The 230541-nt window shown below is 41.4% G+C and overlaps 3 protein-coding genes, 1 long non-coding RNA gene and 5 other non-coding genes across 25 annotated transcripts; 6 read left to right on the forward strand and 3 right to left on the reverse strand.

Annotated features, from left to right (window-relative positions):
* The first annotated feature begins 3513 nt into the window (after positions 1-3513).
* On the forward strand, positions 3514-13279 carry LOC105477328 (uncharacterized). Its single transcript, XR_984614.3, has 3 exons — positions 3514-3592; positions 5839-5939; positions 13161-13279. It is a non-coding gene; the product is annotated as an uncharacterized lncRNA (long non-coding RNA).
* A 1709-nt stretch (positions 13280-14988) lies between these two features.
* On the forward strand, positions 14989-17067 carry LOC105477330 (UTP3 small subunit processome component). The gene has a single exon (XM_011733802.2). The coding sequence runs from the start codon at positions 15207-15209 to the stop codon at positions 16641-16643; it is 1437 nt and encodes a 478-aa protein (XP_011732104.2). The 5' UTR covers positions 14989-15206; the 3' UTR covers positions 16644-17067.
* Positions 17068-29873: 12806 nt separating this feature from the next.
* On the forward strand, positions 29874-29977 carry LOC112425848 (U6 spliceosomal RNA). The gene has a single exon (XR_003017004.1). It is a non-coding gene; the product is annotated as a U6 spliceosomal RNA (small nuclear RNA).
* Positions 29978-31459: 1482 nt separating this feature from the next.
* LOC112425845 (U6 spliceosomal RNA) lies at positions 31460-31565 on the reverse strand. Its single transcript, XR_003017001.2, has one exon. It is a non-coding gene; the product is annotated as a U6 spliceosomal RNA (small nuclear RNA).
* A 1679-nt stretch (positions 31566-33244) lies between these two features.
* LOC105477391 (RUN and FYVE domain containing 3) lies at positions 33245-136639 on the forward strand. Of its 16 annotated transcripts, XM_071093477.1 has the most exons (19): positions 50059-51162; positions 71461-71514; positions 89856-90029; positions 90885-91002; positions 91808-91909; positions 96094-96217; positions 100602-100663; positions 102303-102368; positions 105443-105512; positions 110072-110164; positions 111812-111895; positions 116082-116249; positions 116772-116869; positions 121066-121185; positions 122079-122178; positions 127835-127899; positions 131017-131044; positions 132415-132483; positions 134578-136639. In XM_071093477.1, exons 1-19 carry the CDS (start codon positions 50985-50987, stop codon positions 134719-134721), a joined length of 1917 nt encoding a protein of 638 aa, XP_070949578.1. In that variant the 5' UTR covers positions 50059-50984; the 3' UTR covers positions 134722-136639. The 16 variants fall into 16 exon arrangements, 13 of the variants coding, with proteins under 13 accessions (XP_070949576.1, XP_070949577.1, XP_070949579.1 ...); XM_071093475.1 differs by lacking the exons at positions 50059-51162; positions 71461-71514 and adding an exon at positions 33245-33714; XM_071093479.1 differs by lacking the exon at positions 71461-71514 and having other exon boundaries at positions 50064-51162.
* A 3585-nt stretch (positions 136640-140224) lies between these two features.
* On the forward strand, positions 140225-140325 carry LOC112425856 (small nucleolar RNA U13). The gene has a single exon (XR_003017011.1). It is a non-coding gene; the product is annotated as a small nucleolar RNA U13 (small nucleolar RNA).
* Positions 140326-148112: 7787 nt separating this feature from the next.
* On the reverse strand, positions 148113-168509 carry LOC105477390 (G-rich RNA sequence binding factor 1). Of its 2 annotated transcripts, none has more exons than XM_071093488.1 (10): positions 168109-168509; positions 165161-165317; positions 161726-161881; positions 160897-161040; positions 160139-160274; positions 157088-157272; positions 155005-155126; positions 153838-153973; positions 152846-152920; positions 148113-149440 (listed from the first exon to the last, which is right to left on the reverse strand). In XM_071093488.1, exons 1-9 carry the CDS (start codon positions 168460-168462, stop codon positions 152871-152873), a joined length of 1440 nt encoding a protein of 479 aa, XP_070949589.1. In that variant the 5' UTR covers positions 168463-168509; the 3' UTR covers positions 148113-149440; positions 152846-152870. The 2 variants fall into 2 exon arrangements, with proteins under 2 accessions (XP_070949589.1, XP_070949590.1); XM_071093489.1 differs by lacking the exon at positions 168109-168509 and adding an exon at positions 167824-167974.
* A 7884-nt stretch (positions 168510-176393) lies between these two features.
* On the reverse strand, positions 176394-176498 carry LOC112425849 (U6 spliceosomal RNA). Its single transcript, XR_003017005.2, has one exon. It is a non-coding gene; the product is annotated as a U6 spliceosomal RNA (small nuclear RNA).
* A 3854-nt stretch (positions 176499-180352) lies between these two features.
* Positions 180353-180463, forward strand: LOC112425843 (U6 spliceosomal RNA). Its single transcript, XR_003016999.2, has one exon. It is a non-coding gene; the product is annotated as a U6 spliceosomal RNA (small nuclear RNA).
* Positions 180464-230541: the final 50078 nt, after the last annotated feature.

Here is a 230541-nt window from a genome sequence, read left to right on the forward strand (position 1 = left end):
ATACAAGCTTTTAGACTGAACTAGACTTTTAAAAAATGAGCATTACTATTTATAGCAGTTTTACAATCACAGCAAATAAACTAGATTTTTTAATAACGAAAAATATTTTTAAATTATGGAATCTTCTTAAAACATTGTCAAAAAGGCAAAGAAAAACTCAATTACAGTAACTGAGAGGCAATAATTGGACAAAAATATGGTTTCATGTTATAACTCATTAAACTGTTCACTGTTCCAAACTCTTCTCTAGTTTTACCTGCCACAATTCGTTGTCCACTTACCATGAAAAATGATCTTTTCAAAAGGTAAATCAGATCATATCTGATTTAAAACCCTCCAGTGGCTTCTCATTACACTTAGAATAAATTCAGAGTCATTAGCCTTCCTGATTTTCTGCAACTCCCCCTTCCACTCAACACTCTTCAGCTACTGTGCTCAAGCCCTTCATATTGTCTTAGTCCCTCTGCCTGCAACAGTTTCCATAGCCTTGCATGGTTGGCCCCTTACCACCAAGTCTCAACTCCAATGTCATTGCCTCAGAGAGAACTTTTCTGGCTGATAATCATCCTGACCAATCACCAATCACTATCATATTGCCCTGTTTTATTTTCTTCATAGTTTTTATTAGTTTGAAATTCTTTAGTTTACTTAGTTGTAACTGTCTCCTCCTCGTTAGAATAAAAGCTCCTTAAGAGCGGCACTGTCTTGTTGCTTACTTCTGTTTCTAAGAACAAGCGCAGGATTGCCTCAAGTATATTGATTGAATGAAGGATGAATGGAGAACGTTTTTACAAGGAGTTGAAAACCGCCTCTGAGTTTCTGTCTTCTAACAATATTAGTTTCTCTTGTGGATAGGCTCCATATTGTCAATGTCCTATTCAAAGAGTAGTATCTAGATACATATTCAATAGTCAAGTGTTATCTGGCCAGTACAAACAACAGCCAAACTTAACATTTTTCAATAAATGCCACTTAAGATGATAATATCTCTTTTTTGGCAGCTATGTTACACTATTGGCTTCAATTAAAGTACACAATCTCATTTTAAAAAAATAAGTGTTTCTATAAAGTAATGACTTTTCCATATTTGATATTTAAACAAGTTAGGATTTGGGCATGAGATTTAGCATTGGTCTCTAGGTTTTATCTTGCTAAACTCAGACCAACATTACAATGTCTTAGATTCTTTTTTAATCCAGATTCAGAAACCTAGCACATTAGTTATTTCTCTCAGCTTTACAGTATCTGCAAACTTGACACATGCCATCAGATCCTTATTGAAGTCATTAAGAAAAATGTTTAATGGGATAGTGCTTAAGATAGACTTTTGCAGCATACATCTAAAGTCCTATCTCTATCAGTACCGGTCCATTAATAAGCACATTTTGGGTACAGCAGTTCATCTCAAGTTAACTCATACATCTGTACTATCACACAGACTCAAAGTCTGGGTTTCATCCATAAGGTAACATGAATACTTATCATAAAAGGCCAATCTCTCCTTTGTTCTCTATTTTAATATCACCTCATTTCTCCCCTTGAAAGCCTTCCCTAATATAAAAGGAGTCTTGATAGTAGCCTGGCATTTTGCCACTTAAACTCTTAAAAGAGACGATGATATTTTTTAATAGCCTTCCTGGCCTTAAATCTGAGATGCAGCTGAAATCTCTTGATTTTCCTTTTAATGGATTAATTTCTACATTTAGTGTAATAATTCCCATTTCCCATTTGTCCTTGAACTTTATATGAAAAACAAATTTTACTAATAAACAATATTGCTTAATCAGCTCTAAAAATTACGAGGGAAAATATGAAGTCTACACAAAACCTGGAATTAAATGTCAATCTGTAAATTCCAAGTAACCCCAAAATCTTTTAGATTTAGAAATAACTTATCAGTGTTCCCAAATGTGCTAGAAAAAAGAAACCTTTTGTGTGTGCGTGATACCCTAAATATATCTGACAGAATCTTTAGTGTTATTATAAGTGTTAAGTGAATTGAAAGAGCATCATCAGTCCTGGATTTCCCTAAAAAGTATCATCTTTCATTTCCTTAGCACTCTCATGGATATATTCCAGAATCTATTTATTTCAGAGGGCATAAAAAGAAATAATTTTAAAAGAATACTGTAAAATGTATACTTGAGATAAGCATTTTATATCTGAGATATTTACAAAGTCTATTACAGAGGAACTCCATGACTACTTTTGCAACCAGGTATATATAACAATCCCAGAAACCCAGAATTAAATGCCACATTTGCAAGGAATACAGGGAGGAAATGGAGATATTTATTTCCCTAAAACATAGCTTCTAAAATATGTTAAAGGGCCATCAAAAGCACAGCCTTTAAATCTTCTCCGTATATACCACCTCTCTAACTTCTATACGCTTGAGACACTGAACAATAAAAAGTAACTTTTGAATCAACCCAGAGAAATAAACTGAGGGAAGATTCTATTAGCACTGGAGGAAAGATCTGCTGCCAAGAGAAGCTAACAGCAAAACCCATGTCCAAGAGAAGTGAAGCAAGACAAAGCATTCAGAGTGGAAAATTCATCTCGTGTGTGTGTATATATACTTACCATGAATATATAACTGCTATTAATTTAATACCACAAAACTAAAAGTCCCCAAATATCCCAGAATTTCACAAGTCATGCATAAAGTTACTAACGAAAGACAACGAGAAAGAGGGTTTTTGTTTGTTTGTTTTTTTGTTTTTTTATGAGATGGAGTCTCTTTCTGTCCCCAAGGCTGGAGTGCAGTGGCACAACCTCGGCTCACTGCGACCTCAGCCCCCAGGTTCAGGCAATTCTTGTGCCTCAGCCCCGCAAGTAGCTGGGACTACAGACATGTGCCAACACGCCTGGCTAATTTTTGTATTTTCAGTAAAGACGGGGCTTTACCATGTTGGCCAGACTGATCTTGAACTCCTGACCTCAAGTGATCCGCCGGCCTCAGCCTCCCAAAGTGCTGGGATTACAGGTGAGAGCCACTGCGCCCAGCCTGGTTGTTTTACTATGACAAAACTGAGGTATAGCCCTTGATCTGACAATCGGTCCTCCTACCAAGATCCTTGCCGGGTTGCTCTGAACTTCCTAAAACTCCTGTAGGGCACTCTCCGTCCAAATTCACAAGAGCAGACATGACTTATCCAGAATCATTATCAATAAAAGTTTTAAAATATGTTGAATAATATTAAGGAGTACAGAAGCAATTGCAACTATATTTGCAGTGTTTGGAAGGGACATTCTGCCTGACCTAGAGTCAGGCAAACACTACTCCAAGAAAGGAAACAGCAAGTAAAAAGCGCAAAATAAGAAAGAGCTTGGCCCACACAGGATGAGGAGCAGGAAGGAAGGCCCTTGTAGCTGCAGCAGAGTGAGGGGAAGAATCGTAGTAGATAAACAACACCATGCACTTTATAGGATTAACTTTTTTCCCCCATTTCTTTTTTCTTTTTAAGATAGAGTCTCGCTCTGTCACCCAAGATGGAGTGCAGTGACATGATCTCGGCTCACCACAACCTCCGCCTCCTGGGTTCAAGCGACTCTCCTGCCTCAGCCTCCTCAGTAGCTGGAACTACAGGTATAAACCACTACGCCTGGCTAATTTTCGTCTTTTTCAGTAGAGACGGGGTTTCGCCATGTTGGTCAGGCTCGTCTCAAACTCCTGACCTCAAGTGATCCACCCGCCTTGGCCTCCCAAAGTGCTGGGATTACAGGTGTGAGCCACCATTCCCAGCCTTTTCCCCCATTTCAATTGTACAAGCTTAGAATCTATTTTGAACTTCAGAATCAATCTTAGTCATTCTAAAGCTAAAGGTAGAGAGCCTAAGCCTCTTAACTTCCAGTCCATTTTACCTCTCACAATACCAAGAGCCATTAATACTATTTTTTCACATCTATATGGAGAAATTTCTTCTAATTGGCATTTTTTGGGGGTGGGGGAATTGAAACATTAGACTTAATCATTTCACAAGGTATGCATACATCAAAACATCACATTGTAACCCGTAAATATATACAATAAAAAACTTAGAAATCCATAACTTAAATAAGTAAATCCATAACTTAAGTTAAATAATAAAAAATGATTTAGTCTAACAAAAATGCTTTAGCTGGCTGAACAAGGCGGCTCATGCCTGTAATTCCAGAACCTCGGGAGGCTGAGGCTGATGGATCACCTGAGGTCAGAAGTTTGAGACCAGCCTGACCAACGTAGTAAAACCCCAGTTCTACTAAAAATACAAAAATTAGCCAGATGTGGTGAAGTACATCTGTACTCCCAGCTACTTGGGAAGCTGAGGCAGGAGAATCGCTTGAACCCAGAAGGAGGAGGCTACAGTGACCCAGGATCACACCGCTGCACTCCAGTCTGGGCAACAAAGCAAGACTCTGTCTCAAAATAAAACAAAATCTTTAGCTTATTTTTGCAGAGGTATACACTGAATGATTTTTTTTTCTGATATTGTATAAGCATTAAATGATTAAAAGTCAAACGGAGCATTTTTACTCAACTTTGATACCCTTTGATACCCTCCTTCCTAATCTTTGTGACTTCCTACCTCATTAAATGTCTGATAATGCTAACTGGCATTTTTTAACCCTAAACATTTTTGTTCTTATATGCAGAGTTTCTTCAAATATTGATCTCTATCCAAGCGCAGTATATGTAAAATTTATATTTAGGTATCAGGAGGCAAAAGCTGGTCAGCTGGGTGCAGTGGCTCACACCTATAATTCCAACACTTTGGGAGGCCAAGGAAAGCGGATCATTTGGGGTCAGGAGTTCAAAACCAGCCTGGCCAACATGGTGAAACCCCATCTCTACTAAAAATACAAAAAGTAGCTGGGAATGATGGCACATGCCTGTAATCTCAGATACTCAGGAGCTGAGGCAGGAGAATTGCTTGAACCTGGGACACAGAGGTTGCAGTGAGCCAAGATCATGCCACTGCACTCCAGCCTGGGCGACAGAGTGAGATTCCATCTCAAAAAAAAAAAAAAAAAAAAAAAGGCAAAAGCTGAATTTTAAAAAAATCTCAAAATATGAAGAAACTTCATTCCAAAATCTTACTAAAAATTAAAAAATACAAACAAAAAAATTGACTTCTTTTTTTCAAACAGCTTTCCATATAGACTTTTAGGGTAGTCCTCTGTGGTTAAATGTTTATGAGGAGAATTGCACCTGTGTTGTGGTCGGCTTTTAAATAAACTTGCACCTGCAGTGGCTTTTCATAGAATTGCTGTTTGAGATATTACATGTCAGTGGTTTGACCATCACACAGAGCTATTTCCCTTCACCATATCACCTGCAGGGCAGGTCCTAGTTTAAAAAGGGCCTACTTCCAAAAATTCATTTGAAAAAAGTCTGGTTAGATTTCATGGTAATCTGTCTAGGGACACAATAATAAGTAAGGTTTCCAGGATACCTCTCAAACAAAAAGAATATGCTCCCTTCGATTCATCCATTCCAGTGGTCTAGTCCTTCTCTGCTTTAAGAAAACTTCTAACTGCTCTAGTCAAATATGTCTGCTTTCCTTCTCCTGTATATGATCTGCTAATTCCTGTTTCAGAATCTTTTTTATTATATCATTTTCCTTCCCATAAATTTATTTCTCTTTCCTTCCTGCTCATCCTCATCAAAAATCCTGAAATCTTTCAAACGAATTCAAGTAGGTCTAAATGTCATTCCATTCTGTTCACTCCTTTACTTTATTTCTTCTTTGCTAATAAATTCATCTTGTATCTTGTATACCATTTTACTCGGTTGGCATATTACTTTATGGCACTTTTCTTATGTGTATAATTTTGTATATTAATGTTTTCCAGATGCAGAGAGGTGTTCATAAAGAGCAATATCAGATGGCACCCAAAAAAAGGATATGAAAGAACACCAAAAGGGAACTCTAAAGATTTAGTTGGGAAAGTAGGTAAGAAAATACAATTTTCTTGTTCTAACTCTTCTATTCAGAGTGTTCACATCATACATAAGTGTCATACTAAGTTCATTTTCCCTAATAAGGAGAAAGCATAAATCTGTGGTGAGGAATATCCAGTCAGTTATTTTTAAAATATCAGATGCAACTGTAAAGATGTATCTTAAGAAACACTTCTACTTAGTCTTCCTACTGAACAAAAGAGCAAGGCCTCTGGAGTCAGTTATAGCCTGGGTGCAAATGGGACTCTGACAAGTTATCAAATCTTGTTTTCTCTGTTTCATCTATAAAATGGGCATCACTGTAGTACGTACTTCACAAGATTGATGAGAATTAAATTGATAAGTGTAAAGCATGGAACATGTTAGAACATAGCTACAACACATAAACAATTACTTTAGCATAATGCTTAGCTCTTAATCTGCCTACTTTTCATATCCATATTCCCAGGACCCTGATTTAGACACAAGAACTCATCACTTTGATGACTATCACTATCTTGCATTAACTTCCTTCTGTCAATTTTCCAGTCCTTCCCTGTTTAAAACCCTCTAATGATTCCCTTTTGCTCATAGCATAAATAATATATCTCTACCCAAAATAGATATAGATCAAGACCACATTTGCAAATAGCTTATTAAATTCTTAGGTCATTTTTAATAATTTCTAATAACTTATTGAAATTTAACAGAGCTCACTTTTTTTGGTTGTTTTTTTTTTGTTTGTTTGTTTGAGATGGAGTCTCACTCTGCTGCCCAGGCTAGAGTGCAGTGGTGCAGTCTTGGCTCACTGCAACCTCCAAGACCTCCTGGGTTCAAATGATTCTCCTGCCTCAGCCTCCCGAGTAGGTGAGAGTACAGGTGTGGGCCACCACACCCAGCTAATTTTTATATTTTTAGTAGAGATGGGGTTTCACCATGTGGGCCAGGCTGGTCTCGAATTCTTGATCTCAAACAATGCGCCTCCCTCAGCCTCCCAAAGTGCTGGGATTACAGGCATGAGTCACTGTGCCCAGTCAATCCAAGCCTTTTTAATTTGACACCTGGAAATAGGTAGTCTTGTAACTCTAGTAGCAGGTAGATAGTATAACACCTTTGGTCTACTAGTTCACGTGTGCTAGTTACTTAAGTCAGAACAATCCAAAATTGTATTTTATTTGCTTTTAGTTAAATATCAAATATGGTCCCATGTTTCAACTGAATTTGAAAGACATCAAAATTTCTTTCTCTAAAGAGATCCATACATCAAACTGTCTAGAAGACATCTAGGCACTTAAATGGCTTCAGAGACATCTCAAATCAAATACATACAAAACTTAACTTCCCATTTCTTGGCCCCTGCTTAAATCTTTTTTTTTTTTTTTTTTTTTTTTTTTTTAGAAGAGTCTCGCTCTATTGCCCAGGCTGGAGAACAGTGGCACGATCTTGGCTCACTGCAACCTCTGCCTCTTGGGTTCAAGCAATTCTCCTGTTTCAGCCTCCCAAGTAGCTGGGACACAGGCATGCATCACCACACCAGGCTAATTTTTGTAACTCCTGTCCTCCAACAATCCACCCGCCTTGGCCTCCAAAGTGCTGGGATTACAGGCATGAGCCACCACGCCCGGCCAAGACAAGTACATAACTAGTCTTAACACAATGGAGAAAATATTTAGAAATCCCTAAGAAAGGAAGAGTTAAGGACTATTAGATGTTAATAGAAGGAAGTATATCAGAGAAGACAGCCTAGAGAAGACACAATCTTAGCTGGGCCTTGAAGGCCATATAAGTATTGAAATATGAGACAACCCAAAGAGAGGCCAAGAGAATAAAAATCTTGAAAAGAGAGAAAAAAAAAAATGAGTATCTAGTTTGGCTAGAACATATAATTCATGAAAGTGGGAAAGCAGCTGGAAAAATAAGTTGGGGCCAGATAAAGGCAGGCCCTGAATATTGGCTTAGAGATAAGAACTTGATTCTATAGAGAATGAGGGGTGACTAAGGAAAAAATTTTAACATGGGCTGTGTTTCAAAAGACCTTCACCACCAAAGCTATAATTATCACTGGGTCAATATTTAATATCAAAATAATTGTATCAAAAAATAATAATTGTATCCTCAAGTTTTCTCATGCAAAGAAAAAATTAAAAGTGATTAAATAATCTTTAGAAAGTAATTGCCAAGTTTTTAGTTGAATTAGAGTTTGGAAAGGAAAGCAGTGTCATAATTTCACTAAATTCTTCATTTTGTAATGAAGGCTACCAAACCAAGTCCTTTTAAATTAAAGCTTAAAAGCTAAAATATTTACCACATATTTCAGTAGAAGCTCTGTATTTTACTTCCAAGTCACTTTTAGGACTTTTGTGACTTAAAATAGATACAGACCTTATTTGCAAAAAGAATCTATGACATACTTGTTTCAGAGTAAGTGGTTTCTGACAGATGAAACTAGATGAAATGAAAGCAGATGGCAACTGAACTTCATCCATTTTCTTTCTTATAACTAAATATAATCTTTCTTTCTCTTTTGAGTCCAAAAATAGTTCAGCATGTTTCTGAGGTTATATTAAATTATCTAAATATATTGATAGGTATTAACACCAAGAATACATTTGCCTACTGTAAGTCTTATATCAAATTATTATTTTTAATATTACTACCTTTATGCACATTTTTAAGAAAAGCTACTTCTTTTGACAACTTCAGTCATCCCAGCCTAGTCAGTGATGCTGGGAAAAAACATAATACCCTGCTTATTGCAGCACTATTCACAATAGCAAAGACTTGATACCAACCCAAATGTCCATCAGTGACAGACTGGATTAAGAAAATGTGGCACATATACACCATGGAATACTATGCAGCCATAAAAAAGGATGAGTTCATGTCCTTTGCAGGTACATGAATAAAGCTGGAAACCATCATTCTCAGCAAACTATCACAAGGACAGAAAACCAAACACTGGATGTTCTCACTCATAGGTGGGAACTGAACAATGAGAACACTTGGTCACAGGATGGGGAACATCACACACTGGGGCCTGTCGTGCAGTGGAGGGTGGGGGGAAGAATAACATTGGGAGAGATACCTAATGTAAATGACGGGTTGATGGGTGCAACAGGCCAGCACGGCACATGTAATGAGCCTGCACGTTGTACACATGTACCCTAGAACTTGAAGTATAATAATAAAAATTTTTTTAAAAAGTAATATGTATTCAACTATTGTCTTTTTTTTTTTTCTTTTTTCTTTTTTCTTTTTTTTTTTTTTTTGGTAATGGAGTCTTGCTCTGTCACCCAGGCTGGAGTGCAGTGGCACGATCTCAGCTCACTGCAACCTCCGCCTCCCAGGTTCAAGCAATTTTCCTGCCTCAGCCTCCCAAGTAGCTGGGACTACAGGCATGCGCCACCACACCCAACTAATTTTTGCATTTTTAGTAGAGACAGGGTTTCACCATGTTAGCCAAGCTGGTCTCAAACTCCTGACCTCAGACAATCCGCCCACCTTGGCCTCCCAAAGTGCTGGGATTACAGGTGTGAGCCACCATGCCAAGCCTCAACTATTAAGTTCATGAAAGCTGTATATTAAATATTTCATCTTGTTAATTACTTTTAAATGTGAAGACCTGTGCTGGTGACTATGGAAGCTCAAAAGACACGATGCTGTTAAAGGTTACTGCTTTGAAGTGCTGACAGAGTATAGAAACATACATACCTGGACTGACTGACTGCATTTCCACTGCCTTCTCACACCCCACTCTTGCCAAGAAAGATTACTATATAATCTAGTATCTATCTAGGAAACCATAACCTTCGGAGGCTGAGTCTGAACTTGGCTATGGACGCTAAAGGAAAAAGTCACTGTCCACCTAACAACACAAATCAGGCACAATTACACATAACTGATAGAGAGGAAGTTTGAGATCTATGCAGGACTGTGGCGATGAAGCATATGAATTTGATCCTGTAGACCAAGCTTGTCCAACCCACAGCCTGCAGGCCATACGAAGCCCAGCACAACTCTGAACGCACCCCAACACAAATTTGTAAACTTTCTTAAAAGATTGTAAGTTCTTTTGCAATTTTTTTTTTTTTTTTTTTTTGAGATGGAGTCTAGCTTTTTTACCGAGGCTGGGGTGCAGTGTCGCAATCTTGGCTCACTGCAACCTCTGCGTCCCGGATTCAAGCGATTCTTCTGCCTCAGCCCCCTGAGTAGTTGAGATTACAGGCGTGCACCACCACGCTTGGCTAATTTTTGTATTTTTAGTAGAGACAGGGTTTCACCATGTTGGCCAGGCTGCTCTCGAACTCCTGACCTGGGGCGATCTGCCCACCTCAGCCTCCCAAAGTGCTGGGATTATAGGTGTGAGCTTCCACGCCTGGCGACCTATTGTTAGTGTTACTATATTTTATGTGTGGCCCAAGACAATTATTCTTCCAGTGTGGCCCAGGGAAGCCAAAGATTAGACACCCCTGCTATAGACATTGGGAAGCTAAAAGATTAGACACCCCTGCTATAGACATTGGGAAGCTAAAAGATTAGACACCCCTGCTATAGACATTGAGAAGCTAAAATATGGGACGCCCCTGCTACAGACAGTGGGAAGCTAAAAGATTGGACACCCCTGCTATAGACGTTGGGAAGCTTCTGCAGGATTTTAAGTTATGAATTGATATAGTCCTTTTTTGTTTGCTCATTTGTTTTTTAATGAAATCTCAGGTGCAGTTAATTATTCTCCTCAGTTCCTGGCACATTATTATTGGTCTGTGGAAATGTCCTCTTCTATTCATTTTAATATCCAACCCTTACCCCATTCTTCATCTTCCATAAGCAGCTATTCTTTTGTGTTTAATGTATATTATTTTGTTTGATTATATTCCTACAAAATGTGTATTGTTATATTATTGTGCCTGCATTTTTAATTTTTGTGAATGGTATATTATTTATTATGTTCTATTTTTTACTTTTTTCCCTTACCACATTGTTTTAAAGTTCCATTCATGTTGCCATATGGACTACTGCTTCCAATTACTATATAGTTAAAATGTCTATGAAATGTATCATCTTGGCCAAGCATGATGGCTCAAGTCTGTAATCCCAGCACTTTGGGAGGATGAGGGGTGGGTCACCTGAGGTCAGGAGTTCGAGACCAGCCTGGCCAACATAGTGAAACCCCGTCTCTACTAAAAATACCAAAATTAGCTAGGCTTGGTGGCAGGCGCCTGTAACCCCAGCTACTCGGGAGGCTGAGGTAGGAGAATTGCTTGAATCTGGGAGGCGGAGGTTGCAATAAGCTGAGATTGTGCCATTGAACTCCAGCCTGGGTGACAAGAGTGAAACTCTGTCTCAAAAAAAAAAATTATCATCTTAATCATGAGAGTGAAAGGAGGTGCTATGAATAATTACACTGGGATAACAGGTTAAACAAGGTCATCCTAGGGCAAGCCAGAATGTATGATCGCTCTATGCTCCTAAATTCCATGCTATTCTTCCACAACATTTTATTGATCCGCTGTTCCAGTGATGGATATCCAGGTTGTCTCTAACTTGCTGCTACCAAAAATAACTTTTCAAATAGCCTCGTACAGGTCCTCTTATAGATGGGCTTACGTGAGAATTTCTTAAACAAAAAGATATCTGCAATGATTTGTAAATTTCTGATACAGGTAATTCTGAGCACCCAGAAGATTAGTAAAGTTACAAATGAGAATAAAGCATAGTAGAGTACTTAGGTTAGCATTGAAGGTTTTTGTAGTAATGAAAGGTATGGCTGGAAAGGTTGTTTTGGGGTAAAACTTCAGGATAGCCATGTATGCTGTTAATAAATGAGTTTTTACTATCTTGATAGGAAATGAAAGTTTCTGAACCAGGATATGGGGTGACAGAAATGATATTCTAGGAAGATATATCTGATGTACCAGATCAAATGTACCAGAGACTAAAAGGAGACCTATTAAAGGAAAAGTTGAAAGCCAGTATAGTATAGTACTTAGCTATAGCACAGCATGGATTCTGAAGCTGGACTGTTCTGGTTTAAATCTAGTTCTAACACTTATCAGCTTTATGACCTCACTTAAGCTATATGTGCCTAATTTTCTCATCTCCAATTACAGATTATTATAGTAACTTTTCACAGGGTTATAATGGTTTCAAGAGCTTACAACGGTATCTAGCACATAATAACCACTCTCAGTGTTAGCTATTATTAATTATAATTGCTTCAACAGTCCAGGAAGAAATAAAGATTAGTTTAAGCTAATGTGATCATACAATACCTCCAACACCCAGAACAAATGCCCTGAAAGAAGTATCCTAATGTGTCATCACCTAATGTGTCATTCACAGACTCCCTAATTTCCATAGTAAGAAAATCCCATAAAGGGCTTAGAGTAAGGCAAAAAGAATATTTTTTTAAAAAAAAAAAACCTGCTGGCTCTCATTAGTGTAGCTTGCTAACTCCTGAGTCAGATATTGCAATAACATAATAAAGATTCAAATTGGCTGGCCGCAATGGCCCACACCTGTAATCCCAGCACTTTGGTAGGCTGAGATGGGCAGATCACCTGAAGTCAGGAGCTTGAGACCAGCCTGGCTAACATGGTGAAACTCCATCTCTACTAAAAACAGATAAATTACCCAGGTGTGGTGGCAGGTGCTTGTAATCCCAGCTACGTGGGAGGCTGAGGCAGGAGAATCAATTGTTCTTTATCAAAAGGATCTGAAAAACTGGGTGAAGCGGCTTGCACCTTTAGTCTCAGCTACTCAGGGGGCTGAGGCAGGAGATCACATAAGCCCAGGAGTTCTATCCAGCCTGGGGAACATAGCAAGCACCTGTCTCTAAAAACAAAGGCTCTGAGAATGTTAGAATACAATACTCTCTGAATATGCATTGAATACTGCAACTCTGTTCTGATAGGAAATTTAATATTTAGTATAAACTAAATAATATTAATATGATCATTCCCATTTACAATATCCAAAATATTTTTCTAACTTATCTATAATAAAATATGCATTTTAGTCTTGAAGCCTGACTAAATTCTCAAATAATTTGCAATTAAAATAACAATTAGTATTTGTTTTATGTGTCTAAATAAAACTTAATATTTAAATAATGAAAATTTAACATTTAAAGCAAGGAAATAACTACAGTCCTAGCACAAATGTCATATTCTTTAAGCAATATTCCCAAAACAGCAATCTAAAGGTTATCTCTTACCCCTCCGTTCTCTTACAGCACTGGGTTTACATCATACACTGCCTTGTATTCCGGTAATCTGTATGAGCGTCTTATTTTCTACCTGATTATAAAGTCCTTAACTAGCTGATTCATCTTTGGATCCACTACTGTCTGTGGCATTCTGCAACAAAGAGTAAGCAGTTAATATCTGCTAAATGACAAAATGTACTAAAATTTACATTAAGAAATAAATTCATGCTTACCATCAGAACATAACTTTTGCCCACATCTTTCTAAATTTTATTTTCTAAAATCTTGTAAAAATTTCAAAATGTTTCAGACACCTTTAGGCACTTGGAAAATGTTTAAAGTATCACTTTTCTAAAATTTTGCATTATTTCTATTAACCTAATGACACTATACTTTCTGCAAAGAAACTGTCACCTTTGGCCGGATGCGGTGGCTCACGCCTGTAATCCCGGCACTTTGGGAGGCCGAGGCGGGCGGATCACGAGGTCAGCAGATCGAGACCATCCTGGCCAACATGGTGAAACCCCGTCTCTACTGAAAATACAAAAATTAGCTGGGGGTGGTGGCGTGTGCCTGTAATCCCAGTTACACGGGAGGCTGAGGGAGGAGAATCACTTGAACCAGGGGATCGGAGGTGGCAGTGAGCCGAGATCGCCACTGCACTCCAGCCTGGCGACAGAGCGAGCCTCTGTCTCAAAAAAAAAAAAAAGAAAAGAAAAGAAAACAGAAAGAAATTGTCACCATTAATTTTATTTTACTTATTTTTTTGAGACAGAGTCTCCGTCTGTCGCCCAGGGTAGAGTGCAGTGGTGCGATATCGCCTCACTGCCACCTCCGCCTCCCGGGTTCAAGTGATTCTCCTGCCTCAGCCTCCCGAGTAGCTGGGATTGATTACAGGTGCCCGCCCCCAAGCCCTGCTAATTTTTTTTGTATTTTTAGTAGAGACTGGGTTGCACCATTGTTGGCTAGGCTGATTTTGCACTCCTGACCTCAAGTGATCCACCCACCTCGACCTCCCAAAGTGCTTAGGATTACGGGCGTAATCCACCGCGCCCAGCCATGTCACCATTAATTTTAGCAACATATCAAAAGTTCAGCTTCCAACCACCTACATTAAAAGGTATCATAATACTAACCCCGAACCTTGCATATGTAATGCCTAAAAACTTACACCCTGAATTACTCTAACATTCAGGGCAGACCTCCTCGAGAAGAGTCAGACCCTGCAGTGGGGCTCTGCCTTCCCACCGTCAGCCTCAGGGTCATCTAGGTTTATCGATCCCCATGGAGCGGGTCCCCGAGCTCTGTAAGCAGGGAGAGGGCGAGGGGGATGAGTAAACCCGAGCCGGAGGTCCGGCCTGCGCTCTCCCCCGGAAACCTCCCGCGGGATTCTGGAGTCTAGCCGCGCTGCCTGAGGCTGTGGTGCCCAGAAATGTGGTGGTGGGGCGGGGGGGTGGGTATGAGAGAAAAACAATCTGATTAACTTCCAGCCTGATAAGCAGAAAAGAGAAAACAAGGGAGCAGGAGAACTACACTAGCACACGCCTGCCGGTCGCAAATGCCAGGTACACGCGCAGTTAAAACTCCATGGAATGCCCCCACGACTTCTCCAGGGCGTAAAGCGCAGCGCCCTCTATTGGCCGTCTGGATCTCGCCTGGAGGTGCCGTCAAGATTTCGTCCGCCAGCCACGCCCAGGCACTCCAGAATAAGCGCATGAGCCCCAAGAAAGGGTTCGGTGGAACGGAACTTCCTTATCCTATCGTTTCCACACGGAAAGATTTTAATTCACCGGAATCGACTGGCGTCAAAGGGCACAGCGAAAAGGAAGTTGGTATCAACGTGACCTCGCCTAAGGGACCGAGCGGAAGTCCTGAATCGTACGCCACGCGGAGAGCATGCTGGGGGCCGGAAGGTAAAAGAAATTCCTGTAGCGGATCCTGAGTCTGCAAACTCTGGTGGCAGGGGAGCGCGCGGCTGTTTAAAGCCACGAGTTATCGGAGCGTCTGATTCCTGCACCGAAGTCAGAGGTGGCCGAAAGTCCGGAGTCGCTGTAAAACCTGAGATTGTGAGCCATGGTGGGGAGATCCCGGCGGCGCGGAGCAGCTAAGTGGGCAGCTGTGCGAGCCAAGACAGGTCCCACGCTCACCGACGAAAACGGAGATGATTTAGGATTGCCACCCTCACCAGGGGACACCAGCTACTACCAAGATCAGGTAGATGACTTTCATGAGGCACGATCTCGGGCCGCCTTAGCTAAGGGCTGGAATGAAGAACAGAGTGGAGACGAGGAGGATGGCGAGGAGGAGGAGGAGGAGGTGCTAGCCCTAGATGTGGACGATGAGGACGACGAAGATGGGGGGAGTGCGGGGGAGGAGGAGGAGGAGAATGCCGATGATGATGGTGGGAGCTCCGTGCAGAGTGATGCTGAGGCCTCTGTGGATCCCAGTTTGTCGTGGGGTCAGAGGAAAAAACTTTACTATGACACGGACTATGGTTCCAAGTCCCGAGGCCGGCAGGGTCAACAGGAGGCAGAGGAGGAGGAAAGAGAGGAGGAGGAGGAGGCACAGATCATTCAGCGGCGCCTAGCCCAAGCGCTGCAAGAGGACGATTTTGGTGTCGCCTGGGTTGAGGCCTTTGCAAAACCAGTGCCTCAGGTAGATGAGACTGAGACACGGGTCGTGAAGGATTTGGCTAAAGTTTCAGTGAAGGAGAAGCTGAAAATGTTGCGAAAGGAATCCCCAGAACTCTTGGAGCTGATAGAAGACCTGAAAGTCAAGTTGACAGAGGTGAAGGATGAGCTGGAGCCATTGTTACAGTTGGTGGAACAAGGGATCATTCCACCTGGAAAAGGAAGCCAATATTTGAGGACCAAGTACAACCTCTACTTGAATTATTGTTCGAACATCAGTTTTTATTTGATCCTGAAAGCTAGGAGAGTCCCAGCACATGGACATCCTGTCATAGAAAGGCTTGTTACCTACCGAAATTTGATCAACAAGCTGTCAGTTGTGGATCAGAAGCTGTCCGCAGAAATTCGTTATCTGTTGACACTTAAGGATGATGCTGTAAAGAAAGAACTGATTCCGGAAGCAAAATCCACCAAGCCCAAACCAAAGTCTGTTTCAAAGACTTCTGCTGCTGCCTGTGCTGTTACAGATCTTTCTGATGATTCTGATTTTGATGAAGAAGCTAAACTGAAGTACTATAAAGAAATAGAAGACAGGCAAAAGCTAAAGAGAAAGAAAGAAGAAAATAGCACTGAAGAACAGGCTGTTGAAGATCAAAATGCAAAGAGAGCCATTACCTATCAAATTGCTAAAAATAGGGGACTTACTCCTAGGAGAAAGAAGATTGACCGCAATCCCAGAGTGAAACACAGGGAGAAGTTCAGAAGAGCCAAAATTCGAAGAAGAGGCCAGGTTCGTGAAGTTCGTAAAGAAGAGCAACGTTATAGTGGTGAATTATCTGGCATTCGTGCAGGAGTTAAAAAGAGCATTAAGCTTAAATGAAGTTTTTGCTTAGCATAAGGTTTTTGGCAATTGTGGATCAATACATTTTTACTTTTAACTAAAGTGATTGTATTAATATATAATACTTTAAATTTTAAAAATTCTTGTCCACAGGGAAATTTGTCTGGGTTATTGGACAATTTATATTAAGATTATAAGAACTGTGGGAGCAATATGAAGGTGCTTGAGAAAAGAGATGATGTTGAAGTTTTTCAGTATTCTGTTAAACAGGTATTAGCTTAGGCAAATTTCACAGTTCATTGTACAGTGTTAAACTCAGAACATGTGTAACTTTTCACATAAAGAGAATGCACCTTTGAGAGTTATTTGTAAAGCAGCCTATAAAATAGTTCTGAAATATTTTATTTACCTAACTGTAATTATTGGGCTACTTGTTAATAAATGGACTTAATGTTAACATGGATTTCATACGTTCTGTGTGGTTTAAAAGCATAGGAATGAAACTTTGGTTAAAAGTAGAAAAAGGAAGATATATGCCGTAATTACATCAATTGTCAATATTTTCTCATAGTTCTTCATGTGGTAAATAAGATAAAAATCCCATTTCCCCTTCTTTACTGGTGATTTGCAGCGGTTGCTGCTTGTGCTTGCACTCCATTTGCTAAAAATTTGATATGATTACTACTAGGTAAGTGGTAACTAAGTGGCAACAAAGTTCCATTTTTACAGAGTCTCACTCTAGCCCAGGCTGGAGTGCAGTGGCAGGATCTCTCGGCTCACTGCAACCTCCACCTCCCGGGTTCAAGTGATTCTCCTGCCTCAGTCTCCTGAGTGGCTGGGATTACAGGTGCTCACCACCACGTCCAGCTAATTTTTGTATCTCTAGTTGAGACAGGGTTTTGGCTAGGCTGGTCTTGAACTCCTGACCTCAAGTGAGCAGCCCGCCTTGGCCTCCCAAAGTGCTGGGATTACAGGCATGAGCCATCACGCCCAGCTCAATGTTCCATTTTTCTTTGCTGCTACACTGGTCTCTAAGTAGAGGGAAGATGTCAAGGTGGTGAATGTAAAAATAGGATATTGCCAGGGAAGAAAATGAGAGGACTAGTGAAGGAAACCCACAAAAAAAAAGCGCTAATTTCCTCATTGTGTCACTGTGTATTCAGTAAACATTGTGCTAGCTGCTAGAGATGCAGAGATGATGCATGATTAATATTTATTGAACACTTGCCATGTGCTAGTTGTACATCACCTCATTTAATCTTTAAAATAACTTTGCAAGGTGATACTGTGCTCTTACAGATGAGGATGCTGAAATTTTGGAAGGTTGACCTTCTAAAGGACACCTTCTGGAAATCTGAACCCAAACTAACTTGAGCATTCATTCTCTTAACCTCTGGCTTACAGCTACTTCCTCAGAGTAGCACACAGGACAAATTATTTTGTTTCCTTATAAATAAAAGAGGTAGGTTGGAAATAAAAATAACAGTGCTTTCTAAGGTAACTTTTCTGAGCACTTTGTGCTTATTTCCTTATTTCTCATAACCTTATGTGGTAAATTCTGTTATCCGTATTTTGAAGATAAGGAAACTGGCAAAAAGAAGTAACTTTCTCAAGGTCACACAGCTATTAAGTGGCAGAGCCAGGATTTCAACCCAGCCTTTATGGCTTCAGAACCCAATTCTATACTTTTTATTTTATTTTTTATTTTTTTATATAACAGAAAAAATACAGGTTTTGGAGTTAACAGGATGATTTTCAGTTACTTGATCTCTGAGTTTCATTTTCTTCATCTGTATGAGTCTCTATTATTATACCTACCTCAGAGAAGCCATAAGTCAGTGGTTAAGAGCAGACTGTAGTTAGACTGCTGGGTTGGGTCTTTTGTAGGGGGGGTTGTTTGTTTTGTTTTGGTTTTTTTGCAACACAGTCTCACTCTGTCACCCAGGCTTGAGTGCAGTGGTGTGATCTCAGCTCACTGCAACCTAAACCTCCCAGGTTCAAGCAGTTCTGCCTCAGCCTCCGGAGTAGCTGGGAGTACAGTCCTGGTCGAACCCCTGGCCTCCCAAAGTGCTGGGATTACAAGCCTGAGCCACCACACCTGGCCAGAATACTGGGTTTCTAACCCAGCTCCATCACTTAGTACCTGGGATTTGGACAAATTGCTTGATCTGTCTGTTACTCAGTTTTCTCATCTAAAATGGGGATGATAGTACCTACTTTGTAGAGTTATGAGGATTAAGTGAATTAATGTATATAAAGCACTTAGAACAGTGTCTTTTAAGTGTTGGCTTATAAATGATAAATTAATAAGTTAGGGAGGAAAGGGTAGCATTGGATAAGCACATGAGTTACAGAAAATCTAGGACAGGGCAAAAAGAGAGGACATGAAGTTAGAGGTTGAAAGTATTTGGGCTGGGCATGGTGGCTAATACCTGTAATCCCAGCACTTTGGGAGGCTAAGGCAGGTGGATCACCTGAGGTCAGGAGTGCGAGACCGGCCCGGCCAACATGGTGAAACCCTGACTCTACTTAAAGTACAAAAACTAGCTGGGCATGGTGGCATGCACCTGTAATCTCAGCTACCTGGGAGGCTGAGGCAGGACAATCACTTGAGCCCAGGAGGCAGAGGTTACAGTGAGCTGAGATTGCACCACTGCACTCTAGTCTGGGTGACCAAAAGACTTAGTCTCAAAAAAAAAAAAAAAAAGTTTTTGGTGTTCAACCGGGAATGGCAGGTACCTGTAGTCACAGCTGTCAGGAGGCTGAAGCAGAGGATTGCTTGAGCCCAGGAGTTCAAGGCCAGCCTGGGCAATATAGTGAGATTCTACAAAATAAATTTTTAAAAATTTTCAAGAAAAGTATCTGGTGTTTTATATCAAATCCCTGCTATATTCGGAGATTATATGGGGGTAGAGACGATAGATAGACAGATGGATTTGGTAAGAAAAAAATTATGTTTTGAAGGAAGAAAAATCTTCCATTTAGAAAAGTGGAAAAAAATATGTTATATATTCCTTTAGAGACATCACAATACTTTATAAATATTATTCATTTTGGAGTAGCTAGGATGTAGATGGTGCTATCCTATATTATAAACATAAAACATGACTTTGATGTGAGTTAATGGAAAAATAAGTTGTTGGATATAATATTTACATCTTTCAAAATTTGTTGTTTTTATTTTTTGAGATGGAATTTTGCTCTGTCGCCCAGGCTGGAGTGCAGTGGCGCAATCTTGGCTCACCTCAACCTCCGCCTCCCAGGTTCAAGCGATTCTCTTGCCTCAGCCTCCTGAGTAGCTGGGATTACAGGCTAGTGATGGGGTTTCTCTGTGTTGGTTAGGCTGGTCTTGAACTCCCGACCTCAGGTGATCCACCAGCCCCAGCCTCCCAAAGTGCTGGGATTACAGATGTGAGCCACTGCACCTGGCTGTTTTTTTGTTTTTGTTTTTGTTTTTGTTTTTGAGACAGAGTCTTGCTCTGTCACCCAGGCTAGAGCAGGCTAGAATGCAATGGAATAATCTAGGCTCACTGCAACCTCCGCCTCCCAGGTTCAAGTGATTCTCCTACCTCAGCCTCCGGAGTAGCTGGGATTATAGGTATACACAACCACACCCAAGTAATTTTTGTATTTTTAGTAGAGATGGGGTTTCACCATGTTGGCCAGGCTGGTCTTGGACTCCTGACCTCAGGTGATCCGCCCACCTCGGCCTCCCAAAGTGCTAGGATTACAGGTGAGAGCCACTATGCCCAGCCTCATCTTTCAAAATTTGTATGTATATTTAACAAACATTTAAAGAGCACTGAGATGTGCTGGGTACTGTCATTGGTGCATGAATAAGTTGTTAACTAATGTGATAATCTTTGTAAAAATTCACTTTGTGAATTCTGGAGAGCTTCATGGGTAAGAGTTCCAATAAAGTAGATTACCGGTAGCAGGCATCAGTGGAAAGCAACAACAACCTGTTAGTTTTATGGCAGTATATTAAACGATAGGCAGCTATGAAAAATACAAAATATTAAAAATTAAAGTAGAAGAAAACATCAAATTAGTGATCCACTAAATAGCTAGTGATGCACTTACTCTGCCACTAATCAGCTGACTGGCTTTGGGCCAGTCAATTTCTCTAAGCCACAGTTCTTACCTATATTCTTATCTACGAAGAAGTTAAATAAGATCAACATGCCACTTTAATTTTTGTGTAGAAATAGATTTTATTCACTTTTCAGACCTCTAAGAACTACCTAATGGTGAAAGCTTCTGGCAAACTGGAAAATTACTTTTTGTGATCTAAAAGATAAAATCTAGCTTACATAATTTGAATAATTAATTTTATTCACATATCTTACACAAAGTATTTAATATATCTGAGGAATGGATGGAGTTGCTATGAAATAAAAGAATTTTAAGTTAACATGTTAAATTATACAAGTTAATATTACCAGAATAATTCAGGAAAAGTGGAACTTAGTATGCTTTACATCTCGGAGATCACAGTGATGAACAGGTATTGAACAGGAACACTGAATTATAGATGTTACCAAAAAAAAAATCATGTTTCTAACTAGAATTTGAAATCACACTGGGCCGGGTGCGGTGGCTCACGCCTGTAATCCCAGCACTTTGGGAGGCTGAGGCGGGCGGATCACAAGGTCAGGAGTTCGAGACCAGCGTGGCCAACATGGTGAAACCCCATCTCAACTAAAAATACAAAAAGTAGCCTCGTGTGATGGCCCATGCCTGTAGTCCCAGCTTCTCAGGAGACTGAGGCAGGAGAATTGCTTGAACCCGGGAGGCAGAGGTTGTGGTGAGCTGAGATTGCACCACTGCACTCCAGCCTGGGTGACAGAGCAAGACTCTGTCTCAAAACAACAACAACAACAAAAATCACACTGAAAAAAAAAAGTTGCTTCAGCTAATCACATTACTTTTTTTTATTCTTAAAAACAAAATTGTAATTTGCCTTTGAAAATTTAAAAAACAGACACAGGCAGAGTGCAGTGATTCATGCCTGTAATCCCAGCACAGCAGGAGGCCGGGGCAGGCAGATCACTTAAGGTCAGGAGTTCGAGACCAGCCTGATCAACATGGCAAAACCCCATCTCTACTGAAACAAACAAAAAATCAGCCAGGCATGGTGGTGCACTCCTGTAGTCCCAGCTACTCGGGAGGCTGAAGCAGGAGAATCACTTGAAACTGGGAGGCGGAGGTTGTAGTGAGCACTCCAGCCTGGGCAACGGAGAAAGACTCAGTTTCAACAATAAAAAAGAAAAAAACAGTATAGAAACTTAATACTCCCCCATCAACAAATATTAGTCTGTATTTTTTTATTTTGTTTAAGATATAGTTTCTCATAGCTGAGTTTTTAATTGGTAGTTACTTTAGCTATGTATTCCAGATGATATATTTTGATTCTTTCAGCTATTCTTAAAAAATAAAAACAATGATTTTACATTTGCTTCAAAGCAGTTTTAAATGACAGCAAGTATCAAGAATCAACATTTGTTAAACTGCAAAGCAAAAAGACATGGAGGAAACTAGTAAAATGTTCTGCTTTAAGAAAGCCAATAGGGCCGGGCGTGGTGGCTCACACCTGTAATTCCAGCACTTTGGGAGGCCGAGGTGAGTGGATCACCTGAGGTCGGGAGTTAGAGACCAGCCTGACTAACATGGAGAAACCCTGTCTCCACTAAAAATACAAAATTAGCCGGGTGTGGTGGTGCATGCCTGTAATCTCAGCTACTCGAGAAGCTGAGGCAGGAGAATGACTTAAACCCGGGAGACAAAGGTTGCAGTGAGCTGAGATTGCTCCATTGCACGCCAGCCTGGGCAGCAAGAGGGAAACGCCATCTCAAAAAAAGAAAAGAAAGGCAGTAAATGGAAGTGATTGGGAAAAGTTTAGCCTCCAGAGCCAGATTGAGTTCAAAGCCCTGTTTCACCCATGTACCATGTGTCTTTGGTCTACTTAACCTCTCTGTATCCCAATTTCCTCACATTGAATAATATATAATAGTTAATAGTTTAAACAGTTCATCATGTAACATCAGTTTAGAACACTTGACAGGTAGTAAGTGCTTCATGTTCGTTACTATTTTTTTAAATCCAATTTTGAAAAACTGGCCGGGTGCAGTGGCTCACGCCTGGTATCCCAGCACTTTGGGAGGCCGAGGTGGGTGACTTATCTGAGATCGGGAGTTTGAGACCAGCCTGACCAACATGGAGAAACCCCGTCTTTACTAAAAATGCAAAATTAGCCGGGTATGGTGGCGCATGCCTGTAATCCTAGCTACTCTGGAGGCTGAGGCAGGAGAATCGCTTGAACCCAGGAGGCAGAGGTTGCAGTGAGCCAAGATCGTGCCATTGCACTCCAGCCTGGGCAACAGGAGCAAAACTCATCTCAAAAAAAAAAAAAGAAAGAAAGAAAAACTGCCAGGTGTGGTAGCTCACACCTATAATCCCAGCACTTTGAGAGGCTCAGATAGGAGAACTGCTTGAACCCAGGTATTCAAGCCAACCTGGGCAACATAAAACATTTAAAAAATTAGCTGGGCATGATAGCACACGTGCCTGTAGTACCAACTTCTTGGGAGGCTGAGGTGGGAGGACTGCCTGTGCCTGGGAGGTTGAGGCTGTAGTGAGGCATGATGGCCCCACTACACTCTAGCCTGGGCTGCAGAGTGAGACCCTGTCTTAAAAAGCGAATTTACTCCACTTGAATGAGTTAATTTTTCTTTGGTTCTACCATAATGGTTCTTTTGTTTGTTTGTTTTTGTTTTTGTTTTTGAGATGGAGTCTCGCTCTGTTGCCCAGGCTGGAGTGCAGTGGCGCAATCTCGGCTCACTGCAACCTCCACCTCCTGGGTTCAAGTGATTCTCCTGCCTCAGCCTCCTGAGTGGCTGGGACTACAGGCGCCTGCCACCACACCCAGCTGATTTTTGTATTTTTAGTAGACAGGGTTTCACCGGATGGTCTCGATCTCCTGACCTCGTGATCTGCCTGCCTCGGCCTCCCAAAGTGCTGGGATTACAGGCGTGAGCCACCGCGCCTGGCCAACAATAATGGTTCTTAAACCAGAATCTCCAGGGGTCAGTTGGTAAGTGTCAAGTACAGATTCCTGTGCCCTACCTGCACAGATTCTGATTGAACTGTCCTGGTGTTGGGTCCAGTCATCTCTATTTTAACCGGTATGCAACATGATTCTGATCCAAATGGCCTACAGGATACGTTTTGGGAAACATTGCTCTGGGTTTTTCTCAGCTAATAACATTAGGCATATGAATGAAGTTAATTACAGGAGTGAAATATGATGTGGCATTACCATGGGACTTCTTCTTGAGAATCTTAAAAATAATAGGCCTCCCCACACCCCACCCCAGAACCATAGCATAGTCCTCATCACATTTTGCATATGACAGTGGGTTCCTGGACTCCCTGAAGCCAGGAGTCCATGGACCTCAGTTAGAAAACTTTATGCTAGCCTGGGCGCGGTGGCTCACGCCTGTAATCCCAGCACTTTGGGAGGCCTAGGAGGGCAGATCAAGAAATCAGGAGATCAAGACCATCCTGGCAAACATGGTGAAACCCCGCCTCTACTAAAAATACAGAAATTAGCCAGGTGTGGTGGTGCACTCCTGTAATCCCAGCTACTCAGGAGGTTGAGGCAGGAGAATCACTTGAACCCGGGAGGCGGAAGTTGCAGTGAGCCGAGATCATGCCACTGCACACCAGCCTGGCGACAGAGCGAGACTCCATGTGAAAAAAAAAGAAAACTTTATGCTAGAAGGGCTGTATCTTTTACCCTTGTGCATTGTTTTATATGGCCTGTTTTAATATATATAATAGGCAATTTTGCCATGGTGGGGTGAGGATTATTCAAATTAAGTAGATGGCAGAATTTAATTAGCACCTAAAATGTTTTCACATTTATTAAATGACTTCTTTTAGACATACTTACAGTTTTATTCACACCACACTTGAGCATACATAAAAAGGGAAATATAAATGTAAGCTAAATAAGTTATTCCTTAAGCTTCTTATTCAGTCCAGTTATTCTAAATTGCTTTTATTCAGATACCCGAAGGTCACAGAAAAAAAGAATTTTGATGTGATCTTAAGAAGAAAGAGTCTTACAAATAAATGAGGCTGGGCGTGGTAGCTCACGCCTGTAATCTCAGAATTTTAGGAGGCCAAGGTGGACAAATCACTTGAGCACAGGAGTTTGAGACCAGCTTGGGCAACAGGGCGAAACTCTATCTCTACTAAAACTACATAAATTAGCTGGGTATGATGGCGTGCGCCTGTGGTCCCCGCTACTGGTGAGGTTGAGGTGGGAGGATCACTTGAGCCTGGGAGGTCAAGGCTGCAGTGAGCCGTGATTGCGCCACTACACTCCAGCCTGGGGGACAGTGAGGCCGTGTCTCAAAAAAATAAAAAATAAAGTGAGGGGGGCTGAGAACTACTTAGGAAATAGTACAAGGAATAAATAGTACAAAAAAATAAATCTTTTATGCATTGGAAAAAGAAAAAATGATGCTAACTTTGGGAAGAGGCATAAATTCATTACAATTAAAGCAGTTAACTGCTTAAATAGGATGCTATGGGACCTCAAAAATGGTATGTACCTTTCTACATGGGGAGAGCAGAGAAAATATCACAGGTTTGTTTGAGTAGAGTTTGGGAGAGGTAGAGTAGGTACCACAATATGAATAAGGCCAGACATGTTAAGCTTAGCCAAAGGCAACAAGGGGTAAGACAAGATAGGAGGATAATATTGGAAAGATAGGAAGGGGTTAGATCATGAAAGACCTTACTAGGTAGTTAATGCACTTGGATTGTATCCCAGACATAAAGAAGTGAACCCAGGTTTTTTTTTTTTTTTTTTTTTTTGAGACGGAGTTTAGCTCTGCCACCCAGGCTGGAGTGCAGTGGCCGGATCTCAGCTCACTGCAAGCTCCGCCTCCCGGGTTCACGCCATTCTCCTGCCTCAGCCTCCCGAGTAGCTGGGACTACAGGCGCCCGCCACCTCGCCCGGCTAGTTTTTTGTATTTTTTAGTAGAGACAGGGTTTCACCGTGTCAGCCAGGATGGTCTCGATCTCCTGACCTCGTGATCCGCCCGTCTCGGCCTCCCAAAGTGCTGGGATTACAGGTTTGAGCCACCGCGCCCGGCCGAACCCAGGTTTTTAAGAAATGATGTAACATAATTAGGTGAATGTTCAGAAAAGTAAATTACTCATTCTAACTGCTGTAGAGCAGGGCAACTGGAATAGATTAAAACCAGAGGCAGGAAAACCAGTGAGGAATCCTTTGCAATAATACTGGCAAGAAAAGATGAAGCTTTAAAGCAGAGGACGGGCCAGGCACAGTGACTCACACCTGTAATCCCAGCAAATTGGGAGGCCATGGCAGGTGGATCATTTGAGGTCAGGAGTTCGAGACCAGCCTAACCAATATGGTGAAACCCCGTCTCCACTAAAAATACAAAAACTAGCCAGGCATGGTGGTGCACACCTGTAATCCCAGCTACTCTGGAGGCTGAGGCAGGAGAATCGCTTGTACCTAGGAGGCGGAGGTTGTAGTGAGCCGAAATCGCACTACTGCACTCCAGCCTGGTCAACAAGAGCAAAGCTCTGTCTAAAAAAAAAAAAAAAAGAAGAAGAAGAAGAACCTGAAAGAGCATGAGAATTACTGGATACATTCATAGAAATCTTCAGCAACATTATTATTATTATTATTTTGAGATAAAGTCTCTCTGTTGCCCAGGCTGGAATGCAGTGGCGTGACCTTGGCTCACTGCAACCTTCGCCTCCTGGGTTAAAGTGATTCTCCTGCCTCAGCCTCCCAAGTATCTGGGACTATAGGCACATGCCACCATGCATGGCTAATTTTTTTATTTTTCTTTTTAGTAGAGACGGGGTTTCACCATGTTGGCCAGGCTAGTCTCGAACTCTTGACCTCAGGCAATCTGCCCACCTTGGCTTCCCAAAGTGCTGGGATTACAGGCATGAGCCACCGTGCCCGGTTTTTTTGTTTGTTTGTTTGTTTTTTGAGACAGAGTCTCACTCTGTTGCCCAGGCTGGAGTGCAGTAGCATGATCTTGGCTCACTGCAACCTCTGCCTCCCAGGTTCAAGCAATTCTCCTGCCTCAGCCTCCCGAGTAGCTGGGACTACATGTGCATGCCACATCGCCTGGCTAATTTTTGTATTTTTAGTAGAGACAGGATTTCACCATGTTGGCCAGGCTGGGCTTGAACTCCTGACCTCAAGCAATCCACCCGCCTCAATCCTCCCAAAGTTCTGGGATTACAGGCCTGAGTCACCGCGCCTGGCCAGCAACATTATTACGATAAACACTAGCTGAGTCTGGTGGCTCACACCTGTAATCTCAGCTATGCTGTAGGCTGAAGAGTCCCTGGAGTCTCTTTAGACCTGTGGAAACAATGTATTGTCAGTGATATAGAATTAGGAGAAGTCTTCTTTCTTCAATTCTCTGATCCGTAATACTCAAAATAATTGACCTATAAGTATGATATTATTACAAACTAAATATTTCTATTTATGTCCAAGGACATTATTTTAATTAGAAATCTGATAGTAAGAATAACCTCAAATTTTGGCAAAGGAAATTGTAGTAGGAACTTGACTAGAGTTTCCGTCAATGATTAGGCTATTTGAATATTGTTCTTGAACACTGTTTTTGAATATCTTCACTAACTCTGGAGGCTGAGGTGGGAGGATTGCTTGAAGCCAGGAGTATAACTGCAGCCTGGACAACAGAGTGAAACCCTCCATCTCTAAAATAATAATAATAAACACTCAAAAAAGACACAAATATGATCAGCTCCTCTTGAACTCTATTTCTCCACAGTATATACAAGGAATACAACTTTGCTGTTAGGTCTTCATAAAAAATATATAATTATGAAACTATGAATCAAAATAACCCCTCAGTGTGTTTTATTTTCTATTTAAAAGCAACACATCCATTACAGACTACTTACAAATACAGAAAAGTAGAAAAATGGAAAAATGTATCCATATGTCTGCACCCAAAGAAAACTATCATGGATTGACCTAAATATATTATTTATTTTTTTCTTCATCCCACTCGAGGTAGATAAATATATTGTTTTTACTTCTTAAGAGTATCTATAATAAATATAGAGAGGAGATATAAATTGATTAGGTATATATGTGTGTGTGTGTGTGTGTGTGTATATATATATATATTTTTTTTTTTTTTTGAGATGGAGTCTCGCTCTGTTGCCTAGGCTGGAGTGCAGTGGCACAATCTCAGTTCACTGCAACCTCCGCCTCCTGGGTTCAAGTGATTCTCCTGCCTCAGCCTCCTGAGTAGCTGGGATTACAGGCACCCGCCACCATAACAGACGAATTTTTTTGTATTTTTAGTAGAGATGAAGTTGCACCATGTACCCAGGCTGGTCTCGAACTTCTGACCTCAGGTGATCCACCTCAGCCTCCCAAAGTGCTGGGATTACAGGTGTGAGCCACCGCACCTAGCCTTAAATACATATATTTTAAATTTTCATTATTTTATTCCCACACTACAGTGTTGTAACTAGGTGTTTTTATAATGAATGTTTTGAAAAAAGTAATTAAGTTACAGTCATCAAAATTTAGTAATTCAGAAGAACAATGGACTCAGAGCTTTCACAATAAGGCATTATATTAATTAGTATCAATACATTTCTACATTTATTAAAATAAGTTTAACACAAAGGCTTAAATTGACTGTTTTCAAATATGACATTTCCCAAGTGCCATACAACGTAAAATAAACAGCTCAAGAAAACCATTATTTTAAAATTATAATAAATCTATATACTATACTGAAAAAGAATATCAACACTTCTCAAGTGGTATCTTCCTTTTTTTTTTTTTTTTTTTTTTTCCTTTTTCTTTGAGATGCTTTCTCCCTCTGTTGCCCAGGCTGGAGTGCAGTGGTGCGATTTCAGCTCACTGCAACCTCCACCTCCTGGGTTCAAGCAATTTTCCTGCCTCAACCTCCTGAGTAGCTGGGACTACAGGTGCGTGCCAACACACTCGGCTAATTGTTGTATTTTTAGTGGAGATGGGGTTTCACCATGTTGACCCGGCTAGTTTTGAATTCCTGGCCTCAAGTGATCTGTCCACCTTAGCCTCCCAAAGTGCCGGGATTATAGGTGCGAGCCACCACACCTGGCCTGATTCACAGCTCTTTTTTTTTTTTTTTTTTTTTTTTTTTGAGACGGAGTCTCGCTCTGTAGCCCAGGCTGGAGTGCAGTGGCCGGATCTCGGCTCACTGCAAGCTCCGCCTCCCGGGTTCACGCCATTCTCCTGCCTCAGCCTCCCGAGTAGCTGGGACTACAGGCGCCCGCCACCTCGCCCGGCTAGTTTTTTGTATTTCTTAGTAGAGACGGGGTTTCACCGTGTTATCCAGGATGGTCTCGATCTCCTGACCTCGTGATCCACCCGTCTCGGCCTCCCAAAGTGCTGGGATTACAGGCTTGAGCCACCGCGCCCGGCCGATTCACAGCTCTTAAGAAGCTTATACTGTACTAAAAATATATTCTTGTCCATAACATTGATCTTTAAAAAGTTTTTAAATGTATTTTTAAGTATCCTTAAGATCACCAAAGGATTTTTTTTTTCTTTTTTGAGATGGGGTCTCGCACTGTCACCCGAGCTGGAGTGTAGCGGCGCTATCTCAGCTCACTGCAACTTCTGCCTCCCCAGGTTCAAGCGATTCTCCTGCCTCAGTCTTACAGGCGTGAGCCACCGCGCACAGCCTACCAAGGGATTTTTTAAAAACCAAACATGGATAACTAAAAATAAAATGCAGATAAAGTTGAAAAGCACCTCCTGCTTTATTTCACAAGAAAATTAATAGAGCTTGATTCTTAATTATAGTGCTTGGATTGTTGTCACTTTAAAACAGTATAGGAAGATGCTCTGTGCATTCTCAAGAAGGAGCAACATGTTTAGGCTTGTTTTTATAATCTTGGCTTCCTTAAATGTGTATAGCAGCTGAATCAGCCCTTTATGTCACTAAAGCTAATGCAGAACTGTGATTATATTATTGATTCAAAAGCTAAAAGCATTAAGAAACTAGGAACTTGGAGTACCATCGACCTTTAAAGAAAAAGTTCATAAATAGCCTTGTCTATCAATTTTAAGAACTCATATTTCAGTTGATTTTCTGTATTAATTTTACTGCCATTTAATTAATTACATAAAACATAAATAGAACTCTTTTTAAAAATAGAGGCACAGTAATCTCTTCAGCAGCACATATACTAAAATTGGAATGATACAGATATTAACATGGTTCCTATACTAGGATGATACACAAATTCGAAAAGTGTTCTATATTTTTACAAAAAACTTTTAAAAAATAGAGGCACAAAAATCCGATGCACTGAATGATTAACAGCATGTCATTGTTTCTGTACCTGTAGGTATCTTGACTAATAAGAAAGGAGAAAGCTGGCAATTCAGACTAGATAATATTTCATATTTTAATTTGGTGACTTCCTTGGTTGATTATTGGCCTTTCTCAAGAATGATCTGTGAGGACTCTGCTCTCATTTCTTCTACCTGCAGTGGTTTTTTTTTTTTTTTTTTTTTTTTTTGAGACAGAGTCTCGCTCTGTCGCCCGGGCTGGAGTGCAGTGGCCGGATCTCAGCTCACTGCAAGCTCCGCCTCCCGGGTTCACGCCATTCTCCTGCCTCAGCCTCCCGAGTAGCTGGGACTACAGGCGCCCACCACCGCGCCCGGCTAATTTTTTTTTTGTATTTTTTAGTAGAGACGGGGTTTCACCGTGTTAACCAGGATGGTCTCGATCTCCTGACCTCGTGATCCGCCCGTCTCGGCCTCCCAAAGTGCTGGGATTACAGGCTTGAGCCACCGCGCCCGGCCCCTGCAGTGGTTAAGTGTAGATTCTTGTCAAATTCTTTACCAAAACATTGCAAAACATCTCTGTGAAGGAACCTGATGAGAATATAATGTTATTTTGGAATTTCTGCATGTAAAAACAAGATAAAGGATCCAGTTAAGGGTGAATGTTAAAATCATATAATACATCCAATTTTTCAGTTTTTCTTTTTTTTTAAATTATACTTTAAGTTCTGGGATACATGTGCAGAACGTGCAGGTTTGTCACATAGGTATACATGTTCCATGGTGGTTTGCTGCACTCATTAACCCATCAGCTACATTAGGTATTTCTTGTAATGCTTCCCCTCCCCTTACCCCCACCCCCGAACAGGCCCCCGTGTGTGATGTTCCCCTACCTGTGTCCATGTGTTCTCATTGTTCAACTCCCACTTAAGAGTGAGAACATGTGGTGTTTGCTTTTTCTGTTCCTGTGTTAGTTTGCTGAGAATCATGGCTTCCAGCCATCCATGTACCTGCAAAGGACACAAACTCACTCTTTTTTATGGCTGCATAATTCCAAGGTGTATATGTGCCACATTTTCTTTATCCAGTCTATCATTGATGGGCATTTGGATTGGTTCCAAGTCTTTGCTATTGTAAATAGTGCTGCAATAAACATACGTGTGCATGTGTCTTTATAGTAGAATGATTTATAGCCCTTTGGGTATATCCCGTTAATGGGACTGCCGGGTCAAATGCTTTCAGTTTTTCTTATGAAGGTATCATACAGTTAGCAATTCCTAAAAGACAAATATGTCTTCCTATTGAGATTCTCACCTGCACCAAGAGTTAAGGCCCAAACCACCTTAAAAATGCTAAAGATATAATGAAAAGGCTTTTTCCCCCAACTCAGTATGTTTTATTATTGTAACTTAAATGCTATTTTGCCAAAATGATAAAATATCCCTAGTAATAATTATTTTTTAATATGGAACGCTTCACAAATTCGCGGGTCATCCTCGTGCAGGGAAATGTTAATCTTTTCTGTATCGTTCCAATTTTAGTTTATGTGCTGCTGAAGTGAGTACTACTACTAATAATAATTATTATTATTTATTTATTTTTGAGATGAAGTTTTTCTCTTATTGCCCAGAGTGCAGTGGCACAATCTGGGCTCACTGCTACCTCCTCCTTCCGGTTTCAAGCGATTCTCCTGCCTCAGCCTCCCAAGTAGCTGGGATTACAGGCGCCCGCCACCACGCCCAGCTAATTTTTTAAATTTTAAGTAAAGACGGGTTTCACCATGTTGGGCTGGCTGGTCTCGAACTGCTGACCTCGTGATCCACCCGCCTCGGCCTCCCAAAGTGCTGGAATTACACCGCGCCCGGCCTTAAGAATTATTATTTACCCCAATGTTAAGTTGTATTTTAAAGGCTTTATTTCTATTTCTTATTTAGCCCTCACAGTATCTATGAATAATATAATCATTTTACAGAGCTGGACAAATAACTTATTCAAGTAGGTAGTAGGACTGGGATCAACAGGTCAGGGAAATGCCAGAAACCAAAAAGCTAAGACATTTTCTAAGACTGTTGAAGTTATCCTGTAAACGTTTCCTTTTTAAAAGCTTGGAAAAGACTCAGCGAAAAGTAGTATTGCAAGTCTCATGGTAATTGAGAGTAGTAATTTCAAGAGTGATTTACAGAGAATAACAACAGCAATAAAAATGTTTAATTTTCCTTTCAAAGAAGTACAACTTCCTCTACACAAGGAAGGGCTGAACAGAGAAGAGGAAAAAGCAGGTGGGCAAAATGTTACACAACAGTGATTTTTAATTATGAGTCAACATGGCTTCTATGCCAGCATTAAACACAAGGCTAATCAGCTAGGAATTCAGGATAAAGAACCATGAGAGTAACTGGAAATTGTCTTTATTGCCGAAAGAAATGTTTACTTAAGGGAATTACTGGATCAGTAATCATTGATTCGAATACTCAAAGCAACGGTGGCTAATTACTAGCGAGACACGGGCACTGTGAAAGAGAGAACTGTCGACCTGTAATTGACATTTGTCGTATAAATTCTAAGCTGTTTGATTTAAAATGCACTCATGCGCAGCCGCGGCACTAGAAAACCAGTGAGTTAAAGTCAAAGCAAATACAGGATTTCAGTACAGCGCACAAGACGGGAACAAAAGAGGTGGTGAAAGGAAGACACCCACCTTTGGTTTCTCACATAAAGAACTCATTAATCAAAACAGTGAATCAACGGTTGAAATTCCAGTGTGTGAAAGGCAAATGGTACAGTTTAATACCCGGGGGCACGGAGGTGCTTTTTGAAAATTAGCTTTCGCCTCTTCTTCAACCCAGATCTTTGTGCCTTCGTGTTACCGATAAAGTTGGCGGTTACACGACAAAACGCCGCCAGGTATTTCGCCAGGTCTTCCACCTTTCAACCACCAGACACACCTGACCGCCTCAGAGGGCCCAGCGGGGGCGGGTAAGGACGAAGCCTAGGGCCGGAGGGTCGGGAGGGAGTCAGCCCCGCCGGAGGGAAGCGGAAGGTGAGGAGTGGGAGGAGGAGGACGCTGCCCCCTAGGGGAGCCGAGTCACAAGCTGGGGGCCGGGACGGGAGGGGCTGGAGGAGGCGGCCGGTAGCGAGGCCGCGCCGTCGGGCGGGGCGGTCCCTCCAGCTGGCTCGGACCCTGGCGGGGCGGGCTGTGGGCCGAGCGGAGCCCAGGCGCCAGCCCGTGGCTGAGGAGAAAGGTGGCGGTGGCGGTGGCGCGGACGGGACGGGGCGGCGGCTTCTCGCCCTGACCTTCTGCTCCCCTGCCCAGGCCCGGGCGCGAATCGGAGGCGGCGGCGAAGGAAGGAGTGAGCATGGCTGAGACCCCGCCGCCGCCCACCGCAGGTGCCGAAAGTTGCAGCGAGGAGCCGGCGAGGGGCGGGGAGTGGCGGCCCGAGGAGCTGCGCCGCGCTCCCGCCGGGGGCACGGACCGAGAGGGCGAGGTGGGGCCGCCGCCGGCCTCCCCCGCCGGGCAGTCGGAGCCCGACTCGCCGGTGGCCGCCCCCTTCTTCCTGCTCTACCCCGGCGATGGAGGCGCCGGCTTCGGAGTGCGCCCGCCGCCGCAGCAGCAGCGCTCCTGGAGGACCCCGCCGTCCCCCGGCTCCCCGCTGCCCTTCCTGCTGCTGAGCTACCCGAGCGGCGGCGGCGGCGGCGGCGGTAGCGGCAAGCACCGTGAGTGGCGGAGGGGCATGGGGACGCCCGCGGGGAAGGGGGCATTCGGATGGGGAGGGCCGTCCCGGCCTCCGCGGAGCTCCGCCTCCGGCAGGGTGACCCGAGCCGGGCAGCCGGGAGGCAGGGGCTCTAGGGGCGGCCCTCGGGAAGCTGTTGTCCCGAGGCGCCCGGTGAGGAGGCAGCGGGACGACCGCGATTCGGCCGCCGGATTCTACCTCCGCGTCTCCCCAGGCCGCGACTCCTGCCTGGCCTGGTCTCTCTCCCCTCTCCGGCTGGGCGCTGGTCTTTGCCGGCCTCCCACGTGCTTGGGCGGGGGCAAGAAGCGGCCCGCCTGCCCCTCTCCACCCGGGGCGCCCTGGCCCTGGCGCTGGCCCTGCCCCGGGTCCCGGGCTGGGAACCTTCCCCGAAGGAGTCGAGGAGGGGGCGGCGCCCGGAGACCCGGTGGTCCCTCTGCCCCTCCTTCTTCGGGCTCCCGGCGCCGCGGCAGCTGAGTAGGTGTGGTTGCTGTGCCGCCGCCGCCAGTGCGGCCTTAGTAATACTAGTAACTAATTTTTTACGAGCGTTCCTTCTGTGCCGGTAAATATGACAGATCCGTCCCCCGGAGTGGAAAGAGGAATCGGAGCGGTGCACGAGAAGACAGGAAGGGAATGTGTGGCTTTGGAAGGATACCTCCCAGGGTTATTTCGGTGATCGGGAAGAGGCCTCCACTTTTAAAGCCCCTGACACATGGCGAGCGCTCTGAATACAGCTGACCCACACTCCTTGCTGTATTTTTTTTTATTAGTAAACTGTTTACTGCTACTGGCAAATGAGTAGTCCCTAGAGTAGTCAATGAATATAAGGACTCTTAGAGGAGTGTTAAATCTAATTTTAAAATACAAGCTCTTGCAGTATGAAAATGTGGCTGACGATACAAGACATGCTGTAAATGCCAAATACTTTGCTGTATGAGTTCTGAAAAGGGAGAGAGAAACTTGCCTGAAGTGATGAGGGAAGGATCCTTCTCTCCCACCCTACACCCTATCTTTTTAAAGCACAAGTACAAATCTTTTAGCTGCTCTGCACTGCCAAGAAACCTTGACTCACCTTTTCTGCCCCGATCGGTCCCCTAGGAAAATGAAACACTTATTATTTCCTATGTGCATGTGCTGTGATAATCATGGTTAATAAGTTTGTGTGAGCCAAATTGAAAGCCACTTTTTCAGATGAGGAAGCTCGATTTATCCCAAGTAACAGCTTAAGAGAAGGAATGCAGTTGACCCAGATTCCTTTTCTGCTAAACCCATGCTTTTTAATTTAACGAGAGATCCAAAACTGTGATGGTGGATGACAGGTTAACAGTAAGGGTCCATGGGATTCAGCTGGAGGTTGTCCAGTGTTCACGTCTCCTTATTACTTACTGCGTAATAAGTCAGTGGGCAGACGCTGACCATTGACTGTCTTAGTGTAGCCATCGTTCGTATGTTGGAGTGGTTTACACTAATGTGCAGATGGATTGTCAGCTCATGGCAGAAGTGAGTCTTCCTATACAGAGGAGGCAAAGATAAGGATCTTCTCAAGGAGGCTTTGCTTTTGTTTTCTGAGGAATCCTTCTACTTTGTACTTTAAGCACCGCCTCTTTTTTTGTTTGTACTAAAAATGTTCTCTTTCTGTGTAATCTACATTTTAAGCATGCTACTATAGAAAGAAGACTGTCATTTCTCTGTAACAGTTATGGTACGAAGTTTGATGTAGAAGAACTTTTCAACTATTGAACAGTATCAATTGTGGGAATTACCTGAATTTCAGTTGATTGGACTCCCTCGTTGTTAAAGGTTATCTTTATGTTCTTAATTATTGTAGAAAATAACAATATTTTGTTACTATTATCAGTTAATACTGTTGCTTAAGCATGATGAAGATCGGGACCAGAGGACTTAAAGCTAAAGTTTCATGAGCATGATCTCAGTCTCCACCTTATGATACTAGCGAATGTATGGTGTTTTTTTTTTTTTTGTTTTTGAGACGGAGTATTGCTCTGTGGCCCAGGAGAAGTGCAGTGGCCAGACCTCGGCTCACTGCAACCTCCTCCTCCCGGATTTAGGCGATTCTTCTGCCTCAGCCTCCTGAGTAGCTGGGATTACAGGCACCCACAACGATGCCCAGCTAATTTTTGTATTTTTAGTAGAGACGAGGTTTCACCGTGTTGGCCAGGCTGTTTTCGAACTCCTGACCTCAAATGATCCACTCGCTTCGGCCTCCCAAAGTGCTGGGATTACAGGGGTGAGCCACCATGCCCAGCCAGTATGGTGTTTTTTGATAGCACGTAAGTTATAATATTTCCTCATGGTCTTTATTTTTGAAATAGTTTGTTGATGTGTATGTGTTCAGAAAAGTTACTGGGAATGTGTACGTGTCCTACTTCCTCTGCTTTTAAAGATTAGTCACTGAGAACATCTCATATTAGCGAAAAAAAAATCACTGTTACATGTTTTATTTAAATATAAAATTGATTCAAAATAGTTTTTGCTTTGGACTGAGTTTTTGTTTTTACCTGTTATTTTTATATGTACTTCAGACCGTAAGCATACTTACAGAAAGGAACACTCTAGATATGAATAAAAAGTTCCTTGTTACCCTGCAAAGTCCATGTAATACTGCTTTCTATAATGTAACTGGATACCAGAACTTTGATTCTCTTGACTACTCATTTAAGAAATTGGAGACCAGGCAAGGTGCTGGTGGCTCACACCTGTATTCCCAGCCCTTTGGGAGATTAAGGCGGAGGATCACTTGAGTCCAGAAGTTCAGGGCTGCAGTAAGCTATGATTGCACCATTGCATTCCTGCCTGAGCAACAGAACGAAACCCTGTTTTTAAAAAAAATAAAAATAAAATACATGAAAACTAGAGACCAAACAGTTTTTGTTTTTTATTTTGTGTTTTTGAGACAGTCTCACTCTGTGCTCAGGCTAGAGTGGCTAGAGTGCAGTGGTGCAATCTGGGCTGACTGCCACCTCTTCCTCCCAGGTTCAAGAGATTCTCCTGCCTCAGCCTCCCAAGTAGTTGGGATTACAGGTGCACACCACCACCCCAGCTATTTTTTTTGTATTTTAGTAGAGACCATGTTGGCCAGGCTGCTGTCAAACTCCTAGACTCAAGTGATCCACCTTCCTCGGCCTCACAAGTGATGGGATTACAGGTGTAAGCCACCACACCTGGCCCCAAACAGTTTTTAAAGGACTTCTTAATTACGAGAATGGTACATGGACTCAACCTCAGTGCCTAGTGAATATTACGATAACTGGGGTCTGCCTCTTTAGCAACCCAATTTTTAACTCTCAGTAATGTGTTCACCAAAAGTATATAAAATATAATAGCTTTGAAAGACTGTGTATTAAGATAGTATTATCTTTTTATTTTAGAAATATTGAGTGTACTTAGAGGTTTTAAAAATTAAATTTTACATAAGAGTTCAGAAGTTCTGTTTTTAAATAACAGTGCTGAAGAATAGCAAAAATGTGTGCGACTTGAACAGTGGCTCATGCCTGCAATCCCAGCACTTTGGGAGGCCTAGGCGGGAGTATCACTTGAGCCCAGGAGTTGGAGACCAGCCTGTACAACATAAGCAGACTCTGTCTCTACAAAAAAAAAAAATGTTTTTAATTAAAAATAGCTGGGCATGGTGCCACATGCTTCTGGTGCCAACTACTGAGGAGTCTGAGGTGGGAGGATGGCATGAGCCTGGGAAGTTGAGGATGTAATAAGCTATGATCACACCACTGTATTCCAGTCATGGTAATAGAGTAAGACTGTTTCAAAAAAAAGTTTGTAAATAGAAGGTAGCCTAAACTTTTCAGGGTTTGTCACATGAATTGTTTTGTTGCAAAATCTTGCAGGATATAATATCCATGAAATCAGTATGCTACAATGCAGTGTGAAAGGAGACTTCTGATGTGCCTCGTTGGGGATTATGTCTCTTTCTGAGTCTTTGAGTGCTGGTAATCTGCTAGGTTTTTATACTTCTAACTTTAAATCTCAAAAAACTCTCTACCATGCCTTTTAAAATTTGATTTTATAAAAAGTACAAGTAGTACATGAAACATTTAAACATTGTTTAAATGTTTCATGGTACAAAAGTACAGTTACAAAGTGAACTTTCCTCTTTGTGGCCCTCCAGCACCCTCCCCCCAGTTCCTTAGTGGAGGATGCCCACTTTTGAGTTTGGGGAGTTTTCATCCAGAACTTTTTCAGGCATTTACAGACATGTATGTTTTTATATTTCATGGTGGCTTTATCCTCTTCGTGTATGTATGACCTTCCATGCCAGTTTCTCAGCAACTACAATACGTCAGGAGGATCTGCTTGCATGCCATCGTGTAATACTTTTAATGCTTTCCTTTTCCGTCCTGCCATTAGAGATCATCTTGTGAACGGACAGGATAGACAAAAGATGGCTTCTCTTTAGTGTTGGATGGAAGAGGCACCCTGCTGTTTGCACAGTTACCAGCTTCTATTTAGTTATTCTTTTCTCCTTCCAACTCCCACAACTACGGCAAACACTGTTCAAGGCAATGCTATGCAAATAGCCCACATCCTTGCCCTTGTCTTTTCTCTCCCAGTTAAGGCAGTGTCCAAAAAAGTGTCCCACTCACCGAGTAGCACCTTTCTGTATTTTTAAGTGCTGGTTTGAGATAGGAGGAAGGCTAGAAGAGGAATAGAAGAAAAAGAATCTTGAAAAGGACTGGCAGCGTTACTATGACTACCCACTTCAAAGTTGAGTATACTTAACAGTGAGTGCCATGATTGAGCCCTGGATAGTGAAGAGAATGAGGTACCTAGAAGCCTTTGTCTCTGACAGATGCACTTGAAAAATCCATTGTGTGGGGAAGGAGGTTCGAAATATACATGTAAACCCAGGCATTAGTATTTAAGGGGAGAAAATTTATGCTTGCAGTTTCATTAACATATATACACACACAAGTATACAAATCTGTATATATTATATATATTGCATGCATGCATATATGTATATGTAGATTGTATATGTGTTTGTGTAAAATATATTTTTTTTTAGTTTATCCTCTGTGGCCATTTTTAATAGTACTCTAGAAAACAGTAAAGGCCGGGCATGGTGGCTCACGCCTGTAATCCCATCACTTTGGGAGGCCAAGGCGGGCGGATCACCTGAGGTCAGGAGTTCGAGATCAGCCTGACCAACATGGTGAAACCTCATCTCTACTAAAAATACAAAACTAGGCAGGTGTGTTGCCTCACACCTGTGATCCCAGCTACTCAGGAGGTTGAGGCAGGAGAATCACCTGAACCTGGGAGGCGGAGGTTGCGGTGAGCCGAGGTCGCACCATTGTACTCCAGCCTAGGCAACAAGAGCGAAACTCCGTCTCAAAAAAAAATAAAATAAAATAAAAAAGAAGACAATATACCAGGTCAGGAGTTGAACACATGTTTTTTGTTTTGTTTTATTTATTAAAAAAAAAAAAATTTACGTAAAGAGATTACACGCCTGTAATCCCAGCACTTTGGGAGGCCAAGACAGGTGGATAACTTAAGGTCAGGAGTTCAAGACCAGCCTGGCCAACATGGTGAAACCCCATCTCTACTAAAAATACAAAAAAATTAGCCAGGTGTGGTAGTGCACGCCCATAATCCCAGCTACTGGGGAAGCTGAGGCAGGAGAACCACTTGAACCTGGGAGGCAGAGGCTACAGTGAGCCAAGATCCGCCACTGCACTCTAGCCTGGGCCACAGAGCGAGACTCCGTCTCAAAAAAAAGAAAAAAAAAAAAAAAAAGTATGTCAAAGAAGAGCCAAAGTGAAAATAAACAATTTTTTAAAAAAAGAAACGTGGTCTCACTGTGTTGCCCAGGCTGGTCTTGGACTCCTGGGCTCAGGCGATCTTCCTGCCTCGGCCTTCCAAAGTGCCATGATTACAGACATGAACCACCATGCCCGGCCTCAAATACATGTTAACCAGTTCACCTGCTGTATGCTTCTTTAAACTTTGAAAAGGCAGAAGTACTTTATTGTGTTTTGTAAACATAGAGGCATCTGCCCACGCTGGAACATATGAGGGAAATGGTCAAACTTTCAGAACCCCAAAAGATTGGGCATGGTTACCTTCATACTAGTAGTTTTGGAAACAGCAGAGTGATGTGTGACTTTTTAAAACACAGATTTTCGGTATTTTCAATGTAGATCAGTGTCCCCATTTACCTTTCTGTGATTCATAAATCTGTTAGCCCTCTGCTCTTTTCCAACTGTGTTAAGAAAGTGAAGAACCATTTTCTGATCCATTAAGTGCCTTTTGTCAAATAGTAGATAAAAAGCACCCACCCACACACAAACCTCAGAAATGTAGCATCTTTCCAAGGATGTGTAACTGCCAGAGATCTGGAGTTTAGGTGTTCAGTGTTTTGATGCAACTGGCTCCTTCCACACACAGCTGACATGACCTCAGACCTCCTGAGCTACTGAGGGACAGGTAGCTGGGTCATGCCCCCATTTCCTTCCTCATGACTAAACTCTGCATGCCTTCCTGGTTCTGCCTTTGTGAGCAGGGCTGCCTGAACTCTCACAGTTTTTCTTCCCAGCCAATTCTCCCCTTCTCTTCTGCCGCCACCTTTTTGTTGCACCTGTTCTTCTGGCCTGGCATTATCAAAAAGTCAAATCACCCTTTTTATTGACAGAGCAACAATTTCAGAATATTAGATGTAATATTTGAGTCTTTCTTTGGTTGCTCCCCTTCTGACAGTCGTAGACTCATTCTTTGTAGACAGAGTTTTCTTTTCTCTTCTCATCTTAGTTTCATTCTGTACACTAGAGCGTCCTAAAAGGCTGTTCATTATATAACAAATTTTTTTTTGTAGTTCTGAAACCCAAACAATTACCAATAAAAGATGTGACTGTAAGATGATAATAATACTAGTGGCCACCATTTGTGGGATATTTTTGTGTGCCATGCAGAGCTAGAAACTTCACATGTAATAGTACTTAGCAATTTTTTGAACCGAAGCCAGGGGATGAATTCATATTCCTCAGTAACCTTCAAAGCGCATGTTCTTAATCACTGTATGTTCCCTCACCACCAGGGTCTTAAAGAAGCTGGTTTGAGGGGAGAGCAGTAAAGGTTGCTGGGTAGGAGGGATAGCAGAGGAAAGGTGGCAAAGAAAGCAACTTTGGGGAATAAAACGCAATTATTGGCCTCAAAACATACTCACCTGACTATATTCTGTCTGTATCTTTTCCCTTTTTAAAAAAATTTTTCATAGAAATCTACATGTTAAAGAGGTAGGATTTTATCAAGAAGCTAAGAGAACATATTTTTCTAGTATGGGCTATAGATAGTAAAAAGTATGTAGATAGATGTATGATGATGGAAATGTAGCAGAATAAACTGGATGAAATAATTTTTTTGTTGGCAATATTTTTCAAAATTCCTTAAATAATTAAAAGAACTAACTAAAAAATGGGCTGCCCCTTTATCATTGCACAATAGGCAACCTGTAGGCAACATAAATAAAAGTAGAATCCCATTTTTAATGAATTTTACAGGCCATCACACCTATTACATCTCTACCTAAGCCTTACTAATATTGTAACACACTCCCTACTGTGTGAAGTGGCTCAGGTTATGAGCTGTAAAATTTGTTGTGGGAAGTCAGTAGCACACTGTAAGCATTAAAAAATTGGTTTGAAGTTGTGTGAGAGGAAATTTTGTTTTGTTTTGCTTTTTTGAGACGGAGTTTCGCTTTTGTTGCCCAGTCTGGAGTGCGACGGGGCAATGTTGCCTCACAGCAACCTCCGCTTCCCAGGTTTAGCCGATTCTCCTGCCTCAGTCTCCTGAGTAGCAGGGACTACAGGCATGCACCACCACACCCACCTCATTTTTGTATTTTAGTAGAGATGGGGTTTTGCCATGTTGGCCAGGCTGGTCTTGAATTCCTGACCTCAAGGGATCCGCCCGCCCCAACCTCCCAAAGTGTTGGGATTACAGGTGTGAGCCACCATGCCCGGCCAGGAAATGTTTTTAGAGTTACAAAGCAGTGGTGGTACTTGAGAAGGTAAGTGGCAATATGGCCTTGCCCCCTACTGTATTTGAATAATTGTGAAAAGGTTCATAGTGCCCCTAAAACTTCTCAGGGCTGCTGGCCAAGGTGGTGTTCCTCTCTTTGCAGAGCCTTTTTTATCTGACATGCTCCCTACCAAGCGGACAAGACACTCAGCTATGTCACGGGGAGTGGTGGGGCGGAGGTGGGAAAGTTTGGAAGACAGGTGTGGGAACCTTGTGATGTGTAGGAAAGGAGAGTCTGGCAGGTCAAGACAGCAAAAAGCAGGTAGAAAGCTAAAGTTGTTGCAGCATGTCACCTTAGAGAGTGTGATTCTTCTAACTGCAGAATCTGTTTAGGGACTCTCCACAGGCATTTATCTACTTCTGCTGTCTTTTTCATGAACTTAGAAGATCTGATCACTTGAAGTGAATGCTTGGTAAAATTCTGACCTATCTCTCTTCCTTCCTCAAAATCTGAGAGACCACTGTAACCCTCTGCTCACGTCTCCTTTTTACTTTCCTCTGCCTCTGTCCCATAAACATTTATCCTTACTGATTTTCATTTTATGTGTTGATAGGGTCTTTCCAGAACTCTCAAAGCAGAAGCACTTATTATAGTGCAGTTATGGTGACATTTACTTACTGTTTACTTTGTGCCAAGTGCCATGCTAAGCGTTTAACTCCGAAATAGTTAATATTATTATCCACATTTTGTCAGTGTAGAAGTGGGTACAGAGAAGTAATTTGCCAAGGTTACTCAGCAGCTAAGTGGTAGACCTAGGATTCACTGTGAGCATGCTGACTCCAGAGTCCACATGCTCTGTCACACTCCTTAATTGCCTCCCATAACTGGAATCAGGTTGTAGATTGGAGGCACCTCTTCAGGCAACAGCCCTCTAGTTCCATATGCTACTCACTGATGCCCTGTTTACTAAAAATGAGTAAATTAATGAAACTCAAGAGTCACCAATCTGATAGAAAAAATAGTTGTATATGTAAACTATGCTGAATAGGTCAATTTATGACAGACATTAAGACTTTCCTGAACACCTAAAATTTTCAGTTTCTTGCCAATTGCCTTGTTATTTCTTCTGTATCCCTAGCATGTGGGAGATGCCCTGTACATGTTGAATGAATGAATCTGTTATGTACACATGAATGAAGCCAGTGTTAGAATGACCTGTTTGTTGGGGCATAAATATAGTTTGATTTTATAGAATTTGGGGGTTTTCACAATTGAAGTAAAACATGAGGGTGGAAAAATGCCATTGCAAGGCTATATACATATCTATACCAGCAAGTGTCTATTGAGAGTCCAGTATTTGGTAGGTACTATTTTGAGTAGATATGTAAGAAGTGTGCAAAATGCGTATTTCATTGGTGGAGCTTCAGGTCTTTGTGGAACTAGTTATTTAGTTTCATTTTACAACTGAGTAAATTAGGGCAAGAGGAGGATAAATTTCCCAAGGTCACCTACTAAGTTTTTGATAGCTTTACATCTGTAAATTATTACCTACAGCCACTGAACCATGAAATCAGTTTTACTTTTCAGGGTAGAGGTTATTCTTAATCTTATGCTGGTTAATTTTAACAAGTGAAAAGATGATGCATTATAATACTCCTGGTGGTGTTTGTTTCTAACAAAGTAATGATAGCTCAACTTTTCAGGTATATCATTTTATAGTTATTGTCAACCTTGGTTAATATCTATAAAGTGACACCGAGCCTACCAAATGTGTGAACTTAAAATTGAAGAAGTCTTGAAATCAGAGGTAGACATAATAGATTGTGGTTCTGGGAAAGGAGGTGGGAGGGTGTACTGGAGCATGTGAAATAATCATGATCATTGAGTCGAAGAATCATATAATTTAACAGAAACATCTGGGCTTTCCACTAATGTCATCATGATGATGATTCATCAAAGATACCCTTTCATGGCTGGGTGCGGTGGCTCATGCCTGTAATCCCAGTACTTTGGGAGGCCGAGGCACGTGGATCTCTCAAGGTCAGGAGTTCGAGACCAGCCTGGCCAACATGGCGAAACCCCATCTCTATTAAAAATACAAAAATTAGCCAGGCCTGGTGGTATGTGCCCATAATCCCAGCTACTCGGGAGACTGAGGCAGTGAGGCAGGAGAATCGCTTGAACCCGGGAGGCAGAGGTTGCAGCGAGCTGAGATCGTGCCACTGCACCCTAACCCAGGCAAGAGTAAGACTCTGTCTCCAAAATAAAAAAAAAAAAAAATTTCCCTTTCATGCTAACAGCAACTAGTGAAATAGGGGGGAAATGAGATTTTTATTCTTAAATTATGAAACCGTGATTCAGGAAGCTGCCAAACAGAACTTTGTGAGCTTTACAAATTTAGTTGCACAACTTGACAAATTTTAGGAAGTTTCTATTCTGCATTATGAAAATCAGAAATAACCCAGATGCCCACCAACGTGAAAATGAATCAGAAAGCCGGGCGTGGTGGCTAAGCCTGTAATCCCAGCACTTTGGGAGGCCGAGGCAGGTGGATAATGAGGTCAGGAGATCGAGACCATCCTGGCTAACACGGTGAAACCCCGTCTCTACTAAAAATATAAAAAATTAGCCAGGCATGATGGCTTGCACCTGTAGTCCCAGCTACTTGGGAGGCTGAGGCAGGAGAATTGCTTGAACCCGAGAGGCAGAGGTTGCAGTGAGCCAAGATTGCGCCACTGCACTCCAGCCTGGGCAACAGAGCGAGACTCTATCTCAAAAAAAAGAAAATAAATCAGAATGTGTGTGCGTTTTTTTGTTTTGGAGTTTTTTTGTTTTGTTTTGTTTTGTTTTGTTTGAGATGGAGTCTCTCTCTGTTGCCCAGGCTGGAGTGCAGTGGCATGACCTCTGCCTCCCGGGTTCAAGCGATTCTCCTGCCTCAGTCTCCCGAGTAGCTGGGATTACAGGCGTGTGCCACCATGCCCGGATAATTTTTATATTTTTAATAGAGACGGGGTTTCACCACGTTGGCCAGGGAGTCTCTATCTCCTGACCTTAAGTGATCCACCCACCTCAGCCTCCCAAAGTGCTGGGATTACAGATGTGAACCACTGCGCCCAGCCGAATCAGAAATTTTTTGTACATACGTTGGAACACTACCTTATAATACAGCAGCCAAAAGGACAAACTACATATACATACTACAGTTTGGATCAGCCTTAGAAAATACAGCATTGAAATCCAGGTGCAGTGGCTCATGCTTGTAATCCCAGCACTTTGGGAGGCTGAGGTGGGCAGATCACCTGAGTTCAGGAGTTCGAGACCAGCTGGCCAACATGGTGAAACCCCGTCTCTACTAAAAATACAAAAATTAGCTGGGCATGGTGGTGGGTGCCTGTAATCCCAGCTACTCAGGAGGCTAAGACAGGAGAATTGCTTGAACCTGGGAGAGGACGGGTTGCAGTGAGCCAAGATCACACCACTGCACTCCAGTCTGGACGACAAGAGCAAAACTCTGTCTCAAAAAAAAAAAATACAGCATTGGGTGAAAGGCTTAGAAAGTTTTATAGAGCATGAAACACATTCTATAAGAAAGTTGAAAAAGACTGAAACTAAATATATTGCTTAGACCTTCATATATTTGTAACAATATTTTTGAAATAAGATCATGATTTACACTAAATTCAGAAGGGTTGCCTTGAAATGAGAGGCGGGAGTTTAGAAGCCAGAAGGAGCACATAAGTACATGTGTTGGTCCATTTCTCCAGTTGAGCGAGGGTTTCAGGGATATTGGTTATATTCTTTAAGGATTTAAAATTATACATTGAGTTTGCTATTCTTAAAAAGTGCACAATGCGTCATTTTAGAAAATGATTCCCCCCATCATTTATCTTTTCTTATTTCAGAATGTATCAAGTGTTCTTCATTTGTCCAACTAGTATGTAAATGTGGAGGGAACTAGTGATAGAGTGGTAGTAGGGTGAACCAAGTACATAGTGGAAGCATTTGGTCTACACTTCGTGAGCACGTGACAGAAAGAATCCATACTGGGTTCTCAGTTTGTCAGAATGTGCCCACTTACTAAAAGCCTGAACTAAATACGTAAGTTGGGGTGTCTGGAGGAAGATACGGGTTGTGCAGCATTAAGGTATAAAGTATGAAAGCTGATTTTAAAAAAAGTCTTCAAATCTTAAATTTGTTGAAACTCACGTTTAGGAAATTTCATGAGGAGACTTTGCCTGTGCGTATGTGTGTGTGTGCGCGTGTGTTTTAAATGTCTTTTTACTTTTTCTGAGTAAAATTTAATGTCCGGGGAGGAGGAAGAGTTAGGATAGAAGGCTGAAGTTGCAGAGTGTAGAAGGAACATGGACTTTGGAGGCATCTAGACAGAAGTAGCTTGGAATAACAGATCTGCTACTTGCTAATTGTGTGATCCTGGGCCAGTTACGTGGCTGAACTTTGGTTTCATTGTGTATAAAGAGAAGGTATCAGTCTCTACTTTGCGGTGTTTTTGTGAAGACTTGACATGGTATTTGTAAAGCACCTAACAGAAAATAGAAATTTAATAAATGATAGCTACTTTAAGTAATTTTTCCACAATATATAACAGAGACATTGAGGCTGTCAAGTTAATCTTTGTCTTATAGCAGCAACCGAGTACAAATATCCTTTAAGAGGAATGTAACTTCTGACTTTGAAGTGTGAATTTTATTTGCTTTGAATCAGTCATAATGTGGAAAATACAGACTGTTTAAGCAGCTAGAACGTAGTATTTTTTGGATCTTCATTTTGGATTTGAACTTCACATAGGCCTATTAATTCTTTCAGGGTCACAGACTGAACTCCCACCTGCCTCACAACCGTCTTACAAATAGGTGCCATTACTCACAAATAGGATCAAATGAGAAAATAGTTCAATACAGCTCATACAGTAATTACTCTGTATATGAGAAAAAAAAAAATCAAGGTTTGAATATCTTACTGATGGCTTAACTTTATCTTCATAATCAAAGCTAAGATGTTTACTTAGTAAAGACCGAAATGTAAAAACAGTACTAAACAATATCTAGAATTTTTTTTTTTTTTTTGAGATGGAGTTTCGCAGGCTGGAGTGCAATGGCATGATCTCAGCTCACCGCAACTTCCGCCTCCCAGGTTCAAGTGATTCTCCTGCTTCAGCCTCCAGAGTAGCTGGGATTACAGGCATGTGCCACCACGCCCCCCAACTAATTTGTTTTTTTTGTTTGGTTTTTTTTTGAGATGGAGTCTCGCTTTGTTGCCCAGGCTGGGGTGCAGTGGCCGGATCTCAGCTCACTGCAAGCTCCGCCTCCTGGGTTTATGCCATTCTCCTGCCTCAGCCTACTGAGTAGCTGGGACTACAGGCGCGCGCCACCTCGCCTGGCTAGTTTTTTGTATTTTTTTTTAGTAGAGACGGGGTTTCACCGTGTTAGCCAGGATGGTCTCGATCTCCTGACCTCGTGATCCACCTGTCTCGGCCTCCCAAAGTGCTGGGATTACAGGCTTGAGCCACCGCGCCCGGGCTTGTATTTTTAATAGAGATAGAGTTTCTCCATTTTGGTCAGGCTGGTCTTGAACTCCCGACCTCAGGTGACCCACTCACCTCAGCCTCCCAAAGTGCTGGGATTGCAGGTGTGAGCCACTGCGCCTGGCTATAGAATTGTTTTTATAAATTTCTACAAATAGTACTGTTTTCATAGTAACTTCATTGCCTATAAACAATGGATACCTGTTCGTGCTGAAGACTCAGTGGTGTTTTACCTAAAGAACAGCGTAGAAGTACAGGTTTTCTTGTCCACCCCTGGGTCTTATTTCTGAAATGGCTGCTAACAACTCAAACTGGTAGATCTGGGAAATTGAAGGATACCAACACAGGCATGTTTTTCTTTCCTTGCCAAAAACTTTAGTTGTTTTGGGCTTGCCTCTCTGTGTCCTCTATCTGGAGAGAGGCAGGGTGGGATGGATCTTCTGAAGGAATGTTAATCAAGTTTCTTGCTTACTAACCTTGATGTTCCTGTAGTGTTGGTATGTTGCAATCTGTCGAGATCTGTTCAAGTTAGTAAATCCTTACTGGGGTGAAGAGATTGTCATGGTTTGTGACAAGGCCGAATTCAGGTTTTGGACCCCAGGCAATCACATGGCATTCAGATTTATTCATGTATTCCTTGTTCTATTTTAAGAACATATCAGTGATCTAGAGTTTTGATATCACACATACAGAGAGCTAGCTAGGGCTGTTTGGAGTTGTGGTTCCAGGAATGTCCCATGTAATTTGAAGGTTTTAATGACTACTTACTATGTTTTGAAGTATTGCATGATATAAAGTGAATCTATAAACTGTTCCCTTTATTAATATATAATATGGGAATATTTTTGGCTAGAAAGGAATTGAACTGAATTAAATGAGAATGTGTTAAATGAAGGCTTGTTTTCAGTATTTGGATATGAAAACTCTGTTTCCTGGAAAAGGTGTTCCTGTCTTACTGCTGCGTGCCTAGTGCCTGGATCACTACCTGCCATGTGGAGCATCTCTTAGTGAATATCTGTTGAATGAATGAATGAATGGCTCTGGGTCTAGATGTAGGGTGATGATAAGAGAGAATGAGATAGATATAAAACCAGAAGTATTTTGCTTTCCTTAGTAACTTACTGATTTTCCCCAATTATAAATAAGCCTATATATATGCCTTCTTACATTGTGCCAGTATACCCTCCTTTTTTTTTTTTTTTTTTATTTTGAGACAGGGTCTCACTGTGTCTCCCAGGCTAGACTGCAGTGGTGCAATCTCGGCTCACTGCAGCCTCTGCCTCCTGGCCTCAAGTGATTCTCCCACCTCAGTCTCCCAAGTAGCTAGGACCACATGTGTGCGCCACCATACCCTGCTAATTTTTGTTTTTGTAGAGACGGGGTTTTGCCATGTTGCCCAGGCTGGTTTCAAACTCCTGAGCTCAAGCCATTCACCCAACTCAGCCTCCCAGAGTGCTGGGATTACAGGCACATGCCACCATATCTAACTAATTTTTGTATTTTTAGTAGAGACGAGGTTTCACCATGTTGGCCAGGCTGGTCTCGAACTCCTGACCTCAGGTGATCTGCCCGCCTATGCCTCCCAAAGTGCTGGTATTACAGGCGTGAGCCACTGTGCCCAGCCATCCGGCCCCTCTTCCTAACAATGTGAAAATGCCAGTTTCTCTACAGAATTTGATTATTAGCATTTTTTTTCTTTCAGTTCAGTCTCAAATTAGGATGAAGCATTTGAGATTTTAAGAATATTCAAGCAGAAGTTTTTTAGTTTTCAGAAATTAGCTAAATTAAGATGTCCCTCTGATAACAATCCCTAGAAAGGAATAAATAGTCTCAGGTCATATTTCTTGAATTTGTATGTTCCTCCTTAAAATTGAAACCCTTAAAGACAAAAACAAACACTTTCTTTCAAGTGTCCAAAACATTTTCAAAGAAAATTGTTATTCTTCTTGTAATTTATGTAGTTCATAAAGCAAGTACCTGCCCTTTTGCTACCAAGGTATAAATGCCTCATTGAATAATATGGGGCCGTGTGTGTGTGTGTGTTGATTTAAGAAAATATAATTGTCTTCAGTATGTTATTGAATGGGAGGATTTTTAAAATATAGCATGGTTTAATCTTCTGCTTAGAAACATATTTCATGCTTAAGGCTGGGCACGGTGGCTCATGCCAGTAATCCCAGCACTTTGGGAGGCAGAGGCAGGTGGATCACGAGGTCAGGAGTTCAAGACCAGCCTGGCCAAGATGGTGAAACCCTGTCTCTACTAAAAATACAAAAATTAGCTGGACATGGTGGTGGGCACCTGTAATTTCAGCTACTCAGGAGGCTGAGGCAGAGAATTGCTTGAACCCAGGAGGTGGAGGTTGCAGTGAGCCAAGATCGTGCCACTGCACTCCAACCTGGGCTACAGAGTAAGACTCCATCTCAAAAAAAAAAAAAAAAAGAAAGAAAAGAAAAAAGAAAAAGAAAAAGAAAGAAACCTATTTTATGCTTGGTATAAACTTGGTAAATACAACAAAATCAAAAAGGGGGGAATTGCCATTAATCGGGAAAGATTTTACTTTTTTAACTTCAAGGTTTTTTTTACATTTCTGCCTAACCTAAAAGGTCAGGTTTTGTACCTTGGAGAAGGAAATTATAAATGCCCAAGGATAAGATATATAAATTGAAAATCTGCTTTAGCTTTTCTTTTTATCTTTTTGGTTTTTTTCCTTCTGAGAGCCTCAATTTTTTATGCTTTAGCTTTTCTTAAAACATAACGTTTAGCATAGTAAATAATTTTAATAGCTTTGTAGATAAGAATAAAAGAGATGAATTATGTGCTTGTTAAATTAATCTAACTGCCTCCTTCACCGTCTTTACTATAGATTATTATCCAGTATTGATTGTCCTCCTTTTATTCAGTCCTTGATCCCAAAGTAAGAGGAATTGATGAGGATATGTGCATTGTGTTATGTCTGATCACAGTTTGACTAGCAGAGTCTGGAAGTGGGTTGTACAGGATGAGAGAGAGAAGCCTAATTGCTCTCCCAGCATCAGCAGCATCTATAAAGCATCCTGGGAATTGCTTGCCCTACGTTCAGAGCAGCTGGTCACATGAGCCTGAATTTTCAGTTCAGTTCATTAGTCAGCCATTTTGGTCAACACCCTGCTTACTGCGCACGGCCAATCCTATGAGAACTCAGCATCCCATCTCATCTGAGCAGATCCTGGAAGTGATTTCTGCAGCTCAGGATTTTTTTTTTTAAGCTACACTGAAAATATAGGTTTATTTTTTGTTCAGGTTTTTCTTTTATATTTTTTTCTGCACAAAGGAGGAGGATTTTTCACTTATTCATATCGAGGCCAGATTTTTAAAGCCAGCTAAGGCAGCATCGGCTGTGCAGGATTTAAAGCCTATAGCTCTGCTGAAAAAAAGGTGGGGGGCAGGGAAAGGAAGATAAAAGGAGAGGAAGCTGGGAGAAGACAAGCATCATCTTATTTTGCTATGTGGTAGGAACTGTCTATAAGATAGTGTAGAATTGTTTATCTTGAGCAGTTTGTTCTTAAACTATAAGGTATTTTTCCTTTTTTTTTTTTTTTAAACCTCCTCCACCCTTTTCCTGAAAGCTTTGTTTCAGAGCTTTGTATTGGGTTTTTTTGGTGAGGAGGTTGTATTTATTTTTGTGGGGTGTGTGTGTGTGTGTCTGTGTGTGTGTTGTGGTCCCAGCTGAGTCATCATGTCTGCTCTGACGCCTCCGACCGATATGCCAACCCCCACCACTGACAAGATCACACAGGCTGCCATGGAGACCATCTACCTTTGCAAATTCCGAGTGTCCATGGATGGAGAATGGCTCTGCCTGCGAGAGCTGGATGACATCTCACTTACACCTGACCCAGAGCCTACCCATGAAGGTATGGTCAGATCCTGCCCGCTAATGCCTCACCAGCATCTTCATTGTTATGGGGGAGGGCTGGGAGGATCAGGGAGAGGTAGAAAAAAACCTACACTCTCAACTGTTAACAGTCCTGAAAACCTTGCATCCTTACTTACTACCCAGCTCGCCTCCTCTTGCTCATGGGGGAAAAATAATTTTTTTCCTGCCCCTTGAGGTATCCTTTCAAAAGACGCTGGATAGTTGTTTAGAGTTCTTTGTCTTTAAGCCTCTAAAGAAAACATTTGAGGTCACTTATCACATCTGATTCTAATCAATAAAGCTATTAATTTTGTTCATATATGAAAATGTTCATATATGAAATTGTAGTGATTTATAACACTAACTTAACACAACATGAGTATAATTATAGGATTGTACATGATGAATACAGTAGAAACACCAGGGTATCCTCACCATTATATGAAGATATAATGTTAAGCAGGTTATGACATCTAGGGAAGATTTGATAAAATCTCTTTTTTAACAATATGGATTATTAGGTTAGATGAGAAAATAAGTTTCAGCATAATGCCTTGGAAAGGTTAAATATGATTAATATGGGATCCCTATATATTACAATAGAATGGTAATATTGGAATCTATTGGCCATTGCTTTTTATAAATTATTTGTGGTAACTCTTATGATCCATTTGAGATTTCCACTGTCAGTACCTCTGAGATCTTTGTGATCTCTTGACTTGTGACTTTTTTCCTGGACTTTTCCTAATTTATGAGAGGTTTTCTGCTTCTACCCTTTAATTCTCTTAATGCCACAGAAAGATTTATTTGAGTCATAGCTACAAATTATTTTGTTTTTAATACAGTGGCTTCTTAGCTAGGGTTTATTCTCTGTCCTTATACTGATGAAAACAAAAACGCTTGCATGTGAGGAGAAATTCTTTATAAACATCTGCCTGATAGTTAGGCACATCGACAAGACAAAGAAGACCATAGGTGAATTGTATCTAGCAGGTGGGGTTAGGAAAGGTGATTCTCTGCCTTTGACCTTGAGTTGAAATCTTATCATGACTCAGAGTTTGCCCATTGTGTTTGATAAGGATTTTATCTTCCCAGTCAGCCTTAGCCTTGATAAAGTTTTAGGGATGGTTAATATCACAGAACACAAAGCAGTCATTTTGGGTGTGTCTTTAAGAACAATGTTTAAGTGATTTTTAAGACCCTTTGCATCTTGTAACAATTGGTTTGTTAATTGGACAGCTTTCTTTGGCTGTAAGTTTCGTTATGTGCACAAGTTATAAGACATCAGCTGAAATTCCATGCAATGCCAGTACTATTTATTTTTTATTATTATTTATTCTGTATTTTCATCAAAACATCGTTGCATCCAACAATTCCAGTACTACTTAAAACAGCCTCCAAAGCTTTAAAAGTCTTGACAGAAGAAAAATACAGTTTTAGAAGGCTACCAAGAAGTCTTCTGGCAACTGCCTCAGTTTACATATTTTGTTTGAAAAAAATGTGTTCCCGTCCATTTTGAGAGTCATACAATATGAAATATTCCCTTTATTATGAAATCTAGTTTATCAGTGTCTCAAAAATAATTTTTAACAATTTTAGCACTTCGAATATATGTTTTTGGAGCAATATTCCTACGGATAAGCAAAAGTGAGCTGTTTGGTTCATGTAAGCGTTTGTGGCAGTGTCATTTGAATTCTTCATAGAGAAATCTCTAGCAACACATTTCTCAGTATGGAAAATGTGTGAGAGCTATAACCTAAGCAATAAATTGTATGTCTACTGATTAAAGAAATCATGAATACAGAGTTTCCAAGACCTTTAATCAACTATAGAGGATTTGGAAGAAAAGAGAGAAATGCTAATAGTGCATTTTAGAATTTTGCTTTAAATTGGGCAAGAAAGCCATTATTTTAAATAATTAGAAATGAAAATAAAGAAAGTATAGGCCCATGAAAGCCTATGAGTATTATTTTCTTGTTCCATTACCAAACTCTAGATATTTAAATAGTCATTTGGTCCCAAGAAATAATCCACTTTTATGTTAATACCACTGACAGTTATTATATTTAATTTATCTATAAGCATTTAAATGGTGGTCACCAGGCCTATGATTATGTGAATCTCACCTTGTTGACAAAATGAAACTCCTGATGTCTGGACGCAGAAGTATTCAGACTGCTTTCCGGGCTGATTCATAGAGGGAAAAACATGTGACCACCCAAATCCTAGAGTGAAGTCTCCTTACTCCTACAAAAGAAAATAGGCAAAAAGCATAATATTCCCTCTTAAAATGATGTAGACCGACCGTATGTACTCAGCAATAGAGGCTCTGTGGCTTCCACATTTTATTTTCTTAAAACCAGAGTTCCTGGCCCTTCACTGAGCAGTCCACAGTACAGGCCTGGACCTAGAGTTTCTGCCTACTTTAACCCTTAAATAAATGAGAAAAAAAGCATTCACTTCATTATCTCAATGCTTATTGGTGGTCAATGAGATTATCTCTCTTTTGTTTTATATACTTTTTTTTTTTTGAGACAGAGTTTTGTTCTTGTTGCCCAGGCTGGAGTGCAATGGCACGATCTTGGCTCACTGCAACCTCCGCCCACTGGGTTCAAGCGATTCTCCTGCCTCAGCCTTCCAAGTAGCTGGGATTACAGGCATGTGGCACCACACCCAGCTATTTTTTGTATTTTTTGTATTTTTAGTAGAGACGGAGTTTCTCCATGTTGGTCAGTCTGGTCTCGAACTCCCGACCTCAGGTGATCCACCCGCCTCGGCCTCCCAACGTGCTGGGATTACAGGTGTGAGCCACCACACCCGGCTTATATACCCTATTTTTAAAAGCCAAAAGCAAATCTACAACAAGTTTAATTGCAAATAGATTTCCTCTAAAGGGAAATCACAGTCCTGTGATTGATTCCACAGGAGAGGCTTCATTAAGTGAGACCTTAAAAGGTAACGAGGTGATCACCAGACCAACATAGGGAGGACATTTCAAACAGTACATAGTGAGCTGGCCCAGCCAGGGAATAGCAAACAGGAGCACAGTGGGCTTCTGTTTGGCACAACAGGGAGCAAGGCTGGAAAGATAAGCAGGGGCTTGACTGTAGAAATCTTCTTATTCATACTGAAAAGCCTGCATTTGATTCTGTAATGAAAAGCTACTGGTGCTTTATATCTGGGAGTAACATGAAATAAGATTTGTATTTGGAATGATCACTCTGGCAACAGTCTAGCGGATGGATCAGAAGAATATAAGCTCTCAGGGACCCCTAACTATAACTATTAAAATGGTCTGGGTAAGAGATGACAATCTCAAATTAAGGCAGCGAGAGTGAACACAAAAGGAACAATCCTTGGAAAAGTAGAATGTCCCCGATGACTGAAGGGCTGGGTGGCTAGAGAATGAAGGTGAGGCGGTGCCTGGGATGACTCTCCAACTTCTGGCTGCAGAAGCTGGGTTCCCTTTACCATTACAGAATGGAGAAGGAAGATAAAATTTGAGTTCTTGATGCTTAATAGATTGTGACTAACAAAAGCGCTACCATTATTCTTTTTTTTTTTTTTTTTGCTGAGACGGAGTCTTGCTCTGTCGCCCAGGCTGGAGTGCAGTGGCCGGATCTCAGCTCACTGCAAGCTCCGCCTCCCGGGTTTACGCCATTCTCCTGCCTCAGCCTCCCGAGTAGCTGGGACCACAGGCGCCCGCCACCTCGCCCTGCTAGTTTTTTGTTTGTTTGTTTGTTTGTTTTTGTTTTTTGTATTTTTTAGTGGAGATGGGATTTCACCGTGTTAGCCAGGATGGTCTGGATCTGCTGACCTCGTGATCCGCCCGTCTCGGCCTCCCAAAGTGCTGGGATTACAGCCACCGCGCCCGCCCTCTTTTTTTTTTTTTTTTTTTTTGAGACAGAGTTTCGCTCTTAATGCCCATGCTGGAGTGTAATGGCGCCATCTCGGCTCACTGCAACCTCCGCCACCCAGGTTCAAGCGATTCTCCTGCCTCAGACTCCCTGAGTAGCTGGGATTACAGTCATGCGCCACCATGCCCAGTTAATTTTGTATCTTTAGCAGAGACAGGGTTTCTCCATGTTGTTCAGGCTAGTCTCAAACTCCTGACCTCAGGTGATCGCCTGCCTCAGCCTCCCAAAGTGCTGGGATTACAGTCGTGAGCCACCGCGCCCCGCCCATCATTCTTTCAATTAAGCCTTCCACGGGCTCCACAGAAGCATTAATCAGATTTACACTTTTCCAGATTACATATCCTGGCTTAAGTCTGTACCCTAATTTCCATTAAGAGTTGGAATCCTCACATGGAAAGGCAGGGGTGAGGATAAAAGGAGTGAGACTTAAATGGACATTCAGAGATGTGAGAATGTGGCTTACTTTCTTACTTTGCTTGTGCCATGTCAGCACTAGAGGAGCAGCCTTGTTTATAGAAAATTCACTGTGCATTTTCTTAATTTAGAGAAACATGTACTGCCATTGAAATGATCTCTCAGAGACTTTTTTTTTTAGTTTGTGAAAGCGTAGTGGGATTTCTTTTCTTCTTCTTCTCTTTTTTTTTTTAACCAAAGCAATGTTGGAAGTATGTAGAATTTCAAAGTAAAGGAACTTTTAAAGCACCATGAAAATTTTAGAGAACATGTGTTCTCTGTTTTTCTCAAGAATGGAAGCAGAACACTTCAGTTAGACCTTTAAACATCATTATGTGAATTTCAGAAGTGGTATTACTGAGATGAAGTGATATGTTTTATTTTTGCCATTTTTTTTAAAGTCACATGCTCATATGTATCTGAATTTCTTGGAGTAACATTCTCAAAACAAGTTACATATAATTCTAGGATCAGGAAAATAATAACTTTTTTGTTTGTTTGTTTTTTGAGACAGAGTCTCATTCTGTTGCCCAGGCTGGAGTGCAGTGGCAAGTTCCCAGCTCGCTGAAACCTCCACCTCCCAGGTTCAAGCAGCTCTCCTGCCTCAGCCTCCCTAGTAACTGGGATTACAGGCAGGTGCCACCACGCCTGGGTAATTTTTGTACTTTTAGTAGAGACAAGGTTTCATCATGTTGGCCAGGCTGGTCTTGAACTCCTGACCTCAGGCGATCCACCCACCTTGGCCTCCCAAAGTGCTGGGATTACAAAAAATTAGCCAGGCATGGTGGCAGGTGCCTATAATCCCTGCTACTTGGGAGGCTGAGGCAGGAGAATCGCTTGAACCCAGGAGGCAGAGGTTGCAGTGAGCCGAGATTGTGCCACTGCACCCCAGCCTGGGCAACAAGAGTGATACTCTGTCTCAAAAAAAAAAAAAAAAAGATTTTTTTAAAGAAATTCACCAATACATGTTATGTATACACATGTCCACATACATGAAGGGCAGGCTATAGTATTACCTTCAATATTATTGAATGTTTAACGACAAAACCAACTATAGCTATGGCTCAGTTTATAACACATTTACCCTTAAAAAGTTTACCTAATTAGAAATGTATATGTTAGTAAAAGTTTTGACACTTTAAAGAGAATTTTTAAAGAATGAAATCCTGACTCATTTGTTGTCTCAAGTGATTACAGATTTCCTTTGAATTAAGATGGGGTTATGTCCTGAGAAACTCATCCTAAGTTGAAAATACCATAAAATGAAAATGCATTTAATACACCTACTGTACCAAACTTAATAGCTTAAATAGCTTAGGCTAGGCTGCCTTAAACATGCTTAGAAGACTTAAGTTAGCCAACAGTTGCACAGAAGCATCTGGCAGCACAGTACCCTGTAGCGTATTGGTTGTTTACCCTGATCTGAGGCTGATCATGTGGCTGAGTAGGATGATGTGGCTGACCGGGAGCTGCAGCTCGCGGCTGCTGAGAGAGGATCGTGAGAGAGGATCACCTGGCATATTGCTAGCTCGGGAAAAGATCAAAATTCAGAATTTGAAGTAGGGTTTCTACTGAACTCATATCACTTTCTCACCGTTGTAAAGTTGAAATATCGTAAGTTGAATCCTCATAAGCCGGGGACCGTCTGTAAATTGAAATTAGCCTAAAAGACAGCACTAGTATCGTATTTCAAAAGAGAAAATGTTATTTTGCATATATTGCCTTTACTCTGTAAAGTGTTTCAGACAGATTTTTTTTTAATAGAATTTATGATCTAAGTACCATTCCTTGTTCTTAAACTAAATGTCCAGCTTTTGGTCTATTTTCTTTTTTATTCCACGTTCCTACTGTCTGTTATCATTTTTTCGATATTTATATGGTTTGAGTGGCAGGCAAGTTAAAAATTGCAATTTAAAATAATTTTTGTGTGCTTTTTATTTATTTATTTATTTATTTATTTATTTTTTTTTTTTGAGACGGAGTCTCACGCTGTTGCCCAGGCTGGAGTGCAGTGGCGCTATCCGGCTCACTGCAAGCTCCGCCTCCTGGGTTCACGCCATTCTCCTGCCTCAGCCTCCTGAGTAGCTAGGACTACAGGCGCCCGCCACCGCGCCCGGCTAATTTTTTGTATTTTTAGTAGAGACGGGGTTTCACTGTGGTCTCGATCTCCTGACCTTGTGATCCGCCCGCCTCGGCCTCCCAAAGTGCTGGGATTACAGGCTTGAGCCACCGCGCCCGGCCCTTTGTGTGCTTTTTAAAGTGAAGCTAAGTTGGATTTTTAAAATAAGACTTTTTTCCGATTACAAAAGGATATTTGTTGTGGAGATTTGGAAATTACTTTTTTTTTTTTTTTTTTTTAAATGAGACCTTGAGTTTTGGAAATTTCTAAGTAGAATTTTGACACAGAATTCAAAATAACTGAAGAAATCTGCTGAATACCTAATGAGTCTCTTTAGAGTTGGGTGGATATTAATTAGACTATGGAAAACTTGATCGCTCTCAATATGGGGTATATTTGAGAACAGTAAAGGAATTAGTACAATAATGAGGTCGATTGGACAATTGGTGTTTTGGCTACTGTGATGGTCATTAATTTAGAGATAATATAGGATAGTGGTTAAAAGTATGGATTTTGTGGCTTGGACCTGGACCTGGATTCAGTTCCTTACCCCACTACTCAGTAGTCATGTGATGTTGCACGAGTTATCCCTTCATGCTTGAGTTTTTTTGTTTTGTTTTGAGACAGAGTCTTACACTGTCGCCTGGACTGGAGTGCAATGGCGCGATCTCGGCTCACCGCAACCTTCACCTCCTGGGTTCACACAGTTCTCTTGCCTTAGCCTCCTGAGTAGCTGGGATTACAGGTGCACACCACCACACCCAGCTAATTTTTTTGTATTTTTAGTAGAGATGAGGTTTCCCCATGTTGGCCAGTCTGGTCTCCAACTCCTGACCTCAAGTGATCTGCCCACTTCAGTCTCCCAAAGTGCTAGGATTACAGATGTGAACCACCATGCTTGAGTTTTTCTCTCCTCTTAACTGGGAATATTAATAGTAACTACTTGAGAGTTTAGGAGGATTAAATGAGATAATTAATGTAAAGCACCCTGTAAATGGTAGCTATTTATGTTAGTAGTTATTCATGAATCAGTAGCTGGAGCCACAGCAGTTTAAGCCATATTCTTAAATACATTGCCATTTTATTTTATATTTATATTTTTATATCTAACTTTATAGAGTAGTCTAAACAAGTTATTTATCAGACACACTAAAGATGAACATTAGTAGTAGCTTAAACTCAAGTTTTAGCATTGTCCTTTCTTGAACCTCTATAAATAAGAAAATAATTGATTAAAAAATCAATGAGTTATCAGTTATCAAGAAATATGTGTTTTTCTTTTCCTTTTTTTTTTTTTTTTTTGAGACGGAGTCTTGCTCTTGTCACCCAGGCTAGAACGCAGTGGTGCAATCTTGGCTCACTGCAACCCCTGCCTCCCCAGTTCAAGTGATTCTCTTGCCTCAGCCTCCCAAGTAGCTGGGATTACAGGCACCCACCACCATTTCCAGCTAATTTCTGTATTTTTAGTAGAGATAGGGTTTCACCATGTTGGCCAGGCTGGTCTTGAACTCCTTGAACCCGCCTTGGCCTCCCAAAGTGCTGGGATTACATGCGTGAGCCACCTCACCCTACCCCTACCAAAATATGTGCTTTTCTATTAACCTTCTTTTAGGGATGAGGAATCTGACATTGAGAGGTGATGCACAGATGATCAGTTGAATGCAATAAAATATACGTCTGGCCCGATTAGTTACTTTCTGCCAGGAATTATTTACTCCAAGTGTTAAAAATGTATTATCTCATTTAATTTTTACAACAATCTTTTGAGCCTAAGTATAGTTATTAACCCCAATTTACAAATAAACTGACATTTGGCCAGGCACAGTAGCTCACACTTGTAATCCCAGCACTTTGGGAGGCCGAGGCGGGTGGATCACCTGAGGTCAGGAGCTCAAGACTAGCCTGGCCAACATGGTGAAACCCCATCTCTACTAAAAATACAAAAAAAAAATGATTAGCCAGGCGTGGTGGCAGGTACCTATAATCCCAACTACTTGAGATGCTGAGGCAGGAGAATCGCTTGAACCCGGGAGGCAGAGGTTGCATCGAGCCGAGATCGCACCACTGTACTCACTCCAGCCTGGGTGACAAGAGTGAAACTCCAACTCAAAAATTTAAAAAAGTAAAATAAACTGACATTCAAGGATGTAATAACTGGTAGAGGCAGGATTCAAACTCAGACAACCAATGGCTCAACTCATACACAACACTCCTGTCTCAGAATTCTAGAGTGCAAGTCCAACAATAGGCCTGCATTTAATAGGAGGAGTCTTCTTCCCAGTCTCTGATGACGTATTTCCAGAAGTTTTATACACAATTGAACACAGCATTGGCAACTTAAGTACAGTGAGCATCCAGATAAGGCCAAAAGCATCCCAGCTGGGACAGGCTTGGTGATTGCCATCTTGTTTGTTTGTTTGTTTGTTTTTTTGAGAGGGAGTCTCGCTCTTATCGCCCAGGCTGGAGTGCAGTTGCGCGATCGCGGCTCACTGCAACCTCTGCCTCCTGGGTTCAAGCAATTCTCCTGCCTCAGCCTCCTAAGTAGCTGGGATTACAGGTGCCTGCCACCATGCCCGGCTAATTTTTGTACTTTTAGTAGAGAAGGGGTTTCGTCATGTTGGCCTAGGCTTGTCTCGAACTCCTGACCTCAGGCGATCTGCCCACCTCAGCCTCCCAAAGTGCTGGGATTACAGGCATGAACCACCATGCCCGGCCAGTGATTGCCGTCTGTTAAAGTGGAGACTGAGCTTTTTGTCCACTTGTTTTCTTTTTCCTCTTTTCGCTCACTTTTATAAAGTAAATGAAAATATTTACATAATTGTGCATATACTACCAAACAGCAAAAATAGTACACTGCTGAAACTGACCTGGCTGGCAAGTGACATCTCTATATGCTAAATTTAGCTTTCTGAAGCAGATGTACAAAAGCAATAAGAAAAGCAGTTTTGTTTTGTTTTTGTTTTGAGACGGAGTTTCGCTCTGTTGCCCAGTCTGAAAAGTGGCACAATCTCGGCTCACTGCATCCTCCGCCTCCCAGGTTTAAGCAATTCTCCTGCCTCAGCCTCCCGAGTAGCTGGGACTACAGATGTGCACCACCATGCCTGGCTAATTTTTGTATTTTTAATGGAGATAGGGTTTTGCCATGTTGGCCGGGCTGGTCTTGAACTCTTGGGCTCAAGCAATCACCCGCCTCAGCCTCCCAAAGTACTGGGATTACAGGAATGAGCCACCGCGCTTAGCCTGAAAAGCAGTTTGGGATAGCAGTAATGTTGGCCATTACAGATTGTTTGAAATAGTAGCTACTATTTCGTTACATTGTAATACATAACCATTACTCTTTTAGCCAAACATTCTCATGCCCTTCTTTGGATGATTTTTTTTTTATTCAATGTTTTTTCAAACTCCTTTTCAGCATACTTACCTGTTCCAGTCAGACTGTGCTTCAGTAAAACCCTGATTATTCTTTTTGTTTTACTATTCCAACTTGTGATTCTTCATGCTAGTGTTATATCAAGGGTAATGGACCCCTGACTCCCTTCATCTACAAGTCCTTCTGTAACAGATCTCATACCTTTCATGTCCTGAATCACTGGGTAGCGTCTGGGACATGTGTTTGAATATGCTGGGAATCATTCTCCAGTTATTTAATGTATGGGATTCCTTATTTCTGAAATTATATAGAAAGTTCTTCAGGGCAAACCTTTTCTTTGGCATTCTTCAGAAGGCCACATAATACTGTGTACTATTTATGGTAGATATCCAACAAACTTCTGGTGAACTCAGTGATTCCCTATTACTCCATAAAACCATTTTAAAAGAAAGAATTTTCATGCTGTTATAAAGACACATTCACACGTATGTTTATTGCAGCACTATTCATAATAGCAAAGACTTGGAACCAACCCAGATATCCATCAATAATAGACTGGATAAAGAAAATGTGGCACATATACACCATGAAATACTATGCAGCCATAAAATAGGATGTGTTCATGTCCTTTGTAGGGACATGGATGAAGCTCGAAACCATCATTCTGAGCAAACTATCACAAGGACAGAAAATCAAACACCGCATGTTCTCACTCATAAGTGGGAGTGGAACAATGAAAACACATGGACACAGGGAAGGGAACATCACACACCGGGGATCTGTCGGGGGGCTGGGGGCTGGGGTAGGGATAGCATTAGGAGAAATACCTAATATAAATGACGAGTTGATGGGTGCAGCAAACCAACATGGCACATGTATACCTATGTAACAAACTTGCACGTTGTGCACATGTACTCCAGAACTTAAAGTATTAAAAAAAAAAAAAAAAAAAAAAAAGCTGGGTGCAGTGGTGGGCGCCTGTAATCCCAGCTACTCGGGAGGCTGAGGCAGAAGAATCGCTTGAACCCAGGAGGCGGGGGTTGCAGTGAGCCAAGATCACGCCTCTGCACTCTAACCTGGGCGACAGAGCGAGACTCCATTTCTAAATAAATAAATAATAAAAGACTTTGTCTTCCTCCATTACACACAATTTAATTTATGGTTTCTAATGTTTTCTTTATTTTCAATTTTTTAATCTCATTCTGGACCAACTATATATTATTTGGAAAATATAAGTTAGAATAATGTAATTTATGGTTTTAAATATATATATTAATAATATATAGTATTGGCCAGGCGCGGTGGCTCAAGCCTGTAATCCAGCACTTTGGGAGGCCGAGACGGGCGGATCACGAGGTCAGGAGATCGAGACCATCCTGGCGAACACGGTGAAACCCCGTCTCTACTAAAAAAATACAAAAAACTAGCCGGGCGAGGTGGCGGGCGCCTGTAGTCCCAGCTACACAGGAGGCTGAGGCAGGAGAATGGCGTAAACCCGGGAGGCGGAGCTTGCAGTGAGCTGAGATCCGGCCACTGCTCTCCAGCCCCGGCGACAGAGCGAGACTCCGTCTCAAAAAAAAAAATAATAATAATAATGATAATATATAGTATTGATGACAATATGGGACGACTTGGGGCCTCTGCTAGTGAGAATGTGCATTGGTACATCCTTTATAGAAATCATTTTATCATTGTGAATCAAGGACCCTAAAAAAATTAATTCTCAGTAATTGTACCAGACACGTATCCTAAGGAAATAATAAGAGGTACAAACAAAAAGTTTATGTATGTACTGTATATTTATCACAGTATTCTGACTTCCTGTAACACAATCTTGAGAGCAACTTAAATAGCCTAAGAGGAAAATTATTCAATAAGTTGTAGAACACCTTACACTAAAAATTATTGTGGAATGATATTTGATGTATAGGGTAATGTTTGGATATAACTTTAAAAGCTATCTCTTAAGCTGCATATTTACTATAGTCACAATTTTTTTAAGCATAGGTATACATAAACACAAGTAAAAGGAAATATATCAAAAATATAAAAATTGATTATCTCTGGATAGTGGAATTACAGGTGATTTTTATAATATTCTTTATGTTTCTTTATATCTCCCAAATATTCTACAAGAGGACATATTACTCTAATATGAAAACAAATGCTCCTTTTTCAAGGGAAAAAACTTTATGAAAATTTAACGGGTGTGCAATCATCCATCCAACAGATATTTGTATTATATATCAGTACCTTCTATGACAATTTCACACATCTGTGAGTGGGAACATTTGCCTCACAGCAGGGCTACTGCTTTAGATTCAATTTCCAATATAATTTTTTAAGATTTCTATTAGGCATTTTATTTTGAGCTTTTTCACAGACCTGTGTTTATTTACTGGCATGCTTTGTTTTCTTAGCTGTTCAAAAGCTGTTTGCAGTGTATGGGGGGCCCCACAGTGTCTAGATTTAGAAGGATTTACAGCATTTAATTGATTCCTTTCCTAAGTGTTTGGAAAATAAAACCTGAGTCATTGGGATTCTCTTTTTCACAGAATTGTGTTATTATTCTTTGCTTTCACTGTGGCACACCCCCTTTTGTAATTGGCCCTTGGTGAGATTACAGAAACATTTGTTGCCACCAGTGCAGTCCGCCTTAGATTTACACTGTCAGGTTCTCCAAGCTGTGATGATGTGTTCAGAAGGCAGTCTCAGTGAACTTCTCGAAGTGAGAAGGTTGTAGCTTTTAATACAGTCTCAGAAGCCTATGGGACAAAGTTCTTGGACAAGGTTCATCCCTTCTTGTTGCTCTGCCCTGAAAATAACCTGGCTAGTCACCCTTTCAAGGTAAGTTTTACCGACTTAGCTTCTAGGATTTTGTAAAATTCTAAATCTGGGTGAGAAATATCAGTAGCTCTGTACTTGTATGCCAGTTCCTATCTAAACCACAAAAGAGCTGCATGTTGCCTCTGACCTGACCGTAACATAATCCGCATAAAATCAGTTTTTCCTTCCTGTTTCAGGGCTACTTTCAGTTTCTTCCTATCTCCTTCATACTCCTGCACTGGCGTTGGCTTCAGTGCACTGTCATTAACCATAGTGCCTTACAGTCTTTTCTTCTATTGGTGAGCCTTTTCTGAATTTTCGTGGAACAGAGCTTCTACTTTAATCTTTAATTTGTGCCCTTCATAACAGAACTCACATTAATTCTTCTTTGGGTTATCAGCTTCTAACACCCAAAAGTCGTTTGTCCTAAACTAATCACTGAAATATGAATCATTTTCCAAAAGGAAATGCTGTGCCAGATAAGATAACTGCCGCTCAGTGATAGAACTCAGAACAGAATTCACGTTGTCAGATTCCTAAGCCTGGGTACCAACCAAGATCTGGTTGGAAAGAGCAAGTGCTGTCGTTTGAGAGCATCCACAGTACTCTGTACTCTTGAATAGCTTGTTCTGCATTTTGCTTTTTTGGTGGTGCCCCTCTTGAGGGGGAGGTGGAGAGTATACAATTGGGCATGTTTTTTCATTGTGGTTCCTCTAGTCCCCACCAGTCAACTGTGACTACTATGAAGTGCTTTTGAGTACAGGGCTATAAATACTAAAATCTGTTCCTTTGCAATTTTTGGTATTTGAGCTTTTCCAGAGAACAAATAGAAGTATTTGATGAGCTTAGAAGCACATGTGTAGAGGAACAGTGAAAAAGACTTCTCCCCAAATGGCTGCTAAGTAATTATATATTTTTCATCATAATTAAATATTCTGAAAATTGTATGTCAGTGTGTTGAAAACAATGTTTTTGAAGAAAATATTGGCTGGGTGTGGTGGCTCACACCTGTAATCCCAACATTTTGGGAGGCCAAGGCAGGTGGATTGCTTGAGCTCAGGAGTTCAAGGCCAGCCTGGACATCATGGCAAAACCCTGTATCTACAAAAAAATTAAAAATTAGCTGGGTGCGACTGGGTGCTGTGGCTCATGCCTGTAATCCCAGCACTTTGAGAGGTCAAGGTGGGTGGATCACCCGAGGTCAGGAGTTTGAGACTAGCCTGGCCAACATGGTGAAACCCTGTCTCTACTAAAAATACAAAATATTAGCCAGGCGTGGTGGCAGACGCCTGTAGTCCCAGCTACTCGGGAGGCTGAGGCAGGAGAAGTGCTTGAACCCAGGAGGTGGAGGTTGCAGTGAAATGAGATCACATCACTGCACTCCAGCCTGGGCAACAAGAGCAAAACTTCGTCTCAAAAAAAAGAAAAAAAAAATTAGCTGGATGTGGTGGTGCATGCTTGTGGTCCCAGCTACTCAGGAGGCTGACAGGGGAGGATGGTGAGATTACTTGAGCCCGGGAGGTCGAGGTTGCTGTGAGCTGTGATCCTGGGTGACAGAGTTGAGACCCTGTCTCAAAAAAATACAAAGAAACGAAAAAATGTCTTTAACATTATTATGTATAGATATTTTTAATGAAAACAACTTTATAGAGCTGATATATTTGCATTGTAAGTCACAAGATACAGAAAAGTATAAAATACGAAATAATAGAATGCACCTACATTTCTAATACTCCTAGGGATAACCACTGTTAAGATTTAATATCAGATTCTCTTTTTCAATGTATACACTGAAGGTTTACTTGCAAACTCACAAAATTGTATGTATGTAAGATCATACCACACCTGTGCTGTGACCTGCCTTTTTTCCTCTGCAATATCTTTCCATGTGGGTAAATTGAAATTTGTATCATTTTGTTTAATGTCTTCAGTTGTTGGATGTGCCATAATTTCTTTTCTTTTTCTTTCTTTCTTTTTTTTTTTTTTTTTTTTTGAGATGGAGTTTTGCTCTTGTTGCCCAGGCTGGAGTACAATGGCATGGTCTCAGCTCACTGCAACCTCCGCCTCCCGGATTCAAGTGATTCTCTTGCCTCAGCCTCCCAAGTAGCTGGGATTACAGGCGCCCGCGACCATGCCCGGCTAATTTTTGTATTTTTAGTAGAGATGGGGTTTCACCATGTTGGCCACGCTGGTCTCAAACTCCTGACCTCAGGTGATCCACCCACCCTGACCTCCCAAAGTGCTGGGATTACAGGCGTGAGCCACTGCACCTGGCCTGAATGTGCCATAATTTCTTTGACTATTTCTTTATTACAGGCATTTTTTAGGTTGTTTCTAAATTTTTCTACCCAAGACAGTTTTGGAAAAATTGTTATGTGTATAACTTGAATATTTTACCAATTTTTAGTTTTTAATTTTTATACATATTGCCAAGCTACTTTAAACAATTAAAACAAATGTTGAATAGCATGGTATCATAAACTTTCATGTTAGCTACTCATCAAAGCTTGGTTTTGTCTTTCCTGCTGCAGTTGGTTGCATTTTTCTCATGCTATATTAACATCTGAACTTTCCAAAGGATACAGCTGTGGTTTTCAAGACAGTTGGTTCAGCAGCTGAAAACCTCATGATACTACTTTCTCTACTTTTTTTTTTAAGCTAACAGTAGTATTCTAAGCAGAAGGGAGTTTTTACTCTTAATTGTGCAATGAGAAACTGCATGCTTTTCTAAGATTGCTAGAATTTGCTTTTTGGGATGAAAAAGCTGCATGCGGGGATTTCCTTTTTCTTTCTTATAGAGATATAAAGCTAGAGTATATATGAGATTTACTACATTTTGTCTGAGAATCCCACAGTGTCCAGTCCTGTGGACAGCAGCTTCCCAGCTAAAGTATCTTAGAGACGTTATCTCTGCCAGCATAGCCATTCCAGCATGAGAGCAAAGGGTCTACTGGTCAGGGCTTCCTTTCCTCATCCTTCACTCCCCATCAGGCCTGGTCCTCCTTAGCCTTCTAGTGTCACCTAGCTGCTCACCTAAGAATCTGTTTTATCTTCACTTATGTGACTAATATTAATTCCTCTTTTTTTTTTTTTTTTTTTGAGATAGGGTCTTGCTCTGTCAACCAGGCTGGAGTGCAGTGGCACCATCTCAGCTCACTGCAATCTCCACCTCCTGGGTTCAAGCAATTCTCCTACCTCAGCCTCCTGAATAGCTGGGATTACAGGCACACACCACCACACCCAGCTAATTTTTGTATTTTTAGTAGAGACAGGGTTACACCATATTGGCCAGGCTGGTCTTGAACGCCTAACTTCAAGTGATCTGCCCACTTAGGCATCCCAGAGTGCTGGGATTACAGGCGGGAGCCACCATGCTCAGCCTATTAATTCCTTTTTTTTTTTTTTTTTTTTTTTTTTGAGATAGGGTTTCACTCTGTCATCCAGGCTGGAGTGCAAGTGGTACAATCTGAGCTCACTGCAGCCTCCTCCTCACAGGCTCAAGCAATCCTCCTGCCTTGGCCTCCTCAGTAGCTGGGATTAGAAGCATGCACTACCACACCTGGCTAATTGTTTTCGTAATTTTGGCAGAGACAGGGTTTCGCCATGTTGTCTAGGCTGGTCGCCTCCTGGACTTAAGCGATCTGCCTGCCTTGGCGTCCCAAAGTGCTGGGATTACAAGCGTGAGCTACCACGCCCAGCCTTAATTCCTTTTAAACCTTGTGTCATAGTTATTTAGATCTCAAGGGCATTGTCTATGGGTTTTTCTTTTTCTTTTTTTTTTTTTTTTTGAGATGGAATTTTGCTCTGTCACCCAGGCTGGAGTGCAGTGGTACGATCTCGGCTTACTGCAGCCTCTGCCTCCCGGGTTCAAGCAATTATCCTGCCTCAGCCTTCTGAGTAGCTGGGACTATAGGCACGCGCCACCACACCTGGCTAATTTTTTGTATTTTTAATAGAGACAAGATTTCACCATGTTGGCCAGGATGGTCTTGATCTCCTGACCTCATGATCCACCCGCCTCAGCCTCCCAAAGTGCTGGGATTACAGGCGTGAGCCACCGTGCCCAGCCGGATGTTTCATCTTTTTAACTTCTATTGCCTTAGTAAAGTCTTTTGCTCACCATAAATGCTCAATAATTTTATTTTATTTTTATTATTTATATTATTTTATTTTTATTATTTATATTATTTTATTTATTTTTATTTTATATTACTTTATTTTTGAATCTCACTCTGTCAGCCAGGTGGAGTGCCATGGCATGATTATAGCTTATTGCAGCCTCAAACTACTGGCCTCAAGTGATCCTCCTGTTTCGATCTCTCAAATAGCTTGGTCTCCCTATATTGAGCAGGCTCTTCTTACACTCACCGGCTAGGCAGTGTTCCCACCTCTGCCTTCCAAAGTGCTGGGATTACAGGCATGAACCACCACACCCAGCCTCAGTAAAATTTAAATGGCTCAAGTGTTAATGACTTAATGTGTTACCTTTTCTAGGGCTATTTGTCGTTTTTTGTTGTTGTTGTTGTTTTTTGCTGATATTTTGGGGGAGAAAGTAGGCCTTGGCCTAAATTTCTAGATTATTAGAACAAAACCTCAAAGCATTTATGAAAATTAATATATGACAATTGCTTTGTTACCAAACTAATAATACTATGGTTAGTTTAATAGCACCTCAGCTGTTAACTTGTCATTTGGTTTTTTTAGGTCGACTTATTTTTTTTCCTGTTTTTAATATTTAGCTTAGCTGGCTTTTTAAAATTCCATTCACTTTATTGTCTTTGAATAATTATGGCAAATATACTTAGAGAAATCCAGTGTAAGTGTAAAGTTGACATTGAGTACCTATGATTTGCTAAGTACTTTAAATGTATTAGATTTTATTTTCACAATAGCCCTTCAAAGATGTATGTGATGTATCTGTGTTTGGGGCTTCAGAAAGGTGTTCCCTTAAGAAACTAATACAGGTCTAAAAATTAACACTGTAAATCAAAGACACTTTGTCTCAAGGGGACAAAATAACCCCCAGGCCTTATAAAATCTGTCACTTGGTTGCCTATAGCAATACTGCTAGAGAAAGGCTACCTCAAGAAGAGATTTCACAACCATGGATACATAAACAAAGGGGAAGCATTTTTTGAGCCCATTCAAGCACTTCTTTGTAGAAAAGGAGCTTCATTCAGCCAGTTGCCTCATCCAGAGAAAAAAGAAGTACAAGAGGGGCAAGGGTCCCGTTCTACCAGACGAGACTGTTGCCATCATTGAGTCACTATGTACCTTAAGGGTAGATGTTTACAGTGCCACCTGCTTAAATCTTTTCAGAGCTACATAATTAGTCTATTGATTTTTTCATTCTTAGACCTGAAACAGAATGATAGTTAAGAAATTAGTTAAGTAAATCTTAAATAAGCTATGCTTCCTAATTCAGTGCCCTTATACAATTCCAGCCTTGTATCCATCTATATCTCTCTCCCCCTCCTCCTCCCTTAAAGAGATGAAGTCTCAGCCAGGTGAAGTGGCTTGCGCCTGTAATCCCAGCACTTTGGGAGGCCAAGGTGGGAGGATTACCTGATGTCGGGAGTTCAAGACCAGCCTGGCCAACATGGCGAAACCCCGTCTCTACTAAAATTACAAAAATGAGGCGGGTTCAGTGGTGTGCGCCTGTAGTCCCAGCTACTCTAGAGGCTGAGGCAGGAGAATTGCTTGAACCTGGAAGGTGGAGGTTGCGGTGAGCTGAGATCATGTCACTGTACTCCAGCCTGGGCTACAGAGCAAGACTTCGTCTCAAAAAAAAAAAAAAAAAAAAAAAGGCAAAATCTCAGTATGTTGTTCATGCCAGCCTTGAAACTCCTGGGCTCAGATAATCCTCTTGCCTCAGCCCACCAGGCCTGGTTTTGTCTCTCTTAACTCTTGACTGAAAAAAAAAAAACGATATTTGTATGTATCTCAAAAATACAGTTACCAAATTTTGTTGGGTACAGCATTTTAAACCATTTAATCCAGGCTTTTGGAATGAAGTAATGGTCGCAATCTTTCATGACCAGTTGCTTGGCACTATACATGCTACAGTCCACTCAGCATTTCTTTGTTGTTTTAATAATATGAACATATTCTAGAAGGTACAATTTTTAAAAATCTTTCACAAATCTTTCTTTGAGGTATAAAAGAATGGCATGATACCTATTGTAGTAAAGTCCTGAGCATGGCAAGGTAAAGTGGAGAGCAACTTACATGGGAAAGATAGACCTTTTACTTTCTAGGGGAGAAAAGTTCGCTTAAATCAATTACATCACTCTGATACTTAAAACTTTAATCTCTGTTTTAAGAAGAAAACAGAAAATATGTCTGGTTGTAACAGAAAAATGCTCTAGATGGGACATGCCCAAGGAAAAATCAGAGATCCCTGGTATCTACCACACATTCCTACCTAGAAATTCACTTTCCAGAGCATTTTTCCATACAAATCTTGGAGGCTCTTTATATATATATTTTTTGCTTTAATAAGGTAGGCTTTTATCTTAGTAGGTGACAAATAGAGTTTCTAATTAAATACAATAAAGAACTAAATGAAAATATTCCCTCTATTGACTTTTGCAAGGTCACAGCAAGTCTGTAAAGTAATAATGTGAATGGTAAGAGTCCATTCTCATGAATCTGTAATCCTACACAGTATAGATTTGTGGCACATTATATTGTCAAAGGATTGTACCTGAAAATGACTTGTGCAAATATGTCTATATATAATGTATTTCAGCACCAATTTACTATAAAATAATAGTAGCCAACTCACAGTATTTTTTTTTTCTGTATGAGACACTTGCCATTTGGTTTACATATATAGATACCGAATTCCAAAAAAAAAGAAAAACTCTGGAAACAAAAAGCATTTTTCATAAATTTGTCTGAACTTATTTGGTGATAAAACATGATGTGAATTTACTTGAGGCTATTTATAGACTTTATTTTACTTAATCTGAATATTTCCTGCAGAAATATTAATGTGCTTGATTGTAGGTCACTGTCTCAGATCCTGCTAGTTCTGTGCGTTGAATAAACATCTGACTTTATTGAATTATATGTGATTTATTTTGTGTATCTTCAAACTTGGGGAAGGAGAATTGGGGGAGGGGGAGTTGGAAAAAGTATTTGGATTTTTTTTTTTTTAAGAAAAGTCACTAGTTTGCATCATAATATTTGTCCTGAATCTAAAAGAAATATATTGCACATACGTTTCAGTTCCCTGAAGTGATCAAAATAAATGTTGAATTAGATTAATGTTGCCTACACTTAGAATACAAAGAGCCGTTGATTTTCAATAGGAAAAAAAATCTGTGTTGCTTTTTAATAGGATATGCATCTTTGTTTCCCTTTATTTGAAACCTTGAAATTACTAATCTTAGCTTTGAAACATATTTAATAACCATAGTTGCTATCTCTGCTTATTTGGTTGTAGTCCCAGCCCTTGTCACTGTTAATCGCTGTGATAAGTAGAAAGAATTCTAGGAACCTCCCTTTCAGTTATCCCTATGGAAATCTTGTTTTTAATAGCACTTTTCTTTCTGGGCTTGCATGACATTTTATCTTTCTTTTCCTTTCTTTTTGCCGTTTGCAAAGACTCTTGGGAGGATTTGACAGATTTGGTGGAGCAAATGCGCGATGATACAGAAGGTGCGTGCCACACCAACATCTTTCAGCTTTTTTTTTCCTTGCTTTTTAAAATTTTCTAACCACCTTTTAATTGTTTTCCATAAGAGGAAATGTCAGTTTTAGGTTTTATTTCCCATGGCAATAAGTGGGAAATCTTTGTTTTCGTTCCAAGTAAAATAGTGTCAATGTATGTTTATGTTGCTTTTTAAAGATATTTGCTGATAACATGTTTAAAAGGGACATTATTTCAAGATTACATCGAGCTTTTGCTATGGCTGTTTTTTCACTTGTTGAGACAGTGTAAATTTTATTACTTATATAAATATATGTATGTGTATTTCTGTGAATTTCACAGCAGCCAAAAGCAAACAGATCCCAGGAATCTAGTGTTTAGCCTGGAATGTTGCTCTGATTTGTAGATTTCCATGACATTACACACTTTCAGCTTTGTCATGTAATAGCATTCCTTTCTGGTATAATTATTTTTTGTTAATTTTTTCTTCTTCATGCAAAAGACTGAAACGTGAAATGGTGTGATTATCTTTTTAAAGTAGCATGTATGTTCTAATGTGGAAAGGTTCCCCAAACCAATCAGTGTTTCTTCTGTATCAAGGCAGCTAACTGTAGGGAGCTCAGGGTGATTTAAACATTTTATACTAAAAATAGAAAAATTGAGATTTGGCTCTACTTTATCATTTTACATGTTCCCACTTTGCTTTAGCACACACACCCCTGACACATAAACATCCACCACTCTGCCCAGACTGACCTTTCTCTGGCCACGTCCTCCTCTCCTACTTTGTTCCTGTGACATCTCATGTATTTACACCCTTCCCCCTCCTGTGCCTATGGCAGGTGTGCCACCTGCCAACCCTTCAGTCCTTATAGGATTTCCACAGTTTACTCTTTGACAGCTTTGGCCCACATTCTTTTCTCCATTCACTTGCTCCTGCAGAACTTGGAGCTTAATGAAGACTTTTTACTTATTCTCTAATTCTTGTGTGTTTATCAACCTAGTTAAAGGGTAAACTCCTTGAGAACAGAGATTGTCTTAAACCTCTTGATATCCTTAATCAGACCCGGGGTAAGTACTACCCTCAGTAGATCTGGTCATACCAAACAAAATCAAGGCAGCTTTCCCCTCTGTTGATGCCCAAGAGTATCTTCTGCTTCAGCACTTGCCTTTGAATGTGTGAATTCTGAAATCCTGAGTGTCATCTCTTTTCCTTTTGTCAGACTATTTTTATGCCATCTTTGATTCTGCTTTTAATATAACTGATTACATATAATTCAGTGAAAGAACAAATCAGTATTGTCTAGTTAATTGACAGTTCACAGACAAGAAAAAAGAGAAGGATGTTGATTCATTTAGTGGGTAATGTTTACTATTGTGTTGGCTGCTATTATTATTTTATTTATTTATTTATTTATTTATTTATTTTGAGACAGAATCTCACTCCATCGCCCAGGCTGCAGTGCAGTGGAGCGATCTCACGTCACTGCAAGCTCTGCCTCCTGGGGTTCAAGCAATTCTCCTGCCTCAGCCTCCCAAGTAGCTGGGATTATAGGTGCATACCACCATCCCCAGCTAATTTTTTTGTATTTTTAGTAGAAACGGGGTTTCAGCATGTTGGCCAGGCTGGTCTCGAACTCCTGACCTCAAGTGATCCACCTGCCTTGGCCTCTCAAAGTGCTGGGATTACAGGTGTGAACCACTGTGCCTGGCCTATTATCATTATTATTATTAATAGTTATTGGCTAGGCACCACCAGGTTTAAGGCTTTAATTCCTTTGATAGACTAGATATTAAAGAAAAAATGCTTCATAAAATTTATCCCCTTCTTAAGAACTTTACCATGACTCATCACAGGCAAGATTCTATTTCTTTAATACAAAGTATTAATAATGTAAGAGTCAAGCCTACTGTGAGAGTCAGACTCCTTTTTTAAATTTTGTTTTTGCTGGAATTTTTGTGGATGGTTATTATAGGTGAACTCCAAAAGGGAGAGGAGATGAACTTTAACAGTATAGTACATAAAATATCCAGAAAATGTTGATTATGTCAGTACCTTGATGATCTTAATAGATTTCCAGTCAAGTAATATATGGTAATGTTGATCAAGATCCTCTTTACAGAAAAGTCTTTCTGAAATGCAGTGTGAAAAAAAATGAGAATGGGGAGATGGAGATGGCTTCACTTCAACTCTTTAGACCATTTCATTCTTCTTGATATCCTTCTCTACTTTTCTTGCCTCATGGTCTCAATCACAGTTATGTAAAATTCCAGCATTTCACACAACTGTATTACATAACTTGGAGATGTTATAAATAAGTGCTAGTACCAAGAAGAAATACGTTATGGAGTATTACCTGCACATAACACACAATATCAATTCAGGGTCTGGGGAGAATCCTCGTTTCAGACTCAGAAAAAGCTGATGATATATGCAGGCTCAGATATTTTCTGGAGACCTTCAACTGCTAAGCTGTTTTCAATTCTGTTTCTCATCTGTTATTGTAGATGTGCCATAACAGTTGGCTTTTATTTCCTTTTATTTTTTTGAGAGGAGGTATCACTGTGTTGCCCAGGCTGGAGTGCAGTGGCATGATCATAGCTCCCTGCAGCCTCGAACTCCCGGGCTCCTTCCTCAGCCTCCTGAGTAGCTGGGACTGCAGGCCATGTGCCATCACACCTGGCTAATTTTTATGTATGAATGTATGAATGTATGTATGTAATGTATGTAGAGACAGGGTCTCACTTTATTGCCCCGGCTGGTCTCAAACTCCTAGGCTCAAACGATCCTCCCACTTCAGCCTCCCAAAGCACTAGGATTGGAGGCTTGAGCCACTGCACCTGGCTATAGTTTGCTTTTTAATAGATAAAGTGTTAACACTGGCTTCTGGCCTCCTAAAAATTTTTAAAATAACAGACTCTAGTGGGTTGCAGATTTGAACTGGTACTTGTTTTTGTTTTTTGTTTCAGTTCTGTCACAATTGAAGCTTCTTATTTTGATTTTTTTTTTTTTTTTTTTTTTTGAGATAGAGTTTCACTCTTGTTGCCCAGGCTGGAGTGCAATGGCATGGTATCAGCTCACTGCAACCTCTACCTCCCGGATTGAAGCAATTCTCCTGCCTCAGCCTCCTGAGTAGCTGGGACTACAGCCACATGCCACCATATCTGGTTAATTTTTGCATTTTTAGTAGAGACAGGGTCTCACCATGTTGGTTAGGCTGGTCTTGAATTCCTGGCCTCAGGTGATGTGCCCACCTCAGGCTCCCAAAGTGCTGGGATTACAGGCATGAGCCACTGCGCCCAGCCCTTTGGATTTTTTTTTTTTTTTTTTTTTTTTAGGAGACAGGAGTCTCACTCTGTTGCCCAGGCTGGAGTGCAGTGGTGCAATCTCCGCTCACTGCAGCCTCCACCTCCTGGTTTCAAGTGATTCTTCTGCCTCAGCCTCCTGAGTAGCTGGTACTACAGGTGCATACCACCGTGCCTGGCTAGTTTTTGCATTTTTAGTAGAGATGGAGTTTCACTGTGTTTGCCAGGATGGTCTCAATCTCCTGACCTCGTGGTCCACCCGCCTTGGCCTCCCAAAGTGCTGGGATTACAAGTGTAAGCCACCATGCCCGACCTGAACTATTTTTTACAGTGATGATTAGTTTCATATTCTATGTGTTTGTAACTTATATCTACTAGAATATGAAGTGTCTTCTTAGGGTAGAATTGTATTATGTACAACACCTATTATATTGCATCTCCTTTCCTTATATGCTAGTAATTTGTGTCTAAAATGTTTTGAAACTCACTAGGGAAATTATGAACATTAAATTAAATAATAAAAGGCACATAGCTTATTACCTTTCATTTTTCAATAAATATCGAATTCCTGTCTGTACTCATTACAAGCCTTTTGTAAATTTGCAGTTGCCCGGATTACTGCCCGTCACTCTGAGGATTAACATGGTCAGGACAGTACTTGAATTTAGGCAATAATATACCTGTGTAAAATTTTACCTACCAAAATTGCATACTGGTTCCTTAACATTTGGGGACAGAGGGTGTTAAGACTTGATGCATGTTGAAAAACAGAAGAAACATATCTTAAGAGATTTTATTAGCTTCTAGCACTGTGCCACATCATCATCCAGTAAGCTTATTAAGTTAAATAAAAGTGTTAATAATGGCTTGGAGTGGTGGTTCACTTCTATAATCCCAGTACTTTGGGGGACCAAGGCAGGTAGATGACTGGAGCTCAGGAGTTCGAGACTAGCCTTGCCAACATGACAAAACCCATCTCTACTAAAAATACAAAAAATTACTGAGGCAGGAGAATTGCTTGAAACTGGGAGGCAGAGGTTGCAGTGAGCTGAGGCCGTGCCACTGCACTCCAGCCTGGGCAATAGAGTGAGACTCCCTCTCAAACAACAACAACAAAATTGGTGGGGCGTGGTGGCTCGCCCATAATCCTAGCACTTTGGGATGCCACGGTGGACAGATCACCTGATGCCAGGAGTTCAAGGCCAGCCTGAGCAACATGGTGAAACTCCGTCTCTACTGAAAATACAAAAAATTAGCCAGGCATGGTGGCAGGCTCCTGTAATCGCAGATCCTGGGAGGCTGAGGCACGAGAATTGTTTGAGCCAGGGCGGCAGAGGTTGCCATGAGTCAAGATCATGCCCCTGCACTCAAGCCTGGGCGACAGAGCAAGACTCCTAAAAAAAAAAAAAAAAAAGAAAAAATTAGCAGGGGTGGTGGCACATGCCTGTAGTCCCAGCTACTCAGGAGGCTGAGGCAAGTAAATCACTTGAAGCTGTGAGGTGGAGGTTGCAGTGAGCTGAGATTGCAGCAGTGCACTCCAGCCTGGGTGACTGAGCAAGACTGTCTCAAAAAAAAAAAAAAAAAAGTTATGTATATCTGGAAGACCATAATAATTACAGTACCTAACAACTTTTTTCCTTAGTATATTCCAAGCACTTCTAAATGCTTACATATAAGAACTTGTTTACCCTTCAGAACCCTGTCACCATTTTATAGATAAAGAAAGTAACGCAGAGGTTAAGAAAGTTTCCCAGTGGAATACTACTCAGTTGTAAAAAGGAACAGACCATTGATACATGCAACAACCTGAATGATTCTTCAGAGAATTATGCTGAGTAACAAAAAGTCAATTTTAATGGTTACGTACTATATGATTCTATTTACATAACATTCTTGAAGAGATAAAACTATAGAAATGAACAGATTAGTGGTTGGCATGGATTGAGGATGGGGTAGGGGCAAGGAGGGATATGGGCATGGCTATAAAATGTGGGCATATATATCAATATGGGGGATCCTTGTCGTGATGGAAATGTTCTGTGTCTTGACTGTAATTCAACATCAGTATCCTGGTTGTGATAATGTACTACAGTTTTGCAAGATACCCTTGGGAGAAGTAGGTTAAAAGTACATAGTATCTCTCTATATTATTTCTTACAATTTCATGTGATTCCTCAATTATCTCAAAACAGAAAATGCAACAAGAGAAAAAACTTTTCCCAAGGTCACCCAGCTAGGGAAGAGTTTGAATAGAGTTCAAACTCCCACAGGCCAGCTTTAGAGCTTGTGCTGTTAACCACTACACCAAAGTTCTTTAAACTTATTTGACACAAGAACCACTGTAAAAATACATCTTCATCCAGAACTCAGTACACACATCATTTATTTGTATGTATCTTAAAAACAATACATAACCTTACTATATAAGACATAAAATTGATTTTGTGACTCACTAAAGGGTTGTGACCTTTGTTTGAAAGACACTCCAGTATCCTGTGCTGCCTCTCTGGTATATATCCATTTGTACTCTAGCCACTATCTAGGTGTGTGCAAAAAAAAAAAATTCCTGAAAGGACTGTTTTGGCTCTGTTTCCAGCCTGTAATTGTGGGCATACTTTAAAGGCTGGGCTAGTAACCTTGCATACTTCTATTTCTCTTTAAAACATCTCCTTGTGAAAGCATCTTTTCTCTTAATTGTTATTATTGTCCTATGCTGATGACTCTCTAACTCCAAACTTCCATTTGCATTTACAACTATGTGATCAAAAATATCTTGAAAGCTGGGCATGGTGGTTGCATTCCTGTAGACCCATCTATTCAGGAGGTTGAGGTGGGAGGATTGCTTGAGCCCATGAGTCCAAGTCCAGCCTGGGCAACACAGTGAGACCTTGTCTTTAAAAATGATATGTTGAAAATCTTTCCACATAAATATCCTTTATGATATCCAAAACCAAGTTTACTTTGCCCTTTACCTCCATAACAGTTACTCACCTTTGTCATTTCCCTTTATAGCACACTGTTTCAGTCTCTCAGGGCAAAAACCTTGGTGTTATTCTTGACCCCTTCATTTCCTTTCTCTCTTCTAATGACTGTCTAAACTTGAATCACTACAGTTCTTCATGGCAGATCATTTTGATTCTCTTCCCTCAAATTCATTTTGCATAATCTTCTCAGATTAATCATCCCCAAACAGAATTTTAGTTACGCTGATTCCCTGCTCAAAACTACAGTGGTTCCCATTGCTTCCTTCATTAATATCCAAGTCTAGTTTCAGAGACCTCTTTATCTGACTCTACCCTACCTGTGTTTTCCAGTTCTCCCCAGTGAGAACTCCCCATTCCACTCTTATTTTCTCCATCTGACCTCTCACACCCATTCCAACCACTTGGAATACTGTCCTTCACGTGTTCTGTGATACCACAACATTTAGGATCTACCTCAAGTACTGCAGTATATTGAGATTTATCATGCTTTTATTCATATTACTTTTGGTGTTATCTCATTTGGAGTACAAATGTACAGTATTCCAGGGAGTTAAACTAAGAACAGTGATTATTCATGGTTTTTGTCAGATCTGAGGTTTACGTGCTTTAGCAAACTAATAAAGCCTCTTACTGTTTCTTGGATACTGGCAAAAAATACAAGACTCCTAGGTCAGAGGCAAAGGACTTTATTACTTATGACAATGCAAGCAGCCTAAGCATCTGCGTATCTGTGCCAGTTCCTCTTGGACCAGAGTCCCATTGGGTGACACTGTATGACTCAGTGACATGCTCACACGTGGTAGGTTTGTGTTGCAGATGAAGAAGGCCAAGTTGGGAGAACCCATTGTTTTTATAGGAAGCAGTAGGAAAGCCTCCTCTCTCATTATCAGCTCCATAAATGGCCCAGGAAAGAGTGGTCAAGGCCTTATAGTCTTGATATAACCCAGTAAAGAAATGTAGGCACACAAGAGGTGGAAGGAGGATTGTCTCCCCCAGCATTTTACAGATGAAACGGAAGAATGAGAATTTCCCCCAACATCACTCAGGGAATGTGAGAGAGACAGATCTAACCCTTCTAGATCATAGATCTAACTGCGAGATTGTATCATGGCCCTCTCACATCCATTTAAATTGTTTCTTTTTCTTTTTTTCTTTTTTTTTTTTTTTTTTTTTTGATACTAGGTAAAGCCCAAAACATTTAAATTATTTTTATGCAGTAAATTGAGCAAAGCAAGGAACTCTTGGGTTGTATTTACCACCTAAATTTCTTATGTTGTATCAAAACGAAGAAGGTTAACTGTTGTCCTAACTTCTAAATGTTTCCAGAAATCTAGGTATTCTTCTGCAGCATGGAATGCTCAAGTAAAGGAAACTGAAGAAGTCTGGGAAACTTTCCAAAACTAAAATTGTTATATTATGATATGGGAGCCCAGTGAAGAAGAAATCAGTGTGTTTCCTAGGGAGCTCTTGTGCAAGCTAATATTTTTTTTTTAAATCTATTAAAGATTAGAGAAATGCACACCTAACCAAGAATGAGTAAGAGTATATAAAAAGAATGGTTTTGGTTAAATAAGCTAACTCATTTCAATGCTAAAGCCCATCAAAAGGGTTTTTTGTTGTTGTTGTTGTTTATATACAGAGGTAGAAGAAACTACACTAGTTTCTTACAGGAGGCCAGCAGCTAAACCTTGACCTGGAGCAAGAGAAAGCAGAATGTGTTTTTTCTTTTCTTGTTTTTTTCTTTTTTTTTTTTTTTTTTTTTGAGACAGGATCTCACTCTGTTGCCCAGGCTAGAATGTGGTGGCACAGCTCACTGCAGCACCCACTTCCCAGGCTCAAGCCGTCCTCCCACCTTAGCCTCCCAAGGAACTGAGACCACAGGTGTGTACCACCACACCCAGCTAATATTTTCTGTGTTTTATGGAGAGAGGGTCTCACCTTGTTGCCCAGGCTGGTCTTGACTCCTGTAGTCAAGCTATCCATCTGCCAGCCTCAGCCTCCCAAAGTGCTGGGATTACAGGAGTGAGCCACCGTGCCCAGCCAGAATTTTACTTTTACTTTAAATTTTTTACTTGTTTAATTGTGGAACTTTTTTTTTTTAGAGACAGAGTCTCAACTCTGTTGCCCAGGCCGGAGTACAGTAGCATGCTCATAGCTCTCATAGCTCACTATAGCTTTGAACTCTTCCTGCCTTACCTCAGCCCCGAGTAGCTAGGACTATGGGTGCATACCACCATGCCCAGCTTAATTACACAACTTTTTATAGTACATAAAAAGAATAGCTTAATGAGCTCACATATCTCCATCAGCAGCTTCAGTAATTATTGCCAATCTTATTTAATACCTCCATGTTTGTTTCTGGAGCATTTTAAAGCAAACTCCAAACATTACATCTCAGCACCTGTAAATCCTTCAGTGTCACAACTAACAAAATTGACAACAAAGTCTTATAGTGTCTCAGCCCATTTTCAAAATCTGTTGATGGTCTCAAATATGTCTTTTTTTAGTTGGTTTATTTGAATCAAGATACATACAAGATATATATTATTATTACATCTAAAAACTTTAGTTTTTTTTTTCTAATAATAGCCTTATTGAGGTACAGTTCATATACCACAAAGGTTATCACTTTAAAGTGTACAATTCAGTGGTGGTTAGTATAGTCAAAAAGTTGTGCATCCATCACCACTCCCTAATCTGAGAATATTTTCAACACCTTTTCTAAAAAGAAACTCTATACCCATTAATAACCACTCTCTATTCTTCCTCCTCCCAGCCACTGGCAGCCGCTAGTCTATTTTCTGTCTCTGCAGATTTTTTTTTTGAGGGGCTTCTTCAAGTGTTTACATATGTCTTTCTCCGTAGATTTGCCTATTCTGGGCATTTTATATAGACAAAATCATAAAATATGTGGCCTTTTGTGTCAGGCTTCTTTCACTTAGCATATGTTTTCAAGGGTTATCCATGTTGTAGCATGTATCGTAACTTCATTTCTTTTTATGGATTAATAATATTTTATTGTATGGGCATATCTTATTTTGTCTCTTTATCGGTTGGTGGACATTTGGCTTGTTTCACTTTGGGGCAAATTATGAATACTACTACTGTGAACATTAATATGTACATTTTGTGTGGATATATTTTTAAAATAATTTCAGCTTTTTTTTCGCTTCAGGGGCTACATGTGCAGGTTTGTTACATGGGTATATTGTGTGATGCTGAGATTTGGGGTATGATTCATCCTGTCACCCAGGTAGTGAGCATAGTACCCAACAATTAGCTTTTCTGGTTCCTTCCCACCTCCCACCTCCCTCTAGTAGTCTCCAGTCTCTATTGTTGGCATTTTTATGATGTGTGGACATGTTTTCATATTGAAAATGTTGAATTGCTGGGTCAAATAACTCATATGTTTAATTTTTTAGAGAACTGCCAGACTGCCAAAGCAGCTGGACAGTTTTACACTCCTACAAGCAATGCACAAAAGTTTCCAGTTTTCCACATTCTTGCTAATACCATTTCCTTCAGTGAATAATAATTATTGTTGTTATCCTAGTGAATGTGAAAAGGTATCTCATAATTTTGATTTGTATTTCTCTAATTAGCATCTTTTCGTATGCTTTCTGGCCATTTGTCTCTCTTCTCTGCAGAAATGTATATTTCAAGCCTTTGCCCATTCTTTTTTACTAGGATTATTTCTCTTCTGTTGTTAAATCATAATAATTCTTTATACATTCTGGATATTGGATCTGATTTGCAAATATTTTCTGCCATTCTGTGGGTTGTCTTTTCACTTTCTTGATGATGTCGTTTGAAACACAAATGTTTTTATTTTTGATGAAGTCCACTGTACCTGTTTTTTCTTTTGTTGCTAAACCATTGCCTAGTCTATGGTTATAAAATATTTAGACCTGTGTTTCCTTCTAAGAGCTTTATAGTTTTAGCTCTTACACTTTGGTCTCAGATCTATTTTGAGCTTTTAAAAAAAATTATTTTGCATTTGGATATCCAATTATCCTACCACCATTTTTTGCAAATATTAATTTTTGTAATTTTAGTAGAGATGGGGTTTCACCATGTTGGCCAGGCTGGTCTTGAACTCCTGACCTCAAGTGATCCACCCACTTCAGTCTCCCAAAGTGCAGGGATTACAGAAGTGAGCCACTGCGCCCAGCCTGATCTTTTAAAATGTCTTTCAGCAAAGTTTTGTAGTTTTCCATGTGCAAGTCTTGCACTTCTTTTGTTACGTTTATTGGTAAATATTTTTCTGGTGCTATTATAAATGGAATTGTTTTTAAATTTCTTTTTCGAATTGTTTGTTGCTAATGTATACAAATGTAATTAATTTTTGTGTGTTGATCTTGTACCTTACAACCTTGCCAAACTGATTTTATTTACGTATGTTGTGTGTGTGTAGATTCCTTAGGATTTTTTATATATAAGATCATGTCATCTGCAAATATAGTTTGACTTCTTCCTTTTCAAACTGGATGCCTTTCATTTCCTTTTCTTGCCTATTTGCCCTAGCAAGACCCTCCTATACAATTTGGTTAGAAGTAGCAAAAGTGGACATCCTTGTCTTCCTGATCTTTGAGAAAGCCTTCAGTCTTTTACCATCCAGTCTTTTGCCATCAAGTTTGTTAGCTGTGAGTTTTTTGTAGATGCCCTTTGTCAACCTAAGGAAGTTCTCTTCCTAGTTTGTTGAATGTTTATATCATTAACATTTTTGTTATATTGGCTATTGGAATTTGTCAAGTGCTTTGTCTGTTTCTAATGAAATGACCATGTGATGTCTTTCTTTACTCTGTTAATTTGGTGTATTACATTGATTGAGTTTTGTGTGTTGGACCGACCTTGCATTCTGTGATTAATCCCACTTGGTCCAGTTATATAATCCTTTTTATATGTTGCTGGATTTGATTTGCCAGTATTTTGTTTAGGATTTTTGTGTCTGTATTCATACGGAGTATTGATCTATAGTTTTCTTATGATATCTTTATCTGATTTGGTCTCAAGGTAATATTACTGTAATAGAATCAGTTGGGAAGTTCTCTCTTCTTATTTTTGGAATAGTCTGTCAAGGATTGGTGTCAATTCCTTAAATGATTGGTAGATTTTAACAATGAGGCTCTGGTTCTGGCCTCCTCTGTGTGCTATTTTTTTTTTTTACTACTAATTCAGGATCTTTACTTGTTGTAGGTCTCTTCAGATTTCCTATTTCTTATGTCAGTTTTGGTAGTTTGTGTCTTTCTAAGAAATTGTCCGTTTTGTCCAGATTATTTAGTATGCTGGCATACAGTTGTCCATAGTATTCCCTTATAATCCTTGTTTCTGTAATGTCAATACTACTGTCCCCTCTTTCATTCCCGATTTTGGTAATTTGAATCCTCTCTCTTTTCTACTGATCAGCCTAGCTAAATGTCAATATTGTTATCTTGTCAAAGAACCAACCTTGGATTTTATTGATTTTTCTCAGTAGTTGTTTTTGCTGTTTAATTTTTTTCTGATCTAATCTTTATTATTTCCTTCCTCCTAGGGCTTTCTACTTATATACATGTAAGTTGCCCTTGATGAAGCCAACTGTGAAATCATGGCATTATAAATATGCTAGCTAGGAGAGTGATCTAGGTCAATGCTTCTCAAACTTTAATGCACATACAGATTGCCTGGGGATCTAGTAAAAGTGCAAAACCTCTACAGCTTCCCATGTCTAAAAGCTTTCATGGTGATGCCAGTGTTGATATTCCGAGACCAGAGAGTAGAAAGGATCTAGTTCATTTGGTATCAGTCATTTGTGGGGTTTTCCAAACAGAACATGTCATTTCTGTGGTTCCAGGTATATTAATATGTCTCTCCCTTTGAGAATCAGTGCTCTATATGTCATTATGACTGATATGAATGTGCATGGTTTCCAAGGGAAAAAACTGAGCAAGCCCAACCCTCTCATTTTACTGATGAGGAAATTGAGGCTTCAAAGAGGTGAGATTTCTTGCCTGAAGTCATATAATAGTTTAATTGACTCCATAGATTAGTATATTAATCCTTTCTGATGACAAGTCCTAACTCAGTGAAGTTCATCATTGATTATACTGTTACCAAGAAAAGGTAGCAATGAGGACAAGTAAATTTATGGTTAATTTTTTTTTTTTTTTTTTTTTTTTTTCCCGAGACAGTTTTGCTCTTGTCGCCCAGGCTGGAGTGCAGTGGCACAATCTTGGCTTACTGCGGTCTCTGCCTGCCGGGTTCAAGTGATTCTTCTGCCTCAGCCTCCTGAGTAGCTGGGATTACAGGTGCCCAGCACCACACCCAGCTAACTTTTGTATTTTTAGTAGAGATGGGGCTTCCCCGTGTTGGCCAGGCTGGTCTCAAACTCCTGACTTCAGTTAATTCACCTGCCTCGGCCTCCCAAAGTGCTGGGATTACAGGTGTGAGCCACCACGCCTGGCTGGTTAAATTTTTTTTGACTAACCCCTTTAACAGATTTCAATCCAGAGAAAGTGGTACTTAAGTAAATTTTCTTATTTTTGAGTAGAAATATGATACCTGAGATGCCATTAAGAATAGATAGATATAGAAACACACCTGGCCCCTAAAGTTGAAGGAAAAATAGGGAGCCAGGTCAGATACCTTTCTCCTATGCATATTCCCCTGGTCTCCTGTATATTCCTTTGTTGGAGTTCTTACTGCAGTGTAGTTGAATTACTTCTCAGTCTTCTCCACAGAAGTGTACCCAATGTCAGAGGAAATTGTGTTATGCTTACAGCCTGCCTGGAACCCTAAACTAATGACATATCAATTATCTTAGTTTTAAGAAATATAGAAAACTAACATTTCCATAGAATAGGTTTATGTCATTTAACAACAACGACAACAAAAAATTTAATTAGCTGGACATGATGACCCATGCCTGTAATCTCATTACTTTGGTAGGCTGAGGTGAGAGGATCACTTGATCTTAGGAGTTTGAGACCAGCTGGGCAACATAGGGAGACCCTGTCTCTACAAAAAAAAAAAAAAAATTAGCCGGGCATGGTTGCACACACCTGTTTATTATCCCAGCTACTTAGGAGGCCAAGGTGGGAGAATCACTTGAGCCTGGGAGGTTGGGACTACAGTGAGCTGTGATTGTGCCACTGCACTCCAGCCTGGGTGACAGAGCAAGATCCTGCCTCAAAAATCAAAACAAAACAAACGGAACATTTAAAATTATTTGTCCTGGGCGAGACGCAGTGGCTCACACCTGTAATCCCCAGCACTTTGGGAGCCCGAGGCGGGTGGATCACTCGAGGTCAGGAGTTCAAGACCAGCCTGACCAATATGGTGAGACCCCCGTCTCTACTAAAAATACAAAATTAGCTAGGCATGGTGTCACATGCCTGTAATCCCAGATACTTGGGAGGCTGAGGCAGAAGAATCACTTGAACCCTGGAAGAGGAGGTTGCAGTGAGCCAAGATCATGCCATTCAGCCTGGGCAACAAGAGTGAAACTCCATCTGAAAAGTTAAAAATTAAAAAAAAAAATTCTTTGTCCTGGAATAAAATTGATCTTTATTAAATATGATTACGTTTATCCTGAAATTTCAGGTGTTTGCTCTACACTTCCCTATTTGTTCTCTATAAGTTTGTATTAACCAACTTTGATAAATAGTAAGCACTTTGATGGCAGGGACTAAGTCTATTATTACCTCTGTTATTTCTAACATTAAACACAATATCTAACACATAGTAGATGTTCAATATGTATTGACAAAATAATTGCATGAAAGTTCTCTATTGGAATAATAGTGTTAAATGCCAGTGTTGTGAACATTTTTAAATTTTAAATCATTTTACTCACAGGAAAAGCTTGACTGATGATATCATGAAAGCATGTTTTAAAATGGCTTTCTGGCTTATACAATATAACAGAATCTTTTTTTACTTTATATAGTTAAAAGTACAAAATACACAGAAAAGAATCCTATATTATAAGTATTCAGCTCAGTACAACGTTACACACTCAACATGCTCACGTAATAAACACCCACCAACAAACAGAACTTGACCTGCCCTCAGAAGCCCCTCCATACTCTGTCAGGTCATTGCAGCCCTTTTTAACAGGATAGGTTAGTTTTGCAAAATCATTTTATACTTGAATAGGATTTAAGACAAGTAATGTTGAATAGAAAATATTCTGTAACAAATCAGGTTAATGATTTAATATTCATTATTAGCAGCCAACATTATTTGTAGGCCAGGTGTGGTGGTTTATACCTTTAATCCCAGGACTTTGGGAGGCCAGCATGGGAGGATGGCTTGAGGCCAGGAGTTCAAGACCAGTCTGAGCAACATAGCAAGACTCAATAGCCATACTTTTGTATACTATTCAGCACAAAAATGTCAATAATAAGCATTAAATAATACTCATTTTAGCTTTTGTGTTAATTAACAATGAGCAATAAATTCTTTTTTAAATTTTTGATGTGTAATAATTGTACATATTTAGGGGTACAGACTGATATTTTGGCTCATGTATACAATGTAATGATCAAATCAAGGTAATTAGCATATCTCTTACTTCAAACACTCATTTGTTTATTTTGGGAATATTCAAAATCCTCTCTTCTAGCTATTTGAAAATATTTTAAAAATTATTGACTATAGTCACCGTACAATGCTGCAGAACACTAGAATTTACTCATCTTATCTAGTCGTAGCTTTGTATCTGTTAACCAACCTCTCCCTATCTTCCCCTCCTCCATACTCTTTTCATTTTCTAAAAACCACAATTCTACTCTCTACTTCTATGAGCTCAACTTTTTTAGCTTCCACATATGAATGAGAGCATGTGGTATTTATCTTTCTGTCCCTGACTTATTTCACTTAGCATAATGTCCTTTAGGCTTATCCATGTGGCCATGAATCATAGGATTTCATTCTTTTCATGGCTGAATTTTGTGTGTGTGTGTGTGTGTGTGTGTGTATACCACATTTCTTTATTCGTGTTGATGACACTTAGGTTGATTTCATATCTTGTGAATAGTGCTGAATTAAACATGGGAATGCAGATATCTCTTTGTCATATTGATTTCCTTTCCTTTGGATAAACATCCAGTATTGGGATTGCTGAATCATATGGTAGTTCTATTTTTAGTTTTTTGAGGAACCGCCGTATAGTTTTCCATAAAGGCTATACTAATTTACATTCCCACCAGCAGTGTATAAGAATTCCTTTTTTGCTGCATTCGCACCAGCATTTTTTATTTTTTGTCTTGTTGGTAATAGCCATTCTAACTGGAGTGAATTGTTACTTTTAAGCTCTTATATCTAACCATCAAATTACTATAACAGATTTTTGTTTGACTTTTCATTTGTTTAGATTAGTAGTTCTCAATGTAGAAGGACCTGACTTAATCTCCCAAAGATTATTTGCCAGTGTCTGGAGATGTTTTTGGTTGTCTTAACCCACCAAAAACAGCTGTCAGTGCTACTGACATCTAGTGTTACCCACAACTGTGTTGCTGTGAAAATCAGTTTTCAGAACAGAGCCCTGTAAAAATGAATTATCTAGCTTAAAATGTCAACAGTGCCAAGTAGTGTTTTTTAAAGAATGGGTGGGTTGTTTGTGTTTGATGGAAGTTAGTTTAAATAGATTATAGAGCCTTACTAATGGAGTCCATGGTATCAGAAATTTAATTCCCATAGAAGCTAGTTAACCTGTCTGTAGTTCATGCACTCCAGACCTCAGCCAGATGTCTTAAACATTTCTGCTGCAGATTATAAGAAGAACATGAGAAAATATAGATGGGTTGCTATAAATCTATCACTACTTCTGGAAAAATGTCTCAATATGATATTTTTTACTTAACCCAAGTCTATCTCTCCCCCACATGACTAGTTCTCACTATGTTGGAATCAGCTTATAAACTTTGACTAGCAGCATTGTTTAATCTTGTTATAAGTTCCTGAATTAATGGTCTACAGGCTTGAGGCAGAGTGAATGCCTCAGAGTTACATTATGGGCAGGCAGTTATCTAGCACCAACCATAGTCTCCTGCCATCTACTGGAGATGTTAGGTGGGAAGGCTTGTAGCCCTCTACACACATTCATACCCACACCCCTGCTCTATTCCTTCTTTCGAGTAGTTATAGGAGGTCAGAAACACTAGAATGTACATACATGCTGGTAATAAATGGAAATTATCTGATAGTTGTTCTTCATGGCTGTGAGGGCATAGTTTTCCATGTATTTTACTGTCCTTTTGTGAGAATACTACCCTTGACAAGTTGATCTATCATGAACAAAGAGAGCCACATTTAAGCTATGACCCTAAAACATTTGTTGTTATGCAGGAAAGAATTAATGGTAATGTATACCAATTCTGACTCTCACATAAAGTGTTTCTCCAAAAGTAACCTCAGACAACATGACAACAAACCAAGATTTATATAGTTGGAATTTCAAATTCACAAGTCCTTAAACTGAATGAGAAGATTAATTTAGAATTTGACCATTTGACTCTGCTCATTTAACTTTGAAAGCAGATATAAATAAAAACATTGTATGAAGAAAATTGCTTGGGATAATTTGCATTAAACAGTCTGTTTTTTGTTAAGTGACTTATTTGTATTATGAAACCGTGGCCTTATTAGTATTTTTAGACTTCCTAAGAAGAAATGGAATATGTCATAGAGCTCTAGGCCTTCTTTAGTTTTCAGTACAAATTTGGTATATTTGGTATTTGGGAGGATACACATGGCATAAGGTAAAGAGAGCGTTAGCTTTCATGTCAGATCCAGGTCCAGATTCTGCCACTTATAAACTGTTACACCTTGGTCCACCTAGCTCTTATGGGCCTTTTTTAGCAACGGAAAGAAGGGAGAATACCTAAATATGATGAGAGAATAAGTAGGTAAAATAATCCTATAAAAGAATGGTCAGGAGGAGTCTGGCCTCTGGCTCTGTCATTGATTACTGGCTGTGCCCATGGACCAGCTGCAACTATTTGAGTGACCTAAAATGGATGGTGACTTGCCCGAGGTCATACAGTGAGTCAGGGCAGAGCAGTTGAAGCTTTACTCTCTAAGTCTCATTTTTCTTCCCTGTAAAATTGTTGTAATGGTGACTGTCTCACAGCATGTTGTAAGGAGAGATGGAGATCATAATTGTAAGAGGCAGCCCACAGTGCTGGCACAGTGTAAGCACCAATAAATGAAGGTAATGAGTACAATAAAATGTGTCACTTAGCCCCTTTCCCCAAATAGTTTGTCTGTCTGGTTGATGAGAGCCATACACACTGTGTGCTAAGACTTAAAAATGTGGGAGTTGATTAAGTTCTAGTACTGCGTTATACTAATAATGCTAGTGCATAGTTTAAAGAATAATAAAATACCATAATGCAAAGTTTGTTTAAGCCCTTTACCCTTTTCTTCCTCCATTGGGACTTTATTTTTAGAGCACGTCACAAATTATGCAGAGAAGAGAAGGGTAGGCAAGAATGGAAGCAGAGAGAGCAGTGTGAAGGTAGTACAGTAGGGAGTTATGACACCCTCAGGTTAGGGTGATAGCAGAGGCCGTGGTGAGAATATTAAAAGACTACTCAGCCAGGCACGGTGGCTCACGCCTATTATCCCAACAGTTTGAGAAGTTGAGGTGGGAATATTGCTTCAGCTCAAGAGTTCAAGACCAGCCTGGGCAACAAAGTGAGACCCTGTCTCTACAGAAAATACAAAAATTAGCCAGGTGTGGTGGTGTGCGCCTATGGTTCCAGCTACACGGGAGGCAGAGACAGAAGGGTTACTTGAGCCCAGAAGGTTGAGGCTACAGTAAGCTATGATCATGCCACTGCATTCCAGTTTGGGCGACAGAGCAGGACCCTGTCTCAAAGAAAAAAAGAAAGAAAAGACAACTAAAGGCTTGAGATTTGATAAAATAGTTCATTTTACCGCTTCATTGAGGCTATTCTTAAAGGAAACTAGCATTTTTTTCACAGTGAGTACATGGTGGAGAAGAATACAATACTGAATTTTAAAATGTGCTATTTCTAGTAACCAGGCTTCATCTTCTTCCCCTTTGACTGCAGATCCTAATTATCTCATGGCTAACGAACGCATGAACCTCATGAACATGGCCAAGCTGAGTATCAAGGGCTTGATTGAATCAGCTCTGAACCTGGGGAGGACTCTTGACTCTGACTATGCACCTCTCCAGCAGTTCTTTGTGGTGATGGAACACTGTCTGAAACATGGCTTGAAAGGTAGGCCGTCGTCCCAAAATGCAAATATGCATGCAGCTGTTTTCTAGCAATGCATACTATAGAATAAAGCATTCTTTGTAGAGCCAAAGAATAAGAGGCTTGAATTAATAATATTGATCCATTGGAATGGAGTCTATATAGGAGCAGGGTTATGATTAACTCAGTGGACTTATAGGGCTTTAAAAATACAGATCATTAAATGTTACAGTTGGAAGGGCCATTATAAGTAATCAAATCCAGTACAGTAATTCTGTTTGACAGGTGGAAATAGGCCTGCCCAGAATGAGACATGACTTGGTCAAGGTCACACATTGAGTTGTGGCAGAGTAGGTGCTAGAACTCAGGTCTCCCGACTCTTGGTTCAGTGTTCTTTCCACTTAATTATAAGCTTTTGAGGGCAGTATCTGGTCTTGTTCACCCTTGTTTCCTTTCTTGCTGCCTTCTCAATATTCTTTTCCTGTTATTTTTTGTTTGGTTGTTTTTTTAAAATCTGTGTGCCTATGCTTACCAACTTCCCAATATTCCATAGCCTATTTCTGGATTATATATTGTTTTCTATTGAGCTGTTTTCTTCATTAATACCACACAATTTTAGGCACTAAATTGTTAAAATGTTTTATTATATTATATGGCTAGGCCACAAACTGTTCTTGAAAGAAGAAGGGCTGAGTCTTGGGAAGTAGAAAATTTTTTATTTTCACAAAATATTATCTATTCTACAAGCATGAATGAATCTAAAACCATCTTATAACCTGGGATTGGTTTCCTGAAAAGTTGTGTGTGTGTGTGTGTGTATTGAGAGAATGCTTATGTTGTAAAAAATATTAAAATACTGTTTTATTTTTGTTGCCTTAGCTAAAAAAACTTTTCTTGGACAAAATAAGTCTTTCTGGGGACCTCTAGAACTGGTAGAAAAGCTTGTTCCAGAAGCCGCAGAGATAACAGCAAGTGTTAAAGATCTTCCAGGACTTAAGTAAGTCTAAGGTTGAATTCCATTTCTCGGAAACAGCATTCTTATTAACTATCCCTTGAAGAGCAAGACTTCCAATCCAAAATGCATGATGTCCTGAATAGGTGCTGATATGAGAGAATTGGTATACAGAATATTAAGAAAATTGTGCTCTTGAGGGATAATTATTCATCTAAGAGAGGTTGTCTTTTTGTTGAAATGCCAAACATTTCCTTATTTTTTAAAGCACTTGGGGAATCACTTAGTGTGTCTCAAGAAATTGTATCTAAGGGGGTGGCATGCTGGACTTGACTTAGGGAAAAAAGCTATTCAGTGGGTTTGAGAGTCAAGATTAAAACAACTGTCAAATTAACCTGAAGAGCTAGTGACTGTAGCCTGCCTTAGAACTACGAAGTAGTGACCACCTTCCCAAATGAGACTGGTTTAATTTTAATCAGATAGAGGCCTAGATTACCTGTGTCCACATTCATGCTTTGGACTTTTATATAATCCACCTGAATTTATAAGGATTTGCTATTACTAATCTGATGGAACATTTTTAGTTGGGTCTCCCAGAGGCTGAGTCTTCAAATTGTAGTTACATTCAGTAATTCTTTTTGAAAGCATTTGTCCCAAACACTCCCCTGGGTCGCATTAGCCCACACACAGAAATTCCTTGCCCAGGAATATGCTGGGAGAGGTCCTAAGGAGCACCTCAGTGTGCTTGTTACACTGGAACACCATTAGCAAGAATAAGTGAACTGATTCTGCTGTAGCCTTTGCTTCTGTTGCTTGTGTTTTTAGTTGTTTGATTTCTGTGTTTTTGTAGGACACCAGTAGGTAGAGGAAGAGCCTGGCTTCGTTTGGCATTAATGCAAAAGAAACTTTCAGAATATATGAAAGCTTTGATCAATAAGAAAGAACTTCTCAGGTATGAACACCTTGAACTTTCTTCTTTCCTTGGTATGTTCTACATCATATAAAGTCAAACCATGTAAGTTCACCATTTTTGTGGATCAGAAACAGTTGATTCATAATAGCTTCACTGATACTTTCTCTCATACCTCACACACATATACTCCCAAATGGATGATTTATGTTATGTGTGTTCTGTCACTGTGGTATATATTGATCTTTTCCAGGGCAGGCCAAGACTTACCTCCAGAAAACAGAAGGCACCTTAGCATGTGCCCAGGCTCAATAAGACAAGAACTTGATATGTAGCATTAAATTCAAATATAGCACAAAATTGGATGGGTGCAGTGGTTCACACCTGTAATCCCAGCACTTTGGGAGGCCAAGGTGGGCAGACCACTTGAGGCCAGGAGTCCTATATGGCGAAACCCTGTCTACTAAAAAAATATAAAAATTAGCCGGGCGTGGTGGTGCACACCTGTAATCCCAGCTACTTGGGTGGCTGAGGCACGAGAATTGCTTGGACCCAGGAAGCAGAAGCTGCAGTGAGCCAAGAGCGTTCCACCGCTCTTTAGCCTGGGCAACAGAGTGAGACTCTGTCTATAAAAAATATATATATATAAAATATAACAAAATCTTCCAGATGGATCATAGATACAACTGAGAAAGGCAAAACAGCATTATTTTATTTTATCCATCTTTATTATATGATTCCATTGTATAAAGGTCAAAAATAGGTAAAATCAATCTATGGTGATAGAAATCAGGATAATAGTTACGTTGGAGAAGTGCGGGTAGAGATTGGAATAGAGAAAGAACTGATTTCTAGGATTCCAGTGATCAGGATAGTGATTACACAGATGTGTTTTTGTGAAAGTTCATGGAACTGACATTTAGTTAGCTGAGATTTGGAAATGTGTGAATGTTGGAATTCGGCCATATTCCGCTTCTGACCAATTCATAAGGTGAGGCTTTTGGGACAATAAACTGTCAAAGAACCTTGTTCATTCCAGTTCTACTCAGTTTCCTTCAGGGGCTATCAAAGAACAAATATAGCACGTGATCAGTTTTTGAGAGAAACGGTAAATTTGCAGCTCATTCATGTACTGTTTTTGTGCTATTTTGTCATTTGTTAATATCTTTTTTTTTTTTTTGAGACAGAGTCTCGCTCTGTTACCAGGCTGGAGTGCAGTGGCAGGATCTCCACTCACTGCAACCTCCACCTCCCGGGTTCAAGCTATTCTCCTGCCACAGCCTCCCAAGTAGCTGGGACTACAGGTGCACACCACCACGCCCAGCTAATTTCTGTATTTTTAGTAGAGACGGGATTTCACCATGTTGGCCAGGATGGTCTCGATCTCTTGACCTCGTGATCCACCCACCTTGGCCTCCCAAAGTGCTGGCATTACAGGCGTGAGCCACCGCACCCAGCCTGTTAATATCTTTTAGAGAGAATCAGAAAATAAATAAGGAACTAATATCAGTGAATTATATCGATTATTAACAGTGATTGAGGTTGACCTTTAGTAGTCCCAGGTAACTTGTTGAAAACAAATTGATTGGCCGGACGCGGTGCCTCACGCCTGTAATCCCAGCACTCTGGGAGGCCAAGGCGGGCAGATCACAAGGTCAGGAGATCGAGACCATCCTGGCTAATACAGTGAAACCCCGTCTCTACTAAAAATATAAAAAATTAGCCGGGCGTGGTGGTGGGCGCCTGTAGTCCCAGCTACTCAAGAGACTGAGGCAGGAGAATGGAGTGAACCCCGGGGGCGGAGCTTGCAGTGAGCCGAGATCACACCACTGCACTCCAGCTTGGGCGACAGCAAGAAGACAACGTTTTAAAAAAAAAAACACACAAATTGATTGCAGTGTTGTTTCAATCACGTCAAATTGACTGAAAATGAATACTTCAAGTCACTGGGTTTTTGGTTTTTGTTTTGTTTTGTTTTGTTTTAAGTGAGTCGCGCTCTGTCGCCCAGGTCAGAGTGCAGTGGTGCGATCGCAGCTCACTGCAGCCTCCACCTCCCAGGTTCAATCGATTCTCCTGCCTCAGCCTCCCGAGTAGATGGGACTACAGGCATGCACCACCACGCCTGGATAATTTTTGTATTTTTAGTAGAGACAGGGTTTCACCACGTTGGCCAGGGTGGTCTTGAACTCCTGACCTCGAGGGATCCGCCTGCCTCAGCCTCCCAAAGTGTGGGGTTTACATGCGTGAGCCACCACGCCCGGCCTGTTTCATTTTTTTAAAAAAATCTAAAAGACTATTTTTTAGAGTGGTTTTAAATTTATAGCAATATTGAGTAGAAGGTACAGAGATTTTTCATATATACCCTTCTCCCCTGCACAACCTCCCTCATTATCAACATCCCACATGAGTGGTGCATTTGTTACAATTGATGAACCTACATCGACACATCATTATCTCCCAAAGTTCATAGTTTACATTAAGGTTTACTCTTGGTATTGTATGTTTTATGGATTTTGACAGATGTATAATGATATGTATCCATATGTCATTATACCATACAAAATAGTTTCACGGCCCTAAAAAATCCTCTATGCTCCGCCTATTCATCTCTCTGTCCTACAACCCCTAATAACCACTGATCGTACTGTTGAGTGTACTGTGGTTTCCAGGGGTTTACTGTCTCTATGGTTTTGCCTTTTCCAGAATGTCATGTAGTGGGAATCATACAGTATATGGCCTTTTCAGACTGGCACCTTTCACTTAGTAATATGCATTTGTTTCCTCCGTGGTTTGATAGCTCCCTGTTTTCTTTCTTTTTTTTTTTTTTTCTTTGAGACAGTTTCACACTTGTTGCTCAGGCTGGAGTGCAATGGCACGATCTCGGCTCACCACAACCTCTGCCTCCCAGGTTCAAGCGATTGTCCTGCCTCAGCCTTCCGAGTAGCTGGGATTACAGGCATGTGCCACCATGCCCAGCTAATTTTGTATTTTTTTTTTTTTTTAGTAGAGACAGGGTTTCTCCATGTTGGTCAGGCTGGTCTCGAACTCCCGACCTCAGGTGATCCGCCCGCCTCGGCCTCCCAAAGTGCTGAGATTGCAAGCGTGAGCCACTGCGCCCAGCGATAGTTCCCTTTTTTAGTGCTAAGTCATATGCCATTGTCCATTCATCTACTGAAGAACATCTTGGTTGCTCCCAAATTTTGGCAATTAAGAGTAAAACTGCTATAAACACATGTATGCAGGTTTTTATGTGAACATAAGTTTTTAACTCATTTGGGTAAATACCAAGGAATGCAATAGTTAAATCATATGAATTACATCACTGGTTTCTTTGTGTGTGTATTAGTAATTTAGGTGCATTATAAGCAGTATTTAATTATCTATGGGTCTTCACGAAATTTTTTTTTTTTTTTGAGACACAGTCTTGTTCTGTCACCCTGGCTGGAGTACTGCAACCTCCGCTTTCTGTGTTCAAGCAATTCTCTTGCCTCAGCCCCCTGAGTAGCTGGGATTACAGGCATGCATCACTACACCCAGCTATTTTTTGTATTTTTAGTAGAGATGGGGTTTTACCATGTTGGCCAGGCTGGTCTTGAACTCCTGACCTCAAGTGATCTACCTGCCTCGACCTCCCAAAGTGCTGGGATTACAGGCATGAGCCACTGTGCCCAGCCAATAATTTTTATCCATTCAGATTTTTTTTTTGTTTTTAGTAGAGATGGGGTCTTACTATGTTGCTCAAGCTGGTCTCAAAGTCCTGGTCTCAAACAGTCCTCCCGCCTTGGCCTCCCCAAGTGCTGGGATTACAGATGCGAACCACCACGCCTAGCTACTAAACAAATGCTTTAAGATGCATAAAAGATTGCAAAATCATGTGACGGTACATCACAAGTACAAATATGTCAGAAAAGTCTGAATACCTGCTTCAACCACAACACTGTTCAGTCACATGTCTTTCTGCGAGACTATTATCTAAAGAATCTATTCATGCACCTATTATCTTTTTTCTTTTAAAAAAATTTTTCTCCAGTTCCACTTGCCAACATCCACCTATTATCTAAAAATAAAATATTTATCAAAGCCTTTCTTTTTGTAATTTTTTAACTATTTTTGTAGATGACTATAATCAACCATGAAGCAAGCGTTTTTGTCCTTGTCTCATGATTACGTCACTGGATTTTTGAGACTTTTGTTACAATAAGGAATTCCGTGGATTTCTCTTACAGTGAATTCTATGAACCCAATGCCCTCATGATGGAAGAAGAAGGAGCCATAATTGCTGGTCTGTTGGTGGGTCTGAATGTCATTGATGCCAATTTCTGTATGAAAGGAGAAGACTTGGACTCTCAGGTATGGGAAAGAGACTCATTACCATGCGTGTCACTCTGAGTTCTGGTATCTCAGAAATGGATTTGATTAGGTTATAGCAATCAAATTAGGCCATACTGTATGTGTCATGAACAGGATTTCCTTCCATTTTGATGGGAATATAAAAAAATAGGTTGTTTTTCCTTCCAGTTTGGCTCATTTATACATTATGAATGTTTTTCGGATTCTTGTCTTGGCTGTACTTTCTGTTAAACATATATATATACACACACATACATATTTGCATACACATACATACACACACAAACACGGACAAACCCAAGATATTGCAGGTTTGGTTTCAGATCACAACAATAAAGCAAATATCATAATAAAGCAAGTCACATGCATTTTTTGGTTTCCCAGTACATGTAAAAGTTTGTTTATACTAGGCCAGGTGCGATGGTTCACACCTGTAATCCCTGCACTTTGGGGCGGGAGTATCGCTTGAACCCAGGAGTTTGACACCAGCCTGGGCAACATAGTGAGACCCCATCTCTACAAAAAATAAAAAATTAGCTGGTTCTGGTGGCTACTTGGGAGGCTGAGGCAGGAGGATCACTTGAGCTTGGGAGGTCGAGGCTATAGTTAGCCATGATTGTGCCACCGCACTCCAGCCTGGGTGACAGTGAGACCCTGTCTCAAAATAAAACTCTAAAAAATTTTTTTAAATAAAAAGTTTGTTTACACTATTAAGTATGTAATAGTGTATGTGTAAAAAATAGTGTACATACCTTAACTTAAAAATACTTTATTGCTTAAAAAATGCTAACAATCACCTGAGCCTTCAGTGAGTTGTAATCTTTTTGCTGGTAGAGGGTCTTACCTCAGTGTTGATGGCCGCTGACTGAGCTTGGTGGTTGCTGAAAGTTGAGGTGGCTGTGGCAATTTATTAAAATAAGACAACAGTGAAGTTTGCCACATTAGTTGGCTTCCTTTACAAAAGATTTCTCTGTAGCATACCATGCTGTTTGACAGCATTTTACCCACAGTAGAATTTCTTTCAAAATTGGAATCAGTCCTCTCAAATCTGCTGCTGCTTTATCAACTAAGTTTATGTAATACTCTAGTAAACCATGCTGTAAACAGATGTGCTGTCTTTGCTGTACCCGTTGTTTTTTTGGTTTTTGTTTTTTGTTTTTTTGAGACAGAGTCTTGATGTGTCGCTTAGGCTGGAATGCAGTGGCACCATCTCAGCTCACTGCAACCTCCACCTTCTGGGCTCAAGCAATCCTTATGCCTCATTCTCCTGAGTATCTGGGACTACAGGCATGTACCACCACACCCGGATAATTTTTGTATTTATAGTAGAGACGGGGTTTTGCCATGTTGCCCAGGCTGATCTCAAACTGGTGGCCTCAAGTGATCTCCCTGCCTTGGCTTCCAAAAGTGCTGGGATTACTGACTGAGCCACCACGCCCAGCCTGCTATTCCACTTATAAAGCATAGGCAGAGTAGATTTAGCATCATTCTTAAGGGCCCTAGGATTTTCAGAATGGTAAATGAGCACTGGCTTCAACTTAAAGTCACCAGCTGCATTAGCCTCTAACGAGAGAGTCAGTCTGTCCTTTGTAGCTTTGAAGCCAGGCATTGACTTCTCATCTATAGCTATGAAAGTCCTAGGTGGCATTGTCTAATAGAAGGCTGTTTTGACTACAACTAAAATCTGTTGTTAAGTGTATCCACCTTCATCAATTATCTTAATTAGATATTCTGGATAACTTGCTACGGCTTCTATTATTTACATCAACGCTTGCTGCTTCAACTTGTACCTTTATGTTATGGAGACAGTTTCTTTCCTTAAACTTCGGAAACCAGTCGCTGCTAACTTCAGGCTTTTCCTCTGCAGCTTTTTTACTTCTCAATCTCCATAGAATTCAAGAGCATTAGGGCCTTGCTCTGAATTAGGTGTTGGCTTAAGGGAATATTGTGGCTGGTTTGATCTTCTATACAGACCACTCAAACTTTATTCCTTTCAGCAATCAGGCTGTTTTGCTTTCTTGTCATTCATTTGTTCATTGGAGTAGCACTTAATTCCCTTCAAGAACTTTTCCTTTGCTTTCACAACCTGGCTGTTTGGCCCAAAAAGCCTACCTTTTGACCTGTCTTGGCTTCCGACATGCCTTCTTCACTGAGCTTTATTTTTTCTGGCTTTTGATTTAAAGTAAGAAATGTGCAACTCTTCCTTTCACTTGAACACTTAGTGGCCATTGCAGGGTTATTAACTGGCCTAATTTCAGTATTGTGTCTTAGGGAATAGGGAGGCCAAGGAGAAGGGAAAGAGATGGGGGAACGGCCAGTAAGTAAAGCAGTCAGAACACACACATTTATGGATTGCTTGCCATCTTATATGGGGGTAGTTCATGGAGCCCCAAAATAATGTTGATAGTAGCATCAAAGATCACTGATTACAGATTATCACAACAGATATAGTAATAATGAAAAAGTTTGAAGTACTGTGGGAATTACCAAAATGTGAAACCCAGACATGAAGCGAGCACATGCTGTTGGAAAAATGGCACTAATAGACTTGCTAGACGCAGGGTTGCCACAAACCTTCAATTTGTAAAAAGTGCAATATCTGTGAAGCAAAGAGCAATAAAATGAGGTGTGTGTGTGTGTGTGTATACTAAAATATATACAGTTGACTCTTGAACACCAGAGTAAGGCACCACATGGTAGAAACATCCCACATAAGCCATGGTGCCCGGCCTATTGTATATTTCATATGCTGTATTCTTACAATAAAGTAAGCTAGAGAAAAGAAAATGTTATAAGAAAATTATAAAGATGAGAAAATATATTTACTCTTCATTTAAATGAATGAATTATCATAAAGGAACCAGATCATCATAAAGGTCCTTCACACTAACCAGGTTGACGAGGAGGAAGAGGAGGGGGTTGGTCTTGCTGTCTCAGGAGTGGCAGAGATGGAGGAAAACCTTTATTTTTTTCTGCCTGGATGACAGAGTGAGACTTTGTCTCAAAAATAAAATAATATAATATAAATATAAATACATATTTTATATTGTATATATATAGTATATAAGTGGACTTGCACAGTTCAAAGTCTGTTGTTCAGGGATCAACTGGACAGTTGTCCTTCAGTATCCAAAGGAGATTGTTTCCAGGACCTCTGTGAATACCAACACTCACAATGCTCAAGCCCCTTAAAGTCAGCCCTCTGTGTCCCTGGGTTTTAGGACTTGCTGATAAGGAGAGCCAACTGTACTAAAGGCCATTAAAGCATGGTAGTTAAGAGTAAAGACCCTGAAGCTAACTGTCTAGTTTTGGATTCTGGCTTCCTCATTTTCTAGCTGAATATATTTTATAATTACTTAGTTTCTTGTTGTTTCAGATTTCTTGATGTAATGCAGTTAGAACAGGGCCTAGTATACATTAATTGCCCAATAAATAATATTTTCACTTTAATTACTTCTCACCCTTTCTGTATGAAATTCTATCACAAACTTCTGTTATGTTTTATTCTGGTAAAATAGAAAGGGAAGTACGATTTTCTTGGTGTGGATTTTTTTTTTTTTTAGATGGAGTTTCGCTCTTGTTGCCCAGGCTGGAGTGCAATGGCGAGATCTCGGCTCACCACAACCTCCACCTCCCGGGTTCAAGCGATTCTCCTGCTTCAGCCTCCCGAGTAGCTGGGATTACAGGCGTGTGCCACCATGCCCAGCTAATTTTTGTATTTTTAGTAGAGATAGGGTTTCTCCATGTTGGTCAGTCTGGTCTCGAACTCCTGACCTCAGGTGATTCACCCACCTCGGCCTCCCAAAGTGCTGAGATTACAGGCGTGAGCCACTGTGCCTGGCCTTTGGCGTGGATTTTTAAAAAGAAAGAAGCTAAATCATAAAATGGCAATCTTGAAAAATGAAGATGTGTACATCAATGAAAGTTTGGAGGAATAGACACCAAAATGTTAGCAATGGTCATCTATGGTGGTTGGGATTTAATATTACTTCCCCTTTTGTTTAGCTGTATTTTCTGAAACTTCTACAGGGGAAATGTGCTAATTTTTAAAAAGTTATTTCTAAAAATGAACAGGGATTCAGTAGCGGAATACCCGAAATAAGCAAAAGAGAAAGAAACTTTAGACCTTATTTATATTAAGTATTCCATTGACTGTCTTAGTTGTGATCTGGTCTTCTAGTCTTATTGACATAATCTTGATTCTTTACTTCCCACCCTAGTTAATTCTTGGTTAAACTGAAAGTAAAACAGTAAATTTTTAATCATACATTCCTAATAAGTGTCAAGACTGTATTACTGTTTTGAGTGCCTAGAAGGAGATATTGTGTTATGTCTTGTAAAGAATATCTAATTTTATATTAAAACCTGAAAATTCTCTCTGTAGGTTGGAGTTATAGATTTTTCAATGTATCTCAAGGACGGGAACAGCAGTAAAGGTACTGAAGGGTACGTACCAATAAAATTAGGTTTCTTTTCTCCTGATGTAGTATTTTTTTTCCTTTGGTAGTATTTAAAGTTTACAACAATACTGTTTTAACAGACTTGCTGAAAGAATTTCTGATCATATAGCTTTAATAAAGTCTTGCCAGAAATATCTGACTATTATGCTACCACTAAACCCTAAAAGGGTTTTTTTGTTTGTTTGTTTAATGATTTTCCTGCTATGTGGTTCAGGGGCAAAGAAAATAAAAATTTTCTAAAGGATTCCAATTCTCTATGTCTTATAGTAGGGTTTAAAAACATGGTCATTTTGACCAGAGGAGTTGCATTCTCAGTTTGCTTAAAATTGGCAATATGAAATATGCACCGTGAGGTTATGTAAAATGTTGACATTAGGGGAAACTGAGTGAAGGTACGTTCGAACTCTGTACTGCCTTTATACCTCTTCTTGTAAATCTAAAATTATGTTAAACAGTTTTAAAATATTCATTAGGGTACTTAGTAATTAGAGATCAGAAGCACATCTATTCTCTTTATAAGTGTAGCCATTGAAAGCATAATTAGTCTGATGTTTTTGATTTTTGACACAGAGCTAAGATTGTCTCACTGTTCTTTTGGTAGTTGTATAAGTTTGGGGCCTTAATTTTATCTGTCAGCTGAAAAATCTGGCTGTTTATCTTTTGTCACTATAGATTAGTTGGTTGTAGTTGCCAATCTCCTTTATCCAGTTTTTTTTTTTCATGTAATAATAAACATTTGGGCCAGGTATGGTGGCTCATGCCTGTAATCCCAGCACTTTCAGAGGCCAGGGCAGCCAGATCACCTGAGATCAGGAGTTTGAGACCAGCCCGGGAAACATGATGAAACCCCATCTCTACAATAATATAAAAAAGAAAATGAGCCAGGCATGATGGCAGGTGCCTGTAATCCCAGCTATTTGGGAGGCTGAGGCGGGAGAATCACTTGAACTCAGAAGGCGGAGGTTGCAGTGAGCCGAGATCACACCATTGCACTCCAGCCTGGGTGACAGAATGGGACTCTGTCTTAAAAAAAACAAAACAAAACAAAAAATCCATATATATAATATATATGAAATATTAAATATAAAATATTAAATATACATAATATATAATATTAAATATATGTAATATATATAATAAACATTTGATCTTTATGAAAGCCTTTTTAACCATTCACTTTAAATGTTAAATAGCACTTACAGACAAATATTTAGCCATTGAGAACAGCTATATTACATCAGAGTGAGCTTAATTCAAGTCCTATGACGATTGGAAATTGTTACTGTTAAGTACTACTACTGAAGCTGAAAAACCTATTAACAAGAAAATTTTATCCTTTAAATGCATCTAATAGATTGCAACATCATACCTGTGACCTAAATTATTAATACTAAGGTTTGTAAGCTACAACAAGAGCTTTATTAGTGTGGGGTTTTGTCATTTTTAAACTCCTGACTCTTGTTAATATGTCAATAGGGTTTTACATCAAATCTGTCTTATGGTTCAGTGTATCTGTGCCACAATTTTTTTCTCATGTTTTATGAAAAGATGGGGTGAGGTGGGGTTGGGATCTTGGTATTTCTTATGTTATTTAGTTTATTTCTGTTTTCTTCCCCTTCCCCCAGAGACGGTCAGATTACTGCAATTCTGGACCAGAAGAACTATGTAGAAGAACTGAACAGACATTTAAAGTAAATAATGAATAAATGTATTACTTTACTGGGGAATTGTTGAAGGAGAAGGGAAGAGTAAGATGATGAGCAGTGAGGATAAATTCAGACAACGTTCAACAAATATTTGTAGAATTCCTGCTTGCCAGGCACTGAGTTAGGCACTAGATAAATAAAGGGCATTTAACAGTTTTGGTGACCTTTAGTGAAAGGCAGTATATAATGTTACATATAATATAAAATAACAGTATATAATATTATGTACGTAATTATAACTCTAGCGATTAAATACATAAATACATTCAGTTAAGAATTTTTAAATATGTGACATACAGTTGAAATGGGTGGCTTTTTCAGTTGAGTAGATGTAGCTGCATATTTCAGGGCTGATCTTGTGTAAACCACTCGTTACATTAGTACCTTTAAATTAATCATATCATCCAGGTGTGGTGGCTCAAAACCTGTAGTCCCAACACTTTGGGAGGCCAAGGCGGGAGGATTGCTTGAGCTCAGAAGTTCAAGACGAGCTAGGGTAACATAACAAGACCTTGTCTCTATTAAAAAATTCAATAAAACTAGCTGGGTGTGCGCTTGTAATCCCAGCTACTTGTGGGGCTGAGGTGCGGGGATCACTTGAGCCTGGGAAGTTGAGGCTGCAGTGAACCCTGGTCTTGCCATTACACCCCAGCTTGGGTTACAGAGCCAGACCCTGCCTGAAAAAAAAAAAAAAAAAAAAAGATACGTACTTTGCTTCCCTGCATTTCTCATTTGTACATTGAATTAATAGCATTAATTTAATATATAAATTAAATTTCTTTGCCATTATTGCAGTTAATTCACCAAGTAGTCACAAAGTACAGTAGTTCCCACTTATGTGGAGGGGATACATTCTAAGACCACCAAAGGATATCTGAAATCACAGATAGTACCAAACCCTGTATATACTATGTTTTTTCCTATACATATATACCTATGTTTAAGTTTAATTTATAAATTAGGCAAGGTAGGAGATTAGCAACAATAATAAAATAAAACAATTTTAACAATAGACTATAATAAAAGTAATATGAATGTAGTGTCTGCCTCAAAATCAGCACATCCTTTTATTTCCTTTTCATTGAACTTCTTCCTAGTTTTCTCAGGTTTTTTTCCCCCTTCAGTTTTCTGTATTTATATTTATTATTGTCCTTAAATGACTATGGCTATTCTATGTCTGAGCACAGTGAACAAAACATTAAAGTTTAATTAAAAATTAAAGAGGCCGGGCATGGTGGCTCACGCCTGTAATTCCAGCACTTTGGGAGGCCCAGGCGGGTGGATCACGAGGTCAGGAGATCCAGACCATCCTGGCTAACATGGTGAAACTCCGTCTCTACTGAAAATAACAAAAAGTTTAGCTGGGCGCGGTGGCAGGCGCCTGTAGTCCCAGCTATTCAGGAGGCTGAGGCAGGAGAGTGGCGTGAACCCTGGAGGCGGAGCTTGCAGTGAGCCGACATCGCGCCACTGCACTCCAGCCTGGGCCACAGAGCAAGACTCCATCTCAAAACAAAACAAAACAAAAATTAAAGAAAGAGAAGGAACGAGAAAGAAAGCATTAGAAATACCAGTTTCAAGATTTTGTGCATTGAGAAATCATTATTTCCAAAAGATTTTCTAAGGGCCACTGTCCTTATGACAATTCAGTGTTATATATATGTTCACGGTTTGTTTGTTTTTTTTATCTTAGGAGAAATAAAAATCCTTACTGGATAATCCTTACTGGATAATCCTTATTTATGTGTGTTTTTTGAACATACTCAGACTTCCCTCTATTGTTTGTTTCATAGAGAGCACATATCAGATTTGGATATCTTATCTGGGATTTAAACAAAATGTTTATACATGAGTCTATCAAAATCCTTATTTACATGTAAGAAAAAAATACATGCCCAGCTTTGCCCAAGAAAGTCCCAGAGGGAGAATAGTAGCTTATTGTACTATTCTTACCTATTTTTGAACCACAGCTGAGTGCAGGTAACTGAAACCACAGAAAGCAAAACTATAGATAAGAGTGGACCACTGTATTTTCAGAACTTTCCGGAACATAAAACAGTTTCCTCTCGCCTGAGGAGAGCTATCCAAAAGCTATTGGTATTCTCAAGTACTTTGATGTTCTTATTATGTTAAGACTACTGAATAATTTTGAATAATAATATATTCATTAATTATTATCTTGTTTGTAGTTCTCTTATGAAAAATAGACATTTTTAATTTAAGTAAAACTTGTGATTATACTATCAGTAAAGTTTTAAGTAGTCTTGGTTCCACCTAGCAAATTCAAAACAATTTAAGTACATTTTCTCTGGAGACCAAGAACTAATATAATGACTTTAATGAACTATGGAGATGTTAGCCAAGCAAAGACATGGTTACAGTTCACAATGAAATATAAACAATGGCACTATTATTTACTCTTTCTATGCCTTAGTTTCTTTATCTGTAAATGAGAATACCTAACATAAAGGGTTGTTGAAAGGAATAAACGCAATAACGCAAATAACATAATTTAGAAGATGGTTTGGTGCATGTAAGCATTTAATTCTTATAGCCTGTTATTATCATATGTAGATAAACCTTAAAGTTTACTCTGTAGGGAATGAACTCTTTTATTTCATTGAATAAATACTTATTGAATTAAAACTCAAATGCCAAAGATACAGCAGTTAAAGCTGATAACGCCTTTTGTAAGCTTAGAGGTCAAGATTTGTGAGCATTAAGGCCTGGCGCAGTGGCTCATGCCTGTAATCCCAGCACTCTGGGAGGCCAAGGCAGGTGGGTCACTTGAGGTCAGCAGTTTGAGACCTGCCTGGGCAACAGGGTGAAACCCCATCTCCACCAAAAAATACAAAAATTAGCTGGATTTGGTTGTGCATGCCTGTAGTCTCGCACCACTGCACTCCAGTTTCGGCGACACGACAAGACTCCATCTAAAAAAGTAATAATAAAATTTAAAATTGTGAACATTAGACAGTGAAGGATAAGTGTGAAGCGTTTAAAAAGGAAGGTACAGGGTATTGTCTGTTTTTCAAAAGTGATATTTTTTTTTCTCTTTATAGTGCTACTGTAAACAACCTTCAGGCAAAAGTAGATGCATTAGAAAAATCCAACACTAAACTGACAGAGGAGGTAAGTTTTGGAAATTCTTTGATTGACTTATAGAATTTAATATGCATTAGTAGAACTAATAATTTTTATGTAACCTTGGAAAGAAAGAACTTGACTTTTCAAAGAATATCAACTGTAGTACGTAACTCCTTATTCTTTTTTCTTTTCTTTCTTTTTTTTTTTTGAGACGAAGTTTCGCTCTTGTTGCCCAGGCTGGAGTGCAATGGCACGATCTTAGCTCAGCGCAACCTCCGTCTCCTGGGTGCAAGCGATTTTCCTGCCTCAGCCTCCCGAGTAGCTGGGATTACAGGCATGTGCCACCACCCCTGCTAATTTTGTATTTTTCTAGTAGAGACAGGGTTTCTCCATGTTGGTCAGGCTGGTCTTGAACTCCTGACCTCAAGTGATCCACCCGCCTCAGCCTCCCAAAGTGCTGGGATTACAGGCGTGAGCCACCGCGCCCGGCCCATAACTGCTTATTCTGACTAGAATGGCCAGTTGGCTTATTGCGGGATCTCATTTACCCAATTAGACTGTGTAGGGGCATGTTGCCTGGTTGATGGTGTATCTTGGTTTCTTTTGTGTGCATGTTTTGTCTGGGCTAGCTTAGACTAAATGTTTAGCATATAGCATATTCATCATTTATTCATTCAGTGAACATTTCACACACTGTTTATGTGCAAGAGCTAGACAAATATTTATATGTGCCAGACATTGATTTATGTTTCAAATTGGCAAACTCCCCACTCCCTTTGTCCTTGTTTTCTTCCTGGAACAGTTACATAGATAAGGTAAAGAGTACTGGTCAGAAGATCTGTAATCCCTGCCTACAAATCATGCTTATGTAACTCATGTGCTCCCGAGTAAGTCAGTCACTTGACCTCCAAGGGACTCAGTTCCGTCACTGGAAAATGAGTGTTTACAATATACTTCCTTTTCAGCCTCACAATTAACTCTGAAGATCAGATAAGAATATGAAAACTCTTAGAAAAGTCCCTAAAATAAGAACAGAAAAATAACCTCATGTTTTACTTCTAATAAAAAGATTTTTTTCCTTAACTTGCCAAAGCCTTAGCTACAGATATTTTTTCTTTAAATAGCATTATATGTTTTTATGAAAAATACTCTACTGTATTGACTAATACTGTTGCAAGCTAGCCACATGTAGGTATTGAGCACTTGATTTGCGCTTACTACTATTGAGAAACCAAATTTTTTAACACAAACCTCACTAAACTAGTTGCTGTCAGAAAAAAATGATTCATATAGAATGATTTTTTTTTCCTGCACAATGATGTAACATTTTAATAAACTAATTTGAAATTTCAAAAAAAAAAAAGAAAAATACTAAATAACATTGTCCAGATGGCAAAGAGTTTACCTTCTTTATTTCTTTTTCTTTTTCTTTTTTTTTTTTTTTCCTGAAATAGGGCCTCACTCTGTTGTCCAGGCTGTAGTGCAGTGGCACAATGGCTCACTGCAACCCTTGCCCCTCAGGCTCAAGTGATCTCCCACCTTCAACCTCCCAAGTAGCTGGGATCACAGGCATGCACCACCACACCTGGCTATTTTTAGTAGAGAGGGGGTCTTGCCATGTTGCCCAGGCTGGTCCTGAACTGCTGAGCTCAAGCAACCCGCCTGCCTCGACTTTCCAAAGTGCCAGAATTATAGGCATAGCCACTGTGCCTGGCCCACCTTCTTTATTTTTAATTGTAATGATGCCCTTACACCCCATGGGATGAATTTAGTTTAAATAAAATAAAATTGAAGCACTAGTCAGGAAGATGCTTTTAATCGGTTTCTCTTTAGAATGAACATTTTCATTATTACAGTTTTAAAATACCTTTTTTGTTACTCAGCTCTGTGGCCTTCACTTCTGGACAAAAATTTTTAAATTTTATAAATCTTAAAACTTTAATTTGTGCTTATGGTCCTTAGAATCTTATCATATAGACTTTTGGAATGTTCAGCGCAGACTTTTTACTGTTACTCTGTTGCTACTTTGTTGAATCTGTACAGCATAGCAATAAAGCATGCTCTGTACAGTTAGACTACTTGGGTTCATGTCCTGGCTTTGGCACTTGCTAGTTTTTTGGGGGTTTTTTGTTTTGTTTTTGTTTTTTGTTTTTTGTTTTTTTGGTTTTTGATTTTTTTTTTTTTTTTTTTTGAGATGGAGTATTGCTATGTCACCCAGGTTGGAGTGCAGCGGCGCCATCTCGGCTCACTTTAATCTCCGCCTCCTGGTTCAAGCAGTTCTCCTGCCTTAGCCTCCCGAGTTGTCGGGACCACAGGCATGCACCACCACAGCGGGCTAATTTTTGTATTTTTGTAGAAACAGGGTTTCACCAGGTTGGCCAGGCTGGTCTTGAGCTCCCGACCTCCGGTGATCCACCCACCTCGGCCTCCCAAACTGCTGGGATTACAGGCATGAGCCACCGCACCCAGCCACTTGCTAGTCTTCTAATCCTGGGCCAATTACTTAAGCTTCTATTCCTTGATTTACTTATCTGTAACATGGAAATAGCAATAATAACATTTTGTGAGATTGCTGTGTGAATGAAATGATTTAATACATGATTAGGGCTTAGAACAGCACCTAACACATCATAAGCACTCAATAAATATAGTTGTTAATTTTATTCTCTCAGTCATAAGACTTGTCTTCCTTAGAGTTAAATTAATACTATTTATTCATTTACTTATTTATTTTACCAACAACACTTACTTTCTTAAAGAAAATATGCTGTAAGAAAGCAGATGGGATTAGTTCTGCCTTTTCCCATTTCCGTTTTGGGTTTAAGAGAGCCAGTAAGGCCAGGCACGGTGGCTCGCGCCTGTAATCCCAGCACTTTGGGACGTCAAGGTGGGTGGATCGCTTGAGGCCAGGATTCCAAGACCAGCCTGGGCAACATGGCGAAACCCCATCTCAAAAAAAAAAAAAGGCCAGTCAGAAAGATAGCAGCCCTCTTTTCCCCTCCTGGGTTTTGAATCTGAATGACAGACTAAGACGAATTAAGCAGATGCAGATATAAATATCCACTTCAGGCCGTGCATGGTGACTCACACCTGTAATCCCAGCCCTTTGGAAGCCAAGGCAGGAGGATCATTTGAGGCCAAGAGTTCAAGGTTAGCCTGGGAAACATAGTGAGACCCCATCTCTACACCAAAAAAATTAGCCGGGTGTTGTGGTGCACACTGTAGTCCCAGCTACTCGGGATGCTGAGGTGGGAGGATTGCTTGAGCCCAGGAGACCAATGCTGCAGTAGCCAAGATTGTGCCACCACACTCCAACCTGGGCAACAGATGGAGACCCTGTCTCAAATAAATAAATAAATAGATAGGTAGATAAATAAATGTCTACTTCATTTTTGGTAAAGCTGAATTGGAAAACCTCCTGTGATCTGCAGCCATAATCAGGTTGCCCAATAGTTTCTCTTAAATCTAAGAGATTTAAGAGAACAACCTGTGTTTGGAACAACCTGCCTGAGGGCATACTTGGATCTAGAGAGGAGACCTACTTGCCCAGAATTGGTTTCTTGTACATTTTTAGGCCACAGGATCTGAGAGAGAACTGGGTTTTCAGGCCTGCCCCCAGAAAGTGTGAGCTGCTCTGTGCTTACCATGTTAGTACAGGAACTGAATAGACCCTGAACCTATTGCTAGTGAGGAGACAAGAATTGAGAAGGAGACTAGCCTGGCTGAGAGGAGCCTGCTTGGTTATTCCTCCCAGCCTCCTGCAGGCACCTTCACATTCTCTGGGAGTTTAGTAGATGCAGAGAAGGAAAAAGTGTTTCCACCTTACTTTTTCCTTCTAAGAAAGAGATATAAATGTTTCCCCATAGCAGCTTACTGCTAATAACATTACCTGATCTTTTTAGGTGTTGAAATGAAAAATCTCCTCAATGCTTAATGGGATTTTTAGCATGAGAACTTTGGAGTTCATGTCTTTAATCTTTTAAGAAATCATCTATAAAAGATCTTATAGAGGGTTTGTCACATGGGTTCCATGGTGTGACAGGACCCCTTTATTAAACATTTTAGAAATAGATGTCCTTAATAAATATATTTTTTTCTTACTAAATATGTGTATATCTATAAGAACACCCTTGAGATCATCTTAAGGTGCAGTGGCTCACGCCTATAATCCTAGCATTTGGGAGGCCGAGGTGGGCAGATCTCTTGAAGCCAGAAGTTCAACACCAGCCTGGCCAACATGGTGAAACCTTGTCTCTACTAAAAATACAAAAATTGGCTGGGCATGGTGGTACATGCCTGTAGTTCCAGCTACTTGGGAGGCTAAGGCATGAGAATCACTTGAACCCAGGAGGCAGAGGTTACAGTGACCCGAGATCATGCCACTGCACTCCAGGCTGGGCAATAGAGCGAGGCCCTGTCTTAGAAAAATAAAGAAAGAAAAATATTTATCTTGAGTTCCTATAATAACATTTTTATTGGGTTATAGCTTGCTTGCTTTCTAAGAATATCCAAGCCCGAGAATTACATCCTAGCAGATTGTGAATTATCTTATACTATGTTAATTTTAAAAACATAAAGAATTATTTTTAAAATTTTATCCACAGCTTGCAGTTGCAAACAACAGGATCATTACCTTACAAGAAGAAATGGAACGAGTTAAAGAGGAAAGTTCCTACATACTGGAATCCAATCGGAAGGTTAATCTTACTGGGTTTATAAAATATTCATTGAGAGCATGTCAACTTGTTAGTGGTAAAGGGGAGTCTCTAAAGGACTATTTTAATCAGCTGGCCTGTATCAAGTACACTTTTTATTTAGACTCCATGCATATGTGATGAAGGTTGTGGGAGGGTTATGCGCCTTTTCCTACAAGATGCTTCTTGACTTCACAGCCACCTACATCTGTTTAGAGACTTCACAAAACAGTCTAATTCCATTTCTTGTTTTTATGTACTAATGATTCATACAGTATTTAACAATTTGTTATGTTAAATATACTATTACTTTTACACCATGTTACTGTTTTATAAGAAGTGACACCTCATTTATATATCACTGGGAAAGAGCTACCATATAAATAAGTGTATTTTCTAGATAACTTAATTCCTTAAAGCACCAAACTTTTTATATATGTCATTTTCTAGATAACTTAATTCCTTAAAGCACCAAACTTTTTATACATGTCTGATTAGAATTTTGTAAACCTTTATGTTTTGTACAATCCAAGCCTTCTTAATTAAGGACATAATTTAATACATTTAGCCCTTTATGATGACTGAGGATCATAATTACCAACATTGACAATTCTCTGCTAAATTATAATAGTGCCACTTTAGGAGGCTATTGAAATTGATAGAGCTTCTGACGCCTACACTTAAATATTCCCTGATTTCTGTGGATGGTTTTTTTCCCTATCTTTTTTGTATTCACTAGCATCTCTTACTTTTTATTGATGCTTAGTGTTGTTATCTCTAGGATGATCTCCCTACTTCCTTTTATCTTCATGCTTCTAATCTACTGTCCCTAGGAATTCAAATCCATAGTTATTAAAATTGTTCTTAAAGAGTTACTAGGCTCTGCGAGGGGACAAAAGCAGTTTTCCATGAGTAAAGTGATCGACTTTAATGCATGGACTTCATGACTGCTCAGAATAATTTTTTTATGACCTGCTTGTTTTTATCTGTGATCTCGCTGGATAGTTGAAGATACGAGTTGTGAATTCTCTGGCGATTGAATGTATTAACATTTAAACCTATAGCCCCTGGGCTGGGTGCAGTGGCTCACACCTGTAATCCCAGCACTTTGGGAGGCCAAGGAGGGCAGATCACTTGAGGTCAGGAGTTCGAGACCAGCCTGGCCAACATAGTGAAACCTCGTCTCTACCAAAAATACAAAAATTAGCCAGGTGTGGTGGCACATGCCTGTAATCCCAGCTACTCGGGAAGCTGAGACAGGAGAATCACTTGAACCCAGGAGGTGGAGGTTGCAGTGAGCAAAGATTGAGCCTCTGCACTCCAGCCTAGGCGACAGAGTGAGACTCCATCTCAAGAAAGAAAAAAGAAAAACCTATAACCCAACTCTTATTTTGAAGAGGCTGATTTTTAAAACTTCTACCATCTGGTTTGGTAACCTATTTTAGGATTTTAAATAAAGTGTCAGGAAACCCCCAATTCAGCTTAACCTTTAAAAATATACTAGACTTCTTCAATTTCTTTGTTGTGTTTGTTCATTATTATACCTGCTTCAGTATGATCTTTTTTTCTTACTAAGTAGCAGTGTTAGTGTCTATTAATTCTGTATAGATCAAATCCTTAAATATGTACAATGTTATTTATCTTTTCAAGGGTCCCAAGCAAGACAGAACTGCAGAAGGGCAAGCACTAAGTGAAGCAAGAAAGCATTTAAAAGAAGAGACACAATTACGATTGGTAAACTTTGCTTAATTTCTAATAGTTCAGGAATATATTAAAAGGTAACTGCCCACTTACACGTTTTATCATACAAAGATTAGAAATATCAATAGTGTTCTAAAAAACTATAGATCCTATAAAATGGTTTATCTCTTTTTAAACCACATCTCAATCTTTTTCTGAGTATTCTCAACAATAAGATTTTGTTAATTTTTATTTTTTTGCTTTTGTAGTTTGTATTACAACAATATTAAGTATACAGAACCTACTTTTTTAAACTATGCAGTCTCAATCCTACCTAAGTCCTCATCCCTGCAAAGATTCTTGGAGTGGTGGCTCCTCTTTTCTTTACAAAGAATCGTTAATGTAGGATTACTCTATTTTAATAATTTTTAGCTGTTATTTCTGATGTATTATGGTCTTAGATATAAATGGAAAACTTATCATCCAGTATTAGTCTTAAGATTTTTTAGAAATTAAAAAAAATACATATAAATATATAGATAGAGAGTATATCACCTCTAATCAGAATGGCAACTATCAAATTGAAAGATAAGTGTTGACAAGGATGTAGAGAAAGAGAACCTTTACACGCTGCTGGTGAAAATATAAATTAGTATAGCTACTATGTAAAACAGTATGAAGGTTGTCTTAAAAAATTAAAAATCGGTCCAGACACAGTGGCTAACACCTGTAATCCCAGCACTTTGGGAGGCCGGGCAGATGGATCACATGAGGTCAGGAGTTCGAGACCAGCATGACCAGCATGGTGAAACCCTGTCTCTACTAAAAATACAAAAAAAAAAAAAAAAAAAAAAAAGCCAGGCATAGTGGTATGCACCTGTAATCCCAGGTACTTGGGAGGCTGAGGCAGGAGAATTGCTTGAACCTGGGAGGCAGAGGCTGCAGTGAGCCAAGATTGTATCCCTGCACTCCATCCTGGGTGACAGAGCCAGACTCTGTCTCAAAAAATAAAAAAATTAATTAATTAAAAATCAGTCTAGCATATGATCCAGCAATCCCACTACTGGGTATATATCCAAAGAAAATGAAATCAGTATGTCAAAGAGAATCTGCACTTCTATGTTTATTGCAGCATTATTCACAGTAGCCAAGATATGGCATCAACCTAAGTGTTCATCAACACGTGAATGGATAAAGAAAGCATGGTACATAAACACAATGTGATGCTATTCAGCGATAAAAAAGAATGAAATCCTGTCATTTGTGGCAACATGGGTGAACCTGGAGGACGTTATGTGAAGTGTAATAAGCTAAACACAGAAAGAGAAATGCCATATGATAACACTCATGTGGAATCTAAAACGTTCTCATAAAAGTAGAGAGTAAGGTGGTGGTTACTAGGGGGAGAGGAAGCAGGGGATAGTAAGAGATTGGTCAACAGGTACAAAGCTATAGTTAGATAGGAGGAATAAGTTCTGGTCCTCTGTTGCATAGTGTGTGGTGACTAGAGTTAATATTAATATACATTTTAAAATAGTTAGAAGAAAGGTTTGTTGTTGTTGTTGTTTTTATTGATGCATAATAGATATACATAGTTCCAGGGTACATAATTTAATATACTCATGTAATTTGTAAAGACCAAATCAGTGTTCTCGAGATACCCATCACCTTAAATATTCGTCTTTATGCTGGGAAGAAAAGAGACTTTTGAATATTCTCATCACAAAGAAATGATAAATGTTTAAGATGATAGATACGTTTGTTTCTCTGATTTGGTCATTACACAATTTTTATATTATCGAAACATCATGTTCTACACCATAAATTACTATGTGTCAATCATACTTTTTTAAAAAAGAATTTATAATAAGGGATACTGTTCCTGTACTGGATTTTCTCCAGGTGCTAGTGTTATTATATTAATAACCCCTGGTTTTCACATATTAACTCTTCCTGGAGTTTAGATAGTGTAACAAACACAAGGAACTCCCCAGAAAGTCTTTAAGAATAAGGAGGAGCCTGAAAGTAAGGAGTGACTTAACTTGTACTAAAAAATTATTACAGGCCAAGGGCCAGGGCTCACACCTGTAATCCCAGCATTTTGGGAGGATCGCTTGACCTCAGGAGTTTGAGACCAGCCTGTGCAACATAGGGAGACCCTATCTCTACAAAAATTACAAAATTAACCATGCTTGGTGGTGCATGCCTGTATTCCCAGTTACTTGGGAAGCTGAGGAGGGAGATCACCTGAGCCCAAGGAAGTTAAGGCTGCAGTGAGCTGAGATTGCACCACTACACTCCAGCCTGTGTGACAGAGGGAGACCCTGTCTCAAAAATATATATATGTTACAAATTGACAGAATATAACAGAATTTTAGATTTTTTTTTTTTTTTTTTTTTGAGATGGAGTCTTGCTCTGTTGCCCAGGCTGGAGTGTAGTGGTGCAATCTCAGCTCACTGCAACCTCCACCTCCCGGGTTCAAGAGATTCTCCTGCCTCAGCCTCCTAAATAGCTGGGATTACAGGTGCCTGCCACCACACCCAGCTCATTTTTATATTTTTAGTAGAGACGGGGTTTCACCACATTGGCCAGGCTTGTCTCAAACTCCTGACCTTGTGATCCACCCACCTCAGACTTCCAAAGTGCTGGGATTACAGGTGTGAGCCATTGCACCTGGCTAGAATTTCAGATTTTTTGAAAGCAAAGTGGTATTATTTTAACATCCTTAAAATACTTAGCGTTTGCCTTCTATGTGTTTGTGACTGAGATCTGAAAATGTAATACTTTTCATAAGAAAGGTCGCAGGAATAATATATGTCAGCATTTTAAGAAGGGGTATGATTCGTTTTCTATAATGCTAATCATGTAAAATGAGAATCTCAGTGAAGTGGCACATAATAAAAATCTTAAAATTTCTCATATCCTGGCTGGGCACGGTGGCTCAAGCCTGTAATCCCAGCACTTTGGGATGCCGAGACGGGCGGATCACGAGGTCAGGAGATCGAGACCATCCTGGCTAACACGGTGAAACCCTGTCTCTACTAAAAAATACAAAAAAACTAGCTGGGCGAGGTGGCGGGCGCCTGTAGTCCCAGCTACTCGGGAGGCTGAGGAAAGAGAATGGCCTAAACCCGGGAGACGGAGCTTGCAGTGAGCTGAGATCCGGCCACTGCACTCCAGCCTGGGCAACAGAGCGAGACTTTGTCTCAAAAAAAAAAAAAAAAAAAAAAAAATTCATATCTTTTTATCACAGTAAGACAAATGTTTGTTAAAAAGGAAGGAAACTGAGAAAGCAGGCGAGGTCCTAGGTGAGCCCAAGGCACAAGGCAGATGCAGAAGATCCTCATGTCTTTGTGTCTTTGATCACTCAAATAATGTTGCAGTAATAATGGTTGAGACAAAAAGAGGCATCATGTTAAGTGAACTAAAAATTCTGTTAGCGGCTGAGCCCAGTGGCTCACGCCTGTAATCCCAGCACTTTGGGAGGCTGAGGCAGGTGGATCACGAGGTCAGGAATTTGAGACCAGCCTGATCAACATGGTGAAACCCCGTCTCTACTAAAAATACAAAAAATTAGCCGAGTGTGGTGGTGCACACCCATAGTCCCAGCTACTCAGGAGGCTGAGGCAGAAGAATCGCTTGAACCCGGGAGGTGGAGGTTGCAGTGAGCCAAGATCGAGCCAGTGCACTCCAGCCTGGGCGACAGAGCTAGACTTCATCTCAAAAAAAAAAAAAAAAGATTCTGTTAGCCTCTTAACCATACTAGTCATCCTCAGTAATTGCGATGTTACCCCAGGGACCCAGATGGTCCTCTGGGTTCCCTGGGCTCTTGAATATATCAACAACATTCACATTTAGGAGGATTGCAACTGCTTCATTTTGTGCTGACTACTGTAATCCTGTATGTATATTTCTATAGTAAGATATGACCATCAGTTGTCTTAAGGTCTAATAAAGTGTCTCAAATATGTGTATATTTTAGACATATTAAATAGCACTACCTTTGGCTTAGCAGGTTTTTCAGATTTGTACATTATTGGGCAAATGTTATTGTGTATTCTAATTATTGTTCATTATCAATTAATTATTGTTAATGTTTCTGAAAATGAATGGTAGCTTAAGCTGTTTTGCTAGAATATTCGACCTGAGAGTTTTGGTATACTTTTTCCTGTGAAATATTATGGTTTGTACTTAGTTGAAGAAACAGAGTGTAAGCAATTTACTTACCTTTGGGGACAGGATGTTGAAAAAGAGCTGGAGATGCAGATCAGCATGAGGCAGGAGATGGAATTGGCTATGAAGATGCTGGAGAAGGATGTCTGTGAGAAGCAGGATGCCCTGGTATCTCTTCGGCAGCAGCTGGATGACCTCAGAGCTCTCAAGCACGAACTTGCCTTTAAGTTGCAGGTAGGGGAAGTATAAGGAATAGACTCACTGGCTTTCTAAAATCCTGGGGCTCCTCTTCTCCCATCTTATCCTCCAGAATCACACTTTAATTACAAGAAGAAAGAATCACATCTCATTTTAATGCTAACTGCCAATAAACTACTTTCAGAATCAGACCGTCATGGGATCCTGTATGGCTGTTATAGAAAACCATGACCACTTTTCACATTATAATAGAGGGTGAGGGTCTCTTTTATCCTATAGTATAATTTCTATTCTGCAGTCTACTATGCCAGCTGAGTTACATATTCTATTAGCTTTTACACTGGAAAGTGATACATTGATGAACTATTACTGTGATAACACTGCAAATAACAGTACTAACTTTAGATAAATTGCTTTTATTTCCATTTGAGGATTAACTGATATCGAAATATATGAACATTTCTGTTTTCCCACTTACCATTAGATTCAAAAGGCGTGTGTGGTTGTAATTTTAGGATTTATGTTATACAGGTTGTTTATCATTATTTTCCATAACAGAGTTCAGACTTAGGAGTAAAACAGAAAAGTGAACTAAACAGTCGCTTGGAAGAGAAGACTAATCAGATGGCTGCTACCATTAAACAACTTGAACAAAGGTAAAAGTCCTGGTTCTTTAATGAAACACTTTGGGTTGTCAGTGCTGATAGTGAAGAGAATGTGCTGTACCTTTGCAAATAGAAAATATATGAAATTCTTCCAAATTAGCATAAGACATTCTGGTAGAAAAAAAGCCAATTAAATATTATGTGTGTTTTCTAAAGTGTGACTGAAATGTTTTTAGGAATGTCAGTTACTTGACTAGCCTTAAAAAAAAAAAAAAGGAAAGGTCAGCCTTTGATGACTGTTTTGAACATCAGAACTCTTAACCCTTATCAGAATCATGTGTTAGGGGAAGGATACTTAAAAGCATGAAAGGACTCTTAAATATATGTATGTAATTCTGTGATTTTATTGTTCATCACTAAAGTATTTGAATACTTGGATGCTGGGGTATATAGAGGCAGTGAGAGATAGGTGTCCTCCAAGGATCTATTCTGGATCTTTCCCTTCTTTAACCCTTTTCTCTTTATCTCCCTTTTCTTTCTCCTGGGTAGTTCTGTAGCTTCCACTGTCACCTCCAGTGTGTTTCCCCAGCTTTTACCTTCATCTGGAGACCAGTCTTGAGTTTTCATCCTTTGGGCAGCTATCTTTCACCAGTATCTACAATGTAGTCTGCCCAAAGCACATCTTCTTCCTATGCTACTCTCTTTCTCTGTTTGTGTGAAACCACCATTTTCTGTCTGGCAGCTCAGCAGCCAAGAGAAATGGCTGAGTCTTCAAGATTGAATGTGGCATGGCACCCAAGGTCATTTGATGTGTCTGCCTTCAACACCTGTTCGTCACCCTTCTTGCACTTGAGCAAAACTAAACTACTGGTCCCTGGACGTACTTCCCAGTTTTCTCATTCATTTCTTTCCCAATAGTTCCACCAATTAGAAATGTCCTAATTCTTCCCACTTCCTTATTCTTCATTTTTAAGTTTAGGCTCAAATGCCACCTCCCCAAAGTTTCCTCTGATACCTCTTTGCAGCTAGAAATGATCTGTCTTTCTGGGAATTCCCATAGCTTCATATTCATATTTATCTATACTGTTTATGGCTCTTCTCACTGTCTACTTTACCTTTTAACCCTTTATATATGTGTCCTCCGATGCGAGCGTAAGCTCCCTGAGATTAGTTAACTAATCTTTTGAGTTCCCTCATTAGATCTGTCACAGTGCTTTGAATATATAAGCATTCATTCAGTAGATATATGAATGAATGGATTAATGGGTGACTTCTTATATTCAGATGATTCTTAACTAGTAAGGGTCCTGAACAGCAATGCATATTAATGTTTACTCAAAACTTAATGGCAAATTTGTAAATAAGCCTGAAACCTCTTATATAGCCAAATAAAAATGTATCAGTCTTACCTAGGAAAGACGGTTATATACTTGCTCATACATAGTTATATGTTTATGATTTAACAAAATGATTTTACTGTTCATAAATTGTGCTTTTGAAGTGAAATGTATCAAATTCATTTTCAATGATGCTTTGACTTGGAATTTAAAGCAAACAGAAAGAAAAAATGACATCTCTTTGAATATTAAGCTGACCTATTCTCTTGCTATTTTTGTGTTTCCTGTTTATCCATTTTCTCATTCCCCTTTCACTTCATTGTCATTTTTATTTTATTTAGTGAAAAGGATTTGGTGAAACAGGCAAAGACCTTAAATAGTGCAGCAAATAAACTGATCCCAAAGCATCATTAGGCATTTTTCAGTTGGCACGTTGCAAGTCTGATATCACAACTTCATTGTAAAAGGAAGAAATCTGAAAGCTATTACATTTAAGCTCTGATTCTCTCTAAAATGTCACCAAAAAGTTGACTTTGAATTTGTTGGACTTTTAAAAAACCATTTGGAGATGTAGGTTGGGTGTTTTTCATATTGTTTTCTCCCCAGGGTTAGAAAAATTGGTATAAGTTCCAAACTAAAAGCTGAGTAAACTTTGAGAAATTATTTCTGAGTTGACCAATAAATAAAAATACCACTTTTTTGAAAAAGCCTAGGGAATTGAAGCTCTGTACATATATTAATGATGCCTTTACAACCCAATCGTTGATAATATCAGATTCTCGGTGCATTGTTCATGTCTGTATCTGCAAGCCTGTTCTGCCATTGCAGTGTAATGAACTAGAGGTAACTACCACATGAACTCAGACTCTTCTAAAATAGTTCTGTGTCTCTTAGACCATGACCCCTTTTCACTTTTGTTATGTAGGTTTAATCCCCAAGACAAGGATAGTACTTAGTATTTCACTTTCACTACACTTCTATTCTCAGTAACCAAGATTGCTTGCAACTTTTTTTGCCTTAGTGACTTTTGAAAAAGAAAAAAAAGAAAAAACAGCATCCTTATATTTCTTTAAAATATATAGAGATGAAGTTAGTAATTAGGTAACTTATGATAACATAATAATGTGGACACTTGGGGAAACCCTCCTTATGTTTGTCATCTTCTACCTCTGCCATTTTCCTGCAGTTCTGCTTCCTACTTAGGCAGTTCAGAGAGAATGATTCTAATAGAAACACTCCTCTCGTATTAAAAAAATGATGCAGTACCCATTTTTCATATCCTGCTTTTCTTATTGGAATAAAAAGGACAGGGTATAGACATGAATGTTGATATTCTGCCTGGCCTGTCATTTCTTACCTGGAAACATTTACTTAAAAGTTTCTGTTACTTTTTGTTCAGATGGAGGTTTGCTAAAGGTTCTGGGAAGCTAATAATTGAATTATTAGAAAAACATTTCAGAATAGGAAATAAATGATAAACTTACATTCTTTATTATTATTTAGTACAAAAATACAGATTCCCAGTAGATACCCACAAGCAATATTAGCAGGGCTTCTATTTATAAGTGACCACAGACTAACCCTCTCTAGGCTTTAACATTGTAAATAATCCTATAAATACTTTAATTTTTAAGATGATTTTTGATTTGAAGAGATGGGCTTTACATAAGCCTTCATTCCTTCAAAAGGTCCTGACAAAATATTTGGGTTTTTTTTCTCTCTTTTTTTTTTCCTTCTGGTATGCTTTGCAGCATTTCAGCTGCTTAGGTGGGGACACAGATAACCCCTTCGCTTCCAGCTCTTAAAATTCTTTATCTTTTTCTTGGCAAAACCAGAATTAAGAGTGTACGATGGATTCCATGTGTGCTTATATAGGTCCCTGCACAGATTGGACTTGAACCAAAATCAAGTCAAAGAACATATGTTTAAACCAACTTCATGGAAGTGGAAGATCCTGTGCTCTTGAACTTATTTTAATTCTTATAATTTGCACCTATATAAACAAAGCTCCTACTACATTCTTCTCTTCATCATCCTTTTGTGGTGATGGGTTGCCTTTTCTATGAGCATTTGGAAGGAGTGATCAAATACCAAAATTAAACTTTCTAAAACCTACACATAGCATGCTTCTAAATTCTATTATATAAAGCCCCAAGTGTTTTACCTTCTAAAACATGCTTCTGTATAGGTGCAAAGTTATAAGATATTTAGAAGAAAACATCCATCAGAATCTTCTAGAGAATATGGTCAGAGTCTTAAACAGGCCCAGTGCTGAGTTCTTTGTCCACTTAGTCACACATCTTTTGTGGGAATGGGAAAGGAAGGAGACAGCCAAATTCTGACAAAGGCTTTTCCTTATGGAATAACCCAAAGCCTGGGTGAGGGTTGAAATATAATGTCCCATGATTTAATATATGTGGTTTGGGGGAAAGGACAAGAAAAAACTATAATTTCACATATAAGAAGGTAGTTGCCCGTTTACAAGTTCCAGTTATGTGTGTAAAACAGAAAAATTAAGTACCAAACCTATTAGGAAATTTTTTTAAAAAGTGGATTTAACTTAAATTACTGTGTACTTGAGGTTGGCTTTGGATATGGATTTTCTAAAAAGTGATGTTTTATTGTTTATCATCTAATGGCTGTAAACTGTAGTACTAGAATAAAAAAAAAAAATGGAAAATCAGCTTTTCCTCTGCCTGGTTCACCTTCATCTTACTTTTCTTTAGAATTTGTTTCTTTTCCATCTTCCCCCCCTCATAATTTCTTTGCCTGTGTCCTGCAAAGTTTTTTTCCTCTCTCTGTCTCTCTGTGCATTCTTCCTTGGGTTATTTTATGTTGTGTTGTGAACTTGGTCTTTCTCCCCACCATGGCTTTTGTTTTTTATCACAAGTTCATGTGGCTCACATCCAGATTGCGCCAGGCTGAGCGAAGCCGCCAGTCTGCTGAGTTGGACAACCGGCTCTTCAAACAGGACTTTGGAGACAAGATCAACAGTCTGCAGCTGGAAGTCGAGGAGCTCACCAGGCAGCGGTGAAGAGGGGGCAGCTTGAGCCGACAGGGTGGTCATGGGTAATTCTTAGGGTAGACAGCAAGAAGAGGGGTCTCATGACTTACAGCCAGGTTGGCTCTGTCTTTGCAATGTCCCTTCTCTGGAATTGGAATTCAGAAAGCTTCACGTACTTCAACATTCCCCAAATCCGATCAACATGCTTTGTGATCAAAGAATTAGAAACTTAGAGCCCAAGATCCCAGATAAATAGTAATTATTAGCCAAAATAACACTAATAATAATATATAATATTTCCTGAATTCTTACTGTGTGCCAGATACTTTACAAAGCACTTCACATGCAAACTCTTATAATATCTTCATATCAACCCTATTAGCGATATTATTGCCTCCACTTTCAGATTAAAGTAGAGCTTAAGGCTGGGCGCAGTGGCTCCTGTCTGTAATCCCAGCACTTTGGGAGGCCAAGGCAGGTGTATCACCTGAGGTCAGGAGTTCCAGACCAGCCTGGCCAAGATGGTGAAACCCCATCTCTACTAAAAATACAAAAATTCGCCAGACATGGTGGTGGGTGCCGGTAATCCCAGCTACTCAGGAGGCTGAGGCAGAAGAATTGCTTGAACCTGGAAAGCGGAGGTTACAGTGACCGGAGATCATGCCACTGCACTCCAGCCTGGGGGACAGAACAAGACTCCGTCTCAAAAAAAAGTAGAGATTAGAGATGTTAAATGTGTCCAGATTCACATAGTTAAGCTTAGAAGTGGCAACATTATCATTTAAAAACCTGTCTCTCTGACAACAAGCCCTTACCCATTTTTAATTACTGCACTTTAAAACAAGGGGTTGGCATTCTTTAGAGAATATGTCTGTATAGAATTCCAATTTTTCATCCTTTTCCTCTCCAACTTACTCAGGAACCAGCTTGAGTTAGAACTAAAACAGGAAAAAGAAAGAAGATTACAGAACGACAGGAGCATCCCAGGAAGGGGTTCCCAGAAGCCAGAATCCAAGATGGTAATATTTGCTATTCCCTTGTTCTTTTACTTAATTTCAGTTTAAATTTTAGAGGCTACCTTGATAGGCCTGTCAGTTTTCCTTTACAGATCACATACTTAGTGACTGTGTCCTTAAGTATATGGATAGCACACCAGTAATTGTGTGAACAGATGAAAGCTTGATTCTGGGTCGGCCTCTAGGATACTTTCTCTAACTTGATTTCATTTGGAAAGGGGGATTTTAATAATCATAGGGACCCTGTTTCCCTTTTAATAATTTTTTAAGCAAGATTATTTTGATGTCTTTTTTTGTTTGTTTGTTTTGTTTTGTTTTGTGTTTGTTTTTTGTTTTTTTTTTTTTTGAGACGGAGTCTCGCTCTGTCGCCCAGGCTGGAGTGCAGTGGCCGGATCTCAGCTCACTGCAAGCTCCGCCTCCCGGGTTTACGCCATTCTCCTGCCTCAGCCTCCCAAGTAGCTGGGACTACAGGCGCCCGCCACCTCGCCCGGCTAGTTTTTTGTACTTTTTAGTAGAGACGGGGTTTCACCGTATTAACCAGGATGGTCTCGATTTCCTGACTCCGTGATCCGCCCGTCTCGGCCTCCCAAAGTGCTGGGATTACAGGCTTGAGCCACCGCGCCCGGCCTATTTTGATGTCTTAACAAAAATATATGTTTCTTGGATTTCTGCTAAATAATAATTTTAATAAAATAGTATAATAATCCCTCTCCAACCCTGAAGTCCCCTTTAACAGAATTTTCCACAATATGGATTTGCTTCTGTATATCTTTTTCAAATCATGAGGATTTCACTTTGAGTATCCTTAAGGAACTTCTCATGGGAATAATTAGAGCGGGAACTAGGCTTGAGGAAGGGAAGGTAATATAGAATAAAGAGCAAAAGTAGAAATTTCCACATAATAATCTTAGAAGGAGAGATCTATACAGTGGTGAAGGAGCTAAAATTGGGTAAAAGCATCTCTGGGGCCCAGGAAATAATGAAATCAGAAAAACATGAAATAACTTTTTATGTGACAGACAAACAGTGAAAAAATTGCCTCCTGTGTATACTTACTATTCAAGGGGACTTCAAAAAGATCTTGGGAAATGGAATTAAAAGGTAAAAATATATAAACTTTATTTCTCAACCTAAGTTCCATCAAGGTCAGGAGACTTTTGTAAGTGATGATACCAGTCATGTAGGCCATCCCTGAAGAACTGAGGCTCCTAGGAATTGAACCATATCAATATAATCTTTTCACATTATTAACTGAAGAAAAATTGGTGCCCTTTAATGATGTTTTAAGATTAGGAAACAGAAATCAGAAAAGCCAACTCAGGACTATAAAGTGGTTACCTAATGATTTCCCATCGTAACTCACAGAATTGCCCTTGATTGATGAGAGGAATGAGTTAGGAGCATATTTCTAGTGGGATAGGACTCTCTGTTGAAGCTTTCCTGGGCATTTTTATGCTAAAGCGTTGGCTAACTTTCTCAAAACAGACTCACAAGTATTAGCCGAGTGTGGTGGCATGTGCCTCTAGTCTCTAGTCCCAGCTACTTGGGAGGTTGAGGCACGAGAATCACTTGAACCTGGGAGGTGGAGGTCGCAGTGAGCCAAGATCACACCACTGCACTCCAGCCTGGGTGACAGAGCAAGACTCTGTCTCAAAAAATAAAAAAAAAAATTAAAAACACTCTCACAATAAGCAGATGTTGGCATTCTCTGGCCTTCCAGAAAGTCAACAAGCAAAGTGCCTTCAGCATCCCTAAAAACTGTTACCATGACCTTTGCTCTTGACCTGTCTGCTTTTGCTTTTATTGCACCACTTCCACCTCTTCAGAGCCATTGCTTTGATTGTGCTTTGTCTTCAGGATTGTACTATGAAGTTGTTACATCTCCTGTTATAATTTCTCAAACAAATGCTTCAGGTTCTTGATCCCACTTGTTTATAATTCCATTGAAAGCTATACTTTTGTCTGCAGCTGATATGGGCACAACAGTTTTGGCACCCATCAAGTAGAAAGTTTACTCGACTTTAATTTTTCAGCCAGAATTGTATAAGCCGAACCAATTGAGATATCTGTGGTATTGGCTGTTGTTTCTACTGTTAATCGTTGTTCCTCTTTAATTAGAGCATGAATAAGATCCTCACAAATTGATGTGGATAGTCTGCTACTGCAGACTTCATCTTCAACATCATCTGGCCCCTCCTTAAAATGAGTTATCGTTTTGTAAACTGCTGATTTCTTTGGGGCATTGTCCCCAAAAGCTTTTTGTAAAGCATCAGTAATTTCACAATTCTTCCATCCGTGCTTCACCATGAATTTGATGTTTGTTCTTGCTTCAATTTTAGCAGAATTCATGTTACTCTGATAGGGGCTCTTCCTTTTTTCTTTTCCTTTCTTATTTTTTTTTTTAAGACAGAGTCTCACTCTCACCTAGAACAGAGTACAGTAGCACGATCATGCCTCACTGCAGCCTCGATTTCCCAGGCTCAGGTGATACTCCCGCCTCAGCCTCCCGAGCAGCTGGGACTATAGGCACACACCACAACGCTCAGCTAATTTTTGTATTTTTTTGGTAGAGTCGGGGTCTTGCCATGTTGTCTAGGCTGGTCTTGAACTCCTGGGCTCAAGCGATATGCCCACCTCAGCCTCCCAAAGTTCTAGAATGACAGGCACAAGCCACCATGCCCAGCCAGGGGTTCTTTTCAAACTGATATCTTATCCTTTTTAGTGACTCAAACCAAATCCTGGTCAGATATATTAAAATAAGTTAGTACAAGTTTATTTTGCTGCAAAAAAATTTTTGAAGTCCATGCACAGTCTTTTTGTAATATGCATTTTCCATGAACTTTTTGAATACCTCTAGTATACAACAAAGCAGGAAGAGTTCATAAACTCTTTAAAATTTCTAGAGAGTGAGCTGCTAATTTACTGGCAAGTAGAAAACGATGGTATGTGGAAATTTATTAAATAGTATCACTACTAATAATTTAAAGTGTACAAAGAACCACTCTAGGCCAGGCACAGTGGCTCACACCTGTAATCCCAGCACTTTGGGAGGCCGATGTGGGCAGATCACGAGGTCAGGAGTTCAAGACCAGCCTGGCCAACATGGTGAAACCCCGTCTCTACTAAAAATACAAAAATTAGCTAGGCGTGGTGGTGGGCTCCTGCAATCCCAGCTACTCGGGAGGCTGAGGCAGGAGAATTAGTTGAACCTGGGAGGTGGAGGGTGCAGTGAGCCAAGACCATGCCATTGCATTCCAGCCTGGGCGACAGAGCGAGACTCCATCTCAAAAATAAATAAATAAATATAATTAAAATAACCACTCTCTGTAGCATGCTATCTTTATTATTTTAATTTAGTGAACATAAAATCTAAAAGGCTTACAAGAGTTTACTTAAAATCTTGACCTATCTCACCCTATTTTTCAAGTGAGGTTTTAAGTTTTTCAATCTCCAGTTGTTACTTGCAGTGGCATTTCCAGGAGGATAAGTATTGACCTCTCTTCCTTGATACTTGAGTGGTGTAAGAACACACGTTTCAGCTGGGTGGCTCACACCTGTAATCCTAGCACTTTGGGAGGCCGTTGGCATGAAGATTGCTTGATCCCAGGAGTAAGAGACTAGCCTGGGCAACATAGGGAGACCTCATCTCTACAGAAAAATTTAAAAATTATCCAGGTGTGGCGACTCGTGCCTATAGTCCTAGTTGCTCAGGAGGCTGAGGTGGAAGGATCACTTGAGCCCAGGAGGTCGAGGCTGCAGTGAGCTGTGATCATGCCACTGCACTCCAGCCTGGGCAACAGCATGAGACCTTGTCTCAAAAAACAAACAAAAAGAATACACATTCCACTTTTGGATGCACATAGGCAACAGTTGAAGGCAAGCAGCAGTGGGTGTGTGTGCCACAGAAAAAAAATATAGCCCTAAAAACTGCCCAGCACCTGGCCAGGCTCTGTGGCTTACGCCTGTAATCCCAGCACTTTGTGAGGCCAAGGTGGGTGGATTGCCTGAGCTCAGGAGTTTGAGACCAGCCTGGACAACATGGTGAAACCCCATCTCTACTAAAATACAAAAAAGTATTCGGGCCTGGCAGCTGTACCTGTAATCCCAGCTACTCCTGATGCTGAGGCCAGAGAATCGCTTGAAACCAGGAGGAAGAGGTTGCAGTGAGCCAAGATCACACCACAGCACTCCAGCCTGGGTGCCAGACTGAGACTCCGTCTCCAAAACAAACAAAAGTTGCCCAGGCAGAGCCTAAGAGTATTGGTAGGAAAACAGTTTGAGGCTGGGTGCAGTGGCTCACGCCTGTAATCCCAGCACTTTGGGAAGCCAAGGCGGGCGGACTACCTGGATTGGGAGTTCAAGACCATCCTGACCAACATGGTGAAACCCCGTCTCTATTAAAATACAAAAATTAGCCAGGGGTGGTGGTGGGCGCCTATAATCCCAGCTACTCAGGTGCTGAGGCAGGAGAATCGCGTGAGCCGAGATCACACCACTGCACTCCAGCCTGGGCGACAGAGCAAGACTCCGTCTCAAAAACAAAAAAAGAAAGAAATGCAGTTTGAAACTTTACATCTGTCCTGCCAAGTAGAAAACTGCTTGAGTTGAACAGGCTATAGCGATGGTGGCACTGGGTGGTTCACGCCTGTAATCCCAACACTTTGTGAGGCCAAGACAGATGGATCACTTGAGGTCAGGACTTTGAGACCAGCCTGGCCAACATGGTGAAACCCCGTCTCTACTAAAAATACAAAAATTAGCTGGGCATGGTGGCGCCTGCCTGTAATCCCAGCTACTCGGGAGGCTGAGGCACAAGAATCATTTGAACCCGGGCGGATCACTTGAGGTGAAGAGTTCGAGACCAGCCTGGCCAACATGGTGAAACCCCGTCTCTACTAAAAATACAAAAATTAGCTGGGCATGGTGGCGCCTGCCTGTAATCCCAGCTACTCGGGAGGCTGAGGCACAAGAATCATTTGAACCCGGGCGGATCACTTGAGGTGAAGAGTTCGAGACCAGCCTGGCCAACATGGTGAAACCTCGTCTTTACTAAAAATACAAAAATTAGCTAGGCATGGTGGTGCACACCTATAATCCCAGCTATTCAGGAGGCTGAGGCACAAGAATCACTTGAACCTGGGAGGCAGAGGTTGCAGTGAGACGAGATGGCACCACTGTACTCCAGCCTGGGTGACAAGAGCGAGATCCTGTCTCGGAAAAAAAAAAAGTTGTGGCCCTGGGGCATCAACTTGATTGAACATCCAGAGGATTATAGTCTGATGGCCATCCTTGGTTTTACCAGTTTTTCAGAGCTCAGTCTGGGGGAAAGAAAAAAAAAATTATACTTCCTCTAAGGAGTAACTGATATCTTGAGCCAACTTTGCAAGTAAATAGAATACATTCTGAATTTTATTTGAATCTCAAGAATTAAAATATCTACTTTGAAAATCATTTGTCACAAACTATCAGAATAGTTAAGAAACTACTTAGAGCAAAGAATGAGGAAACATAGCTTGAAAGTTAGATCCCTTCCCTGATAAAAAAAAAAAGTTACTTAGCTTTATACCCAAACTAAGGCATTGCAGAAGAAAATATGTGCAATATCATCGTTGTTTAGCATTCTGAATAATTAATAAATTGGGCTGTTTTCTTTTGGCAGGATGGGAAGCACAACATGCAAGAGGAAAATGTTAAACTAAAAAAGCCCCTGGAAGAAAGCCACAGGTGTTTGTTAATCAAGTATTAACTAAGATGTAAAGTTATTCTGGGGTGGTGGGAAGGGGGGAGTTTTTTATATACATTGGCATTGACACCGACCAGACACTGACTTACAATATTAATATGCCAGGAAGACATTCGAAGTGGAAGTTAGTAAATAATAAACCATATAACATGTATTAAACCAAACCCATTAGGCCATTTCAGAGGAAAGGATGATCAAGCTGTCCTCTCTCTCTTCCCTGATTAATTCCCAAGCTCAGATATCACTTAAGAGGTTATTTCCCACCTTGACTGAATTGGTTTCCCAGGAGAATAAAGTATAAGTCATACATAGCATTTCTTAGCTTCTTAAATATATTTGAGTATGACTTGTTTCTACCTATGTGCTAAATTTCAAATAAGTGGCTGGGCGCAGTGGCTCATGCCCATAATCCCAGCACTTTGGGAGGCCGAGACAGGTGGATCACCTGAGATCAGAAGTTCAAGACCAGCCTGGCCAACATGGTGAAACCCTGTCTCTACTAAAGATACAAAATTAGTCGGGTCTGGTGGTACCTGCCTGTAATCCCAACTACTTGGGAGGCCGAGGCAGGAGAATTACTTGAACCCAGGAGGCAGAGGTTGCAGTGAGCCAAGATAGCGCCACTGCACTCCAGCCTGGGCAATAGAGTGAGACTCCGTCTCAAAAACATAAAAAAAATAAATAAGTACTCTGATTTCTCTTATCTCTCATCTCTCATTTTTTCTTTCTCTTGAGAATCTCAAACAGCTTAACTCTATTCCTTTTTCCTAACTCTATCTGATTTGCTCACGATGAAGAGCATAGGATAGTTTCAAGGAAGCTGACTTTTTGTAGTTATTTTACCAGGTTAGAAATATAATTAAATGTTACATAGTGCCACTGCATTAAAAAGTGAAGGAGGTCCAGTTATATGACATTCTGGAAAAGACAAAACTATGAAGACAATTAAAAAAAAAATCAGTGGTTGCCAGTGGTAAGGGAAGGGAGGAATGAACAGGTGGAGCACAGAGGATATTTAGGGCAGTGGACTACTCTGTATGATACTGTGATGGTGGGTACATGTCATTATACATTTGACCACACCATAGACTATAGACACCACCAAGAGTGAACCTTAATGTGAACTGTAGACTCTGGGTGATGATGTCGTGTCAGTGTAGGTTCATCAGTTGTAACAAATGTACCACTCTGGTGCAGCATGTTGATAAAGAGACCAGGGATGGGGCAGGAGGCATGTGGGAAGTCTCTGTACCTTCTACTCAATTTGGCTGTGAATCTAACTGCTCTAAACATAAAGGTCTACTTTAAAAGGTGGAGGAAGCAGTTAGTGATGAGGAAGGATACCATAGTGGGGTTTTGAGAGAACCATACAGCTGTCCCTAGCCAGGCTGTGTCACCTTAAGAATGAGGTAGTGGCCAGGCGCGGTGGCTCACGCTTGTAATCCCAGCACTTTGGGAGGCCGAGACGGGCGGATCACGAGGTCAGGAGATCGAGACAATCCTGGCTAACACGGTGAAACCCCATCTCTGCTAAAAATACAAAAAATTAGCCGAGCATGGGGGGGGGGGCGGGGGGGGCGCCTGTAGTCCCAGCTACTTGGGAGGCTGAGACAGAAGAATGGCATGAACCTGGGAGGTGGAACTTGCAGTGAGCCGAGATCGCGCCACTGCACTCCAGCCTGGGCAATGAGCAAGACTCCATCTCAAAAAAAAAAAAAACCAAAAAGAATGAGGTAGTGTGTCATCTGGAGCAAAAGTAGCTGCTGGAGAAGAGAAATTACACAGTCCAGTTTGCAGGTGCTTGGCCTAAATGCCCATTTCTTGCCTTAAAGGCCAGAATGATTCCAAAGTCTTTAATTTTGCTCCCAAAGAGCATGGTTTGATCCAGAGCTAACCTTAAACTGTCACCCATCTCACATTACAGATCGGCATAAGCAAAGAGAAGGGAACTAGAAGGGCCATAAAATTAACCTGGGCTTCCAGGTGCCTTTCAGGGTCAGCCTAGTTCCAAACTAACATCAAGTCATTTACTTGAGCAATCAGGAGTGTGTATTAAATGCCAACTTCTGATTTAGGTCCTGAGAATATAGAATAGTGCTTCCTTTTATCTGAATTGAATTGTGCTCTGCAACTTAGAATTTGTTTTACATTCATTATCTCCTTATGATTTAATATTCCTTACAAAACTGTCTAATGCAACTTTACAGATGAGAAAACTGAGACGCACAGAGAGGCTGAATGACTTATCCAAGTTGCTTCTGTTTATCATGTCTACTGTTTTTAAGTGCTTTGGCTCTGCACTACCTATTAGCAACTTCCAGGACTTATTCTGGTCATAGCTGCAATCGTTAGACATACCAGGTTTCCTGGGATTATGATGGCAAGGAACATCAGAAAATCTGGTCACCCCATGGTGTATGTCTGGTGGTCACACTGCCACTCAAGTGAAAAGAATAGGAACCATTGCAATCTGTAGTGCATTTTCCCTGTAACCGAGAGCGGGCTTTGCTTCGCCTCTCATTTAGGCTCTAGTCCGTGCTGGGAACATCAGAGTTAGCTCAGCTTAGTCTCATGAAGAAATATTTCAACCTGAATGGATTTTCTGGTGACAGTCTCATTCATTTCCCCTTCTTGGATTAATTTGCTAAAGCTCACATCTTAAGAATATTTAGGACTAATATATAACATGTGATAATGGATAATGTATAGATTTCCATAATATCAAATAGAAAAAAAGCTATTAAAATATATGGCCAGTGAACCATTGGAGTTTTACACATTGGGAAGTTCTACACATTGGAGTTTTACACATTGGGAATATTTTGATAGCAAAAAGGAATGTAAAATATAACTTCATCTGTTTTTAAATGGGAACCCTAATATAATAAGTCAATGGTCAGATTCTAGTGATTCATTTTAAGAAGCAAAATTTCCTCTCCTTGGAGGTCAAAATTAATAATTATGTTGTTCTTAGTAATATAAAAGACCTACAGTATTTCTTGTTTGAAAAAATGTTGTATTCTGAGCTTTTTATTGAAATGATAGAAATGGAAATATAAAGTTCCTATTTGTCACGATTTTTTACTTCTCCATTGTAGGCTGCAACCCCACCCTACGGATGAACAGGTAACACAGCCTCCTGTTTCAAAACATCTTGTATAAATTATGAAGTTGGTTGAACCGTGCCTAGCCAGCAAATAAGGTAGCATGGGCGGAAGATGCGTGAATACAGTGTACCATCCTTCTAACAATACCCTGAACAAATACGTATTGCCTGAAGCTCGCACAGGAAGTAGCACAGCTCTGAACAGTTTACTAAGTAAACATCCGTTCTCACATTTTAAATTATCCCTGACATAAGACCTAGGAGAGTTCACTTTACATCCTTTCCTCTAGTTTTCTTTTACATAAAATGGAGAGAAAAAAGATGCTTTGATCACTTAGAAATAAGCTAACATAAATGATTATAAAACACTTTGTGAATCTAATAGTTTATGACAAGCCCATGAGAAAGACAGTGAATGCTACTATGTCTGAGTCACCCTGTCATTTACCTCTCAGGTTATAAAATAAAATAAATCCTACTGCTATCCTTTTTTTTTTTTTTTCTAAATGGAGATAAGGTCTCACTCGTATTGCCCAAGCTGGGGTGCAGTGGACGATCTCAACTCACTGCAGCCTCGACTTCCTGAGCTTAGGCAGTCCTCCCACTTCTGCCTCCCGAGTAGCTAGGACTACAGAGATAAGGTTTCATCATGTTGCCCAGGCTGGGCTCAAGTGATCTTCCCACCTTGGCCTCCCGAAGTGCTAGGATTACAGGTGTGAGCTTCCATGCCCAATGCTTGCCATTCTTTTTTTTTTTTTTTTTTTTTTTTTTTTTTTGAGACAGAGTTTCACTCTGTCACCCAGTGTGGAGTGTTGTGGCACAATCTCAGCTCACTGCAATCTCCACGTCCCAGGTTCAAGTGATTCCCCTGCCTCAGCCTCCTGAGTAGCTGGGATTACAGGCGCCCATCACCATGTCCAGCTTTGCTTTTTTTTTTTTTTTTGTATTTTTAGTAGAGATGGAGTTTTGCCATGTCAGCCAGGCTGGTCTTGAACTCCTGACCTCGTGATCCACCCACCTTGGCCTCCCAAAGTGCTGGGATTACAGGTGTGAGCCACCAGGCCCAGCCCCCAGTGCTTTCCATTCTTGATGGTAGAGTGAAGCAAGAGGAATGGGATGGTGTTAAAACTTTTTACTCTATACTTGCATGTGTTGGATTTTCTTTTTAGAAGTAAAATCACGTTATTATAAAAACTAAGAGCTGGAAGCATAATGATGGGATTCTTCGAGTGGTATTATGGTGGTAGGACTACCTATTCGTAATTGGTTTATTTAGTTTCCAGATAGTCTATAGTGTGATTATATTAATACTGTAGGTAAAAAAGGCATATTCTGAAAGTACTAATATTTCTGGCACTAAGAAAAACTAACCGCTCACTGTGTGGTTTAGGATCAGCTGCTGCTCTCTGGAAAGCCACAGGTGTGTCAGCTATGTCAGGAAGATGGCAGCCTAACAAAGGTAACTGTGGTGAGAAACGGACAGGTTTTTCATAGGAATGTCTACAGCACCCCCCCCAGTCCCTCCCCAGGAGTAACAGGGACTTTGCCGCATGGAGTGCAGAGTGCATGCTCACAGTGCTGGGGGTGGGGTGAAAAGCAAAAGGGGCAAGCATTTACTGGGTACCTGTTATTTTTTCAGTCATAATAATTCATGTCAGTAAATTTCCGTTAAAATAAACATAAATAGCAGCCAGGCGCAGTGACTCATGCCTGTAATCCCAGCACTTTGGGGGGCTGAGGCGGGTGGGTCACGAGGCCAGGAGTTCAAAACCAGCCTGACCAACATGGTGAAACCACATCTCTACTAAAAATACAAAAAACAAAAAAAAAAGCTAGGCGTGGTGGCGGGCGCCTGTAATCCCAGCTACTCAGGAGGCTGAGACAGGAGAATCGCTTGAACCTGGGAGGCGGAGGTTGCAGTGAGCTGAGATTGCGCCATTGTACTCCAACCTGGGCAACAGAGCAACCTGTCTAAAAATAAATAAACAAAAAAGTATGTAATTTAAAGCAAATAAGCAGATAGAAATGTATAAGTAAATATTGAGTGCCTGCTGTGTAGAATGTGCTGGAGAAAAAGTAATGAACAAAGTAGACCAAGTCTCTGTTCTTTTCAAGCTTATGTCCTTCATAGCTGTCATTTTATAAATGGAGAACGTTGAACATCTAATGCTAACTATATTTCCCAAAGTTAAGTCATAAGTGATGAAGCCCAGGTTCCAACCTAGCTTTAGCTCCAAAGTCCACAGTCCTTTCAGCACTTTATCCTGCTCAGAACAGAATATGAGCTCTCCCCGCTAGACCACTTGTTTTCCACCCGATCCTCAAGGGTGTCTGCCTGAGCACCTTCCCAGTTTGTTATTCTAGGGTAGGCAGAGTTAGGGAAGTATTCAGAAAGAACAAGTGCCCTTGATAGCTGGACCTGTGTCTTGTTCACAGAATCCCCCAGCATCTAATATGGTATCCAATCCATAGGAGATGCTCAAGAAAAGTTATGTACAAATGAACGTGTGAAACACGTGCTTGGAAGAGATACAGGAAACAGGCTCAAATTCTGGATCACGACCTGCATAGCACCATCTGTGATCGTGCCAAATTTTAACAAATGAAATTATAGTATGACCTACTCTTAAATTCACAGAGTCAGAGAACAGATAAACTGCCCTCATAGAACTGGAAGTTATAATTATAGAAACATGTTACAAAATAGAAGAAACTGTTCATTCTGGCTTTCCTCTTCTAAGCCATGCAACTTTAACTTCTATGTGTCAGACAAAAATTCTCAGACTTTCAAATGAAAGCAGCCCCCTACTCCTCTCACCCTCAGGAACATGAATTATTTGACATGAAGGTAGCACTTCATGGGAGAAATTATTCTTCACAGCTTTTTATATAGGACGCTTGGAGCTTTGTGCGTACCACCCTATCACAGCCTTACTGCTGACATTGCTATAGTGACTTCTTGCTCTCTCAGTGCTTGACCATTAAAGATGCAAAACGTTTAGGAAAACCAAACAATTTCCTATGAACAAGATGCAGGAAGCTGTGCTCCTGCTGCACTTATAACCCAGTGGATGTGCTTAGAGCACCAGAGATCACAGGAAAGCATTAAGCACATCAGTGTATTAGGAATTATACTTTCAGTTCGTACTCAGCACATTTTTTAATCCTAGCCTGTTCACTCAATCCATTGCTCTTTCACTGCCTTATTTGGTGTATGCACAGGTACTTGCAAACTAATTTTAAAACTAACCTACCTCAAAGTGAGTATGGGGAACAGATGTGTGAAGTATATTCTAAATACAAGTGATTTTTATGTTACCTGTTTTTATTTTTAACTCTATGGCACTGCTTCTTTTCATTTAAATCTAAAAACTAGACTGTGAACTTTTTTGTAGATTGTGCCTGTGTTCAGATACTATCTGGCACAGAGTAAACATCCAGTCATTATTTGATTAGGCATGGAACATTTGCCACATTTGGCTTTTTATATCCCATGAATCTTTATGCCTTACACCTCTTCTGTTCCCCGCCTCACCTCCTCTTCTCCTCGTAGAATGTGTGTAAGAACTGCAGAGGAACCTTCTGTGATGCCTGTTCAACAAATGAACTGCCTCTTCCTTCAAGTATCAAGCCTGAGCGAGTTTGCAATCCCTGTCACAAGCATCTGATGAAGCAATATTCCACCAGCCCATCATAAGACTGAAGGCCAAGACCTGGACCAAAACGTTTATGCTGGCTCTTCTGTACCAGTGTTTTAGCTGTCAGGATCTCATAGAGTCCAGTTCTTAGAGTCAACTAAAGAGTTGATGGGAATTAACTGGTCCAGGGAGAAAAGGCAGTGGTTGGGGTTACTGGAAATTTTGCTCATTTTCCCTAATGACTGTATGAATAAAAGTGAACTCACTTGAGCCTTTCTCTTCTAAATCTAAACAACCTGACATTGAGGGTTTGCTTTATAGCATATCTTTGGAAGGGCAACTCATTTTTATGATTAGTGATACTGGGGTGGATGTAATAGGAGAGAGTCCAGGCAGATAAGAATAAAAAGGAAAATGATCATCTCCTTCTGTTACATTTGCAGATTCAAGGGGGAGAGACAGATGCTGAGATCAAAATGACAGATGTTACTTATTTTTCCAGGTGCTGTTAGCATAAACATTGTTTCCTCTTCACCCCTACTAACTACCTCTTTAAAGTATTTCTACCAAACTGTGAACCCAATCTCAGGGAAAAGAAATTAAAAAGTAATATAAATTCTGAATGTACTGAAAACAATATTGTAATATATTATAATTTCAGGACTAGAATTTTCTGGTCTTTACCTACAAGGGTTTTCATTATCAAAAAAAAGAATATTTGTTTTTCTACTTAATGACTTCAAAGTAAATAACTGCCCTTTTCAGAATCTCCTTCCACAAAATAAGCCAACTCTTCCCAGTTCCCTCCATCTTCCTCTCCAAGTCATAATGGAAATTGAAAGGAGTTTTCAAAATAGGGTTTGGCTTTTGCAAATAGAAGATATTGATTAAAGCAAAGTCAAATATAGAGTAAAATAAGTTTGTTTTCTTGAGACAGGGTCTTGTTCTGTTGCCCAAGCTGGAGTGCAGTAGTGCAATCACAGCTCACTGAATCCCTGTTCTCCTGGGCCTCAAGCAATCCTCCCACCTTAGCCTCCCAAGTAGCTGGGACTGGCTTTTTTTTTTTTTTTTTTTAGTGGGGTCTCATTGGTTGCTCAGCCTGGTTTCAAACTCCTGGGCTTAAGCAGTCCTCCACCTTCACTTCCACAGTGCTGAGATTACAGGCATGAGCCACCACACCTGGCCAAGTTTAATTTGTTGATGGCTGAGAACAGTTAGCTCGGAATACTTAACGTTTGAATAAGGAGTTCCTTATTCTGAGTCATGAATGAAAGGTGATAGATGCTTTCTTGGAAAGGGCAATACAGTCAACCCTTGGTATCCATGGGGGTTTGGTTCGAGGAACCCAACTGGATATCAGAATCCATGGGTGCTCAAGTCCCATTATATAGAATGGGTTATATGGTATTTGCATATAACCTACCTACATCCTCCTGTGTACTTTAAATCATCTGAAGATTACTTATACCTAATAAAATACCTACACATCACTTCATTTGCATGGATTCAACATAGTGCTGGGTGTTCGGCAAATTCAAGTTTTGCTTTTTTGGAACTTTGTGGAATTTTTTTCTTCTGAATATTTTTGATTGGCAGTTGGTTGAATCCATGGATGCAGAACCCATGGATATGGACGGCTGACTGTACTTACACATCTTTGAGTAACAAACTCTTTGGGGGAAAAGAGAGAAGTGTGTTGAGCAAGAGAAGGCAAGAAACATTATATACTATTTTGATTCTGTTACATGTGTCTATAGATTGTTTCATTCTAATCAAGACCTAAGAAGGTAATGATTCTTTCTGTGACTGGTTTAGAATTCTGGGGAGGAAATATCCTGGAACCATGTTTTTTAATAAATTCTGTCTCTTGGAAAGAGTTAGCAGCTTGGGAAAGAGTTGTTATTCCAAAAGTCAGCCTGTTACTTGGTGAAGCTGAAGTTTAACAGTTCTGGGGAAAAATAAAATCTGATAATTCTAGCCTAGTTTGTTGTCTTTTTTTTACCCTAAATAACATTTGTGTTTTGAGTCTTTATTTTTTGGCCACCTACATGAGCCAGCACACTTATAGGTGCTATACATAATGTGGAGAACAAAATGGACTAAAGGAGTGTTGCCCTAAATTAGCAAAAGTTATTTTATAATTAATTTTAAATTAATTTGAAAAGATATTTGTAACACAAAATATAAGGAGGAATAGTCACTTGAGACTTTACTTAGAATTACACATAAATACTAGCCTTTAAAAAAATTTTTTTAGGCTGGGCACGGTGGCTCACGCTTGTAATCCCAGCACTTTGGGAGGTCAAGGCAGGCGGATCACTTGAGGTCAGGAGTTCGAGACCAACCTGGCCAACGTGGTGAAGCCCCGTCTCAACTAAAATAAATTAAATAAATAAATAAATGCAGAAGTTAGCCAGGCGTGGTGGCGTGCGCCTGTAATCCCAGCTACTGGGGAGGCTGAGGCAGGAGAATCGTTTGAACCCGGGAGGCAGAGGTTACAGTGAGCTGAGATCACGCCACTGCACTTCAGCCTGGGCAACAGAGCAAGATTCCATCTCAAAAAAAAAAAAAATGTATACAGCGTCCCAAAGATCTTTAGTTATTAGTGCAGCCTCCCATAAAAGCAAGGAGACCAAGTCATGAATACCATGACTTAATGGTATGCCTATCTTCCTTTAAAATTGTGCTTTCCATCATTTACAATAGTATAAACTGAACCAAAGAGGCCAAGACTTGTACATTGAAAACTTCAAAATGTTGCCATACAAAATTAAGACATAGAAGTATCACATTTGGCAGGGCACAGTGGCCCACACCTGTAATCCCAGCACTTTGGGAGGCCAAGAAAAAAAAAAATGTATATTTTCATGGAGACAAAGACTTAATATTGTTAAAATGTCAATACTACCCAAAGTAATCTACAAATTCAATAGTCCCTATGAAAATCCCAACATTTCTGCAGATATAGAAAAATCTATCCTAGAATTCATACAGAATGTCAAGAGACCCCCCCCCAAATACTCAAAATAATCTTGAAAAAGAACAAAGTTGGAGGTCTTATACTTCCTGATCTCAAAGTTTAACACAAAACTACAGTAACCAACAGGATGGTACTGGCATAAAAATTAGCATATAAACCAATGGAATAGAAAAAGAGCCTAGAAGTAAATCTTTACACATATGGTCAGATGATTTTTGACAAGGGTGCCAAGGCCATTCAGTGGAGAAAATATGGTCTTTTCAACAAATGGTGTTGGGAAGATTGGATAGCTACATACCAAAAAACAACAACAAAAGTTGGACCCTTACACCATATGCAAATATTAACTTAAAATGCATCAAGAACTAGCTCCATCCACTAAGGTTGGAAGAAAAATAGAGCTAGAATTATTAAATTCTTAAAAAGAAGAAAAAGAATTATTGGCCCGGCGTGGTGGTGCACGCCTGTAATCCCAGCACTTAGGGAGGTCGAGGCAGGTGTATCACCTGAGGTCAGGAGTTGGAGACCAGCCTGGCCAATAGGGTGAAATCCCATCTCTACTAAAAATATGAACATTAGCCAGGTGTGGTGGTGGGCACCTGTAATCCCAGCTACTCAAGCAGCTGAGGCAGGAGAATTGCGTGAACCTGGGAGGTGGAAGTTGTAGTGAACTGAGACTGTGCTATTGTACTCCAGCCTAAGCGACAGAGCAAGACCCTGTCTAAAAAAGAAAAAAAATAAATAAAGGAAAAGCTTCATGACATTGGATTTAGCGGTAATTTATTGGGTATGATCAAAAGCACAGCCAACAAAAGGAAAAATAGATTGGACTTCAGCAAAATTAAAAATTTGTGTATCAAGGGACACTATCAGCAGAATGAAAAGGCAACCCAAGGAATGGGAGAAAACATTTGTAAATAAGAAATCCTGCAACAATAAAAAGCCTGAAAAAATGAGCAAAGTACTGGAATAGACACTTCTTGCAAAAAGATGTAGAAATGTCCAATAAGTTCATGAAAAGCTCAACATCAGTAATCACTGGGGAAGTGTACAAATCAAAACCACAATGAGATACCACTTTATAAACCTATTAAGGTGGCTATTATCAAAAAAGTAGAACAAGTGTTGACAAGGACATAGAGAAACTGGAACTCAGGTACACAGTTGGTGGGAATGTAAAATGGTACAGCAGTATGGTGATTTCTGAAAAAAGAAAAAAAAACAATTGCCATATATAATCCAGCAAACCCATTTCTGGGTATACACCCCAAAGAATTCAAAGCAGGAACTTCTATAGATACTTGTACACCTGTGTTTACAGCCCTATTATTCAAAATAGCCAAAAGGTAGAGACAACCCAGGTGTCCATCAATGGATGAATGGGTAAACAAAATTTAGTATATGCATACGATTGAATATTATTCAACTTTAAGAACAAATTCTGACACATGCTACGATATAGATGAACCTTAAGGACATGATAAGTGAAGCCAGTCATACGTAGGACAAATATTGTATGACTCCACTTACACTAAGTACCTAGAATAGTCAAAAGCATAAAGAAAGTAAAATGATGGTTCCCAGGGGCTTAAGGAAGAGCAGAATGGGGAGTCAGTGTTTAATAGGTACAGTTTGTGTTGGAGGAAGATGAAAAATTCTGGTGACAGATGGTGGTAATGGTTGCACAGCAGTGTGAATGCACTTAATGCCACATAAATGTACGCTTAAAAATGGTTAAAACAGCAGGTTTTATGTATATTTTACTAGTTTTTTAAAAAACTGCTTCCCAGAAGAATTCAGAAAGTAATTACAATTATGTGTGTGTATTTCAGTTACTACACATGCATATATCTCTGTTCACTGAGAGGGCCTAGCAGCAGACATGCCAGCAGCAACAGGTACATCCAATGCCCAGATCTTGTTTTCTAATACCGTTCTCCAAGAAAAGGCATCAGGGCTCCCTAGAGAAATGGCTGATTCTCCGTCGAGGGTATCTTGTAGTGCCAGAAAGTAAAGAAGTGTTCCACAAACAAGGATGCAGGTATGTGAAAGGGGCACAGGAGCCAACTGATAGAATGCCCAAGGGCCAAAGATGAAACAAATCTCAGCAACAAAGTAAATAATGCAGCTTAGGATTATAACCCAAAGGATAAAGTAAGTACCCATGAGTCCATATTGATATAAATGACCTGATGAAGGAGCAGTAGCATCTCTCCTATACAGAAAAAGCCCAAATAATTATGTAGATACCGCCTCCCCCACTTCAAGGAGATGGAGCTTAACTCCCCACCTTTCGAGTACGGATTTTGCTTAGTCACTTGCTTTGAGTACAATATGTAAAGAGGAAAAAAAAAATTGTATAGTAACCTGGCAAACACTATCTTGGCCAGATGATCAACATTTGTATTAATATCATGAGTGATAAGCCCTATTAATAACAGGTACCCTTGATGTGATGAAAATGCCCCTTTTTGGTCTTCCTCCTAAGACCAGAAGGAAAACAATCAGAAAACTTCACAGACATTCTACAAAACCAACTAGTACTCCTTAACGCTGTCATGGTCATCAAAACCAAGTCTGAGATCCTTCTGTAGTTCATAAGCATCATGACTGGGCTTTCACACTTCTGTGTTAGATGTGCCTCCTTCACGCCTTGTTACATCAGGACATTACCCATCTGATGTGAAAAAAAAAAGGTTGGGAATCTGAAGTCATTAAAAACAAAACTATCTGAGGTGGTTAAATGAATGTAATTGTGGGATCCTGGAATGAAAAGAATATTTGGAAAAAAACTAAAGATCTGAACTGTGCGATTTAGTTAACAGTAAAGTATCAAAGTTGGTTGCTTAGTTGTGACAAATATCCTGTAGTAATGCAGGATACTAACAATAGGTATACAGGTGGGTGAGGTGTATACAGGGACTCTGTACTGTTTTTGCAATGTCTCTGTATATCTAAAACTTTTTTTTTTTTTTTTTTTGAGATGGAGTATCACTCTGTCGCCCAGGGTGAAGTGCAATGGCATGATCTCAGCTCACTGCAACCTCTGCCTCCTGGGTTCAAGCAATTCTCCTGCCTCAGCCTCCTTAGTAGCTGGGATTACAGGCACGCACCACCATGCCTGGCTAATTTTTTGTATTTTTAGCAGAGATGGGGTGTCACCATGTTGGTCAGGGTGGTCTCGAACTCCTGACCCCATGAGCCACCAGACTCGGCCTCCAGAAGTGCTGGGATTACAGGCATGAGCCACCACAACCAGTGACCGAAAACTACTCTAAAATAAAGTTTATATATTAAAAAATCGTGCTTTCATACTCAAAGTCTAACCCAATAGAACCTGACTGAACTCATCCCTAAATGCAGTTTCAGTTCTTATTTATTTCCAAATAGACTCCAAGTTTTGCAAGGTTGATAAGCAGATAGAAACTATGAGAAAGTAGGCCGGGCGCGGTGGCTCAAGCCTGTAATCCCAGCACTTTGGGAGGCCGAGACGGGCGGATCACGAGGTCAGGAGATGGAGACCATCCTGACTAACACGGTGAAACCCCGTCTCTACTAAAAAATACAAAAAACTAGCCGGGCGCGGTGGCGGGCGCCTGTAGTCCCAACTACTCGGGAGGCTGAGGCAGGAGAATGGTGTGAACCCGGGAGGCGGAGCTTGCAGTGAGCTGAGATCCGGCCACTGCACTCCAGCCTGGGCGACAGAGCGAGACTCCATCTCAAAAAAAAAAAAAAAAGAAACTATGAGAAAGTCTTTAGTTCACTCACTATTTGTAAGTCAAGTTATAAAAACATATAATGAAACTCTTAAAGGAGATTTAACCATTATGTGAAAGAAGGCTCTCCATTACAGCCTCATTTCAGTTTTGTTCACCAAAAAATGAGGGCCCTTTTTAAATAATTATATTTCAGTAGTTTAATGGTCCTGTTTTGATTTACAGCAAAACTTCTTTCAAATTAACTTAGCCTAATGTATTACCCAAAATGTTATACCAAGTCAAATCTTAATAATTCTTAGATAATAGCTGGTTTGGGAACTATCATCGATGACTGAGGTCTCCCATGCTAAGAACAGGTTAATTATTTATTTATTTATTTATTTATTTATTTATTTATTTATTTTTTGAGATGGAGTCTCACTCTGTCGCCCAGGCTGGAGTGCAGTGGCATGATCTCGGCTCACTGTAAGCTCTGCCTCCCAGGTTCACGCCATTCTCCTACCTCAGCCTCCTAGTAGCTGGGACTACAGGTGCCCGCCACCGCACCCGGCAAATTTTTTGTATTTTTAGAAGAGACGGGGTTTCACCGTGTTAGCCAGGATGATCTTGATCTCCTGACCTCATGATCCACCCGCCTCGGCCTCCCAAAGTGCTGGGATTACAGGCGTGAGCCACCGCACCCGGCCGAAAACAGGTTAATTTTGATGTTAACACACTACTATGGTATAAAGATTGTTGTAAGCATGTCAGTCAATATACCAAATCAGAAACCACGTATCTGACAAGCATAATTTCTACACCTAGAATAAGTGGCACAAACTTTAGTCAGTGAATTATCTTGAAATGTAGAATTAATTTAAAAATAGAACCAGTAGCCCAGGCACAGTGGCTCACACCTGTAATCCCAGTACTTTGGTAGGCCGAGGCAGGCAGATCACTTGAGGCCAGGAGTTCAAAACCAGTCAATGTAGTGAAACCCCATCTCTACTAAAAGTACAAAAATTGGCTTGGTGTGGTGGTGCATGCCTGTAATCCCAGCTACTCGGGAGGCTGAGGCAGGAGAATCGCTTGAACCCAAGAGGCGGAGGTTGCAGTGAGCCAAGATTATTGTACCACTGCACTCCAACCTGGGCGACAGAGTGAGACCCTGTCTTTAAAAAAAAAAAAAAAAAAGAACAAGCAAGTGGTTGTAAGCATCGCTGAGGATATCAGATCCCTAAGACTTAATAATTAAGCATGGTAAAGAAGAGGTAACTCAGGCTTCCAGAGGGCAAGGGCAAGTAGAGTGAAAAAGCTGTACAAGTCTCCAGAAAGCAGTAATGACTTAGCATTCTGGATGCTGCTTTATGGCACAAAAGTATCATTATGGAGTGTGCTGGTGGAAGGTAAAGTTAAGAAAAAGTAAAGGGTCATTCATATGCAATTACAACATCTATCACAAATACTACGTTCTTCTAGCATAACATTGCTTGTATTCCGCAATTTATTTTTGTCTTGCTGTCATCCAGTCTGGAGTGCAGTGGCGTGATCCCGGCTCACTGCAACCTCTGCCTCCCTGGTTCAAGCAATTCTCCTGCCTCAGCCTCCCAAGTAGCTGGGATTATAGGCATGCACTACCACACCCGGCTAATTTTGGTATTTTTAGTACAGACGGGGTTTCACCATGTTGGCCAGGCTAGTCTCCGACTCCTGGTCTCAGGTAATTCACCCACCTCGGCCTCCCAAAGTGCTGGGATTACAGGAGTGAGCCACCGAGTCTGGCCGCAACCAGGTATGTTTTCAAATCACAGTCTTTGAATAAACTTGTTAAGTTTTGCCTGTGGGCTTCAAATTAAGATTCTTAAACTACCTTGGTGATCCTTGTGACCTTCAATGAGTCCATCCATATTCTAGAGTCTACCTTGGTTATACACCTTCATGCTTTATCCCCAAGTGCTTTCAGAACCATTTCACTGAGATGTTCCTAACGTTGACATAAAACCTTGAAACTATAAAAGGGGAGATTTAAGAATTCAGTCATGTAAAAATAGCTTCTGCCATGATGAGCAAACAAAGAGGACAAACTGGGGGGGAAAAGGTATTTAAAGCTCACTATAGGAACAAAGTACTCCTGCAGATTAGTTAAGACCAAAGCCAACAGAAAAGCAGTTGATAAACATCACACAAAGGCAATCAGCCAAATTCAGATTATGGAAACCTACAGGTTAATCTTATTTCTTCAGCAAATAAGAAACAAAAACAAATAAATGAATGGCAAATCATCCTGAATAAGAGAAGAAACAGACACTTCAACTTTACTAAAGATATCCAAATGGCGGCCGGGCGCGGTGGCTCAAGCCTGTAATCCCAGCACTTTGGGAGGCCGAGACGGGCGGATCACGAGGTCGGGAGATCGAGACCATCCTGGCTAACACAATGAAACCCCGTCTCCATTAAAAATACAAAAAAATTAGCCGGGCGTGGTGGCGGCGCCTGTAGTCCCAGCTACTCGGGAGGCTGAGGCAGGAGAATGGCGGGAACCCGGGAGGCGGAGCTTGCAGTGAGCCGAGATCGCGCCACTGCACTCCAGCCTGGGCGACAGAGCGAGACTCCGCCTCAAAAAAAAAAAAAAAAAAAAAAAAAGATATCCAAATGGCTAGTAAGCTTATGAAAAAGTACTATTCATTGTCAGGAAGAGCAAATTAAAACCAGAAGATACCACTACACACACAATGGCTAAAATTATAGACTGACAACAGCAAATGATAAGGATGTGGACCTACTAGAACTCTGGGAATGTAAAACAGGATGATCATTTAGGAAAAAGTTTGTCATCTTCTAGTAAAATTTAAAATACATCAACTTAGGATATTCCCACTCCTAAGTACTTATCCAAATTAAATTAAATTAAAATGTAGGTTCACAAAAACGTTGTACATGTTCATACCAACTTTATTCATGATAGCCCCAAACTAGAAACAGCTCATTGTTCATCAGTTGTTCACCTAACAGGTGAAACATTAAAATGTGGCATATTCATACATAGAATACTGCTCAGCCATAAAAAGGAACAAAGCTTAAACACACTGATGAATATACCAACATGCTGAGTAAAAGGAACTTACAGAATACATACTGCGTAAGTGAGTCCATTATATGAAGTTCTAGAATAGGCAAAATTAATCTACAGTGAACAAAATCTTAACAGTAGCTGACTGCCAGGCGAGGGAAGAAAGGGCAGGAGAGGTGCAGGAATTGACTAGGTGAAAAAAAAATTCAGATGTAATACAAATGTTCCAAATTTAGGGGTTTGAGTTACATGCTTTTACATCAAAACTCATCAAATGAGTCTGGGTATGGTGGCTCACACCTGTAATCCCAGCACTCTGGGAGGCCTACATGGGTAGATCACTCAATGTCAGGAGTTTGATATCAGCCTGGCCAACATGGCAAAACCCCATCTCTAATAAAAACACAAAAATTAGCTAGGCATGGTGACAGGCACCTGTAATCCCAGCTACTCAGGAGGCTGAGGCGGAAGAATCCTTTGAACCCCGGAGGCGGAGGTTGCAGTGAGCCAAGACTAGGCCACTGTACTCTAGCCTGGATGATATAAGACTCCATCCCCCCAAAAAAAAATCTCATCAAATGATACACTTAGCATTTATTCATCTTACTGCAAATCTCCCTCAAAAAAACTCCAATGACGGCTGGTGTGGTGGCTGATGCCTGTGATCCCAGCACTCTGGGAGGCTGAGGCAGGCAAATCACTGGAGGCCAGGAGTTCCAGACGAGCCTGGCCAACATGGTGAAACCCCATCTCTACTGAAAATACAAAAATTAGCTGGGCGTGGTGGTGCACATCTGTAACCCCAGCTACTTGGGAATCTGTGGCACGAGAATTGCTTGAAACTGGGAGGTGGAGATTGTAATAAGCTGAGATCATGTCACTGTACTCCAGCCTGGGTGACAGAGAGACTCTGTCTCAAACACAAAAAACAAAAACAAAAACAAACTCCCATGACATGTATGCTGAAAGGATTAAAAGTGAAAAATGTCTACAACTTACTTGGACACGCATATAGAAGAAAAGATAAGACTGCAGGAGGCAGGCTATGTGATAAAGCATGGCAAATGCTACTTGTAGAATCTAAGGGATGGGCATTGGCATCACCAGGATTTTATATACTGACAGAAAATCATCTTTAGGGTATTTAGGTGGGAAAAAAGCCAAAATATAAAATAGCACATATAGTATAATTTACATTTTAAAAAGAAATGAAAACATCCATTAACACTTGCTTATAAATAAAGTAAAAGTCACAGAAGCTTACACTAGAAACTGATGACAGGGCTGTGCGAGAATAGAAACTAAACAGCTGAATTACAGGATGGGAAGGAGAATCTTCACTACATACCCTTTGTATCTCTTCAAGTTTATTGCCTTCAAAAAATAAAATATAAACAACTTTAAAATGAGCCTATTTTTCTGAGACAGGGTCTCACTCTGTCACTCAGGTGGGAGTGCAGCAACGCAGTCACGGCTCACTGCAGCCTTGACCTCCCAGGCTCAAGCAGTCCTCCCACTTCAGCCTCACAAAGTGCCAGAATTACAGGTGTGAGCCACCACACCTAGCCTATTCTTGGTTTTCATATCATCAGGCTTAAGACAGACTAAACCTTCCTTCCTATACTTCCTTTCTAAAAATAAGAAAACCACTCGAACTAAAAAACTGGGCAAAAAACCCAGACACCTCACCAAAGATGATATATACGGATGGCAGGTTAAGTATATGAAAAGATGTTCCACATCACTATGGGATTGGAAATTAAAACAATGAGACCACTATTCACCTATTAGCTAAAATGCGAAAGAGTGACATCACCAAATACTAGTGAGGATGAGGAGCTACAGAACTCTCCTTCATTTTCAATGGGAATTCAAAATGGTCATGTTGGAAGAGAGTTTGGCAGTTTCTTCCAAAACGAAACATACTCTTAACTTACAATCCAGCAACCTGGTTCCTTAGTATTTATCCAAAGGAGTTGAAAACAAGTCTACACAAAACCCTGCACACAAATGTTTATAGTAGATTTATTCCCTTCCTACAAACTTCAGAGATTCTCTTCTAATTTGCTGGACTTGGGGGATGGGAGGGTAATGTATTTCTAACGCGTTAGAGCAACTTGGACTGGAACTCTACTGCTGATATATATATACACCATTCTCCTCCATACACATGTCCTACCAATTCAATGTGAGTCCTTCACATAATTTAGGGAAAGTCTCAGAACAATGGAGTCTTTTTGTGTTTTGGTTTTTTTGGTTTTGTTTTTGAGACAGTCTCGCTCTGTTGCCCAGGATCCAGGATGGAGTGCAATGGCACGATCTTGGCTGGCTACAACCTCTGCCTCCCAAGTAACTGGGATTACAGGCGTGTGCCACACGTGGCTAATTTTTGTATTTTCAGTAGAGGCAGTTTCACCAAGTTGGCCAGGCTATCTTGAATTCCTGACCTCAAGTGACCCACCATGGAGTGTTTTAAATTCTAAAACAAACAAGATGTAACACCAAAAAATAAATTTCCAAATGAGAACTGAATAAGGGCTATTTAGGGCAGAGGACATTAACAAGGCATGTTGATTAATAAGCAGATTCATGGCACACGATGTTGCCTTCCAAGTGGGTTCCTTATGCTTCCCCCTTCACATAACACAGAAGTAGTGAGAATTTGGAGCCTTCCTCCCAGGGAAGATGCGGTCCCCCTTCCCACGTGACAGAAGCTTCAGTTACCCACGCATAAAGGGACACACACTCTATTTCTGCTTCACTGTCTGGTGTCAATATTTAGATAAGACCACAATATTCAGCAATGAGCTCCTTGGTATTTACATACTGCTTCTAAGAGTTCTCCCTTGCAGCTCCTTAAGCAGCAGCTAGGCTAAAGCAGGATATGAGCACCCTGATCATATACCCCACTCCCACTATTCTTCCTGATAGCTTTACCACAAAGGAAGCTATAGACACAAGGAATCCAAACAGAAGAGGGAAATTCACCATCAATGCTTCCTTCAAAAGCAAACAGTGATGCAAAACACAGTCTTCTCAAATGTGGGGAGACAGTACTGTCTTCCACTTGCACGGAAATAAGATTACTTTTACTCTATTATGTGCTTCTCTTCCTTTCCCATAACTACATTCACCTTAGCAATCACTTACGTACTAGCCTACACTATGAACAAACACAAAACGGAGCATTCAAATACATAAGATGACTTCCCAATAATAGCCACCTTTTGTACAGAAAACTCAGCCTGTAGTGTGGCAAGAAGATACACCCGTTCAACCTTACCCATCATATAGCATTTTAATGCTTTGCTTGCATTCTTTTCCCACAGATGTGCAAATAAAACTCATTAGCTTAAACCAATTGCAAATGAATTCCTCACTACCCCAATCACAGTAGACCCCACAGATCTTTTCCACAGCAAATTAGATACCAAATGTGAAAGAGAAACAAAGATCACGTTCTAACAGTTCGTACAACTACGGATGCCAGTTCTCAAGGCTTGGCATATTCAACCATATATGAAAACGCATTTCCATCTAAGTAGTACTACTGACGATGTTGAGCTGGTTAAGTCACATTCACAGGATTTAAAAGAACACACACGAAAATTAACCCTTACTACTTATATTAATATACCAGGACTTGAGGTAATAATATATTCATAGTTGACTCACACACTCCAATAATACTCTTAGGTAATCTTCAGCCTGAAACAAGTCTTCATTTATTGACTACTTACAGTACAGTGATTTTGCATCTTAGCTGGTAATCAAAAGACGGTTCTGTATTAAGAGAAGACATAGTCTCTCTTCCAGATATCACCTGTCAGAAATCTGGGCAAATTTAATTTTAAGAACTAGAATTGCATCTCCTGGTGGCAGTCGTCACCCTGAGAACAGGAACAAGGCAAAGAAACTGTACAGGATTTTGATTCTCCTACACAGGTGCACATAGTTTATTAACGACTATATTTTGAAGCCAGCCATTTTGTCCAATATTTAAATTACAAGCTGTTTTAATATTAAAGCAGAATGTACCGCCACATTGTGACAAAAGTACAGCTTTATCCATAAACCCTTCACACAATTATACATTAAATGCTATTATTTAAGCAAGGCACCCCTACTTGTTCTAAAATATGGGATGTACTACTCCATTAAAAAAGCAAATGAGGAGACTGGTTTTTTCCCTATCTAAAGCTGGTTTAAATTCAAGTGAAGCCATTAATTTTCTTACCAGTCTGGACTGTTCTGACATGTCACTTCACAGTTTTGAGACTAACAAACACCCTTAGGTTTACCCCAAATCAAAAAACGCCAGGGCGGGACAGTTCAGACAACTTTGAAGACTAGAATGCCCCCTAAGTAGATAGGCACCAACGTTAAACGCCTTTAGCCCAAGGCTTAGAAAGGCAAAACATTTCTAAAGACATAAAACCACCAAATTGTCATTTACACTCACTAAGTTGTGGTATTTATTTTTTGTTTTGATTTTTTAAAATTCCTATCTCTAAGTAATCAAATACAGCAAAATTTAAAACCATTCTGCCAAACCATACCAGTTCAAAGGTCTGAAACCCTTCTTTGCTTTGGTGAATGTTTGGTTAAAATAAATCACTGTTTTACCCCATGAGAAGTTTTACATCAGAGCACTCAATTCACAGGCAAAAAAAAAAAAAAAAAAAGTTACTTTTTAAATGAAAGCGTTTAAAGAACACTGCTGAATATGTAGTCTTTACAATGGGTAACATATCATCTACGAAAACAAACCATTTAATCATATAAAACAAAGACTATATTTTTAAATCAGATCCTGGACAGTTTAAACAAAAATTTTAATTTGTGGTTTATTTCATAATCCCAAACTGGATCTTTCATTTCTTCTTCTAAGCAGTCCACTATGAAACTTTTCTTAGAAGCAATTAACCCAAAACACCAAAATCATTTCCCTAGCAGTTGCTGCTAATAAACTGGAACTGTATATCCCACGTCCAAGAAAGATGTGCAAATGAAATGCTTCTTGCTTCACCCTAAAAATAAAACAAAAAATGTTGCACATTTAGTCAAGATGAAAAAGGATAGCACACATTCCCATACCATTTAAAACTGCAAATTCAAATTTTTCTCCTTTCTAATTTAGTGCAAGTTATCTGATAAACCAAGTTAAAGTGAGGAAAACTAGTTAGGCATTAGTGTTTACAGGCTGGTATAAAAAACACAGTTTCAGAATATATTTTAAATAGATTTTAGCTATTACGAGTATTTAACATCACAGAATTGTGGGACTTCATATCCAAAAATAGCAACAGAAGAGGCCGGGTGCAGTGGCTCATGCCTGTAATCCCAGCACTTTGTGAGACTGAGGCGGAAACATCACGAGGTCTGGAGATCGAGACCATCCAGGCCAACACAATGAAACCCTATCTCTACTAAAATACAAAAAATTGGCGGGGCACGGTGGCTCAAACCTGTAATCCCAGAACTCTGGGAGGTTAAGGCGGGCAGATCAGCTGAGGTCAGGAGTTCGAGACCAACCTGGACAACATGAAGAAACCCTGTCTCTACTAAAAATAAAAAATTAGCCGGGTGTGGTGGCGCATGCCTGTAATCCCAGCTACTCCAGAGGCTGAGACAAGAGAATCACTTGAACCCAGGAGGTGGAGGTTGCAGTGAGCCGAGATCCTGCCATTGCACTCCAGCCTGGGCAACAAGAGAGAAACTCCATCTCAAAAATAAATAAATAAAATAAAATAAAATACAAAAACTTAGCTGGGCATGGTGGTACACGCCTATAGTTCCAGCTACTCGGTAGGCTGAGGCAGGAGAATCACCTGAACCCGGGAGGCAGAAGTCACAGTGAGCAAAGATCATAGCCTGGGCGACACAGTAAGACTCCATCTCAAAAACAAAAACAAAAACAAAAACAAAAAAAAACCTAATAGAATAGGATATAGTAATAGAATGAATGCCCGTGTTTTTTTGTTCCTTTTTTTTTGAGACAGAGTTTCATTCTATCATTCAGGTTGGCTGGAATGCAGTGGCACGATCTCAGTCACTGCAACCTCCGCCTCCCAGATGCAAGTGATTCTCCTGCCTCAGCCTTCCCAGTAGCTGGAACTACAGGTGTGCACCACCACATCCAGCTAATTTTTGTATTTTTAGTAGAGACGGTGTTTCGCCATTTTGGCCAGGCTGGTCTCGAACTCCTGACCTCAGGTGTTCTGCCTGTCTCGGCCTCCTGAAGTAATGGGATTACAGGAGTAAGCCACCACACCCGGCCCCATGTGTTTTCAAGAAATCATTACAGGTAAGTGTCTCAAAAGAGTGAGTCATTACATGTAGAAAAGTGACTGCAATACATCAGTAATACTTAAAATACTTTATGGGAAAAAAAAAGACACCATATATTTAATTGAGGGAAGGAACATCAAGATATATTAAGCAAATCTCATGGGTAAGTTAACACTATAAAATTACGTACCTCCTACGGCACAAAAAAAAAATGCCATTTTAGGAAAAGGAAACAGTGACACGTTAACTGTGTTTATGGATGATACACTCTGGTTTCACATATATCCTTTTAAAAATACCTTAAACCAGAAAATGCCCGGGCGTGGTGACTCACGCCTGTAATCCTAGCACTTTGGGAGGCTGAGGCTATCGGATCACTTGATGTCAGGAGTTCGAGACCAGACTGGTGAAACCTCATCCCTACTAAAAATACGAATATTAGCTGGATGTGGTGGAGACTGCCTGTAATCCTAGCTACTTGGGAGGATGAGGCAGGAGAATCACTTGAACCCGGGAGGTGGGGGTTGCAGTGAGCTGAGATTGCGCCACTGCACTCCACCCTGGGCAAAAAGAGTGAGACTTCATATCAAAAAAAATAAAAATAAAAAAAAAACCTGAGAAAATGGAAACGGTGTTTAAATTTAAGTGGGAAAATAAAAAGCTAATGCAAGTCATATATCCAGTCTACTACAATTTATAGCTACTAAAGGCAGCTATTTTTTGGCACATAGCATGATGGATGTTGGAAATTATGCATAAAAATTCTACATGGAGACAATGCTCAAAGCTATTATACAAATCATAAGGAATTATGGCTGGGCACAGTGGCTCACCCCTGCAATCCCAGCACTTTGGGAAGCCAAGGCAGGTGAATCACTTTGACCTAGGAGGCGGAGTTCACAGTGAGCCAAGATTGTGCCACTGCAATCCAGCCTGCTCAACAAAGCAAGACTCTGTCTCAAAAAGAATTAAAAAACAGGCCGAAGTGGCTCATGCCTGTAATCCCAGCATTTTGGGAGGCCAAGGCAGGTGGATCACCTGAGGTCAGGAGTTCAAGACCAGCCATAACCAACACGGAGAAACCCCATCTCTACTAAAAATACAAAGATTAGCTGGGCGTGGTGGCGCATGCCTGTAATCCCAGCTACTCGGGAGGCTGAGGCAGGAGAATCTCTTGAACTCTGGAGGTAGAGGTCGCGGTGAACGGAGATCGTGTCACTGCACTCGGGCCTGGGCAATGAGAGTGAAACTCCGTCTCACAAAAAAATCAATAAATAAAATTTAAAAAAAAAAAAAGCAAGAAAAAAATCATAATTAATTATATTTCCCAGGAGAATTTTTTTTTTTTTGCCCCCACATCTGAGAAGCCAGAGTGAGAATTTTCATTCCTTATATTGACACTTCAATTATCATTAGTTTGATCTTTATTAAAAAGGAACGGTGCCAAGTGGGCTGGTCACTCTTGTAATTCCAATACTTCGGGAGGCAAAGGCAGCAGGATCACTTAAGGCCAGAAGTTCAAGGCCATCCTGGGCAACATAGTGAGACCCCACCTCTACAAAAAATTTAAAAATTAGCTAGGCAAGGTGGTACACACCTGTAGTCCCCACTACTCAAGAGGCTGAAGTGAGAGAATCACCTGAGCCCAGAAGGTTGAAGCTGCAGTGAGCTATGATCGCACCACTGCTAGCCTGGGCAACAGAGAGAGACCTGGTCCCTAAAAAAATTTGAAAAATAAAAAGAGAATGATTTCCACCATATTATAAATTAGTGAGTGGATGATTATTAGTTTATCAATACAAAATAATTTCCACGGTTGTACCTTTTTTTTTTTTTTTTTTTCTTTGAGTCTCATTCTATTGCCCAGGCTGGAGTGCAGTGGCACAATCTCAGCTCACTGCAACCTCTGCCTCCTAGGTTCAAGTCATTCTCCCACTTCAGCCTCCTGAGTAGCTGGGATTATAGGCACGGGCCTTCATGCCCGGTTAATTTTTGTATTTTTAGTAGACAGGGTTTCACCATGTCGGCCAGGCTGGCTCTAACTCCTGACCTCAGGTGATCCACCCACCTTGGCCTCCCAAAGTGCTGCGATTACAGGTGTTGAGCCACTGCGCCCAGCCCACAGTTTTACCTCTTAAATTTACCTTATTATCTGGAGCCCCTGAAGTCTTATTTTCCTTTTGGACATGAATTCAGGAACAGTTCAATATACCTATGATCTGAGGATAATGAGAAAGATTAGTTTTAAAAAGTTGAAAAGGGAGATCAATTTTACAGCCATTTTTCTCACAGTTCAGACAACAATTCAAACGCTTTGCCCTTTCCTTTCCCTAATTAAAAACAAAATTTAGGCCGGGCGCGGTGGCTCACGCCTGTAATCCCAACACTTTGGGAGGCCAAGGAGGGAGGAACACCTAAGGCGTTCGAGCCAGCCTGGCCAATATAGTGAAACCCCGTCTCTACTAAAAATACAAAAATTAGCCAGTTTGGTGGCAGGTGCCTATAGTCCCAGCTACTCAGGAGGCTGTGGCAGGAGAATCATTTGAACCCAGGAGGCGGAGGTTGCAGTGAGCCCAGATCACACCACTGCACTACAGACTGGGTGACAGACAACACGCCGTCTCAAACAACAACAAATAAAATGTAGAACAGACAAACAGGCTGGGTGCGGTGGCTCATGTCTGTAATCCCAGCACTTTGGGAGGTTGAGGCACGGGGATCATTTGAACCCTGGGGTTCGAGACCAGCCTGGCCAACATGGCGAAACCTGTCTCTACTAAAAATACAAAAATGAGTCAGGCATGGTGCTGGGCACCTGTAATCCCAGCTACTCAGATGGCTGAGGCAGGAGAATTGCTTGAACTCAGGAGGCGGAGACTGCAGTGAGCCGAGATGGCACCACTGCATTCCGGCGTGGTTGACAAAAAAAAAAAGAAAGAAAGAAATTTGCAGGATAATTAGCAGACAAATAAATGTTTTTTAAATTATAGTGTTGTTATCTGTTATGTTTAATTTACTAGTACTAAAAGAATACAAATTTTCCAAGGAAAAATTCTACAATCCCAAAACAGAAAGAGATACTTATAAGCAAAGACAAGCATCAAAAATGACAACGAAAGCCAAAGGCAGGACTTACGAACGTGGGACCGATCCTTGAGCATTGCTGCAACAGCATCCTCATGGGTCTCAAAGTGCACATCAGCTTCTCCAGTGGCCTTCCCGCTGGAGCTGTATTCCATGGTGATTCTAACAGGCTTGAGTGGAGCGAAAAACTAAACGACAAAGGCAGTCAAGAGGAACATGATGGATGTAAGTAAACCTGCCTAGAAGTCTGGTGGCTCATCTTTCTTTCAGACTTTGATTCATACACTTGATACATTTGTTTTTAGGAAATTCCTTTTTTAAGTAGTAACATATTTATACATCTAGTATGTCTTCTGGCTTTTCTACTTTTTCTCAGAACTCAAAGTGACATTTAAAGTACCTGCTCTCAGAGAGCACAGTGGCTCGCACCTGTAACCTCAACACTTTGGGAGGCCAAGACGAGTGGATCACTTGAGGTCAGGAGATCAAGACCAGCCTGGCCAACACGGTGAAACCCCATCTCTACTGAAAATACACAAATTAAACAGGCATGGTGGCACGTGCCTGTAATCCCAGCTACTCGGGAAACTGAGGCGGGACAAATGCTTGAACCCGGGAGGCAGAAGTTGCAGTGAGCCAAGTTCAAGCCACTGCACTCCAGCCTGGGCGACACGGCAAGACTCTGTCACAAAAAAAAAAAAAAAAGAGGCCGGGCGCGGTGGCTCAAGCCTGTAATCCCAGCACTTTGGGAGGCCGAGACGGGCGGATCACGAGGTCAGGAGATCAAGACCATCCTGGCGAACACGGTGAAACCCCGTCTCTACTAAAAAATACAAAAAACTAGCCGGGCGAGGTGGTGGGCGCCTGTAGTCCCAGCTACTCGGGAGGCTGAGGCAGGAGAATGGCGTAAACCCGGGAGGTGGAGCTTGCAGTGAGCTGAGATCCGGCCATTGCACTCCAGGCTGGGCGACAGAGCGAGACTCCGTCTCAAAAAAAAAAAAAAAAAAAGACAGAGAGAGAAAAAAAAGTAATACCAAGCCACACTTTTCAGCTACAGAAAAAGCAGCAAGCCTTGCAACCAGGAAGATGCCATCTTACTATCCAAAGATAACACAGAAACACTACATATTTTCTTCTCTACCATCCCCAAATTAATACAAGTTTCATTTTAGAACTTTTGTTCAAATCTATTGAGACTCGGTATCTTACTGCCACACACGTTTATAATGTCTTGGGCATTGGCTTGGAAAGGTAATCCTCTCATGTGGACAAAATGCAGAGAAGACGTAGTTCCAAAATCAGCAGCCTCTGGAAGCTTTTCTGGCACCTCCTTAGGCAATTCTGAGAGGTGGAACAGAAAGCACTGTTAAAACATAACAGCTTCAAGGGTTATTAACAGATTCTAATTAGGTATGACTTCTATGTCCAAATCCTCAATTCCTCTTAAGAGCTTTAAAAGCCAAAATGATCTGAAATTTCTGCCACTTAAGAAATATCACCTGAACACCCATAAGCACTGAATGCCTCAGACCACTACCAGTTTAAGAACTTACCCCTTTCTGTAACAACAGAGAGCAGATAAAATGATTATGAATTAAACCCTAAAAGAGACTTTCTAGATTATAGGTACTAAAAAGAAAAAAAAGGAACAAAGGCTGGGCATGGTAGCTCACACTTGTAATCCCAACACCATGAAAGGCTGAAGTAGGAGAATCACTTGAGCCCAGGAGTTCGAGACCAGCCTGGGCAACACAGTGAGACACTGTTTCTACAAAAAAAAAAAAGACGCCGGGTGCGGTGGCTCACGCCTGTATTCCCAGCACTTTGGGAGGCTGAGGCAGGTGGATTACAAGGTCAGGAGATCGAGACCATCCTGGCTAACACAGTGAAACCCCGTCTCTACTAAAAATGCCAAAAATTAGCCAGGTGTGGTGGCGGGCACCTGTAGTCCCACCTACTTAGGAGGCTGAGGCAGGAGAATGGCATGAACCCGGGAGGCAGAGCCTGCAGTGAGCTGAGATCCGGCCACTGCACTCCAGCCTGGGCGACAGAGCAAGACTCCATCTCAAAAATAAATAAATAAATAAATAATTAAAAAAAGAAAAAGAAAAATAACTTAGCTGGACATGGTGATGCATGTCTATAGTTCCAGCTACTCAGGAGGCTGGGGTGGAAGAACTGCCTGAGCCCAGGAGTTCAAGGTTGCAGTGAGCCATGATTGTGCCACTGCACTCCAGAATGGGCCACAGAACAACACCTTGTCTCAAAAAACTATATATATACATACACACACACACACATATATATATAGTGACAAGATAATTCCAGGGTACCAGTTTAAAAAGTATTTATCAAACTTAAAAGATTCCAAATGTTGCTCTGAGTTAAGAATCAAAGAAATAATTAAATCCAGAAGCAAACAAAAATCCTTACTTCTGGTGGGCACAGTGGCTCATGCCTGTAATCCCAGCACTTTGGGAGGCAGAGGCGGGCGGATCCCCTGAGGTCAGTAGTTCAACACCAGCCTGGCCAACATGGGGAAACCCTGTCTCTACTAAAAATATAAAACCTAGCCGGCCACAGTGGCAGGCACCTGTACTCCCAGCTACTTGGGAGGCCGAGGCAGGAAAATGGCGTGAACCCAGGAGGCGGAGCTCGCAGTGAGCGGAGATCTCCCCACTGCACTCCAGCCTGGGCGACAGAGCAAGACTCTGTCTCAAAAAAAAAAAAATCCTTACTTCAGTCAATATTCCTGCTCATTACCCAAATCTTCCCCCATCTTAATTTAAATATTGACATTTTACTTCCTTTTATCACATTTTTACTACCCAGCTTTTGATATAGTTAATAAAAATGATTAAATTAAAAACCTAGCAAAATAATTAAGTCTTTCTGCATATACTCAAAGCATGTACTATACTCCAAGACCTATTAAATCTTTAGGCCTGGTGTGTTGGCTCACACCTGTAATTCCAGTACTTTAGGAGGCTGAAGCAGGTGGATCACTCGAGGTCAAGAGTTCCAGACCAGCCTGGCCAACATGGCGAAACCTTGTCTCTACTAAAATTATAAAAATTAGCTGGGCGTGGTGGCATGCACCTGTAGTCCCAGCTACTCAAGAGGCTAAGGCAGGAGAATCGCTTGAACCCGGGAGGTAGAGGTTGCAGTCAGCCAGGATCGCACCACTGCGCTCCAGCCTGGCAACAGAGCGAGACTCTGTCTCAAAAAAAAAATTTTTTTTTCGCAAAATCCAAAACATTCAAGATAGAACCAATGAGTCTCAAGAAGAGACAGGACCTTACCTATTTCCTTCTCACTTTCAAAAGCTGTCATGGGTCGAATATCCTCATTTACTTCATGTTCTTCAAAGACCATTTCTGGCTCAGTTATATACTTAGCAGTAGGAGAAGATGCGATTTTCTTTCCCTTATGAGAACCAACATGTGTTCGAACTTCATTCCTTCTGCTTGGAAATATCTCGATGTATCTATGTCAAAGAAAAAGTGAACAGGCACAAATGGTGCAAAGTAACTTTATACTGAACTCACTTAAAATAAACATGTATACATTATATTTCCAACAGCTTATGAAACACAGGTGTCCAAAGATAACAGGTAGGGAAAAGTAATAATGGATGCAGATAGTAGCCCATGAAAACATAAAACAGTAGGTCACTGATTTAAGTTTTTGCACCAAGGTAACACTTTTTCTTCATACACATTTTAACAATATTTTCTACTCTGTTTTGCTTCATGAGAACTATGCTTACGTTAACTGTGTACACAGAGAAAATTAATCTCATAAGGGTTTTTTAAACAGCTGGTTAACAATCTCTTGAAGCCTTGAAATTCAATTCTGTGCAAATTAATCACATCTGTATAAGATATTAAAAGTCACAGTAAAAGAAGAGCTAACTTCCCAGAACTTCACTAAAAGGCTAATGAGAATTCAAGAACTAAGTATCAATTATGACTTGCTATCACCGTGGAGGGGACTATCTATTAAACCCAAGCTTCTGGAACAATTTTTTTTTTTTTTGAAACTTGGGTTTCTTGCTGTCACCCAAGATGGAGTGCAGTGGTGTGAACATGGCTCACTGCAGCCTCAACCTCCTAGACTCAAGTGATCTTCCTGCCTCAGCCTCCCAAGTAGCTGGGGACTACTGCCGCCTGCCACCACACACTGCTACATTTTGTATTTTTTATTTTTGTAGACATGGGTTCTTGCCATGTTGCCCAGGTTGCTCTTGAACTCCTGGGCTCAAGTGATTCTACCCACTTCAGCCTCCCAACGTGCTGGGATTACAGGTATTGGCCACCACACCCAGCACAGTTTTCTTTTTCTTAACATGGCTTTCTAAACTAAGAGTTATAAAAATAGCTTGTGTTTACAAATCTATAAAGATTAGATGTGCACTACTTCTTTAAAAAAAATCTTTGAGCCTGGACAACAAAGTGAGACACTGTCTCAACAAAAGTTTTTTGTTTTTTTTTTTTAATTAGCCAGGAGACCAGGTGCAGTGGCTCACACCTGTAATCCCAGTACTTTGGGAGGCTGAGGCAGGTGGATCACTTGAGCTCAGGAGTTTGAGACCAGCTTGGGGAACATGCAAAACCCCATCTCTACAAAAATACAAGAATTAGCTGGGTGTGGTGGCATGCACCTGTAGTCCCAGCTACTTGGGAGGCTGAAGTGGGAGGACTGCTTGAGCCCAGGAGGCCACAGCTGCAGAGAGCTGTATCACTCAACTGCACTCCAGTGAGGTTAACAGAGTAAGGCTCTGTCTAAAATTAGGCAGGCATGGTGATGCATGCCTGTGGTACCACCTACAAGGAAAGCTGAGGTGGGAAGACTGCTTGAGCCCAGGAGGTCAAGGTGTTTGTGCCACTGCACTCCAGGCTGGGTGACAGAGCAAGATCCTGTCTCAAGAAACTAAAAAACCTTTGAACCACTTCTATCAGTAGATCCTGAAACACTGCCTTTGGAATGGCTATTTTGTTTACTTCAAAGGAGCTGATTTAAAAGGCCAGAAAACAGCAAAAAAAGTAACCCAACAGCATTTAACATTTGACATTTTAAACTGTACCTCCAAAACTAAAGTTAAAACACAAACGAACCCACTTATCATCATGTGCATCATGTGATGTCAACATGAGATACTGTACAAGACAACTGATCTAATTTCTTCAAAAGTCAATTGCTTTTAAAAAGAGGGAGGGAATAAGTAAGGGGGATTTGCTCTAGTTCAAGAGAATCAGTGGTCAGATGCAGTGGCTCACACCTGTAATCCCAGCGTTTAGGGAGGCCAAAGCGGGAGATCACTTGAGCCCATGAGTTTGAGGCCAGTCAGGGCAACACAGCAAGACCCCACCTACACACATACACACACACACACACACACACACACAGAGTGAGGTGTGGTGGCACATGCCTATAGTTCTAGCTAGTTGGTAGGGTGAGGCGAGAAGACTGCTTGAGCCCAGGAATTCAAGGCTGTAGTGAGCTATCATCATGCTACTACACTCCAGCCTGGGTGACAGAATGAGATCCTGTGTCTTAAAAGAAAAAAATACACAGAGAACTATGGACATAACAATCAAATGCAGTGTGTAGACCTTATCTGGATTCTGTTTCAAAAAAGATATTTTTGTCCGGTGTGGTGGCTCACACCTGTAATCCCAACACTTCTGGAGGCGGAGGTGGGTGGATGACTTGAGTCCGGGAGTTCTAGACTAGCCTGGCCAACATGGTGAAACCCCGTCTCTACTAAAAATACAAAACTTAGCTGGGCGTGGTGGCGCATGCCACTAGTTCCAGCTACTCGGGAGGCTGAGGCAGGAGGATCACTTGAACCTGGGAGGCAGAGAGAGGTTGCGGTGAGCCAAGATCACGCCACTGCACTCCAGCCTAGGCAGCAGAGCGAGACTCCGTTGCCAAAAAAAAAAAAAAAAAAAAGGATATTTTTGGTATAAATGGAAAAATATTATGAACTGTTATTAGATAACATACTATTGATAACGGTGTTAGATATAACATTGAAATTATGTAAAAAAAATTTTTTTTTACAGATGCATACTAAAAAAAAACCAGATGAAGCAAATATAACAGATGTTATATTTTATATATAAATGTGTTAATCTAGCTGCTCTACGTACACTGTCTATGGGTTAGTCCTGCTCCACAACGAGCAGTCAAAAAAAAATTGTTAATCTAAATTATGGGCATTTGATGGCTCACTACACTACTCTCTCTACTTTTCTATGTTTGGATAACTTTACAGTCATATTACAGCACATTCATCAAAATGACTTGATGTGTGACACTTGTGCATCATTAATATCTGCTTTACTAACCGATTACCAATTTCTTCCCTGTGTTTCAACAGGGCTTGGTTGGCCATTTCTGGTTCTTCAAATTGCACATAGGCTTCCCCTGTTTTTCGTCTCCCTCTGTAGTCCATCACAAAAGTAATGTCAACTATATTCAGTCCTAGAACACGAAAAGAGTTTAGTGCTACTAGGTTTTTTTATCCTTAGAATTAACACCATCATTCAAATACTAATAAAATTTTTATTCTGTTTTGCCAGTCCCAAAACTGAATACATGCTTGATAGGAAAAAATTTATTATGCAGTCAAAAGTCAGTAACACCTACATACCCTATCTCCAGAATAGGTAGGGTCCAAGAAGCCCACTCAAAACATACAATTCTCCCCATCTTTTTTTTTTTTTTTTTTTTTTTGCTGTTAATTATATACTAGGAAACAACAGAAATCACAGACTTCACTGTTAATGGTTCTAGGAATTAGATAATACCTTTAAATTACATAAATTGTTATTGTCTTACACAAATATAGCCAATTATGAGAAGTTACTTCCTTCAATAGTAAAACCCTCACGAAATTATTTTGAAATCTGACTTCCCTCCTAAAATCTGCCTGATACAAAACACATATAAAATCTATAAATATTAGAAATTTAAGTGAAGAGCTCTCCCCTAAAGAACCTAATATAACTGCATGCTATTGCCCAGAAAGAGGCTCATCTCAGATATAGAAGATAACAAGGGGAAAAAGATATGAACTCCCAAGCATAATATAACTGCAAAGTACCTGCAAAGAAATCTACAATGTCTTTCTCATTGCAACTGTAAGGAAGTCCTCTCAAACGAACCACACCATCATTTACCACAGGTGAAGATTTGACCTGCAAGCTCTTCATTAAGGCATCCACATCTTCATTGTTTATCTCATACACTACGAAGAAAAAACACAAAAGGGATGAAAATTTACATAACAAAGGAACAAACCCATTTAAAAAAATCATTACAACTTGGTGGGTTATCCAAGAATTCAAAAACTAATTCTTTTAATCTTTATGCACTTCTCTAGAGAAAATAACAAATGACATTTATCGCATATTTACCATGCAGGCATAACTTCTTTAATTCTCACAGTTTGTAAGATACTTGTCAGCCGGGTACAGAGGCTCATGCCTGTAATCCCAGAACTTTGGGAGGCCAAGGCGGGTGGATCACCTGAGGTCAGGAGTTTGAGACCAGCCTGACCAATATGGTAAAACCCCATCTCTAATAAAAATACAAAAATTAGCTGGGTATCATTTGCCTGTAGTCCCAGCTACTTGGGAGGCTGAGAGAGGAGAATTGCTTGAACCCAGGAGGTAGAGGTTGCAGTGAGCTGAGATCACGCCACTGCACTCCAGCCTGGGTGACAGAGCGAGACTCCATCCCGAAAAAAAAAAAAGATTAGCTTGGTCAATATTCTCATAAGAAAGTTTATCTATGTTTTATTCTCACAACCTATAAAAGAATGCATTCATACAATCTAAATACTTCATTATTAAGGATCAAATAAAAACTGCCTTGAAAAGTATAAAACCTAATGCAATGAACCCAAAATGTCAAAATCTGACTTCACATACCTTCCACATACCGCTGGCCCATGTACATGCGGTGCTTCTCTAAGGCTTTCTGCACATCCTGCTCTGACTCCATTTCAATTAAGGCATCACCCCTTCGTTTCCCATCTCTATTTAGGAGGAAATGTATTCCATTCTCACCGTTGCGGATTCTGCAGTCTAAAAGTGTATGAGCAAAATCAATTGAAAACAGAAATCAAACTTTTAGCTCAATTATGTAAGTCACGAGAACGCAATTTTCCAACAAACCAGGAAACAAGTGTCATATTCCTTACACAAATCCCCATCTCTTAAGCCATCCAAACACCAATAAGAATTTAGTCTCGGCCGGGCGCGGTGGCTCAAGCCTGTAATCCCAGCACTTTGGGAGGCCGAGGCGGGTGGATCACGAGGTCAGGAGATCGAGACTATCCTGGCTAACATGGTGAAACCCCGTCTCTACTAAAAATACAAAAAACTAGCCGGGCGTGGTGGTGGGCACCTGTAGTCTCAGCTACTTGGGAGGCTGAGGCGGGAGAATGGCGTGAACCCGGGAGGCGGAGCTTGCAGTGAGCCGAGATCACACCACTGCACTCCAGCCGGGGAGACACAGCAAGACTCCGTCTCAAAAAAAAAAAAAAAAAAAAAAATTAGTCTCTAAAACCTTCCAAGTAGAAAAGATAAGCAAATCTTAGCACAGAAGCTTATGATCTCCTTCCTGATCATTAAATGGCAAATAAGGATAGGCCCAACACAAAATTCATTATTTCTATTCCAATGTTTCTACAATCACTTAAGGAAATACAATATAGCTTAATTCATACATAAGTGTCTTCCTTTAAAATCATATCCATCGGACTCTAAAGTATTTCCTCTAAGAATAATTTTATTACCATAATTTAATTTTTTTTTGTTTTTGTAGAAAGGGGGTCTCATTTTGTTGCCCAGGCTGGTCTTGAACTCTTGGGCTTAAGTAATCCTCCCACCTTAGCCTCCCAAAGTGCTGGGATTACAGGCATCAGCCACCACGCCTAGGCTTTTTGCCCTTTTCATACTGCATACTTTTTATAATGGGAAAGTCCAAGATGTAAGTGGCCAAGAGGCTTTAAAAAATGTTTGACCAGGCTCACTCTGGGCATACTGCCTAGGAGTTACTCCTGCTCCACAAGGAGCAGCTAACAAAATTAATGAAATAGCCAGGCGTGGTGGCTCATGCCTGTAATCCCAGCACTTTGGGAGGCCAAAGTGGTGGATCATCTGAGGTCAGGCGTTTGAGACCAACCTGGCCAACATGGCGAAACCCTGTCTCTACTAAAAATACAAAAATTAGCCAGGCATAGTGGCAGGTGCCTGTAGTCCCAGCAACTCAGGAGGCAGAGGCAGGAGAATCGCTTGAACCCAGGAGGCGGAGGTTGCAGTGAGTCGAGACTGCGCGAGACTGCACTCCAGCCTAGGTGACAGAGCGAGACTCCATCTCAAAAAATAATAATAAATAAATCATAGTCAGATACAGAAACTAAAAAAAAAATCCCAGATACATAAACTCTCCAAACATGGTACTAAGAGAACTTTATTCCTTGATACTAAGTGACCTTCTATTCTAAATGTCTGTATTACATAAATAGTCACTCTTAATTCCATATTTCCACTGACAGGCTTGACTTTTTGATGTATATGTTAATACCACAGAGAAAAATAATTTCAAACCATGCAATTTTGTTTTTTAACTTTTATTCAGTACATGTACAGGACTGTTACACAGGTAAACCATGTGTTACAGGAGGCTTGGTATACAGATCATGTAGTTACCCAGGTAGCAAGCATAGTACCCAATAGCTTTTATTTTTCTTTTTGAGAAGAGTCTTTATCTCTGTCACCAAGGCTGGAATGCAGTGGTGTGATCTCAGCTCACTGCAACCTCCTCCTCCTGGATTCAAGCGATTCTCCTGCCTCAGCCCCCCGGGTAGCTGGGACTACGGGAGCGTGCCACCACGCCTGGCTAATTTTTTTTGTATTTTTAGGAAAGATGGGGTTTCACCGTGTTAGCCAGGATGGTCTCGATCTCCTGCCCTCGTGATCCGCCTGCCTCGGCCTTCCAAAGTGCTGGGATTACAGGCGTGAGCCACTGCACCTGGCCCCGATAGGTATTTTTTAATCCTCTCCCCCACCCTCAAGTTGGCCCTGGTGTGTTGTTCCCCTTTGTGTCCATGTGTTCTCATTGTTTAGCTCCCACTTGTAAGTGAAAATATACAGTATTTAGTTTAATGTTCCATGTTAGTCTGCTTAGGATAATGGTTTCCAGCACCACCCACATTGCTGCAAAGGATATAATCTCGTTCTTTGTTATGGCTGCATAATATTCCATCATACCAGCCAGGCGCAGTGGCTCAGGCCTGTAATCCTAGCACTTAGGGAGACAGGCAGATCATGAGATCACGAGGTCAGGAGATCGAGATCATCCTGGCTAACACGGTGAAACCCCGTCTCTACCAAAAACACAAAAAATTAACCAGGCATGGTGGTGATCGCTACTAGGGAGGCTGAGACAGGAGAATGTCATGAACTCAGGAGGCAGAGCTTGCAGTAAGCCAAGATTGTGCCACTGCACTCCAGCCTGGGTAACAGAGCAAGACTCTGTCTCAATAAATAAATAAAATTCCATTATACTATGTAGTCTTAACATTACATATTATACATTAATATATAACATTAATTATATTATATAATATATATTTATATATAATCATATATTAATTATATAGTATTAACTAAACATAATTACATATAATTATATATTATATAAAACTTGTTACATATAAATATTAACATATCACTAATAATTATATAATAAATGTATAATTATTAATATATTAATATATTAAAATACAAATTATATGTATGCTATATATAAATTATATATATTATAGGCCTGAGCCTGTTATATATGTAAAAGTTAATAAATTATATATTATATTACATATATTAACTAATTATAACGTTAATATATTCATTAATGTTTATATTAATTACATATATCAATTATATATTAATATATTAGCATTAAATAACTTTTGTTGCATTCAAAGCCTTTATATATATGTAAATTGAGACAGTCTCACAGTGTTGCCCAGTATGGTATGGAATTACTGGCCTCAAGCTATCCTCCCACCTTGGCCTCCCAAAGTGCTGGGATTACAGGCCTGAGCCACTGCCCCTGGCCCAAAGTCTTTCAATTTGTTACATACTGCAAACAGTACACATGGTATCACTTGGTATATGCAACCAACCAGAATGAGACAGTTCCCAACCATCAAAAAGGAAGTTGACAGTGTAGTCTGATGTGGATTTGTAGCACTACCTTTTACTCAGACAAAATCACATACTTATAATATACCTATCTGCTTGTGAGAAACAATATAAGGGAAAAAAATAAATAAATAAAACATACATAAAATATACCTGAGAAAAAGTTAAGCACATCTTCCATAGTGCATGACCAGGGCAGTCCTTGAGCTCGAATGAGATAGACATCATCCACTTCCTCTTCTAACTTGGATGGGGCCAATTCATACTCAGGCGGTGGTGGAAGGTCTTCCAGGTAAGTAGTTTTGGACTCCTTCCAAGGGAAATGAAGAATTGTAAAAATAGTTACATTTACAGGTAAAAAATGTAAAAAAAAAAATTGTTAGAAAATGTTTATTCTACAAACTAATATTCTAGATATTATTTCAGAGGCAAAAAGTAAACTTCACCAATCTAACCCATCCTGTTTTGGCCTAAATTGTACATCCAAAAGCCGTAAGCAGGTATATCCTAAAGGTTTGGCAGGACATAAATTTCATGCAGGGTTTGTTTTAAAATTCATGGACCCCAAATTATAGCTAACAATAGTGTAGTTAAGGCAACACAAGAAAGGTCCCAACAATTTGACAAATATTTGATTGCCCCTACACACAGTGTTTGCCCTCATCTGAAATAGCTATCTAGAATACGACAAGCATACAAGATGAGACGCTGAGTGCTATAATTAATATACAAAATACTACAGGAATTCAAATCAGAGGACTAACAGAAGAATCAGGACGTGACATGAGATCGGCCTTGAAGGAAGGACAGAATTGTTAGGATATAAAAGAGAGGATATTCCAGTTTGAAGGTGAGAGAAAGAAGCAGTACGACCAAAGGACCATTTGAAAAACAGCAATTAATTTCAATTAATTCCGTTTAAATTAGGAGCCAAAGAAGGTGACCTGGCAAAAGGAAGCTGGTACCATAGAGCAGAGGGCCTTGAGTGTGGAGCTCAATGTGTGTTCTTCGCTTGGTAGGCAAAGGGAATTTAACAAAAGACACTGAGGACTGTGTAAATCAACAAGATAGGATGCCTTGGGAAGATTCCTCTGTCAGCTGGTATGCCAGATCAAGTGATTAAGGGAAAGATCTTAAAGGCAACAGCAGCATTGTGAGGCTAAAGACTTGTAAAGTCTCTTTTATCGGATTAAGTAAAACTGGAATTTAGTAAGAATCCACCAAGCACTACAACCATAACCTAAGAAGACAACTCAGGCTTTAAGACTTGCACTCTACTGGGCTAGGTGCGGTGGCTAACGCCTGTAATCCCAGCACTTTAGGAGGCCAAGGTGGGCGAATCACGAGGTCAGGAGTTCAAGACCAGCCTGGCCAACATGGTGAAACCCCATCTCCACTAAAAATACAAAAAATTAGCCGGGTGTAGTGGCGTATACCTGTAATCCCAGCTACTCGGGAGGCTGAGGCAGGAGAATCGCTTGAACCCGGGGGGCTGGAGGTTTCAGTGAGCTGAGATCTCGGCATTTCACTCCAGCCTGGGCTACAGATCAAGACTCCGTCTCAAAAAAAAAAAAAGAAAAAAAGACTGCACTCTACTGGACTAAGGACAGAGATATCTTTGTACTATCAATCATTTTTTTTTTTTTTTTGAGACGGAGTTACGCTCTTGTCGGCCAGACTAGAGTGCAACGGCGCAATCAGCCTCCCGAGTAGCTGGGATTACAGGCGCCTGCCACCATGCCCGGCTTTTTTGCGTTTTTTAGTAGAGATGGAGTTTCACCATGTTGGTCAGGCTGGTATCGAACTCCTGACCTCAGGTGATCCACTCGCCGCAGCCTCCCAAAGTGCCGCGCCCGGCCCTATCTATAATTTTCATGAAGGCTTAATGTTTAGTTTTAAGGAATAAATGTAAGCAGTGTCTAACACACAGATGCTCTACAGATACCACTGCCTCAATTTCACAGAAAAAAAAAAGAGAAGCTAGCTCACAAAGGTTCATTAGAGATTGTTTTGTTGTGGTTTTTGTAGACAACTTTCCCTATTTTTCCAGAATTCCATAAGCATCACAAGCTTTCACAGAAAAAGGCAGCGGAAAGTATTGGGCCAGGATTCTAATCAATTAGCTCAGCCGCTGGCACGCAGCAGCCATGCTGATGAGCCTCCCAGTCTCCCTAAGTTAAAGGAGAAGCACAAATTGAATTCAGATAAATATGACCCAAAGAATCAGGGGCTGGGTAGTTAAAAAGTGTGCAGACACTTCCCAGATGCCACATAACAATAAGAGAAAGGTTCATCTACAAGACACAAAATATTTGCAATCTGAGTTAAGTACATACCGACTTTTCTAAAAAATAAAGAAAAAATGGAAAGGAAAACATTGTAAATTCATTCCTGGGACCCCAAATTGTGTCCTCAACCCTCAACGCTCCCTCCCCTTCACCCCCTCCCACCAACAGCTAAACCTCCAAACTGCTTTCCCAGACGAGGCGACACACAGTCCTAAAAGACCTTCTGTACGAGTGGAGTTGCAGAGGTGACCTTCAGTAAACCGGGACAGCTCGTCTTTCCCTGGGGACAGGACAGGGAAGGGCGCGATGGGGACAGGTTCCTTCCCTACAAGCCAGCCCACGCAACTGTGTGCGCGCACCTTCTCAGCCGCGGCCCACCGAGAGGCGCCGAGGGCCGCCCAGGCCTAGCGCTCACGCTGCACGGAAACCCCCAACCCTCGGCGGGCTCCGGCCTCGCAACTTCACAACCTGCTGGTGGAAAGCAAAAGGGATCCGAGGTGGGCGCGTCAGCAGCCTCACGAAACCTACCATGGGCCCGGCGGGGAACAAGGCCTCAACATTCACCCCAGCCACACTTAAACTGCCCAACAGACCCAAAATCGAGGGGAGAACAAATCAAGGAGAAAACCCGACGCCTAGGAGAGCTTCCCTTGTTCCGGGGCCCAATAGGAGCACAGGGCGGACGGGGGAGGGTGTGCGGCGCGAGTCGCGGATCCCCGGGCGCGCCAGCGAAGTGCACACGGAGGGGCGCGGGGGCGCGTGCGCGCAGCCCGGGAGGGGTCTAGCGCCAGGTCCCTAGCGGCGCCCACGTACCTGGCTGTAGCTACGCGTCGGGCCCGCGGCCGCCGCCAGCGACTGCGGCAGCAGAGGGGCACGGAGGGCAGGGTAGGCCGCGGCGGCCGCCGCCGCGGCAGAGGTGGCCACAGGGGAAGGCCCCGCCAGCCTCCCGGGAGGCACAGGCCCGGTCTGGAGGCCACGCGTCTGGGAGGCAGCGGCCGCGGCGGCCCCAAGCAGCAGCAGGAGGCGGCGGCGGCCCGAGACGCCAGACGGGATAGAGCCAGCGGCAGAGTAGAAGGGCAGGCAGGCGGCGCCAGTGCGCCGGCAGCTGCTGCAGTTACAGCCGCAGCCCCGGAGCAGCGCCCCGAGTACCCAGCGCGTGCCGGCCATGGACTCCGGAGGCGGCGTGGGGCCTGTAGGCAGCTGCGGCTGCAGCGCGAGTGGAGCGGAAGTGGAATCCAGGGCCGGTTGGGGGTGGGGGTGCCGGGAACATGCGCCGCGGGCACAGGGGGCAGCGGTGAGTCGAAACAGGCGGAGGAGAGCGCGACGCTCCGCCCAGTCTCCGCCCTTAGGGCGGGGCTGCCCATAGCTTGGGAGGGGCCCCGGGAAGGGGGTGCAGTCGATCTGCTCTTTTTTCAGGCGGGGTAAACTGAGGCCCAAAGAAAGTGAGGCTTGGGGCCGGGCACAGTGGCTCATTCCTGTAATCCTAGCACTTTGGGAGGCCGAGGTGGGCGGATTTCCTGAGCTCAGGAGTTTGAGACCAACCTAGGCATCACTGTGAAACCCCGTCTCTACTAAAATACAAAAAGTTAGGCCGGGTGTGGTGGTTCACGCCAGTAATCCCAGCACTTTAGGAGGCCGACGGAGGGAGAGCGGATCACCTGAGGTCAGGAGTTCAAGACCAGCCTGGCCAACATGGTGAAACTGTGTCGCTACTAAAAATGCAAAAATTACCCGGGTGTGGTGGCGGGCTCCTGTAATCCCAGCTACTCAGGTGGCTGAGGCAGGAGAATCACTTGAACCCGGGAGGCGGAAGTTGCAGTGAGCCGAGATCATGCTACTTCTCTCCAGCCTGGGCGACATACTGAGACGCCATCTAAAAAAAAAAAAAAAGGAGGGCCATCCTGCTCTGGGTAGAGCCGAGACCTATAGCACAGGTCTGTGCCACCCCAAGATGTGCCACCGAAACCCGTGGTGTGAACGGCTAAAGAACCCTTTCTGAAAGGAATTGTGATACTCTGGTTATAAAAAAAATCGTTGGGATAATATCAGAGATTTGGTACCCCCCAAATTTGAGATACGTGAGGAAGGAGAGCATTCTTTGTTGTTTTAAAATGAAATACAGACACGGCGTGGTGGCTCATGCCTATAATCCCAGCACTTTGGGAGGCTGAAGTGAGAGGATCACTGGATCCCAAGAGTTGCAGACCAGCCTGGGCAACATAGGGAGACCCCGTCTCTACAAAAAATAAAAAAAGCCGGGCATGATGGCCTGGGCCTGTAGTCCCAACTACTTGGGAGGCCGATTGCTTCAGCCCAGGAGGTGGAGGCTGCAGTAAGCTATGATTGCCACCACTGAACTCCAGCCTGGGTGACAGAGTGAAACCCTGTCACTAAAAAAATAAAACATATATATTTATTATGTACTGATCAAGCGCATAACAAAGGTGAATCCTCCCCTAATGAAACTGTATCACAAGGGAACACAGAGATTTGCACACACACACACACACAGAGACTGGTTGTGTAGCTTTCCTCCTCCTGAGACCAGGACCTGTCAGAGACAAGCAAAAGGAAGTTGTTAGAGTAAAAAATAAGAGAAAGCTAGTATTTTTAAAAACTTCTTACTGTGGAAAATATCAAACAGAAGAACAGAATGAATTTCCAGAACTTCATAAATTGTGAACACTTTTCAATCTTGTTTCATCTATCCCCTGCCACCATCTTCCAAACCTTATTTTCTTTGCTAGAATATTTTAAAGCAATGGGTATTACATTTAAAGTTTGACTTGTTTAACCTGTACTACTTTTAGGTAAGGAAAGTTCAGTATTTCTTAGAAAACCCTTTCCCCAACCAAAAAACAAAGAACAAGAAAAAAATTGATAGACTTGGCTCTATGAACCTGCAGTATCAAAGAGAAGGGGGCTCAGTTTTCTCTTTTGGGTTAAAATACAGTCCAACAGAGAGTATTGTCATTTTTGTACAAAAACAGGGACAAAAGAAAAGGCAGCAGTGCAAATACTCCATCTTCCAGGAAGGGAGGCTGGGATGCCTTAGTGTTAAAATGACAAAAGCAAAGCCCAGAGCAGGAACCATGATCCCTCAGAGGAGTCCCAAAAATGTCCAAGACAGCCTCGCTGGGAGAGGGGGTGTGGGAAGGGCAGGCCCCCAAGAGAGAGGTCCCCACATCCTCTGGCTAGAGACTAGGCCCGGGCCCCACTCATGCCACCAGCCCTCACCTCCCTTTGGGGTAAGAGCAGGTGCTGAGGTGAGGCTGGTTTTTGTTCCCCACTACTACTTTGTGATTTGTTCTTGGATACCTGGAAAGGGGCCAATTGAGGCCTCAGGGGTTGAGGCCCCTCTGGAACTGTGGTTCCTAGGAATGGGCTTGGACATAGAAGCCACTGGATATCTCTTCCCTGAACAGTAATTTTGTTTGTCAGTAACCCTGTAACTTCACAAGGAAAACAAAGAACAGGCTAGTCTTCCACGCCCCAGCCAAAAAAGAGAAGGAGGTTTCTTCATCTGCAAGATTTGGGAATCCTAGAGTTATTTATTTATTTAGAGATAGGGTTTTGCTTTTTTGCCCTTGCTGGGGTGCAGTGGTGGGAATATGACTCACTGTAGCGTTGACCTCCCGGGTTCAAGTAATCCTCCTGCCTCAGCCTCCCAAAGTGCTTGGGATTACAGGCATGAACCACCACGCCTGGCCTATTTTTCTTTTCGTAAGCCTCCCTTTTAAGAAGAAAAATGGGTTAGCCCTTCCTAACAGATCATCACTACAAATAACAGGTTGCTGATGTATTAGAGACTCTGCCTATATTTACTCTTGCCCTCCTTTTCTTAATAGCAGCAGTCGTCATCTATAACATAAAAATCTGAGTGGATTGGAAACTTAGATAGAAATTCTGTACTTTATAATCAGGAGGGTAAATAATAAGAGGCAGCCTGGGCAACCTGGCAACATCCCGTATCTACTAAAAACACAAAAAAGTAGCTGGGCGTGGTGGCACCTGCCTGTGGTCCCAAAAAGTCATACACTCTCTCGCAGCACAAACTAACCCTAAAACCGGAGTCCACAAGGTTGAGGCTTCAGTGAGCCGATATCGCACCACTGCACTCCAGCACTCCAAGGTAACACCTGCCAACCTCATGACAGAGACCCTGTCTCAAAAGTAAATAAATAAATAAAATTAAACTATAAGAGGTCATTGGTTTGGACTGAGCTCTTCTACTAGGCCCAAAAGACCAAATCAAAATGAAGTTAACTCACTTTCCACAAGACCAAGTTGAAACTAAGTTTATTTGACCTTCTGAGTAATCAGGAGAGACAGATAAAGGCCAAATCCTCGAACAGACCCGTGGTAGCTGGCAGGATAAGGAAGTCCCCTCTGCTTTCACCTTTATAGGGAAAACACCTGAAACAACCAATCTGCTTTGTGTTCTCTGTTTTTACTTTCCTTGGCCCTTTTCTATCTACAAACCCAGCCTCCTCTGCTCAGCTTATCAAAACACTCACTCTACTTTATAGAATGAGATGTTTCTATTCTAGAATAGAAAATAAGTCAATTAAGATTTGTATGGGCCGGGCGCGGTGGCTCACGCCTGTAATCCCAGCACTTTGGGAGGCCGAGGCGGGCGGATCACAAGGTCAGGAGATCCAGACCACGGTGAAACCCTGTTTCTGCTAAAAATACAAAAACTTAGCCAGGCGCGGTGGTGGGCCCCTGTAGTCCCAGCTACTCAGGAGGCTGAGGCAGGAGCAGGAGAATGGCGTGAACCCAGGAGGCGGAGCTTGCAGTGAGCCGAGATCGCGCCACTGCACTCCAGCCTGGGGGACAGAGCGAGACTCCGTCTCAAAAAAAAAAAAAAAAAAGGATTTGTAAAAGGCGAGGCTGGGCGCGGTGGCTCACGCCAGTAATCCCAGCACTTTGGGAGGCCAAGGTGGGTGGATCACCTGAGGTCTGGAGTTCGAGATCAGCCTTACCAACATGGAGAAACCCCATCTCTACTAAAAATACAAAATTAGCTGGGCATGGTGGCGCATGCCTGTAATCCCAGCTACTCAGGAGGCTGAGGCAGGAGAATTGCTTGAACCCAGGAGGCAGAGGTTGCCGTGAGCTGAGATCGTGCCAATGCATTCCAACCTAGGCGACAAGAACGAAATTCTGTCTAAAAAAAAAAAAAAAATTGTAAAAGGCACGTGCGGTGGCTCATGCCTGTAATCCCAGCACTTTGGGAGGCCGAGGTAGGCAGATCACTTGAGGTCAGGAGTTGAAAACCAGCCTGGCCAATGTGGTGAAACCCCATCTCTACTAAAATACAAAAATTAGCTGGGCATGGTGGTGTACGCCTGTAATCCTAGCTACTTGGGAGGCTGAGGCAAAAGAATAACTTGAACCCGGGAGGCAGAGGTTGCAGTGAGCCGAGATGGCGCCGCTGTACTCTAGCCTGGGTGACAGAGAGAGAGACTGTCTCAAAAAAAAAAAAAAAAAAAAAAAAAAAAAAAAAAAAATTAAGGATCTCATTTTTACATTGACTCTTGGATCTCTCAAAGTCAAGACAAAAGCCTAAGTGGGGGCCAGGCATGATGGCTCACATCTGCAATCCCAGCACTTTGGGAGGCCAAGGCAGGTTGATTGCCTGAGCTCAGGAGTTCAAGAACACCCAGGGCAACATGGTGAAACCCCATCTCTACTAAAAATACAAAAAAAATTAGCCAGGCATGATGGCGCCACCTGTAGTCCCAGCTACTCAGGAGGCTGAGGCGAGAATCGCTTGAATCCCGGAGGCGGAGGTTGCAGTGAGCCGAGATTGCACCACTGCACTCCAGCTTGGGTTACAGAGTGAGACTCCATCTCAAGGTGGTGGGGGGGGAAAAAAGCCTAAGAGGGAAACATCATGGGGTTGGGTGGTATAATTATTTCACAGTGTACCTCACTGCATAAACATTTTATTGAGGATGGCAAGTGCTACCTTGTTTCACGTCTAGTTTATTCTAACAGGGAGTCTCATTTTTTAGTGGCCAGCACTCTAATAGCTCTTAAGTACCTGAACTGTGCCCACTAGTTAAATGGTGGCTTTGGCTCTGAGATCCCCTTGACCAACTTACCTAGTGATTTTTTCTCCTACCTAAGCAAGCAAGAAAACATTACAAAAAGGATAGAATTAAAATTCCAGCAGATTCCAAAAGGCAGAATTCATGCCTCCTGCAGGAATAACCACTTAGAACAACACTGTCTTAAAATGCAGCTCCTTGTTACCTGAGTCCATGAGTAAGGTAAACAACTAAACAATAAACAAAACCAACAAAACAAAACAAACCAAAAACCTGTAGCTCTTAAGCCAGACTTAATGGCACACACCTGTAATCCCAGGCACTCAGAGGCAAAGGCAGAAGGATCGCTTGAGCCCAGCTTCAGCCTCCCGAGTAGCTGGGACTACAGGTGTGCACCACCATGCCCAGCTGATTTTTGTATTTTTAGTAGAGACCAAGTTTCACTATGTTGACCAGGCTGGTCTTGAACTCCTGACTCAGGTGATCCACCTACCTTGGCCTCCCAAAGTGCTAGGATTACAGGTGTGAGCCATCGCACCCGGCCAGATTCTTAATTTCTGAAGAAATGAATATTCCACCTTCCAGCTACACCTGCCTTTTACTTGTATAAGTATAAGGCCCCAGTAGCTGAAAATACTTATAAAGGTGGTGAAATCAGTGAAATCTTACTAAAGATTACTTGAAATTACAATGGTCATTATGTGGACCATTCCAGTTGAGACTTGACTTTTTTTTTCTTTTTGAGATAGAGTCTCACTCTGTCACCCAGGCTGGAGGGCAGTGGCGCGATCTTGACTCACTGCAACCTCCGCCTCCTGGGTTCAAGCAATTATCATGCTTCAACCTCCGGAGTAGCTGGGATTATAGGCGTTCTCCACCACACTCGGCTAATTTTGTATTTTTAGTAGAGATGGGGTTTCACCATGTTGGCCAAGCTGGTCTCAAACTCCTGACCTCAAGTGATCTGCCCGTCTCGGCTTCCCAAAGTGCTGAGATTACAGGCATGAGCCAACACGCCAACTTTAAGAAGTGCGTTTAGACCAGGTATGGTGGCTCATGCCTGTAATCCCAGCACTTTGGGAGGCTGAGGCGGGTGGATTGCTTGAGCTCAGGAGTTTGAGACCAGTCTGGGCAACACAGTGAAACCCTGTTTCTACAAAAATTTCAAAAATTAGCCAGGTGTGGTGGTGGGCACCTGTAGTCCCAGCTAGTCGGAGGGCTGAGGTGGGAGGATTGCTTGAACTCAGGAGGCGGAGGTTGCAGTGAGCTAAGATAATGCCACTGCACTCCAGCCTGGGCTACAGAAGGAGACCCTGTGTCAAAAAAAGAAAAGGAAGTGCATTTAAAAATGAGGGTTCCTGACTGGGCGTGGTGGCTCACGCCTGTAATCCCAGCACTTTGGGAGGCTGAGGAGGGTGGATCACAAGGTCAGGAGATCGAGAACATCCTGGCTAACACAGTGAAACCCCATCTCTACTAAAAAAAATCTCTACAAAAACATTAGCTGGGTGTGGTGGCAGGTGCCTGTGGTCCCAGCTACTCGGGAGGCTGAGGCAGGAGAATGGTGTGAACCTGGGAGGTAGAGCTTGCAGTGGACCGAGATGCCACTGCACTTCAGCCTGGGCAACAGAGTGAGACTCCGTCTCAAAAAAAAAAAAAAAAATTAGGTTTCCTGCTGGGCATAGTAGCTCTAACCTGTAATCTCAGCACTTTGTGAGGCCAAAGAGGGATAATTACTTGGGCCCAGGAGTTCAAGACCAACCTGAGCAACATAGACCACATTTCTATAAAAACTTTGAAAAATTAGCTGGGCATGGTGACATACCCCTGTAGTTACTAGCTACTTGGGAGGCTGCGACGGGAGGATCTCTTGAGTCCAGGAGTTTGAGGCTGCAGTGAATTCTGATCGCACGCCACTGCACTCTAGACTGGGCTACAGAGCAAGACCTTGTCTCCAAAACGAGAGAGAGAGAGAGTTCCTGAATTAGACCCACCCAGGGATGCCTATGGATATGCAGAACCTTCTAAAAAGATTTCAAAATTTTTTCTTGCTTCTTTTAAAAGACTTATTACAAAAGGCAAGTGAAAAACTTAAGTAATTAATTGATAAGAAAAATGGAAACTGCCAACCTTTTTGCTTAGTTACTATCACACCCCAAAGACAAAGAGAAAGCAGGAAAAGTGTTTTTTATAAAGCGTAGACCCTCAGGTCAAGCAGTTTTGCTTTTTTTTTTTTTTCAGAGTTCTCAATGTTAGAGTCCAGACATAGAACATGATTTGTCTGACCTATTTGTTAATGGACTCCACCCTAAACTCAGTAATCCAGTTAAGAAACAGAAGCAAAATTGAAAAGCCACCAATCTGACTAAATTATTATCCAGAATACGGCATGCTGGCATTCAGCTAGTTTTTTTGTTTGTTTGTTTGTTTGTTTGTTTGTTTGTTTTTAAGACAGAGTCTCCCTCTGTTGTCCAGGCTAAAGCGCAGTGGCACAATCTTGGCTCACTGCAATCTCCGCCTCCTGGGTTCAAGTGATTCTCCTGCCCCAGCCTCCTGAGTAAGCAGCTTGGATTACACGTGCATGCCACCACATCCAGCTAAGTTTTGTGTTATTAGTAGAGACAGGATTTCGCCATGTTGATCAGGCTGGTCTCAAACTCCTGACCTCAAGTGATCCACCTGCCTTGGCCTCCCAAAGTATTGGAATTATAGGCGTGAGCCACTGTGCCCAGCCTGATTTTTTTTTTTTTGAGACGGAGTCTGGCTCTGTCACCCAGGCTGGAGTGCAGTGGCCGGATCTCAGCTCACTGCAAGCTCCGCCTCCCGGGTTTACGCCATTCTCCTGCCTCAGCCTCCCGAGTAGCTGGGACTACAGGCGCCCGCCACTGCGCCCGGCTAGTTTTTTGTATTTTTTAATAGAGACGGGGTTTCACCGCGTTAGCCAGGATGGTCTCGATCTCCTGACCTCGTGATCCACCCGTCTCGGCCTCCCAAAGTGCTGGGATTACAGGCTTGAGCCACCGCGCCCGGCCGATTTTTTTTTTAAATACGGAATGCTTCACAAATTTGCGTGTCATCCTTATGGAGGGGACCATGCTAATCATCTCTGTATCATTCTAATTGCAAGCACCAGATTTTTTTTAATGTTCAGTTTTTTTTAGAACCGAGTTCTTTTTCTGTCACCCAGGTGGGAGCGCAATGGTACAATCGTAGCTCACTGCAACCTCAAATTCCTAAGTTTAAGCAATTCTCTTGCCTCAACCTCCCAAGTAGCTAGGACTACAAGCACACATCACCAGACCTGGCTAATTTTTAAAAAATTTTCTTGTAGACACAAAATCTTGTCATATTGCCTAGGCTGGTCTTGAACCTCTGGCCTCAAGTGATCCTCCCACCTCGGCCTCCAAAAATGCTGGCGTTATAGGCCTGAACCACCATGCCTGACCTCGAATCAGACTTTTAACCATAGCCATTTTAAGTCCACAGTTAATTATCTTATTCTCATGCTGTTCTGAAACCTTTTTTTTTTCTTTTTTGAAGCAGAGTCTCACTCTGTTGCCCAGGCTGGAGTGCAGTATCATGATCTTGGCTCACTGCAACCTCCACCTCCCTGGCTCAAGGGATCCTCTGAGTAGCTAGGACTACAGGTGTGCACCACTACGCCCAGCTAATTTTTTTTTTTTTTGTAGAGATAAGGTTTCACCGTGTTGCCCAGGCTGGTCTCGAACTCTTAGGCTCAAGCAGTCTGCCCACCTTGGCCTCCCCAAGTGCTGGGATTACAGGCATGAGCCACCTGCCCAGCCCGTCTGAGAGCTTTTTGCAAACAACTGTAATCCTAAAGTGTTGTGTCTTCAAGAAGATTCATGGGAAGTGTGGCCCGGTGCAGTGGCTCACGCCTGTAATCCCAACACTTTGGGAGGCCAAGGCAGGTGGATCACTTGAGGTCACAAGTTCAAGACCAGCCTGGCCAACATGGTGAAACCCTGTCTCTACTAAAAATACAAAAATTAGCCAGACATGGTGGTGTGTGCCCATAATCCCAGCTACTTGAGAAGTTAAGGCAGGAAAATTGCTTGAGCCCGGGAGATGGAGGTTGCAGTGAGCCAAGATCATGCCACTGCACTCCAGCCTGGGCGACGGAGGGAAACTCCGAAGATTCATGGGAAGTGTTAAGGAAAACAAAATGAGAAGGACTCCGTACTTCCATATTTGAGTCCTTGTGGATGAACTGCAACCTAACTTAATAAGTAAACAAAATTGAAAACCTAACTTAGAAGTTATAACAATAGTGCCTATAACAATAGCTGAGTCTTAGCCAATGCCAGTACAGCTATACTTCAACCATTCATACACTGCTGAGTGTTCAGACTATATTCAAATAAGGCAAATGCCAAGCTGTAACTAATTCAGCTTTTTCTGAGCCTCACTTCCAGTTTCTGTACGTCACTTCCTTTTTTTTGTCTATAAATTTCTTCTGACCACGAGACACCATTGGAGTTTCTTTGAATCTGCTGTGATTCTGGGGGTTGTCTGATTCGCAAATCATTCATTGCTCAATTAAACTCCTTTAAATTTAATTCGGCTTTTTCTTTTAACAGAAGGATAGAGAGGACTCTGACAAATAAATGTAGGTTTCTGATAACTTTAAGATCATACCACTGAACTAGGTAGAAATTTCCAGAACTCTAATGAAGAAACTGATGGGTTCGTGAGCTGCTAACCAAGATCAAGCAGAGCAAAAATTAATTACATGGGATTAAATAAACTGATGAAGAAGAATTATGGGTTTTTACAGCATTTTTATTTGAAATATTGCAGGTTTTTTGTTTGTTTGTTTGCTTGTTTTTGAGACAGAGTCTCGCTCTGCTGCCAGGCTGGATGGAGTAGAGTGGCACGATCTCGGCTCACTGCCACCTCTGCCTCCCAGGTTCAAGTGATTCTCCTGCCTCAGCCTCCTGAGTAGCTGGGACTATAGGCGCATGCCACCATGCCCAACTAATTTTTTGTATTTTTAGTAGAGACTGGGTTTCACCATGTTGGGCAGGATGGTCTCAATCTCTTGACCTCATGATCCACCTGCTTTGGCCTCCCAAAGTGCTGGGATTACAGGTGTGAGCCACTGCGCCCGGCCATATTGCAGGTTTTTAAATATTTTGTTTTTCAGATTTAAGACAACTCTTTTAAGCTACCTGTAACTTACAGCAATTTGGCAAAGTATGCTTTTGTGAACAAAAATTGAAACATTTACTTTCAGTACCTACCTGATCCCTCCAGAATTTAGAAATATTCATGAAAATTTTTATTTTCATGGCAATATAGTTATTTTCCTAGTTAATTTCAGTAAGAATCTGCTCTGTTTTCTCAGGATAAAATTGGAAATATTAGTTATATTTTTTCACTGGGATACCATATTTGACAAGTGCATAGAATGAATCTATAGGTACTGTAGACAAAGTCTGAAGTATGCTTTGGTTTGGCTTCATGGCCTCAAGAGGTTGTTAATAATCCAAGCCAATGGATTTGATTTTCTATTAAAAGTTCCAGCAAAGCAACATTTAATAGAGCCTATGTGGTCAATTGTTATTCTTGCTGTACTTATATAAATAAACAGCCCAAGTTTGATGAGACTAAGCTTATTTTGCAAACAAAGTACTTTTACTCTGATTATCTTTGGTAGAAATGGGGGTGACTGTAGAGCAGGGGTCCTCAATCCCTGGCTCCCCTGTTAGGAACCGGGCCACACAGCAGGAGGTGAGCAGCAGACGAGCAAGTATTACCACCTGAGCTCTGCTTCCATCAGACCATCAGCAGCATTAAAGTCTCATAGGAGGCCAGGCTTGGTGGCTCATGCCTATAATCCCAGCACTTTGGGAGGCCAAGCTGGGGGGATTGAGGTCAGGGGTTCAAGACCAACTTTGCCAACATGGTGAAGCCCCATCTCTACTAAAAATACAAAAATTAGCCAGGTGTGGTGGCACACACCTATAATCCCAGATACTTAGGAGACTGAGGCAGTATTCCCTTGAACCCTGGAGGCAGAAGTTGCAGTGAGCCAAGATCAAGTCACTGCACTCCAGCCTGGGTGACAGAGTGAGGCTCCATCTCAAAAACAAAAACAAAAAATTCTCATAGAAGTGGGAACCCTATTGTGAACTTCATATGTGAGGGATCTAGGTTTCTTGCTTCTCATGAAAATCTAATGCTTGATGATCTGAGGTGAAAGTTTAATTCCAAAACTATCCCCTCCACCCCCACCCTGTTCTATGGAAAAATTGTCTTCCACAAAAAGGTTGGAGACCACTGCTATTGAGAGAAAAACTATGTTTCCAAGGAAAGCTATAGTATATCTGTTATTACAGTGTATCCCTGTTCCTTGTTCTCAAGTTTTTATCATCTACCTGTAGACTAAACTAGATTCTGAATTATTCTAGTTTCCTCCAATATGTGGCTACAACTCTCCAACTAAAAATGAGAACTACTCTGTTCCCGAAGCCCTACAAGCAGAAGCTGGACAACTCAATGTAAATTTTAAAGGACAAGTCTTATTACTGATCTGTGGGCCAAAAAGAGATTTCACCAAAATGCATGATGCCATAACCAGAGACAATCAAACTGCAAATCAAGATGAGAAGCTGGACTGGGCCTGGTGGCTTACACCTGTAATCTCAACACTCTGGGAGGCTGAGATAGGCAGATCACTTGAGGTTAGGGGTTCAAGACCAGCCTAGCCAACATCTCGACTCACTACAACCTTTGCCTCTCAGGCTCAAGTGATTCTCCTGCCTCAGACTCCCAAGTAACTGGGACTACAGGCACCTGCCACCACGCCTGGCTAATTTTTTGTATTTTTAGTAGAAACAGTGTTTCACCATGTTGGCCAGGCTGGTCTTGAACTCGCGACCTCAGGTGATCCATCCACCTCAACCTCCCAAAGTGCTGGGATTACAGGTGTGAGCCACTGTGCCCAGTCTCATGATCTGTTTTATAAAGTAAGACTTCTAGTGCTCAGCTTCAGTAGCACATATACTAAAACAATTAGAACAATACAGAGAAGATTAGCATGGCCCCTGTACAAGGATGACATGCAAATTCTTGAAGCATTCCATATTTTTGTAAAAAAGACTTCTAGATCCACTTGTTCTCACTTCTTGCCTTAATTTATCCCAGTCATGGGATGCTAGATTACCTACTAGCTGAACAGGAAGGAGTCTGTGTAGTTGCTGATACTTCTCATTGCACATAGGTAAATATATCAAGTATTGTAGAGACTCAGTTATTAAAAATTAACATCTACTTGGTTAAAACAGGCAGACTCATCATCTAGCTCATTCTTAGATATGTTTGATTTTAGTTGCTTTAGTTCATGGAGACCCTGGGTAAGAAGCATACTCCAAATTTTTGGTATTATCCTCCTGATGGTCACAATATTAGTCTTCCTGGTACACAGTATCCTCTCAAAAAGTCTTAAATATCTACATGCAGCCATCTGCTGAATGCTAAATGGTCTTTTGGGCTGGAATGAAGAAAACTTAAAGAAACACATGATAGCCGGGCGCGGTGGCTCAAGCCTGTAATCCCAGCACTTTGGGAGGCCAAGACGGGCGGATCACAAGGTCAGGAGATCGAGACCATCCTGGCTAACCCGGTGAAACCCCATCTCTACTAAAAAATACAAAAAACTAGCCAGGCGAGGTGGTGGGCGCCTGTAGTCCCAGCTACTTGGGAGGCTGAGGCAGGAGAATGGCGTAAAACCGGGAGGCGGAGCTTGCAGTGAGCTGAGATCCAGCCACTGCATTTCAGCCTGGGCGACAGAGTGAGACTCCGTCTCAAAAAAAAAAAAAAAAAAAAAAAAAGAAACACATGATAAGAAAGACAATGTAACCCATGAATGATGTATGGAGAGTGCACCCCAAAATGATGGTGACTGTTGGATTGTATTGATGCCCTAAGTCTTGGTCACACTCTCACCTATGAGAGACCCTGACAAAAAGAGGGGAATTGTTCAATACAATTATATCTCTTTGGGCTCAACAGACCAAATCAAAATGGAGTTACTTGTCCTGAAGTTCCATACCAACAAACTGAAACTAAGTTGTTTATGTGACACTTCAAGATAGCAGGAGTTAATAGGCAAATTCCCAAATAGTGCAGTTTTATCTGGCTTGATAAAGTCCCTCCTGCTTTAACCTTTACAGGGAAAGTAGCTTTGAAATGACCAATCTGCTTTTTGTTTTTTTCGTTCTGTTTCTGCTTTCCTCAGCCCATTTCTTTTCTTTTCTTTTCTTTTTTTTTTTTTTTTTTTTTTTGGAGACAAAATATCACTCTGTCGCTCAGGCTAGAGTGCATGATCTCAACTCACTGCAACCTCCATTTCTCAGGTTCAAGCGATTCTCCTGCTTCAGCCTCCCAAGTAGCTGGGATTACAGGCACATGCCCAGCTAATTTTTGTGTCTTTAGTAGAGACAGGGTTTTGCCATGTTGACCTGGCTGGTCTCAAACTCCTGACCACCCTCTTTGGCCTCCCAAAGTGCTGGAATTACAGGTGTGAGTCATCATGCCAAGGCTCCTCAGCTTATTTCTCTCTATAAAGCCAAACTCCTTTACTCAGCTCACTGGAGCAAAGAAGTTTGGTTTTACAGGATGAATCACACACACATGAAAAGTCAATTAAGATCTTTAAACTAAATTTGTTGTAATTTTGACTTTTGAAAGGAGTAATACCTAAGCATTAAAACAAAAAGTTTTAATTTTTACTTAGAGGAAGTTGGGGAGAGTATAAAGGAGAAAAGAAACGAACTTTGAACAATTATTCATTTATCTAACAAACATTTATTAAGTGCTTTTTGTGTTCCAGGCACTGTGCTATGCACTATGAATTCAGGGATATAATATGTTTTCAGATTAGATATCAAAGTATTGTTTAAATACAGGCATACCTCATTTTATTGTTTCGCTTTATTACAGTAAAAAGTAGTGTATGTTCTGACTGCTCCATTGAGTGGCCGTTTCTCTGTCTCTCTCCCTTTCCTCAGGCCTCCTTATTTCCTGCAACACAATGATATTGAAATTAGGCCAATTAATAACCCTACAGTGGCCTCGAAGTGTTCAAATGAAAGGAGGAGTCATACATCTCTTACTTTAAAAGCTAGAAACAATTAAGCTTAATGAGGAAGGGGGCATGTCAAAAGCTGAGACAGGCCAAAAGCTAAGCCTCTTGCATCAGTTAGCCAAGTTGTGAATGCAAAGGAAGAGTTCTTGAAGGAAATTAGAAGTGTTACTCCAGTGAACACACGAACGATTAAAAAAAAAAAAAAAAAAAGCAAAACAGCTTTATTGTTGATACAGGGAAAGTTTGAGTGGTCTGGATAGAAGATCAAACCCATCACAACATTCCCTTAAGCCAAAGCCTAATCCAGAGGAAGGCCTTAACTCTCTTCAGTTCTATAAAGGCTAAGAGAGGTTGGAAAGCTGCAGAAGAAAAGTTTGAAGCTAGGCAGAGGTGTTTCATGAGGCTTAAGGAAATAAGCTGTCTCTATCATGTAAAAGTGCAAGGTGAAGCAGCAAGTGCTGATGGAGAAGCTGTAGCAAGCTATCCAGAAGATCTAGCCTAATAATCAATAAAGATGAACCCACTAAACAGATTTTCACTGTAGATGAAACAGCCTTACATGGGAAGAAGATGACATCCAGGAAAAAGCTGCCAGGAAGCTCAAATTGGGTGGAGCCCCCCGCAGCTCAAGGAGGCCTGCCTGCCTCTGTAGACTCCACCTCCGGGGACAGGGCATAGCTAAACAAAAAGCAGCAGAAACCTCTGCAGATGTAAAAGTCCCTGTCTGACAGCTTTGAAGAGAGCAGTGGTTCTCCCAGCACAAAGGTTGAGATCTGAGAACAGACAGACTGCCTGCTCAAGTGGGTCCCTGACCCCTGAATAGCCTAACTGGGAGACATCCCCCACTAGGTGCAGACCAACACTTCACACCTCACACAGCTGGCTACACCCCTGAGACGAAGCTTCCAGAGCAAGAATCAGACAGCAACACTTGCTGTTCAGCAATATTCTATCTTCTGCAGCCTCCACTGCTGATACCCAGGCAAACAGGGTCTGGAGTGGACCTCAAGCAAACTCCAACAGACCTGCAGCTGAGGGTTGTGACTCTTAGAAGGAAAACTAACAAACAGAAAGGACACCCACACCAAAACCCCATCAGTACGTCACCATCATCAAAGACCAAAGGCAGATAAAACCACAAAGATGAGGAAAAAGCAGTTCAGAAAAACTGAAAATTCAAAAAATCAGAGCACATCTCCCCCTCCAAAGGAACGCAGCTCATCACCAGCAACGGAAAAAAGCTGAACGGAGAATGACTTTGATGAGTTGAGAGAAGAAGGCTTCAGTCAATCAGACTTCTCAGAGCTAAAGAAGAAACTACATAACCAGCGCAAAAAACTAAAAATCTTGAAGAAAGAATGGATGAGTGGATAACTAGAATAATCAATGCAGAAACTTTAAAAGAACTAATAGAGATGAAAACCATGACACGAGAACTACGTGACAAATGCACAAGCTTCAGTAACCAACTCGATCAACTAGAAGTAAGAGTATCAGTGATTGAAGATCAAATGAATGAAATGAACTGAGAAGAGAAGTGTAGAGAAAAAAGAGTAAAAATAAATGAACAAAGCCTCCAAGAAATATGGTATTATGTGAAAAGACCAAATCTACGTCTGATTGGTGTGCCTGAAAGTGAGGGGGAAAATGGAACCAAGTTGGAAAACACTCTGCAGGATATCATCCAGGAGAACTTCCCCAACCTAGTAAGGCAGCCAACATTCAAATTCAGGAAATACAGAGAACGCCACAAAGATACTCCCCAAGAAGAGCAACTCCAAGATACATAATTGTCAGATTCACCAAAGTTGAAATGAAGGAAAAAACGTTAAGGGCAGCCAGAGAGAAAGGTTGGGTTACCCACAAAGGGAAGCCCATCAGACTAACAGCAGATCTCTCGGCAGAAACTCTCCAAGACAGAAGAGAGTGGGGGCCAATATTCAACATTCTTAAAGAAGAGAATTTTCTGCCGGGCGCGGTGGCTCAAGCCTGTAATCCCAGCACTTTGGGAGGCCGAGATGGGCGGATCACAAGGTCAGGAGATCAAGACCATCCTGGCTAACATGGTGAAACCCCGTCTCTACTAAAAATACAAAAAAAAAAACTAGCCGGGCGAGGTGGCGGGCGCCTGTAGTCCCAGCTACTCGGGAGGCTGAGGCAGGAGAATGGCGTAAACCCGGGAAGCGGAGCTTGCAGTGAGCTGAGATCCAGCCACTGCACTCCAGCCTGGGCGACAGAGCGAGACTCCGTCTCAAAAAAAAAAAAAAAAAAAAAAGAAGAGAATTTTCAACCCAGAATTTTGTGTACACCCAAACTAAGTTTTTTAAGTGAAGGAGAAATAAAACCCTATACAGACAAGCAAATGCTTAGAGATTTTGTCACCACCAGGCCTGCCCTATAAGAGATCCTGAAGGGAGCACTAAACATGGAAAGGAACAACCAGTACAAGCCATTGCAAAAACATGCCAAAATGTAAAGTCCATCAATGCTATGAAGAAACTGCATCAACTAACAAGCAACATAACCAGCTAATCTCATAATGACAGGATCAAGTTCACACATAACAATCTTAACCTTAAATGTAAATGGTCTAAATGGTCCAATTAAAAGACACAGACTGGCAAATTGGATAAAGAGTCAAGACCCATCAGTTTGCTGTATTCAGGAGACCCATCTCACATGCACAGACACACATAGGCTCAAAATAAAGGGATGGAGAAAGATCTACCAAGCAAATGGAAAACAAAAAAAAGCAGGGGTTGCAATCCTAGTCTCTGATAAAACAGACTTTAAACCATCAAAGATCAAAAGAGACAAAGAAGACCATTACATAATGGTAAAGGGATCAGTTCATCAGGAAGAGCTAACTATCCTAAATATATATGCACCCAATACAGGAACACTCAGACTCATAAAGCAAGTCCTTAGAGACTTACAAAGAGACTTAGACTCCCATACTCCCATAAAATAATGGGAGATTTTAACACTCCACTGTCAACATTAGACAGATCAATGAGACAGAAAGTTATCAAAGATATCCAGGAATTGAACTCAACTCTGCACCAAGCAGACCTAATAGACATGTACAGAACTCTCCACCCCAAATCAACAGAATATACATTCTTCTCAGCACCACATCGCACTTATTCCAAAATTGACCACATAGTTGGAAGTAAAGCAGTCCTCAGCAAATGAAAAAGAACAGAAATTATAACAAACTGTCTCTCAGACCACAGTGCAATCAAACTAGAACTCAGGACTAAGAAACTCAATCAAAACCGCTCAACTACATGGAAACTGAACAACCTGCTCCTGAATGACTAGTGGGTACATAACGAAATGAAGGCAGAAATAAAAATGTTCTTTAAAACCAATGAGAACAAAGATACAACATACCAGAATCTCTGGGACACATTTAAAGCAGTGTGTAGAGGGAAATTTATAGCACTAAATGCCCACAAGAAAAAACAGGAAAGATCTAAAATTGACACCCTAACATCACAATTAAAAGAACTAGAGAAGCAAGAGCAAACACATTCAAAAGCTAGCAGAAGGCAAGAAATAACTAAGATCAGAGCAGAACTCAAGGAGATAGAGACACAAAAAACCCTCCAAAATATCAATGAATCCAGGAACTGGTTTTTTGAAAAGATCAACAAAATAGATAGACCAATAGCAAGACTAATAAAGAAGAAAAGAGAGAAGAATCAAATCGACGCAATTAAAAATGATAAAGGGGATATCACCACCGACCTCACAGAAATGCAAACTACCATTAGAGAATACTATAAACACCTCTATGCAAATAAACTAGAAAACCTAGAAGAAATGGATAATTTCCTGGACCCTTACACTCTCCCAAGACTAAACCAGGAAGAAATTGAATCCCTGAAGAGACCAATAGCAGGCTCTGAAATTGAGGCAATAATTAAAGGCCTACCAACCAAAAAAAGTCCAGGACCAGACAGATTCACAGCTGAATTCTACCAGAGGTACAAGGAGGAGCTGGTACCATTCCTTCTGAAACTACTCCAATCAATAGAAAAAGAGGGAATCCTCCCTAACTTATTTTATGAGGCCAACATCATCTTGATACCAAAGCCTGGCAGAGACACAACAAAAAAAGAGAATTTCAGACCAATATCCCTGATGAACATCGATGCAAAAGTCCTCAGTAAAATACTGGCAAACTGAATCCATCAGCACATCAAAAAGCTTATCCACCATGATCAAGTGGGTTTCATCCCTGGGATGCAAGGCTGGTTCAACGTACGCAAATCAACAAAAGTAATCCAGCATATAAACAGAACAAAAGACAAAAACCACATGATTATCTCAATAGATGCAGAAAAGGTCTTTGACAAAATTCAACAGCCCTTCATGCTAAAAACTCTCAATAAATTCGGTATTGATGGAATGTATTTCAAAATAATAAGAGCTATTTATGATAAACCCACAGCCAATATCATACTGAATGGGCAAAAACTGGAAGCATTCCCTTTGAAACCTGGCACAAGACAGGGATGCTCACTCTCACCATTCCTATTCAACATAGTGTTGGAAGTTCTGGCTAGGGCAGTCAGGCAGAGAAAGAAATAAAGGGTATTCAGTTAGGAAAAGAAGAAGTCAAATTGTCCCTGTTTGCAGATGACATGATTGTATATTTAGAAAACCCCATTGTCTCTGCCCAAAATCTCCTTAAGCTGATAAGCAACTTCAGCAAAGTCTCAGGATACAAAATCAATGTGCAAAAATCACAAGCATTCTTATACACCAGTAACAGACAAACAGAGAGCCAAATCATGAATGAACTACCATTCATAATAGCTTCAAAGAGAATAAAATACCTAGGAATCCAACTTACAAGGGATGTAAAGGACCTCTTCAAGGAGAACTACAAACCACTGCTCAGTGAAATAAAAGAGGACACAAACAAATGGAAGAACATACCATTCTCATGGATAGGAAGAATCAATATTGTGAAAATGGCCATACTTCCCAAGGTAATTTATAGATTCAATGCCATCCCCATTAAGCTACCAATGACTTTCTTCACAGAATTGGAAAAAAACTGTTTTAAAGTTCATATGGAACCAAAAAAGAGCCCGCATTGCTGAGACAATCCTAAGCCAAAAGAACAAAGCTGGAGGCATCATGCTACCTGACTTCAAACTATACTACAAGGCTACAGTAACCAAAACAGCATGGTACTGGTACCAAAACAGAGATATAGACCAGTGGAACAGAACAGAGCCCCCAGAAATAATACCACACATCTACAGCCATCTGATCTTTGACAAACCTGAGAGAAACAAGAAATGGGGAAAGGATTCCCTATTTAATAAATGGTGCTGGGAAAATTGGCTAGCCGTAAGTAGAAAGCTGAAACTGGATCCTTTCCTTACTCCTTATATGAAAATTAATTCAAGATGGATTAGAGACTCAAATGTCAGACCTAAAACCATAAAAATCCCAGAAGAAAACCTAGGTAATACCATTCAGGACATAGGCATGGGCAAGGACTTCATGTCTAAAACACCAAAAGCAACGGCAACAAAAGCCAAAATTGACAAATGGGATCTAATTAAACTAAAGAACTACTGCACAGCAAAAGAAACTACCATTAGAGTGAACAGGCACCCTACAGAATGGGAGAAAATTTTTGCAATCTACTCATCTGACAAAGGGCTAATATCCAGAACCTACAAAGAACTCAAACAAATTTACAAGAAAAAAACAAACAACCCCATCCAAAAGTGGGCAAAGGATATGAACAGACACTTCTCAAAAGAAGACATTCATGCAGCCGACAGACACATGAAAAAATGCTCATCATCACTCGCCATCACAGAAATGCAAATCAAAACCACAATGAGATACCATCTCACACCAGTTAGAATGTTGATCAGTAAAAAATCAGGAAACAACATGTGCTGGAGAGGATGTGGAGAAATAGGAACAGTTTTAAACTGTTGGTGGGACTGTAAACTAGTTCAACCATTGTGGAAAACAGTGTGGAGATTCCTCAAGGATCTAGAACTAGAAATACCATTTGACTCAGTCATCCCATTACTGGGTATATACCCAAAGAAGTATAAATCATGCTGCTATAAAGACACATGCACACATATGTTCATTGCGGCACTATTCATAATAGCAAAGACTTGGAATCAACCCAAATGTTCATCAGTGACAGACTGGATTAAGAAAATGTGGCACATATACACCATGGAATACTATGCAGCCATAAAAAAAGATGAGTTCATGTCCTTTGTAGGGACATGGATGCAGCTGGAAACCATCATTCTCAGCAAAATATCGCAAGAACAGAAAACCAAAAACTGCATGTTCTCACTTATAAGTGGGAATTGAACAATTAGATCACTTGGACACAGGGTAGGGAACATCACACACCGGGGCCTGTTGTGGGGAGATGGGGGGGTTAGCATTAGGAGATATACCTAATGTAAATGACGAGTTAATGGGTGCAGCACACCAACATGGCACATGTATACATATGTAACAAACCTGCACGTTGTGCACATGTACCCTAGAACTTAAAGTATAACAATAAAAAAAAAAGAATAAACTCCCTTTCATAATGTTCATCTTCTTGGTAATCAGCAGATTCTCCAATATTTCGCAGGGGTTAAAAAAAAAAAAAAAAAAAAGAAAGACATCCAGGACTTTCATTGCTAGAAATGAGAAGTCATTGCCTGGCTTCAAAGCTTCAAGGGACATGCTGACTCTTGTTAGGGGCTAATGCAGCTGGTGATTTTAAGTTGAAGCCAATGTTCATTTACCATTCCGAAAATCCTTGGACCCTGAAGAATGATGCTAAATGTATTCTGCCTGTGCTCTATAAATGAAGCCTCAAAGCTTGAGTGACAGCACATCTGTTTACAGCATGGTTTACTGAATATTTTAAGCCCGCTGTTGAGATCTGTTGCTCAGGAAAAAAGTTTCCTTTCAAAATATTACTGCTCCTTGACAATGCACCTGGTTACCCAACAGCTCTAATGGAGATGTACAAGGAGATGAATGTTGTTTTCATACCTGCTAACACAATACTCATTCTACAGCTCATGGATAAAGGAGTAATTTAGATTTTCAAGTCTTAGTAGTTAAGAAATACATTTTGTAAGGCTATAGCTGCCATAAACAGTGATTCCTCTGATGGATCTGTGCAGAGTACATTGAAAACCTTCTGGAAGGGATCCACCATTCGAGATGCCTTTAGGAACATTTGTGATTCATGGGAGGAGGTCAAAATATCAACGTTAACGGGAATTTGGAAGAACTTGATTCCAAACACTTATGGACAATTTTGAGGGGTTTAAGTCTGTGGTGAAGAAAGTAACTGAAAGCTGGTGGAAACAGAGCTAGAATTAGAAGTGGAGCCTGAAGGTGTGAATGAATTGCTACAACCTCATGATCCAACTTGAATGGATAAGGAGTAGTTTCTTAAAGATGAGCAAATAAAGTGTTTTTTTGAGGATTCTATCTCAAGAAACCACAGCCTCTGGTGAAGATGCTGTGAACATTGTTGAAATGACCATAAAGGATTTAGAATATTGCATATAAAATAAATAAATAGGAAAAAACAGAATATTACATAAACTTAGTTGATAAAGCAGTGGTAGAGTTTGAGAGGATTGACTCCAATTTTGAAAGAAATTCCACTGTGTGTAAAAGGCTATCAAACAGCATTGCATAAAGGACAGATCTTTCATGAATGAAAGAGAATCAGTGTAGCAGACTTCATTGTTGTCCTATCTTAAGAAATTGCCACAGCCACCCCAACCTTCAGTAACCACCATTCTGATCAGTCAGCAGCCATCAACATCAAGATAAGACCCTCTACCAGCAAAAAGATTATGACTCACTGAAGGGTCAGATAATTGTTAGGATTCCTTAGTAATAAAATATTTTTTAATGAAGGTACTTTTTTAATGCTTATGCTATTATACACTTAATAAACCATAGTGTAGTAAAAACATAATTTTTATATGCACTGGAAACCAAAAAATATGTGTAACTCACTTTATTGTGATATTCACTTTATTGCAATATTCACTTTATTGCAGTGATCTGGAACCAAACCTGCAATATCTGCATGGTATGCCTATATACGTATGTCTAGATTTAACTTATGAAACACCAGGTTTTAAAAATTGTGTTAATGGAGGGCGCAGTGGCTCACACCTGTAATCCCAGCACTTTGGGAGGCCGAGGTGGACGGATCACCTGAGGTCAGGAGTTTGAGACTAGCCTGCCAAAGATGGTGAAACCCCATCTCTACTAAAAATACAAAATTAGCCGGGCGTGGTGGTGGGCACCTGTAATCCCAGCTACTTGGAAGACTGAGGCAGGAGAATTGCTTGAACCTGGGAGGCAGAGGTTGCAGTGAGCTGAGATCACTCCATTGTACTCCAGCCTGGACAAGAGCGAAACTCCATCTCAAAAAAAAAAAAAAAAAAAAATTGTGTTATTATTGTTTTATTTATTTATTTTTGAGACAGAGTCTCACTCTTTCATCTAGGCTGGAGTGCAGTGGCACAATCTTGGCTCACTGCAACCTCCGCCTCCTGGGTTCAAATGATTCTCGTGCCTTAGACTCCCTAATAGCTGGAATTACAGGTGCATGCCACCACGTCTGGCTAATTTTTGTATTTTTAGTACAGACAGGGTTTCACCATGTTGGCCAGACTGGTCTCTAACTTTTGACCTCAAGTAATCTGCCTGCCTCGGCCTCCCAGAGTGCTGGGATTACAGGCCTAAGCCACCGTGCCCGGCGGTGTTATTATTGTTTTAAGCCCAGATAGCCATAATTAACCCTCTTTAGTGCTAGTTATTTAATTCTTTATTATGGAAGTGAAAAGCCTCTCTTGGACAGAAGACTTACACTGAGAGACAATTTTTGACTGGTATGGTAGCAATGGAGATGAAGAGAAGAAGAAAGATTTGTGAAATTTTTTTTCAGAGGTAGAATCAACAGGACTTGGAGCTTGTTTGAGGGGGTAGTGTTTCCTGTTATTTTACTCTTGTTTAGAGTTGGGTGGAGTGGATGGGGATGACTTTTCATTTCCAGGAAAGTTTAGAACAAACAGATATACTGGAAGCAAACCAACCCCATTTTGTGTTAAATTCAATTGTGTTAAACCAGAGAAGTCTGCCCTAGAACTATTCATTTTAGAGTTGTCAGTATAAATGAAGTTGTCGGTTTAGATGAGATTGCCTAAGACCAAGTTTAGAGTAAGAAGAGAAAAAGGCCTAGAAACCAGACATGAGGTACTCAAACATTTAATGCCCTGTGGAGGGCTGGGCGTGGTGGCTCACGCCTGTAATCCTGTAATCCTAGCACTTTAGGAGGCTGAGGCAGGTGGACTGCTTGAGCCCAGGAGTTTGAGAACAGCCCAGACAACATGGTGAAACCCTGACTCTACAAAAAATACAAAAATTAGCCAAGTGGTGGCATACACCTGTGGTCCCAGCTACTCAGGAGGCTGAGGTGGAAGGATCACCTGAGCCCAGGAGGTGGAGGTTGCAGTGAGTTGAGATCATGCCACTGCACTCCAGCCTGGGCAACACAGTGACACCCTGTCTCAAAATAGTAATAATAATAATAATTGAGGCCGGGCACGGTGGCTCATGCCTGTAATCCCAGCATGCTGGGATGCCGAGGCAGGCGGATCACCTGAGGCCAGGAGCTCGAGACCAGCCTGGCCAACATAGTGAAACCCCATCACTACTAAAAATACAAAAAATTAGCTGGGCATGATGGCGGGCGTCTGTATTCCCAGCTTCTCCCAGAGGCTGAGGCATGAGAATCCGGAGGCAGAGGCTGCAGTGAGCCGAGATGACGCCATTGCACCCCAGCCTGGGCAACAAAAGCAAAATTCTATCTCAAAAACAAACAAACAAAAAAACCCACAAATAATTAATAATGCCCTGTGGAGGACATTATTCTTGGAGTAGTGATAGCAGAAACCATAATACAGCAGAGGTGAAGAAATGGAGATGGAAGTGGAAAAAAATAAAAGTTTGATTTTGTAAATGCAGAAAAGGATAAGGCAGTAAAGGAAATATAGGTCAAATGTGGATTTTGTTTGTTTGTTTGTTTGTTTGTTGAGACGGAGTCTGGCTCTGTCTCCCGGGCTGGAGTGCAGTGGCCGGATCTCAGCTCACTGCAAGCTCCGCCTCCCGGGTTCACGCCATTCTCCTGCCTCAGCCTCCCGAGTAGCTGGGACTACAGGCGCCGCCACCTCGCCCGGCTAGTTTTTTTGTATTTTTTAGTAGAGACGGGGTTTCACCATTTTCGCCAGGATGGTCTCGATCTCCTGACCTCGTGATCCACCCGTCTCGGCCTCCCAAAGTGCTGGGATTACAGGCTTGAGCCACCGCGCCCGGCCGGATTTTGTTTTACTTTGTTTGGATTCGTTTGTATTAAATTTGGTGAGATGAGAGCATTGTTAAAGTGGTGTTGGGAAGGGTTCAGTTGATGATGACTAAGTAACGAGGAGAAATAAGCATAATTGATGTGTGGTTTCCCAGAAAGGTGGAAAAGGACAGGCATCAAAACTCAGTTGCAGAGGTTGACTTTAAGTAGGAGAGAACTCCTCCACCTTCTCTGTAACAAATTAATCTAGGCCGGAGGCGGTGGCTCAAGCCTGTAATCTCAGCACTTTGGGAGGCCAAGGTGGGCGGATCATGAGGTCAGGAGATCGAGATCATCCTGGCCAACATGGTGAAACCCCGTCTCTACTAAAAATACAAAAAGTTAGCCAGGTGTGGTGGTGGGCGCCTGTAGTCCCAGCTACTCGGGAGGCTGAGGCAGGAGAATGGTGTGAACCCAGGAGCCGAGATGGCGCCACTGTACTCCAGCCTGGGCGACAGAGCAAGACTCTGTCTCAAAAAAAAAAAAAAAAAAAAAAAAAAAAAAAAAAATTAGTCCTAAAACATATCCTTATTATAGTACTATATACAGAGTACCCTTGACCGGTTGTCAGCCTTCTTCTCTGACAGTTTCTGAAGTAGAGCTAGTCTAAATTGGTAGAAACACTCTAGATTTAGGAGACTGTAAGGAGAAGGAAGGAAAGAAACAATCATGTTCAGAAGGCGCACTCGAAGCTCTAAAGAGCACATTATCATGCGCTAGAAGACAAGCTGGAAGGGGTAATTGTTCTGATTAGTAATAAATAAGTAGGGGATTCATTTTATTGTCCGTGCCCCTTAATTCTTAGAGGTGAACATATTTTTCTTCTGATATGCAGTGAGGCTGAGTTCATCTCAAAGGGTCCCACCCCACAGCCTTCTTTGCATTTGAAAGAAAAAATCATGAACCCATAGATGTCAATAAGCCTAGGATGGCAAAAGGAAAAGGAATTGAAGTCAAGTACCATAAATAAATGGTGCTCATTTGTGTAACCTGTGACTAAGGTGCTATTCATCATCCAAGATTAAAGGAAAAAGTTTATTAGGTTGAGCAGATACAAAAGAAGTTCAGGAATTGCGGCTACCAGTTATTTCCAAGGAAAGACAAAGAGAGCATTTTATCACCACTATTACTGTCTCATTCTTTTATTTGACAAGAAGACAGATCCACTTAGAGCCACAAATTCAAAATTTGTCTTTTGCTGCAATGATATTTTTCTTAGGTTAGCTTTGTCAGTTGGGCTATATTCACGATTAACAAGTCCATGCCAACCAATTTTTATCTTTCTCCCATAGACCGTATTTGGAAAACTCTTCTATGAGGGAATAAAATGTACCTATTTATGATGTACACATGACAGATGAATATAGCTGTAAATGCCACAACTTTTTCATTTGTTAAAATTAGCTTGTTAAAATAGGTCTCTGGGAAAGAATAAGCTGATTAGTTATTGAAATGAATGTTCTGTCAAGACATAGTAACTTCAATACAAATGAAAGGATTATTTCATGTTAATAGCACATTTTTCCCAATGGCAAATGTTTAAAAATGAACAAGACTGGAAATATGAACAACATTCCTGAGAGAGTTCTCAGAATACAATGTCAGCATGATTATGATAAGGAATTGATTTACTCCAGGTAGATGAGGCAGTCACAAAACAGAATTTTCTATGAATGCTAAGTCAGTACTCCTCTGACTAAATGTTCACACTGAGGACATTTAGAAAGTGGAACGACAGGCTATGGCATCTTCTGGCATACTTACAAAGATAAGGTGGTAGGTTTTGGTTTTGTTTTTGTTGTTTACTATCCAGACACTGAGAAGTAGTGGCATCAGCTAGTATTTCCTAAGACGGCAAAAGACAGAGTGTAACCAGAGCCCAAGGTACAAAGCATTCACTGACACACACAAGATACAAAATATCCCTGAACTCTTTCCTAATAGGCATCATTCTGAATAATCACCTCTTTCTCTTTTTTTGAGAGAGTCTCACTCTGTCGCCCAAGCTGGAGTGCAGTGGTACGATCTTGGCTTACTGCAACCTTCGTCTACCGGGTTCAAGCAATTCTCGTGCCTCAGCCTCCCTAATAGCTGGGATTACAGGCCCGCACCACCATACCCGCCTACTTTTTTGTATTTTAGTAGAGACGGGGTTTCACCTTGTTGCCTAGGCTGGTCTTGAACTCCTGAGCTCAGGCAATCCACGCTCCTCAGCCTCCGAAAGTGTTAGGATTACAGGCCTGACCCCCTGCATCTGGCCTAATCACCTCTTTTAAATAGGTAACACGTGAACATAGTATAAAAACAAAAAAGTCAGGCCGGGCGCGGTGGCTCAAGCCTGTAATCCCAGCACTTTGCGAGGCCGGGGCGGGTGGATCACGAGGTCAGGAGATCGAGACCATCCTGGCTAACACGGTGAAACCCCGTCTCTACTAAAAAAAATACAAAAAACTAGCTGGGCGAGGTGGCGGGCGCCTGTAGTCCCAGCTACTCGGGAGGCTGAGGCAGGAGAACGGCGTGAACTCGGGAGGTGGAGCTTGCAGTGAGCCGAGATCCGGCCACTGCACTCCAGCCTGGGCGGCAGAGCGAGACTCCGTCTCGAAAAAAAAACAAAAAACAAAAAAACCCAAAAATCTAGCCGGGCGAGGTAGCGGGCGCCTGTAGTTTCAGCTACTTGGGAAGCTGAGGCAGGAGAATGGCATGAACCCGGAAGGCGGAGCTTGCAGTGAGCTCAGATCTAGCCGCTGCACTCCAGCCTGGGCGATAGAGCGAGAATCCGTCTCAAAAAAAAAAAAAAAAGAAAAAAGTCAAACTGCAAAATTATATATGCACACATGTACATGCATGTGCATACACGCACATGCACATAGAATATGGCTTGCCTCTAACAACAGTCCTCTAGTTATCCAGTTCTCAAAGATGCTGTTACCAGTGTCTTGCATATTCCTTCAGATATGGTCTGTGCCATGTTTCATCACTTTTAAACTTGGTAATTCTGCTGTATTTGGGATTTTGACAAGTTTTCCACTGTGAAAGGATATTCTGAAGCCAGTGTGTTCCTAAATTGAGAGCCAAAGGAAAAGGAAGCACAACAGACAAAGAGAGCCTATGTCACAGGAAACAAGGACATTAGGAAAAAAGGCATGAAGCGGCCGGGTGCGGTGGCTCACGCCTGTAATCCCAACACTTTGGGAGGCCAAGACGGGCAGATCACGAGGTCAAGAAATGGAGACCATCCTGGCCAACATGGTAAAATCCCGTGTCTACTAAAAATACAAAAATTAGCTGGGCGCCTGTGGTCCCAGCTATTCCGGAGGCTGAGGCAGGAGAATCACTTGAACCTGGGAGGCAGAGGTTGCAGTGAACTGAGATCGCACCACTGCACTCCAGCCTGGGTGAGAGAGCAAGACTCCATCTCAAAAAATAAAAATGAAAAAATAAAAAGGCATGAAGGGAAAGGTAAATTGGCTATGATATTTGGATTAATTTCTCCCCTTCTTTAACACCATGACTTAGGAAAAACATAAGACTTCGGAGTCAGATACTTTGATAAAATCCTAGCTATGTCACTGTCTAGCTATATGGTGATATTGGTCAAGTTATTTATCTCTCTGAGCTTTGTTTTCCTAACTTATAAAAATGGAGATAATATTAGGTTCTTCCTATGTGCTAAGTATCTCACCAGCTTCTATTTGGTAGAGCTAGTGAGATACCTGACACATAGGAAGAACCAAATAGCTCTATTGGTAGACACACAGGAAGGTGATTTTGTAAATGCAGAAAGGGATAAGGAAGTAAAGGAAATATAGGTAAATTTAGCACATAGCTCTACCAAATAGAGGAATCTAGTAAGTAGTGACTATTATTTTCTTAGATATTGTTTAAAGGAAATGGTAGTTGTATTTGTATGTTTTCCCACTCCAATTCTACCTCAATATTTATTTATTTATTTATTTATTTTTTTTTTTTTTTTTTTTGAGACGGAGTCTCGCTTTGTCGCCCAGGCTGGAGTGCAGTGGCCGGATCTCAGCTCACTGCAAGCTCCGCCTCCCGGGTTTACGCCATTTTCCTGCCTCAGCCTCCCGAGTAGCTGGGACTACAGGTGCCCACCACCTCGCCCGGCTAGTTTTTTGTATTTTTTAGTAGAGACGGGGTTTCACCATATTAGCCAGGTCTCGGCCTCCCAAAGTGCTGGGATTACAGGCTTGAGCCACCGCGCCCGGCCAATATTTATTTGTTTTAACCTGTCTTGGTTCTGAAAGGATTTAAGATAGCTGACTCCTGGGAAAATAAATTTTCTTTGGAAAAAAAATTCTATGAAAAGGCTAGGCATGGTGGCTCACGCCTGTAATCCCTGTCCTTTGGGAGGCCGAGGCGGGCACTTCACCTGAGGTCAGGAGTTTGAGACCAGCCCGACCAACATGGTGAAACTCCATCTCTACTAAAAAATACAAAAATTAGCTGGGTGTGGTGGTGGGTGCCTGTAATCCCAGCTACTTGGGAGGCTGAGGCACGAGAATCGCTTGAACCCGGGAGATGGAAGTTGCAGTGAGCCAAGATTGCGCCATTGCATTATAGCCTGGATGACAAAAGCGAAACTCCATCTCAAAAAAAAAAAAAAGAAAAAAAAATATGTGGAAAAAGAAAATGCTAGGCTGCGAGTTAAGCTCTGAGAGGCCTGTTGAAACATATCCTAGGGTCTAGAGCAGGGTATACCCTACTGATCTGAAGGACATCAGAGGAATGAGAATTTTCACTGTGAAAAGATTTTGGAGGTGCTTATTTCTTATGTACCACATTTAATATGTACGGTATTAGTTCCCCACTACATTTGAAACCAGGCTCCGTATTGTAATGAAATCTTTATATCATATATGAAGATATACGTGTGTGTATCTATATGTACACACATATAGGTATATACCATACACCTACAAACTTTTTTCATGATCAATTTTTTTGTTTGTTTGTTTGAGATGGAGTCTCTTTCTGTCACCCAGGCTGGAGTTCAATGGTGAAATCTCTTGGCTCACTGCAACATCTGTCTCCCAGGTTCAAGCAATTCTCCTGCCTCAGCCTCCCAAATAGCTGAGATTACAGGTGCCCGCCACCATGCCTGCCTAAATTTATTTTGTATTTTCAGTAGAGACAGGGGTTTCATCATACTGGTTAGGCTGGTTTCGAAATCTTGACCTCAAGTGATCTGCCCACCTCAGCCTCCCAAAATGTTGGGATTACAGGTGTGAGCCACCACACCCAGCCATGATCAGTATTAAATAAATGTTTGTTCAGTTAAAACATATGTATATATGTTTTTACATGTGCAGGCTAAGGGACATGGAAGTTGTCCTAAAGCTGGTTTATAAACAATACCTCCCTATTTGAATAAGAAGTAATACAAGATGAAAAAAGTGAATGGCAAATTGCACGTTGGGTAGTACTTTTGTCTTTTCTTCTTTTTGAAACAAGGTCTCACTCTATCACCCAGGCTGGTGTGCAATGGTGCAATCATGGCTCACTGCAGCCCTCGACTCCCGGGCTCAAGCAATTCTCCCACTTCTGCCTCCCAAGTAGGTAGGTGGGACTACAGGCACCCACCACCATGCCTGGTTAATTTTTATTTTTTGTAGAGATGGGGTCTCACTGTGTTGCCCAAGCTGGTCTCAAACTTCTGGGCTCAAGCAATCCCCACCACCTCAACCTCCCAAAGTGTTGGGATTACAGGTGTGAGCCACTGTGCTAGGTGACTTTTTCCAGTGACTATAGAAATCTATATTTTAAAATAATCTTCAAATGTATTTTTTTAATTTCACCGCATTTGTAGGCTCCATTTATAACAAACACTTACTAGAAGTTGCTAGAAGTGCACATATGGCATTTAATTTCTGTTAAGGTCATAAGCAAGTACAATATCATTATTATTTGTCGGATAGTATGGGAGATCATGATTCACCCAGTGTATAATTTCATTATGGTCACTTGTACTTTATTTACACAAAATTAGTTTACCTACTATTATAATCAAAAGTGAATACTCAAGATTTTGCAGGGGAAAAGGTCAACTGTAATCTGTGGGACCTGCCTTCTAGGTGTTTTTTCTTCGAGTAGGAACATGGTATAGTTGGGGACTTAAGCTATCATAAAAACTATCTCTACACAAATTCAAGAAAATACTTGCATTCTGCACCATCACCACCAACTCCATTCTCATTCCATGCTACTTCTTACAACCTTATGGACATCTTCTTGAGGTTCTAGGTCTCTCTCCATCCAGAATTTGTAGGCTGAACCATATTTCAATAGTATATCATATCCCATTGTGGTCTGGTCCTTGGGGATATTCCCACGTCATCTGGTGGTTGTTTTTCCATTCATTACAATTTCTGTTGGTGACCATGTTAGCTGACCATGAATCTGCCCTCATGCTTCATAAGGTCCTGGAGTTAGGAGTCATCTATTTTAAGGGTCATTAATTCCAGGGTTATTTGTTATATGCCTTTTTATGCTAGATTCTGAGAAATATGTAGATGAAAGTAATTCCAGCTTTCAAGGTCCTCACAGCATAGTAAGGAAAGTGAATAAGAAAATCAATTGCAGCACATTGCAACTACAGCTATAGTGAAGGTATATCAAATGCCCTCAGACTTCAAAAGACAGACACTTTTCACATTCCTATGGAATCAAACCTGATTTAAATACAGTTGATTGAGGCCAGGGGCGGTGGCTCATGCCTGTAATCCCAGCACTTTGGGAGGCCGAGGTGGGTGGATCACCTGAGGTCAGGAGTTTGAGACCAGCCTGGCCAACACGGTGAAACCCCGTCTCTACTAAAAATACAAAAATTATCCAGGCGTGGTGGCACATGCCTGTAATCCCAGCTACTCGGGAGACTGAGGCAGGAGAACTGCTTGAACCAGGGAGGCTGAGGTTGCAGTGAGCCAAGATTTCACCACTGTAAGCTAGCCTGGGTGACAGAGTGAGACTCCACCTCAAAAAAAATAAATAAATAAAAGGTCGGGTGCGGTGGCTCACGCCTGTAATCCCAGCACTTTGGGAGGCCGAGGCAGACAGATCACAAGGTCAGGGGATGGAGACCATCCTGGCTAACACGGTGAAACCCCGTCTCTACTAAAAATACAAAAAATTAGCCGGGCGCGGTGGCAGGTGCGTGTAGTCCCAGCTACTCAGGAGGCTGAGGCAGAAGAATGGTGCGGGCCCAAGAGGCGGAGCTTATAGTGAGCTGAGATCGCCCCACTGCACTCCAGCCTGGGTGACAGAGCGAGACTCCGTCTCAAAAAAAAAAAAAAAAAAGAAAAGAAAAAGAAAGAAAGAAAGAGAATTGACTTCAAAATTGGTTCTTGAGGAAATCAATAAAGAAACAAAATGAAGGAGGGACTCCTGTCCCAGGCAGAGGAAACAGTTTTTGCAAAACCCCCAGAAGCATGAAGACTTAGAGAATTCAAGGAATTGCAGATGGTTTATGGCAGGAATACTAACATAATGAGAATTTTGGAAAGTCTGATGGAAATGAGAGCATTAAAAAGGTTTGGGTACACTGGGTGAATGTATCTTAAGGAACTTGAACTGTATCTGGAAAAAGATAGGGTGCCCAACGAAATAGGAAGGTGACATAAACACATTTAAATTTAGAAATTCAACTCTGTGCTGAACATGGTGGCTCTTGCCTACAGTCCCAATTTGAGAGGCCGAGGCAGGAGGATCGTTTGAACCCAGGAGTTTGAGACCAGTCTGGGCAACATAGCAAGACCCATCTCTACAAAAAATAAAATAATTAGCTGGGTGTGGTGGCACATACCTGTAGTCCCAGCTACTAAGGAGGCTGAGGTGGGAGGATTGCTTGAGCCCAGGAGGTCAGGGGTGCAGTGAGCTATGATCACACCACTGCACTCCAGCTTGAGTGACAGAGTGAGACCTATCTCAGAATAAATAAATAAATAAATAAATTCAACTCTGGCAATAATTTGAAGGAGGGATTGTAGGAAGACAAGAGACCACCGTTGATTAGGGAACTAATGCAATAATTCCTAGGAGAAAAGAGCAGAACCTGGGCCAGGAGAGCGATTTTAAGGGCTGTTTGGACTCCTGTGGAAATCCTACTGTCCTGAAAAAGGTCCTTTCTAAGTCTTATGGTAGCCTTGGGCAGGGGCTCCCAGGTACAGGTCAAACTGAAGCAGCTAACAGACATGCATCAAAATAAAGGCTTATTCCTACTTGTCATCAACTGGAGAAATGCCTAATCAAAAAAATAACTTTTACTATGTCAGAGGACCATAAAGTCTTTGGGACAGAAAAAAATATTAAGGATTATTTAAAGATTCAAATCCAATGTTTAATCTTCTTTAAAATGTCCCTGCTAAATTAGGATCCAGACTGTGTTGAATAATTCCAGTGAGAGCAATCCTCTATTCTTGAAAAAATCTTTCTCACGTATTCTCTAATTTAAAAAGGAAGAAGAAGAAAAGAAAACCAGGAAATTGTGTTCAATAGGGACTTGCAAATTAAGATTCCAGGTGCCATCCAGATTTTCCATTGGCTTCATTTGCGCTGTCTTCCTGAAATTCATTTCCGTAAAACGATGCATATGTAGGACTGACTTTATGGATAGGTGAAAGGAAGCTATTCCCTAAGTAATGTCATTTGTGGGACCAGGAAGCAAAGCCTTTCCTCCCTCAACCACCCCCACCCGAAGCTGTCATAGAGTCTCAAATCCCACCATTAGCATTTCTGAAGAAATAGCACATTAAATGAAGTCACACTAGGGTGTTAACAACATATCAGATAGATTTTGTCCTGACATTGGGGACCCTGGGAAATACAGAACCACTAACAAAGGAGAAAGCACTAAAAATAAAGAAGAGGGAGGCAATACCAAGGCAAGGTGAACCAGAGATTCCCAGCGGTCCACAGACAAAGAGCCTTGGTTGATTATATGAGAAGGACCTGGAATTTGTTCAAAATACTGTTTTTGGGATTCCTCCTTGTATTATTTGTCACAGTAGGTCTGAGGTGGATTCCTTGGTGATTTTGATGTGCAGCTAAAGTTCAGAAACTGTTAACTATGAAGCCACATATAAAGAAACAAGCATCAACAACAAAAAAAACCCCATAGGACTTCCCCACCTCACGTAAACACAGAGTCAATGTTCCCATCCTGCCTAGGACCATCACAGTTTGTTCCTATGAACGGCTCTTGCCCTAAAGTCTCTAAGGGAAAGGTTATGGGAAAAGCCAGTGACACATTAGGTACCTGATGAAATGTGTCACTGACGTTGTGAAAGTTTTTAAGTCTACTTAAACAACAGTGAGTTTTCAATGAGCAGAACTATGATAATGAGTACAGAATGATACATAACAGTTTGCCTTTAAAACTTGATGGCAATGGTGAAACCCCATCTCTACTAAAAATACAAAAAGATTAGCCGGCCATGGTGGCGCATGCTTGTAATCCCAGCTACTCGGTAGCCTGAGGCAGGAGAATCGCTTGAACCCGGGAGGTGGAGGTTGCAGTGAGCCAAGATAGCGCCACTGCTCTCCAGCCTGGGCAACAGAGCACAGAGCGAGACTCTGTCTCAAAACAAAAACAAAAACAAACAAACAAAAAAACTTCTCGGCAATTGGAATGTCTATGTCTCTTAAGATAAGACTTTACTCCTGGCATACCAGTCAGAGCAGACCTCTCAAAGTTTATAAAAGAAATTAAGGAGCCTTGTTAGATGGTGACTATTTACACAAAATTATTTTACCTACTATTGTAATTGATTAATTGACCTTTCAGAGTTCCACAATGACAGATGGTAAGTCACTCTGATGCAAATGCCCAATGCCCTAAGTGTTTAAATCTATATAAACATTAGGTCATCAGGCCTCATGATAGCTTTGTGAATTAAGTGGCAAGTTTTAGTTCACTTTAAACTATAGAAAATGGACAAGCGAGCAAAAGTGCATTAAGGTATAATGCAGTGATTTTTTTTTTTTTTTTTTTTTGAGACGGAATCTGGCTCTGTCCCCCAGGCTGGAGTGCAGTGGCGTGATCTCGGCTCACTGCAAGCTCCGCCTCCCCGGTTCACGCCATTCTCCTGCCTCAGCCTCCCGAGTAGCTGGGACTACAGGCGCCCACAACCGCGCCCGGCTAATTTTTTGTATTTTTAGTAGAGACGGGGTTTCACCGTGGTCTCGATCTCCTGACCTTGTGATCCGCCCGCCTCGGCCTCCCAAAGTGCTGGGATTACAGGCGTGAGCCACCGCGCCCGGCATAATGCAGTGATTTAAAGAAATATTCTTGGCCGGGTGCAGTGGCTCACACCTGTATTCCCAGCACTTTGGGAGGCTGGGGCAGGCAGATCATGAGGTCAGGAGATCAAGACTATCCTGGCTAACGTGGTGAAACCCCGTCTCTACTAAAAATACAAAAACATTAGCCGACCGTCTATAGTCCCAGCTACTCTGGAGGCTGAGGCAGGAGAATCGCTTGAACCCAGGAGGAGGAGGTTGCAGTGAGCTGAGATCACGCCACTGCACTCCAGCCTGGGTGACAGAGCGAGACTCCTTCCCAAAACAATAGATATATATTCTTATAATTATAGTTGAAGCACTCAGATTGAAGATAAAAAAACAATTAGGATTTGTTTAGCACTTTACAATTTACAAAACCCATTTTCATATTTGATTCTTCTAATAGTCCTGTGATATAGACAGGACAGGTATTGAGCTAATAATTTTATAGTTGAGGACTTCTGAAGACTCAAAGTTTGAGGGACCTGCCCAAGGTTTATAAGAATAGCCTAAGTTTGCCGGGCGCGGTGGCTCACGCCTGTAATCCCAGCACTTTGGGAGGCCGAGGCGGGCGGATCACAAGGTCAGGAGATCGAGACCACGGTGAAACCCCGTCTCTACTAAAAATACAAAAAATTAGCCGGGCGCGGTTGTGGGCGCCTGTAGTCCCAGCTACTCGGGAGGCTGAGGCAGGAGAATGGCGTGAACCCGGGAGGCGGAGCTTGCAGTGAGCCGAGATCGCGCCACTGCACTCCAGCCTGGGGGACAGAGTGAGACTCCGTCTCAAAAAAAAAAAAAAAAAAAAAAAAAAGAATAGCCTAAGTTTTTCAAAAATCCAGCTATGAACCATAGTGTCATACATTGCTTTGTGTTTTCTAAATAATTATAATAAACTCAATGCATACAGAAATTGTCATAATTCATATTATAACGATTTGTTTAGTTGAATTATTCCTGGATACATGCAGTAAACAGTGATAGAACTTTCATTGAGCACCTATTCTGAGCTCAGCACTGTGTTGATTGTGTAAATGATCTCTAATCCTCATAACAATACTGCAAGATAAGGCAGGTCGTGGTGGCTCATTCCTGTAATCCCAGCACTTTGGGAGGCTAAGGCAGGTGGATTGCTTTGGTCCAGGAGTTCAAGACCAGCCTTGGCAACAAACGAGACCCCCCGCTCCCCTGTCTCTACAAAAAATTAAAAATTAGTCAGGCATGGTGGCTTGTGCCTGTATTCCCAGCTACTCAGGGGGCGGAGGTGGGAGGATTATGGGAACCCAGGAGATCAAGGCTGCAGTGAGCCATCATTGTGCCACTGTACTCCAGCTTGGGCAACAAAGTAAGACCCTGTCTCAAAAAAAAAAAAAAATATATATATATATAGCAAAATGAGATAATATCTTGCAGTGTGTATATATACACACACAGTATATATATATACACACACACACAGTATATACACCCTATACACACACACACACACACACACACTCTGCAAGATATTATCCAGTTTTGCAAAAGAGGAACTTGAGATCTGAGAGTCCTTTTGTTTGTCTGCTTGTTTGTTTTTTGAGACGAACTCTCGCTCTGTTGCCCAGACTGGAGTGCAGTGGCGCAATCTTGGCTCACTGCAACCTCTGCTTCCCAGGTTCAAGCAATTCTCCTGCCTCAGTCACCTGAGTAGCTGGGATTACAGGCATAAACCACCATGCCTGACTAATTTTTCTATTTTTAGTAGAGATGGGGTTTCACCCTGTTGGTCAGGCTGGTCTCGAACTCCTGATCTCAGGTGATCTGCCCACCTTAGCCTCCCACAGTGCTGCGATTACAGGTGTGAGTCAATACACCTGGACTCTGAGAATCTTAAGTGAGGTGCCTAATGCTTAAGAATAAGTTCCAAGGCCGAGGCTGTCAGATCACTTAAGGTCAGGAGTTCAAGACCAGCTATTTTTGGGAGGCTGAGGCAGGAGGATCGCTTGAACTTGGGAGGTGGAGGTTGCAGTAAGCTGAGATCATGCCACTGCACTCCAGCCTGGGTGACAGAGCAAAACTCTGTCTCAGGAAAAAAAAAAAAAAAAAAAAAAGTTGCAAACGCAGCTTTCAAATCCCCATCTCTCTGATTCCAAAATTCTTTTCATTATACCTTTCTTTTTTTTTTTCTTTTTTCTTTTTTTAGGTAGATTCTCACTCCATCACCCAGGCTGGAGTGTCATTTTTTCTTTTTTTAGATAGATTCTCACTCCATCACCCAGGCTGAGGTGGATTCTCCCACCTCAGCCTCCCGAGTAGCTGTGATTATAGGCACCCACTACCACACCCGGCTAATTTTTTTTTTTTTTTGTATTTTTAGTAGAGACAGAGTTTCACCATGTTGGCCAGGCTGGTCTCGAACTCCTGACCTCAGGTGATCCACCAGACTTGGCCTCCCAAAGTGCTGGGATTACAGGCGTGAGCCACCATGCCCGGCCATTACACCTTTCTTTTCTTTTTTCTTTTCTTTTTCTTTTTTTTTTTTTTTGGAGGAGAAGTTTCACTCTTGTTGCCCAGGCTGGAGTGCAGTGGCTGGCGTGGCGTGATCTCGGTTCACGGCAACCTCCGCCTCCTGGGTTCAAGTGATTATCCTGCCTCAGCCTCCCAAGTAGCTGGGATTACAGGCATGTGCCACCACACCCGGGTAATTTTTTTTGTATTTTTAGTAGAGACGGGGGTTTCTCCGAAACCCCCTTGGTTAGGCTGGTACTAAACTCCCGACCTTAGGTGATCTGCCCACCTCAGCCTCCCAAAGTGCTGGGATTACAGGCGTGAGCCACCGCGCCCAGCCCCTACACCTTTCTTAAATGACTCTAAGAATGTTTATTTACTGTCCTCAGTTTTTAGTAACTTTAGAATTACTCATTTATACACATGCACTGTTCATTCATTTATTCAACCACACATAATGAAAACTTATTTTTTCCACAAATAGTGTATTTCTAGGATCTGGACATTAGCTAAACTCTTGATATAAAAACAAAAAAAAAGTCTTTCTGGTCCGGGTGCAGTGGCTCACCCTGTGATCCTAGCACTTTGGGAGGCTGAGGCACGCAGATCACTTGACGTCAGGAATTCGAGACCAGCCTGGTAACATGGTGAAACCCCACCTCTATTAAAATAAAAAAATTATAAAAATTAACCTGGGCCGGGCGCGGTGACTCAAGCCTGTAATCCCAGCACTTTGGGAGGCCGAGACGGGCGGATCACGAGGTCAGGAGATCGAGACCATCCTGGCTAACACGGTGAAACCCCATCTCTACTAAAAAAATACAAAAAACTAGCCAGGCGAGGTGGCGGGCGCCTGTAGTCCCAGCTACTCAGGAGGCTGAGGCAGGAGAATGGCGTAAACCCGGGAGGCGGAGCTTGCAGTGAGCTGAGATCCGGCCACTGCACTCCAGCCCTGGCGACAGAGTGAGATTCCGTCTCAAAAAAAAAAAAAAAAAAAAAAAAAAAATTAACCTGGCGTGGTGGTGTGTGCCTGTAATCCCAGCTACTTGGGGGGCTGAGGTGGGAGAATTGCTTGAACCTGGGAGACAGAGGTTGCAGTGAGCCCAGATAGTGCCACTGCACTCCACCTTGGGCAGCAGAGCCAGATTCTGTCTCAAAAAAAAACAAAAAAAAAACAAAAAAACAACAACAAAATGCCTTTGTAGACTTTGTAGTCTAGCCTGGGAACTGTATCAGTGAACAAATGACTATAAGGTGGTAAGTATTGTGTTGGGGATATTTACAAAGAGCTATCAAAACTAACATGAAACAATCACTGCCTCAGCTGTGCCTGGATGTGCTAGGTTTTTTTGTTTGTTTTGTTTTGTTTTTTGAGACGGAGTCTTGTTCTGTTGCCCAGGCTGGAGTGCAGTGGTGCAATCTCGGCTCATTTCAACCTCCGCCTATAGAGTTCAAGCAATTCTCCTGCCTCAGCCTCCTGTGTAGCTGAGATTACAGGTGCATGCCAACACACCTGGCTAGTTTCTGTATTTTTAGTAGAGACAGAATTTCTCCATGTTGGTCAGGCTGGTCTTGAACTCCTGACCTTGTGATCTGCCTGCCTCAGTCTCCCAAAGTGCTGGGATTACAGGCATGAGCCACCGCGCCCGGCTTTGTTTTTTGTTTTGTTTTGTTTTTGTTTTGTTTTTTGGTGGCAGAGTTTCACTCTTGTTGCCCAGGCTGGAGGGCAACGGCATGATCTTATCTCACTGCAACCTCTATCTTTCGGGTTCAAGAGATTCTCCTGCCTCAGTCTCCCACGTAGCTACAGGCACGCAACACCGCTCCTGGCTAACTTTTTTCTTTTTTTTTCATAGAGATGGGATTTCACCAAGTAGCCCAGGCTGGTCTCAAACTCCTGGACTTAAGCGATCCACCTGCCTTGGCCTCCCAGAATGTTGAGATTACAGGCATGAGCCACTGTTCCTGACCAATGGGCTAATTTTGAAAGTGTGAAATATTAAATCAAAATCTCTAGTGGGGCCGGGCGCGGTGGCTCAAGCCTGTAATCCCAGCACTTTGGGAGGCCGAGACGGGCGGATCACGAGGTCAGGAGATCGAGACCATCCTGGCGAACACGGTGAAACCCCGTCTCTACTAAAAAATACAAAAAAAAACTAGCCGGGCGAGGCGGCGGGCGCCTGTAGTCCTAGCTACTCGGGAGGCTGAGGCAGGAGAATGGCGTAAACCCGGGGGGCGGAGCTTGCAGTGAGCTGAGATCCGGCCACTGCACTCTAGCCCCGGCGACAGAGCCAGACTCCGTCTCAAAAAAAAAAAAAAAAAAAAAAAAAAAAAAAAAAAAAAATCTCTAGTGGGCAACATTTAGTTGGTTCATTTTAATATTATGTAATGTGCTTAAACTAATAAAGGAAGCTTTAAAAAATATTTTTTGTTTGGCAATCATCACAATAAAATTAAAAATATTTTTATTTTGCTTGGAAATGGAAATTCCAGAATAATTTCAGTAATAGGTAAACTCTATAAAGCATTCAGAGGTTTGTGTAATTACTAATGTGGCTAGAGCAATTTTCTCAGTTTATCTGATAATTAGTCCAGGCACAGTAGTTCACGCCTGTAATCCCAGCATTTTGGGAGGCTGAGGTGGGTGGACTGCTTGAGGTCAGGAGTTTGAGACCAGCCTGGGCAACAAAGGGAAACACTGTCTCTACCAAAAATATAAAAAACTAGCTGAACATGGTGGCACAGCTGCTCCGGAGGCTGAGGTGGGAGGATGACTTGAGCCTGGGAGGCAGAAGTTTCAGTGAGCTGAGATTACAACACTGCACTCCAGCCTGGGCAACAGAGCCAGACCCTGTCTCAAAACAAAACAAACAAACAAACAAACAATACTGATAACTATTATGGTCCTCATTTTTACTTATGGTCACCTAGTCACAGCAGATATTTATGACTACTATCCGTTCCATAGACCCTTTGTCCTTAGCAAGCACCTCATCTGGTCATGGTTCCTTGACTGGTAGGGTATCCCAGATCTTCATTTCTGAAGGGTCTGGATCATTAGCAGTCCCCTCTGAACTGGGTTGTTAGAGTTTCTCCCTTGACTTTAATCACAGGACATAGGAGAATTAACAGCACTCCAGGGATCACCCACATTCCAGATATACTTTTCCCTATCCCCATTGTGTAGAAGCAACCCAATTTTCCCCTGGTAGCCAGAACCAATCACTCCAGGTAGTTACCCTCTATTTTGTCTGTTGATTCATTGGCATAATGAGCCCAAAGTGACCATGTGGCAGTCTCAACGTTCACTTTAATGGAACCATTGCTATGTCCTCTACTGTAAGCATCCTACTTTGGGAAATAAGTCCTCTAAGCTAGCAGAACTCAAAGTCTCAGGGATAGGAAGCAAAAAAAAGTTTCCTAGCAGATCACTAAGAATAATAATGAAAGGAGCCATGTCCAATCTCACCACCACCTTAATTCCCAGACCCATGAATCTTGGCTATAGAAGAAAGAGCACCATCTATGTTACTTTCTTTTCCTTTTTTTTTTGTAGAAACAGGATCTTGCTATGTTGCCCAGGCTGCTCTCAAACTCCTAGCCGCAACCGATCCTCCCACCTTGGCCTCTCAAAGTGTTGGGGTTACAGGCATGAACCACTGCATCTGACCTATGTTATTTTCTGATTTAGAGCATATGCTACATCCTGGGGGACATTGTCTAGGTCTCACAAGGGATGCCATATGCTATTTAGCTGGTGCCAGAAATGAGTCTTCAAAAAGCCATTCCACCATTCCATCGGGCCAGTGGCTTTAGGATGAGGGGGACAGGGCAAAACTGGTGAATTTTATCAATATAAGCATAGTTCCATTGCTGTATTTCATTTCTATACAAATACTTCCTAGGCCGGGTGCAGTGGCTCACACCTGTAATCCCAGCATTTTGGGAGGCCAAGGTGGGCAGATCACTTGACGTCAAGAGTTCAAGACTAGCCTGGCCAACATGGTGAAACCCTGTCTCTACTAAAAATACAAAAAATTAGCTTGGCATGGTGGTGTGTGCTTGTAATCCCAGCTACTTGGGAGGCTGAGGCAGGAGAATCACTTGAACCTGGGAGGTGGAGGTTGCAGTGAGCCAAGATGCTGCCACTGCACTCCAGCCTGGGTGACAGAGTAAGACTCTGTCTCAAAACAAAAAACAAAACAAACAAACAAAAAGACTTCCTACATCAGAGGTGATGCTACATGGAATACCATGATTGTGGATAAGTCAATCTGTAAATTTGTGGATGGTGATTTTGGCATAACCTCTATGTGCAGGCAGAGAAAATCCCTATATAGAGTATCTATTCCAGTGAGAACAAAAGTGCTACCCCTTCCATTATGGAGGTGGTCCAACATAATAAAGCTGCCCCCTAGAGAATAATTCTAAATAAATAAGGGACTTAGTTGTGATTGGCTCCAACAACAAACAATTGGAATTCACAAACATAAGCTGGAATCCACTAGGAGATGAACCTGTTGTTCAGTCTCCTAACCTCCAACTTTGACGATGTGGGTATTCTGCAGAAGCTGGCACTCCTCATTATGAGGCTAAACATGCACCTGGCCCAGGAGGCAGAGAAACTGAAGTGGGCAGTGGGGAGCTACAGCAGCTTCTGTCCCACATCAAGGAGATAAGCCAGCAGATAAATAACACATGTGTAATGTGCAAAGACACTTGGTGCCTCTGCACTGATCTCTTTTTTTTTTTTTCTTTTGAGTCAGTCACTCTGTCACCCAGACTAGAGTGCAGTGGCGCCATCTTGGCTCACTGCAACCTCTGCCTCTCAGATTTAAGCTATTCAGGGCCTCTGCCTCCGGAGTAGCTGTGATTACTAGGCGTCCACCACCACACCTGGCTCATTTTTGTATTCTAGTAGAGACAGTGTTTCACCATGTTAGTCAGATTGGTCTCGAACTCCTGACCTAAAGGGATCTGCCCACCTCGGCCTCCCAAAGTGCTGGGATTACAGATGTGAGCCACTGTGCCCAGCCTGCGCTGACATTCTAAGAGTGAAAACAATATGTTGCTGCTCCCTTTCTGCTTTCCAAATCTCATGCAAAATGTCTCCGTGGCCCACTCTAAGAATGTACAGGGAAGATAATTCTGGGAAATGTAGTTCAGTCTAGCCAAGTAGGCACATTACAAAGCCACTATAGTAGGTGATAAGTGCTATGGTGAAAAAAATAATAGAGCGAGGAAAGGCAGATAAGAACTGGGAGAAGGGGTGAATTTCAATTTGTAACAGGACGGTGGGCATCAATAAGAAGGCAGTTTTGAACAAAACTTTCAAGGAAATGAGGAAATAGCCTTGCGGATATCTGGGAGAAGAGCATTCCAAGTACAGAGAACAACCTTTGCTCCAAGTTCGGCATTCATAAAAAAGGAAAAGTAACAGTGCCTATCTCAACATCATAGGGTTGTTATGAAGATAAAATGAATTATTATCTGAAAAGCACTTAGAATAATGCCTAGAATTTTAAAAATTGAGGACAGACATGGTTGCTCATGCTGGTAATCCCAGCACTTTGGGAGGCCTAGGCAGGAGCATCACTTGAGGACAGGAGATTGAGATCAGCCTGGGCAACACAGTGAGACCCCATCTCTACAAAAAAATACAAAAATTAGGCCAGGCATGGTGGTTCACACCTGTAATCTCAGCACTTTGGGAGGCCAAGGCGGGTGGATCATGAGGTCAGGAGTTTGAGACCAGCCTAACACGATGAAACCCCATCTCTACTAAAAATATTAAAATTAGCTGGGTGTGGTGGCATGCGCCTGTAATCCCAGCTAGTCAAGAGGCTGAGGCAGGAGAATCACTTGAACCCGGGAAGTGGAGGTTGCAGTCAGCTGAGATCGTGCCATTGCACTCCAGCCTGGGCGACGGAGTGAGACTCTGTCTCAAAAAAAAAAACAAACAAAAAAAATTAGCCAGGCGTGGTGGATTACACTTGTAATCCTAGCACTTTGGGTGGCCAAGGAGGATGGATCATGAGGTCAGGAGTTCGAGACCAGTCTGGCCAACACAGTGAAACCCCGTCTCTACTATAAATACAAAAATTAGCTGGGTGTGGTGGCAGGTGCCTGTAATCCCAGCTACTCGGGAAGCTGAGGCAGGAGAGTCACTTGAATGTGGGAGATGGAGGTTGCAGTGAGCAGAGATCACGCCACTACACTCCAGCCTGGGCAACAGAGCGAGACTCTGTCTCAAAAAAAAAAAAAAAAATTAGCTAGGTGTGGTAGCAGGCTCCTGTAGTCCCCAGCTACTCAGGAGGCTGAGGCAGGAGAATGGCGGGAACCTGGGAGGCAGAGCTTGCAGTGAGCCGAGATTGCGCCACTGCACTCCAGCCTGGGTGACAGAGTGAGACTCCGTCTCAAAAAAAAAAAAAAAAAAGAAATTTTTAAAAGAAGAAGGGTTTATTATTTTCACACATGTGAAAAATATAGGCTGGGCTTGGTGACTCATGCCTGTAATCCCAGCACTTTGGGAAGCTGAGGTGGGTGTATCACCTGAGATCAGGAATTCGAGACCAGCCTGGTCCAACATGGTGAAACCCCATCTCTACTAAAAATACAAAAATTAGCCAGGGGTGGTGGTGGACACCTGTAATCCCAGCTACTCAGGAGGCTGAGGCAGGAGAATTGCTTGAACCTGGAAGTTGCAGTGAACTGAGATTGCACCACTGTACTCCAGCCTGGGCAAGAGAGTGAGACTCCATCTCAAAAAAAAAAAAAAAAGAAAGAAAGAAAAAAAGAAAGAAAAGAAAAATATATATGCAAAATATATGCATATATGCGCAAAATAATGCATATATTCATATGTATATAAAAACTAAAGCCCAGACTTATAACAAATCAATGAGGGGCCAGGCACAGTGTCTCACACCTGTAATCCCAGCACATTGAGAGTCTGAGATGTGTGGATGGCCAAGTCCAGGAGTTTGAGACCAGCCCGGCCAACATGGTGAAATCTATTGAAAATGCAAAAATTAGCTGGGCGTGGTGGCGCATTGTATCATGATGGTAAATTGCTTTGTATCTGCTATAATTTGGATATTTGTCCTCTCCAAACCTCTTGTTGAAATTTGATCCTTCGTGTTGGAGATAGGGCCTAATGGGAGGTGTTTGAGTCATGGGGTAGATCCCTCAAGAATAGATTAATGCCCCACCTTGGGGGTAAGTTCTCACTGCATTAGTTTCCCCAATAGCTGGTTGTTAAAAAGAGCCTGTGAGAAAAATACCCCCCACCTCACCTCTTTCTTTCTCTCTTGCCACGTGATCTCTGCACATGCAGGCTCCTCTTCGCCTTCAGTGGAGGCAAAAGTGGAAGCAGCCTGAGGCACTCAGCAGAAGCAGATGCTGACACCAGGCTTCTCCTACAGCCTGCGAAACTGTGATAAACCTCTTTTTATCGAAAAGACAGACTAAGAAAGCTTTATTTATTTATTTATTTTGAGATGGAGTCTTGCTCTGTCGCCCAGGCTGAAGTGCAGTGGCGCGATCTCGGCTCACTGCAAGCTCTGCCTCCCGGGTTCACGCCATTCTCCTGCCTCAGCCTCCGTAGTAGCTGGGACTACAGGCGCCCGCCACCACGCCTGGCTAATTTTTTTTTTTTTTTTTTTTTTTTGTATTTTTAGTAGAGACGGGGTTTCACCGAGTTAGCCAGGGTGGTCTCGATCTCCTGACCTCGTGATCCACCCGCCTTGGCCTCCCAAAGTGTTGGATTACAAGCCTGAGCCACCGCGTCCCGCCCGAAAGCATTTTTTTAGACTTGAACGCTTTCAGAAATCTATCAAAGGTGGAAGGAGACTAGGAAAATTGGAGAATATTTTTCCTTGAAACACTACTTTGGGAACCTCAACCAAAAAGGGAAAAAGAAATAGATCTATTTGTTTATAATGATAATTACCATTTATTATGCACCTATCCTCAATACAATCCTACAAATTAAATACTAACATCACTTGTTAAATCAGAAAACCAAGAGGCAGTGAAATTTAGCGGCATGCCCAAAGTCCAAAGCTAGTAGATTAAAGACTTAAGTCAGATTTCTAACTCCACACCTCAGTCTCTTCACATTACACCACATTGTAACAAAAGATTATGTTCTTTACTCTCTTCCTCTCTTCCCAGAAGATAAATTGCTCTGATATTACATGGTATAAATTTATTCTTTTTTTTTTTTTTGAGATTGGGTCTTGCTCTATCACCAGGCTGAGTGCAGTGGTGTAATCACAGGTCACTGCAGCCTCAACCTCTGGAGCTCAAGCACTCCTCCTGCCTCGGCCTCCCAAAGTGCTGGGATTATACGCATGAGCCACTGCACCTGACTGAATTTTATTCTTCAAAGGGATTTAACTAGGAAGATAATAAAAATAGATAATAAAAAGATGACAAACAGTAAAACCATGATTTTTAAGCACTTTTAAACTTTCTCTTTTAACATTTGTTTGAATTTCATAAATACATTTATACTGTTTAATCATATTTTCCATTCTTTAAGATAAATTGAGGGGAATGATCACAATTGCCATGAAATTTATTCAGTTCTTATGAAGATAATACCTATGAAAAAAGTTGACAAATCTGTAGTTCCTTATATAGATTTTAGCTATTATCATTTCCATTTTAAACTTTGTCATATGGAAAAGTTAAAATTAACATATGCAGAAGAAGAGATAATGGTATCATAAATCTGCATGTGCTTATCACCAGCTTCAACAATGAACAACTCATGGCCAATCTTGCTTCATTTTTACATACTACTTCTGTCACCACCCACTCCCAGATCATCTTCAAGCAAATCCTTAGATAACTGTATTAGTCTTAGGAGTGAATATTTTTCCCAAATTAAAAAATTAGCGAGAATGTCCCGATGCACATCATTGATCAGATGTGCCTCTGACCCCATTATATGAAGTGGGGTCAAACACATTTCAGCCTCAAGGTGTTGATACTCCTTTCCTGAAGTGTGTTTTTCCAAAGTCTGGAGGTTTCGTTCTAGGGGAATGTCTTTCCTGGAGCCACTACAACTAGACAACTCTGATCAAGTATCTTGACTACACCTAAATTATTAGAGCAGAGACTGATGATAGTCAATTCTTTAATGATACTCTGGAATTTTTGTTAGGCTATCCAGCAAAACTATTACAGTTAATTATGGCCATTTGTCTAAGTTCAAATGTGAGCAGAAGGTATTTCTGTTGTTAGCAGGTCTTTTCCTTAAAGAAACTGGCATTCCTTCAACTTGTCCTTTCCTCCATTCTTTTGGCTGGGACGTAAAAGTAAGCCAGTTTGGACCCTGAAACAAAAGCCACATGTTGAAGATGGCAGTCTCTTTACCAGCCCAGGACGACCTATCTTTCAACCGTTAGATGAAAGAGATATAAATATCTATCTTGAGGCTGGGCATGGTGCCTCGTGCACATAATGCCAGCAGTTGGGGAGGCTAAGATAGAAGAATCACTTGAAGCCAGAACCAGCCTGGGCAACACAGTCAGACCCTGTCTCTTGAAAAAAAAAAAATTCCAAAAATTAGCTGGGCATGGCCAGGCGCAGTGGTTCACACCTGTAATCCCAGCACTTTGGGAGGCCGAGGCAGATCACAAGGTCAGGAGTTCGAGACCAGCCTCGCCAATATGGTGAAACCATGTCTCTACTAAAAATACAAAAATTAGCCGGGCATGGTGGTGCATGCCTGTAGTCCCAGCTACCTGAGGCAGGAGAATCGCTTGAACCTGGGAGGCAGAGCTTGTCGTGACCCGAGATTGCATCACTGTACTCCAGTCCAGGTGACAGAGAGAGACTCTGTCTCAAAAAAAAAAAAAAAAAATTAGCTTTGCATGATGGTACACACCTGCAGTCTCAGCTACTCAGGAGACTGAAGTGGGAGGATCACCTGAGTCCAGAAGGTTGAGGCTGCAGTGAACTGCACTCCAGCCTGGGCTACAGAGTGAGACCATGTCTCAATAAAAATTGAGGCCAGGCGCGGTGGCTCATGCCTGTAATCCCAGCACTTCGGGAGGCTGAGGTGGGCGGATCACAAGGTCAGGAGATCGAGACCACGGTGAAACCCTGTCTCTACTAAAAATACAAAAAATTAGCCGGGCGCGGTGGCGGGCACCTGTAGTCCCAGCTACTCAGGAGGCTGAGGCAGGAGAATGGCATGATCCCAGGAGGCGGAGCTTGCAGTGTGCTGAGATCGCGCCACTGCACTCCAGCCTGGGTGACAGAGCGAGACTCCGTCTCAAAAGGAATAAATAAATAAATAAAAAATAAAAATAAAAATTGAAAGATAATAAATGTCTCAGCCAGGTGCGGTGGCTCACGCTTGTAATCCCAGCACTTTGGCAGGCCGAGGCAAGCAGATCATGAGGTCAGGAGATCAAGACCATCCTGGTCAACATGGTGAAACCCCCATCTCCACTAAAATACAAAAATTTAGCCAGGCGTGGTGGTGTGCACCTGTAGTCCCAGCTACTCAGGAGGCTGAAGCAGGAGAATTGCTTGATCCCAGGAGGCGGAGGTTGCAGTGAGCCGAGATTGTGCCATTGCACTCTAGCCTCAAGACAGAGTGAGACTTCATCTCAAAAAAATAAAATAAAATAAAAATTTTAAAAAGTCTCTCTTGTTTATGCCACTGTATTTTTTTAGATCTCCTTGTTGCAACAAGTTTAGACTGTACAATTGTAGCAGGACAAGCTGCAAACAAAACTCCTCAGACACCAAGTTAAAGAAGGAAGGGGTTTATTCATTCGGCCAGGGGCATCGGCAAGACTCCCACCTCAAGAGCCGAGCTCCCCGAGTGCGATTCCTGTCCCTTTTAAGGGCTCACAACTCTAAGGGGGTGCACATGAAAGGGTCGTGATCGATTGAGCAAGCAGGGGGTACGTGACTGGGGGCTGCATGCACCGGTAATTAGATCGGAACAAAACAGGATAGGGATTTTCACAGTGCTTTTCTATACAATGTAATCTATACATAACATAACCGATTAGGTCAGGAGTCGATCTTTAACTACCGGGCCCAGGGTGTGGCGTTGGGCTGTCTGCTTGTGGATTTCAATTTTGCCTTTTAGTTTTTACTTTTTCTTTCTCTGGAGGCAGAAATTGGGCATAAGACAATATGAGGGGTGGTCTTCTCCCTTACAATAATTAACACATCTTCAAAAATTTAAGAAACTTTAGTAGACAGAGATGGGAGAACTGGCTTCCCTAAAATAATGAGGCAAAGTCAGAATTCAACCAGGAAACATTTGCCTGCTCAGGCTCTGCTGCTCTTCCTTTACCATTCTTCTGATAAGTGGTTTTGTTTTGTTTTGTTTTTTAGACAGAGTCTCACCCTGTCGCCCAGGCTGGAATGCAATGGCAAGATCTCGGCTCACTGCAACCTCCGCCTCCCAGGTTCAAGCGATTCTCTTGCCTCAGCCTCCCAAGTAGCTGGTATTACAGCTGTGTGACACCATGCCCAGCTAATATTTGTATCATTAATAGAGATGCAGTTTCACCATGTTGGCCAAGCTGGTGTCGAACTCCTGACATTGTGATTCACCTCTGGCCCCCCAAAGTGCTGGGATTACAGGTATCAGCCACCGCACCTAGCAAGTTTTTTGTTGTTTGAGACCGAGTTTTGCTCTTGTCACCAAGGCTGGAGTGCAGTGGCAGGCTCTTGGCTCACTGCAACCTCTGCCTCCTGGGTTCAAATGATTCTCCTGCCTCAGCCTCCTAAGTAGCTGGGATTTACAGGCACCTGCCATCACACCTGGCTAATTTTTGTATTTGTTTTGTTTTGTTTTGTTTTGAGACCGAGTCTCGCTCTGTCACCCAGGCTGGAGTGCAGTGGCGCAATCTCGGCTCACTGCAAGTTCCGCCTCCCGGGTTCATGCCATTCTCCTGCCTCAGCCTCCCAAGTAGCTGGGACTACAGGTGCCCGCCACCACGCCCGGCTAATTTTTTGTATTTTTAGTAGAGACAGGGTTTCACAGTGTTAGCCAGGAATGGTCTGGATATCCTGACCTAGTGATCCACCCACCTCAGCCTCCAAAGAGCTGGGATTACAGACGTGAGCCACCCCGTCCAGCCTAATTTTTGTATTTTTATTAGAGACAGGGTTTCACCATGTTGGCCAGGCTAGTCTTGAATTCCTGGCCTCAGGCGATTCACCTGCCTTTGTTTCCCAAAGTGCTGGGATTACAGGCATGAGCCACCACACCCAGATGATAAGTAGTTTTTTGTTGTTATTGTTTGTTTGTTTTTTGAGACGGAGTCTTACTCTGTTGCCAAGGCAGGAGTGCAGTGGCATGATCTCGGTTCACTGCAACCTCCGCCTCCCGGGTTCAAGTGATTCTACTACCTCAGCCTCCCAAGTAGCTGGGATTACAGGCACATGCCACCATACCTGGTTAATTCTTTAATTTTTAATGGAGACGGGGTTTCACTATGTTGGCCAGGCTGGTCTCGAACTCTTGATCTCAGGTTATCTGCCTTCCTCAGCCTCCCAAAGTGCTAGAATTACAGGCATGAGCCACCATGCCCGGCGCTCTGATAAGTAGTTTCTGGAAATGAAAATAAAAATCACTATCATCTCAAAAAAATTGAAAAGATGCATATTTGCTCAATTCCAATGCATGACCTTGCCCGATCCTTCTTTGTTAAGTGGTTGCTGTGAGTAGATATTTTTAGAACTATCATCTTTTCTGTTTGAAATTTAGTTTCATTAGCTTAGAAGGTAGAGTTCGAGTTGCAGTAATGTTAATATGCTCCATCAATACAATGTGTGCTTTGTGTGAAAGCAACCTTGACTTTAGTTATGCCATTCCACTTAAGAAAAATAAAGTGGTGTTTCTTTCATGCAGTTAAATAGAAACTTACAGGCAGTCTCATATTTCATACAAAATGTGGGTCTGATTTTTCATTGACTTATTAGAATGTTTTAGTAAAGTAAAATGAAGATCAGTTTTTTGGAAGGTTAATGCTGAGTAGACAGAACTCATCTATTGCTTGATAGTCACTGGTTGGTTTTTCAAAAAATAAAATTCTTATACTAAAAAGATCATATTACAAAATATACTCTCGAGCAAGAGAATAGAATTATGCTAATATAGTGAAAAGTAAATAATCTGCTTTTCTCCTTTCAGTGTACCATTTGATAAGAAGACTTGATTACTTTTGTCAGGAATGAGAAATAAATCCAGCTGTTGTTTTGCTTGTACCTTGTTATTTACATACAAGAAAGTGTTTTGGGTAATTTTAAAAGCCAGAAATTATAACCATATATTTTGTTTAAAGCAATTATAATACTTTGTGTTTGTTGGGTTACATCATGATGGTAAATTCTTTCAGTAGCAGAATCAAGCCATTTTTTAATTTTTAATTAATTTATTTTTTTGAGATGGAGTCTCACTCTGTCGCCCAGACTGGAGTGCAATGGCGCAACATCGGCTCACTGCAACCTCCACCTCCCAGGTTCAAGCGATCCTCCTGGCTTAGCCTCCTGAGTAGCTGGGATTACGGGTGCGTGCCACAATGCCCAACTAATTTTTGCATTTTTAGTAGAGATGGTGTTTCACCATGTTGGCCAGGCTGGTCTCGAACTCCTGACCTAAAATGATCTGTCCACCTCGGCCTCCCAAAGTGTTGGGATTACAGGCGTGAGCCACCATGCCCAACCAAAGCAAGCCATTTCTAAAATACAATATTTTTTTCAGACAGTTAGGGTGATAATTATTAAGGAACACTGATTAATTTCCTTTAGTCCCTAAATATTTGAAATACCTAATGTGCTTTTGAAACCAACTTTTAAATTCCTATCTGCCCAGCCAACTTGATCCATTACAAAACAAAGGGGATAAATAAAGAGCTAAGCTAGGCAAGTAGTCTACCCATTATTTCATAATAAATTGAGTAGAGAGCTTTAGCTTCTAATGCTATCCTAAAAAAAAAAATGGACTAGTGTAAGAGCTGGGCACAGTGTCATATTTGTAATCCCAGCACTTTGGGAGGCCAAGGCGGGTGGTTTGCCTGAGCTCAGAAATTTGAGACCAACCTAGTCAACATGGCAAGACCCTTGTCTCTGGGAAAAAAAAAAAAAAAAAAAGGCAGTTATATTACCAACCAGATACCTTTTGTCATCTGTGTTTATGTCTTAAGCGAAAAATGAACAATGCTGCCATTTATCATGTGAGTCTAAAATAAATGTTTTATCTTCATAGCATAGAAAAGAGAATTAGCTGGGCATGCCTGTAGTCTCAGCTACTCAAGAGGCTGAGACGGGAGGATTGCTTGAGCCCTGCAGTTTGAGACCAGCTGGGGCAACACGGTGAGACCTCATCTCAAAAAATAAATAAATAAAATAAAAATGCTGCCAAGAAAAATGAACTAAAAGTTGAATATCAGTGCTGATGGTATAAAGAAATGGGCTAGGCCAGGCACAGTGGCTCATGCCTGTAATCCCAGCACTTTGGGAGGCCGAGGCAGGCAGATCACGAGGTCAGGAGATCAAGACCATCCTGGCTAACATGATGAAACCCCATCTCTACTAAAAATATAAAAAATTAGCCAGGCATGGTGGCGGGCACCTGTAGTCCCAGCTACTTGGGAGGCTGAGGTGGGAGAATGGCGTGAACCCGGGAGGCGGAGCTTGTGGTGAGCCGAGATCGCGCCACTGCACTCCAGCCTGGGAGACAGAGCGAGACTCCGTCTCAAAAAAAAAAAAAAGAAATGGGCTAAACTAACAATAGAGACAACTAAATTATACTTTGCAAATCTAAATGGGGTGATTATAAAGTAGCAGTAAAGCTTATTTTAATACAATCTATCATTACAGCTTCTTTTAAAATTACAGACCTGGTAACTTAATGCTTTAAAAAACTCCATTGTTCTTCACTGCTTATCAGATCAAGCTAAGATTATTACCCAGGCTACAAAATTGGTCATGATCTAGTTCCAAGGAGATCTCAATAGCCTTGATTCCTGCTGATCTGTACTATGTGCACTTTGTGCACTGGCACCGAGCTCTAAACTATTTTCTGAAGATAAGCTTCTCGTTATTTTCTTTTTTCATGCTATAAAAGGAGTACGTGCCCCATCAGAAAATGCTGAAAAGAAAAAAATGAAAATCATTCTATAATAGCATCACAGTTAACAAAGTGGTGTTTTACTTTGAAGAAGGAGGAATGGAGCCATGAGCCAAGGAATGCAAGTAGCCTCCAGAAGTTAGAAACTACAAGGAAACTTTCAGGTCGTCTTCTGGAGGTACCAGAAGAAACATAGCCTGATGACACCTTGATTTTAGCTCAGTTAAACTGTTTTGGGCTTCTGACCTCCAGAATTGTAAGGTAATAAACTTAAGTCACCAAGTTTATAGTAATTTGTTACAGCAGCAATTGGAAACTAATGTAACACTTTATGAAATTTAAGGCACAGCAGCCCGGCACAGTGGCTCAACGCCTGTAATCTCAGCACTTTGGGAGGCCAAGGCGGGTGGATCACCTGAGGTCAGGAGTTCGAGACCAGCCTGACCAACATGGTGAAGCCCCGTCTCTACTGAAAATACAAAAAATTAGCCAGGTGTGGTGGTGTGCGCCTATAATCCCAGCTACCCAGGAGGCTGAAGCAGGAGAATTGCTTGAACCTGGGAAGTGGAGGTTGCAGTGAGCCGAGATCGTACCATTGTACTCCAGTCTGGGCAACAAGAGCAAAACTCCATCTCAAATATAATAATAAATAACAAAATGAAATTTAAGGCACAGTAGAGCAGCATTATATTATGCCTATTTTAAAATTTATTTCATCACTAACATCCAATAGTTATCTTTGGCCCCTCACTTTTTCTTTTTCTTTTTTCTTTTTTTTTTTTTTTTAACACAGTGTCTCACTCTGTGGCTCAGGCTGGAGTGCAGTGGTGTTAACACAGCTCACTGCAGCCTTGACCTCCTGGGCTTAAGCATTTCTCCTGCCTCAGCCTCCCATGTCGCTGGAACCACAGGCACACACCACCATGCTTGGCTAATTTTTGAATTTTTTGTAGAGACAGGGTTTCACTTTGTTGCCCAGGCTGGTCTTGAACTCCTGTGCTCAAGCAGTCCTTCTGCCTCGGCCTCCCAAAGTGCTGGGATTACTACAGGCCTGAGCCACAGTGCCTGGCCTGGTCCCTTTCTTTTTATTTTATTTTATTTTTTTGAGATGGAGTCTCGCTCTCTCACCCAGGCTGGAATGCAGTGGCGCGATCTTGGCTCACTGCGACCTCCCCTCCCAGGTTCAAGTAATTCTCCTGCCTCAGCCTCCCAAGTAGCTGGGACTACAGGCACATGCCACTGCACCTGGCTAGTTTTTTGTATTTTTAGTAGAGATGGGGTTTCGCCATATTATTCAGGATGGTCTGGATCTCCTGACCTCGTGATCTGCCTGCCTCGGCCTCCCAAAGTGCTGGGACTACAGGCATGAGCCACCACGCCCGGCTGATCCCTTACTTTTTAAGGGCTTATATCTGGGAAGTTTCACATTGCTATAAAAATTTCAGTGTTTTTTGATGACCTTGGGTTATGAATTTAGAATAATAGCTGAATATAGAGTGAGGATGCATACCATAGACAGATGTCAGTTTTGTTCACTAATATTTATCTAATATCCGTAGAGTGCTGGGCACATGGTAAACACTCAGTAAATATGCATGGAATGAACCGAATACATCAAGTCAAATTCTTTTTTTTTTTTTTTTTTTTTTGAGACAGAGTCTTATTCTGTCGCCCAGGCTGGAGTGCAGTGGCGTGATCTCAGCTCATTGCAAGCTCCGCCTCCCGGGTTCACGCCATTCTCCTGCCTCAGCCTCCCAAGCAGCTGGGACTACAGGCAGCTGCCACCACGCCTGGCTAATTTTTTGTATTTTTAGCAGAGACGTGGTTTCATCATGGTCTCGATCTCCTGACCTCGGCCTCCTCAAGTGCTGGGATTACAGGCGTGAGCCATCGTGCAACCGGCCTTTTTTTTTTTGTTTGAGACAAGGTCTTGCTCTGTCACCTAGGCTGGACTACAGTGGCAAGATATCAACTCACTGCAACCTCCAGCTCCCAGGTTAAAGCAATTCTACTGCTTCAGCCTCCCAAGTTGCTGGACTACAGGCGTGCACCACCATGCCCAGTTAATTTTTTGTATTTTTAGTAGAGGCAGTAGTAGGGTTTCACCATGTTGGGTAGGCTGGTCTCAAACTCCTTACCTGGCTGGTCTATGACTTAAGCCAGGCACAGTGGCTCACGCCTGTAATCCAAACACTTTGGGAGGCCGAGGCAGGTGGATTACTTGAGGTTAGGAGTTCGAGACCAGCCTGGCCAACAGGGTGAAAACCTCTGTCTACTAATAACACAAAAAAATTAGCTGGGCATGGTGGCGAGTGCCTGTAGTCCCAGCTACTTGGGAGACTGAAACAGGAGAATTGCTTGAACCTGGGAGGCTGAGGTTGCAGTGAGCCAAGATCATGCCACTGCACTCCAGCCTGGGTGACTGAGCGAGACTGTCTCAAAAAAAAAAAAAAAAAAAAAAAAAAAAGAAAATGTTTCAGAATCCATGGATGTTCATTTATTTCCTCCTAATTTTAGACACAATACCATTAAATTTACTCAACTGGTTTCCAGCATAGATAAGAAGTAGCGAATAAGTGGCAGCAAGATGGCACTGCATGCTAACAAGAGAATGACACCCAAAGAGAAGCTATAGTCATAGAGGCCAGGAGCAGTGGCTCATGCCTATAATCCCAGCACTTTGGGAGGCTGAGGTGGGTGGACTGCTTGAGCTCAGAAGTTCAAGACCAGCCTGGGCAATATAGCAATACCCTGTTTCAAAATAAATAAATAAATAAATAAAATAAATGCCATAAAATATAACTACTAGGAATCATCAGGAGGTCACAGTAAATACCAGCGCAGCATAATGACTTGGGACAGTGATTCCACCCCAACAGAGGTCTTAATTTCCCCATGTACAAAATGCAAATAATAATAGTACTTACCACATAGTGAAAAGGATCAAATTAGATACAGCAAGGTAAACAAAAAGACAAAAACCAGAAAACAGTGCTTAGGCATAGTAATTATTAAATGAATGTTAGTTTTTCTTTTGTTAATTTTATTTTTATTATTTTATTATTTTATTATCACTATTATTACCACTTAAAGTCATGTAACCTTAAGAGAGTTACTCAATCACTCTGAAACTCATTACCTTAGCTTGCCCCATATGATTGCAACAAAAATCAACAAGAAAATGCACATGAAACTTTATTTAAGCTGCCAAATATTAGACACATATTTATTTATTTATTGAGATGAAGTTTTGCTCTTGTTGCCCAGCTGGAGTACAATGGCGTGATCTCGGCTCACTGCAACCTCTGCCTCCTGGCTCAAGCGATTCTCCTGCCTCAGTCTCCCGAGTAGCTGGGACTACAGGTGCCAGTCACCATGCCCAGCTAATTTTTTGTATTTTTAGTAGAGATGGAGTTTCACCATATTGACCAGGCTGGTCTTGAACTCCTGACCTCAGGTGACCCAGCTGCCTCGGCCTCCCAAAGTGCTGGGATTACAGGCATGAGCCACCACCCTGGCCTCAGATACATTTTTAAAGAAACAAATCGGCCGGGCGCAGTGGCTCAAGCCTGTAATCCCAGCACTTTAGGAGGCTGAGACGGGTGGATCACGAGGTCAGGAGATCGAGACCATCCTGGCTAACACGGTGAAACCCCGTCTCTAATAAAAAAATACAAAAACTAGCTGGGCGAGGTGGTGGGCGCCTGTAGTCCCAGCTACTCGGGAGGCTGAGGCAGGAGAATGGCGTAAACCCGGGAGGCGGAGCTTGCAGTGAGCTGAGATCCAGCCACTGCACTCCAGCCTGGGTGACAGAGCGAGACTCCATCTCAAAAAAAAAAAAAAAAAAAAAAAAAAGAAACAAATCATCCTATACTCTTCTGCAGCCCCAAAGAGCTACAGTGAAATGGACCAAGAAAGGAGGAGTGTTCATGATAATCCTGAATCATCAAAAATGTATTTAATTAACTTCATTCAGTCAGTGAATATTTACTAAGGAGGCTCAATATGCTGTGTGCTAGACCAGCCCCTATTGGTCTGATCCCCTCAAGGACCACTTGGTCTGATACAAAATACTTCAAATACTTCAAACATAACACAATAAATATTGTAATAGACGATAAAAGTAGGAAAGAAAGTAACATGAATGAATGATATGCAGAAATTATAGTTGAATTAAATGGGTATTAAAAGTTCAGAAGGGACTTGCTGCATGGGGAAGAAAACATTCTGGATGCATATGAAGGGGTAAAAAAGGCATAGCATGTTTCAGAAATTATGAAAAATCCAGGTATGTATTGGGGAAGGGTTGGACAAGAGGGAGACCCAGAAAAAATAAGGTGGGGCCTTGTAGCACTTGCAAAAGGGTCTAACTGATATCTGGAGTCATGTTTTTTTATTGCAGGAAATAGGAAAAAACGATCCACGTTATTGGATGGTTTTGTGGGACTCACAAAATCAGCAGGAGGCTGAGGGTAAGACTTGGAAAGCAGAAAGACGCCAAGGAACTCTGTCAAGTCAAAAAACACAAAATACACCAGCCGTTTTTCAGTCAGAACAGACTGGCCACTGTGGGATGCTTCTGCAGGTTCCCATGAACAGATCTAAGTGTCCCTTGGCTTCAGTGGAGCTGCCTCCAGAGTCAGTGCCCAGGGCAGGAGGATCCAATTTCTTCGCTCTTCAGGTTTCATAGTAAAAGGTGGGTCACTGAATCCTACCAAAACCATACACGATGGCAGATTTCCCCAAAATAGGAAAGGGGAGTTGGTTAACAGCCACAAAAACAAAACAAGACAACAAATACAGAATTTTAGGCAGTGACAAGATCAGATTTATAAACTAATATCGTTTGGCCGTGTCCCCACTGAAATCTCATCTTGAACTGTATAGTTCCCATAATCCTCAGGTGTTGTTGGAGGGATCCGGTGGGAGGTTATTGAATCATGGGGGCGGTTACCTCCATGCTGTTCTTGTGATGGTGAGTTCGTTCTCACGAGATCTGATGGTTTTACAAGGGGTTTCCCCCACCGCATGCCCCCTGCCCCCTGCCCTCCCCAGCCATGCTGAACTGGGAGTCAATTAAAGTTCTTTCCTTTATAAATTACCCAGTCACAGGTATGTTTTTCTTTTTTGGAGTTTTTAAATTTTTTTTTTGATACATAATATTTGTACATATTTTTAGGGCACATCATGTACTATTTTGTTACATGCATAGGATATGTAATGACCAAGACAGAATATTTAGGTATTCATCACCTCCACTATTTATCACTTCTATGTGTTGGGCATATTTTAAGCCTGCTCTTTTAAAATTTATTTATTTATTTATTTATTTATTTATTTATTTATTTATTTTTTTTTTGAGACGGAGTCTCGCTCTGTCACCCAGGCTGGAGTGCAGTGGCCGGATCTCAGCTCACTGCAAGCTCCGCCTCCCGGGTTCACGCCATTCTCCTGCCTCAGCCTCCCGAGTAGCTGGGACTACAGGCGCCTGCCACCTCGCCCGGCTAAGTTTTTTTTGTATTTTTAGTAGAGACGGGGTTTCACCATGTTAGCCAGGATGGTCTCGATCTCCTGACCTCATGATCCACCCGTCTCGGCCTCCCAAAGTGCTGGGATTACAGGCTTGAGCCACCGCGCCCGGCCAAAATTTATTTTATTTTATTTTAAGTTCTGGGGTACATGTGCAAGATGTGCAGGTTTTTTACATAGGTAAACGTATGCCATGGTAGTCTGCTGCACCTACCAACCCACCACCTAGGTATTAAGTCCGCGATGCATTAGCTATTTTTCCTGATGTTCTCCCCACTCGGGTATGTCTTTATTAGCAGCATGAGAATGAACTAATACATATGTTCAACAGAAGATGGCTATGAAATAGCTTAAATGATACAAAAGAGCATACACTGAAAAATATATATATATATATTTTTTGAGACAGGGTCTCACTCTGTCACCCAGGCTGGAGTGCAGTGGTGTGATCTTGGCTCAATGCAACCTCTGCCTCCCATGTTTAAGCAGTTCTCCTGCCTTAGCTGGGTTTCAGTTGCGTGCCACCACACCCAGATAATTTTTGTGTTTTGGTAGAGATGGGGTTTCACCATGTTGGCCAGACTGGTATTAAACTCCTGACCTCAAGTGATCTGCCCTCTCCCAAAGTGCTGGGACTAGGCTGGGCGCTGTGGTTCACATCTGTAATCCCAGAACTTTGGAAGGCCGAGGCTGGCGGATCACCTGAGGCTAGGAGTTGGAGACCAGCTTGGCCCACATGGTGAAACCCAATCTCTACTAAAAATACAAAAATTAGCTGAGTATGGTGGCACCTGCCTGTAATCCCAGCTTCTCAGGAAGCTGAGGCAGGAGAATTGCTCCAACCTGGAAGGCGGAGGTTACAGTGAGCAGAGATCATGCCACTGTACTCCAGCCCGGGTGACAGAGCAAGACTCCATCTCAAAAAAAAAGAAAGAAAGAAAGAAAGAAAAATAAAGTGCTGGGATTACAAGCATGAGCCACCATGCTGGGCTGAAAAATATTCCTATGTTTAATCCCTGAGTTTTCTTTTTTTTTTTTTTTTGAGACAGAGTTTCACTTTTTTTGCCCAGGCTGGGATGCAATGGCACAATTTCAACTCACTGCAACCTCTGCCTCCCGGGTTCAAGCGATTTTCCTGCCTCAGCTTTCCAAGTAGCTCGAATTACAGGCATGTGCCACCACGCCTGGCTAATTTTTTGTATTTTTAGTACAGATGAGGTTTCGTCATATTGGTCAGACTGGTCTCGAACTCCTGACTTCAGGTGATCCAACCGCCTTGGCCTCCCAAAGTGCTGGGATTACAGGCGAGAGCCACTGCGCCTGGCCAATCCCTAAGTTTTCTTGCATAATTGAGAGCATATATATTTCTATGTATTTTACCATTTTGGTTGTTAGATAAATGGGATATTGACTATTTTATATTAATTTTATCTCCAGCAACTCTCATGAATTATATTGTTGCTTATAATAGTTGTTCGGTTGCTTCTCTTCAGTTTGTCAATCTGCTTGGTGTGGTAGGCAGAATAATCGTTTCCTATAGGTGTCCATATCTTTATCTCTGGAACACGTGATTATATCGTTACTTTATATGGCAAAAAGGATTTTTTTCAGCTGTTACTAAATTAGGAATCTTGAAATAGAGAGATTGTGCAGTTTTGCTTGGGTAAGCCCAATGTAATCACAAGAGTTCTTAAGAGATGGAAAAGAGAGGCAGAAGAGCCAGAGAAGAGGCAATGATGGAAGCAAAGATTGGAGTGATGTGGTGCCATCAGCCAAGAAGTTTAGGCGGCTTCTCTACACTGGAAAAGGCTAGGAAATAGATGCTCCTCTAGAGCCTCCAAAATGCAGCCCTGACAACACCTTGATCCTAGCCCAGTAACACTTCAGATTTCTGACCACGAGAATTATAAGGTAACAAATGCGTATTGTCGCAATCCACTGAATTTGTAGTAATTTGTTATAGCAGCCATAGGAAACTAATATGTGGTCTTTCAAATACCTCCTTTACCTTATTTTTTTCAATTAGCAATAGATTCCTACATTACTTTTCCCTCCCCTCCCTTCCCCTCCTCTCCCCTCTTCTCTCTTCACTTCTTCTCTCTCTCTCTCTCTCTGTGTCTCGTTTTTCACAGAGCAGGGCTTTACTATATTGCCCAGCCTGGTATCAAATTCCTAAGGCCAAATGATCCTCTGGACTTAGCCTCCCAAAGTGCTAGGATTACTGGCGTGAACCACCATGCCTGGCCTTTTTTCCCTAATATATGAAACAGATGGCCGGGTGTGGTGACTCACGCTTGTAATCCCAGCACTTTGGCAGGCCAAGGCGGGCAGATCACTTGAGGTCAGGAGTTTGACACCAGTCTGGCCAACATGGTGAAACCCCGTCTCTACTAAAAATACAAAAATTAGCTGGGTGTGGTGGTGCGTGACTGTAATCCCAACTACTCTGGAGGGTGAGGTGGAGGGTGAGGCGGAAGAATCGCTTCAACTCGGGGGGCGGAGGTTGCAGCCAGCCGAGATCATGCCACTGCAATCCATCCTGGGTAACAGAGTGAAACTTCATCTCAAAAAAAGAAAAATAAAATAGAAAAACATAATATAAAATCAATTCATAAAGATTTGCCTCCTGTATTTGCAGCTTCAGAATATTCTGTTTATGTATTTTTTCCTATGTTTAAAAATTGTATTGTGTTCTTCGTTTTGTTGTTGTTTTTTTTTTGAGACGGAGTCTTGCTCTGTCACACAGGCTGGAGTGCAGTGGCTGGATCTCAGCTCACTGCAAGCTCCTCCTCTCGGGTTCACACCATTCTCCTGCCTCAGCCTCCCGAGTAGCTGGGACTACAGGCACCCGCCACCACACCCGGCTATTTTTTGGATTTTTTAATTAGAGACGGGGTTTCACCCTGTTAGCCAGGATGGTCTCGATCTCCTGACCTTGTGATCCGCCCGTCTCGGCCTCCCAAAGTGCTGGGATTACAGGCTTGAGCCACCGCGCCCGGCCTGTTGTTTTTTTTTTTTTAGATGGAGTCTCACTCTTTGCCCAGACTGGAGTACAGTGGTGTGATCTCAGCTCACTGCAACCTCTGCCTCCCAGGTTCAAGTAATCCTCCTGCTTTAGCTTCCTGAGATCGTGTTCTTGCACAATGTGCCATTACACATGGCACACTGTAATCCACAATGTGCCATTACAAAGACGCACCACCACACCTGGCTAATTTTTGTATTTTGGGTAGAGATGGGGTCTCGCCATGCTGGCCAGGTTGGTCTCGAACTCTTGACCTCAGGTGATCTGCCCACCTTGGCCTCCCAAAGTGCTGGAATTACAGGCGTGAGCCACCACACCCAGCCAGTATTGTGTACTTCGAATACTAGCAAAGAATAAAAAAATTGTATTATGCTTTTTTCTTGAATTATGAGTTGTTTGTACAGCAAAGAAATAAGCACCCTAACTATAGTTGTTGGAAATATAACCAATTTGTAGATCTTAACATTGTTATCACTTTATTATTGACTTTTTTCATTTATTAAATTTATCAGTATCTTACGTGTACATCTCTGTGCATTCTGGAGTTATGGCTAGCCTAGAAAGGCTTTCTTCCTGAGGTTATTTAAGAATTCTTCTCCTTTTTCCTACTATTGTCATGAGTTTTTTTTTTTTTTTTTTTTTTTTTTTGAGATGGAGCGTCACTCTGTTGCCCATGCTGGAGTGCAATGGCACAATCTCGGCTCACTGCAATCTCTGCCTCTTGTGTTCAAGCGATTTTCCCACCTCGGCCTCCAGAGTAGCTGGGATTACAGGTGCAGGCCACCATGCCCGGCTGATTTTTCGGGTATTTTTTAGTAGAGACGGCCTTTCACCATGTTGGCCACGCTGGTTTCAAACTCCTGAACTCACGTGATCCACCTACCTTGGCCTTCCAAAGTGCTAGTGTGTCCGGAATTGGTGGGTTCTTGGTCTCACCGACTTCAAGAATGAAGCTGCGGACCCTCACAGTGAGTGTTACAGTTCTTAAAGATGGTGGGTCTGGAGTTTGTTCCTGCTGATGTTCAGATGTGTTCAGAGTTTCTTCCTTCTGCTGGGTTCGTGGTTTTGCTGGCTTTAGGATCGAAGTTGCAGAACTTCGCAGTGAGTGCTACAGTTCTCAAGGCAGCACTTCTGGAGTTGTTCATTCCTCCCGGTGGCTTCGTGGTCTCGTTGGCCTCAGGAGTGAAGCTGCAGACT

The sequence above is a fragment of the Macaca nemestrina genome, chromosome 3, assembly GCF_043159975.1.
Source record: "Macaca nemestrina isolate mMacNem1 chromosome 3, mMacNem.hap1, whole genome shotgun sequence".
NCBI classification, from domain to species: domain Eukaryota; kingdom Metazoa; phylum Chordata; class Mammalia; order Primates; family Cercopithecidae; genus Macaca; species Macaca nemestrina.

Excerpts from the sequence above, each read along its gene's own strand:
- LOC105477330 (XM_011733802.2), top strand. The coding sequence starts at position 15,207 with ATGGTGGGGAGATCCCGGCGGCGCGGAGCAGCTAAGTGGGCAGCTGTG.
- LOC105477391 (XM_071093475.1), top strand. The coding sequence starts at position 33,357 with ATGGCTGAGACCCCGCCGCCGCCCACCGCAGGTGCCGAAAGTTGCAGC. Across the intron at positions 116,870-121,065 it reads ATTAAACAACTTGAACAAAG|ATTGCGCCAGGCTGAGCGAA; the intron begins GTAAAAGTCCTG and ends GCTCACATCCAG. Across the intron at positions 132,484-134,577 it reads AAGATGGCAGCCTAACAAAG|AATGTGTGTAAGAACTGCAG; the intron begins GTAACTGTGGTG and ends TTCTCCTCGTAG.
- LOC105477390 (XM_071093488.1), bottom strand. The coding sequence starts at position 168,462 with ATGGCCGGCACGCGCTGGGTACTCGGGGCGCTGCTCCGGGGCTGCGGC. Across the intron at positions 161,882-165,160 it reads TGTGCTTAACTTTTTCTCAG|ACTGCAGAATCCGCAACGGT; the intron begins GTATATTTTATG and ends ATACACTTTTAG. Across the intron at positions 155,127-157,087 it reads TGAAAGTGAGAAGGAAATAG|AATTGCCTAAGGAGGTGCCA; the intron begins GTAAGGTCCTGT and ends TCCACCTCTCAG.